Source organism: Diadema antillarum, unplaced genomic scaffold, assembly GCF_040938485.1.
Source record: "Diadema antillarum isolate AM-2024a unplaced genomic scaffold, OU_Dant_1.0 seq00000188_RagTag, whole genome shotgun sequence".
Lineage (NCBI taxonomy): Eukaryota > Metazoa > Echinodermata > Echinoidea > Diadematoida > Diadematidae > Diadema > Diadema antillarum.
In genome coordinates this window covers 84,122-372,479 of record NW_027271252.1, presented here as the reverse complement: position 1 = coordinate 372,479, position 288,358 = coordinate 84,122, and the positions used below count along the sequence as shown (strand labels likewise).

Here is a 288,358-nt window from a genome sequence, read left to right as displayed (position 1 = left end):
CAATGAAATGTTGATGAATATCAATTGGATTGAAATTAACATATCAATGTTTACATTTATCTGTCATAACAGTTCTTGAGTGGATGATATGAAGTTTGTGATGTCATAGCAACTATTCCCTGAAATATAAAACAGGTACGCAAAGGCTTTGAATGTGTTGTTATCGTGGAAAAGAATATGAAAGCTATTTTCTGTGTTGATTTTGTGAGCAGGACTCCTGTATTACTGGGGTCAGCTTTAAAGCCAACCGATAATATTGGTATGTAGTGACAGTAACATTACATTAGGCCTATTCTCAATTTGATCTTATTTTTATAGAATTGCCTGATTTACTAACGCCCTGCCAATTATGTACACAGATATGGTCAGATTTTAAAGAAATCTGCAAAATATCACAATGTGCAATCATGTTTTTCATTTTCGAGTATACATGGGAATATTTTGTTATTTTGTCTCGTATTAACATGTTATTCAAAATAGTCGAAGGTGGGCAAATTGGTGCTTTGAGGTAGTATGGCCTACTTAGAAAGAAAAGAATCTGATAAAACTATATTGTGGCTATAAGTATATTTGTGTATTGCCTAGTAGGGCATGTTAATATTGCAACTATGTACTTAATTGATTTCTATTTCGATTGACAAGCTATTAGTTATTCTATTCCCATTATTACCTTCATTTTTTTGTTACTATCAATATAAAGCATGTGACTTTCATTAACCAATTATATTCATTTCTATTCATTACAGTCATTAAGAAAACAAATAGTAATCAGCCAAGTGTGATCTTTAGATCATGCGAGCCATCATATCAAAGTAATGTATGGCACCATATTAACCACTTTTGGAATGACATCAAGATAACTACAACATCAACAATGGAGTGTGTACACCCAATCATCGTAAGAGTGTGATCACGCCGCCAGCACTAGCCATCAGCATAGAGTGTGATTACGTCGCCAGTGATTGCCACCATTGTAATTAACGGTGTGACAACGCCAGCAGCGGTTGCCATCATCACAAGAATATGGTCACTCCGCCAGCATTCGCCATCATCTTAAGAGGGTGATCACGCTGTCATACTCCAGCAGTAACCATCATAAGAATGTGATCACGCCACCAAAGCTTGCCATCGTCGTCAGTGTGATCACGCCACCAAATCTTGCCATCGTCATCAGAGTGTGATCACGCCACCAAAGCTTGCCATCGTCATCAGTGTGATTGGTCACACTACCATCGCTTTATAACATAACAGTGTGATCACGCCACCAGTGCTTGCCATCATCAGAAGAGTGTGATCAAGTCAGCTACACTCACGCCGTCATAACAGTGTGATCACGCAAGCTGCGTTCACTATCATCATCAGAGTGTGATCACGCCACCAGTAGTCACCATTTAAAGAGTGTGAAGTGCAAAAAGAGCAGATGGTGGACGGCTAGGAGTTCGTCTACGGCTACTAGCAAGTAATAAGGAACATGGCCCGGATGACGGAAGAGATGGGAACTCAGGTGCTGCTTTAACGATTTCCGAGGGCAGATGTCGAACCTTTCTTCAGCTCAGGAAATGAAACTCTGTACTCGAAAGCACTTGTTCGTGAAGTAAGGGATGGACAAGACAGCACCGTTCCGTTCGGTCCTTGTCCTTTCTCCACGAAAAGTTTTTAGATGAGGCGAAGACGGAAAAGTTGGAGGAGGGAAAGGCGCTGAAAGGCGTCAAGTACTCTATAGAACAACAGCTAGTCATACACTGGTGATTCGACCAACCGGGAACTGCATGCCAGGGCGTTACCTTTTGATAAAAAGTGTTATTATAACTATGAATATCCATATGTCATATTTTGGTATACATGTACTTACTGTTTCTTTTCATCGCGATTACAGGTTGTGAACTGAAAGTGCACCGATTTAGTTATGAACAAAAAGACCTTATTATTCCCAGACATCAACACCTATTATTTAAGAATTCTACATACATTGTTTTTCTCTGTAGCTAGGATTACATGAAGACTTTTATTACAAACGTAATGAATTAGAGTAATAGATAATCATATAGATAAATAGTGTGTGTCATAACTTCGCTATGTTAAGATATTATGAATGCATTCTAAAATCATAGTATGTACTGTTTATCATGTGGTATATTGTCAGCGTCATAATTATATCAATGAGCAAATTTACAATGGTATATAGATGAATTTGATATGAATGTATTTAATTGGTAAAATGGTGTTGTTGTTTTCATTCCAGTGTTCCACATTAAACAAGCTTGGCTTTTTAGTGGCACACTCTTTTCTGTCGTATTGATTACTTTAGTCTTTAGTTACCAGGACAAATGTGCGTCACTTTTTTATCATTCGTACATTGTTATGTACTTTATTTTGTATTCGACAAACTGTCATCAGGTGAATGAAAGTCAAATTGACAACTAATGTCTTGTACCGCTTTGAATCTTTTCCTTCTCTTCTTTGATGGAAATTAATAAAATATTGAATTGAATTGAATTGAATGTTGAATTGAACATAATTATAGGCCTAATTATCCCCAAGCATCAACACCTACTATTTAAGAATTCTACTTACGTTGTGTTTCTCTGCAGCTATCAATAAGACTGATTGGAAACGTAATAAACAAAGTTAACTTACAGTTTGGTAGCATAACGCGGGGTAGTTATGTCTGTAAAATTCAGAATTCTTTTCAAATACAGTGTAAAAAGTGATGTGAAGTTGGCCATGGCAAAAGCACTCGTTCACCAATTTCCAAAACTGGACAATGAGGAAGGGAATGGATATGTGAGTATCAGAGAATGTCATCTCGGCTGATACATGACGTATTATATAAAACATACAAGGAATATACACTGTATGTTTGGGCTGCTTACTAGTAATGATGGCTTGACTGGAATAAAACATCTCTATGTTAAAGTTTATAATGACGGCATTCAAACCTAGATTTAAAAGAATAAGAATTTCAGGCTGTTTAGTACCCCAGAGAAGCCATACGTTACTTTTTACTCCATTTTTAGTGATTTCGACTGATGAAACTTCTTTGTTGAACAATTGCAGTTCTAAGTGTACCAAAATGGACATTACATGATTGTTCTTTCTCTATTCAACCATTGATTGAATTAATCAGGTGAAGTACAGATGTGAGATTTGAGCACTGGGCATAATTGGGTTTGAATGAAAAACTGGAAATTTCAAAATTTATGACAAACTGATATGGTAAGTTATAAGGAAAGGACATGCTCACTTTGACATTTGCATATTCATTATAGACTGTTGAAGAACTGTTTCCCCCAAAAGTAGCGAAATTTCAAAGTGTCATAACTTCCTTATTTTCCATCTGATTTCAATCAAATCTATACTGTTGAACTCGAAATACTTTTTAATTTCTTATCAACTAACTTGTACTAGGGTAATATTTTCCTTTTACGATTAAATGTTTTTTTAGTGTTTTTGAGAGTTATTTACCTTAACCATCCTCTTGAGAATTATGCTATTCCCTTTTCCATAGAGAGAAAGGTACTGTGAAATTTGCAGAATTCTCAACAAGTTTATGTGCATGATTGATAAGACAAAATTATAGTAAATCTATCGTCACATCACTCAATCAAAGTGCAAAATTTAAAAGGGACCATCTTGAAATTGCGCACATTGTTTAAAGCATAAAATAATAAAAGCCTATGGATTTCTCAGGAACTTGTCCCGAAAAGGTATGTGCCGATTATAGTTTTTCATAAGTCGAACATCCTTTTTGTTTTGTGCATATATTATAAGCAATAATGCTAACTTATTGAATGACTAGTGCTTTCTTTCTCAGCAACACATTGAGGGCATACTTCATACTGTAAGAAAAGAGAATGTTTGCATGCATTTCAATTTCATGAATGTCGCGAGAAACAAGATTAACAAAATTAGAATTCATACAAATAATTCTTCCCTACTCTACATGCGTTGAATCTTAGTGGCAATTTGAGAATATAATGATGATTGTGTTTCGCAGTACTAGTAAGTAAATTACATGATTGGCACATTTAATGCTTCATCATGCAAAGTGAAGTTACTCTCATTACTGATGTTAATTCTATTCAAAGATCCAGTGTTTAATATGATTTCACATCAGTTGCTCTTTTAATGACACCAAAGCATAAACAAGCACATGTGCAGCCAAAATTACTAGTATGCGCCCAAAACAAAGCATATTATGACTTGGCGTGGAAGTTTGCGAACTTCGTGGTCACCTACGTGGGACCACCAATCTTCCCTGGACTGGAGAAGGAGGTGGTGCGGGGCATCCTCCAGCACTTCCAGAGCTATAAGAATGGCCTACGAATGGCGATCAAGCAGAGGGAAGCGGTGGTTCGGACCAAAATTGCAGGTACACCTGTATTTGAGTTCTGTTTAATCTAAAACACAGGTAAGAGTATTACAGAGTAAAAACATTGACAAATGATATTCTATGCCGTGATGTCAACGTGGTTAAAAACTCTTACTAAATAGTCACATAAACACTGCGGGCAGCTTTTTTGTTTGTTTTTACAAATAGTTTTCATGACTGTTGTTATAATTCTTTCATCATTCAAATGAGCGTGTATCATCATCCAACGGACTCCGTTTAGTTTTTTTTAGACGTTTTGTTTTTTTTTTTCAAATAGTATTCATGACTGTTGTTATAATTCTTTCATCATTCAAATGAGCGTGTATCATCATCCAACTGACTCCGTTAAGTTCTTTTTTTTTATAGATGTTTTGAAATAGGTCACATGATATTAATGTCATCATATTATACAGAACTTATTTTGATTGACAAAGGAACGCTTTTGGAAAAATTGCAAGAATGAACCTGTCAAGTACCGTGAATATAAAGTAAATTATGTGTTTATATTTTTGTCTCGTAGATTGGTATCAAAATTAAACCTGTTTGAACAACTATAATTTTCTAGTTGAATGATTTTTCAATTGTGCTAAATTAACGGTTTTGGGCCTTTTGCCTGTAAATTGTGGCCATTGAAGCATAAAATGATAAGAGCCTATGGATTTCTCAAAAACGTGGCCAAAAAATGGTTTGCGCTGATTATAGATTTTCAAAAAGGTAAAACATCCTTTTTGTTTCGCAGTGGCAGATCCATAGGAGGCACACCGGGTTCTCACCCCCTCTTTATATTTGGTTAAAACAAAGAAAAAAAATGAGGAGAGGGTGCGTGCTCCTCCCCACCCCCCCCCCCCCCCCCGAAAAAAAAAATCCGAAATTGCGTGAAAGGTTCTGCTTTTAACGACAATGTATCTCTGCGGATAACCCGCAATTCAAACAGAAAGTTATTAAGGAAGCCACTGTGTAAAACAAATTTTTATCAAAAAACCTTCATTAATATCGGAGGAGAACTATGGAACTCTCTTCCTGATGAATGTCGAAATGCAAATTCGCTTACCATATTTAAGAGTGAGTTGGGTCGTGTTACATCTCTACTGTAATGTCAAACTAAAAAAAAAAACAAAACAAAACTATATGTACCCCAGCTCAGTGTAACAATCTCGTCAGTCATGTCCTTTACGTTGCATTTATTTTGTACTTGTATAATGTCGCCTTTTTTAAGCTCTTGCCGCGCAATGCACCTACATACTCAAACACTCATCGTACTTACAAACCTACATACACATACACGCATACACACACAAACACACAAACACACACACATACAACGCACACATATACACATACACACACATACACAAACAACATCTACATGATCGTAACTCTTCAGTACATTACCATAGGATTCGCAGATTTGTAATTTCACTTGTCTTTTTAATTGAATTGAAATTGTGTTATTTCATTGCAGTTACATATGTATATATATATTGATGATTTTACAGTTCATCTATGATGTCTAATAATGTCCATTGAATTGTTGTATTTAATTTTAATTGTTGTTTAATGATTTATATATTCTGTAACATTTTACAGCTAAATGTGTATATTATTCATGCAATTTTAATTTTCTGTATCGTACATTTTATGTGTTGTTTTTAAAAAGGGCCTTGCTGAAAACCAGACATTGCTGAGCAAGCAACCCTTTCAAAATATGTGAAATAAATAAATAAATAAATAAATATTCTTGGATCAGCCCCTGTTTCGTGACTACATTATCAGCAATAATGCGAACTTTTTGAATGAATAGTGCTATTTTTTTTCTCAGTTACACAATTTGGGCTTACTTTATACTATAAATTAGAATGTCTGCATGAATTTCAATTTCATGAATGTCGCGAGAACCAAGATTAACAACATTAGAATTCATACAAAAAATTCTTCCCTATTCTACATGCGTTGAATCCCAGTGGACATTTTTAGAATATAATGATAATTGAGTTTCGCAGAAAGTAAATTACATGATTGGTACATGTCATGCTTCATCATGCAAAGTGAAGTTACTATCATTCTTGATGTTCATTTTATTTAAACATCCAGTGTTGAAAAGATTTCACATCAACTGCTCTTTTTATGACACCAAAGCATAACCAAGCACATGTGCAGCCAAAATTATGCGCCCAAAACAAAGCATAAGTACTATGACTCGGCCTGGAAGTTTGCGAACTTCGTGGTCACCTACGTGGGACCTCCTATCTTCCCTGGACTGGAGAAGGAGGATGTGCGGGGCATACGCCATCAGCTACAGAGCTATAAGGATGGTCTACGAAGGGCCATCAAGCAGAGGGAAGCGGTGGTTTGGACCAAAATTGCAGGTACACCTGTATTTGAGTTCACTTAGTTTAAAACACAGGTAAGAGTATTACAGTGTACAAATGGTACAAGAGTTGTAACATCAGTTAAGAGTGATTTTATTTTCCTATAAGCAAAAATTCGGTAAATTACCTCAATTTATTACTTTATTTTGCAGGATGGTCAATGTGAATACTTTACTATCTGTTGTAATTACCTTTCTTTCACATTTCCATCTTTTGAGAATTCCATTCTAATGTACATTTCAATTTTTTTTTCTAGATAATGATTTCAATAGACATTTATTCGTACATGAATGTTTGGGTGAGGAACGCACGGAATCCCGGTGAAGCATGCAAAGTTGCGCACTCCATGCAGCATTCTGTGCAGACGCAGGGAAAGTATTACACTGCCCTGCAAACTGCTCAAGACAACTTTATCAGCAGTGAGAGCATCTTCCAAGTGCAGGTATACAAGCGTTCTCAAAAAATATATATATTTCATTGTTAAATATAAGGTTAAGTCCACGCATGGTTTGATTTTGACAGCAAAAGTACGTCATACAAACACAACGAAATGTTGATGAATACTGGATTAATTAAGTTATCAATCACAGAAGTTTTATATTTTTTCTGTTATAACAGTTGTTGATTGGTTGATATGAAGAAGCGAGTTCATGTCTCCCGTCTTCTTCACTATTGTTTTCTTTCTCATTAATTGCAATCTGCTTCTTTCTCTGTACACAGTAAGCCCCAATAAAGCTGTATTTTGTTTTTATTTTGTAAGTCACTTAATTTATATCAGTAAACATCACAAGTGTATACAATATCATACTTTAGTTTCTCCGGTTCTTTTCATTCAAATGAAATTTGAAAAGGTGAGTGAGTCATGTATTCAGTTTGTAGATTTTGGCTGGCTTTCCATTATTTAAGTATTTGAATTATGTCATTTTATTGAATAGAATGTGTAAAACAGTAGCAATTAATGCTAATGGACACAATTTTACGATTGTGCTGTTGATTAAAATCATTTGTATTTTTCGCAGACCCAGCAAGTGTCCTTGAACCGTTGTATATAACATCTTGTTATTTGAAACGTTATATTACAAGCGTCTTGACTTTTTCACCGTCACGCTTTCACCTAATTACACAATCTGATATATATATGTGTTTTAATTATATGCTAACGAGTTTATATACAAATTCATTTTATACTTTTATGGTAAATGTAGTGATGCTTATTCTACTATTCGCCTTTTGGCATTTTCGTGCTTATCAGAGCTGAGTTTCAGCTTGACCCCCCAGAGTGTTTTTACTAACTAGCAAAAAAAAAAACTCACTTCCAACTATTGTGTTAAGTCATGTATTCAGTTTACACATTCTGGCTGGCTTTCCATGATTTCAGTTTTTAAATTGTGTCATTTCATCGAAGAGAATGTGTTAAACAGTAGCGATTCACGGACACTATTTTACGATTGTGCTGTTGATTAAAAGCCTGTGTCCACAGTTTCTTAACGATTATGTTTGTTCAGTTTATGACTTTCTCACGTGTTTAGAGACAGAGTCATGTTTCACCTCTACGATGGCCTCATTACATTCGTGATGCCATCGAATGCTGGGTGCTACATGTACCAGCACGGCAGCAAAAAAGGTAATTGTATACCATAGAACACCGGACAGCAAATTCTCGTTATTTGTTGCTAATGTACATTGCTTTTATGAGAAAGACAAAATGATAACAAGAGTATACGAAGAAAAACACCCGCTCCTGTAATCTCTGCTATTAAACCTCTGCTCCCCCCCCCCCCCCCTTTCCCGTATCCTATTTTTCTTGGTTCGTTATGGTGGTAGGATTTTATGAAGCAGCAAAGTTGATGCCCGGGGCAAATATAAGGTTTTTATTCTGCAGTGCTGCAATTACATCGTATAGAATAATTCATGTTAGAGTTGCTGACAAAATTAAAGCAATCCATTTTCTATTAACATAATGGTGTCAAACTTGATTACCCCCCCCCCTTCCCCTTATGCGTAACTTGAATACATTAGATGTTTGTTATTTTGAGATAATCTGATATTGGTTATGGTGACATGACATTTTGTTCCTGCGGCAATCGCTCCGGTCTTATTTTCTCTAAGGGCGTAGAGTTAGGATTGTGATAGGGTTGTAAGTTCAGTTTGATGTTATTACTAGCATTAGGGAGGAGGTTATATTTGTCGACAGGTTTCATGTTTGAGTTAGCGTGCATTAGACATTTCCTGGGGGCAAGTATCGCAGGAAAAATCTTGGAACTGACGTTAAAAATTCATGTGATCTTTGGAAAAGTAGTGACTTACAAGCATTTTGTTTTTTTGGTTTTTTTTTTCACCGAGCCAGCAAGTGTCATTGAACAGTTGCATATAAAAACTTATCATTTAAAACGTTGTAAGCATTTTGACTTTTTCACTGACATGTTTTCACCTCATAGCATAAACTCAGATATTATGTGTTGGAACTATGCCGACGAGTTTAAATACAAATTTATTTCATACTTATGGTAAAGGTAGTGATGTTTAATGTGTTATTCGCCTTTTGGTATTTTCATGCTTATCGGAGCTGAGTTTCAGCTTGAGTCCCTGGAGTGTTTTTTACTCACCAGCAAAAAAAAAAAAAAAAAAAAAAATCAATTCCCATTATAGTATTCAGTCATGTATTCAGTTCACGCATTTTGGCTGGCTTTCCATGATTTGAAAGTTTTTGAATTATGTCATTTCATCAAAAAGAATGTGAAAAACAGTAGCGATTCATGGACATTATTTTACGATTGTGCTGTTGATTAAAAGCCTGTGTCCACAGTTTAACGCTTTTGTTTGTTCTGTTTATGACTTTCTTACATGTTTAGTGACGGAGCGACATTTCACATCAATGATGGCTTAATAACATTCGTGAGGCCAAATGCTGGATGCTAACAGCAACAAAGTAAAAAGGTATCTGTACCCCATAGAACACCGGCATAGCGAATCCTCGGTTTTTTGTGTGTTTTTTTTTTTTTTTGATAATGTATCGCTTTTATGAGAAAAACAACATAATAATAAGAGAATACGAAGGGAAACACCCGCTCCAGTAATCTCTGCTATTAAACTTCTGCCCCCCCCTTTCTCCGTATCTTTTTTTTTTTCATTTTTTTTTTCATTCTTTTTTTTTTTAGGGGGAGGGGTTCGTTTGTGGTAGGATATTATAAAGCAGTAAAGATGATGCCCGGGGTTAATATAAGGTTTTGATTCTGCAGTGCTGCAATTACATCGTAGAGAATAATTTATGTTAGAGTTACTGATAAAATTCAAGCAATAAATTATCTTTTAACATAATGGTGTTTAACTTGATTACCCCGTCCCCTTTTCCATTATGCTTAACTTGAATACATTAGATGTTTGTTATTTGGAAATAATATTCTGATATTGGTTATGGTCACATAACATTTTGTTCCTGCGACAATCGCTCCGGTCTTATTTTCTCTAAGGGCGTAGAGTTAGGATTGTGATAGGGTTGTAAGTTCAGTTTGATGTTATTACTAGCATTAGGGAGGAGGTTATATTTGTCGATAGGTTTCATGTTTGAGTTAGCGTGCATTAGACATTTCCTGGGGGCAAGTATCGCAGGAAAAATCTTGGAACTGATGTTAACAATTCATCTGATCTTTGGGAAAGTAGTGACTTACAAGCATTTTGTTTGTTTGTTTTTTTTTTCACCGAGCCAGCAAGTGTCATTGAACAGTTGCATATAAAAACTTATCATTTAAAACGTTGTAAGCATTTTGACTTTTTCACTGACATGTTTTCACCTCATAGCATAAACTCAGATATTATGTGTTGGAACTATGCCGACGAGTTTAAATACAAATTTATTTCATACTTATGGTAAAGGTATAGTGATGTTTAATGTGTTATTCGCCTTTTGGTATTTTCATGCTTATCGGAGCTGAGTTTCAGCTTGAGTCCCTGGAGTGTTTTTTACTCACCAGCAAAAAAAAAAAAAAAAATCAATTGCCATTATTGTATTCAGTCATGTATTCAGTTCACGCATTTTGGCTGGCTTTCCATGATTTGAAAGTTTTTAAATTGTGTCATTTCATCGAAGAGAATGTGTAAAACAGTAGCGATTCATGGACATTATTTTACGATTGTGCTGTTGATTAAAAGCCTGTGTCCACAGTGTGTAAACGCTTATGTTTGTTCCGTTTATGACTTTCTTACGTGTTTAGAGACAGAGTCATGTTTCATCCCTACGATGGCCTCAGAACATTCGTGACGCCATCGAATGCTGGGTGTTACATGTACCAGCACGGCAGCAAAAAAGGTAATTGTACACCATAGAGCGCCGGACGGCAAATCCTCGGTTTTTGTTAGTAATGTACATCGCTTTTAAAGAAAAACAACATAATACAAAACAGAAGTATACGAAGAGGAACACTCGCTCCAGTAATCTCCGCTATTTAACCTCTGCCCCCGTTTCCCCGTATCATGTTTTTCTCGGTTCGTTATGGTAGTGCGCAACTTTTGCTGCCGCTTCCAGGGGGTTCTTCAGTTGACAAGCATAATTTTTTTTTCTTTTTTGGAGAGAAAGAGACACACACAGACAGAATGAATGAAAGAAACATGTAAAAGAGTTAAACTAGAGAAGCACTCTGAGAGTGCAGACCTCCACTAAGCAGCTCATTTCCACCAATGATCTTGTTCTCCAAAATTAATGGCAGACATCTGCCTGCTTGCATTATTTACACACCTCTGCATGATGCAGACAATTGATTTAAACTATAGTTTACCTTATATACCTTTAATAATCTGTCTGAAGAAGACTGTAATTAATTTTAGAATGGAACTGTTTTCTTTTCGTTATCTACAGGCTGTCCTGGATACATCAGACGTCGTGACTTTCAAGGCCCAAACAAAAAAAAAAAAGAAAGGTGAGAGTTATTTATCACAAGTCATTTACATTCATAATTCTTTGATTTACAGGAGGAGTCTTGAGGAATTTCTATGTCACCATGAATTGTCTTCTTATTTTTCTATTTCCTAGCCAGATGCATTCACCTTCTTTTCTTCGTGCTTTCCTCCAGAATAAGTTTCAAACTATCAAATACAACTTAAATACATTGACAAACACTAAGTCAAATTAAAGATTTCTATCAAAACGCATGCTGTATCCACACGAAGAGATGTTTGATGGTGATAACCAAACTCCAGGAATGTCATACCTGTGGTTAATTCATTGATACACGTCTTTAAACTTGTGCTGAATTTCTCATGTTCTACTGTATTTCTTTTAGATAAGATCAGGTCAGGTGACGCAGCCTGAGCAAATCAGGCTGCTGTAAGAGACTACCTTTTGGTAGATCTTTTCACAGTCAATGCCCAGAGGACGTGCGTGGACACTACAGCCAGTCTGGATGAGTTCAATGACAGAAACTACATCGATGGGAAAATTCGTCTCCGGGTATCTTGAAACTTTTTCTTTTGCTAATAGCTTTCATGACGGTTGATATAATTGTGTCATCATTCAAATGAGTGTATATCATCATCTAATGGATTCCGATTAGATTTTTTTCTTGATGTTATGAAATAGGTCACATTATATCAATGCCATCATATTACACAGAACGTATTTCAGATTAAAAGTATCCTATCTTTATTACTTGAAACATTCCTGCCAAACCTGTCTTTAATTACTATGAACAGAGTGACATTGTCCCAAATAATATTCGGTGGGATTGTTTTGATTGACAAAAGAATATTTTTGGAAAAATTACAAGAATTAACCCGTCAAGTACCGCGGCTTCCCTCCCAATTTAACAAAGTCCATTGGACCACCAGTTCTCTTTATATCAAAATTTTGTTTTAAGCAAGCAAACTATAAAAGACAGATGGAATAATGCTGCAGCCTCAATCTATACTTTTGATATTCGGAATTTATTACAACCATGTTTGCTATGACGGGAATGAACTACAATAGCTTTTCAATTAAAGTTTTGTTGAGCAAACTGCAGGGGAGGGAGATGATAATTTTTTTTGAATAGGGCTTCATGTTCAATCATACATACAGAGGAGAGTGAATACATAAAGTTTCTCAGTTTTCAGACATAAAAGTTTACTCAAGGTTAAAAGTTTACATGCGAAGGGCCACATAATTTTGGAGCCTAACATTTTTAGCAAGTTTCTAACTCTACATGCCCAACTGTGATTGGACGGTGTGTGAGTCAAATGTTAACTTTTCACAATGTAAGACTAGTTATTTCTTTCCATTTATAAATGTTAGTATGATGTACAGTAAATGAGCCTGTCATGACCACCTAGTTTAAGGACCACAAGACATCTTCCTCATATGGCCCGGCAGACGTATTTTTCAGCCGGGAGGCCTCACCAATCTTGGAGGTCTATAAGGAGGAGGTGAGACCACTCACGCCATCCTTCTTTCACAAGGATGGAATGGAACCCCTCTTCTTACATTCCCACGGGCGGGGTGTCAAGGATGTGGGGCCAATCCTTGACACCGTCTGGATAGGGATGGGGTCTTCCGGCACGTTTTTCCCGAGAAATCTCAGAAAGACGGTTTCAACACAGGTTATTATTGCATTCAAAACAAATGTCAAACAATGTATCTGGTTATTAATTATTTTTTGTTCTTTTCTGTAAAATGAACATGCATATTGATGTTTACATCCATATTGCTGTACATTCATTGAATTCTTTGAGTAACAACATGAATATGGTTCAGTTTTAATTCTATCTCACCTTCAAGACATAGGTACCATGAATCCATTGACGGGAACGACAGCTTTCTTCTATCCACTGAAATATCAAGCGGGCAAGACAACTCAGCTTTTGACTTGTTTAAAAAGAGTTTAGTGTAATGATAAAAAGTGATTATATTTTCCTTTCAGCCAAAATGTGGTAAAGTGCCTCAATTCATCACTTTCTTTTGCAGGAGGCCAATGTCGCTCCTTACCATCTGTTGTAATCACCTTTTATTTTCATTTTTCTTTTCAGAATTACATGTTAATGTTCATTTCCATTTTGTCTACGTAGTGAATTAATAGACATTTATACATCCATGAATGTTTAGGTGAGGAACGAGCAGACTCCTGCGGTAGCCCAATTTATGCAGCATTCCGTCCACACCCAGTCCAAATATTACACAGCCCTTCACACACCGAAGAAAATTTTTAGTGCAGTGAGATCGTCGGAAGTATCTTCCGAGTGCAGGTAATTCAAAGCCTTGTCACTAAATATGCATGGGCATAAATCGACCTTGAAGGCTTTGCGTGTGCTTGTATTTTTTGATCTATCAAATTGGTTTAAAAGGATAGTTAGCTGTGGAGCAGAATTTGAAATCATTATGGAATCTTAAAATTACTTTGAGAAAAAAAAACTAATAAGAAAACTATCAACAGCAAGTTTATTTTTGAAGTTCATGCATATTTTATTTCGTTTTAATAGCAAGAGTACGTATTACAAACACAGCGATGAAATGTTGATAAATATTAGATTTAAATTATGTTATCAATGTCAGAAGTTTTACATTTATCTGTCATAACAGTTCTTGAGTGTTTGATATGAAGAAGTTTGTGATGTCATAACAATTTTCTTAAATATTAAACAGGTTCGCAAAGGCTTTGAATGTGCATTTTTTATTGTTGAAAAGTATATGAAAGCTATTTTCTGTGTTGAAAGAGTTTGGACCGGGGTCATATGTAAAGTAAATATGCTCAAATACCCGAGTAGCATATTTGTCTGACTGGTTTTAAGTCAACTTTAAATGCATTGGCCAAAACTAATACCGTAATTGATTTTGATTACATATGGAGGGAGGGGGTGGGGGATTGGTCAATGTGATTCCTCAAAGAAGATCAAGGTGAGTGCTCTTTATGAATTTCTTATTAATAACACAGGCATGAATGAGAAATTTACATCAGCTAGTGTTGATTTTGTTAACAGGACTCCAGTATTACTGGGGTCAGCTTTACAGCAAACTGATATTGGTGTGTAGTGACAGTCACATTAAATCTTATTTTTATAGATTTGCCTTATTTATTAAAGCCATATCTATTGTGTACACAGATATGCTCAGATTTTCGAGTAAATCAAAAAAAAATCACATGCGAAGGGCCACATAATTTTGGAGCCTAACTTTTTGAGCAAGTTTCTCGTGAATTGCACTTAATTTTGTCTCTACATGCCCAACTGTGATTGGACGGTGTGTGGTGAGTAAAATTTTAACTTTTTCACAATGTAAGACTAATGATGTCTTTCTGTTAATGAATATTAGTGTGATCTAATCTAGGTTAAAGACCACAATACAGCCTCCTCGGATGGCCCGGCGGACAAATTTTGTCAGCCGGGAGGCCTCGCCAATTTCGGAGGTGTACGTGAGAAAGATGAGACTACTTAGCCATCATTGTTTCACAAGGATGGAATGGAATCCCTCTTCTTACATTCCAACGACCAGGGTGTCAAGAATGTGGGACCAATCCTTGATACCCTTTGGACTGGGATGAGGTTTTTCGGTACCTTTTCCCCAAGAAATCTTCGAAAGACAGTCTCAACAAAGGTAATTATTGCATTCAAAACAAATATGTCATACAATATATCTGGTCATTAATTATTTATTTTTTATGTAAAATGAACATGCATTTTGATGTTTACATCCGAATTACTATAATTTCATGGATTTTTTCGAACAACAGCATGGATATGGTTCAATTTTATTTTTATCTCACCTTTAAGACATAGGTACCATGAATCCATTGAGGGGGACGGAAGCTTGCTTCCATCCACTGAAATATCAAGCGGGCAAGACAACTCAGCTTTTGACTTGTTTAAAAAGAGTTTAGTGTAATGATAAAAAGTGATTATATTTTCCTTTCAGCCAAAATGTGGTAAAGTGCCTTAATTTATCACTTTCTCTTGCAGGATGGCCAATGTCAATACTTGCCATCTCTTGTAATCACCTTTTATTCTCATTTCCATCTTTTCAGAATGTCATGCTAATGTTCATTTCCATTTTTTGTACTTAATAGACATTTAAACATACATGAATGTTTAGGTGAGGAACGAGCGGAATCCTGAGGAAGCCAGTAAAGTGTTCCAATTCATACAACATTCCGTGCATACCCCAGGCAAAATATTACACTGCAAACACCTGAAGAAAATTTCAAGTGCAGTGAAATCGTGGAAAGCATCTTCCGAGTGCAGGTAATTCCAAGTGTTGTCACTAAATATGCATGGGCATAAATTTACCTTGAAGGCTTTGCGTGTGCTTGCATTTTTTTTTAATCTATCAAATTGGCTTAAAAGCATAGTTAGCTGTGGAGCAGAATTTGAAATCATTATGGAATCTTCAAACTACTCTGAGATGTAATATTACTTGTAAAAAAATATCAACAGCATGCAATTTCAGTTTTGAAGTTCATGCATAGTTAACTTGATTTTAATAGCAAGAGTACTTATTACAAACACAGCAATGAAATGTTGATGAATATCAATTGAATTGAAATTAAGATATCAATGTTTACATTTATCTGTCATAACAGTTCTTGAGTGGATGATATGAAGAAGTTTGGGATGTCATAGCAACTATTCTCTGAAATATAAAACAGGTACGCAAAGGCCTTGAATGAGTTGTTTTTATTGTGGAAAAGAATATGAAAGATATTTTCTGTGTTGATTTTGTTAGCAGGACTCCAGTATTACTGGAGTCAGCTGTAAAGCCAACTGATAATATTGGTATGTAGTGACAGTCACATTACATAATTCTCAATTTAATCTTATTTCTTTTTAGATTTGCCTGATTTATCAACGCCCTGTCAATTATGTACACAGACATGCTCAGATTTTTAAGAAATCTGCAAAATATCATAATGTGCGATCATGTTTTTCATTTTTCAGTATATACATGGGAATATTTTGTTAATTTGTATCTTATTATCATGTAATTCAAAATAGTCGAAGGTGGGCCAAATGGTGCTTTGAGGTAGTATGGCCTATACTTAGAAAAAAAAAGTTTGATAGAACTATATTGTGGCTGTAAGTATATTTGTGTATTGCCTAGTAGGGCATGTTAATATGGCAACTTTGTACTTAATTAATTGATTTCTATTTCGATTAGCAAGCTATTAGTTATTTTATTCCCGTTATTACCTCCATTTTTTGTTAGTATCAATATAAAGCGTGTGACTTTCATTAACCAATTATATTCATTTCTATTCATCACATTTAAAAACAAATAGTAACCAGCCAAGTGCGATCCTTAGGTCATACGAGCCATCATATGAAAGCTTTGTGTGGCACCATATCAACCACTCTTAGAATGACATCAAGATAACTACAACATCAACAATGGAGTGTGATCACACCCAATCATCGTAAGAGTGTGATTACGCCGCCAGCACTAGCCATCAGCATAGAGTGTGATCACGTCGCCAGTGATTGCCACCATTGTATGGGTGTGACAACGCCAGCAGCGGTTGCCATCATCACAAGAATGTGGTCACTCCGCCAGCACTCGCCATCATCTTAAGAGGGTGATCACGCTGTCATACTCCAGCAGTAACCATCATAAGAATGTGATCACGCCACCAAAGCTTGCCGTCGTCGTCAGTGTGATCACGCCACCAAAGCTTGCCATCGTCATCAGAGTGTGATCACGCCACCAAAGCTTGCCATCGTCATCAGTGTGATTGGTCACACTACCATCGCTTTACATCATAACAGTGTGATCACGCCACCAGTGCTTGCCATCATCAGAAGAGTGTGATCAAGTCAGCTGCACTCACGCCGTCATAACAGTGTGATCACGCAAGCTGCGTTCACTATCATCATCAGAGTGTGATCACGCCACCAGCAGTCACCATAAGAGTGTGAAGTACAAAAAGAGCAGATGGTGGACTGCTAGGAGTTCGTCTACGGCTACTAGCAAGTAATGAGGAACATGGCCCGGCTGACGGAAGAGATGAGAACTCAGGTGCTGCTTTAACGATTTCCGAGAGCAGATGTCGAACCTTTCTTCAGCTCAGGAAATGAAACTCTGTACTCGAAAGCACTTGTTCGTGAAGTAAGGGATGGACAAGACAGCACCGTTCCGTTCGGTCCTTGTCCTTTCTCCACGAAAAGTTTTTAGATGAGGCGAAGACGGAAAAGTTGGAGGAGGGAAAGGCGCTGAAAGGCGTCAAGTACTCTAGAACAACAGCTAGATACACTGGTGAGTCGACCAACCGGGAACTGCATGCCAGCGCGTTACCTTTTGATAAAAAAAAAAAAAATGTTATTATAACTATGAATATCCATATTTCATATTTTGGTATACATGTACTTACTGTTCCTTTTCATCGCGATTACAGGTTGTGAACTGAAAGTGCACCGATTTAGTTATGAATAAAAAGACCATATTATTCCCAGACATCAACACCTATTATTTAAGAATTCTACATACATTGTTTTTCTCTGTAGCTAGGATTACATGAAGACTTTTATTACAAACGTAATGAATTAGATTAATAGATAACCATACAGATAAATAGTGTCTGTGCCATAACTTCGCTATGTTGAGATATTATGAATGTATTCTAAAATCATAGTGTGTACTGTTTATCGTGTGATGTATTGTCAGCGTCATAATTATATCAATGAGCAAATTTACAATGGTATATAGATGAATTTAATATGAATGTATTTTATTGGTGAAATGGTGTTGTTGTTTTCATTCCAGTGTTCCACGTTAAACAAGCTTGGCTTTTTAGTGGCACACTCTTTTCTGTTGTATTGATTACTTTACTCTTTAGTTACTAGGACAAATGTGCGTTATGTTTTTATCATTCGTACATTGTTATGTACTTTATTTTGTATTCGACAAACTGTCATCAGGTGAATGAAAGTCAAATTGACAACTAATGTCTTGCACCGCTTTGAATCTTTTCTTTCTCTTCTTTGATGGAAATTAATAAACTATTGAATTGAATTAAATTGAATTGAATGTTGAATTGAACATAATTATAGGCCTAATCATCCCCAAGCATCAACACCTATTATTTAAGAAATCTACTTACGTTGTGTTTCTCTGCAGCTATCAATAAGACTGATTGGAAACGTAATAAACAAAGTTAACTTACAGTTTGGTAGCATAACGCGGGGTAGTTATGTCTGTAAAATTCAGAATTCTTTAGAAATACAGTGTAAAAAGTGATGTGAAGTTGGCCATGGCAAATGCCCTCGTTCACCAGTTTCCTAAACTGGACAATGAGGAAGGAATGGATATGTTAGTATCAGAGAATGTCATCTCAGCTTATACATGACGTAACATACAAGGAATATACACTATATGTTTGGGCTGCTTACTAGTAATGATGGCTTGACTGGAATAAAACATCTCTATGTTAAAGTTTATAATGACGGCATTCAAACCTAGATTAAAAAAAAAAAAAAGAATTTCAGGCTGTTTAGATCTTACACCGGAGAAGCCATACGTTACTTTTTACTCCATCTTTAGTGCTTTCGACTGATGAAACTTTTTTTGTTGAGCAGTTGTAATTCCAAGTGTAACAAAATGGACATTACATGTTCTTTCTCCATTCAACCATTGATTAAATTAATCAGGTTGAAGTACGGATGTGGGATTTGAGCCTTGGGCATAATTGCTTTTGAATGAAAAACTGGAAATTTCAAAATTTTTATATACAAATTTTTATGGTAAGTTGTGAGGAAATGACATGCTCACTTTGCCATTTGCTTATTCATATAAACTGTTCAAGAACTGTTTCCCCCAAAAGTAGCGAAATTTCAAAATGTCATAAATTCCATATTTTTCATCTGATGTCAATCAAATCTATACCGTTGAACTCGTAATACTTTTCTCTTTCTTATTAAACTAATTTGTATTAGGACTGGATTTCCCTTTTAAGATTATCATTATTACTATTTTTCTGAGAGTTATTTACCTTAACCATCCTCTTGAGGATTATGCTATTCCCTTCTTCATGGAGCGAAAGGTACTGTGAAATTTGTAGAATTCTCCACAAGTTTATGTTCATGCTTGCTAAGATAAAATTATAGTAAATCTATCATCGCAGCACTCAATCAAAGTGCAAAATTTAAAAAGGGAACATCTTTACATTGTGCACACTGAAGCATGAAATAACACGAGCCTATGGATTTCTCAGGAACTTGGCCAAAAAGGGTATGTGCCGATTATGGTTTTTCAAACGTCGAACGTCCTTTTTGTTTCGTGCATACATTATCAGCTAGTAATGTTAACTTATTGAATGACTAGTGCTTTCTTTCTCAGCAACACATTGAGGGCATACTTCATACTGTAAGAGAATGTTTGCATGCATTTTAATTTCATGAATGTCGCGAGAGCCATGCTTCACAAAATTAGAATTCATGCAAAATTCTTCCCTACTCTACATGCATTGAATCTTAGTGGCAATTTGAGAATATATCGTTTGACAGTATGGAAATTGCGCCAAAGACGAAACACAAATATTACGACACGGCATGGAAGTTCGCAAACTTTGTTCCAATCTACGTGGGACCACCAATCTTCCCTGACCTGTAGAATTAAGGAGGATGTACGGGGCATACTCCAGGAGCTACAGTGCTACAAGGCTGGCCTACGAATGGCCATGAAGCAAAGGGAAACAGAAGTTCGGTCCAGAATTCCAGGTACACCTGTATTTGCAGGCGATAACCAACCTCCAGGAATGCCATACCTGTGGTTAATTCATTGATACACATCTTTAAACTTGTGTTGAATTTCTCATGTTCTACTGTACTTCTTTTAGATAAGATCAGGTCAGGTGAGGCAGCCTGGTCAAACGAGGTTGCTGTCAGAGATTTTCTCTTGGTCGACTTGTACACCATAAATGCCCAAAGGACCTGTGTTGGAACAAGAGCAACTTTGGATGAGATTCGTGGTAGGAGTTACATCGACGGGAAAATTCGCCTGCGGGTATGTTGAAACTTTTTTCTTTTACGAATTGTTTTCATGACTGTTGATGTAATTGTGTCATTATTCAAATGAGCGTGCATCATCATTCAAATGAGCGTGTATGATCATCCAATAAACTCCGTTTAATTTTTTTTTTTTATATCAATGCCATTATATTACACAGATCTTATTTCAGTTTGGAAAATATCCTATCTTGGTTGCATTATCCATCCCTGCCTAACCTGTCTTGAATTGCTATGGACAGAGTGACATTATCCCTAATAATTTTAGGTGGGATTGTTTTGATTGACAAAGAAACATTTTTGGAAAAATTACAACAATTAACCTGTCAAGTACCGCGGATTCCCTCCCAATTTAACAAAGTCCATGGGACCAGCAGTTTTCTCTATATCTAAATTTTGTTTTAATCAAACAAACGATAAAAGACAGATAGAATAATGCTGCAGCCTGACTATATATTTTTGTTATTCGGAATTCATTATAACCATATTTGCTATGACGGGAATGAACTAAAATAGCTTTTTCAGTGAAAGTGTAGATTTTGCTGAGCAAACTGCAGTGGGGGGAGATGATAACTTTTCAAATTGGGATTCAAGTTCAATCATACATACAGAGGAGAGTGAATACATAAAGTTCCTCGGTTTTCAGCACATGAAGGTTCTCTCAAGGTTAAATATTTTCATGCGAATGGCCACAAAAATTTTAACCCTAACATTTTGAGCAAGTTTCTATTGAATTACACTTAATTTTAGCTCTACATACCTATCTGTGATTGGACGGTGTGTGAGTCAAAATGTTAACTTTTTTCACAATGAAAGACTAATGATTTCCTTCCATTTATAAATGTTAGTATGATGTACAGTAAATGAGCCTATCATGACCATCTAGGTTAAGGACCACAAGACTTCATCCTCATATGGCCCGGCAGACGTATTTTTCAGCCGGGAGGCCTCACCAATCTTGGAGGTCTATGTGAGGGAGGTGAGACCACTCACGCCATCCTTCTTTCACAAGGATGGAATGGAATCCCTCTTCTTAAATTCCAACGGGCGGGGTGTCAAGGATGTGGGGCAAATCCTTGATACTCCCTGGACAGGGATGGGGTTTGCCGGCACGTTTTTCCCGAGAAATCTCAGAAAGACGGTTTCAACAAAGGTAATACTTGCATTAAAAGCAAATGTCATACAAGATATTTAACTGGTTATTAATGATTTTTTTCTGTAAAATGAACATGCGTATTGATGTTTACATCCAAATTGCTATAACTTCATGGAATTCTTTGAACAACAATTAAAACATGAATATGGCTCAGTTTTATTTTTATCACACCTTCAAGACATTGGTGCAGTGAATCCATTGACGGGGACGGCAGCTTGTTTCCATCCACTGAAATATCAAGCGGGTAAGACAACTCAGCTTTTGACTTGTTTAAAAAGAGTTTTGATAATCAAAAGTGATTATATTTTCCTTTCAGCCAAAATGTGAAAAAGTGCCTCAATTTATCACTTTCTTTTGCATGATGGCCAGTGTCAATTCTTACCATCTGTTGTAATCACCTTTTATTCTCTTTTCCATCTTATAAGAATTTCATGCTAATGTTCATTTCCATTTTTTCTACGTAATGAATTAATAGACATTTATACATACATGAATATCTAGGTGAGGAACGAGCGGACTGCTGCGGAGACCAGTAGAGTAGCCCAATTTATGCAGCATTCCATTCACACCCAGTCCAAATATTACACAGCCCTTCACACTCCCGAAGAAAATTTTGAGTGCAGTGAGATCGTCAAAAATATCTTCAGAGTGCAGGTAATTCCAAGCGTTGTCACTAAATATGCATGGGCATAAATTTACCTTGAAGGCTTTGCGTGTGCTTACATTTTTTGATCTATCAAATTGGCTTAAAAGTATAGTTAGCTGTGGAGCAGAATTTGAAATTATTATGGAATCTTCAAATTACTTTGAAAAAAAAAAACTAATAAGAAAACTATCAACAGCAATTTCATTTTTGAAGTTCATGCACAGTTTACTTGATATTAATAGCAAAAGTTCGTAATACAAACACAACAACGTAACGTTGATGAATACTGGATCAAAATTAAGTAATCAATTACAGAAGTTTTATATTTTTCTGTTATGACAGTTGTTGAGTGGTTGATATGAAGAAGCGAGTTCATGTCTCCCGTCTTCATTATATTTACTTTCTTTTTAATCAATTGCAATATGCACCTTTCTTTGTTAAAGCGTCAATAAAGCTGTATTTTGTTTTTATTTTGTAAATCGCTTGTCTTCTATATCAGTAAACATCACAAGGGTATACAATATTAAACTAGAGATTGTAATTTGTCATCACTGACAAATTAAGGTGATCCGATCTTTTTTTTAATCAATGATTCAAGTCCTGATCGCAATAGGCATGACCATGCAGGTTTCATCTGTGGTCAGAGACATTGGCCGTGTGATGTTTGGATTCTCATTTAGAAAAGGGAGTCATATCTGCTATCTTTGGTACCAAATCTGTATACACTATAACGAAGATACAACAACAAGTACATATGACCTTTGACCCCACTTTGCACAACCTAGATGGCATCTGAGCAAAAAGTGATTATTTTGTGAAATGATTCTTGTAACATGATCTTTGCGTGTGCAAAATATGGGAAAGATAAGACATGTATTCACCAAGATACAGGATGAAACATTTGTGACCTTTGACCCTAATTTACATACCCAAGATGTTGTCCGATCAAGTAGTTGTTATTTTATGAAATAATGTACGTGACATGAACTAAATATGTGCAAAATATGGTGGTGATAGGGTATCTTTTTCCTGAGTTTTTGCAAAGAAAGTTGCAGAAAGAAAGAAATATTTTAATACATCGAAGATAAGCTTTAATTTCAACTAAGTTTTTTGACGTGATCCCGACATCGTATGAAAAAACAAAGGGAACATCACCAATAGCCCAAAGTCTAAGCTACAACATATTAAAATCCAGGAGAAATTCACCGAAGCATAAGTGAGCTAGTGATTGATAAAGATAGTCATGTCAATTTTCATTTCCAGAAAAACTGCACTCCCATAGAGATAACACGTAAACTGGCCAAATTTGACAAGGTTACGTTCAATCCATTTTTAAGAGGTGATAACGTCATCCAAGCTAAACTGTGTTATTACGTTAATGAAAGACTATTTAATAAGCTACAACATACTGAAATCTGGACCAAAATCGGCAAAGGATAAGTGAGATACGCTCGAGTGACCTTGAAATTTGATGACGTCATTTTGAAAATTTACTCTTTTTATTTCATTAAGAAATTTGATATCTTTTAATCATTTTTTCAGCATTGCCACCCCATGAAATGACATGTACATCTCATCAGCTTTCGAAATATTTAAAGAAAATAGGGGGTCACCGTCCATCCTGACGAGTAAAATCGGGTTTAAAATTGGCGGTTTTTTGGCCTAGTTGCACTGTATATCGCACTTGACGCGCGCGCGGAATTTCAACTTTGACGGGCCCGCATGACGTCATATTGAGTTGGATTGATTTGAAACTTTGTCGAAATATTCCTTGACATTTTAGGCAGCCGATAATTGTGAAAAAACGGGAAATTTCTATTGCATATTAGCTGTGCGTGCGTATATGCGCGCACGCGTACGCGTCCGTCCGATTTTTTCTATTTTTCAAAAAATGCTCCAAATGGTCTGAAACGTGTCCAAAAAAATTTTGAGCTCGATTTGAGCATACAAATATTTTAACGCGCGCGTACGCGCACGTTTGAAGAGTACAGATGAATTTTGAGAACATGAGTAGAATCAACTTGATTCGAACTATATGTGAGGTAAATTTCATAGAAAAATTCCATTCCATTAATGAGATATGAATGAGAATGTGTTTTTCATATAATGACGTCATAGTGACGTCACTTTCGACTGATCACTATGATTTTATTAGATCTGTCGTCTTTGGGACATGATACATATATGGTATAATTTTGACATTGATAGGATAAGGACTTTCTGAGCTAACCTCTACACAACATTTGAGGAGAAAGAACTTTTTTGTGACAACGGGAAGTTTAACACTAGAGTTAGAATTTGTCAACACTGACAAATTAGGTGATCCGATCTGTTTGGAAATCAATGATCTGAGTCCTGATCCAAATAGGCATGACCATACAGGTTTCATCGGTGTTGAGGGGACATTGGCCGTGTGACGTTTGGATTCTCATTTAGAAAAGGGAGTCAGGTCTGCCATCTGTGGTACCGAATTTCGTATACAGTAATGAAGATACATAATGAAGTATATAATATGACCTTTGACTCCACTCTGCACACCCAAGATGACATCTGAGCAAAAAGTGGTTATTTTGTGAAATGATTCTTGTAACATGGTCTTTGCTTGTGCAAAATGTGGAAAAGATAGGACATGTATTCACCAAGATACCGGATGAAACATTTTTCGCCTTTGACCCTAATTTACATAACCAAGATGGTGTCCGATAAAGTAGTTGTTATTTTATGAAATAATGTACGTGGCATCAACTAAACATTTGCAAGATATGGGGGTGATAGGGAACGTCTCTTTTGAGTTAAAGCAAAGAAAGTTACCAAAAGAAAGAAATATGACAATACATGGAAGCTCAGCTTTGCACTTAGTGAAGTTTTTCGACATGAATTCGACGTTTTATGAAAAAACGAAGGACGCATAACGATAGACCAAAGTCTCAGCTACAATATATTAAAATCTGAGAGAAATTCACCGAACAGTAAGTGAGGTAGTGCTCGATAAAGACAATCATGTCAATTTTCATCTGGAAAAATTTCCTCCCATTGAGATAACACGTCATAACGAAGATAGAGAAAAAAGTGCATATGACCTTTCACCCCACTTTGCAACGACAAGATGGCATCTGAGCAAAAAGTAGTTATTTTGTGAAACAATTCTGGTAACATGGTCTTTACGTGAGCAAAATATGGGAAAGATAAGACATGTATTCACCAAGATAGAGGATAAAACTTTTATGACCTTTGACCCTAATTTACATACCCAAGATGGTGTCCGATCAAGTAGTTGTTATTTTATGAAATAATGTACGTGACATGTATTAAACATGTGCAAAATATTGGGCTGATAAAGCTTGTTTTTCTTGAGTTATTGCAAAGAAAGTTGCAAAAAGAAACGAATATGAAAATACATCGAAGATAATCTTTAATTTCAACCAAGTTTATTGACGTGATCCCGACATGGTATCAAAAAACGAAGGGCACACTTACGATAGCCCAAAGTCTCAGCTAGAACATACTAAAATATGGAAGAAATTCACCGAAGCATTAAGTGAGCTAGTCTTGGATAAAGATTGTCATGTCAATTTTCATTTGGAGAAAAACTGCACTCCCATAGAGATAACACGTAATCTGGTCAAATCTGTCAAGGTTACTTTCAATAGTTGTTAGGTTATTGGCAGCTGAATTCTGATTGGATAATACTTGTTGCCATGGCAGCAGGAGAAAACTTTTTTTAACGATAATCAAAAAGAATGTGTTTTATTGCATCTAAAATATCAGAGTTTGCAGCAGTAGGAGGCATCTTGGGGGTTGCCATTCACGTGTGGGCATCCGGTTACCATGGTAACCATGCACAATATCATACTTTAGAATATATTCCACTGCATTTCTGACATCTCTAGCAACATAGTTTGATGGAGTTTTGATGAAGTCTTCATGAAATGATTGCAAAAACTGTGATAATTTTGTCATTTTTAGTGCCCCAATAGCGACAGGCGTCACTGACCCTTGTCTAATTTTTAGTCGTTTTTATTTCCTCTTTATGTCTCTGAGTTGCAGATTGTGTAATGTGGAGAAGCCCACTGCATTGCGCTAAGCCGAGTGAGGGCACATACTCAGTGATTGCGACAGAAAAAAGAAAAACGGTTTGGGGCTCGCAATCACTGGGTATATGCGCTCTCACTCGGCTTGCTTCCTGTCGGAGAAATAAAGACGAAATAATAACGGCTAGAAAGTATGCACTACACCCACTCCAGCTAGGCGTGAAAAGTTAGTTTGCAGGCAAAACCCTTGTTTGTCGAAGAAAAAGTCTGCGTGCGCTAAGATTACTATACGCACCAGTGGTACTGTTGCCTGTTGCAGTGCTAGTGGTACGTGTGATAGTCTTGACGTGCGCAGGCTCTTTCACGTTTGTTCCATCAGTAATCCTGAAAAGTGGCCTGTAATATTCTACTGATACCACAATTTGGAATCACATACTACCTGGGGATGTTTATGGAGGTCCCATTTACCACCCTGTCGGGTTAAACCTCTTCTGCGGGGTGGGTTGGACGAACTCCTTATAATTAAGCTCTTTACCTGTTTACAGGAATTAGCGCCTTTACTAGATTTTAGATCGACGCGCGGATGTTCAATGAGGGGAAAAAACAGTAGGCATGTTCTGAGCCGGTGCGTAGAACCGTGCGTCATCTTGTTCGTTTCCATTTGAATGTCCGCGCGCGTCGCGTCCGCGCGTAAAGCTCCCTTTTTTATGCACATTCGGTCCTGATCCACACATTGTTTCGTTAATCACGTTCAGGAGCTTAACAGTAAAAAATTAAAGTATACGCCTTGCCTTGTTGCTCATTGCTCAATCGACATCATGGGTGTTGAAACAATGCAGGTCATGATTGTGGAGAGGTTCACTGAAAGAAGGAGAGGTGGTTGCACTGAGTCCTTTTTGGTGGGTATGGTGATTGAGAAGACGCCGGCCTGCAGTGACAGTGTGGCTGCTGGTGCCAGTAGCAGTGTCACTGTCAGCAGTGAGGAGAAGGTACTTCCGTGCTTCTATAATGTTACGGCTGACACAGAGACCAAAGTCAAAGAGAAACTGGTCGGACTTGCCTTGAGGCAAAAAGCTATCTTGACGAATGTGCTGAGATATCCCAACAGCATTCGTCTAACGAAGGAATCTAAGGTCAGATTTTGTTATTTTTTAGTTAGTGTTAGGAGTAACGTTACCTTTTTAGAGTGTATATTATAACGTTAAAACAAATCATTCATTGTTTGTGTCATTTGTTTCTTACACTAAAATTGTATATACCGGTAGGCCTAGGCCTACTAGTCTTATTGGCATAGGCCTACAGGTAGTTCTAGATCTACTGTAGATTGTTTGATGGGTGGCGTCATAGGAGGGTTTCTTTTGCTTTGGCGGGGGGCGTGTTTTTTTTTTTTTAGACGGCGCAGATTGGGGACCCTAAAAATCTATTGGGGACCTTATCCCTAAACCTAACCCTAATCTTAATCCTAACCCTGGCAAAATCGTGAAGTAGGCCCCACCGCAGTGCGCGTGCACCCGTGCGTTAGCAAGCAAGGGTAGATCCTAGGGTTAGGGTTAGGGTTAGGTAGGGTTGTATAAAAATGGTTCAATTGGCCGTTAAATTAGTCGAGAGTCCTTCCGAGAATAAAAAAGTTGAAGACGAATATAATGCTGTGGAAATCGGCCCCACCGCTGTATCAATCTCGCGTAAACCCCGTTTGGTGGGGCCGCATTCACGAGTATTATACTGTGGAAGGAAGCCCCATCGCCGTGCTTACGGGTACCTGCCGATGAACACCACACGGTGGGGCTGAATTCACGAGTATAAATAGGCGAGCAGTCGTAGTATACTGTAGTAGTACGGACACGCAGTGGTGGGGCCTATTTCACGAGCCAGGTGCCCACACCTCGTGAGGGGCCCGAATACCGTCACCCCGCTTAAAATCGTTTTGAGCGCACTGAACAAAAATGTATGCCCGGGACTGTGTTCTGTACGCTTGAAACTTGGCAGGACTACCACAACCAAGCAAATTGTGGTGACAACCGAACAGTTTTTCGCGAAAATCTGAAATTTGAATAGGGCTATAGGAATACGTGTTAGGGCCTATATGTCACCCGCACGCATCTTTTACGTGTATGTCTATGGGAACATCACGGTCACCCGCACACGTGTTTTACGTGCTAAGTCTATGGGAGAGCGGGTGACGAGTTGCGGGCCTCTTCCTTAGCGCGCAACTTTTTCGCATCGTTCGCCTTTGACGACGATAGCTGCAAATTTTCAATATCGATCAGTGAACTTGTGATTCCATTGGAATTTTCAGCATTTTTCCTGTATGTGAGTTGGATTTCAAAGAATTTGAGCGGCGAAATGTGATTCAATTATGGGCAAACATTAACTATGACGAGGTGCGGGTCACCCAAGTATATGCCCTAACCCTAACTACACGCAGCCGCTGTCGTTCGCGACAGCGCTGCACCTCTACTCCTTCACAGACGTCATGGGCGTCACCAGGGGGGGTGCGTTGGGTGCGAACGCACCCCCCTTCAGCCCCTAAAAAAAAAAAAAAAAAAAAAAAAAAAAATCAGTCTGCGAGCGACGTCAAAGCCGGACGCTAAATAATTAATTTTTTCTTTCTTTTTTTTTCTTAATTATGCACCAGGGACAACAAAATCGTGGGCAAAAACAATTCGCACCCCTGGCTCTGGCAGCACTGATTTTATACATATCTACTAGTATTCTATACAGAGTTTACTATTTATTGACTGTATACTGTACATCCGTACGGTATGGAGCACGTACACGTTTGCAAGTACGTGAGCTACCTAGGGTCTATATGTACCGGTACATTACTTCTGACCAATCCATATTGCCAGCCCAAGTGCGAGCCTTAGCCTCATTGAAGAGAAAAAAAGAGAGAAAAAAATGGAGGGGCAATTAAGTATATAATTTTGCCCACCCCCCACTCCATAATTCCAGAGACGAGAAGATTTCCTCGCCCCCATAAAAATATTGGAGGAGCAAGCATATTATAATTTTGCCCCCCCCCCCATAATCAATAATTGACAATTAGTGAATGAGAAGATTTTCTTGCTTTTGAAATTAAAAAAAAAAAAAAATGTTGCCCCCATAAGAATATTGGAAGGCACGCGCACCGTTTGGTCCAACCCACATAATCATAATTCCCGCGATGAAAAGAAATTCTTGCTTTTTTTGTTGGAAATCTGTCCAATTATTTCATCCCAAAACAGTGTCGTAACTACGGAGGGGGGGGGGGGGGCAATCCGCTGGTTAAAAAAAAAAAACTTACCGAAATGGTAATTCAAGGGTTAGTAAACTGCTTTTGAAATCGACATGAAAGGGTTATCAAGAACTATTTTTTTTAATGATTTCTTTTAACCATAATTCAAGAAGTATATAGTGTGAAACATTGTTCAAAAAGCCCGGAGCCGACAAAAGATAGTGATTCAGCGTGATTCCTGGTTGGCATTCTGAATATAAGCAGGATGTGCGCAGCGTCATACGAACGGCAAAAAGAGTAGCTACAATGTTGCGCAATGTGGTGTAGAATGTACACCTTTGTACCTTACGCTTCGTTATATCAAGGCTAGATCATTGATTTTGCAGTGTTGCTTTACATACTAGTCTATATGAAAATGTCTCGCATTGCCAATAAAAAGACTTGACCAGGGCTAATTCCTAACTTTTCCATGTATATAATACACACAAACAAACACGCACAATTAGGGGATGCTCTAAAGTGCAGATTTTGGACATCCTTCCCCCGCTTGGTGACTTCGACGCAATCTCGCTGGCCATACCTCCCCCAATCATGAACATAAACCGACATCCTTGACTTCCAGTGGCGGATCCATGCAGGGGGGGGGGGGGGGAGGGGGGACGCACCGGGCGTCCCTCTCCCCTTAATTTCCAAAGCGAAAAAGTATAGCTACAAACGTCAGTTCTTGGACTGTAAAATGTCAAATTTTTCAAGCTCGCTCGCTCCGCTCGCTCTTAGTCGTAATGCCTTTTTCCTGAAGTTGCTGCCAGTTATTGCCAGCAGTTGCGCATGGTGCTTCCAGCCCCTTTATGTCTAAAGCGAAAAAATATAGCTACAAACGGCAGTTTTTGGACTGTAAAATGTCAAAATTTTAAAGTTCGTTCGCTCGCATTTAATTGTTATGCCATTCTCCTGATATTGCTGCCAGTAATTGCCAGCAGTTACGCCCGGTGCCCCTCCCCCCTAATTTCGAAAGCAAAAAAAAAGATATAGCTACAAACGGCAGTTTTGGGACTGTAAAATGTCAAAATTTTCAAGCTCACTCGCATTAATCTTTATGCAATTCTCCTGATGTTACTGCCAGTAACAAGTCAGCAGTTGCGCCCGGTGCGCCCCTCCCCCCTTAATTTCCAAAGCGAAAAATAAAGCTACAAACGGCAGTTTTGGGACTGTAGAATGTCAAAATTTTCAATCTCGCTCGCTCCGCTCGCTCGCATTTAATTGTTATGCCATTCTCCTGATGTTGCTGCCAGTGCAGTGATTGCCGCCAGTTGCGTCCGGTGCGCCCCCTTCCTTTATTTCGAAAGCGAAAAAATATAGCTACAAACGACAGTTTTTGGACTGTAAAATGTCAACAATTTCAAGTTCGTTCTCTTCGCTCGCTCGCATTTAATCGCTATGCCATTCTCCTGAAGTTGCTGCCAGTAACAATTTAAGGAAACCTATTTTTGGATTAAAATTGAGTTAGTTTGAATTTGAAAACATGTCCGAATATTCACATATAACATATCAAAGGATTTGACAATGATAAAATGTGAAATTTTAGCGAAAACCTGGCGAGCAAAATTACCAAAAATATGCCTCGAAAATCATCCTAAGATTCACGAAGTGTGATTGCGGAACAAAAGCGCCATTCGGACAAAGTACACCGACATTTATTTATCTGCTTGCATTTTAAATGTCATACCGTAATATTCCCGGCCATGGTTGTGTCGGAAAAAACCAGAAGGTGATGTCAAAAATGACACGAACGCTAAGCGTACAGGTCGGTCCCATGTATATATAATCGCGTCACTGTAGCGTTGCATGTCACAGCACACACAACGCATTGCTGCATGTAGCGTGCGCGGCAGCAGCTCAGCAGTCACCGCCGTGCGACACTCGGCCACTGCACTTTTATTTGATTGAATAAATGTAATTTCTTACCTTCTACGAAGGAGATATTTTAACAGAAACAAAAACACGAGAAAGTAGAAGTATGCAGACTGAACTGAGCTGACATGTTAATCTAAAAACTGAGAACTGTGTTCTGAGACAATATAGATCTAATTATGCAAAAAATCTACTCCTGTGTCACATTATGGCATGTGTGAGGAAGAAGAAAATTTGGCGTAGGGAAGTGGGAGGGGGGAGGAGGAAAAACTATTTGTTCATAAATATTCGATGACACAGAAAATCCAATCTTTATCATTTTTTTTATATTTATATGATTATTATTTAAATTATTTTTTTTTGATTACCTTCTACTGGGTGGATGGCATAGTTGGACGAAAGCAGATGGGGGGCCAGTTTATGTAAATCTGAATTATTTTCAGCGGCCATGTTCTTTATTGATGTACATGCAGGTAGGCATTAATTTTGTGTGTGTGTGTGTGTTTATCACTATCATGTGTGTGGTACTGTCTTTTTTCCTATGTACATTGTTTTAAAGTGTTTTTATGCATTAAGTACTAGTAATTTTTGCTACAATTATGTGTATGCACCTTCTTCCAACAAATCCTTCCATATTTCCTCTCAGATGTTGTCCACATTTACAAAATCATGTATCATCCTCAGGGCTGCCAACTCTCACTCATTGAGAGTGAGACTCACTCATTTTGATCCTTTCTCACTCTAAAACTTTATTTCATTTGCATGCATTTCTATTGATCTCACTCATTTTGACTCCGAAATTATAGCATTGGCCTATGGGAGTCTCACTCTCAAGTAGTTTCCAATGTTGGCAGCCCTGCATCCTTCTCACACATTCCAATAGCAGCATCACTTTCCTCCATGATTGCCTCTTCCAACTCGGTGCACATCAATCGTACAGAAACGCATAAACAGAAGTATGCATCCCACTGAAGCTACGGTCACAGAAGTCCTTACGAACACTGTAAAAAGGACCGATTTGTACAGCCCCAAATGGACAAAAATCTTTGTACGGCATTTGCAGGGATATCTGTGACCGTAGCTTTAATTCCGAGAGAAGTAATATTAGATTCTAGTTCACAAGTTAACAGAGGGATGATCTGCATGATTGAGTGCTTTGATTTCTACTTGAATTTTATTATAATTTAGAGTTTAAATGTTAGTGTTACTTAAATACGGTGTTATTCATTCAGCTTTGCTGGCCATGGTCATTGCTGAATTCATAACTAGGAATCGAAAATTTCATAACAAACACATTCCTGCTTATGATTTTTATGAAGAAGTTAATCGCATGTGCTACCAAAATCGCAAAAACAACGCGCAAAATCACAAGCTTCACACCCGGGCCTCACACACAACACATTCACAAACACAATCACAGGCTCCGCTCAGCTTTCTACCAACTGCTAAGGTCCACCGCCCGGGCCGGCCTGGCCGGGCCGAACCTCGAGCTCGGCCTCGACAGAGACGCGCCGCAGAGTCCGATCAAAACCACATCATGTCAGACCGTTACATTGTTATGATTATTTTACTCATTTAAACGAAACATTAAGATGTTTTTAAGAAATACAACATTCAAATATGATTATCACGAATGAAATTTCATCAAACTTCCTACTTACCAAATCACACAGCACGAGAATCCCAGCTGGGAAAATTAACTGCGGCCGCACAGCGTCACATGCAAACCAACAACAACGCACGAAATCCTGAATCTCACGTATCCACGCACGCATCCCCATGTTACGGGAAAAGAAATGACGTCATTTTCAAATGTTTCGCTGACTACAATTTTCTATTCCAAACCCTGTAGAAACAAGTTGATTTCTCAAAAAGTACAGGTGGAATCAAGCGAAAACTTTCACCATACATGGATTGAGGCCTGATGAACTTATGTTGCCAATTTCGGACACATTGGAGCCCGGCCATGGTCCAGTCGAAAAAAAAACAGAGAGCATGTTCAGTTGCGAGAGGTGATTTTCAAAAAGCTTTAATATCTCAAGTTCTAGTGCAGCAAATTTCATAATTTTTTCATCAAAAGGAAGATTTTTAAAAACTTAGATAGTGTGGGAAGTTTGAGTTTACTAGCGGCACGCATAGCGGCACAAGGAGAAGGTAAAGATTTGACTTTTTCATGCACTGAGTTTCGGGCAGCCGTGGATGCCCGTTGGAAATTCAAATAGAACGGGGCGATAATGAGATGCAAATTGGGGTGCTCCACCGCGCCTGTACCGGGTAAGACGCAAGTACGGAAGTTGCCAACATCCTTCTTCGCCCGCAGAAAAATTTCCTGCTTGCTGGAAAATCCATACTCGTTTCATGCCGGCGTAGCTTTCCCGGACGGCCGTAATAAGGCAAAACAACGTAATTCAGAATATCATGTTCTGAGAAAAACGAGTTTGAAAATTCAATTGGTTCCCATTTTTCCGTCATACGAGTAAAACACTTTTGAAGCAGCGAAGTTTCTTAGGCAGTAATAAAGAATATCTCGGGAAAATTTCAGTAAAATAGGACTTCCCGTTTTAGAGTAATTGCACTGTTTAGAATGGATACAACACTTTACGGAATCAAAGCACTGTGCTCATGAGTGATTCTAGTTTGCCAAAAGAGCGTATCCTCACTTACGTTATGCGAGAATCTTCACGCGGCAACATATCAATTAGGCAAAAGAACGTATCCTGACTTACGGCGCGTAAGCATTCTCCCGCGAAACGATTTTAGTATGCCAAAAGAACATATCTTCACTTACAAATATTTCATCAATGCAATTAGGCAGAATGACGTATCCCGACTCAATGGCAACAATCTCTATCGCTTATTTACTTTGACAATTTTGTTAACTGGATGATAAAAGTCCCGTTGTATGTTTTTAAATATATATTAAGAATTGTAAAACACAGTAGCTTGCAAAATTATCGATGCAATTGAACATTTTCATTTTTTTTCTGGAAACTTACCGAGTATATACTAAAATGCAATTAGTTGTTATCTACCAATTACCGTAAATTTCAGTTTTACTTCATTTGCATATAAACAGTTTATTGAGATGTCCATTCTTTTTTATTATCTTTAAGTGTATGTTTTTTTTTTTATCCCTTGATGTACGATTATTCATTGGGAACATAATTACATTGGTTTATCATTCATGTTGATTTAAGAAAAACATGGATTTGGATTAATATTGACAACTAAACTACGAGTTTAGGTAAAGTCTGTAAAGTCTATGCCATGTGATACAATTAAGATGAACTTGAAATATGTATAACTTTTAGCATGACAATGCATGAGTGGCAACTATTATGACTGTATGAGAACTGGCAAAAAAAAATAGAATAAAATGGGTATAAAAAAGAATTGTATAGACATCTGTACATACACTTCGTTTCAAAGACACTGTTGTGGACAAAATGAAGTATGAGTTCGTGATAAGTTTAGCATTGATTGTGACGTCATAGGCGGGCTTGTGAAGCAGAAAATTGGGTATTGGCCTGTGGGGGCGCTATAAAGGTGTGCTCCTCAGTGCCGTATATTAAGAGCTCCTCAGTGCCGGTGCTCCCTGATCCTCAGTGCCGTATGAATTGGTCTGAATGTAGCTAGCGACACAGCGGATTTTTCTATGGTGTCGTTGAAAAGCTAATTTTTTTTCCCCCTTGTCCTCGGCCAAGTCTTCCGTTAGCGGTTGTAGCTTCATGGCGGCAGTTGAATGAGCGCGTGCGCGAGTGTATGCTGTCACTTATATCTTTCTCTTTCTTTTCTTCTTTTATTTTCAGGTCGAATATATTCCCCCTTCCTTCCTAGCAATCATTTCTTTGTGATTTTTCTCTTCTCTATCTTTCTCAATTTCCTTTTTAACTCAATTGTATAGATCTATTTTCTGCCTGTTTTTTGTTTCCTTCATGGGTTGTTTTTCCCTCCAACTACGAGGGCCTTACCTCTCTCTATCCTCTCTTATCTTTTTCAAACAAGTTTGACATGACATGACACATTTATGCAGCAATATTTGGGGTAAATTTTTCACATTGTGCAATCGAAATACTCACAGTAACTCAGTTACAAAGCAGAAATTTTAAAAAAGAAAGAATAATATTGTGTACTTTGTTTATCGAGCTATGAGTTGTTAATGTTTGGTTGATTGCATGAATTGTATCCGCAAGGTTAAAACTTCTAATGATGATATGGCTCAATTCTTTGAACAACCTCAATAATAACAATGATTTATCAGGTAATTATGAATCCAGGTTTTAATGTTGTTATGTGTAACTTGACCACTCACACACACACACACACACCGCAGACTTGTCAGAGGTGCAAACATTCTCTCAGTAGAATAACTTTGAGATAGACATGACATAACGTAGATGCAGAGACTAACTTACATCTTCTGAAAGGTTTATAGGGAAAAAAATGAGTGTACATTTGTTTCTCAAAGACAACAGCATTACATAAATCATTCGATTATTTGCAAGTCTTAAAAATATTAGATATCTATGCTTTCTTTTTACAAGTAAAAAGAGAGTTTGATATGCTATTATGCTTTTATCACATTGAAAGCAAATCAGCAGTAACTAAACATTATCATGATGGTAAATAAGAAATAGAAAAAAGAATGCAATTTACTTCCCGGGTAAAGTAGCTTACATACCTACCACAGTTGAACAAAACCCTGGGAACAAAATTTTCAATTTCAATAGAACAGAACATAATTGTTTTGTTTTTTTTCTGGAGATTAGCTATACTATTACCATATCAGACCTTCGCATCAGTTTTTACCTTGGAAGATCAGAACATCTACAAATACCAAATTATAAATAGCACACATAACATTTTTAATCCTTACTGTTTTTGAAGAGTATTAAGAAGTAAATACTTAGGTAAAGAACAATTATTAGGCAGCTGAAACGAAGGGAAAATTTACATTCAATTTAAACATAATATATAATTCTATGAGGAATTCAACGTTTATGTGATGAAAATTGGTTATGAAATGGCTGAGATATCCAAAAAATAGCAATTCTAATAAGATGTGGGACCCACGCTTTATTACGATAGCTTGGTTTTACTTTGTTTTTGGTTATTTCAGTCATTCGAAACCTGATTTTCATTATATTGTCTTTGAATTCTTCTTAAAATGATTTTTTTTCTGTACTTTATCATAGGTGTTTTCTTGGTATCTCGTGAAAAGTTAGAAGCCCAATTCTTATCTTCACCAATACTGTACTATCCCTTTAAGGGTATCAGATGTTTATTTGACGGAAATCGGTTTGGAAATGTCTGAGATATCGAAACACAATTAGGGGAAAACATTGGGAGCCCAATAATGTTGTGGCCAGTCGCTTTGTATTATCACTTTTTTGTTATCTCAGCCATTTGAAAACTGATTTTCATCAAATGAACGTTGAATCCTTTTTAGAAGAAGAGAACATAGAAGATAAGTTTTTTGGGGAACTGTTGATTTGTTGTTATTCTTTTTATAGTCATCTGTTTGTATTTGTTACATATAGAAAGGTGGAAGCACTGTCAGGATTTTTCAAATATCATGTTGTGTGCTAGTGTGTATATTTGATAGATAGAAGCACTTATCGGTCAAGCCCCCAGTTACATATCCGAATTATTAGTGTTTAAATCTCATCGACATACTCATAATTTGCGCAGTTCTAAGGACACTCTTCTTTTACAGATTCCAACATGTAAAACAAAAGTAACATTGGGAGACAGAGCATTTGCCTGTGCAGCTCCCAAACTCTGGAATGATCTACCACTAGAAGTCCGGAAATCCCCAACAGTAGCAGTCTTTAAATCACGACTCAAAACACATCTCTTCTTTTAACTGTTCGTTATTATCAAGCACATTAGAAGCTTTTGCAGCGCAGAAGAATATATGTCTATAGGTTTTGCGCTTTATAAATTGATATTATTATTATTATTATTATATTGTCATGATGCTGGTGTGATTGCAGAGGTGAATAGATAATGATGCTGCTAGTGTTTGTTTGGTTTTTTCACATTTGATTTGGATTGAAAAGAATTTTATGAAATTGTGAGAGTGGTGACTGAGGTTGTTATTATTGTTATTATTTTTGAAATTTGTTTGTGTGTAATGTGGCAATTGCTTGATAGAATTTAGAATCATTTTGTGTTTTATTTTCTTTTTGCACTTAGGTGATATCGAAGGTCAGCGAGTTCAATGTTAATGAAGAGGTGGTTGGGAAGTTCATCAGGCCTGAGGTGGTGTCTGTGGCGGAGGCGAGGGGCTCACCATCCAAACGAAGACTGAGTGTGTCGGGTGATGTTGTGGAGGTAATAATGATCAATGTGCAGGGTTGTAGTTAAATAATCATATTGAAAACTTTCGGTCATCTGCGAAGCCGCGCTTCCGCGCGAACGCTACAACACGTAAAACGGGTCAAAAATCGACGCATTTTTCCACAAAATCTGCCATAACTTTTAAACTATTTAAGAAGCAAACTTGGGGCGCCCGGATTCTGAATGTAGACACTTTAGGGATTATTTATGTGTATATATCATTATTGTAACATTTGTAGTCGTGACGCAAATTTGATCAGAAAAGTACCTTATGAGTAGATTTGTCTATGGCGAACAGTCCAAATTTGACGAATTTGAGCACATTTTGCCGTCTTGCAATTCTTCCACACGGGATATCTCGAGAACGGAAAGTCGCACGAACTTGGGGGCGCACGGTTTTAGAAAGTAGAGATTCTGCCCATTTTTGTGATATAAGAATCTTGTTCATTGGTTGAGCAGTCCTGACGCAAATAAGCAGTAAAGCTAGACTACCCAGTCACAATTGCTGTCATAGGGAACGTGTACAATCCACACAGAGCTATCACGTGACGAGACTGCCAACGAAAATTTGAGCCGTTGACCTTCACTGTCTGCCGTCGTCAGCAGTGTGAATTCCTGTGATTTCAAGCTTTTGTTTCTCGCCAAATATCATTTTCAATGCAATATCAAGATACATTGTTGTATGTGAGACATTATCTAGATACGTAGCAGCCTTATGAGCAACATAACTGCTAAGTTTGGGAGCAAAAACAACCAAATATATTTCACATTCCTTCTCATTTTTCGATGATGGCTCTAGTCGGACTGGTGCATTTTCTTCGGAGGTGGTAATAATGTAAGTAGTTGCAACGGTTGCTTGCCACCTGCTGTCTGCAATCGGGTGCTTATATACACGTGTTGTGCACAGGTAATCAACTGAAATAATGTTGTAAAGGAATGATAAGGTCCTAGATTATATCTCAACTGTAGATTTAACCCGATTTCTGCCGCCTACACACAACACACTACGCGCGAAATTATGTGAACATGATGTCCCTCCACGCACGGTGCTGCAGGCCACCCCCATTAACGTGTCGACTAGCCACTCGCCCCACAGGCACTCACTTTCTCCAGCGTCTGCTACGTCGGATTTTCTGCGTGAATTAGGGCGAAAGTTTTCAATATGAATTTCGTGTTCATGTTTGTGTTCATGTCTCGATCATGTTACAAATTGTTTCGTGCACATGCGTGCACACGGAGTCTGTGCAGTGCTTTGGACGGCTGACTGAGTGATCGAGAATTCATGTGGATACAACCAGAGAATGAGGGGATTTGATGTGCATATACATTGTATCTTAGGAATAGGGGGAGTGTCTCGGTCAGTGAAAAATGGTGAGAATGATATCCTTAGGAACTGCTGGCAGCCTGTGAAAAGGGGGGCTTTAGGGCTGCTGATACATGTGTACCGGTACATGCTTTGCCTTTCTCCTTGAGTGTCCCCCCCCCCCCCCCTTTCACACCCCTTTCCCTAGGGAGATAATGTCCCCTGTTCTTGAGCTTACATTTGTTATTGTAGAAACAACAGTTTCTGATGTTACACTGCATATTTCGCAGCTGACAAATTAGTTACTTAGTATATGTTTAGAAATCATCATATTATGTACAATGTTCATGTATAAGGTAGCAAAAGAACATTTTGTGGTGTTCAAGTATAAATATCCTTATTGTGAGATACATTTTATCTATGTTTGTGACTATAAGGAAGACTTTTGCAAAAATGTATATTTTTCATCATGCTTCATATCTAAATATATATTTAGAAGTTATTGTGATGGTAAATAGCAATAGTTGTTGGATGTGAGTGGGTCAGTGAATGAGTAGCAGTTCCTGATGTAATGTAGAATCACCATCTTTTCTAAAGGTGGTATGGTGGATTTTGTTATAGGATGTTCTAATCTTGTGAAGCAGTTGAGAAATGGAATATGGAATGACAGAAATACGCTTGTGATAGTTGTTTGATAATCATTTTGTTTTCATTTGGATTAGTGTTATGTATGATAAGAGTGGAAGCAGTTGTTTGCATGTACATTTGTACGTGTATGTAGGTTAATTGTCATCAATTATATGCTGAGATGGATTTGTGCCTTGTATATTTCACTATATTGTAATTTGTTGTGTTTTTTTTTTGTCTGTGTGTTGCCTTTGATTTAGGTTGGAGACTGCATCAGGGGACCATCATATAAGAGGAGGAGTCTACAGATAAGTGGGGAGGGGGCATCTATGGAAGTTGTCCTATGGGGGAATCTGGCAGAAGACAAAGTGGGATGTGGTCGATCAGTGATCACCGCCCTTATTAAGGATGGTGAGAAGCTGACGTCGACGGCATCGAGCCAGGTGGAAGTACGTTTATGATGTTTTGATGCGTTCATAAAGGAAATTTCATATAAGAGTATTGGTATGGGTTTATATTAGAGGGGCTTCAGGGAATCTGGTAATCAATATGTTTTGAGGATTAAAATGGAGATGACAGTACTATGAATTTGTGCAGAATTCATTAGTCGATTCTTTAGTTTTGATTATTCAGAGTTTCAGTAGTTCTGTGTGTTGTTGAAATGTTTAATGTTAGGTCTTAATAATTGAGATGAATAATGCAGGATAGCCTCATGGTGTATGAAATATACCAGCTATGTCACTGTTATAATCATTGAATAATGATTCAATAAATCATTTTTTGCTATTTAGGAATAGGTATTTAAAATAACAAATTTGATACCAATTTAGAAATGTAGTCATCAGGAGATGGATATTATTTTCTTATCCATTTGTTACAGAAATTTTGAATTTCATTTTGGTTTACAATGTTGTCAGCTGAGAATGATAAGGGTGTGAAGTTGCCACTAAACCCATAGTGTTCACAACCACTTAAAGGCATGGTACAGTATTGGTGGAGATGAGAATTGGGCTTTTATCTTTTTGTGAGATACCAAGAAAAGACATATGATATAGTACAGACTACAGAGCATACAATTTTAAGAGGAATTCAAAGTTTATTTGATGAAAATCAGGTTTGGAATGAGTGAAACATCCAAAGACAAAGTAAAACAAATGATCGTAATAAGGTGTAGGTCCCACACCTTCTTAGAATCGCTTTTTTGTGGATATGTCAGCCATTTCAAAACCAATTTTTATCAAATAAACGTTGAATTCTTCATAGAATTACATGCTCTTTCATATTTCATATGAGTTTTCTCGTTATCTCACCAAAAAATGTTAGAAACCTGAAATTAGGTTTCAACCAAAACCATATGATCCCATTAATGCCCTTCTCATTCTGAACAGTCGATATGCGGTATTCTTTTGCTCTAGTTTGTACACTGCAGATATGTAAGTGCATGAACATACATGAAATACTTATCATTATAGTTGAAAATAATGATTTTTTTTTGTGAGAAGGATTTTTGTCACATGATTATGGTTCTATTTAATTTCGCTGCTTTTTTTTTTGTGCAGAGTACAGCATGCGCTGAGGAATCTGCGCTGGTGATTGGGATCGAGGAAGATGGGTACGATTTTGTTTTTTTATGCCTTGGGCCATCAATAGTGGTCGTTGGAGACACTATGTTCTGGGGTGTCCACTTGTCGATCCCTGTCTGTCCCTCCCATTTTCATTGTTATGATAACTTTAATATTGTTCGTTGAATCAGCTTGAAACTTGGATCGTTTATGCACTGGCGGTGCCAAAGATCTGATTAGTTTTGGGGGTTATTAGGTGAGATATCATGGTTTTGATAATTAACTGAAATCCATCAGAAATAGATAGAAAAAACTGTTTTGATAAGTTGTCTTTTATCACATCAATAAGATGTGATAAAAGGCGGTTGTAGCTGTAATTTGAAAGCTGCAATATGGTTCATGTTGATGTTTGGATCATGCGTGCATTGGGGTGATGATGATCTGATCAGTATTGGGGGTTATGAGGTCGATGGTCAGGTGACAAATTAGATAAAAATACATAAGAGATAGGCTGTTCTTGGAATTGCATTAAATCATTTCACATGTCATTTTGAAACGGATGATGTCATGCATTGTGAAGCGACGATGATCTGATGAGTTTTTGAGGTCATGTGGTTAGAGGTAAAGGTACAGAGAATTTGAGACATTCATTAAAACTGATGTGTTCTCACTGTAATTTAAAAAGTGTTGAAGGATCATCTTGAAACTTGTGAGATTATCCAATGGGAGGGGGGCGGGTGATGTTTTGATTTGTTTCTGGGATAGTGTGGTGATGGAGAAGGGCACATAATTCAGTAGAAAGCATAAAAATTGTAATTTTTGTGATAAGCAAAAATTGTTTCACAGATCATGTTGAAGCTTGGAACATGTGTGTTTTTTTTTACTGCCTGATCGAAGGTTTATCTGGCTTTTATATATGTTTTGTTGTTTCTTAGGTCTCCGATTGAAATCATCCTCGAGAATGGACAATCGCTGTTCATAGAGGAAGCTCTGTTTGATGAGCATCTCAGCCTTGATATGGATCTCCCTGTGAGAATAAAATACACCGCCACTCTGGGAGGACATGTTAAGAGTATTTCTGTGGTTTGTTAAGTATCGTGATTACGTTGCAGTTTTTCTTTGCTAGTAGTAGTGGGTTATTAGTCGGTGTTATTTCAAAGCAGGTTTTACATATCTGATTTGATGCAGCTTGTTTTTCTGATCAATATGACACCTTTTTCCTAAAGAAAATTGGTTGAAAAATTGGGATAATGTGGGCTGAAAATGATTTTGAGGGGGCAGGGCCAAAAGGTGCTGAGTTATCGTCTGCTGAGAATTGGGAAAGTCCTTATTTTCTTATTTGAAGACCTATGTGCTGATTTCAGTGTTTATTTATTTGTTTTCTAGTCTGATCAGGGAGCTGAGACTTACCTGCCTGGTCTGATGAATCCATTGGTATTAGCAAAATTTGCTAAAAATATAAACAAGTAGACAAAAGGGCCTAGTTACATTATAACCCTGTAAATGCCAGGGGGTTATATCGACCCTTTCCCCCTTTGGGAAGATTCTATGTGGAGTTAAAACTGCTCTGTATCACACTAGGCCACTTTTTGTTATCTTTTGCCTTAATTCTTGCAAATATTTTGATATCTAGTTCATTAAATTTGGTTATTGCCTTAAGGGGTCAGGTGATATCTTGTGATTTCATGTCTGCTCCTAAACAGTGTGTTCTTAGAGATTTGTGTACAAAACATGTTGTTTCTAATAATCATATCATATCAAAATGACCCCTGCCCCCAGTTGGATATGGGTTAAATAACATTTTGCTGCTTAATCACCGAACAAAATTGTTTGTTTTGCTTCATTCCACAAAATGCTTGAAAAATGGCCCTTTTGGCTTTACAGCCCACCCCCTTCGTATGTATAATGATGGGTATTTCTAAACCTTGTAACAAAGCGGTGAGAACATTGTACATTACATCAGCAACACCCCAGATTTTCTGTGAACATTTATAGATGTAATTGAACTGACTGTTCGTTTAGTCTTAAAGGGGATGGCTAGTAACCGATCAGTGGGAATCAGTGGGAATGCTGAGGGATGATTGTTTCCATTCCTTGTGGGATTCATTTAAGAGTACATTATATATCTACTGTTGTGTGAAAATTATTTGCTTCAGAACCGTCTCATATTCAAGTAATGTGCAGATTAATGCCCCGTCACTGACCAGGGACGCTTACCTGGAAACATTAAACTGCACATTACTTGAATATGAGACCATTCTGAAGCAAATAATTTTCACACACCAATAGATATATAATGTACTCTAAAATGAATCCCACAAGGATTGGAGGAATCATCCCTCAGCATTCCCACTGATTCCCACTGATCAGTTACTAGCCATCCCCTTTAAAGAGTATTTATTATTCCAACACTGTGTGCATAGATACTGTTTGGTCTAATAGTTTTTTCCTGAGTAACTCACATTTATTGTCTGATTTTTTTCCCCCTTTTTTTTCTTGCTCATTGTTTTTGGTGTTTTTCATTTGCTGGAAGGATATGTTTGTGTGTTTTCATTTGGCATTAGGTGGGTGTTGTGTGTGCAAAAATTTAATGTTTTCGAACAAAATTGTTATGTGTTTTAAAATGGTTATCCCGTTTGTTTGTTTTTGTATTATATAGTTATATGTGATATGTTGCTAGTTTCAGTGAATATCATGCTGGGTAGATTGCAGTGGTGATCTATTATATCTCAATTTTGGAGTTAAATTAAGACATTTTTTTGTTATTTTTAAGAATAGAGTATGAAAGCCTACTATAATATTGTGGAATAATTTGTGGCAGCAAAAGAGAGTGGTATCCATCAGCTTAATATGCCTGTGATCATTAGAGTGTAATTTCACACAAATTTCTAGTTCTGCTAGTGTTGCTGCTGAAATGTCCATTGGTAGCATCCATTCAAATAATCGAAAGGTATGAGCTTATTCTTATGAATCTGACATCATAGTGTGCTAGGTATCATAGCCGTAGAACCCATGTGACATGTTTTGTGTGCCGGTATGATTTACATAAAGGAACATGTGAGCGTGTGTGTGTGTGTGTGTGTGTGTGTGTGTGTGTGTGTCTTTGTGTGTATGTGTGTGTGGGTGTGGGCGTGGGTGTGTTCTAATGTGTCTGGTCAATTTCTACCTGCAAACTACTCTGGGTCCTGGGGTATACTGGGTAGTGGTACAAACCCTTGTTGGGAGTAACAGACTCTGCGTCATGACTACTACATGTACTCATGTGGCACTGTTCATTCGACTGTTGGGAGACGCTACAGTACAGGGCCTATGGGAAAGTGTAGTTTTGATGCAGACCAACAAGGGTTTGTGTTTACAAACTAGTGGTCTGGCAACCCCTTTTTTGACCAGATATTTTGCAGGTTTTATATTTTTATGATGCACATCCTTAGAACATTCTTTTAGATCAAGTTTGGTTTGTGGGCTTCATCAGGTAAATGACACTCGCAAAGGCTTCTTTTTTTTTTTGGGGGGGGGGGGGGGGTCCCTAGGGGTTGAGCCCGCCTTGTGGGACCAGGCTGATGTGCATTTTGTTATTGAGGAAGGTGGTCCCAGCAACTCTGAGGGGTCAGATCTTTTGGGCTTTAATTGATGGGGAAATTCAGTGGTCGCTAGCTCTCTATGGCTAATGCTATATGTATACCAAAAAATGTTTGTGTGACCAAAGGCTGCTGAAGATCTAGGCAATGTTTCACTGCTATAGTAGGATTTGTTTCCAAAAGTAAATCATGTTTCATCTGTATGCATATATTATCATCCTGCATTTGGTTTTTTAGCATTGGTGAGGTGAGAAAGATTGGTGCCAGTGTGTGAGGATTTGTTCTGCTTTTTAGTCTCTTTTGCAAGATGGTACATGGACACCCATGAATCATTGAAGTATATTATGCTGATTGGATACATTCTCAAACCTGTTTTATAATGGTATTCATCTATCAGGTATTGTAATTGTCAAATTCTGTTGAATGTGTGGAGTTTGTTTTGTATGAGGAAAGATGATTAGACTTAGAGGTCATTAATTAGATATTGATTGGCTTGAGATGTTTTGAGATTTTACTTGTGAGTGATATAGTGATTTGTTTTTAGACATTATATTTGTTGGTTGTACATGTGTTAAAATGATTGTGAAATGTTTGTGATCTTCTTGCCAGCTTTAAGCCCTTTTTTTAGAGAATGTCATATGATTTATAAGCCATTTAGTGTGACTAAGAGATTGTCAGTATACAGAAATAATAGGTGACTGTGTCTTAGTGGTATTGTAGCGTAGTCAAGAGTATGTTATCGCAACTAATACCGAATATGATTCACCATTAGCAACACAAACTGAATCTCAGCATTATTTCATTATACATGCTATATGTATATGTATAGAAGATCAATGTGTGATGAAAGGCTGTGAAGAATTTGGCTGTGTTTCACTGCTATACATGTAGTAGCATTTGTGGTCAAAAGTTAATGCTTCATGTGTGTACGTATGGCATACTATCATCCTGCATTTGGTTTGTATGCATATAGAAATGTCAGTGTTGCCAGTTTGGGGATTTGTTCTGCTTTTTAGTCTCTTTCGCAAGATGGTACATGCACACTCATATATCATTGAATCATATATTGATTGGATACATTCTCAAACCTGTTTTATAATGGTATCTACTTATCACGTATACTGATTGTCAAATTGTGTTGAACGTGTAGAGTTTGTTTTCTATGGAGAAACGTGCAAGTGTATGTAGACTTACAGGACAATGATTAGGTATTCGTTGGCTTGAGATGTTTTGAAGTTTTAGTTGTGAGTGATGCAGTGTTTATTTTTTTTTATTTCAGACATTGCCTTTGTTGGTTGTAGACGTGTTAAAAGGATTAGAGTTTGTTCTGTATCAAGAGATATGTATCTAGACTTAGATTTCGACTTACACTTGGGATGAGTGATGTATGTTTCTCTTTTTTTTTCATTTTAGGCATTACATTTGTTGGTTGTACACATGTTAAAAGGATTATGAGATGTTCATGAGCTTCTTGCCAGCATTAAGGCTATTTTTAGAGAGAAATATATTTTTAAAGAGAGGAATGAAATCTTTTGTCATAGTTTTACATTTTTTATGATGCGTGCAAAGAATTGGAAATTGTGGATGGTGATTGGAATAGTGACGGGGTGATCATGATGATAATTGTGATTTAAGTGATAATTGAAAGAATGGCAGGATGATGATGGTGATGATGATCATGATGATGATCATGATGGTGATTGACATGATGAGGTGGTATGGTGATCACGATAATGACTGATGCTGGTAAAGATCATGATAAAGGTAATGCTTGAGATGATGGGATAATGAAGGTGATGGTAATGAGAATGGTGATTGGATTACTTGTGGGGTGAAGGTGGTGATTGATACACTTATGGAGTGATGGTGGTGATGATCATGATATGGGTAATAGCTGATGATGGTGATCGAGGATCATGATAAATGTGGTGTTTGTGATGATGGGATTGTCAAGATGGTAATGATTGATAATGATGATGATGGTGTTTGAGATGAAAATAATCGCCCTTATGAACACGGTGATCGGCCTGGTGTGCATGAAATAAGTGGTAATTATGTTAGAGGTTATGATAATATGATTATCATGACCTAGTGATATGATGATAATGATAGTATTGATTATAGATATAATGGTGAAAATGATTATTAATTGGTGGGTGCAGTAGTCATATCAAGGGGGGGGGGTCAGGGGCATCAGAGGCTTTGCAAGTGCATGCATTGTGGGATTTCTTACTGAGAACTTCAATAAGTTTAAAAATTTGACTATAAAGCCGATTAGAAAATGTGGATTCTTAATGCGCTATGCAATGTTTGTTTCCAAATTTGTTGAAAACTTTGGGTGAGTGGAAAAAAATGAATACAATGTACTTTATCTATTTTATTAACTTTTATTGAATTTCATTGTCGTTAGTTTTATATTATTTTATTTATTCGTTTATTTTATTTATTTATTTTTTTTTGTTTCAAAGTAAGCAAATGATGAAGAAGAAGAAGAGGAAACAGCGATGGTGAATCTTGAAAAATTCAAATATGGCTGGTACGTATGGTGCGTGCATAGCCATCATCTCAAATAACAACAATAGATCAGAACAAAGATTGTTGCTGTGCTACTATAAGATTATGTATGCATGCAGAGTTGGAGGTCGATGCGTGTGATTTCTGAATGGCTTGGCGTTCGATAGTATGCGCAGTTTGATGTGGTATGGTAAGCACTATATTTGGGCACCCGTCCCGCTTCATCATGAATATTCATCAGGCAGTAAGTTACTGTGCTAGTAAATGGCAGAACGCTGGATATTAAAACGTATCGCCGGGAAATATAAAAATCTCGAAAACTTGTATCAACGGGGAATGTTAAAACGTCTCGCCGGGAGATGGAAAAGTCTTTAGTTTTGTCGGGAAATGTAGAAACGCTGCCGGGAAATATGATGAGTATTCATGATGATGCGGGGCGGGTGCCCAAGTAGTGCTTACCGTTTGATGTTTGTTCTATCCATACTCATGTTCATGTATATTGACCAGTATCGCATAAGTACGGCACGTGTCAAAGAGGGGGTGAGCCTACAGCTTTGTTTTCATCTTATGCTCTCCTTTCGTTCACAAGACAATGGTAGAGGGCCAGCACGTTGAATTTTGAATGAGCATATTCCATAAATCATAAAAGATTAATAGAATCATAGATTTTTTTTTTTTTTTTTTTTTTTTTTTTAGATTGGGGCATGCAGACGGGAAATTTTGTCTGCTTTCAAGCAAACAACATATTTGGGGGGATGTTTTCCATCAACGATAGCTCAAAACGATAGAAATAGCAAATGACCTCATACATATATCAGTAATAATCTATAAAAGATACGAACCCCGTGATTCATTCGACTTCTTTATAGATTGCAGAAGCACCTGTCCTCAAGCAATGTCAAACACTATTAAAGGTGGCAATTTTTTTTTTTTTTTTTTTTTTTTTTTTGTAAGAAATAACATTACTGTACCTCATGTATGTATTGCCTTCCCTGCATGCAATGTGCGAGTTGAATACAGGAAGGTAGGAGCACACAGGCTGTGTACTAACTATACACAGCCCAGTCGCTGTACATGGTACGTCGCGTTTTCGCATAGCGTGCATAGTAACAGCGTCTGGTCAGATCGGGCTACTTAGTAGCTGTGTACGTACGGTCACACGTGTACGTGTGTGTGGTAAACTGGTACACGCAAAGAGATTATACCTATTCTGCTTTGACGTCGAAAGTCGGCGCGGCACTGGTTCGTAGTTGAGCAACATTTTGCCGTTTGACTATCTCTTGCATCCTTCTGACGATTCGTGTGGAGTTCTGGAGCTATTAGTCATCATCTTCCTTTGCTCATATTACTAGAACAAGTAAGTTTGGGCGCTAGTGTCAAATGACCTCCAAACATGCACAAAACTTGCATCTGATTCTGAGTGAGATTCAGTCCAGTCCAGTAGAAATGGAATTTTCACCATTTTGTCACTTATATCCTTCTCGGAATAATCTCGATCGCAGCTACCTCGAATAACCAGGGTGAGTTTTGTGCATGTTTGGAGGTCGTTTGACAAACAGGTGCGAAAGTACACTAGCTAGGAAGTCTAAAGACAAGTTCCATTCAATTACAAAGAGATAGAGAGATCGTGATTTAGGGGTAGAAGTACTAGATCTAGTAATAGTACGTCAGTAGGTTCATGGGCAAAATACGGACGCCATTTCTTAGCTAACAGATCGATAGAGGGCGTATTTATGTGGTGTATATAGCAGTGATTTCTGTGCATGATATGAATACAGAGCTACCAAGTCTCACGCATTCTGAGTGAGACTCAAGCATTTAGGGTCGTCTCACGATCTCACGCATGGCACCCATTTTTCTCACGTATGGGGCAAAGTCTGCAATTAGGGCCCATAACAAGGAGCATGGTTCAAAGGATTAAAGTGATAGTTACAATTGAAGGTAGACATAAGGTCTAGGCCTATATTTTCCTTTTGTCTTTCAAAATAAGTAAAAGATAGATCTAGACTAGGTCTAGTCACTTTATTATGCACCTGATCGTGCCATTAACACTATAGTATTAAGAGCTAAAAATTGAACTTGGCATCCCTGTGAATAGATGCTCTGTATATAGATGCACTGCACACACTCCATTATGGTGGAGGGAAATTTATCTTTTACACTGCCACTTGACAAGGGATGCCAAGTTCAAACAATTTTTATGAGTGGGATTTTCATGACTTGGTATCTCGGCGTGCGAATGTGCGAGCGAGTGAGGGTGTGGGAGGGTTTTTCCTTCCTGTGGCCTCCCACGGTAGGGAGCTTTTTCAATTTTTTGCTCTTAATGGTGCGGTCAGGTGCACACTTCAGTGATTATTTTTTTTCTTATTTTGACAGACAAAAAGGAAATATACCCTCAATTGCAACTATCACTTAAATCTTTTGAGCTATGCTCATTATTATAGGTACAAGTTACAGACTTCGCCCTATGCGTGAGAAAAATGGGTGTCATGCATGAGATTGTGAGATGGCCCCTAAATTCTAGAGTCTCGCGCAGCATGCGTGAGACTTGGTAGCTCTGCTTGACAGAGGTAGGCACGTAAGCAGAAACCTAGAACAGAGTGAGCGTGACGTGATCAACCTAATATGATGAGCTCAGTCATAGACTCTTTCATGGACTCCTTAGGGTTAGAGGATGATGTGGCGCAGATAATCAGAATGATTGAAAAGTGGTAATAAAATACGAAAAACAACATTTCTCCCTTTCATTTTTCCTTTTTTTTAGGGGGCATACAGGGGAAGAGACTACATTGTACTTAGGTACGAGTTCTTAATTGTCAGAAATGTATCTTTATTGGAATTGGGATAATTACCGTACCTAAGATTCTTTAGGAAATTTGCAAACTCCGTTCCAGTCTTGAACTTCCCCTTTAATGGATAATTAGGGCAGTTTCAGGGTGGTACACAATTTCTTTTTTTTTTTTTTTTTTTGGGGGGGGGGGGGGCAATTGCCTGATTAGGCTAGGTAATTTTGATACTTGCAAAACACTTGCCCGAAAATAGATATCATTTGCCCGAATTTTCTTACTGTAAAACAAATTTTTGCGTGCACTTTAATTTCGGGAGCGCCAAGAATCGCGAAATTAAAATGCACGCGAAAGTCCTTGTTTACACTACATGCATTGAACGCCAGTGGCACTTCGCGAAAATTTCATGCCACGAAAAAGGCTGTCGGTTCCAATTCGCGAAAAATTCGTGCCGCGAATATATCATGTTGTACAGTATTTAAATATTATTAATAATCATGAAACAAGGTTTTATTCTTTTCTGTTTCTGTCCTAATATCCTTCAAAATGTTTGACATTATTCAATGAGTTTTGGACTAGTATTTTTGTTAGGTATCCTATCAAAACTGCACAAATTTTCAGGTAATTTTTCATTGTTTCATGCGAATATTGTCAAGTCAGAAAGGCATGAGTTGCAATACTGTTACTTCATGTGTTTCAGTAGCAAACATTGTAGAAGTTTGGGCCATTCATCATGCGATACATTAGAGACAGTCTGTCAAAACCAAATATGCTGGAATGTTAATTATTTAGGATTGTTATGATATTCAAAGATTACTTATGTTTGCATGTTATATTAGAAAAGATATATATTTTATTGCATAATAACATTTTTGTTTTTTGTTTCAGAATTCCTAATCATCATTTGGATCTGTGGAGGATTTGGTTTTTCTTTTTGTGGACGGAGCAAAGTGGTCATTTTCCTGGTATAGTGCTTGGGTAATTCACTTTAGCGGGCTAAATTACTGTGCAATGCCAATTATCTTTAACACTTCAGGTACAAATGTTTTTTTTAAAGAGTTGGGATTTGGTAGTCTACTGTGGAGATAGCAGTATTTTTTTTTTAGATGATGATCTGATTTTGATGTGAAATGCTTTTTCCTTAGACCCCAGATTGTGTATACTTGGGACTCATCTTCAAGAGGCTAATGTATGAAGGACACAAGTGCATTTTTGGACTGGGGTACACGTGTTAAAAGACTGAATAAAGCACACAGTGACATCATATTAGGGGTACAGATTTCGATCTGTGTGCAGCAGTTGGATGTTATTTCATCAGTCATCATCCTAGTGCCAAACTGCAGTAAGGTCTACATGGTAGCTTTAAAATACAGGCAATATAATGTGATGTAACACTGTACAATATGTAGTATTCCTGTGAGGGAATATGTCTGCCATTGGTGTTTATGATAACTGGCATTGCACTATAGTACTTAGTATATCCCACCATACCTGCGTATTGTTGGTAGTGACTAAAGGTTATACAATTATTCACTTTAGGAGGGTAAGTTATTGCAGTTTTTTTTTTTTGACACGAATCGGGCTTGTGTGGTCTATTGTTAGGATACCAGTATCTTCAATAGACTAATAGTGCAGTTTTTACCTTGGGTTCATCACAGATGGAACAGAGCACTGAATGATTTCATTTGAGTTGTACGTGATTGCCTATTGTAGGTTTTTGTCGAGCCCATTGGAGGTGAGGGGCGGGACTAAGGGATTGTGTGCAGTGTCTGTCCCTCCTTTATCCGCTCGTCTGTCGTCTGTCTGTAACGCTACAAAAACTGGAATATCTGTACTGAGGGCTTCAATTTTAATCAAATTTGGAGGGTACTGTGGTTATGCAAAGTTACACATTTTACCAAACAGCATGGTCACCTTAAGATCAAAGGTCACAGGCAGGGGTCAGTGAACTTCAAGGGTGGAAGTCAAGTTTTTTTTTATGGCGTGTTTCGATGATGGCTCATAACTTTTGATGGATATGTCTGTTTGCAACCAATCTTAGGTAGTAAATGTTTCCTTGGGAGATGAAGGTAACCACAAGGTCGGAAGTCACAGGCAGGGGTCAATGAACTCTTAGGAGCCAAAAAGTTGTTTAGGGTGCATTTTGATAATTTCTCATAACTTCTGACGGGCATGTCTGTTTGGATCCAAATTTAGGTGGTATATTGTCAAGTCAGAAAGGCATGAGTTGCAATACTATTACTTCATGTGTTTCAGTAACAAACAGTGTAGAAGTTTGGGCCATTCAACATGCGATACATTAGAGACAGTCTATGTCAAAACCAAGAATACTGGAATGTTAATTATTCATGATTGTTATATTCAAACGTTCCTTATGTTTGCATGTTATATTAGAAAACATATATATTTTATTGAATAATAGCATTTTTGTTTTTTGTTTCAGAATTCCTCATCATCATTTGGATCTGTGGAGGATTCGGGTTTTTTTTTTGTGGACAGAGCAAAGTGGTATAGTGTTTGGGTAATTCACTTTAGCGGGCTAAATTATTGTGCATTGCCGATTACCCTTAACACTTTAGGTACAAATGTTATTTTTTGGCAGGAGTTGGAATTGAGCAGTCTACTGTGGAGATAGCAGTATTTCTTTTAAAGGGGAAGGCTAGTAACTGATCAGTGGGAATCAGTGGAAATGCTGGGAGATGATTGTTTCAATCCTTATGGGATTCATTCAAGAGTTCATTGTATATCTATTGTTGTGTGAAAATGATTTGCTTCAGAATGGTCTCATATTCAAGTAATGTGCAGTTTAATGCTTCCAGGTTAGCGTCCCTGGTCAGTGACAGAGCATTAATCTGCACATTACTTGAATATGAGACCTTTCTGAAGCAAATCATTTTCACACAACAATAGATATACAATGAACTCTTGAATGAATCCCACAAGGATTGGAACAATCATCTCCCAGCATTTCCACTGATTCCCACTGATCAGTTACTAGCCTTCCCCTTTAAGAAAATGAACTGATATTGATATAAAATGCTTTTTCCTTAGACGCCAGACTGAGTATACTTGGGACTCATCTTTAGCAGGCTAATGTACCAAGGACACATGTGCAGTTTTGCACTGGGGTGTTAAAAGACTGAATAAACCACACAGGGGTGCAGATTGTGATCTGTGTGCAGCAGTTGGATGTTATTTCATCAGTCATCATCCTAGTGCCAAACTGCAGTAAGGTCTACATGGTAGCTTTAAAATACAGGCAATATGTGACGTAACACTGCGCAATATGTAGTATTCCTGTGAAGGAATATGTCTGCCATTGGTGTTTATGATAACTGGCATTGCACTATAGTATATCCCACTAAAGTAAATACTTGCGTATTGTTGGTAGTGACTAAAGGTTATGCAGGATGTACAATTATTCACTTTAGGAGAATAAGTTATTGCAGTTTTTTTTTTGGACAAGAATCAGGCTTGTGTAGTCTATTGTGAGGATACCAGTATCTTCAATAGACTAATCGTGCAGTTTTACCTTGGGTTCATGAGAGATGGAACAGGGCACTGAACGACTTCATTTGAGTTGTACGTGATTGCCTATTGTAGGTTTTTGTTGAGCCCATTGGAGGTGAGGGGCGGGACTAAGGGATTGTGTGCAGCGTCCGACCGTCCATTGTCGGCTTGTCTGTCGTCTGTCTGTAACGCTACAAAAACTGGAATATCTGTACTGAGGGGTTCAATTTTAATGAAATTTGGAGGGTAGAGTGGTTATGGAAAGTTACACATTTTACTAAACAGCAAGGTCACCTTAAGGTCAAAGGTCACAGGCAGGGGTCAATGAACTTTAAGGGCTGAAGTCAAGTGTTTGATGGCGTGTTTCGATAATGGCTCATGACTTTTGATGGACATGTCTGTTTGCAACCAAACTTAGGTGGTAAATGTTTCCTTGGGAGATGAAGGTCACCACAAGGTCGAAGGTCACAGGCAGGGGTCAATGATCTTTTAGGGGCCAAAGTCATGTTTTTTAGGGTGCATTTTGGTAATTTCTCACAGCTCTTGACGGACATGTCTGTTTGGAACGAATCTTATTTGGTAGATATCTCTTGGAGAGTTGAAGGTCATTACAAGGTTAAAGGTCACAGACATGGGTTACCAAACTTTGAGAGTTAGAATTTTTTCTATTCTGTGCAAACGGACAAGAGACATTTTGGCAATTGTCTTGTTTATAAAGGAAATGTTTCCTTCTTCAAGTTGTTTACGAGGGTTTTAATGTACTCTAAGGACACAAGTGCAAGTTTTGCAGTGGGGTGATGACAAATGGAATATAGCACACATTGACATCACTTAAGTGATGTACACTGTGTTGTGTGTAGGCCCTACACCAGTTGTGCTTGTTTTCATCAATTTTTTATAGCCTACTGCCAAACTACACTACTGTTGTATGGTTGATTCAAATTACTGGCAATGTGTACTGACTTGAGATTACAAAATCCCTTGTTTATAGGGTTAGTATTGCTGTAAAGGAATAGGGAAGACTGGGGTCAAGTGGGACAAAGGGTGAAGTGGGAGACTTGTGTAGCTCTAAAACCATTTGGCTAATTAAAAATTATGTCATATTAATTAGTAAAAAGGTGTGTGTAAGCACAATTCAGAAATATGCCAAGAGTTTGTTCACATTCCTGCTGATATGAGTAGTACAATCCAAATGTATCAGCACACTGCTTCCTAGTTTGCTGTGTGTCACTTTGGATTGTTCAGATCCGTGAAGACTACTGTAGCACTCACAATAGATGCATTGTAAGATGGAATATACTTGCCTTTGCCATTATACCAATACCTTTTCCATTGAGACCAATTACCTTTGCCATTGATACGAATTACCTTTGCCATTGAATTGATACCAGTAACCTCTGCCATTAAATTGATACCAATTACCTTTGTCGTTGATACCAATACCTTTGCCATTGGTACCAAAAATTTTGATTGAATTGTTAAGATTGTGACAAAAGGACCTTATTTTTACTTTATCATTTTGCATAAAAAAGTACTTTGAATTTGTCATGAAATTGGCACTTTGTTTAAGGCCTGTCCTTAGTATTCATAAATTCCATCAAGGTAGCATGTCACCATTCCAGTCTATTCATATATTATTTGAATGTTTATATCTTAAACAACTGTGAGGGGGATGAAAAACAAAAATGTGTTTACGGGGTTAGATTTTGCAATTTTATATAACAAATAATTTTTGCTGGCATTTCCAACAAAAATAATGAAAGCTTCTCTTTGCCATAAAATCAGTTCGCTTGCATGGAATGCGTTGAAAATTACAGAATATAGTCTTCATGTAACTTATGATATTCAGTTGGTAAATTTGTAAATAAGTGCATTGATGTCTTTAAAATATTTTTAAAATACCGTTGAGAGAGGGCGCTAGGGTCTGGAAGACAAACTGTTTCAGTACCTCTCAATTATTTATTTCTGCATGAATCATGTTCTAATGTGGTACGGTTCCATGACATTTGCTCTCGCAACAATAGCTCCGGTCTACTTTTGCCATGATAACCCTAAACCTAACGCTAACTGTAATGCTAACCCTAATCCTAAACTTTGCATTGTTCTGAACAAAAAATGAAATCATGTCCTTGACCTTACCCTTTAATGTTTCGAGATATGTAGACTGGAGCAAATGTCGTGTCACCCTTGGTACATTGGTATACATGATCATGGTCATTATATCAAGTGTGCTGATGAGGATGAGGAAAAAAAGTCATGTTGAGGTCATGTGTTCCCAATTATTTGTTTATTGCTATGTCAATTTTGTTCACAATTGATGAGAGTGATGAAGTCCACATTTAGTGTCCTGCCAGTCAGAAGTCAAATTTATCTATTTTTTTATTTTTGCATCAGATATATGTCAAAACTTTATGCATCTTTTGGTAATACTACATGTATATTGATGAGGAATATATTGTCAAAGGAGATCTAGAAGACAAAACATTATATTGGAAGACAGCAAGTGTTATTGCGTAAGAAAGTCTCGGAAAATTATGCTTCCCTCAGGTCACAAAAGGAAGTAACTTCGAAAGCTAACTTTGAGTGAATGAAGAAAATGATATTAGTTTTTCCGCTCTAATATAATGGCTACCCCTCCCGGTTATATTATAAAAAAAAAAAAAATGAAGAGCAGATATCATCAGTTTGATTTTGCCACCATAATTTCGTTACCCATAGTGACCTCTTAGTAATAGTGCAGTCAAACTTGAAAATTTCAGAGTTTTAGATCGTAGGGCAGCATAATTTTCCCCTGACTTTGGGAGGCAGGATCAGAAACCACAATATAATTTCAACAAAGCTAATGTTCTTTTTGTTTTCTTTCTTTACAGGTCTGTGAAACCCCTGGATAAGAAAACAGGATACAGGTGAAACCCCTGTAAAACAAAACAGGATACAGGTGAAACCCCTGTAAAACAAAACCGGTGAACAGGTGAAACCCCTGACAAACGAGAAAACAGGTGAACAGGTGAAACCCCTGACAAACGAGAAAACAGGTGAACAGGTGAAACCCCTGACAAACGAGAAAACAGGTGAACAGGTGAAACCCCTGACAAACGAGAAAACAGGTGAACAGGTGAAACCCCTGAAAAAACAAGAAAACCGGAGAACAGGTGAAACCCCTGTGTATATAACAAGAAAACCGGAGAACAGGTGAAACCCCTGTATATAACAAGAAAACCGGAGAACAGGTGAAACCCCTGTATATAACAAGAAAACCGGAGAACAGGTGAAACCCCTGTATATAACAAGAAAACCGGAGAACAGGTGAAACCCCTGTATATAACAAGAAAATTGGAAAGTATATATAACAAGAAAATTGGAAAGTATATATAACAAGAAAACCGGAGAACAGGTGAAACCCCTGTATATAACAAGAAAACCGGAGAACAGGTGAAACCCCTGTATATAACAAGAAAATTGGAAAGTATATAAACGAGAAAACAGGAGAACAGGTGAAACCCCTGTATATAACAAGAAAACCAGAGAACAGGTGAAACCCCTGTATATAACAAGAAAACCGGAGAACAGGTGAAACCCCTGTATATAACAAGAAAATTGGAAAGTATATAAACGAGAAAACAGGAGAACAGGTGAAACCCCTGTATATAACAACAAAACCGGAGAACAGGTGAAACCCCTGTATATAACAAGAAAATTGGAAAGTATACATACAATCAAGAAAACAAGAAACGAGTGAAACCCCTGTATATAAACTGGAACAGAAGCGCAGAGAGTCATAATAAATAAATGCAAAGAGTGATAGTACACAAAAAGTGCAACCAGTGATTTAACTGAATAAGTAGAAGGGGTGGAATTGCAGAATAAGTGTTAAGAGTAATATTGGAGATTAAATACAAAGAGTGATATTACACTAAAAAGAGGAAAGAGTGATATTAGGGATAAACAGAGATCTGAAAGTACGAGTACTAAAAAACATTGTCATTTGTGAATTTGTCTTGGGATATAAATTGTGATAGAGAAAAAACGGGCTTGATTAGAGTAAATACAATCTTATAAAATTGCTATTACATACTTTAGAAATAGGCAAATTTGTAAAAAAAAAGGGAACCAACCTGGGATATTTAAAGTTGCACAAATAGAAGACTGTGATTACAAAGATAAAACTCTATCTGCTCTAACTGAATTTGAATCTTCAGCAAACCTGAATCTTTGATCCTACTCTATCTTGAAAGAACTTGAAATAATTTCAAAGAGAATCAGAGAGAGAGAGAGAGTCTCAGAATCAGAGGCAGAAAGAGTCGGAATCAAAGACAGAAAGAGTTAGAATCAAAGAGAGAAAGAGTAATAAGAGAGGAAGAGTCAGAATTGAGGAGAAAAAGAGTCGAAATCTAACAAAAGAGTTTTAAGGAGTGTTGAATAAAGAGTGCATTCTGTAAAGGAGGTGAAAACTATAAAGCAATCAGAATTGAAGAGAATCATAATTGAAAGAGAATTCTCTTACAGGAGGCGAGAAGTTTGCTGAAAATTTAAAAATAGAAATATAGTCTTGCATCACTTGAGAAACGGTGTCTTGAGTGGGGAATTTACGGTAAAAGAGAATTGAAGAGCGCCATCTTAAGACAAAAGCATTATATGTGGTAAACGTTATTGCGGTAGACAATTTATAAGTCTTCTTCTGGTGGCAAGATAGGTGTACACAAAGATAAGCAAAGGTGCGAGTGCTATAATCGCATTCCTGAAATTGCCGCAGTAGCCATTACTAGCAGGTAATAGACAAAGAGCGTCACCTGTTGGTAGAAACAATTAAGAATACACACATTGCACAAAATAATTTTTCTTGGCAGACAAAAAGCGACACCTATTGGTAGTAACTAATTAAACAACACACCTTGTACAAATAATTTTTCTCGGTAGATAAGAAGCGCCACCTGTTGGTAGAAACATTATAAGGACTGGTGTCACAGCCTCATTGCAAGTACATTGTACATGTACAGTGTAATACAGTTCACGTATATATTAGCTTTCAAGGCAATACAATTCTACAATTTTGTTGTCAATTGCAATACAGAGTACCAGGGGTAGACCTGATTCATATAAGTATAGTGATTCAAGGAATATATTGATTGAACAGTACATTTATTTGGTAATAGGTACCTACTTTCAAAGCCCTGTAGTTTGACAATGGAAGCAAGTGAATTCAAGAATGTTATTGGTGATATCCTAGATATCCTCCATAGTTGCGACTTGAGAAATGTAGAGGTCAGTGAATGTGATGCATGTTGTAATGTGATCAATGAAAATGAAAGCAGAGTACCATGTGAGGATTGTGGCAAGCAGTTTCATGTGATGTGTACAGGAACTATTTCTGAGGCTAGACTGTGTGATGCAAGGTTGATTTGGATATGTTCAGCATGTGGAAGCAATAATATTGCCCACCGCATCTTTGACAAAATTGGCATTCCCTGTCATTTCAACAGATATGAGGTTCTCAAAGACATTGGTGATGAAGATTCTGGTGCTGATGTTTCACATTCATCATGCAAGAGCAACCAGAGAAGGAAACCAAGCAAGAGACTGAAAAAGAGGTACCGGTATGTGAAAAGAAAGGACAATGGAATTCTAGAAATGACAAATGTGTGTGTGCAGAAAAGAGCAGATTGTGAGAGAGATGAATCAGATTCGACTTTCATGACAAATCTGACCAAGAGCCAATTTCAGCCATTAGAAACTGCAGTGGATGATGGTTGGATAACTGTGAAATCAAGGAAGACAAAAGTGACTACATCCCAAACAATGACTGACAATCCCAAGACCAAGACCTTTAACAAGAGCTCAGTGAGATCAGTAAATGGTGTGCCTCTCCAACCTGGTGTGACCTACATTGGCAAAGCAATGAAAGCATACTATCTTGAAAAACAGAAAAGAGCCAAGACCAGCAAGGGCAAGAAATCAAAAGCAGAAACAAAGCAAAAAGAACCTGGTAAACTCGTGAAGCAAAATGTGAATGCAAACTTGGACACAGAACGAAATGATAGTCTGCAGGTATATACTGAATCTGTATTGAATGTATATTCAAAGTGTGTTCAGTCACCTCATGTGATGGCAAAATACACTGAGCAGATCTATGCAAAAACACAGAGAAGTTGGGCTGATGTGGCTAAAAGCACTCCGAATATGAGTGATGAATGTTGTGTACCGAATGGTGATCAGACTACATGTGCCTCTGTCCCTTCCACAGACATTGAAAAAGAAGTTTGGAATGTGAACAGGCTCTATGGAGGTGGAAATGCACGGCAACCAAGAAAGAAAGGTTGTTTCACGAAGATCAACAGACAAAGTGTGCTACCGGAAACAAATGCTGACTCACAGGTGCGTAATAATGGAAAGGTCAAACCTGACATTCCTGAAGGAGAACATGTAGCAAAGAATGAAAAGTTGTGTAAGAATGAAACATCTGACCATGAGGACAGTAATTCCACAAGTAGAGACAACACAAGCTCGAATGATATCTCCAAAGTGAAATGTGACAGAATGCACAATGTGCATGAACTAAACCCATGTTACAGTGGAAGAAAAGATGTTGAAAGTGACAGACAAATATCAGTGAAGGAATTGTTCCCTGTGAATTGTTGTACAGATGTAAGTGTTCACTCTCCATGTCAGAGACCTGTTTCAGCTACACAGTGTGCTGAAGTTTGTAATGAATCAATATTCTTGCCTGAAAGTGAAAAAACTACTAATCCATCTGACTGCATAGTAATGAATGATGATTCTGCGAAAAGTGCTGACCACCACAATTCATATGATGTACAGGAATCAATAGTACATGTATTAGATGATGAACCAGCTGCAAGTGATTTAGAGACTGAAGAACGTGTCTGTAAGCATGTTTCACTCTCAAGTTCTGAATGTGGTAGAAGGCAATCATATCCTATGACCAAAACAATCGCACAAGGAAATTTTAATCAAGGTGATCAACGATTTGGTTACACTGCTGGCAAACAATGTGCATGTAATTCCCTTGTGGCAGTTCTATACACCCAAACAAAGAATGGAATTGAAATGAGATCTCGTGATCTTGATCAGATTCTGACACTTGGGAATGAGTTGTATTATTACATAAAGAAGGATTCACCACTGAATGAAGAGCTTGTAATGATAGATGAATTACCCAAGGAACTTCATATTCTGGATGAAAAATTTCAAATAACCTATGCTGAATCAAAATATGGAGTGTTGGATGGAAATCAAAACAATTTGTCAAATTTTGGTGCTTTGTCATTGAGCCAAGCCTTAGAACAAGAACTATGCAGATATGATGCATGTCTTATGAATTTTGCTGAGAGTACATTTGCAATCATTACACATGACAATGGTTATTATGTATTTGATTCTCATTCCAGAAGTCATGATGGGTACTTGGTACAAGATGGATGCAGTGTCTTGCTTAGCATTTCATCATGGCAAGGTATACAGGTACACTGTTTGAATTTGGCAAAATCAATGGCATGTGATTTACGTACTACTCAGTTTGAACTAACCGGTCTGGCATTAGAATCCAATTCTAAGAAAAATGCATTGACAACTAGTGGCTCCAAGAGATCAAACTCAGTAAATACTGCATGTAGGAATACAAATGATCACAATAGCAACATTTCAAAACATTGTGATCATGTTAAAGGAACTAACAGTGATAGCTGTAAGACTCAAAATGAAACAAAGAAAAACAGAGTAAATGTAAACAGTGATGGCTATGGGAATGAGAATGAAGTTGAATTTGTTTCAGTTGAAAAGACAACAGAAAGAAGAGATCGAAATTTCAAATTTGTGCCGATTACATACGTAGACAAACAGTCTTTGTGCAATAAATTGAATTTCAGTTACAGTGGTACTGCCAATGAATCAATGGAGGATAGAAATGAAAGTTTGTATATTGGGAAACCTGTAAATATCAAGAGAGTTATGGGTGATGGCAACTGCTTTTACAGAAGTATTGCTCATGTAGTTACTGGCAGCGAAAGAAACCATTTCATGCTCAGGAAATCCAATGCGGCACATTTGCTGGAAAAGGGTGATTTATTTAAGAATATAATAGACACAATGAAATATCAGAGTGTCAGGGATTTTGTACTTCAAGAGAAATTGATGGATTTAGGAACATGGGCTGGTCACACAGATATTAGTTCAATGGCACATATGCTAGATCGTGATATATATGTGTATGATGATCGAACAGAAAATTGGCAAATATTGTCTGCAAGAAAACCTGGATACTACAACAAAGTAACAACTGAGAGAGGCATATATATTCTGTTCACTGGAGGCAATCATTTTGACGCAGTGGAAAGTGTAACTACTGTTCTGTCTAGTACTTTGGATGAGAAATTACCTGTATTTCATGTGACTTCAGATACAAGTGTAGAAAACAAGAAGGAAAGTCATGATTTATCATCTAAGATTACTAAAACCCTGACATTAAAGAAATGCAGTGTTAGACTGAGGAAAATGACATCAAAACAAATAATGGCAGCAAACCTGCATGAGGCACAAATTCCATTACAAAACACATGTGAACAGACAGTAAATGTCGATATTGATGCATCTGAGGTGAAACAAGTGGGAGAAATAAAAAAGTATTAATCTCAAGTACAATCCTGTGAATAAATCTGATAGAGAGAAGTTTTGTTGCAAATTAGGTATAAAGGTTAATGACAAATGTAGCAGTAATGATATGCAAAAAGATATGGTAGAAAATGGTGATATTACTATCCTGTCACAACCATTGACTATCTATAGAATTACTGGTGATGGAAATTGCTTTTACAGAGCTATATCATATGTCACATGTGGCAAGGAAGATTCACACCGTGATGTTCGAAAAGCAGTAGTTAAGCATATTTTACAAAACAAGCAAGATTATGTAAGCCTTTTAAGATCGGGATACACAGATATTGTAGAATACATTGCAAAGGAAAGAGTATTCAACAATGGCACATGGGCTACAGAATTGGAAATAATGGCCTTATCAAATTTACTAGATACTGATGTTCTTATATATATGAAAACTGGTTCAAAATGGAAAGTATTTGGTGCGAGCAAACTTCAGTTTGGAATTGTTACATCACAAAGAGGTATTTACTTGCAACACACAAATAGCAATCATTACGATGTTGTAGAATCTGTATGTCCAAGGATCCAAACATCAAGTTCATAGTCAAAAGCTGTCAAGATCGCAAAATATTACTGATATATGAAAACACCTGTGACAAGAAATAGAAAACTCTCAACAAAAGAGGAAAATTGCAAAACAAGTCAATGATTGTCAAGTCAATGTATTGAACAATGAAATATTAGAGCATGTCATTGGAACCTGCAGTTAAAATGAGTAGGCACTCTGAAGAATCTGAAGACATTAAAACTACTATGGCAAACTACAAAAAAGGAAAAAACAAAGAAAAAAAAAGTAATGTTAATGTTACCCAGACAAAAAAATAAAGATCGAATGAGGGGCACAAAGAAGGATGAAAAAAGATGAGCAAAAGAAGTTAGAAAACTGAATTTTTTTCAGATGATCAGCCTTTTCTATTCCGTAAACTTAAAAAAGCAGCTGCGGAGAAAGTAAAATATCAAACAGATATGCCTTACAGGGTAGGGAAAGAAAAACAAACTTAAGAAGAGACAAAGAGACAAGTTACTCATTGGATCCCACATACAGAGAAATTATCAGGAAATCCATGAGCACAAAGATGAAATCCAAAATACCAACGCAATGCCCTATTAAGAGAAAAGATCAAGAAAAGGATGAGGAGAAAGATGAAAGCCAAGTATCAAAAATAAATGCTTCATTCAGAGAAGAGATCAAAGAAAAGGATTGGAGCAAAGATGAAATCCAGATATCAACACAATGCTTTATTAAGAGAAAAGATCAAGAGAAGGATGAGAGAGAAAGATGAAAGCCAAGTATCAAAATGATGCTTCATTCAGAGAAGAGATCAAGAAAAGGATTGGAGCAAAGATGAAATCCAGATATCAACACAATGCTTTATTAAGAGAAAAGATCAAGAGAAGGATGAGGAGAAAGATGAAAGCCAAATATCAAAACAATGCTTTATTAAGAGAAAAGATCAAGAGAAGGATGAGGACAAAGATGAAAGCCAAATATCAAAACAATGCTTTATTAAGAGAAAAGATCAAGAGAAGGATGAGGACAAAGATGAAAGCCAAATATCAAAACAATGCTTTATTCAGAGAAAGGCTGAAGAAAATTATGAGAAAAATTTCAAACATTAAGTATAAGAGAAATTCTGAGTACAGACAGCAGGTTGCGATGAGAAACATGAAACGAAAAAAGCAAGAAAAAATGAATATGAGAAATTGTGATCATGTTTTGAAAAAATTTAGGGAAATTGTTTCACATGGTCCTGAATATGTATGTTGTGTATGTTTGAAATTATTATTCAAAAATCAAGTATTGAAGTGCATAAAGGCAAAATATAACGATTCGAAATGCATAAAAGAGGAGTACTTGCATACATGCAGCGATGACTGTGATGTTGACTGTCAAATAGTAAAGTCACCAAGAAATTTTTTATGGATTTGTTACACTTGCCACAGGAAATTATTAGCTGGTAATATGCCTGCTGAAGCTAGCAGAAATAATTTAGAATTACATGCTATCCCTGCGGAACTTAGAAATCTGAATCGGTTGGAAACGCATTTGATTGCACTAAACATTCCATTTATAAAAATTTTGAACTTGCCTAAAGGAGGACAATATGGAGTACATGGTCCAACAGTTTGTGTACCTTCACGCACAGATGAAACTGTAAAGATATTGCCTCGACCAGAGACTGATGATCAATTAATTCGCGTAAAACTGAAGAGGAAATTGTCTTATAAAGGACATCATGAATATCAGTTTGTCAAGAAAAAGAATGTGCTAGCTGCATTGGAATATTTGAAGAAAAATAATAAGTGGTATTCTGATATTGCTATAGATAATGAGTGGAGCTCTGATTTATCAGAGGAAAATAGTCAAACAGCTTGTGTTAAACCATTGGATTCAAATGAAACTAATGATGATGACGATGATATAGAGGATGATCAAGATGGACGAATACAAGGCATTCAGTTGGACACATGTTTACAGAAGGTTGATATGAGGCAAGAAGTGCTTGATCAGTTTTTCGATGATATTATATGTTGTGCACCTTGTGAGAAGAATAGTCCTGTATCACTGCTGATGGATAAGAGTAATGAGGCAAAATGTTTTCCTGCTTTGTTTCCAACAGGCCAGCCAACATTTCATGATACTAGGTTCATTGACGTAACACTTGGTCGTTATTTGCATAATCGTCTGATGCATGTAGACAACAGATTTGCAAAAAATACAGAATATATCTTCTATGCTCAGTGTATTTATGAACTGCAACAAATACTTTCTAATGTTTCTATAGCTCTTAGAAAAAGCTCAGAGAAAGTAGATAATACCATATCCATGCAATGTTCAGATCTAAAAGATGCAAGAAAACTTCATGAGATACTGGATTCGAATAAGGGCTACAAATTTTTAAAACAAATACGAGGAACACCTCCATACTGGCAATCTACACAGAAAGATGTATTAGCAATGGTTAGACAACTTGGAAAGCCTACATGGTTTGCATCATTTTCATCAGCTGAAATGAGATGGCCTGAAGTTATTAACACATTGCTAAATCAACAAGGTGATAGAAGAAAGGCAAATGATCTAGATTGGACAGATAAGTGTAATTTATTAAAGTCAAATCCAGTAACAGTAGCTCGTATATTTGATAAACGCTTTCATGCATTTTTGAACAAAGTGATTCTTTCTGAGGCAGAACCTATTGGCAAGATAGTTGACTACTTTTATAGAATTGAATTTCAACAAAGAGGATCTCCACACACACACTGTTTATTCTGGGTTGAAAACGCACCTAAGTTGGGTATCGACAAAGATGAAACTGTCATAGATTTTTTTGATAAGTACATTTCATGCAATATTCCATGTGAGGATGACGATGAGGAACTACATGAAATAGTGAAGAATGTTCAGCTTCACTCAAAGAAACATTCAAAATCATGCAAGAAAAAGGGAACTACCTGTAGATTTAATTTTCCGAGACCACCTTCTGAGAAAACATTTGTTGTGAAGCCTGATGATAATCCAGAAGTTACTGATGAAGCTCAAGATATTCTGTCTACAGTAAAGAATTCATCATGTATGGAAGAGAAATATGATAATGCTAGACAGCTCTTTGAAGCTCTTGGGATGTCTCAAAAGGAATTTGAAGATGCCTATAATGCTGTAGCTACAAAAGAAAATATAGTCATGAGAAGAGATCCAAAAGATATATGGGTGAATCAATATAATTCATTCTTACTCAGAGCTTGGAATGCCAATATGGATTTGCAGTATATAACAAATGAGTATGCCTGCATTGTTTATGTTGTGTCATACATGTCAAAAGCAGAAAGGGAGATGGGTTTACTCCTGAGAAATGCAGAAAGTGAAATGAAAGAGGGCAATGAAGATGCTCGGAAAAGTATGAAAGAAATAGGACATGTGTATATGCAAAACCGTGAAGTTTCAGCGCAAGAAAGTGTGTATCGTGTTTGTAGCCTGAGACTGAAAGAGTGCTCAAGAAAAGTAGAGTTTATACCTGTTGGACCAAACCCTGTGAGAATGAGTTTACCATTGTGTGTTATTCAAAGCAGACGAGACGATGATGATAGGAGTCCATGGATGCCAAGCAGAATTGATAAATATAAAGCCCGACCTGATGGTTTTGAATTTGAAAATATGTGTTTAGCCACATTTTGTTCAAAGTATAGACTACTCAGTGAATCTGATATAAAGGGTAAGAAACAGAAACAGAATGTGTTTAAATTGAGAGATCAGCTGGGCTATGTCCAAAAACGATCAAGAACGAATGATGCTGTAGTGAGATACCCTCGTTTTTCACTGACTGTAACCCCAGAAAAATACTATCAGAGTATACTGCAACTGTATTTGCCATTCTGTACCGATAAACAGTTAAAACCTGACCAATTTTTGACATATCAGGAATTTTATGAGAAAGGATCTGTAAGAATGTTTAATAAGAATCTGGAAAGTGTCAAAAGAATTGTCAATGAAAATCTTGGGCAGTATGAGAAAAATGCTGATACAATTGATCAAGCACAGGAATATCTTGAGAAATTTGGTCCACAAGAAGATGCATGGGGATTACTCTGTCCAGAAACAGAAGTTGAAAGGTATGAAACAGCTAAAATCCATGAAGAACTTGAAGATGCTGACAATGAATTTAGAATCCCAGATCTTGAGTCTAAATCTCAGGAGAAAGAGTCATATGGCTTAGAATTTCGATCATGTAGCATTTCAAGAGAAGACAGTAATGTCTTATTAAGAACTTTAAATAGCAAGCAGCAAAAGGTGTTCTACAAAATACGACAATGGTGTCTTGACAGAGTTAACGGAAAAGAACCTACAACATTTCAGATATTTGTGACAGGTGGTGCTGGAACAGGAAAAAGTCATCTAGTGAAATGCATATGTAATGAAGGGACAAGAATTCTCAGCAGAATGATGCATAATCCAGATGATATTTCAATTATGAAAGTAGCTCCAACTGGAATTGCAGCCTACAACATTGATGGTAGTACTATTCATAATGCTCTGTCCATACCCATTTCTGCTACACTACCTTACCAACCCCTTGGAGAAGAAAAGATAAGTCATTTACGTAATCAGTTGGGTCAACTACAGATACTAATAATTGATGAAATATCAATGGTTGACCAGAAGCTATTGTGGTATATACATGGACGTTTAAGGCAAATAAAGCAGACGCGTGATGATGCTCCATTTGGAAAGGTTTCAGTCATTGCAGTTGGAGATTTCTATCAGTTACCCCCAGTAAAAGGTACTCCTTTGTATAAAGATACACTGCAAAGTTCTTTATGGACAGACAACTTCTCTATAATTAACTTGGATGAAATAATGAGACAAAAGGATGATGCAGAGTTTGCTGTTCTTTTGAACAAATTAAGGATTAAAGGAAAGAAAGATGAATTATCTAGTGATGATATAGCAGTTCTTCAATCATGCCAAACTGGAGAACAGTGTGAGGATGCATTGCATATATATTCTTCAAACAAACAAGTAAATGACTGGAATAAAATAATGCTTCACAAGAAATGCACAAATATCATATGTATTGATGCAGAAGATACCGAACTCAGTGATGAGGGTAAAAACAAAACATGTGACAAACCACGGAGATGTACTAATGCTTCTTTGCCTGCGTATCTTTGGATTGCTGAAAATTCTAGAGTGATGCTTATGAAAAATGTGAATGTGTCCAAAGGTTTATCAAATGGCTGCATTGGCACTGTAACTGACATAGTAAGAGTAAATGAAAATGCAAGACCTACAAGTGTGCTGGTGAAATTTGACAATGAAAAAGTGGGAACACAATCAATAGAAATGCAACAGGAATCAATGGGAAAAAAGTATACTAGGAAACAATTTCCCTTGAAATTAGCATACGCATGCACAATACATAAAGTACAAGGCATGACAATGGAAAAAGCTGTTGTTTCTCTGAAAAATATATTTTTGCCCGGACAAGCATATGTAGCTCTTAGCCGTGTTACATCATTATGTGGACTAACGATTGAAGATTTTGATCCAAAAGTTATGTATTGCAATCCAGCTGTTAAAGAAAGTTTAGAAAACATGCCAACATTTGTTGATGAAACAAACATTGACAATGATGTCTCCATTGCAACTATGAGTATAATGTTACATAACATTCAAGGTCTTAAAGCACATTTCAAAGATATCCAATCAAATTTCCTATTAAAAAATTCTGATATTATTTGTTTAACTGAAACTTGGCTTAATGATGACATTTTTGATGTGACTTTAGATCAGTTTAAAATGTTCAATCAGCCTCGGTCAAAATCTTATTCAGATGAAAGTCCCTTATTTTCTGCACTGAAAAATCAAGCACATGGTGGAGTTGCAGTGTATAGTAAAATCAAGTATATTAGTAGGCTGGATTTACATGTCAATAATATGGAATATATTACATTTGCAGTAACTTGTCCTTCATTTCTTATTTCAGTGATATATAGGCCTCCTCGATATGACAAGAAACAATTTTGTAAGAGACTAAAGAGATTACTCATAGAATTGCAGCAAAGAAGTGCAAAATCCATAGTTATTGGTGACTTCAATGAAAATCTCAGACAAAATTCTGGTGATTCATGTGTGTATAAATTGATGTGTTCTTATGGATATCAACAACATGTACTTGATGCTACGACAGAAGGTAATACATTGATTGATCATGTATATAGCACAGGTATCGACACTCTTCATGCTGAAGTTATTCCCTTTTACTACAGTTACCATGAAGCTATTAGAATACAGTTTTGATGAGTGCTATCGTGAGTTTATGCAAAGTAATGTGGTATAGTCTCAAATCAATTAACATTTATTTTCATTTGTCATATTTCCTTTTATAACACAGAATTAGGTGAACAGAACAGTATGATTACAAATGTCAGTAGGAGAGAGTATACAACAATAAAAAAAAGACTCATGTATTACTTTAAGTGAGAGACTTGAATATCCTGACTGTAACTGTATTGCCAAGCATTATCTTTATGGAATTCGTGGATCTGCCTCTGATGAGAAGAAGAAAATCAAGGCAAAGGAGGGAATGAAAATGTTTAAATAACCGTGAACAAAGTAAGAGTTGTATGTGTTTGCAAAATTCTAATTCACATTGATGTGTTGTAATTCATATCAATGAATACTTCATAATAAAACACAGAGTGACAACTATGACTCTCTATGTTTTTAGCACAAGATTCGACTCTGTCATGTATGTGGGTGTATACCACAAGTTTTGAATCCTTTCATACAAATCATTTTAACTAGTGCTCAAAACCCTGTTTCCTCAAAAGTTTGTATTGATTGATTGCTATCATTTATTAGTGTTTGGCAACCATTGTGCAAGCAAAGATCTGGCGAAATAACACATAAGTCTTGGATGATATCCATATGATCAATATCCAGTGGCTTTTCTTTTGCCTGTTGAAGGTTGGACTGGCCTGTGTTTGTGCCTGACCTGTCCATCATTTCATCCAAGTGTTTCAGAGGTAAGTTTTTTCTGTTCTTAAATCCTTTCCTGTTTATCGCACTCAAGCCAAAGGCTCGAGTGAGCTATTGTGATCACTTATCATCTGACATTTGTCGTGCGTTGTCCATCGTGCGTCATGCATAAACTTTTTAAATTTTCATCTTTTTGAAAATTCCATGACTAATTTTTACCAAACATTGTTGAAAACATGCTTTGAACAATAGACAATTTACATGGAGCACCAAGTGTCACATGGCCTAATTTGTAACAAAATGCTGTAAGACATGACATATTCGCGGTGCAAAATTTTTGCGAATTGGGGATGATGGCCTTTTTTTTTTGGTGGCATGAAATTATAGCTAATTGCAAGTGGTGTTCTATTCATATAAAGAAATAAAATTCGTGATTTTAAGATGCATGTGAACATTCCTCTGTTATGGTAGACCATGTGACACTTAGCGCTCCATGCAATTATCCATAGTTTAAAGCACGGTTTCAATTGTACTACCTTCGTGAAATCAGGCCAATGTGTCTGAAATATACACAAGAAAGCTTTTCGAAGTTAAAGGTCCCTATCATTAACAGTTATCACACTGATATATGTATAGTTTTCTGCCAGTACACAGCAAATATCATTTTTATGCTAATATTTCAGCAATGTTGAAATAGGAATTTCCAACATTGGTAACTGTTAGTTTTTCATGTCTTTTTTGCCAGGCCTCGCTGAATAGAGAGAACATGCCAGCTTTGCAGTATTCCTTTGATGTGATACAGGGGCTTAGAGTCTTCTGGTTGAAAGCCCAAATGAATCAGACCACCTGTGGATCACATCTATCTCTACTGTGTAGATGACCATCAACCCTACATCAAACTGTGTGGTATGCAAGACACTCTCACTCAACTTTCCGTCACCATGCCCTAAATGTAGCTGGGAAAGCATCTGCTAGAGTGTGCCTTCTATGCAGACTATGTAACCATGATTGGGGTGCAGATTTTACCACCTCCGCTCCACCGCCCTCGCCTACGCTTCAGCTGAATACTGTGTCTACCTGGGGGCATAGGTGCCATACTAAGAAAGTGGATGCCCAACTCAACTCTGCTCTCCACACCATCACAGGCTGCCTGAAACCAATGCCCATCCACCAGCTCCCTGTGCTAGCAGGCATTCCACCCCATCACCTTAGAAGAGAAGTCGCTACAAAACGGGCAGCACTGAAGGCTGCCACAGAAGAACACCACCTCCTCCACACCAAGATGTTTGCTGTCTTCCCTAAACAGTGTCTTCAAAAGCAGGGAACCTTTTGTTAAGACTGCACAAGCCCTCTCCTCAGAGAATAGGAATCACAGTTGGAAGGTCTGGCTCAAAACCAAAATGGAAAGAACAACAGCCTGCAGGCAGACTCACCAACATGCTGCAACTTACATCCCATCCCCTTTGCTGCAACCTCCCACGAAAGGACTGGTGCCGCCTTAATTGACTCTACACTGGAGTTGGACGCCTCCAAGAATGCCTACACCAGTGGAAACTTTCTGAGACAGACAGATGCAAATGCGGGGAAATACAGACAGCAGATCACTTGTTAGAGGACTGCACTATCCATCGCCTGGCAGGAGGATGGACTGCCCTTCGTAGCCTCACCCCTGCTAACCAGGTCCTGGCTGACGGACGCAGTCTTCACTACATAGGACTCAAGTTTACAGATTAGACAGACCACAAGCTAGAAGAAGAAGAAGATAATACTAAATGAGCAACTTCATAGTGTCTTGAAATGTCCTGCTTCTTCACTCTCTGGTATTTGTGTTTAAGAGCAGTCAACAATATTTGTCATAAATGCAAAAGCAAAAGTTGATAAATCTTATGTGCAGTAGAATTACTTATGCAATATGAAAAACCTGAATGATTACTTATTACATTTTAATGTACCTTTGAACATATGATGCATAGTACTGCAGTTAGGGGAAAATTTTGAAGAATTGTGAGTTTAGTCAAACAAGTGTGGAATAATTCAGTCTATAGGTATAGACTACACGTCTGTGGAGACTTTTATACCCCATACACAAAATATAAGAGGTGATATTATAGGAATCAGTGTGTGGTTGGTCCAGGGATGTGTTGCAAGTCTTGCATCACAACTCCTACAGTTGTGAAGTAATTTAGATGAAACTTATGGTACGTGATAACATTGAGGTCTAACTGTGCAAGACATGTACTTTGCTGCAGAAAGTGTTGCCATGGTAACTACAATTTTCTGAAAACTTCGTGGAGTGAACGACTCCCACGGTAGGGCTATTTATTAGCAATTTATTTCATACTTGGTGTATATAATGATGTGTAGGTGTAGTTATGGAGGACACCCTTTGTATTTGTACCCAAGAAAGCATTACCATTGTGACTTCATATTTTCTTGGAAATCTTGTGGAGTGAATTACTTCCACAATTTTAAGCCATTGAAATGAAATTTGGTGGACATTATGGAATTGAGGTATAGATGTGCAAGATCTGATTTTTGTGTTTGCTTGACAAGTATCTGCCAGAGTAACCATGATTTTATTAAACCTTGTAGACTTGGTATATGTAATGATCTAAGGTGTAGTCATGCAAGACATTCTTTTGTGTTTTTATTCAACAAGGTCTTGCCAGGGTAACTACACATTTTCTTTTAAACTTCGTATAGTGAGTTGCTTTCACAATTTTGACACCGTTGAAGTCAAATTTTGTGTACATTATTTTATTGAAGTATAGATATCAGATCTGGTTTTTGTGTCCAGCAGACAAAGTGTTGCCATGATAAACATAATTTTGTTAAAACCTTATGAATTGTATTACTCCACAGCATTCAAGCTATTAAGGTCAAATTTGGTGCACGTATGTAGGAGCTATAGGAATAGACAAAACTTCCTTGTGTTAGTATGAGATATTAAGTAAGCATTGCCATGGTAACACACATTTTTTCCCCCTATCAGACTGAAACATTTAAGCTATTAAGGCCAGATTGGGTGTGTATGAAAATCTTTAGGTGTGTTTTTTTTTTTTTCATAGGAGTCTGAGGTTCTGGAGTGGGGTGTTAAAGGGATCGTACAGTTATGGTTGAGACCTAATTTCAGGTTTTTAACATCTTTTGGTGAGATAATGAGAAACCTCTTATAAAATGTGAAAGAGCATGTAATTTTATGAGGAATTCAACGTTTATTTGTTGAAAATTGGTTTTGAAATGGCTGAGATATCAAAAACGAGCAATTCTAGTAAAGTGTGGGACCCACACTTTACTACCGAATTGTTCTTGTTTTTGATATCTCAGCATTTCAAAACCAATTTTCACAAATAAACGTTGTATTCCTCATAAAAGTAATGTTCTTTACTATATCATAAGTGTTTCTCTTTATCTCACCAAAGATGTTAAAAACCTGAATTAGGTCTCAACCATAACTGTACTATCCCTTTAAAGATAATATAAAGTTTTGGTACTTTAAAAGTTTCCCTGAGTTTATTTGTCTTAGTTTGTGTTTCAGGTTAAAGTACCTTTCATATAACTAACACTGTGAGACTTACTCGCCCGAAAGTGCTCTGATGTATTACTAGTAGTAATCATGCAATAATGGTTTCGTAAAATATGTGTATACTGATTGTCGCGGTACTGCGTCGAGTCAAACAAACGGGTCTTTCAAATTTCTGAGAGCCCGCTCTGCCCTTGTACAAAACCATTATTGCATGATTACTAAGACATGAGAGCACTTTCGGGCGAGTAATTCTCTCAGTGTTAGTTATATGAAAGGTACTTAAACCTGAAACACAAATTAAGACAAGGAAACGCAGGGAAACTTTTGAGGTACCAAAACCTTATATTATCTTTAATCACCTTCAGTGATAGTTTTACTTAGATACATGTAAAGGGCCATCTCAGATTCGACTGATAACAAACATTGCCATTATGTTCAAGGTGGCTGCTATGTAATTATTTGTAGAATTATATGATAGTGGAAATTAAATCAAATCAAGTACTTGGAATATTTTCTTTTGTGTAATAAATTAATCATTAGTTATTATAGTGCCCACATAATATCTCTTATTTGCTTTTGTTACAGAATGATGACCATTTTGAAAGTGACTGCAATCGCGTATATGACATTTTGTGTTATTGTAAATTAAATCCATTTCAACAGTGGGAATGCTTCTCCTTTATGTTATAAATCATACATCAGTATAATTATTGTCCACATGAATTTTGACCTGTGACAACAATATATACAGTGTTGGCGATACAAGGTGCCTATCATCTTCAAGATGGCTGCCATTGCTAATTGAATTTTTTTGCTGTTACAGATCAAGCAAATTCCGGAAATGAGGATATTTTTTTCGGTATTATAAATCGTAGATTAGTAATTTTGTTTTCCACATATTCAGCTGACATTTGATTTGTAGCAAAAAAGTGACCCTTTTTCAAGGTAGGTGCCATTGCTTATTTAAAGTTCTTTGATATTAAATATCAAATCAATTCTAGGGTGAGAATGTAGACACTTTTTGAATAAGCCATTTTATTCTCCATATAGTTGAAATGGTAAATAATATAATTAAAAATATTTTGAAAAGGCAAATTTCTTAGCTATAATATGCCACTCCATGGACATAATGAAGATTCTAGATGATGTTTTAAACCTTGACATACAGAAAGACATAATTCAATGGATAAGTTTGTGAATCACAGGTGCTTTTCACAGACCACATCAATCAAAACAATCTCCATCTGTTTAGCTATTCACTAGTTAGAGAGATGTCTATGAAAAGAGTGCTAGAGATGTCATCTCTGGTGAATAACTGTTCGCTGTTTGCCTGGCATATATTGCATCCCAGACATTGACATCAACAGAGATCTCATCACCCGATGAGATAGCAGCATTCTTTCCTCCAATTGCCAGGACATGTCAGGTATAGTGCTATATACACAGGATCTAGAGGAGGCTGATACTGGTGTTCTTGTGCACGTATAAGATGCAATGAAATAGGAGTTTAGCAAAGTGTCAATATGCGAAGTAGATACAAATTTTGCACCCTTGCAATGGCATCAGCCAATCACCTGAATATCTGTGAACAGTGGATTGCCTTCAAAGCTGGGAAGGATTCAAGTTCATTGCTTCTCATGAGATTGCAAAAGTTCTTAGTTTAGACTGATGTGTTGTTTACCTGATGTTTCAAGCCTTCACTGGCTGTGACATGGTGTCCTTAGTTTTATTTTTATTAAGTGCTGTGAAAAGTGGCTTGATTAACATGATTTACAGAAGTAGGCCTACTGGTGGCCATATTGGAAAAGATGGTCATGTTGGTCACAGTCAAATTTGAGATGTTTAGTGAACACTAACATTACTGTTAGTATGATTTAGATGATGTACTACAGGAAAACATTTGCATATCTAGAATTTAAGTTAACTTCACATCAACAATTAACTTGCAAATAAGCAAATGTGGCAAATTTTTATTTCAGGTGAAATTTTCGTAGCCCTGTAATACCTTATTAGAAATAACTTAATATTTTCATGTAATGCATAAGCTATGTTTTCTTGTATAGATATTCTCAAATTATAAGATCACAGACACTTTGGCTTGATAATGTTTTCATGAATTGATACTGATACTATAGGGAGTGTGCTAATATCCTGATGCATGGTGACATTTTTGCATGCATGTTGTTAAATTTGTGGTTGTACTGTTCCGATAGAAAGGTTGGACCAGTAAAAAAATAGGTTACTGTGCAGCCCTGTCAGTATAATAATCATTATACATTGATGTTGTGTTTCTATATGATGATGTGCTTCATCATTGATGCAGGTATTGTTCTTTGCAGTGGAGAACATTAAATATAAATCTGCTATATATTTTTTTTTGTAATGTGATGCGCTATGTAGAAGGTTAATAACTACTTTATGCTGAATGAACTTGTGGTATGTACAGTGTAGGCTACTATAAAACGATGGTATGCTTTGGATTATGATATAGATTTTGAGTTTATGATAAAGATTTGAAGTTTTCGTGAGATGATTAAAAACCACAGAAATGGAATGTTGAAGAATATACAATTTAATAGGAACTAAAAGTTTATTTGACCGTTAACCAGTTGTGACATTACTCAGATATTTCATAAACAAAGCAAAACAATGGATCTAAGGGAAGATGATTCACACTTTTAATTAAAACCTATTTATTTTGGGATATCTCAGCCATATGAAAACTGGTTTTCATCCAATAGATTTTTAATTCATGCTATAATTGCATGCTCTTTAATATTTTACATCTGCTAATTATCATGCAAAAAAAGGTTACAACCTGAATCACCACCTCAATCAAAACTATGCCATGCTTTTCAGCTCGTAATCATCATTAATACACTGATGTCATAAACAGAAAACACTCATTGATATTCCATTTACAAACTTGAAATGGTTGACAACAAAAACATGATGTTTCCCTGAAAACAATACTGTTGACATGGATATTTGGTGTGTGACTTATTAATCAAAATTTAGACTGCTATAAAAGGGATTTCGGTACAAGGACTGGTGATGTAGACGTTACTGCCAACAGCCATGTTGTGATCTGAGAAGTATTGCAGAACAAAGAATAATATGTGTAGGATAATGAGTGATGAACTGTTTGTGACATTAGTAGATGCGAAGAAAATAAAATGGTTTGTCGATATGGTAGGATTTTAGTGAACATTCTCATATTGCTAAATTACACATACTATCGTATGTATATACAGGCAAATATTTACTAAGTTTACATGCAATATGCACTGAGATTATAATGTGTATGGTATCTGTATTGTTTTTGTTTTGTTTTGTTTTTTTGTTTTTTGCCTGAGCATGACATACCTTTTTGGATATGGAAATTCTGAGAATGCACACTAACTGTATGCACAGTTCTAAGGAATATTTCATGATCATAAAGGCATACATAAAAGAGCATAATGAGACATGGAACTTTGCTGGTTTTATCAGAGTGAGTTAAATAACAGGAAAGGGTTAGTTTGCTCTAAAAGTTGTCCTCATCTGTAGTTTGATATATTTATGATAGAGGTGCTGTTCGTACTGTGAGCTGAATCAAGCAAAGAAAGGTTTGAATAGCCATAAGAGATACTCACATGTGTATATCATGTTTTATATAACATACGCAGTTCTTATTAAGATTACAATGTCATGTAAAATGAATGAAGGATACCAAGTGGTAGAAATTGACCACCCTCATTGAACTTCAGAGACAGTTAAAGGGATGGTACAGTATTGGTGGAGATGAAAATTGGGCTTTTAAATTTTTGCAAGATACCAAGAAAACACTTATGATATAGTGCAGAGCATACCATTTTAAGAGGAATTCAAAGTTTATTTGATGAAAATCGGGTTTGGAATTACTGAAACATCCAAAAACAAAGTAAAACAAAGTGATCGTAATAAAGTGTGGGTCCCACACTTAAGTCAGTTGGTTCAAGGTGGCCAGAAGTGAGTTAAATTGATGTGTACTTAGTATACTATGTGAATGTCATAAGTATTCAGAATGTATTGTTATCATATGTATACGCCTTGGCTGTATGCAGTTTGTACAGATGTGCATGTTAAGAGGAATAAATTCTGTGTAACCAGTGACCTAAAACCAATGACTGCTTTTGCCTCATTTTTGTTTCAGCAAGTACAACACCTAACCATCTTCACATGATGTGTGTGTGTGTGTGTGTGTGTGTGTGTGTTCCATGTACTATCCACAGCTAGACATGATTTTAATTAAGACCAAATTAAAAAAGTGAACTTGCTTAGAATGAAATATACTGGGAGAAAAAAAAATCTATGAATGAAGTTGTTACTATAGTGTCAAAGGGTTCACTGATTGAAAGTCCCTTAGACATGAATGTGAGAAGTCATTATCACGTGGCCTGTTATGACATAGGAAAATATCTTTATCAGCATTACATTTTAGGAATGGAAAGAGACAGGTATAAATGGAAAGGACAGGGCGAGAGAGAGAGAGAGAGAGATAGGGAGAAAAGGTGAGAGACAATGAAATACAAACTTTTTTTTTTAATAATTGATGTTTCATAACCATGATTTTTTTTTTTCTAGTCTACTTATTTTACATTTCATTACAACACACATAATTAGACGAGGAAGATTCCATGTAGGCCTACACAGTCAATAGGTTCATGGCGTCCGATCAAGTAGTTGTTATTTTATGAAATAATGTACGTGATGTGAACTAAACATGTGCAAAATGTGGGCGTGATAAGGGCTGTTTTTCGTGAGTTATTGCAAAGAAAGTTGCAGAAAGAAAGAAATATCTCAATACATCGAAGATCAGCTTTTAGATAATTTCAACGACTGTGCTTTGTGGTCTATAATTGACAAGTGCGAGAGAAAGCTAAAACAGAATGAAGTATATTTGACCTTTGACCTCACTTTGCACACCCAAGATGGCGTCTAAGCAAAAAGTGATTATTTTATGAAATGATTCTTGTAACATGGTCTTCGCGTGTGCAAAATATGAGAAAGATAGGACATGTATTCACCAAGATACAGGATGAAACATTTATGACCTTTGACCCTAATTTACATACCCAAGATGGTGTCCGATCAAGTAGTTGTTATTTTATGAAATAATGTACTTGACATGTACTAAACATGTGCAAAATATGGGATTGATAGCCATTGTTGTTGTTCATCTATTGCACAGAAAGTAGTAGAAAGACAGAAAAATAAAGAAAAAATTATGTTATTTTATAGAAATTTGAAGGAGAAGCATAAAAAAATCAGAAAAAGATAAAGTAAGGAAAGGGAGATTAAGATTAACTAAAGAAAAAGAAGAAAAAAAGTGTTTAAAAAATTAAAAAAAAAAATATTGGCAGGGGTGAGGCTCGAACCAGGGACCTTAGGATTACGAGTCGGATGCGCTACGCAATGACCTATTTCATTCTCCATAGGCCCTGTGTATTAAGCAAAATGACGCTGCATCGAAGCCTCGTGCCATTTTCAACCAAGTTTTTCGACGTGATGCCGACGTCGTATGAAAAAATGAAGGGCACACTTACGATAGCCCAAAGTCTCAGCTACAACATACTAAAATCTGGGAGAAATTCACCGAAGCATAAGTGAGCTAGTGCTCGAAAAAGAGAGTCATGTCAATTTTCACTGCCAGAAAAACTGCTCTCCCATAGAGATAACACGTAAACTGGTCAAATTTGACAATATTACTTTCAATCCAATTTTACGAAGTGATGCCGTCATCCAATCAAAATGTTGTAAGAATATGAATGAAAGATCATTCAATAAGCTACAACATACTGAAATCTGGGTGTAAATTGGCAAAGGATAAGTGAGATACGCTCGAGTGAACTTGAAATTTGATGATGTTATTTTGAAAATTTACTTTTTTTACTTTATTAAGAAATTTGATATCTTTTAATCATTTTGCCAGCATTGCCAACCCATGAAATAACATGTCCAACTCATCAGCTTTCAGAATATGTAAAGAAAATGGGGGGTTACCGTCCATCCTGACGAGTAAAATCGGATTTAAAATTGGCGTTTTTTTGGCATCGTTGCACTGTATATCGCCATTGACGCGCGCGCGGAATTTCAACTTTGACGGGCCCGTATGACGTCATATTGAGTCGGATTGACTTGAAACTTGGTAGAAATATTCCTTGACATTTCCGACATCCGATTCTTGTGAAAAAATTGAAAATTTCTATTTCATATTAGCTGTGCGTGCAAATATGTGCGCGCGCGTACGCGTCCGTCCATTTTTTTCAATTTTTCAAAAAATGCTTCAAATGGTCTGAAACGTGTGCAAAAAAAATTTGAGCTCGATTCGAGCATACAAATATTTCAACGCGCGCGTACGCGCGCTTTTTGAAATAAAAATGAATTTTGAAAATATGAGTAAAATCCGCTTGACTTGAAATATATGTGACGTAAATTTCATTGAAATATTCCATTTCATTAATGAGATATGCATGAAAATGTGTTTTCATATAATGACGTCATAGTGACGTCACGGTCGACTGATCACTATGATTTTACTTGCGCTGTCGTCTTTGCGACATGATACATATATGGTATAAGTTTGACATTGGTAGGCAATGCACTTTCTGAGCTAACCTCTGCACAACTTTTGTCCAGAAATAAAGAAAGAAAGAAAGAACTAGAGATTGTAATTTGTCATCACTGACAAATTAAGGTGATCCGATCTTTTTTTTTTAATCAATGATTCGAGTCCTGATACTGCAAAGTCTCAGCTACAACATATTAAAATCTGAGAGAAATTCACCGAAGCATAAGTAAGATAGTGCTCGATAAAGAGAGTCCTGTCAATTTTCACATCTAAAAAAATTCCCTCCCATAGAGATAACACGTCATAGCGAAGATAGAAAAAGAAGTACATGTGACCTTTGACCCCACTTTGCACAGACAAGATGGCATCTGAGCAAAAAGTGGTTATTTTGTGAAATGATCCCTGTAACATGGTCTCTACGTGTGCAAAATATGGGAAAGATAGGACATGGATTCACCAAGATACAGGATGAAACATCTATGACCTTTGACCCTAATTTACATACCCAAGATGGCGTCTGATGAAGTAGTTGTTATTTTATGAAATAATTTTCGTGACATGAACTAAACATGTGCAAAATATGAAGGTGATAGGGGCTGTTTTTCTTGAGTTATTGCAAAGAAAGTTGCAAAAAGAAAGAAATATTTCAATACATCGAAGATAAACTTCAATTTCAACCAAGTTTTTTTCACGTGATCCCGACAACGTATGAAAAAACGAAGGGCACACTAACGATAGCCCTACATCTCAGCTACAACATATTAAAATCTTAGAGAAATTCACCGAAGCATACGTGAGCTAGTGCTCGATAAAGATAGTCATGTCAATTTTCATTTCCATAAAAATTGCACTCCCATAGAGATTACACGTAAACTGGTCAAATTTGACAAGGTTACCTTCAATCCATTTTTTCGAGGTAATGTCGTCATCAAATCAAAATTGTTTTATCATATTAATGAAAGAGTATTTCATAAGCTACAACATATTGAAATTTGGGTGAAAATTGGCAAAGGATTAGTGAGATACGCTCGAGTAAACTTGAAATTTGATGACGTCATTTTGAAAATTTACTTTTTTTACTTTATTAAGAAATTTGAAATCTTTTAATCATTTTATCAGCATAGCCAGCCCATGAAATGACATGTACAACTCATCAGCTTTCAGAATATGTAAAGAAAATGGCGGGTCACCGTCCATTCTGACGAGTACAATCCGATTTAAAATTGGCGGTTTTTTGGCATAGTTGCACTGTGTATCCCTATTGACGCGCGCGCGGAATTTCAACTTTGACGGGCCCGCATGACGTCATATTGAGTTGGATTGATTTGAAACTTGGTAGAAATATTCCTTGACATTTCAGATATCCGATCTGAGTGAAAAAACGGGAAATTTCTATTGCATATTAGCTGTGCGTGCGTATATGCGCGCACGCGTACGTCCGATTTTTTCAATTTTTTTAAAAAATTCTCCAAATGGTCTAAAACGTGTCCAAAAAAATTTTGAGCTCGATTGGAGCATACAAATATTTGAACGCGCGCGTACGCGCACGTTCGAAGAGTACAGATGAATTTTGAGAACATGAGTAGAATCAACTTGATTCGAACTATATGTGAGGTAAATTTCATAGAAAAATTCCATTCCATTAATGAGATATGAATGAGAATGTGTTTTCATATAATGACGTCATAGTGACGTCACTTTCGACTGATCACTATGATTTTATTAGATCTGTCGTCTTTGGGACATGATACATATATGGTATAATTTTGACATTGATAGGATGAGGACTTTCTGAGCTAACCTCTACACAACATTTGAGGAGAAAGAACTTTTTTGTGACAACGGGAAGTTTAACACTAGAGATTGTAATTTGTCATCACTGACAAATTAAGGTGATCCGATTTTTTTTTATCAATGATTCGAGTCCTGATCGCAATAGGCATGACCATACAAGTTTCATCTGTGTTTAGAGACATTGGCCGTGTGATGTTTGCATTCTCATTTAGAAAAGGGAGTCATATCTGCCATCTTTGGTACCAAATTCTGTATACACTGAATAACGAAGATACAGCAATGAATACATATGACCTTTGACCCACCTTTGCACTCCCAAGATTGCATCTGATGAAATAGTGGTTATTTTGTGAAATGATTCTCGCGACATCGTCTATACGTGTGGAAAATATGGGAAAGATAGGACAGGTATTCACTAAGATACAAGATGAAACATTTATGACATTTGACCCTAATTTACATACCCAAGATGTTGTCTGATCTAGTAGTTGTTATTTTATGAAATAATGTACGAGACATGAACTAAACATGTGCAAAATATGGGGGTGATAGGGCGTGTTTTTCTTGAGTTATTGCAAAGAGAGTTGCAGAAAGAAAGAAATATCTCAATACATCGAAGATAAGCTTTAATTTCAACCAAGTTTTTTAACATGATTCCGACATTGTATGAAGAAAGGAAGGCACACATTCGATAGCGCACAGTCTCAGCTACAACATATTAAAATCGAGGAGAAATTCACCGAAGGGTAAGTGAGCTAGTGCTCGATAAAGACAATCATGTCAATTTTCACATTAAAGAAAATTCCCTCCCATAGAGATAACACGTCATAACGAAGATACAAAAAGAAGTACATATGACCTTTGACCTCAATTTGCAACAACAAGATGGCATCTGAGTAAAAAGTGGTTATTTTGTGAAATGATCCTTGTAACATGGTCTTTGCGTGTGCAAAATATGGGAAAGATAGGACATGTATTTACTAAGATACAGGGTAAAACACTTATGACCTTTGACCCTACTTTACATACCCAAGATGGTGTCCGATCAAGTAGTTGTTATTTTATGAAATAATGTACGTGACATGAACTAAACATGTGCAAAATATAGAAGTGATAGAGGCCGTTTTTCTTGAGTTATTGCAAAGAAAGTTGCAGAAAGAAAGAAATATCTCAATACATCGAAGATAAGCCTGAATTTCAACCCAATTTTTTGACGTGATTCCGACATCGTATGAAAAAACAAAGGGCACACTTACGGTAGGGTAAAGTCTCAGCTACAACATATTAAAATCTGGGAGAAATTTACCGAAGCTTAAGTGAGCTAGTGCTCGATAAAGATAGTCATGTCAATTTTCATTTCCAGAAAAACTGCACTCCCATAGAGATAACACGTAAACTGGTCAAATTTGACAAGATTACTTTTAATCCATTTTTACGAGGTGATACCGTTATCCAATCAAAATATTGTAATTTTATGTTTGAAAGAACATTAAATAAGCTACATCATACTGAAATCTGGGTGAAAATTGACAAAGGACTAGTGAGATACGCTCGAATGAACTTGAAATTTGATGACGTCATTTTGAAAATTTACTTTTTTTACTTTATTAAGAAATTTGATATCTTTTAATCATTTTGTCAGCATTGCCACCCCATGAAATGACATGTACAACTCATCAGCCTTCAAAATATGTACAGAAAATGGAGGGTCACCGTCCATCCTGACGAGTAAAATCGGATTTAAAATTGACAGTTTTTTGGCATAGTTGTACTGTATATCGCCATTGACGCGCGCGCGGAATTTCAACTTTGACGGGCCCGTATGACCTCATATTGAGTCGGATTGACTTGAAACTTGGTAGAAATATTCCTTGACATTTCAGGCAGCCGATAAATGTGAAAAAACGGGAAATTTCTATTGCATATGAGCTGTGCGTGCGTATATGAGCGCGCGCGTACGCGTCCGTCCAATTTTTTCAATTTTTCAAAAAATGCTCCAAATGGTCTGAAACGTGTGCAAAAAAAATTTGAGCTCGATTTGAGCATACAAATATTTCAACGCGCGCGTACGCGCACGTTTTAAAATATAGATGAATTTTGAGAATGTGAGTAGAATGCGCTTGACTTGAACTATATGTGACGTAAATTTGATTGAAAAATTCCTTTCCATTAATGAGATATGAATGAAAATGTGTTTTCATATAATGACGTCATAGTGACGTCACGGTCGACTGATCACAATGATTTTACAAGATTTTTCGTCTTTGGGTCACCATACATATATGCTATAAGTTTGACATTGATAGGCAATGTACTTTCTGAGCTAACCTCTGCACAACTTTTGGGGAGAAATAAAGAAAAACTAGAGATTGTAATTTGTCATCACTGACAAATTAAGGTGATCCGATTTTTTTTTATCAATGATTCGAGTCCTGATCGCAATAGGCATGACCATACAAGTTTCATCTGTGTTTAGAGACATTGGCCGTGTGATGTTTGCATTCTCATTTAGAAAAGGGAGTCATATCTGCCATCTTTGGTACCAAATTCTGTATACACTGAATAACGAAGATACAGCAATGAATACATATGACCTTTGACCCACCTTTGCACTCCCAAGATTGCATCTGATGAAATAGTGGTTATTTTGTGAAATGATTCTCGCGACATCGTCTATACGTGTGAAAAATATGGGAAAGATAGGACAGGTATTCACTAAGATACAAGATGAAACATTTATGACCTTTGACCCTAATTTACATACCCAAGATGTTGTCCGATCTAGTAGTTGTTATTTTATGAAATAATGTACGAGACATGAACTAAACATGTGCAAAATATGGGGGTGATAGGGCGTTTTTTTCTTGAGTTATTGCAAAGAAAGTTGCAGAAAGAAAGAAATATCTCAATACATAGAAGATAAGCTTTAATTTCAACCAATTTTTTATCGTAATTCCGACATCGTATGAAAAAACGTCGGAATTGAAACGATAGCGCAAAGTCTCAGCTACAATATATTAAAATCTGGGAGAAATTCACCGAAGGGTAAGTGAGCTAGTGCTCGATAAAGACAATCATGTCAATTTTCACATTAAAGAAAATTCCCTCCCATAGAGATAACACGTCATAACGAAGATACAAAAAGAAGTACATATGACCTTTGACCTCAATTTGCACAGACAAGATGGCATCTGAGTAAAAAGTGATTATTTTGTGAAATGATCCTTGTAACATGGTCTTTGCGTGTGCAAAATATGGGAAGATAAGACATGTATTCACTAAGATACAGGGTGAAACACCTATGACCTTTGACCCTAATTTACATACCCAAGATGGTGTCCGATCAAGTAGCTGTTATTTTATGAAATAATTCACGTGACATGAACTAAACATGTGCAAAATATAGAAGTGATAGAGGCCGTTTTTCTTGAGTTATTGCAAAGAAAGTTGCAGAAAGAAAGAAATATCTCAATACATCGAAGATAAGCCTGAATTTCAACCTAATTTTTTGACGTGATTTTGACATCGTATGAAAAAACAAAGGGGACACTTACGGTAGCGTAAAGTCTCAGCTACAACATATTAAAATCTGGGAGAAATTTACCGAAGCTTAAGTGAGCTAGTGCTCGATAAAGATAGTCATGTCAATTTTCATTTCCAGAAAAACTGCACTCCCATAGAGATAACACGTAAACTAGTCAAATTTGACAAGATTACTTTTAATCCATTTTTACGAGGTGATACCGTTATCCAATCAGAACACTGTAATTTTATGTTTGAAAGAACATTAAATAAGCTACATCATACTGAAATCTGGGTGAAAATTGACAAAGGACTAGTGAGATACGCTCGAATGAACTTGAAATTTGATGACGTCATTTTGAAAATTTACTTTTTTTACTTTATTAAGAAATTTGATATCTTTTAATCATTTTGTCAGCGTTGCCAACCCATGAAATGACATGAACAACTCATCAGTTTTCAAAATATGTATAGAAAATGGGGGGTCACCGTCCATCCTGACGAGTAAAATCGGATTTAAAATTGTCAGTTTTTTGGCATAGTTGTACTGCATATCGCCATTGACGCGCGCGCGGAATTTCAACTTTGACGGGCCCGTATGACGTCATATTGAGTCGGATTGACTTGAAACTTGGTAGAAATATTCCTTGACATTTCAGGCAGCCGATACGTGTGAAAAAACGGGAAATTTCTATTGCATATAAGCTGTGCGTGCGTATATGCGCGCGCGCGTACGCGTCCGTCCGATTTTTTCAATTTTTCAAAAAATGCTCCAAATGGTCTGAAACGTGTGCAAAAAAAATTTGAGCTCGATTTGAGCATACAAATATTTCAACGCGCGCGTACGCGCACGTACCAAGAGAAAATGTGAATTTTGAGAATATGAGTAGAATGCGCATAACTTGAAATATATGTGACGTAAATTTCATTGAAAAAATTCATTCCATTAATGAGATATGACTGAAAATGTGTTTTCATATAATGACGTCATAGTGACGTCACGGTCAACTGATCACTTTGATTTTAGTTCGATTGCCGTCTTTGGGACACGATACATACATGGTATAAGTTTGAAATTGATAGGCAGAGTACTTTCTGAGCTAACCTCTGCACAACTTTTGGGGAGAAATAAAGAAAGAAGAAGAAGACTAGAGATTGTAATTTGTCATTACTGACAAATTAAGGTGATCCGATTTTTTTTTAATCAATGATTCGAGTCCTGATCACAATAGGCATGACTATACAGGTTTCATCTGTGTTTAGAGACATTGGCCGTGTGATGTTTGGATTCTCACTTAGAAAAGGGAGTCAGACCTGCCATCTTTGGTACCGAATTCCGTATACACTAACGGAAATACAGAATGAAGTATATTTGACCTTTGACCTCACTTTGCACACCCAAGATGGCGTCTGAGCAAAAAGTGATTATTCTATAAAATGATTCTTGTAACATGGTCTTTGCGTGTGCAAACTATGGGAAAGATAGGACATGTATTCACCAAGATACAGGATGAAACATTTATGACCTTTGACCCTACTTTACATACCCAAGATGGTGTCCGATCAAGTAGTTGTTATTTTATGAAATAATGTACGTGACATGAACTAAACATGTGCAAAATATCAGGGTGATAGGGTATGTTTTTCTTGAGTTATTGCAAAGAAAGTTGTAGAAAGAAAGAAATATCTCAATACATCGAAGATAAACTTTAATTTCAACCACATTTTTCACGTGATCCCGACACCGTATGAAAATTAAAAGGCATGCATATGATAGCGCAAAGTCTCAGCTACAACATATTAAAATCTGGGAGAAATTCACCTAAGCATAAGTGAGCTAGTGCTCGATAAAGACAATCATGTCAATTTTCACATCTAGAAAAAATTCCCTCCCATAGAGATAACACGTCATAACGAAGATAAAGAAAGAAATATATTTGACCTTTGACCCCACTTTGCACAGACAAGATGGCATCTGAGCAAAAAGTAGTTATTTTGTGAAATGATCCTTGTAACATATTCTTTACGTGTGCAAAATATGGGAAAGATAAGACATTCATTTACCAAGATACAGGATAAAACATTTATGACCTTTGACCCTAATTTACATACCCAAGATGGTGTCCGATCAAGTAGTTGTTATTTTATGAAATAATGTACGTGACATGAACTAAATATGCGCAAAATATTGGGCTGATAAGGCTTGTTTTTCTTGAGTTATTGCAAAGAAAGTTGCAAAAAGAAACGAATATGAAAATACATCGAAGATAAGCTTTAATTTCAGCCAAGTTTTTGGACGTGATCCCGACTCCGTATGAAAAAACGAAGGGCACAATGACGATAACCCAAAGTCTCAGCTACAACATATTAAAATCTGGGAGAAATTCACCGAAGCATAAGTGAGGTAGTACTCGATAAACATAGTCATGTCAATTTTCATTTCCAGAAAAACTGCACTCCCATAGAGATAACACGTAAACTGGTCAAATTTGACAAGATTACTTTAAATCCATTTTTCCGAGGTGATGCCGTCATTCAATCAAAATTATGTTATAACATGAGTGAAAGAGAATTTAATAAGCTACAACATACTGAAATCTGAGTGAAAATTGGCAAAGGATAAGTTAGATACGCTCGAGTGAACTTGAAATTTGATGACGTTATTTTGAAAATTTACTTTTTTTATTTTATTTAGAAATCTGATATGTTTTAGTCATTTCTCCAGCATCGCAAACCCATGAAATGACATGTACAAGTCATTAGCTTTCAGAATATGTAAAGAAAGTGGGGGGTCACCGTCCATCCTGACGAGTAAAATCGGATTTAAAATTGGCGGTATTTTGGCATTGTTGCACTGTATATCGCCATTGACGCGCGCGCGGAATTCCAACTTTGACGGGCCCGTATGACGTCATAGTGAATTAGATCGATTTGAAACTTGGTAGAAATATTCCTTGACATTTCAGATATCCGATCTGAGTGAAAAAACGGGAAATTTCTATTGCATATTAGCTGTGCGTGCGTATATGCGCGCACGCGTACGCGTCCGTCCGATTTTTTCAATTTTTCAAAAAATGCTCCAAATGGCCTGAAACGTGTCCAAAAAAATTTTGAGCTCGATTGGAGCGTACAAATATTTGAACGCGCGCGTACGCGCACGTTCGAAGAGTACAGATGAATTTTGAGAACATGAGTAGAATCAACTTGATTCGAACTATATGTGAGGTAAATTTCATAGAAAAATTCCATTCCATTAATGAGATATGAATGAGAATGTGTTTTCATATAATGACGTCATAGTGACGTCACTTTCGACTGATCACTATGATTTTATTAGATCTGTCGTCTTTGGGACATGATACATATATGGTATAATTTTGACATTGATAGGATGAGGACTTTCTGAGCTAACCTCTACACAACATTTGAGGAGAAAGAACTTTTTTGTGACAACGGGAAGTTTAACACTAGAGATTGTAATTTGTCATTACTGACAAATTAAGGTGATCCGATTTTTTTTTTCATCAATGATTCGAGTCCAGGGCCCCGTTGCTAGAAACTTTGCGTTTAAACGCAACTCCAAAAATCAAACGCAAGTTGCAATCAAACGCAAGTCTCTTCTAGCAACAGCGCGCAAGTATCCTACGCAAGTTGCGTGAGATACTTGCGTAGGATGTGAGTTGCGTTTAAACGGAATTTGAGTTTCTTGCAACGGGGCCCTGATCGCAATAGGCATGACCATACAGGTTTCGTCTGTTGTTGAAAACGTTGGCCGTGTGATGTTTGAATTCTCGTTTAGAAAAGGGAGTCATATCTGCCATCTTTGGTACCAAATTCCGTATACACTAGATAACGAAGATACAACAACAAATACATATGACCTTTGACCCACCTTTACACTCCCAAGATGGCATCTGAGGAAAAAGTGGTTATTTTGTGAAATGATTCTTGCGACATCGTCTATACGTGTGCAAAATATGGGAAAGATAGGACAGGTATTCGCCAAGATACAAGATGAAACATTTATGACCTTTGACCCTAATTTACATACCAAAGATGTTGTCCGATCAAGTAGTTGTTATTTTATGAAATAATGTACGTGACATGAACTAAACATGTGCAGAATATGGGGGTGATAGGGCGTGTTTTTCTTGAGTTATTGCAAAGAAAGTTGCAGAAAGAAAGAAATATCTCAATACATAGAAGATAAGCTTTAATTTCAACCAAGTTTTTTATCGTGATCCCGACATCGTATGAAAAAACAAAATAAATTTAACGATAGCGCAAAGTCTCAGCTACAACATATTAAAATCTGGGAGAAATTCACCGAAGGGTAAGTGAGCTAGTGCTCGATAAAGACAATCATGTCAATTTTCACATTTAAAAAAATTCCCTCCCATAGAGATAACACGTCATAACGAAGATACAAAAAGAAGTACATATGACCTTTGACCTCAATTTGCACACACAAGATGGCATCTGAGTAAAAAGTAGTTATTTTGTGAAATGATCCTTGTAACATGGTCTTTGCGTTTGCAAAATATGGGAAAGATAGGACATGTATTCACTAAGATACAGGATGAAACACTTATGACCTTTGACCCTAATTTACATACCCAAGATGGTGTCCGAACAAGTAGTTGTTATTTTATGAAATAATGTACGTGACATGAACTAAACATGTTCAAAATATAGAAGTGATAGGGCGTGTTTTTCTTGAGTTATTGCAAAGAAAGTTGCAGAAAGAAAGAAATATCTCAATACATCGAAGATAAGCCTGAAATTCAACCAAAATTTTTGACGTGATCCCGACATCGTATGAAAAAACGAAGGGCACACTTACGGTAGCGTAAAGTCTCAGCTACAACATATCAAAATCTGGGAGAAATTAACCGAAGGGTAAGTGAGCTAGTGCTCGATAAAGATAGTCATGTCAATTTTCATTTCCAGAAAAACTACACTCCCATAGAGATAACACGTAAACTGGTCAAATTTGACAAGGTTACTTTCAATCCATTTTTACGAGGTGATACCGTTATCCAATCAAAATTTTGTAATTTTATGTTTGAAAGAACATTAAATAAGCTACAACATACTGAAATCTGGGTGAAAATTGACAAAGGACTAGTGAGATACGCTCAAATGAACTTGAAATTTGATGACGTCATTTTGAAAATTTACTTTTTTTACTTTATTAAGAAATTTGCTTTCTTTTAATCATTTTGTCAGCATTGCCACCCCATGAAATGACATGTACAACTCATCAGGTTTTAAAATATGTAAAGAAAATGGGGGGTCACCGTCCATCCTGACGAGTAAAATCGAATTTGAAATTAGCAGATTTTTGGCATAGTTGCACTGTATATCGCCATTGACGCGCGCGCGGAATTTCAACTTTGACGGGCCCGTATGACGTCATATTGAGTCGCATTGATTTGAAACTTGGTATAAATATTCCTTAACATTTCAGACATCCGATCAAAGTGAAAAAACTGGAAATTTCAATTGCACATGAGCTGTGCGTGCATATATGCGCGCGCGCGTACGCGTCCGTCCGATTTTTTCAATTTTTCAAAAAATGCTCTAAATGGTCTGAAACGTGTGCAAAAAAATTTTGAGCTCGATTGGAGCATACAAATATTTCAACGCGCGCGTACGCGCACGTTTTAAGAGAAAATATGAATTTTGAGAACATGAGTAGAATGCGCATAATTTGAAATATATGTGACGTAAATTTCATTGAAAAATTTCATTCCATTAATGAGATATGATTGAGAATGTGTTTTCATATAATGACGTCATAGTGACGTCACGGTCGACTGATCACAATGATACATTAGATTTGTCGTCTTTGGGACATGATGCATACATGGTATAATTTTGAAATTGATAGGCAGCGGACTTTTTGAGCTAACCTCTGCACAACTTTTGCGGAGAAATAAAGAAATAAAGAAGAAGAAAGAATCCGTACAGATACAGAAGGTGATCCGAAGGATACTCGGATCACCTAACTAGAGATTGTAATTTGTCATCACTGACAAATTAAGGTGATCCGATTTTTTTTATCAATGATTCGAGTCCTGATACTGCAAAGTCTCAGCTACAACATATCAAAATCTGAGAGAAATTCACCGAAGCATAAGTAAGATAGTGCTCGATAAAGAGAGTCATGTCAATTTTCACATCTAAAAAATTCCCTCCCATAGAGATAACACGTCATAGCGAACATAGAAAAAGAAGTACATATGACCTTTGACCCCACTTTGCACAGACAAGATGGCATCTGAGCAAAAAGTGGTTATTTTATGAAATGATCCCTGTAACATTGTCTTTACGTGTGCAAAATATGGGAAAGATAAGACATGTATTCACCAAGATACAGGATGAAACATCTATGACCTTTGACCCTAATTTACATACCCAAGATGGCGTCTGATCAAGTAATTGTAATTTTATGAAATAATTTTCGTGACATGAACTAAACATGTGCAAAATATGAAGTTGATAGGGGCTGTTTTTCTTGAGTTATTGCAAAGAAAGTTGCAAAAAGAAAGAAATATTTCAATACATCGAAGAAAAACTTTAATTTCAACCAAGTTTTTTTACGTAATCCCGACAACGTATGAAAAAACGAAGGGCACACTTACGATAGCCCTACATCTCAGCTACAACATATTAAAATCTTAGAGAAATTCACCGAAGCATAAGTGAGCTAGTGCTCGATAAAGATAGTCATGTTAATTTTCATTTCCATAAAAATTGCACTCCCATAGAGATTACACGTAAACTGGTCAAATTTGACAAGGTTACCTTCAATCCATTTTTTCGAGGTGATGTCGTCATCAAATCAAAATTGTTTAATTACATTTATGAAAGAACATTTCATAAGCTACAACATATTGAAATTTGGGTGAAAATTGGCAAAGGATTAGTGAGATACGCTCGAGTGAACTTGGAATTTGATGACGTCATTTTGAAAATTTACTTTTGTTACTTTATTAAGAAATTTGATATCTTTTAATCATTTTATCAGCATAGCCAGCCCATGAAATGACATGTACAACTCATCACCTTTCAGAATATGTAAAGAAAATGGGGGGTCACCGTCCATCCTGACGAGTAAAATCCGATTTAAAATTGGCGGTTTTTTGGCATAGTTGTACTGTGTATCCCCATTGACGCACGCGCGGAATTTTGAATTTGACGGGCCCGTATGACGTCATATTGAGTCGGATCGACTTGAAACTTGGTAGAAATATTCCTTGAAATTTCGGACATCCGATCCGTGTGAAAAAATTGAAAATTTCTATTTCATATTAGCTGTGCGTGCGTATATGTGCGCGCGCGTACGCGTCCGTCCAATTTTTTCAATTTTTCAAAAAATGCTCCAAATGGTCTGAAACGTGTGCAAAAAAAATTTGAGCTGGATTTGAGCATACAAATATTTCACCGCGCGCGTACGCGCGCGTTTTGAGATAAAAATGAATTTTGAGAATATGAGTAGAATGCGCTTGACTTGAAATATATGTGACGTAAATTTCATTGAAATATTCCATTCCATTAATGAGATATGCATGAAAATGTGTTTTCATATAATGACGTCATAGTGACGTCACGGTCGACTGATCACTATGATTTTACTTGCGCTGTCGTCTTTGCGACATGATACATATATGGTATAAGTCTGACATTGAGAGGCAATGCACTTTCTGAGCTAACCTCTGCACAACTTTTGAGGAGAAATAAAGAAGAAGAAGAAAAACAAAGAATCCGTACAGATACAGAAGGTGATCCGAGAGGATACTCGGATCACCTAAAAAGAAGAAAGAATCCGTACAGATACAGAAGGTGATCCGAGAGGATACTCGGATCACCTAACTAGAACCGGAATTTGTCAACACTGACAAATTAGGTGATCCGATCTCTTCGAAAATCAATGATTTGAGTCCTGATCCAAATATTCATGACCATACAGGTTTCATCTGTGTTGACGGAACATTGGCCGTGTGATGTTTGGATTCTCATTTAGAAAAGGGAGTCAGACCTGCCATCTTTGGTACCGAATTCCGTATACACTAATGGAAATACAGAATGCAGTATATTTGACCTTTGACCGCACTTTGCACACCCAAGATGGCGTCTAAGCAAAAAGTGATTATTTCATGAAATGATTCTTGTAACATGGTCTTTGCGTGTGCAAAATATGGGAAAGATAGGACATGTATTCACCAAGATACAGGATGAAACATTTATGACCTTTGACCCTAATTTACATAACCAAGATGGTGTCCGATCAAGTAGTTGTTATTTTATGAAATAATGTACGTGACATGTACTAAACATGTGCAAAATATGGGATTGATAGCCATTGTTGTTGTTCATCTATTGCACAGAAAGTAGTAGAAAGAAAGAAAAATAAAGAAAAAACTAGAGATTGTAATTTGTCATCACCGACAAATTAAGGTGATCCGATTTTTTTTTATCAATGATTCGAGTCCTGATCGCAATAGGCATGACCATACAAGTTTCATCTCTGTTTAGAGACATTGGCCGTGTGATGTTTGCATTCTCATTTAGAAAAGGGAGTCATATCTGCCATCTTTGGTACCAAATTCTGTATACACTGAATAACGAAGATACAGCAATGAATACATATGACCTTTGACCCACCTTTGCACTCCCAAGATTGCATCTGATGAAATAGTGGTTATTTTGTGAAATGATTCTCGCGACATCGTCTATACGTGTGAAAAATATGGGAAAGATAGGACAGGTATTCACTAAGATACAAGATGAAACATTTATGACCTTTGACCCTAATTTACATACCCAAGATGTTGTCCGATCTAGTAGTTGTTATTTTATGAAATAATGTACGAGACATGAACTAAACATGTGCAAAATATGGGGGTGATAGGGCGTGTTTTTCTTGAGTTATTGCAAAGAAAGTTGCAGAAAGAAAGAAATATCTCAATACATAGAAGATAAGCTTTAATTTCAACCAATTTTTTATCGTCATCCCGACATCGTATGAAAAAACAAAGGAAACAAAACGATAGCGCAAAGTCTCAGCTACAACATATTAAAATCTGGGAGAAATTCACCGAAGGGTAAGTGAGCTAGTGCTCGATAAAGACAATCATGTCAATTTTCACATTAAAGAAAATTCCCTCCCATAGAGATAACACGTCATAACGAAGATACAAAAAGAAGTACATATGACCTTTGACCTCAATTTGTACAGACAAGATGGCATCTGAGTAAAAAGTGGTTATTTTGTGAAATAATCCTTGTAACATGGTCTTTGCGTATGCAAAATATGGGAAAGATAGGACATGTATTCACTAAGATACAGGGTGAAACACTTATGACCTTTGACCCTAATTTACATACCCAAGATGGTGTCCGATCAAGTAGTTGTTATTTTATGAAATAATTCGAGTGACATGAACTAAATATGTGCAAAATATAGAAGTGATAGAGGCCGTTTTTCTTGAGTTATTGCAAAGAAAGTTGCAGAAAGAAAGAAATATCTCAATACATCGAAGATAAGCCTGAATTTCAACCCAATTTTTTGACGTGATTCTGACATCGTATGAAAAAACAAAGGGCACACTTACGGTAGCGTAAAGTCTCAGCTACAACATATTAAAATCTGGGAGAAATTTACCGAAGCTTAAGTGAGCTAGTGCTCGATAAAGATAGTCATGTCAATTTTCATTTCCAGAAAAACTGCACTCCCATAGAGATAACACGTAAACTGGTCAAATTTGACAAGATTACTTTTAATCCATTTTTACGAGGTGATACCGTTATCCAATCAAAATATTGTAATTTTATGTTTGAAAGAACATTAAATAAGCTACATCATACTGAAATCTGGGTGAAAATTGACAAAGGACTAGTGAGATATGCTCGAATGAACTTGAAATTTGATGACGTCATTTTGAAAATTTACTTTTTTTATTTTATTAAGAAATTTGATATCTTTTAATCATTTTGTCAGCATTGCCACCCCATGAAATGACATGTACAACTCATCAGCTTTCAAAATATGTACAGAAAATGGGGGGTCACCGTCCATCCTGACGAGTAAAATCGGATTTAAAATTGGCAGTTTTTTGGCATAGTTGCACTGTATATCGCCATTGACGCGCGCGCGGAATTTCAACTTTGACGGGCCCGTATGACGTCATATTGAGTCGGATTGATTTGAAACTTGGTATAAATATTCCTTAACATTTCAGACAGCCGATCAAAGTGAAAAAACTGGAAAATTCAATTGCACATGAGCTGTGCGTGCGTATATGCGCGCGCGCGTACGCGTCCGTCCGATTTTTTCAATTTTTCAAAAAATGCTCCAAATGGTCTGAAACGTGTGCAAAAAAATTTTGAGCTCGATTGGAGCATACAAATATTTCAACGCGCGCGTACGCGCACGTTTTAAGAGAAAATATGAATTTTGAGAACATGAGTAGAATGCGCATAATTTGAAATATATGTGACGTAAATTTCATTGAAAAATTTCATTCCATTAATGAGATATGATTGAGAATGTGTTTTCATATAATGACGTCATAGTGACGTCACGGTCCACTGATCACAATGATACATTAGATTTGTCGTCTTTGGGACATGATGCATACATGGTATAATTTTGAAATTGATAGGCAGCGGACTTTCTGAGCTAACCTCTGCACAACTTTTGCGGAGAAATAAAGAAAGAAAGAAGAAGAAAGAATCCGTACAGATACAGAAGGTGATCCGAAGGATACTCGGATCACCTAATTATGTTATTTTATAGAAATTTGAAGGAGAAGCATAAAAAAAGCAGAAAAAGATAAAGTAAGGAAAGGGAGATTAAGATTAACTAAAGAAAAAGAAGAAAAAAAGTGTTCAAAAAATTTAAAAAAATATATTGGCAGGAGTGAGCCTCGAACCAGGGACCTTAGGATTACGAGTCGGATGCGCTACGCAATGACCTATTTCATTCTCCATAGGCCCTGTGTATTAAGCAAAATGACGCTGCATCGAAGCCTCGTGCCATTTTCAACCAAGTTTTTCGAGGTGATGCCGACATCGTATGAAAAAATGGAGGGCACACTTACGATAGCCCAAAGTCTCAGCTACAACATACTAAAATCTGGGAGAAATTCACCGAAGCATAAGTGAGCTAATGCTCGAAAAAGAGAGTCATGTCAATTTTCACTGCCAGAAAAACTGCTCTCCCATAGAGATAACACGTAAACTGGTCAAATTTGACAAGATGACTTTCAATCCATTTTTACGAGGTGATGCCGTCCTCCAATCAAAATGTTGTAATTATATTGATGAAAGATCATTTCATAAGCTACAACATACTGAAATCTGGGTGTAAATTGGCAAAGGATAAGTGAGATACGCTCGAGTGAACTTCAAATTTGATGACGTCATTTTGAAAATGTACTTTTTTTACTTTATCAAGAAATTTGATATCTTTTAATCATTTTGCCAGCATCGTCAACCCATGAAATAACATGTACAACTCACCAGCTTTTAGAATATGTAAGAAAAATGGGGGGTCACCGTCTATCCTGACGAGTAAAATCAGATTTAAAATTGGCGTTTTTTTGGCATAGTTGCACTGTATATCGCCATTGACGCGCGCGCGGAATTTCAACTTTGACGGGCCCGTATGACGTCATATTGAGTCGGATTGACTTGAAACTTGGTAGAAATATTCTTTGACATTCTAGGCATCCGAGAAGTGTAAAAATACGGGAAATTTTCATTGCATATGAGCTGTGTGTGCGAATATGTGCGCGCGCGTACGCGTCCGTCCATTTTTTTCAATTTTTCAAAAAATGCTCCAAATGGTCTGAAACGTGTGCAAAAAAAATGTGAGCTCGATTTGAGCATACAAATATTTCAACGCGCGCGTACGCGCACGTTTTAAGAGAAAATATGAATTTTGAGAATATGAGTAAAATGCGCATAACTTGAAATGTATGTGACGTAAATTTTATTGCAAAATTCTATTCCATTAATGAGATATGAATGAAAATGTGTTTTCATATAATGACGTCATAGTGACGTCACGGTCGACTGATCACTATGATTTTACTTGATCTGTCGTCTTTGGGACATGATACATATATGGTATGAGTTTGACATTGAAAGGCAGTGCACTTTCTGAGCTAACCGCTGCACAAATTTTGGTTAGAAATAAAGGAAAATAAAAAGAAGAACAAAGAATCAGTACAGATACAGAAGGTGATCCGAGAGGATACTCGGATCACCTAAAGAAAGAAAGAAAGAATCCGTACAGATACAATAGGTGATCCGAGAGGATTCTCGGATCACCTAACTATAGTTCCTCCGTTTCTTTTCATTCAAATTAAATTTGACAAGGTGTGTGAGTCATGTACTGTTTGCAAATTTTGGTTGGCTTTCTATGATTTTAAGTTTTTTTAATTATGTCATTTGATCGAATAGAATGTGTAAAACACTGGCAATTTACAGTAATGGACACAATTTTACGATTGTGCTGTTGATTAAAATCATTTGTATTTTTTGGAGACCCAGCAAGTGTCATTGAACCGTTGTGTATAACATCTTGTTATTTGAAACGTTGTATTACAAGCGTCTTGACTTTTCACCGTCATGCTTTCACCTAATTACACAATCTCATATATTTATGTGTTGTAATTATGCTAACGAGTCTATATACAAATTAATTTTATACTTTTATATGGTAAAGGTAGTGATGTTCAATCTGCTATTCGCCTTTTGGCATTTTCATGCTTATCGGAGCTGAGTTTCAGCTTGACCCCCCAGAGTGTTTTTACTAACTAGCAAAAAAACTCACTTCCAACTATTGTGTTAAGTCATGTATTCAGTTTACACAGTCTGGCTGGCTTTCCATGATTTCAATTTTTGAATTGTGTCATTTCATCGAAGAGAATGTGTTAAACAGTAGCGATTACTACTACCACGGACACTATTTGACGATTTTGCTGTTGACTAAAAGCCTGTGTCCACCGTCCACAGTTTCTTAACGATTATGTTTGTTCAGTTTATGACTTTCTCACGTGTTTAGAGACAGAGTCATGTTTCACCTAGACGATGGCCTCATTGCATTCGTGATGCCATCGAATGCTGGGTGCTACATGTGCCAGCACGGCAATAAAAAGGTATCTGTACATCATAGAACACCGGAACAGCGAATCCTTGGTTTTTGTTGGTAATGTACATCGTTTTTATGAGGAAAAACAACATAATAATAACAAAAGTATACGAAGAGGAACACCCGCTCCAGTAATCTCCGCTATTTAACCTCTGCCCCCGTTTCCCCGTATGTTTTTCTCGGTTCGTTATGGTAGTGCGCAACTTTTGCTGCCGCTTCCAGGAGGTTCTTCAGTTGACAAGCGTAATTTCTTCTTTTTTGGAGAGAAAGAGACACACATAGACAGAATGCATGAAAGAAACATGTAAAAGAGTTAAATTATAAGAAGCACTCTGAGAGTGCAGACCTCCGCTAAGCAGCTCATTTCCACCAGTGATCTTGTTCTCCAAAATTAATGGCAGACATCTGCCTGCCTGCATTATTTTACACACCTCTGCATGATGCAGACAATTGATTAAAACTATAGTTTACCTTATATACCTTAAATAATCTGTCTGAAGAAGACTGTAATTAATTTTAGAATGGAACTGTTTTCTGTTTCGTTATCTACAGGCTGTCCTGGATATATCAGACGTCGGGACCTTCAAGGCCCAAATAAAAAAAAAAACCGGTGAGAGTTATTTATCACAAATCATTTACATTCATAATGCTTTGATTTACAGGAGTCTTGAGGAATTTCTATATCACCATGATTTGTCTTTTTATTTTTCTATTTCCTAGCCAGATGCATTCACCTTCTTTTCTTCATGCTTTCCTCCAGAATGAGTTTGAAACTATCAAATGCAACTGAAATACATTGACAAACACTAGGTCAAATTAAGATTTCTATCAAAACGCATGCTGTATCCAGGCGATGAGATGTTTGATGGTGATAACCAAACTCCAGGAATGACATACTTGTGGTTAATTCGTTGATACACATCTTTAAACTTGTGTTGAACTTCTCATGTTCTACTGTATTTCTTTTAGATAAGATCCGATCAGGTGAGGAAGCCTGGGCGAACCAGGCTGCCGTCAGGGATTACCTGCTAGTTGATCTTTATACTGTCAACGCCCAAAGGACTTGTGTTAGCACAACGGCAACTCTGGATGAGTTCCGTGAAAGAAGCTACATTGATGGGAAAATTCGTCTCCGGGTATCTTCAAACTTTTTCTTTTGCTAATAGTTATCATAACGGTTGATATAAATGTGTCATCATTCAAATGAGTGTGTATCATCATCCAATGGACTCCGATTAGATTTTTTTTCTTGATGTTTTGAAATAGGTCACATTATATCAATGCCATCATATTACACAAAACTCATTTCAATTTGAAAAAAAAAAATCCTTTCTTCTTTACTTGATACATTCCTGCCTTACCTGTCTTTAATCACTGTTAATTATTGTTATGGACAGAGTGACATAGTCCGTAATAATATCAGGTGGAATTGTTTTGAATGATAAAGGATTATTTTTGGAAAAATTAACAGAATTAGCCTGTCAAGTACAGCGAATTCCCTCCCAATTTAACAAAGTCCATCGGACAAGTTATCTTTAGAACAACATTTCATGTTGTTTTAACCAAACAAACGAAAGAAGACAGATGGAATAAAGCTACAGCCTCAATCTATATTTTTGTTCATCGAAATTCATTACAACAATGTTTGCTATGACGGGAATGAACTACAATAGTTTTTCAGTGAAAGTTTTGTTAAGCAAACTGTATCGGAGGGAGATGATAATCTTCTTTTTTTTTTCCTAATAGGGCATACATACAGAGGAGAGTGAATACATGAAGTTCCTCAGTTTTCAGACATGGAGGTTTTCTAAAGATTAAAAATTTACATATGAAGGGCCACATAATTTTGGAGCCTAACATTCTGAGCAAGTTTCTACCGAATTACACTTAATTTTGGCTCTGCATACTCATCTGTGATTGGACTGTGTGTGAGTCAAATGTTTACTTTTTCACAATGTAAGACTAATGATTTTCATCTGTTAATTAATATTAGTATGATGTAAATAATCCTATCATTAGGATCTAGGTTAAGGACCACAAGACATCTTCATCATATGGCCCGGCAGACGTATTTTTCAGCCGGAAGGCATCACCAATCTTGGAGGTCTATGTGGAGGAGGTGAGACCACTCACGCCATCCTTAATGCTTTCACAAGGATGGAATGGAATCCCTCTTCTTAAATTCCAACGAGCGGGGTGTCAAGGATGTTGGTCCAATCCTTGATACCCTCTGGACAGGGATGGGGTTTGCCGGCACGTTTTTCCCGAGAAATCTTCGAAAGAAGGTTTCAACTAAGGTAATTATTGCATTCAAACAAATGTCATACAATATATCTGCTTTATATTAATCATATATTCTTTTCTGTCAAATTAACATGCATATTGACGTTTACATCCAAATTGCTAGAACTTCATGCAATTCTTTGAACAACATGATGAATACGGTTCAGTTTTAATTCTATCTCACCTTCAAGACATAGGTGCAGTGAATCCATTGAGGGGGACGGAAACTTGCTTCCATCCACTGAAATATCAAGCGGGCAAGACAACTCAGCTTTTGACTTGTTTAAAAAGAGTTTAGTGTAATGATAAAAAGTGATTATATTTTCCTTTCAGCCAAAATGTGGTAAAGTGCCTTAATTTATCACTTTCTTTTGCAGGATGGCCAATAGCAACCGTTAGCATCTCTTGTAATCACCTTTATTTTCATTTTTTAAAGAATTTCGTGCCAATTTCATTTCCATTTTTTTAAGGTTATGAATTAATAGACATTTATACATACATGAACGTTTAGGTGAGGAACGAGCGGACTCCTGCAAAGGCCAGTAGAGTAGTACAATTTATCAAGCTTTCCAGATATCCAGTCCAAATATCACACAGTCCTTCACACTCCCGAAGAAAATTTTGAGTGCAGTGAGATCGTCGAAAGTATCTTCAGAGTGCAGGTAATTCCAAGCGTTGTCACTAAATGTGCATGAGCAGAAATTTACCTTGAAGGTTTTGCGTGTGCTTGCACTTTTTGATCTATCAAATTGTCTTAAAGGGATAGTTAGCTGTGGAGCAGAATTTGAAATCATTATGGAATCTTCAAATTACTTTGAGATGTAATACACCTGTATTACTTTTTAAAAATACCAACAGCAATTTTATTTTTGAAGTTTACGCATAGTTTACTTGATTTTAATAGCAAGAGTACGTATTACAAACACAGCAATGAAATATTGATGGATAGTGGATTGAAATTAAGCTATCAATGTCAGAAGTTTTACATGTATCCGTCATAAAAGTTTTTGAGTGGTTGATATGAAGAAGTTTGCGACGTCATAACTATTTTCTGAATTATGAAACAGGTACGCAAAGGCTTTGAATGTGCAGTTTTTATTGTTGAAAGAATATGAAAGCTATTTTCCTGGTTGAAAGATTATTAGCCGGGGGTCTAATGTAAAGTGAAAATGCTCAATTAATACCCGAGTACTTCCTCTCTTAAACAATTTAGTGACCCATCTAAATGTTCTACTTCAAGGAGAATAAAGACTCAATACATTTGTGATCAACGTGCCATTTCAGTTATGTGAAATTGTTGTCTCATGTCTTGAGGATATACTCGATACCTATTATGAGAACTGTGTGAGACATAAACATGATAGTTTTAATAGTGATATTTTTAGTTTAAAATGTGTACTTGCATATTGCTTTCATCATAACATAACATTATATTCTATTCTGTTTCAAATTTTATACATGGTATTATTTCCATTCCTTTCTGTTCATCTGATCATTTTGTTTTCAGTTTTACAGGAGTTCTGCGATCCACATTCGTCTCTCTGTATCTAAAGAAGCGCACAAGTTCAAAATTTGTTTGACGGGTTTTAAGTCAACTTTAAATGCACTGGCCAGAACTTATACCATACAATGTACTTAGTAGTTGATTTTTGTAAGATATGGAGGGAGGGGTGGGGGATTGGTCAATGTGATTCTGCACTGAAGATCAAGGCGAGTGTTCTTCATGAATTTCTTATTTTTTTATGAATGAGAAATTTACACCAAACAGTGTTGATTTTGCTAGCATGACTCCAGTATGGTCAACTTTAAACCCAACTGATAATATTGGTATGTATATTGGAATATATATATATATATATATGTAAAATATAGTGATGCATGAGATTAATTATGTATGCCGTGCCCCTTTATCAATAAATTGGCATAATTGCGTCTGAATGGAAAACTAGAAACTTCAAAATTTTATGTACAAAATTATATAGTAGGTTGTGATGAAATGACATGCTCACTTTGCCATTTGCATATTCAAATAGACTGTTCAAGAACTGTTTCCCCCAAAAGTAGCGAAATTTCAAAATGTCATAACGTCCTTATTTTTCATCTGATTTCAATCAAATCTTTACCGTTTAACTCGTAATATTTTTTCTTTCTTACCAAACTAACCTGTATTAGGAGTGAATTTCCCTTTTAAGATTAAATATTTTTGCTGAGAGTTATTTACCTTAATCATCCTCTTCAGGATTATGCTATTCCCTTCTTTAAAGAGCGAAAGGTACTGAGAAATTTGTATACAATTCTCCACAAGTTTATGTTCATGCTTGACAAGAAAAAATTCATAGTAAATTTATCATCGCATCACTCAATCAAAGTGCAAAATTTAAAATGTGACCACCTTGACGTTGTGCACACTGAATCATAAAATAATAAGAGCCTATGGATTTCTCAGGAACCTGACCCAAATAGGTATGTGCCGATTATAGTTTTTCAAATGTGGATCAACTTATTGAATGACTAGTGTTTTCATTCTCAGCAACACATTGAGGGCATACTTCATACTGTAATAAAAGAGAATGTTTGCATGTATTTCACTTTCATTATGGTGCGTTCCCACTGCCGATCAGATCAACTCGATCAATCCCGATCAAGCTTTTTTGGCCTGGTCGGGCTCGCTCGGCATTGGTATTCGGGGTCGATCTACCTTGATCGGCATCGTTCCTGCTTCCTTCCCGATAATTTTGGACATGTCCAAAATATTCGAGTAGGAAGCCCGAACATCAACAGCTCGGGTAGTGATCGAGAAGAGATCGAGCTGATCGGGAATCGATCGTATAGAAATCTAGTGTGGTCGGGACGGATTTTCCCCCGAGCTCAGTTCCCGATCATCTCGAGTTATACTCGAATGCTACACGATTGATTTCAGATCATCTCGATCCAGGATTCATCAGTTTCACGAATAACTCGACAGCTATACGACCGATACAGGACTGCTATTAATTGATACTCGACTAAACTCGATTACGCTTCGACCGGCACTCGATCAAATACGGAACACTTTTTGACAGTGGTTGCAGCATGTGCAGACGTACTTTTTTAGCACTCAATTATTGTTCAGGTATTAAGAGAAGTTACATGCAGTCCTTGGCCACGTTAGAAAGTTAAATATCGTCAGTATTTTCAGCCACTCCTGGCCCACTGAAGAAAAGAATAGGGCCACGAAGAGAGAAAAGACAACAAACAGCAGACATGGTAGAATTAGACTCTCCAGACAAAAATACCAGAAGAAAGAAAGGAAACACGACTGAAACTTTTAAAAAAATATAGATAAAAAAATCGGTATACTGGCAATATGACTGTAAAGTGAAAGGAAATTTTCTACATTAGTTACTTTACTTATAAACTGAGAAATGTTTCTTGAATTCTTTTGCTTGCTTGTGTGTTTCAAAGTTGAAGTAGGATACGTTGATATAAAATCTATTTCTTACGCTGACCTATTAAACTTTAACAATGAGAACAATAATGTCAAAGAAAACGACTCATTAGGGTTGTAGAACAGTCAATTTCTTTCAACTCTATAATGATGCATTTATGGGCATATAGGCCTGTGTTTCATTTCAGACCAATTTGATTTCAGTCCACCTATCTACAGTAATACACTCACGAAGCGTGGAGGTGTAATATATTTTTTTTTTTAATGAGACATCAAACTTACATGTAGATTTGCTATTCTTCTTATATATCATATTAGTGGAAAATGGGCAAAGAAAATGGGATTCCATCGGGATTCCAACCCGAGAACTCCGGATATGTATGTATGGAAATTACATATGAATGGTACATTTAATGCTCTATCATGTAAAGTGAAGTTACTCTCATTATTGATGTCCATTTATGAGAAGATCAATTGTTTAATATGATTTAACATGAGTTGGTGTTTTTTTTATGACACGAAAGCATAACCAAGCACGTGTGCCATCAGAATTACGCACCAAAAACCAAACGCAAGTATTACGACTCAGTACAGAAGTCTGGAAAATTTGTTGCAAGCTATATGGGACCACCAATCTTCCCTGGCATACGAAGGGCCATCAATGACTCGATATTCATAATTTCAAGCAGAAGTTGAATTCGTCAGACTGCGATCTGATACACTTCGATAAGTGGCTGGAAACCACAAAATTAGCTTCCGATGAGTTACCTATGAGAAGAAGTATCTCTGGAATGGGGGTACCGAGTTCTCCCTTGACGTTACTTCAAATGTTATTTATTTTCCAAATTTGTTATAGTGACTAGCATAGTGGTGATCCATTAGCAGCATTTATTATTTTTTTTTATGAGAGAGAGAGAGAGAGACACACACACACAGAGACAGAATGCTTGAAAAAAATGTTAAAGAGTTAAACAAGAGAAGCAGACCTCCACTAAGTAGCTCATTTCAACCAGTGATCTTGTTCTCCGAAATTAATGGCAGACATCTGCCTGCCTGCATTACTTTACACACCTCTACATGATGCAGACAATTGATTAAAACTAGTTTATTATCAAATTATTATAAATAATCTGTCTGAAGAAGACTTTAATTAATTTTAGAATGGAACTGTTTTCTTTTTTTCGTTATCTACGGGCTGTCCTGGATACATCAGACGTCGGGACTTTCAAGGCCCAAATAAAAAAGAAGGTGAGAGTTATCTATCACAAGTCATTTACATTCATAATGCTTTGATTTAGAGGAGGAGCCCTGAGGAATTTCTATGTTACTAGGATTTGTTTGATTTTTATTTTTCTATTTCCTAGCCAGATGCATTTACCTTCTTTTCTTCGTGCTTTCCTCCAGAATGAGTTTGAAACTATCAAATGCAACTGAAATACATTGACAAACACTAAGTCAAATTAAGATTTCTATCAAAACGCATGCTGTATCATCACCATCTAGTTTAAGGACCACAAGACATCTTCATCATATGGCCCGGCAGACGTATTTTTCAGCCGGGAGGCATCACCAATCTTGGAGGTCTATGTAGAGGAGGTTAGACCACTCACACCATCCTTCTTTCACAAGGATGGAATGGAATCCCACTTCTTAAATTCCAACGGGCGGCGTGTCAAGCATGTGGGGCCAATCCTTGATACCCTCTGGACAGGGATGGGGGTTTCCGGCACGTTTTTTTCCGAGAAATCTCAGAAATACGGTTTCAACAAAGGTAATACTTGCATTCAAAACAAAATGTCATGCAATGTATCTAGTTATTAATCATTTGTTCTTTTCTGTAAACATAATAAACATGCATTTCTTTACATCCCACGTGCTGTAACTTCATGGAATTCTTTGAACAACATGAATATGGTTCAGTTTTATTTTTATCTCACCCTCAAGATGTAGGTACAATGAATCAATTGACGGATACGTTAATAGCTTGCTTCCATCCACCGTAATATCATGCGGGCAAGACAATTCTGCTTTTAAATTGTTTTAAAAAAAAATCTGTAATAATCAAAAGTGATATTTTCCTTTCAGCCAGAATATGGTAAAGTGCCTCAATTTATCACTTTACTTTGCAGGATGGCCAATATTGATCCTTACCATCTTTTGTAATCACCTTTTATCCTCTTTTAAATTTTATCTTCTTTTTTTTTAGAATTTCATGCTGATGTTCATTTCCATATAATATTTTCTACGTAATGAATTAATCGACATTTATACATACATGATTGTTTAGGTGAGGAATGAGCGGACTCCTGCGGAGGCCAGTATATAGGGTAGCCCAATTTATGCAGCTTTCCGTTCACACCTAGTCCAAATATTACACAGCCCTTCACACTCCCGAAGAAAATGTTGAATGCAGTGAGATCGTCGAAAATATCTTCAGCGTGCAGATAATCCCAAGCGTTGTCACTAAATATGCCTGGGCATAAATTTACCTTGAAAACTTTGCATGTGCTTGCATTTTTCGATCTATCAAATCGGCTTAAAAGGATAGTTAGCTGTGAAGCAGAATTTGAAATCATTATGGAATCTTCAAATTGCTTTGAGAAAAAAAAAACTAATATGAAAACTATCAACAGGAATTTCATTTTTTTTTTTAAGTTCACGCATAGTTTACTAGATTTTAATAGCAAGTACATGTATTACAAACAAAGCAATGAAATGTTGATGAATATATTATGATTGAAATTAAATTATCAATGCCAGAAGTTTTACATTATTCTGTCATAACAGTTCTTCAATGGTTGATATTAAGTTTGTGATGTCATAACTACAATTTTCTGAATATTTAAAGTTGCGTAAAGGCTTTGAGTGTGTAATTTTTATTGTTGAAAGGTATATAAAAGCTATTTTCTCTGTTGAAAGATTTTTGCCCAAGCGTCAAATGTAAAGTGAAAATGCTAAAAAACCCGAGTAATTCCTCTCTTAAACAATTTGAATTATGTGAAATTGTTGTCTCATCTCTTGAGGAGATATACTCGAGACCAATTAGGAGAACTATGTGAGACATAAGCATGACAGCTTCAATGATGTTTTTAGTTAAAAATGTGTATTTGCATGTTATTTTCATCAAAACATAAGATGCTCTATTCTGTTTCAAATTTGATATACGGTATTTTTCCATTCCTCTTTGTTCCTCTGATCGTTATTGTTCTTTTCAGTTTTACAAGAGTTTTTCAATCAACATTTTTCTCCCTGTATCTAAAAAAGTGCACAAGTTCAAAATTGTTTGACGGGTTTTAAATCAACAATAAAAGCATTGGCCAGAACTAATCCCATACTTAATAGTTGATGTCGATTAGATATGGAGGGAAGGGGATGGGGGATTGGTCAATGTGATTCTTCAAAGAAGATCAAGGTGAGTGTTTTTCATTAATTTCATATTAGTATGAATGAGAAATTTACATCAGACAGTGTTACTTTTGTAAGCAGGACCCCAGTATTACTGGGTTCAACTTTAAAGCCAACAGATAAATACAGTATTTGTACGTGTATGTAGATACTGAATTATGTTATGTGATGTCTGTTTATGAGATGGATTTTTTCTTAAATCATGTTTCATACTCGCTTTTAACTCTTAATTTCGATACTTAACTGTAAATACTCAGTACGGTTCGGTTGGAGTATAAGATTTAAGCCATTTTATTTCTTTTTTTTTTTCATTTAGTTTTTTTTATTCGTATTCAGTTTGCAATGGCGTGTACATCTTTACGCTATTTTGTGTATGTAGTTTTGTGAATTTATTTATGCTGCATGTAATTATGTTAGCCGTACCCCTATAAATTAAAACCTGGGTTATTTACACAATATTATTATAAATCAGTTTCCCAAACTGGAGGGCTTTAACTCAATTTAAAAAAAAGAGCATAAATCAATTTTGAAATAGCCCTGGCATAATATATATGCCATCAGGAATGGCGGCTAGGTGAGAAGAAGAGCAGTGCGATGCGGGATTCAAAAGACAACTTTGCTGGATGGGATACGAGGAAGACCCAAGACCAGCATCGCTCCCGGAAGAGGTTCGAATTTGAACCAAGGTGGTGAAAGACTGTGATTAAATATCCTCTCAAGCAAGCTGCTTACATGATACAGCTATATGGAGTTGCCGAAACTCAGGTATTTGAATCAATTGGGAAAAAAAAGAAAGAAAACGCCATCAGAATTCTGAAAAGTCTCCCATTGACAATCTTAATCCAAAATACTAATTCAAAAAGACCAAACCATCTCTCTATACCACACACCTCATAAGCGGAAACAACCCGTCACTCAAATGTATCATAACAGAGAGCAATGAAAATTGAAAAGTAAAGAAGGAAACTTCTGAAAGCAATGATCAGTTAGTTCCGTTACCAAGTAACGTGACAACTTCGCCAAAGGCAAACCCACAACTTCTTGAACTGCCATCTAACAAGCACCGCACAGGTGACAAAGAGTAGAATCACTGCCTGCGTGTGTAGAAAACACCACATACACACACACACACACACACACGCACACACACACCGCCATGCCTGTGTTACTCTCACGTCGAGTTATTTGCATAGGCGGCTTGTGATGCCCTGGATGTTCACGTGGTGTCCACCAATAATATTAAATTATTTCAAACAGTCCGTCTGGCATTAAGGCTAATGTTTGCATGAGTCCAGTACATTATCTTAAAAAAAAAGAAAAAGCCATGCACATTTTTGTAGAAAAATGCGTGTGTCTGATGAAGTTGAATAAGCGATGTGTTTTGCGTCTAACTTTTTGAAGTACAATTGTTTTGGTGAGTTTTGTTTTGTTTTGTCTCTGTTTTTGTTTTGTGTTTATCTTTATTTTTAGACAGTTAATAGATGACAGTGAGATATATACTTCATTTACAAAAAAAAAATGGAGTGATGTAATGTGACATTCAATGATCTCTATAATTCTGACAGCAATATTAACAAAACTCATTTTTACTTGAAATCTGTCACTTCTTCACCCATTACGTTAAAAAAAGTAAGATTGTGTAAGACTGTGAACGTGTACTGAAAAAGAGGAAATAAGTCAATAAAAGGGACGTTATCACAAAAGAAAATTAATAATAGGTCCTACCTGAAGTAAAGTCTAGTCTAAAAAGGTTGAGCTGAGCTTTTTAACCAATTGCCTTATATGTTTTAAGAAATCCGAATTGATAAACCCTCAATGGCACGACCCCCCCCCCCCCCTCTCCAAAAAAAAAAAGTGACGAAAAGAAGAGGGATCACGATACGATTCCTATTCATTATTTCATAAGACGTATTGATGATCGCACGGGCTTGTCACTCACTATACGCGCTTACTCAATAGAGGGCAGGCATTCGAATAATAAGCTCGCACATGCACACAGTGGAAAATTGCGGTTGTTGGCAAGATTTCCATGTGTAAAATGCAAGTCAACAATCCGAGCCTGAAATATGAATTTGCTGCAGTGAAGTAAGGGGAGGACAAGAAAACACCGTTCTGTTCGGTCCTTAATGTCCTTTCTCCACAAAAGTTTGAGATGAGGCGAACACAGAAAAGTTGAAAGAGAGAAAGGCGCCTTTCCACCAAACTGATCTGAGCCTTTTGCGCGCGCAATGGCAAGGCACACTGCTCCTATCCTGGCGGAGCGGGAAGGAGGCCTTTACTACCATCTACCCTCGACTTCCTGACAACTGAATGATTGCAAAGAAGAGACGGTGGCACTCTTGGGATCTGTCAAGCGTCTATTTCGAGGATTGTAGTGACAGTCTGAATTGCACTTTCCGGCAAATTGCCACATTTTGTTCACCTGCCAGCAAAGAGCCAACCTGTTAGGGTCTCTCAGAATGACATGATTTCCAGGCGTGATTGGGCTAATTGACAAGACCCAAGTATTAGAATTCAAGCACCAACGGAGGTTGAGCATCTCAGCACGTCAATCGCAAACGTTACCACAGTATTAACGTGCAAGAAATACAGACGCATCATGTGCAAAATCAATTTGAAAAAAAAAAATCAAAACAGCTGGGAAGTGTACTTGCCTCAAAAAAAAAAAATCACTAAATCTATAAAACTAATACTTCCAACTTGATTACTGAAAAGTATTTATGTATTTTCGTTTATTGTTGGCGATGTTATAGCAATATTATTCGTACAATAGCAGTGGCGGATCCAGGGAGGACCGCAACCGGCGCACCCCCCCCCCTTTCATTTTGTAAACGCGCCCCCTCTTTACAGAATTCCTGGATCCGCCCCTGCAATAGGACATTATCATCGCGGGATGATCCTCGTCTTCTTGTTATCGCAGGCATAATTTCCGGCTAGCCCCAGAATCTCGGCGGACTGGTACTCAAGAACAGCAGCTAGATACATTGGTGATGCGACCAGCGGGGAACTGCAGGCCGGCGCGTCGCCTTTTGATAAAAACAATATTATTATAACCTGAATTATAACTATGAATATCCATCATTCATATGTTGATATACCTGCTGTTTCTTTTCACCACGATTACATGTTGTGAACTAAAAGTGCACCGAATTTAGTTATGCATAAATAGGCCTTATTATCTCCAGGCATCAACACCTATTATTCAAGAATTCTACATACATTGTGTTTCTCTGTAGCTAGAATTACATCAAGACTAATTAGAAACGTAATAAATTAGATTTATAGATGAATAGTGTCCGTGCCATTATTTCGCTATGTTATGATATATCTAGTATGCATTCTAAAATCATAGTATGTGGGCATTTCCGTGAGTTGTGCGACATGACCACCAAAATTTTACCCGCATATTTCAGGACAACTGATAATCTTACTTTGTTAGCCATAGTTTGAAGTGTGTGAAACCAACTTTACCTTTAAGAAAAGTTCCCTTTTGTGCATTTTTATACCTTTTGAAACCAGAAAGCATTTTTTGACCTAAAAATCCCAAAAAATGCATTTTTGTTGCTCTTTGTGAATATTTTTTATATTTGAGGCTCAAATCAAACTTTGTTTGGTTTTACAAATCAAAAATATATTAATCTAGCAGTAAATAAAGTGGAGACCTCGATATAAGATATGTACTTCGGACACCAGCATGCTCTTACATAGCTCGAGAAGCTGCTGTAACGTGAGTTACCGAAACATTAACTTTTTAATCTAGCAATTTTACTATGCCCAACTGACACATGGTATTTTGGATTATCAAATAACTATGCAGCACACATCCAAGAAATATGATGGGACTTATAGACTTTGCTTCAAATTCTCATAACAGAGGTCTTAAAATTGTAACGTGAGTTACCATGTAACGTGAGTTACCACAATGTAACGTGAGTTACCGACATGATTTTTCTTTAATACCAAGAAATGATATGAAGGTTGTGATTGTAAGTAACCAATGAGTACATGATTACTGAACTCTTGTAATAAGATTCTATTTCCAGTAGATTGTTATTCTCTTGGTCTCTCTCTATCACCAAACCAACTGGTCTACATGTACAATGTATTAATTACACATGTTCATCACATGTGCTTCAACACTTCAAGTTTTCTGTCCGATTTTAAGAATTTTAAGATTGGAGCTCGCTTCTGGGTTGTTAACTTCTGAAAGAAACTGTTCCATATTTACTATCTAATATTATAGTGCATGTATACTGATCTGTTACGAAAGTTGTTAAAAGACATTTTTTCTAAAGCTGCATGGACCTTGTTCCAGCAAATTATCAAAATTTTGTGATAACTATTAATAGCCTCCTGATTGGGGTAATTACTGCATGATTACTCTTGAAAAGTTCTTGTTTTTGTAATTCAAGTGATTACAATTTGACATTTCATAGTTTATACCTACCTGTATAGACCAAAGCCATTGTTTATGAGGCTGAAACATTTACATGTATGAACAGAATTTTAAGATTGGAGCTTGCTTTCTGCTGTTTTTTCTGAGATTTTTGAGAACTGAACATTGTGAATTTGACACGCTTATGTGTTTTATACTATTCTACTCTGAGGTTTTAGCTACGTATATTGTTGCAAAATTCTACAATGAAACTTTTCCATGTTTACTATAATTTACTTTACATGCTGATCTATTACCAAAAACTTGTTGAATGTGAACCTCATTATCAGACATTTCCTTTAAGAGCTGGACAGTCATGTTCCTTAAAGCAAACTATCAACATTTTGTGATATTAATAGTTAGCCTCCTGATCACAAAATATTTACTTTTCATGTTTTTCATTGGGATTTACTGCTTCAGTCTGCTTGATTACTCTAGAAAATACTGGTATACTTTTTACATGTATGTACAATTTAAATAATGGCTACTTGACATTTCATAGACCAAAGCCATTGTTTTTTAAGGCTTAAACATTTATGAACATGTTTTATTAAACTGATCAATACTGGTAGCAGATAACTAAAATTTATCTGCAGTTTCTGTAATTCAAGTCTAATTTCTGTACCAGTTTAGTATAAGAATTTGTAAACAAATCAAACATACAAACAATTAATTATTGAGTAATTCAAACAATTATCAAATAATTGGAATATAAATTGCATTGTTTAAAAGTTAAGATTTATTGAAATATTCATTTCTGAACCTTTAAACTCTCCACAGACTACATGTACAGGTCTCTAGTTTCGTGACTCAGTGTATTAAATGGAATAGTTTGTGAATGACTTGTTTTATCTAGATAGCCTGAAATCCATTCAAATCTAGTAAAATAAAAAAACAATCAAATCAAATCTGTTTCATATCATTTTGTTGAATACAATTTTTGTCTCAGTACAAATGAAAGCTTGGAAAACGACTCAATTAAAAATGAAATTTATCTTCAAGTTGGTATTCTAAATGTAAAGTTTCCTGCCTTTTGGTAATCTCATGGATAAAATGGGATTAATTACTGTCAAATCAATGTTCAAATCAATTTAGATTCTCTATTCATGGAGTTTGTTTGTGAAAAAAAGTTGTCTTGGTAAGTTTTCTTTGGATTATTAAGACAAAAAATCGTCTTGTGATCATGTGGACAAACTGTAACGTGAGTTACCGTAACGTGAGTTACCGCTTCACATGATGATACCTGGAGAATGTAAGACAATTTGAATTTTTACCATACTCGGTGATGTATGTTGCTAGTCCATGACTTTGGCACAATAGACTTTAAAGTCTCTCTGTTTCTTGTTTGAGGAAACTTTTGAATATAAGACATGCCAAATTTTTGCATGTCCAAATTATGTAACGTGAGTTACCGACATTTGTAGTGTTTTTTCTCATAGTTCTCATAAGAGTCCGTGGATGTAATGTTGCTGTGAGGTAGGATGGAGGTGCATGATACTCATTCACATGTAGTAACTCATATCACTAATTAGGTTTTAAGGATATTGATCTCAACGACCTAATTTTGAGTTCAAAATGTAACGTGAGTTACCGTGGAAATGCCCATGTACTGTTTATGATATATGTTTGTATTATCAGCAAATTAGCAAACGTACAATGGTATATAGATGAATTTGATATGAATATACTGTATTGGTATATTGGTGCTGTCGTTGTATTCATTACAGTGTTCCACGTCCAACAAACTTGGCTTTTTAGTGGCACATTCTTTTCTGTCGTTATGATTAATTACTCTTTTGCTACCATGACAAAATTATTCATGCGTATCTTTATATGTACTTTATATTGCATTCGACAAACTGTCCCTATCAGATGAATAAAAGTCAGCTTGACAACTTGTACCGCTTTTAATCATTTTTTTCCTTATTTGATAGAAATAAATCAACTATTGAATTGAATTGAATTGATCGAATTGAACATGTATAGGCCTAATTATCCCCAGCATCAACACCTACTATTTAAGAATTCTACTTACGTTGCGTTTCTCTGCAGCTATAGGATTACAATAAGACTGACTGGAAACGTAATAAATTAGATTTGTTTCATTCAAATTGTCTGCAGTTTATTCTTTAACGACAAAGTTAACTCAGTTTGTTAGCATAAGGCGGGGGTGTGAATACTGTATAATTCAGCATTCTTTTAAATATGTAGCAGCGTTATCATGATGAAACACACAAAAAAATTGTCGCTTCATTTTCAATGTGCCATACTAAAACACATATTTCAACTTAGATTATAAACAACGTGATTGTGGGTGTTCAGTGTTGTATCAATTACAATATTTCAATTCAAATGAATGTAATAGGAATTTTCTGCATCGAAATAAAATACAGTCACCATTTTTTTTTTTTTGGGGGGGGGGGGGGTCATGACAATAGAACCTACAGTGTGTACATCCTAATATAAAACTGAGATATACTTGTACAGATTGAAGAAAAGAATAAGAGAACACTTCAACTGGGAACCACTCGGGATAAAGTGAATCAAATGACCTCACTGAATTATGGCACATGAATTGGGAATGTGAATGCAGAAGACTGTCGTCAAATAAGCATACAGCTTGAAGATACGACAGCCTTGAAAAGGGAAAAAAAGACAATAGGCAAAACTTACATCATGTATACTTATCGAAAAGAAAAGACAGAAAATAAAACAGAGACATTCTGACATCATGTCCAGGCATGTTCATCAGGTCAGGCTTAAAAAGGTTTCTTGCAAAAAGTGCTTAAAGCGTGGTTACTTGGGTTACTTTACATATGTGTGTGTAGGTCTATATCATTGTAAGCCCATATACAACGTATATTCATACAGTGCATATTGCATAATCTGCTTTGAAGCTTCCTGTCCATTTTCAACATTATTTAGTGAAAATGCATGTACAACAGCCTTCTCAATGTATTAAAATGTTTATATCGTATCATTTCAATGTATATATAGAATACTAGTATGTATATTGCATTTTATGCGGATATTCTTTGATGAAAATGAATGCAGTGTATTAACTTTATATATGTAGTTTACATGTGTATATATGAATTAGAACATAGTTTAGATAAGCAAATGGCAGCTTGAAAAAACAAAACAATGTCATACATTATTTCGACATCACACGTAATGAAGTACAAAGCTCTATTAAACCTGACATGCCTGATGCAATTTCAAACTCTGAAAATAATTATTCGTAAAACCTTCTGTAAATTCTATGCACATCAAGGTTATATTCTAACAATTCACGAGCTACAGCAACGTTACCTCCCTCTTTTGACGAGTCTTCTGTTTGAATAACACCATCCGACAAACACACACACACACACACACACACACACAAACAAACAACCACAAACCCAGATAACACTCAACCTCTACTCCCTCTGTATTTACACACATAGAATGACGAAATATACCAACTTGTCCGATTTAATCAGCCTGCACCGCGGATTGACCTCAGAGTACAGAATCGCAGCTATGGAACTCGGGTTCTATTGTGCATAAAACATAAGCGATTTCCGTTACGCTGTTTCTATGACCTTGGATTTGGGTCTTCATGGTGCAGTAAAGGGGAAAAAAATACTTATAGTACTGAAACCCTTTGGATTCGGAGCAGGAGCGGGGATTGCCAGATAATACGAAATTACCGAGGTGAGTGTGCGAAAACAAGTGTTGCCTTGGTGTCCACTGCAGCTTTATCACGTAAGCCAATATCTTGCTTCTCGATATCCTTATTTCGCACGGGTATATGACAGCGGAGTACCCAAATGTTCGATGGAGTTGTACCTTGACCGCGTTTTATGTGCAATTAAAAGTAATCAAGCCAGTCGATAGTCATTATATGTATGATTGCTATCGAAACTCGAATTTTAGACCGGGTTGCGGTTTTTTGTTTTGTTTTGTTTTATTTTGTTTTGGGGTTTTTTTTTTTGTAGGTTAGAGGCTTGCATTGCCTGCGGTGTACCAACCGCTTCCCTTATAGCTTGTCTGTACTCGATGTTATTAAAGGGAACTTCCCCTATATAGAACTGAGGAAGAGCTACGGTTTTTAGTCGAAGGTAACCTTCTTTTCAGTTGTGTGTTTAGCACAAATTAGGATGAGCACTGCACGTGTATTATGGTTGTTTATGCTATTTACTAATGTAAGCTCTTTACTATGATTATTTCAATTTTTGAAATAGCAGAGTGGGGTTATTCGTTAATTATCGATATAACCTAAGACGAATAGCTTTCTTTGACATTCCATTAAAAAAAAAAAAAAAAACTTAGTGAAGATTACATTGAATAAAACATACAGCGTGTCATGCTTATTTTTAGCAGCATTTTATCTTATCTAGCCTTATTCCGCACCAGATTTTTTTGTTAGAAGCGTCCGCTCTGAAATCGTCATTATTGAAGTTCTAAAGACTCCTATATTGACAGATCTCAAACAGAAAGTAAACAAAAGTACAGATTGTTTTCTCTAAGATATCTAACGTTGTCTTGTAGGTCTGTGCGATCTGGTGACAACATCACCAGCGAAGATTTTCACACTAATACTTGCGCATTTATACTACGCATATACCCCATGTGTGTTTCACATCACGGTTGTACAGCGGTTAATAACAGCCGCACACAGTACATTATTCGTATAACAAAATACTTATATAATGCACCTGCTAAATTATATAAATTTCCAGAACTGAAGTGGCTTGTTGCGTTTTATAGGTGCCACAATGATGAATTTAAAGGGGAAGGCTAGTAACTGATCAGTGGGAATCAGTGGAAATGCTGGGAGATGATTGTTCCAATCCTTATGGGATTCATTCAAGAGTTCATTGTATATCTATTGTTGTGTGAAAATGATTTGCTTCAGAACGGTCTCATATTCAAGTAATGTGCAGATTAATGCTCCGTCACTGACCAGGGACGCTAACCTGGAAGCATTAAACTGCACATTACTTGAATATGAGACCATTCTGAAGCAAATCATTTTCACACAACAATAGATATACAATGAACTCTTGAATGAATCCCATAAGGATTGGAACAATCATCTCCCAGCATTTCCACTGATTCCCATTGATCAGTTACTAGCCTTCCCCTTTAATGTACAACTGCATGTTTCGAAAGAGGCAAGAGTTAATTGTATATGAGTCACTAAACTCTATACCTTTATATCTTCGCAGTGATCTTGGCACAATGATAAGTGGCAGGTTAATGTAAAATGTTTGGGCCGAAAGATATTGAGGGGTAATACAAGTATACGTTTATGTATGTTTTTACAAACAGAAAGTAAACAAAAACACAGATTGTTTTCTCTAGGATATCTAACGTTGTCTTGTAGGTCTGTGCGATCTGGTGACAACATCGCCAGCGAAGATTTTCACACTAATACTTGCGCATTTATACTACGCATATACCCCATGTGTGTTTCACATCACGTTTGTACAGCGGTTAATAACAGCCGCACACAGTACATTATTCGTATAACAAAATACTTATATAATGCACCTGCTAAATTATATAAATTTCCAGAAATGAAGTGGCTTGTTGCGTTTTATAGGTGCCACAATGATGAATTTAATGTACAACTGCATGTTTCGAAAGAGGCAAAAGTTAATTGTATATGAGTCACTAAACTCTATATCTTTATATATTCGCAGTGATCTTGGCACAATGATAAGTGGCAGGTTAATGTAAAATGTTTGGGCCGAAAGATATTGAGGGGTAATACAAGTATACGTTTATGTATGTTTTTACAAAGCTCTTGTCGGAAACATATAGGTGAAATAAGTGCACATATTACTTTCCCACTAACAAAATAAACTTAGCCACTATCAAAGCTCTGATAGTATCTGATATCAATATTAACAATCACGCTGACAATGAATTACTTTCCTTTGTTGTGTACATATTCATCCATATCATTTAAGAAAGAAGGCACATATATACCTGACCTTTTATTTATTGGAAACAATACATGCAACAGGCAATATTAGGACTCGAATGTGCTACAAACTGACTTTGTAGATGATGATGTCGCCGGCAAGAAAGAAGACTGTACTTCCGAGTGTAATTACAATTACCTTCTATTGCGCCTAGAAAGGAGTGATAGATACAAATACAGTATAACACTGAGAAAAAAATAATAATTCGGTAGATAGAATGGCAACGAAGTTGTTGATTACTTCAATAATATTTGTGAATGTCATCAAAACCACCTACAGGAAGATGAAAAGTGAAATTTTGATGTGTTCACTTCCTGAAACTATATCCACGTATTATTAGAGGACACTAAGCGGGACAGTAGCTTTAATACAAGTTCTTGGACCGAGGTTCGAGTGGTTCAGGCATAATAGATTCGCTCTTGTTTGTTTAGTAGTCCTTCTATCCCCATCTGTGCTTAGGCGTGTTGTATTAAAATAAATATGTGTGCTTTCGTGATGAACTCCATGCTTTATTTCGAGTCCTGTGCATCACTTGAATGGATAAGGAAATATAAAAGCTGTATCCAAATTCTAAGGGGAGGTCAAATATAGAAACGTGGTCTTGGCGTTTTCATCGAATGAAAGGCTATTTTGGTATAACTTCGTAATCATAGCTTTTGTATTAGCATTCGAGGGTCTTGAGGTTAATACAGAGAAGTTGGTTTTCAGAACAGTTCGTCGGCTAGTTTTGTTCTACACTTTGAAGTAATTCGTGTATGTATACCTGCAGCAATGTTATTTTTTTCATGTGGAATAGAGCAAAATTCCTATGTTCTATTCCCATCTCCTCCAAAGCGATCAAATAGATTATCATTCATTGCACTATTTCAACTGTTGTTTGTTTAGGAAAGCATACTAGTATGCTTTAAAAGATGAGCAAGGAAAGAGTGATTTAGAATACTGTATTCAGCTGATTCTAGGATATCGGAGAAAGCTATGGTTCTGGACAAGGATAAGTGGTGTCTTTCCGAAAGAGCTATATATGGGCTCTACGGTATAGTTGCAACGAAATTAACGGAAGGTTTCAGTAGATTACAAATTTAGTAAAGTACGTGATATTAATGAAAAGTAATAAAAAAGTTAACGCCGACAGCAAAAACCAAAGAAGAAACAAGAGGAAAATGGAATCTGGTAGTTGGTGTATTACGCTTCAATGATGTCTGTTCTTCGGCAACGACCCCTATTTGAATAAAAAAAAAAAAAAAAAAAACATAGTAATCGCTGGCTAGACAACCCTCAACTTAAGAAAATAAAAGAAAATAGAAAGCAAAAAATGCAAAAGCCCTGCACTTTGTTCCTATACATGTATTGTAAGATTTATGGGGAATGCGGGTCCACCCATCATTTTGACATGACTTGCCCTGTGTGTTTCTATTTGATTGATATATCATACTTCTACTTATACCTCTTCATTGTATTCATGATTATCTCATACGGTATCGATCTCTGCATGCGGAATGTTTTCTTTTCATTGATACTAATTAATAGGCTTCCAAAACAAATCTCAAGTTAGAAATGCAGCAAAGTTAATGCCAGTGATGTGAAGTCAAAGGTAATCAGAACTCTTTTTTGCGTTTCATCCACTGCTTACAGGTTTGTGACACAGTTTAACACTCCCGACTGCAATACGGACTAGCATCGCCATGCTAGCTATTTATATATTTGCTGGTCTTCTGGTCACGTGCTCCGCCCAAGCTCTGAAGGATGAGGCGCCGTGTGACAGGTCGGTGCACTTTCGTTTGGTTCCTAAAGATATTGATCCGGGCCCCGCACAAAAAAGAAAAAGAAAAAAAATGCGTTTAAACGCGAAGTTTTTACTCGAAATATCAAACGCACCTCCCCGAGTCAAAGACAATTTTGCTATGAAATGCAAGTGCGTCACTGAAAGGACTTGCATTTAATTTCGTACGCACATCATGAATGCAACTTTTCGTTTGATGCCTGATCAAACGTTAAGTATCAGTCACAAACACATAAACAGAAAAGCGTTTGATGATGAGTTAAGTCGGAGGATGATGAAGTGTATTATTAAAGGTGCTCCAGCTCCATCCCGAATCTTTAGGGGCATGTACTCTCCTCTAGACAGTCTCTCCCCACGATGAACTTATAAAGAAGTAACGGTAGGAAACCTACAGGGTCAACAGGGAAGGAATTCTCCATGCAGTCGACCTTCCTGACGGGCAATTCCAAAAAAAAAAAATAATAATAATAATAAAATAGAATAAAATGATAATAATAATAATAATAATACATAATAAATGCAACGAGGAATTGCGCGGAATCGTGCAATTCCAAGTACTTGTAGCGAATCTAGCTTGCAAGTATTGGTTGTATCGATAATTCATAATACATATGGCTAGATACCAGATCAGTGCAGTGTACGATTCCGTCTCATCTGTGCACAGTGTTCATGGGACTACATGTACAGTCACCCTGCGTCCATGCTTTTGCAAATGACTTGCTGGGCGGCATACACACAACAACAACAACAACAACAAAAAGGAATTACAACAAATCGTAAATTAAGTAAAATAACTCACCATATTATACTTGAAATGTGCACGCAATCTGTTGAACCTGACAAGAGAGACATGATAAACTTTACTTAGAAAGACGGGGTTTGAGTGATTCATTTGAATTAGTATGATTCTAATATCACTGAATAATGTACTCGTATTGACACCACATAAAGTTGACTTTGGCAGCTTGACTTACGAGCATTGGGACAATATGAAATTGAATTTACCTATCTATGTCATCTACTTATCATTGGATATCAAGAAAAAAGTATTAAAGATAAAAATGAATTTCCGAAACTCATTACGTAAATTATAGAATATAGCCCTGGTAAACGTCTACGGTTTACCTGCAAGAAAGCCACGACTAAACAGTTGTCTTGACAGTAGATTTTGATGGACAATGCAGTTTATTTGAGTATTTGGGGTTTCTTTCCACTCTTTCTTGCACCCTTAGCCCCATCTACTGTAATGGACCGCTGCTGGAAGCCGCGCAGAACGCAAGGATATACAACGACTCGAAGACTTTCGTTGATCTACATATGAGACAGCCAGAAGGTATACGACTTATGAGCCCCATTAATATATATTGTCTTTTATTTCACATGAAATACTTGCAACTCAGGGTAAGTCCCTAGACTACATCCAAGTCTTGTCTCTTTAAAGCGAAACTGTGAGAGTGCGTAAAGTTGTGACGTTTATTGTCATATTGCGAACTGTTACGAAAAGGAAAGGATTTGAAATCACTGTACAGACAGAACTACTGAAACAAAACATGAGCAACAACTCGCCACAAAGTGCTCACTAGATCTATTTAGTCCGCTGAAAAAGAGGACAGATTTTTTTTTAAATCTTTGTACAGATCAATACTTACTTTGGGAATGCTTTTTGTTCATTATGCCGTCATGCCTTACGTAAGCGGCAACAAGACTCCTCCACTCAGCCCCGTCAATAGCCAGGTACTGTTTGTGTTTCCAAAGTGTGATTTTAGTCCCGATTATCCCCTCTCTCCACGTGTGGTACTTTTGAAAGTGTACTGAGCATGCTCAGTAGTACTTGCAGGTTTTACATTCACAAAGGCAAGCACACATAATCACATCGCTAGCAAAGGCAAAGCAATTTGAGAGAATCGCTGACGTAAAAAGAGGAAGACAGAAAGGAAACTAGCAAACAGTCCAAAGAATCACTTACCAATGTACTCTTTGTGTAACGGAGAGAATAAGCATCTTGCAAAAAAAAAAAACCAAACAAACAAATAAAAAAAAAAACCAGACGTATGCCTAGCTATGTATTGTGAATAAAGACCAATGACGCGCGAAGAACAAGTCATGGGAGGAGATAGCGTCTTTTGGAACAAGGTGGAACACTGTCCAAATTATTGAAGACCAGTGGAAGCGGCTGAAAATTCAACCAAAAATGGGAATATTCGACATACCAACGTCTCAACGAAAAAGAAAAAAAAAATACGTAGGGGGTCACGTCAGGGTCCCGTTTCATACGCGTCTCACCGATAGGGCCTAGTGCTACCTGTACCGTATAGATCTCCTAGCGTTAGAACCTCTAGATGGTGTCTAGTCTACGTAGAGCTAGCGTTACCGTCAAGTTAGAGTCTTCAGACATTATCAATTATTATTATTTATTCGGCAATTCAACATACAAGCGGACATAGAATACAAACAGAAAATCGCACCATTGTTTGTGGTGATCCCAAGTGCATGCCGCTGGTTGCCAGGGGAGGAAAATGCACCGAGGCTCAGACATAGATCTACTAGTAATATTTCGTTACGGATCTAACCGGTTAGACCTTCTTCTTCTTCTTCGTATGTACTGTCCAACACCCCTTAGTAGGGGCCAACCGGACAGGGGGTGCGCTGGTGTTAAAGTTGCGCGGAGAGAGAAGTGTGGGGTTTTAAGTTGCTTTGCTCCTGGATGTATTGTAGGGTTGCTGCTTTAAAAGAGTCCTTGCTTGTGATGTTAGAAACTGTTGATGGGAGTGAGTTCCAGTCTATGATTGTTCTTGGAATAAACGAGTATTTATAACAGTTTTTGTTCGTGGCGATTGGGATGAAGCTTGTAGTGGATGATTTCCGGAGAACCCTTCGGACCGGACGCAGGGCTTTTCGAACTGGGATGGATAGGTGGGTCACCTTGCGGGTCGCAAGCGCTTCGCGGAATGTGGTGATGCGGCCTACTCTGCGTCGATGTTTCAGCAGCTCCCAGCCTAGCCCAGCTCACGCTTCATTTTTGTAACACTACTGTGTCTAGAGTAATCACCTCTAACAAAACGCGCTGCTCTGTTCTGCACTGCTTCTAGTCTGTCTACCAGAGTCTGAGTGTGGGGGTCCCAGACTGTAGAACAATAATCTAGTAATGGTCTAACAAGAGTCTTATATGTCGTATCTTTAATTATATTGTTACAATCATGAAGGTTTCGCCTTAGAAATCCTACAACTCTGTTGGCTTTAGCACATGTTCTGTCGACGTGCGCATTCCATGACAAGTCTGATGATATATCAACCCCCAGGTAATCTGTGACACTTTGTCTCTGTCAACGTGCTGTTGTTTAGTGAGTACTGGTATTTGACCGGGTTATTTGCATGTGTGATGTGTAAGACATGACTTTTTTGGGCATTGAAGTCCATCTGCCACTTATCCTGCCACGCAGTTAGAGTATCTAGGTCTCTCTGTAGGTTTTGTGCATCTTCTACGCTCGAGACCTGTTTGTAGATGATGCAGTCATCAGCGAATAATCGACTGGTGGAGTTTAATTAAGTCATTAGGCAAATCATTGATATATAACAGAAAATAGAGTGGACCTGTGACCGTACCTTGCGGGACTCCTGAGTCTACGGTGACCCATTCTGATCTTTCTCCTTCCACCACCACCCTTTGTTTCCTGTGGGTTAAAAATTCCTAAATCCATCTGTGGGTCTTTCCTGTTTAATATGCCATACGAATGCAGTTTTGTTAGCAGTCTGTGATGTGGGACCTTGTCGAATGCCTTCTGAAAATCTAACACAATCAAATCAACTTGTTTTCTGTGGTCTACTTCTTCAGCTGTGTCCTGTATAGCAGAAATAAGTTGAGTTTCACATGAGTGTTTTTTCCTGAACCCGTGTTGATTTTCGTCCAGTAAATGATGTGTATCCAGATGATGCATGATGTTAGTGTGGATGATGTGTTCCATTATTTTGCTGTAAACAGAAGTGAGACTAACCGAACGGTAATTGGCTGGGTCGGCTTTGTCCCCTTTCTTGAAGATGGGTGTTACGTTTGCTTGCCGCCAGTCCTCCGGGATCTCCCCTGTTTCAAGAGATAATTGAAAAATCGTGGTTAATGCTGTAGTTATCTCTTCTGCTGTTTCACGTATAGAACCCATGGTGAGATTTCGTCTGGACCTGCTGCTTTGTGGGGATCCAATTTTTTAGCAAATTAGTCACACCAGTAGCATTTATTTCAATTTCAGGCATAGGGGGTACTAGTACATGGTTTTCCTGGGTCGTAGACATGTCATCCAGTCTCTCCTGAGTGAATTGTTCTTGATAAAGTCTACTCAGCAATTCAGCTTTTTGTTTACTTTCCATAACCAGTTCACCTGTAAGTTTGTCTTTCAGTGTTGGTTTTCCCATTGAATCTTTCCTGAGGGATTTAACCCGTTCCGTACGGGAACCTGGTGGCCTGTGTATTAAGTCTATGGGGATTTCAGAATTCAGTATGGAACGGGTTAACAAATATTGACCAAAATTGTTTAACTGATGCTAGGCATTTACTTTGTACATATTTCCTTCGTGCTTTCTTTGTTGCTTTTTTCGTCTCCTTTCGTATATGCCTGTAATTCATCCGGTTCTCTGTTGTACCCGACGTTCTTGCCTTGTTGTATGCTTTTTGTTTTCGTTTGTGTAACCTTCTTATTGACTTATTTATCCATGGGGTAGTATCTTTCTTACTTACCATCCTGGATGGGACAGTTGCATCTATTGCCTTGTGTAATCTCTGCTTGAGATTGTTCCACAAATCTTCAACTGAACTTTTACCCGATATTTTCTGGGCATCTGCTTCATTCTGTATGTCTCTACTAATGTTCTTCACCTCTTCCTTCAGCATTTCCTTGTCTGCTTTGTCATACAGAAACACTTTCCTAGGTTTACACTTACTGAGCAATGGCTTTGTGTTTACCAAAATCATGGGTATTCCATCGTGGTCGCTCAATCCAGGTACTGTGGAGGACCTAATAACCAAAGAGGAATTCATCACAAACAGTAAATCAAGTGTATTCACACCACGAGTGTGTTCCGTGACTATTTGCTCCAGGCCGTAGTCGTTGGCAATGTCAATCAGATCTCTACACATTGATGCCTTCTGCGTATAACCGGGGGGCCAAAAGCTGAAAACAGAGGTCGAGTTGCACTCTCTCTACAAACTAAGTAGACCATGCTTATTTTCAAGTTTTTATTGTAACAAACAACATTCCACTGGTCTACCTCAAAAAATTTGTTGCGAAAGCCTCCAAATCCAAGATGGCGTCCAAGATGGCCGCCATATTCACTGAATTTGTTATTTAAATGATAGAATTTGATAGAAACATCAAATTTCAACAAATGTGATGTCATATGAAAGAGAATAAAATTTTCTACAAGTTGATACCATTTTTGTGGGTTATTGTGATAACTGGATTGAGATTTTAAGGAAAAAACACTCATTTTTTGATATTTTTCTGAAAAAAGGAAAATCATGAAAATGCTTGATTCAGCATAAATCAGAGAAAGACTGAAGGATTATCTTGAAACATCCCAACAATTTTGTTTGACATATAATTAATATTTGGAGAAAATTAGGGGTCAGTACCGTTTTTGGTTCAGGAGTTATGATGTCTCAAACTTGAAAACTCACTACGTAAGAATGGCCACGTAGTTGTGACCAAGACCTTGTTGGTCATAAAAAAGTCTGCGCGCGCCAAGACTACTACACGCACCACTGGCACTGGCGCTGGTAGCAGCGCCAGTAGTGCGTGTAGTAGTCTTGGCAAATGCAGACTTTTTCTTTGACAAACAAGGGTTTGTGCCTGCAAACTAAATTTTTAATATCAAGTGGTAGCTCAGGTGATACTGATCGCTATTATTTCAAAGTAGATTATTCTGAAGCAGATGAGATGAAGCAAACAAAATTTCAAATAGAGGTAATAGCTTGAAACTGGGCACCAATCTTGTTATAGATAGTTTAAGACACAATTTAGATCAACCGCTCAAAAAAAATATCAAGATGACAGCCATCAAAGTTGACATAGTGTATTGCGCCAAATTAAATGTATTATTTCGATTTTGATACAATTTTGTCTGTTGTGATATCTTAAACCGTCTTAGGTTTTTATGGACACATTTTTAAAAGCAGTGATATTCTACTCTCTGAAAAAGAAAAAACAAATCGAGTGGAAGTTTTTACTTTTGATGTGAGGAGTGAATAACAGAAAACGGTGAATTTAGAGTGAAATTGGAGTGACTTTTGAGTGAAAATGTTCATTTTCACTCATTTTAGAGTGACCTTAGGCAGGGCTCCACACTAACTTTTATTTTTGGTGGCCCAAAGGCAAATATCTGACCTTTTTTGGTGGCCCGACGTGCGTTTTTGGTGGCCCCGGGCCACCGGACCAACGTTAGTGTCGAGCCCTGCCTTTGAATAGGGATCACTCGTCACTCTTCGAGTGATCCCCGAGGTCACTCTAAAATAAATGAAAATGAATATTTTCACTCTCGAGTGCTCCTGATATCTAATATGGGAAAGCATCTACCAATGGCATAAGTTCAGATCAATTGTGACACTATAACCCACATGAAGTCAGCCCAAAAACAATGTAAGAAAAATCTGATAACAGTAAATACAGTTTCAGCATGCTTATTTGTAAATGTGAATATACAGCACGAGTAATCAATTTGGAAAATTTTATTCGAACAATATACTGAAAAGTAATTTCGCACAACACATTTAAGAGCAAAGTAGAGAAATTGCCGCCATGTCGGATTTTTTTTTTTTTTTTTTGGGGGGGGGGGTTCGGATCAGAAGGGCTTTCAAGGACATCTACGGATCAGACATTATTACACATTATACTATCATCATTCACGTTTCTACAACAGCAGAGTAACATACAAGTAAAAAAGCATATAGCATCTTTGATACAGAAGCATTTCTTTTTTTATCAAAGATTGGGCCTTACCCAAACACTGGAATGAGCTCCACCCCCCCCCCCAAAAAAAAGACCCTCAATATGGTTTACACTAGTACAATATCGTTCGGATGTATTGAAACATGTAATAGACAGAAAGATAAGAAGATTAAAAATATATATCAAATTATAAGTTATAAGTTGAGATTTAACTTTGACGCAACACACTTAAGGTATTTTTTGCCATTGGGAGAGATATCACATTCGATTTATATGTGCAGGTTAGTTGTATTACAAAACATTCTACTATGTAAAAAAATCATAATAAAGCCTAAAACATACGGAGATATCACCATTTCTTTTCAAGAAACCATAACCATGATAACTGTTAACAATTTAGCATTTGAATTTGAATTTGAATTTGAACTTGAATTATATAAAAAAAAACATTCTTATCAGATCTATTTAGTACATCTAACAATATTTAGCATTAAATATACTGATTTAAGTTTGTACATTAGTTGTTCTGTCCCTAACTCACAGTTTAGAACTAGTTTGAGGAGTTAATTAAAGCTGGCTTTTCGTTTTACGTGCACTAATGGTAAATAATGCGTTGAAAGACAACCTCGATTAATTACCGCCATCTTGAATTTTGTGTTGATACTGTTTTTATCGCTAATTATTACACATTGGAAAAATTTGTGCCAAATTCCAAGCTCCTATCTCTTTTTGGAAAATACTTTCTGTTCAATCTTATCTGCCTCAGAACAATCTACTATAATGAAATGCTACAGTAATAGCAACCAGCGTCACCTACCACTTGGCTAAAAAGTTAGTTTGCATGTAGGTACTTGCAAGTCACTAGACCATTACAGTATTATATGTGACCATGTAAACACATTGTATGCAAAATTTATAATGCATGAATATAATTTTTTCAAGTTTTAGATGTTAACTTGTCAACAGTGTATGATATTGCCTGTAATTCCAGAAATATGAATTGTGTCTCAATCTCAGTAAATCTCAATCTCAATCGCAGGTTTCAAAATAATTCTTCAGTTCTTCTTTGATAAATACTAAATCATACATTTTTACATTTCTTCCTTTCTTCAAAAGAATATAAAAATATGGATTCCCCCCCCCCCAAAAAAAAGAGAGAAGCAAACAACCCCCCCCCCCCCCCCCCCAATTTATCATAGTACACAGCTAAAGTGGTATCAACTTTTAGGAAGATTTGCTCTCCTTCATATGACATCAAATATGTTGCAATCCAATGTCTCTATCAAATTTTTTGTTTGAAATGTTAAATTCAATAAAAATGGCTGCCCTATTGGACCGCATCTGTACTTTGGAGGTTTTTGCAACAAATCTACTGAGGTGTACTTACGGAACATTGCTTAGTATGATTAATATTTTGTATGGTTTTGTTTATAGAGAGAGTTGAACTCGAAAAGCAAGCACGATCTTGGATTTGACCCTCTGTGACGTCTTTGGGAACAGATGCGTGCAAATACATATTATGTAAAATTGGATTTCAAGTTTGAGACATTATAACTCCTGAACCAAATACAATACTTACCTCCAAATATTGATTATATGGGAAAGATTTTAATTTCTGCATGGTTTTCATAAACATTTTTAATTTAATCTTTTGTAACTTTTTAGAGAAATATTCATGGTGCATTCTGAAAAATGTCTCCATAAAAACCTAAGATGGTTTGAAATAGCATTAAAATGTTCAGAATGTATAAAAGCCATATAAATAGACACCAAAACAGACAAAATTGTATAAAAATCGAAATGATACATTTACTTTGGCGCAATACACTATGTCAGCTTTGATGACCTGCAATCTTGAATTTTTTGAGTGATTGATCCAAATTTTGTTTTAAACTTTCTATAGCAAGGCTATTTCAAGCTTCTACCTCTATTTGAAAGATATTTTTTGCTTCATCTCATCTGCTTCAGAACAATCTACTTTGAAATAATAGCAATCAGCGTCACCTGAGCTACCACTTGGTATGAAAAGTTAGTTTGCAGGCACAAACCCTTGTTTGTCAAAGAAAAAGTCTGCATTTGCCAAGACTACTACACGCACCACTGGCACTGCTACAAGCGCCAGTGCCAGTGGTGCGTGTAGTAGTCTTGGCGCGCGCAGGCTTTTTTTACGACCAACGAAGTCTTGTCACAACGAAAGTGGCCATTTTTACATAGTGAGTTTTCAAGTTTGAGACATTATAACTCCTGAACCAAAAACGGTACTGACCCCTAATTTTCTCCAAGTATTAATTATATGTCAAACAAAATTTCTGAGATGTTTCAAGATAATCCTTCAGTCTTTCTCTGATTTATGATGAATCAAGCATTTTCGTGATTTTCCTTTTTTCAGAAAAATATCAAATAATGAGTGTTTTTTCCTTAAAATCTCAATCCAGTTATCACAATAACCCACAAAAATGGTATCAACTTGTAGAAAATTTTATTCTCTTTCATATGACATCAAATTTGTTGAAATCTGATGTCTCAATCAAATTCTATCTTTCAAATAACAAATTCAGTAAATATGGCGGCCATCTTGGACGCCATCTTGGATTTGGAGGCTTTTGCAACAAATTTTTTGAGGTAGACCAGTGGAATGTTGTTTGTTACAATAAAAACTTGAAAATAAGCATGGTCTACTTAGTTTGTAGAGAGAGTGCAACTCACTCGTTAAGTAAGCGACTTTTTGGGGTTTGGCCCTCCGGTTAGTACCTGGTCTGAGTGTCTGTGTGTCCCAGACGATGTCTCCCAGGTTAAAATCCCCTCCTAGATAAACATTGCTGTAATGATCAAACTCTACCTTGTCCAGCGAGTTCTTGATACTTGTCAGATATTCTCTGTGTTGGGTGGCCGGTAAAAACAGCCTATCAACAATGGTTTGGACCCATCAACCTCTACCTCTATCCATACACTCTCATTTTCTACCTCAAAATCAAATCTCTGTGTGCAGTTTATGCTGTTTTTTACTGCTATCAACACCCCTCCATGTGTCTGTCCCTTCTTGTTTGGTTTCCTGTCCTTCCTAAAAACCAAATAACCATTGGGAAAAATTTCACTATTTCTTACTGATTCATCCAGCCACGTTTCTGTCCCCAATAAAATATCGGGATTATCAAATTGTAGACATGTATTCAACTCTGCTGTTTTGTTTCTTATAGACTGAAAATTCACAACCAATACCTTCACAGGTTTGTATGTTCTGTTCGAGTTCACTGAACTACGTCCACCTACCTTTACATCTCCTTGCGGAGGTTGACTCTGAGGTGAGGATGTGGCAAGCGGTGATGTATGTACCAGGTGGTCGGTATTATCAGCTCCCTCAGTTGTATTCTCTGTTCTGCTAGTACTGTTTGAAGGTTTTACATCACTTTGTGAAATAAAACTACCACTATTATCCGAATGTGAAGAAAAAAGACTTGATGCGAAGTGTGGTAACCCACAGCTGCAGCACGTCCATGACAGGTTAGAGTGTTGAGCTAATACTTCGCAGCAAACTGTGCTCATACCCATACAGTCCACATGAAACCATTCATCACATCTATCGCAACAAACAGCTCTTTCCCCCCATAAACAAGCCACTTTGCAGACATGAAAGGGAAATTTGGGTAATGAATCATCCTTACTTCTCCTACTAACGTTACTGTGCTCAGTGTGTGAGAGCCAGTCACAAGTACCGGCGTGTAGCAAAGAGAGAATAAACAGATACCACCATGCCTGTACCATATTGAACAGGCCAATGAAAAAATTCAAAACTGACTAGAATTCTAAACATATCACTTCATTTCAATCAGCCAGTATGTATATCAATCAACACACAAAATCCAACTGCTTCATTAACTTCAGCAATCTTGACAAGCAAAAGAAAAACAAAATAAAACAAAACAAACATACTGACAAATTGTATTCTGGTAACAGATTCGCTTCCCCCACACTCAGATCTGGGTACTACCGGTAAGGACAACCTGAGTGCGAACATGGTTGAAAATTCAACAAAAATCGACAAATATAAAAATTACGCATAATCGGTTAGCAATTTTCACACACATAGTAGCGTGGAAGCATGAGCTAGGCTGGGTTAGCTTTGTGATAAGAGTAGGAAAAATCACGAGGCTTCAACACGTGAGTTCTCAATACGTGTGGAGCCGCCAAAACGTGAGTGTAGCGCTTGCAATTTGTAAGCAGGCAAGCGGGTCGCCGCACACATCACAGTACTACTTCACCCGTACGCCCGGCCGTCTGGTGCCTTGCCGATGTCCTGCTGTGTAGAAAAGGTGTCTTCCCTCGTGAAGTGATCAAATCGATGTTATCCTAAAAAATCTTTCCAATCCTCGCTAAATATCTAATAAAAGGCAGTTCAAATGTATGTTGGGGTGTTTGCTAGTATAATGTTCGAGCAAATGGCAAACAAATCTTCCTCCGGAAAGGTGAAATTTAGAGGAGAAAACTATCGACGGTTCCGCGATGTTCAGGAACGTCCACTCTCTCTCAACGCTTTGTTCTAACGTTGTTAGCTAGAATATCTATGAACTATTAAATGTACGGTTGTTAGACCTACCGTACTCTATAGACTAGACAATTCTAAACATTTAAATCCAAGTTCTGGTTAGCAGGTGTCAGTAATATTAATTGATAACTATAACACATCATGTCAACACATGGCTAAAGACAAGTGATAATGATTTGATAGCATAAAAGACTAAAGAGACAAATACAAATCTACGAGTATGCGTACGACGTTGTAATAACTCTTAACAGTTAGGCCTACACAAAATCTCTTTAAATTTGTTCTAATCTGGATAGTGGATACACTGTTACACAAAACGTAGGGTCTACAGTACAAGTTGTCTACAACTGTACAATCCACAATGCATAGCTGTCAGACCTACTGTATACGATCCTCTAAAGTCTTAAACGTTAATAGGCGTCCTACCCATGGGTGTATGCAAGGGGAGGTCGGGAGGGTCGTACGACCCCCCCCCCCCCCCCAAATTTTCAAGAGGTCCACATTTTGTAAAAGACATTTTTTTTGAGGGCTTTTTACTCTATATAGGCCTACAACAGGAAAAAAAGAGTGACCAGGTGGTGTTCCAGCAAATTGTCAAAAACCTCGTAAATTTCGTAACTTAGTTTTAGTATGCCATAATTTACCTTATTTCTAAGCTGCACTGCCATGCCGAAAAAGTCACTTTTGTATGCACCAAATTGCCCCATTTTAAGATATAGAATTCAAAAACTCCCTACCCTGGAAGGGGGGACACCCCCCTCCCACACCCTCCCCCCGCTCGGTCGCTCCGCTCCCTCGCAAAGGTAAAGGTCCAAAAATTTTGGTTAAGACCCCCCCCCCAGAAAAAATCCTGGATACACCCCTGCTACCGTACGTTTGAGTTCTACGCCACGTGCCGCGTAGGCCTACATTATTTTAAACAACCCTGCGCTAGCGTTTCTTACGTTTGTATTGTACGTTTAGGCCTAAGTATGACGTTAGACAGTTCACATGGTCATGGAATTCTGAATTCACAAAGGGTGATTAAATTCTCTTTTATCAAAACTGTGAACAAAATGATAGCCTTAAACTTACGCAGAACCAACAGATGTAAGGACTTCCATCCTGAACCGTGTGATTATCGTGAGATAATCTTACATATTTGCTGCCTCGTTACTAGTCGAGTCTCCCGTAGAACCAGAAGCACAGTTCTTGCGCCATTTTCTAGTCCATGGACGCGGACGGAAGGCCGATCCGAAAATCACATTTACTGGTAAAAAGGTAGCGCTAGCGCTAGCTGCCATGCCACCACTCGCTCCTCGGCCCCTCTGCGCACGGCCGCCCCATGCGCGCATCTAAAATAATACACAATCATCCGCCGCTGCGGGTGCTACGTCCACAGAACTCTTAAGTTCTGTGGTGCTACCACGTTTCGTGTGCTATTCTACCAGTCTCTGTATGGGAAGCCAAAATGGCAATGATAATTCAGCGCGATTAGCACATCATAGCCCTTATCCAACTCACACCTTACTATAATTACTGTACCCACAATATTATTATACCCATGTTTACCCATGGCCATGTGGACCCACATGGGGCAGAGACTCCAACCCAAAGCACCATCTGATCGGGAGATTCTCCCGCCTGAAACCCCTAGCAAACGGGAGACTCCAAGTTGATGTGTGCGAAGCTCAAAGTTCCCAGGGTTCTAGATGCTCTCTTTTGCTATCTAAGGCTTATTTTTTTCAACACACGATAGCAATAAGTAAGAAATCCTTTTAAACGGGAGACACAGAGCCAGGGCGGGAGAAATTAAATCTCAAGCGGGAGAACGGGAGATTTTGAAAAAATGGGTTTTCGGCGGGAGATCTCCCGTCGAAAACGGGAGAGTTGGAGTCTCTGATGGGGTTGTTGGCTGGGCCCCTAGCCGGTCGGCCTCTATACTACCGTATCTATGTAGGTGAAACGAGAATGGACGAGGCTCCACTTGAGTCACAGCCAAGCCATATATATGTGGATCCCTCAACTTGCTGAGGAGCAAAGTTGAGGGGTAAGAAACTCAGAGTCAGGGGTAGGGCCTCTGCGGAGCTAGCATATTAAGAGCGTTTTAAGCCTATTTATAGCGTGCGTTCCCAACAGAACAAAATTATTAAAAGGCATGTGAAAAAATCACCCCCCCCCAAAAAAAAAAAATAAATAAATAAATAAATAAATAAATAAATAAAAAATAAAAATAAAAATAAAAATAAAAATAAAAATAAATAAATAAATAAATGAAAAAATAAAAAAAATCATTAAAAATCACCAAATGTGGAAAAAAAGTAGGTAAGGCTTCGATCAATTTCAAGACAAATGCAAACTGATTCATGACCGTCAGAGTAAGACAATGGCCCAACGTTAAATCAATGTTAGCCAGTACTGATGTTAGTTTAATGATCATACTACCGTGGAGCCCATCGTCAAAGTTGGCCCAAGATGCATGGTATTAGCCAGCCAGCACCCTGCATCAGTGACAATTTAAGCAAAACAGTAGGAGCCCAACATTGAGCCAACGTAAGCTCAACGACGTTGGCCCGATTGAGTATTGTTCTCTGAAACAATGGCCTAAAGGTGATCCAACATCAGTTTACTGATTTATGTTGTAGACCAACGTAGGTTAACCAACTGCATCAGTGACAAAAGCACGAAAATTGCAAAACCTTGAGCCAACCGTCTTTAGTTTACCACCTACGACTGTGCCATAACAAACACCAACGCTGACCCTACGCAGGATAGCCAGTCAATTGCCGTCCATGATCAGCAATGTTTCTCCTAAAGACAGTAGCCCATCGTAGAGCCAAGCTTACCGACTGTACCCATGTCGATCATTGCCAACTTTGGCCTAATGGCGGATTGTTATCTGGGACGTGATGGAACGCAGTGTGAAACATCTTTAAAGCTCTTATAGGCAGTATCTAGTCGTAGGCCTAGTTATAGGCTAGGGCCACGTGTGTATTTGGTGTTGCATTATTTTAATCAGCCTATACTTATATGGTCTCATTTCATAAATATACGTCGTATATAGACTCTTGATTTATTGACATTGACGTACACCATACAGCAACCGTGTTTGGCGTCGGTGACATTTCTTACCTAGATGAATTAAGATCCTATTAAACAGACATGCACCAATTGCAGACAGTTTTGTTGTTTTTTTACTGCTCTAGAGCTTACACGTTATTCATTTATTCATTTTTTTTTTTATTCTATTCATTTTTTACTTGGGGCTTTGTCACCTTCAGATACAATCCTCGCGGCGTTTGGCAACATCTCTGACCCAGATAATGCCACAGTCATGGCGGAGTTTGTGGAAAAGTATTTCGATGGTCCAAACATCGAGTTCACGACGTGGGAACCAAGCGACTGGACAGAGAAGTGAGTTAGACCCGTTACCGGTATCCAATACGCCACTCAAAATTAAATATCACCATTTTTTGTTGTTGTTAATATAACGCTGTTACATTTATTTTGTTGTACTTGTTCAAATGAAATAAAGAATATATTAAACCCAATGAAATGTTGACAGAATTTTTCAATAGCATTTTGCCAAATTATCATGGCGATGAGCGCTCACTCAACCACAACAAAACGACTACCTCTAAGGTAGACTGAGGCCCAAGCTCGCACGAGAATTACAATGTACATGACGTGTAACAATATCTGATGTCTTATTCTTTCAATTAACAATCTTGATAGAATTTGCAGGTTTGGAGTATTGATATAATTACATACACACACATCCTATATACATATATATAACATATATTACGCACGATATACAAACAGAGACAGACACACACAGACACACACACACACACACACACACATCACACACATAAACACACAAATATGTCATGGTGATATTTCTTCGGATGCATGCATGTTTTCCACTCCAATAGAAGTCTAAAGGTAAATGTCCCATTTCCCTGCCTTTCTCACGATTGTCCTGGTTTGCTGCTGGATCGTCTTGTTTTTGACCTGCAGCCCAAGTTTCTTGGAGGGTATCAAGGACGAAGAGTTACGCGTGTGGGCCGAGGAACTGAACGAACTCTGGAAGGAACTCGGGAGACAGGTGGGTCAGTGAAACCCTAGTCAATGTCTGATTTGCCTTTTTTATATTCATGTAAATGACACGTGTTTTATAATACACAGTTTAAGAGCTCACGGCCCATTTGCTACAAACTTTGCGTTTAAACGCTGTGGCTATACTGGCTATACTCCGAAAATCTAACTCAAGTCCTCCAAATCAAACGCAAGTTTGCAAGTCTCTTCGAGTAACGGCACGCAAAAATATATCAAACGCAACTTGCGGACGACAGCGTGTGATGTGAAGTTGCGTTTAGTCGCAAGTCGAATTTTTAGCAACGGGGCCCATGCACCTGAAACATAGGATTCGATGCATGTGGAAAAAAAAGAGAACATGTCAGTAAAATTACACGAAATTTGGACAAACCTTTCAAAATTTTGAACTCTTACAGCTTTGATTAAAATCATGATGACCTGTGCCGTCATAGATCGTATGTATAGAATGAGAATCATGCCATGCCACCATAAAATTAATTGGTTTTACGAAAGATAAACATTCATTCGACATGTTACGGACATAGTACTTGCGTTTGGAAAAATTAATTCATCTTTCTGCCACCTTATTAGTAAGAATGGACGTAAGTTACGAGCTGTGTATGCTCAAAATTTTGAACTGAGTGGAATAGAATCTTCTGTAATAGTATACAATGAATGATATGTTGAACACTGTACTTTGCCACCAATGCAATCACTTCGCGCGTTTGCCCCCGCGTCACTTGAGCTACCTGTTGCGTTTACTTTTCCACTATACAGAGGCGGTATGATGTATTATTGAAAGACGGGTAAAACTTGACATTGGGGCGTGGCACTCAATTCAGTGAATAAAGAAAGGAACTGAATGTGTTTACTGTGCAAGCACGGTTCCCCCATCTCTCGTCCCCCCCCCCCCCCCAAAAAAAAGAGTAAAAGACAAGAGCATGGATAGAGAATGGAAAGAATTGCAACAAAAGAAAAATACACAGCAAATATTATGGAAAAAAGGGAGGAAAAGAAAAACATTCAAAGTGTAACGGTTAAACAAGTCTGTTTAACTTTTAGCTTTTTTTTTAGAAGCTCGCGACTCAGAATCTTTTTAGTTTTGAGATCAGTACACTGTAATCCTGTGTGTAAACTGTCAAAGGGAGAGAGAGAGAGAGAGAGAGAGGAGAGGGACGAAACTTGCTACGTGATATAATCACTTGGATTGTATTCATAATAATATAGTGATTGTGAGTGTATTTCTATGAAGTTCTACGACAAAGCCCATGAAAATCTACTTGTACTAGACCACCACCCCTTATGTAAAAGAACCGAGTATCTGTATACGTAAACTTCTGAATAACTCTTGAAGGAAGGTGATAATTGACATCATCGTCTTGTTTTGGTCTATTTTATTTTCGAACAATTATATGAAGTTGTCAAAATTGATTTTCAAAATTTGGCTGGATGCGTATACTATGATTGAAATAATTGTCCATTATACAGTATCCGTCTTCGGAGACTGTTGGCATGAAGGATGTGCTAAAAAATGCCAGGGAAATTAAATAAACACCAATGTTTATGAAATTAGAAAGTGCGATACATGCATGATATAATTATCACAGTCAAGCATATTTGTTTTTGATGAAACTTTGCTGTTCCCCTACAGATTAATGTGGATGTGTCTGACAATGGAGATCGATATTCACTTCAGTATGTTGAGAACCCGTTTGTTGTTCCTGGTGGTCGATTCAGAGAATTCTATTACTGGTAAGACTCTTATCCGTTTTTCTGTCTGACACACACACACACACAAATACTCAGGGTATACCTGGCCAAACTCTCGGCAAAAAGGGCAACTATTTCGTCCTCATTTCCACCTTATCTTTAATAAAACCGCATTTGCAAATCAACGTTTGTACAAAAAAGGTGATAAATTTTCGCTCATTCACTCATGGATTCTATAATGTGACTTTTTTAGCCTAAGAAATATGATAATCCAAATCTGAAGTCTGATCCACTTTTTTCATATGTATAGAACTCTCATATACCTATACATCAATGTGATAAGTGGCTCCACACACCCGCTCATTTTAATAAATTTTCATTTTCATATCAATATATGAGCACTTTGAACAGCGCATGGAAATGAAATCGATACGTTGTATGTTGTAGTATTCTCCTAATTATATACGTGTCCTTGATAATATATCATCCCTATATCTGACAGGGATTCCTATTGGATCTTCAAGGGTTTGCTTCTCAGTGAGATGACGGAGACAGTGAAGGGGATGCTATCTAACTTCGTTTCCATGGTGAAAAGGTAAAAAAGCAATTTGCTACAATACTTGTCTAATGGCACATTTCGTTGACAATCTTTGACCATGCACAGGGAGAAGATTACATCACCTGTTATGTAGGGCGGTAGCAGTCCTACAATGGATCGAACCCCCCCCCCCCCCCTGCACCCCTATCCCCCCTTTTGAAATGCTTAATGGTCCTGTCCCATATACAGGGAGATTGTGTACTACGTTGATATACGTGCGTCATCCCGCTACCAGCCCTTAATTCCGTAGAGAGGAAGGATGTTGCCATAATAGGTTAATCAATCTTAAGCAAAAATGGAAAAACGTATACATACCATAACTTTTGTTTCTGAATGTCATGCAGCTGACGAGGACTGTTTTTTTTTAATTCAATTCAAATCGAATTGTATTTCCAATATCACATTTCTTTTTTCTTTTTTTTTGTCGATCAAGTTCAAGAAAAACAAAACGTGCAGTGTATTACATCATTTTATAAAACTGCTGTTCAAATACTGTACAAAGTTGTAGAGATGTGGGCAATTCGAGAAATTGAAATTAAAACAGAAAAAAGGAGGAAGTACATTGTTAGATTTTTACACACACACAAGCACAAGACGCTAAGGGGGAATACAGACTTAGACAGGACAAACAAAAAGAGACAATGGGATGGGGTAGATTAAAGGAACAAGGAAGGAAGTGAAGAAAAGAAGGAATAAAGGAATAAGGAATGGAGGATTATTAAAGAGGATGCAAGGGTCCGCAGCACATGCAGAGCTACTCCAAGACATTATCCATTGGCATGCATGGGCAAGGTATTTGACATTGATTGACGTTACAGACATTATGCCAATGAGATTTTCTTACGAATCCAGTTAGACTTGGTGCATTTTCTTTTAGATCATCACATAGTCGATTCTAAAAGCTTGGTTCTCTATAAACAATGTATTCTGAGTATAATAAAGGATGGTGCAGAGGAAAGGTAAATGAAATTCATTGTATCTTCTTGTAGGGTACTAATGAACGCAAATTCATACAAGATAGATTATCAAATACAATGTGCTTTTTTTTGCAGCTCGTACTAGTTGATATAAATATGAATCTTAAACCTTCGATATTTTCTATTAAAACAATTCGTCAGTGTGATCACATGGTTGTAAATCATATAGAGTCATTCTCAAAGCCTTTGTGTCTAATACAATTTGTTGATCACATGTAACCCATGCGCCACAAAACCAACAAAAAGTCGCCGGACATACATGTAGATTTTTAGTTAAGGGCATATTCTAAAAGAACAGACTCTAAGCTTTAGGATGTATAAGTCAACTCCAATGGATTCTCCTAACCTATGTCAATTGGAAAGAACTGAGAAAAGAGGGTCTGAAGTTCAGGGTCTATTCAAGCGCTTAATAATCTTTAGTAAGCCGTTCTACCTGCGCCATGAATAGGACCAAAAAAAAATGATGAAAACCACTTTAGCAACAACAATGAAAGGATTATCAGATTAAGCTGAAATTGAGCATGCTCTATTAACACATTCTGTCCATGATACTTTTAAAGCAGTAGCATTATCCTTTCAAGTGTTTTTAGAGTTGAAAGTGAAGAGTGTGCAAAGAAATTTCAAGAAATGAAAAGGGCCTCTGAGATAAACCTGATTACACTATCTACCAAAAGGGTTGTAGAAAAACTGCTGGAAACCCACTTTCCCATTCAATTTATGATTCCAAGCTCAAGAATAATGTAGAAGAAACGCTCTGTCAGAAAATATGGAAAACTAAAAATTGACTTGGTTGACCCATTTCACCTTTCTGGAGTCATCGCATAAAATCAAGGGGTGCGGCTTTTTGTTTGTTTTGTGATGCACAGCACACAATTTAATAGATATTTTTCCAAGCGACGGTAGTTCAGATATGAAAATATAAGGCAATAATGAATACAAAGTTGGAGTAAACTTCTGAATAAATGGAACCCCTGACTTGTTTTATATGCGACTATGAGAACTCTCCCCGTTAACACATTGAGGACAAGCTGATTTTGCTTTACCACACATTTCCCATAGGCACCTGCCTGAGTATGCTACTTATTAGACTTTAATGGGTTAATGAAATGTTAAACGTTTATTGTGAAGAAGGGTGGCTAGATTCGACGAAGAAATGACTCATCGACGCTTGCAAATACAGACATATTAACGCCTGCACCTTTTTTTCTATTTTTAGGAACAAGAATATACTATGCATATAGAGACTTCAACATTTACACGTGTCACCTCTTTGTGAAGCGTTCCTTCTAATATTAATGAAAACATGACTGGGCGAAATACCCTAATGTGTTGGGCCTCCCCACCCCCCCCCCCCTCTCTCTCTCTCTCTCTCTCTCTCTCTCGTTCTCTCTCTTTGATAAGGCAACCTGGCCTTGTCAAAAATTCCTATCCTTCTTAATACATAACTGGGCTTTAGAAAATGCACATTAATGTTTAATCGCACTTAGTGCACGGAGGCTCAAAGGTCCCTCAGCGAAGGATGAGCAGCTGTCCATGCTATCACAGGCAAACCAAAATTGCCATTCTACTTTTGTCTGGCCCCATTGATTTATTTCGTGCTTTCTCTCTCTCTCTCTCTCTCCCTCTTTGAAAATTTCCCGTTTTCTAGTTTTTGGTCAAATGTTTTACTTTTCTTTGGATAGAATAATTTGCTTTTTCATTAATTTTCAAAGTTAGCAAGTCGATTGGCTCGCCCTTTAAAGGCCGGCCACATTATACATTTCAAGGGCGTCAACATTTTTTTCCAAGGATATTTTAGGGCCTTCAGCGCAACTGTCTGAAACCTCTTCCGGGCTTCTTCTGCTGACAAGCAAAAAAAAAAAAAAAAAAAAAAAAAAAGCGAGCAGGGAGGTTATTTTTTTTTTTTTCGGTTGGAGGTGGATGTAAAAAAGATTGTGCGTGCGTACTTTAATATTCCAAGTAAACATTTTCTTTAAAGGGTCTGAAGGGGGTGCGTTCGCACAAAATCAATGTCCCCCCATCCCCCGACGCTCACGCATTTTCGTAACATCATTTCTCTTTTCCCCCTTCTCGTCAGTATTGGTCACGTGCCAAACGGGAACCGGGTCTACTACCAGAAAAGGAGCCAGCCCCCTTTCCTTATTCCTTCAGTATACCTGTACTACCAAGCGACCGAGGACGTTGACACTGTGCGTAAATTCATGGCCGATCTCGAGGAGGAATATCGATTCTGGATGGACGAGCGATCTATCAACATCACAAGTGGCTCGGAGGTCTATACCCTCAATCGCTACAACGTGTTTATGGGAATGCCTCGGTACATTTTTGTTTGACTTTCCATATACTCTAGTGACTATAGGGTCTAAAAAAGTGGATATTTTCGCGCGAGTAATCTTTCGCGCTAATATACCGTGTAAGATGAATTTCGAGTTTTTAATTCCGCAGAAACAAGACATTACATAGTAGTAGGGCCTACATACGGCACGCAAAATATTCGCGTGTTTTATTTTCGCGCTAGGTTTTGGTCGCACGAAATGCGCGAAAATGTCCATATTTACAGGTACAAGTCTGTTCATTGTTTGCTTCCTTGCCTGCATTTCCTTTGGTTTTTACACTGTCCGTAGTTCGGTGTACTCTGATGCACAATTGTGATTTGAATCTGCATTCTATGTCATAACTTGATAAAAGAAAAAATGGCGCATACCGCAATTAGTTCTCAAGATTATTGTTATAAGCTCTTTCAGCGGTGTGGTTTTACCCATACACTCACCCAATCATGCACTCTTCGGCCTGGAACCAAACTAAATTTGGTGCATACTTTTCTCAATTACCGCCAAAAATGGGGTTATCAAATCATGAAATTGCGAACGATACAAATGACATTTTCTCACTTTAAATGCAGTAATTTCTTCAGTTTGTCATATAGTTGGCCTGGTATTCTACACAAAGAGCTTTTTTGCCTCCCCATAAAAAAGAAGAAGAAAAGGTTGGTGATGCAACACTGCATTTGAAGAAGTGAACGGTTAAACAAAGAATGTAAGAGCGCACTAACATTTTTAAGGATCAATATATCCGAAGTTTATGCAGTTGGTGTTTTGTTTTGTTTTGTTTTTTGATTTTTTTTTTAGTCTGAGAATTGCAAAGACGGTGCAACCTTCTGAATGTATATAACAACAATTAGTCATGAATTAATTATTTTTGTTATCTTGTTATCATACATTCAGTCCGGAGTCTTATCGCGAAGACATTGAAACTGCAGAAGGGCTTGGTGAAGGTGAGAGACAAATCGCTTGTCATACCGCAGATTTTCTTACTTTTTCAAACCAAATACTTATTTTTTTATATATATAAATAATAAAGGTCTTTGACAAACTATTTTAAAATTTAGTTGATATAGTCTTTAATTGATTCTTGCCAAAATCTAAAAAGGCATTGCAAGAAAGTTGCAATTAATTGCATTTCCCTAAAATCAATCGCAAGCTTTACATCTGATTGCAAGCTCGAATCTAGCAACGGGAACTTGCAATTGATTAATTAATCACAGTCATGTTAATTCATTTTTCAGATAAAGAATATAATCAGAAAAATAGATGAATAGACAGATTTATAAAATATAAAAAGTAAAAAGTATTTCCCGCAGATAACTGTTGCAATTTTGCCTCTCGAATCTTTTAAGATGCTGCAGCGGAAGTCTATTCCAATCTCGCGTCGGCGGCGGAAAGCGGCTGGGATTTCTCCACGCGGTGGTTTGGTGATGAGCAGACGTTGAGCTCCATTCGCACCAAGGAAGTAGTTCCGGTCGACCTGAACAGCGTACTCTGCCATTCAGAATGGGCGCTAGCGGAAATGCTCGATGTGATAGGTGATGAAACAATCTCAAAACTTTCCTCTGTTGATCAAATTGGTTCCAACTGACAAGATTGTAGGCCTAATATACTATACGCTGGTGCATGATTTCTGTAGACTTTCAAATAGGAGATCAGAGCCTGTCCTGTGAATTCACCCGATCTTTCGCTGGGACGAATAACCTTTCATCTTTATCTCATTATATAGCCATCGATTAGACTGAAAATATCATGAGATAAAGTTAAATGCATTCTCTGATAGGCCTATTGAGCGAGATAGGTGGGGGTAAGTGCATCGTCATTCCAATCTAGATAGTAGAGTGGATCCAGATTGCGCCGATGATGATGATCCACAGAATTGTGTAATAGCGCCATTATCTGGTGTAGAAACATTCAAAGACGTAGGATCCTCAAATAAGAGAGTTAGCAATTGAATGCATGAAATGATCTGAAAAATGATTTGAAGTGATCCAGTTTGTAAAAATCACGGAGAAAAGATGGGTGGGAGTTCCATAGGAGAGGAGCGATAGAGGAAAATGTCCGGTCTCGGTATATTCCTCAAGGTGTGTCATGGGCATCTGGAGAGTAAGGCCAGATGAATGGAGGTCAGGGCGAGGCTGCCGTCGCTCGATTAGGAAAGACAGGTATCCTGGGGCTAGGCCATGAATGGCCTTATAATCTTCTTCCCTGTTTTAACCCCCACCCCCTCTTAAGATTGACAACTTTCTCAGTTGCGAGAGAGAGAGAGAGAGAGAGAGAGAGAGAGACTGAGTAAGAGAGAGAGAGAGAAATAACATTCACTATAACAAGAGAGGGTCATCGAATTAGACAGTTATGTCGGGAATATAAAGCAAACATCCATTTTTTTTTTCACTTCGACAGATGAAAGTGAAAAGGCAGAAGAGTACCGCCAAGCCTTCAATGACCGAAAGGAAGCCATCAACGCGCTGATGTGGAGTGAGACCAGAGGAGTCTGGCTCGACTACGACCTCGAGACCGATTCCCTCATCGATAAATTCTACCCGTCCAACATCATGCCGCTGTGGGCAAACTGCGTGGACAAAACGGAGGAAATTGAACAGAACGTCTTACATTATCTTCAGGTATTTAAAAAAAAAAGAATCAAAATCGACACTTAATCATATTGTACAATAGGAATGTATTAACTTCCAGCTTATTAGTGTCTATCTCGAGATCCACAAAGAAAGATAAGAATGATTATCATTCTCAGCAATAATCATCCGTAAAAATAATATCAATCAATCCAATTTGGCCACATTCGATGTTGTGTGTGTGTGTGTGTGCGTGTGGATGAGTGCGCGAAATCTATTAATATTTAGCTTCCCTATGAGGCGAAATATACAGGGCCTATTAAAAATAAACAAACTTTCTGGCGAAATAACCATCACGCGTCTTGTATGAAAGCTACGGATGACCATAACCAATTTTGTCAAATCGGTAATAAAAAATGGTAATAGAGGACGAAAGGTTTCTACTTTATTTTCACTTGATGGCTAGCGTGTAAACATCTTTCGTGTCATTATCTTTTGTATATTATTATTACATCCCATAAAATGTGAATCAAATGATGTGGTAATCACAAGACCAGGGCCCCGTCTTATAAAGCCTTCAAATCAATCACAAGTCCCCATATCAATCGCAACTTGCATTGCAGCTCACAAAAAACTTGTGATTGATTTCTATCGCAAGTCTTTATAAGACAGGCCCCAGGTGGTTATTCAAAAGCACTTTGAAACCTAGAAAACGATTCAATTGAGACGAAGCGCAATCAAGTTCTCCGGAGACACCATTTCGGCATGGTTTGTGCTCAAGTTTTGACAATGAAGCGTTGTTCTAGGCTTGTCTCAGCCCCCAATCCCCCAGAAAAACAAAACAACAACAATAACAAAAACGTGAGTTTCTTGGATTAGCAATTTGATCAGATAGATCAAGGTAATTAAATCTTACTGACAAGTGATCTGAAAGAGTTACATTCGAGTCTATCTTTGAAAAAGAATTCTAAGGTTTCGGTCTTTGTCCAGCGTTCGCTACATTTTAGCCTTTCTCTATCTTCCTCTGATATGAACTTACTGATTCATTGCACATGAAGATTAACAGGTTGACCAAATCGAATCTGAACGGCACCGTGCGCCGTCTTGAAGGGTATATTATTTTGCTGTTGACTCGCCCTCCCTTGCCTATAATATGTCCCGTTATGCGAAATGTCATCCGTACGCAGTGCATGTTAAACGCATCTTTGCATGTTCTTGCAACACCTTGGCGAAACTAGATTGTGTTCTGCAATGTTATTCTGTAGGCTCGGCCTTGTGTGTGTATGCCATGTGTGTCTGTGTGTTTGTAATATTATGGTCACAATGTATCACGTCCACAAACTTTTGTTGTAACGTGTAGAAATATGCTGAACTGTCAAAATGTAATTCTAGCACTCATCACTAATCTACCACTCGTTTTTGCTGGGATACCGTAGGCCTATATCTTTTCCATCAATTTCTTGAAGCATTGGTCTGATGACTGCTATCACAATAAATGCACTCGCTTCATTTTGATTTTTTAGAATAGGAAAGGCGACGTGTTTCTTGTGTTTGTAATAGAGAAAAGCAATCTAAATTTCAGATAGTTTATGACGTCTTTCTTCGGTTTTATAATTTACGTGGACTTTGTTCTCTTCTCCTCTTAGGACGAAGATGTTCTCTCGTACCCAGGGGGAATCCCCACTTCCCTCGTGCGGTCTGGCCAGCAGTGGGATTATCCCAACGCCTGGCCGCCCCTCCAGGACATTGTTATCGAGACCCTCTACAACAGCCAGCTGACGGAGGCCAACGAACTCGCCTTCAGCCTGGCCCTGAATTGGACGCGCACCAACTGGCGGGCTTATAATCTGACTGGACTTATGTTTGAAAAGGTACACATGCATTCTCTTCACCACCATCGATTTACCGAAATTTTGGGGAAAGGTACAGGGGACCCTTAAAAACTTTAATTACTTTGATAGTTATACATGTATTTCTCAATATTTCAGGGTACGAAAACAAGTTGACGGTGCACTCTCTAACGAACACGGTTATAACAAAATTCTTTTTACAACGAAATCGAAATTCCGGTCCCAAAATTATCATCTTTGTAATATGTTTATAATACACTATTATTTTTCGGTTATAACGAAGTTGTGTTTTTTTTAAAGAAAGTTACAAAGAAAAACAAAACAAATATTTTTAGTTTTTTTACGTTCTTGTGTGTGATCCATGATAATTACCAGCACTTTTTTTTTGGGGGGGGGGGAGGGGAGTTTCCCTTTACGCCAGTACAGTTCTTTCTTATACAATTCCATGTGAAGGACGCAATGGAATACAAAAGTGTCTCATTGTCAAGCATTATTGATGTGTATTCTTTTATAGTACGACGTGGAAAATCAAGGTATCCCTGGCCACGGCGGAGAATACGCAGTACAGGTGAGAACACAACAAAAGGCAAACCCGCAAATAAGTTTTTAGTGGTTGGCAATAGGCTGAAATGTCATTGTTTTGCAGGATTTATTATTTGCAGATAGAATATTTCAAAGTCTCTTCATGTCAAAATAAATTCTATTGCTAAAGAGGGTTTTAGAGGAGTTTCTTCAACATATTCCAGTAGAATTGTATATTATGATGTGCATTTTTTTCATTATCATTATTGTGTCATTCATTTTCATGTGCATGTTTGTGTAAGGATTTTTGTATTTCATAACTTACTCTTCTACTGCGCCTTGAGCACGTTAACTATGTGGAACTTGCTCATTATAAGTACCCTGTATTATTATATTACGCACACACGATATTAAAGTGGTATGGTATGGTATGGTAATTTATTTCCGTAAATATAAAAATCAAAATTACAAATCATGTGATACAAAAAAAAAAAACTCATAAATAATACGGCTGGATAGCCTCACTCAGCGAAGAGGACCATTATGGTCCCGCTGTTTTACAGGAGGGTCCAGTATAAGTTAAAGTAATACAGTTTCTTCAATTAAACAACAAATCAAATTATATACAATGAGAAGAAAGAAAAAAAAACAAGAAAAGAAAAGAAAAAGAAAAAGAAAGAAATTGAAAAATATACATTTCCCATTAATTTATGTATTAGTAATCTGTCATGTGCTGAGTTATATCAAACATAAGAAGAGATGTGCTCTTGCAGTGATCGCTTGAAAATACCTATACTGGTTGCCTTTTTTATTGACAAAGGGAGTGAATTGAACTCCCTACTACCTCTGTATGAAACCATTCTCTTACAATAATTTGTTCTTGGAATATTAAGGTGTAAATTGAAATTAGACCGCAATGAATACGAATTTTCTTTGGGTTCAAATTTATCGGTCAAATAAGACGGTGTCATGTTATGTAATGCCTTGTAAACTAATTGCAGTAGATGCTATTTACGTCGAGAGACGAGATAATCCCATTGAAGGGTTTGGTGCACTTGAAACGCTGGCTGTATAACGAACGGACATAAAACCCATTTGCTGGTCATTGGGAGTGGGCTTCACAATGTTTTTTTTTTTTTCTTTTTAAGTGTGGTAGCTTTTCCATTTACGAAGAGAATAATTATTGAAAGTTCAGTATAATTGTGGTCTAAAACGTGCCTAATGATCATAATAAAAAGGGTTGTACTCTATTTTTTTTACAGTGTCCTTTGTACCTCAAGTGTGTAACGAACAACACTTGGCAGCATAAAGTAGGCCTATATATCGAGGAGGTTTTGCCACAAAATATTACAAATTGAAGGCACTCTAATAATCACACTGATAAAAAGACATATCTGCATGGTCATGATAAACAAATAGAGCACCTATTCAGAGCATTCAGCCATCAACCAGTCAACCACAGTTCATTATTGCAAGTAACTAACAAGAGCTTTGAACGATTGCAATTACCCTGGTTTGAGCACCTCCTTGTCAGAGTAGAACTTTAGCACACATTTTCAAAAACTTTAGGGCAATAGTAGACAGTCCAAAATTAGGAATGATTAAAATTCTGCGTCTCTTCCTTGAGAGTATTTGATTGTGCAAGAACAGAATTCCTTGTCAAATGTTACTTTATTTCTTTTCTTTTTTTATGTATGCGTTTGACTGTTGTGTGGGGATTTATTTTTGTCACTTTTTAATCTGGACAGGCTGGATTTGGCTGGACCAATGGGGTAATGATGGTCCTCCTTGATCGCTATGGTGAAGATCTGACGGTGGATGATACCGGAGCGGGTCATCGGGTCACCGCGCAAATTCTCCTCTGCCTCCTATTTTCGTTTATCGCGTGGTTAACCTGCCTGCGTTGAAACAGACCAAACAGGGATAATACATGTATAACTCGCCATTTTCTTCATTTTTCAACTAAATCTGATATGTTAGTTTATGACGCTGGATTAGACGAGGACAAACGACGCGAATGATGCAAAATCGCACGGGTATTAAGGCTCCAATGCGATTGCTGATGAACGTCTTTGTGTAGTGTGAAGGTCCGTAAAACAAACTGTTTCTTTCTGTTTTGTTATTTTCTTTTATTTTGTAGTTCACAAAAAGCCTAGTACATTTTGTAATTCCTCTATCATTTGAAAAGACGTTTGAAATTGTTTGCTTCTCTGTTTCTGCTCGAGTTTTTAGAGGGTATGCTAGCTAGTATTGCAGTACAAATTAAGCTTAGCACAAACCTATCACATTCACATTCAGACAGGTAGGTCTGCATCTTACACAATACTGTAATCTGCAGACCAACATACCTTTTGGCTCTAACAGGAATTAAGAGTAGACCTAAACACACAATATGGGAACAATTAATCATTTTATCAAAGTTCATAGGTCTATAGTGTTTTTGCGCTGAAATTGTGTCCATTACCATCGACCATACTGTATATATGTCCCATTCTGAATCAAATTGCACTCTTCTGGTATCGGCGAGTCTAAGCAGCTGTGAGGAGTCGTATTTTCCCTTATCAATGGGATTCTTGGAGCTATGGACTTTAAAATTTGTAAACGATTCATAGGCCTATTCTTTCTGAGATTAGTTTATCTTCTTTCTAATATTTTGTTGAAAATAAAAGGAATGGCAACAGCCCATGTCTTTCTGTAGAATCTTGCAAATGAAAGAATGAGATATTACATAATGAACTCCTTCATAGTAAATAGTACGGGTAATGTCATCCTCATGTTCATTCAGATAGCAAATTATCCAGTAGGAAATGCTCGAAATTAATTAGGCTCTATTCAATATTCTATCAAAACTACTATGAAAATTAATAATTAGCAGCTCAGGCTATCATGAACATTCACATCACTTTTTAGAATTTGATATGGTCAAAAGAAGGCCTTCTCAAGAAAGTCCACAGATTAATTGATATCACAATTCAAGAGGGTAGATTTTGATAAACAATAATTTCTGAACCCGTTATCTGTTTGACTTATATATTTCAATGAAGAAAAAAAAAATGTGTGTTTGGTAATATGATTCAGTCGTTTACAAGTTGAAGGAGGTAGTAGTCATTATGTTCATAGTTACTTTTTCAACCCAAATAAACTACTGATTTTGCGAATTTGCAGTCTTTTCTAAAGATTATTGTTTCAGTAGATCATTGAACAATTTTACTTAAGTTTTTTAGTTTCTTCATTTTGTCTCCCTCTACAAATGAAAATTTGTTAAGATCGCAACTGCTGATCTGTAGATTAACAAACCCCTCTGAATAATATCTTTCTTTCAATTTTACTTAAATTGTAATATGAATAGAGAAAACATAAATGTTTAAATCAACCTTATCCACTTATCCTAATATTTCAAAAAGTTGATACCCAATTACAAAGGTGTATGCTGAAGTATGTTATTACATAATGCAATAAAAATGCAAGGCAGTATCCCTCATGTGTTTGTGAGTCCTGTTTTTGCTGTAAACAAAGTTTTGCTTAACACATTAGGCCTGAATTCATGAAGGTGGTTTAAATTCTCCTGTGTAAATAGAATGTACGCGTGACATATTGCGTACATTGAACGTCAACAGACCCCCAGTAACAAACACGTGCATGTCAAAGGTACGCCTATTTCACGCTTATTTTAGTTCATGGACTAAATTTAAACCATGGTCTGAATTTAAACCACCTTTGTAAATATAACGTTGCCGTTTATGACAAACTTTAAAGGCCTAGCATGGATTTACAATTTGTCCAGTCACTTCAGGCAAGCAAGATTTGGGGAGATGCCATCATTCGCATCAAGCATGTAATTAGAACTATTTTTGCACACAGCGTGGCCAGCAAACTCGGCTTCCAGTGAGTATCACATAGGGCGATCAGCTACGTAAAATTTCCCTTGCAACATCAGACATGCACAGACATACATAAGCACGCACAGACACGCATAAACACACACATTATATGCAAGCATGCATCCAGACCTACAACACACTAACTAATGGCAGCACACACTCCAAAATGGTCAAAGGGCTATAATCACAAAGCACATGGAGCATAACGTCTTTCCTAGCGACCTTTTTTTATCAAAATCAAATTTTAAAATGTTACACAGAATAAAAAGATGAGCAAGTTAGCAATGATCAGTCAAGTAAATTGTGTGAATTTATTCAATTTCATTTCATAAGTCATCAATTACTGAATAGTTTGTGAAAGCGTAAATCATATCATTGTGACTGGTTTACTTGCAATTTCTTTGTTTTTCCCTCATCCAACAACAAGGTGCCCTGTGATGTCACAATGTCAGCAAGATGATGTTTCGACAATTCTCTGACAATAGCTATTTCATTCCATAAATGACATATTCTATCCACTTTAACCCCTTTCATTATCATCTGATTCCAGCATAAGTTGGTTTTATCTGCAATTTCAAGGAAAAAAATCATTGAATATTGGAAAACAACATTTGTGATTGGGAATTTCAGTGTTGAGTTAATTCAGAGTGTAATCTGTTTGTTCAATTACTGGCAACAAGTGGATTTCTTTCATCATTACATACAAAACAATATGTGATTGAAAAATTTTTTTTTCTGGAAGTTGTCAAACAAGTATATGACATGCTTAAAACTTCAACTTTTCAACAAGATAACGAAGGCAAATTAATCATTTTCGAGTATAATTGTAAGGCACAAACACTCTTTTCTAACATTTTCCAAAACACTCTCTTGTTTGAGAATGAAGTGGAGTAACTTGTTAAGAACCTAGTAAAACATCAACGGTATGGTTTCTGGACAACATAAGGCAAGGCTGTGGCTATCTTGCATTAATATTATTCTGGACAGTGTATGTTAACTATCCGTAATCTGTAATCTGGAATCACCTGCATACACGGATAAAGTACTTGGTGCTGAAGTGTTCAGTAGAATCTGATCTAACCTCTCCAAGTTTAAACGCAAAAGGAGAAAGTATTTTCCACAAAGATTTTTGTTTACTTGAAGATAATACCGTTTCGTCATAAATTTAGTATAATGCTTTGAAATAAGAAAAATTAAAAAATGTTAAAACTCTCAAGGCAAAAGTCAACCATTCAAACTTTGGGTATCTATATAACTTGAAATGCAAGAAAAATGTGACAAACTAGTCTTTTCCAAAACAGAAAGAGTCCAAATAGCCTAACTGGGCAGTAAAACATACCAAGATAACACAAACTCAAATTCTCTCAGACAAAACAGCATAAGCGCACTTGAATATCAAGAACTGATGTCCATACATACATAGAGAGGGGGTATAAATTGACTGTCATGGCTGTATGGATAACACAGATGTTGCTGTCTGAGCCCCCCTAGCTAGCTCACTTGGTGTCGCACAGCAACGCCACGCCCCTGAGGGTCCAGTGGTCCGGACTGGGTGTGGTCTTCAGGACGATGAACGTGATGTAGGTGAGGTCGGTGCGGCCGGGCTTCTTGTATACAGGGCACTGGTAGAGGCGCGGGTCCTTGGGCGCCGTGGAGTTGATGGCGAACATGTGCACCACAGGGAGCAGTGTGAAGAGAACCTTGGGCGATGGTTCCATCAGCTTGGTGCCCCGGCGGTCCCAGCCGGCACCGTCCAGGAACAGGCCATGGATGTACACGCCCTCCTGCAGTGTGGAATCATATGATTTTATAACAAAAACACAAAAGTAAAATGTAATCTATGTCGCTGCTCCCAGTACAGGCCTCACAAATATATATATCTTTTTTTCTGGGAAATATAGTATTGCAAGCACTCAAACAATGGAGAGTCATTCAAGTTGAAGAGAAAATGAAAAACTTTACTGTCTTACCACTTCATGCAATGAATCAGAAAGAGGTGGAATTATTTGGAAGAATGGGCAATGTTATTGGCAATGTAAACTGTCCCACTTTCTACTGCAAAATCTTTATCTAAGTTCACCGACTTACAGATGACAAACCACACTGGCTTTCAGCCTACTTAAGGCTAGTCCTGAGCATACTTGGGCAAGTGTCTAATGGGAAATGTGTGTTAATTTATAGCAAAATCAGTTCATCCTCAATGGGTAAATTTTATGTACAGTAGACTCACATTATAACAAAGTCCTCGGGATCGGCAGTTTTTTTTTTTTTTTTTTTTTTTTTTTTTTAGACTGAAATGTTGTTATAACTGAACAAATAAATAAACAATAAAAATACATACAGCACATAATGTTGCAACCTGAATTTTTACTTCGCCATGACCAGAATTTCCTTATAACACTGTGTTCATTATAATGGGAGTGTACTGTATAAGTGTGTGTACAGGTGTTGGTTTGGGAATTTTTTGTTTTTTAATGGACTGCTACACCTGAGTGAGCTTGTTGCAAACTTCACAAGTAGGTCAAGTCTGGATGGACTACTGAATGCTGATGAAAAAGAATATGTTAAAGCTGTGCACTTGGCACATAATGGGTTAAAAAGCTCTAGCACACAGATCACTGCCTAAAGCCATGTACAAATTATTATTTTGGTGTGTGCATCAGAGAGTCAATCAGTTTGAGTGTGATGAGGGACACAAGAGAGGGTGTATACAGGCAAACTTCTGACTCACCGCTGGCGGTGCTCCAATCTCCTCCTTAAAGGACTTGGTGACGTCGTTGTGTAGGGTGACTGAGTCCAGGGCCCAGCCCTTGTGTGCCCTGGTCACCTCCTGTCGCATGGCCGTCAGGAAACCTGGAGTTTAGGAGGCATAAATCAGTCAAGAAGCTGTGTAATTGTTTACGAGAGAAATGTTAAGGGGAAAAAAAAAATTATGGTTGAATATTTTGAGTTGTACAAGTGTATGTTGACATGGAGATAATAAAACAACCCATGCATGGAGAGCTAAAAAGTTTGGAAAACAAGGAAAAGTAGAAATTACGCGGTGCGTAATATATGTCCCCGCCGGAAGTAGCATTTTGTAACAAAATGTGCAATATAGGTAAAAAATCAAGGTCAAAGGTCAAAGAAGTCAAAGGTCAAAATTCTGTGTAGAAGTTTTGAAGCCCTCACCTAGTGCCATCACATAAAGCAAATGGAATCGAAATTGGGTTAGAAATGGCAAAGGAGTAGCATTTTGTAGCCAATGTACAATATAGGTCAAAAATCAAGGTCAAAGGTCAAAGAAGACAAAGGTCAAAATTCTGTGTAGAAGTTTTGAAGCCCTCACCAAGTGCTATCACATAAAGCAAACGGAATCGAAATCGGGTTAGAAATGGCAAAAGAGTAGCATTTTGTAGCAAAATGCACAATATAGGTCAAAAATCAAGGTCAAAGGTAAAAGAAGTCAAAGGACAAAATTCTGTGTACAAGTTTTGAAGCCCTCAACTAGTGCCATCATATAAAGCAAACGGAATAGAAATCGGGTTAGAAATGGCGAAGGAGTAGCATTTTGTAGCAAAATGTACAATATAGGTCAAAAATCAAGGTCAAAGGTCAAAGAAGTCAAAGGTCAAAATTCTGTGTAGAAGTTTTGAAGCCCTCACCTAGTGCCATCACATAAAGCAAACGGAATCGAAATCGGGTTAGAAATGGCGAAGGAGTAGCATTTTGTAGCAAAATGTACAATATAGGTCAAAGGTCAAGGTCAAAGGTCACAACTGAAATTCTGTGTAGAAGTTTTAAAGCTCCCATGTAGTGCTATCATATAAAGCAAACAGAATCAAAATTGGCTCATAAATGACAGAGAAGTAGCAAATTGAACATTTTGATCACACACGGACGCACACACGGACGGACGCACGGACGGACGGACAGACGCACAGACACACACATGTACGGAGCCCGTTTCATAGTCCCCTGCTCGAACTCATTCGGCGGGGACAAAAAAACAAAACAAAAATAAGCTGTCAATTTTACTTCTCTGCAAATAATATTGCACACTGACACAGGGTTCACATTTGTGAGTTTGTAAATGTTAGGACCCATTCACTCCTAACCTCCTTGTATTAAACTCCTTGTTGTTCTCTTTCGTTTTCCTTCAATACTTACAAAGAGAAAGAACTCAAGTAGTACGGGGGGGGGCCTCATTTTTAAAGATGCTCTTGGGACCAATGCAATTTTCTTGTTATATAATATCTAAATCTATTATCTCATAATATCAAGGGTGAAAATAAAAGAGTATAGAGTGAAATGAGACAAGCAAAAATTACCTTGTTACATCACGTATCCCACTACAGTCAATTCCTGTGACAACAAAGTCCTTGGGACTAGCATTTTTCTTTCATAACATCAAACGTTCATTATAGCAGATCAAATACAAATTAAGTATATGAAGGTAATGGTATATAGATAGTAATTTGGGGACCTGAATTTTGACTTTGTTGGAACGATATAACCATGTTTCTTAGAACAGGAGTGACTGTTTATCTGACCTCGATATTATGAGGTTCCACTTTACTAGCACCCACCTTGAGGGTTGAAGAATCCAGTCATCCAGAAGACATTGGGCCGTCCCTCAAAGCACCAGGAGAAGAACTGGGCATTGCGCTCGATCAGCTCGGTGAACCAGAAGCCCAGAGTGGAGGACTCCCAAGACACCTTGCGCCACAGGGCGGGCACCCGGGCATCGTACATGTTGTCCAAAGCATCTCGTAGGTTCTGAGGGAGGGTGGGAATGAGACAGGCAATTACACAAATTAAATTTTGCAGACATCGCATAACATGACAGATGCAATCCTTCATTAGGGCAATTCTGTCACTACCCAAGATTGTAGACATGAGAAATGATTTTTGTGAAAGTAAACAAGAAATGAAATATGAAATACACGACATATTATGATCAATGATATTTTTGAATTCACATCTATAATAATTGCATCATAGTAATACAATAACCAAAAAGGTTTGGAGCACTTCCATAGCAATAATGTATCTGTCTTTAAAACACAAGCTGGCAATGACGGCTCAAACTGGAAATATATTACAGCATTATTTTTGCAACTTGCAGCTAATAAGTCACTCTTTGCAAGGCAACTGAAAATCCCACTGCAATTCAATTTAGAAAGGAGATAATTCAAATGCTTTTGGCAATCACATACATATATGTTTTAATATAAATTTGGTCACATTATATTTTGATATCAGATGCAATTTTCTGATAAATCTGTCAGAAACAAGACTGTATTGCACAAAAGGGCTACCAAATTTGAACACAAAACCTTCTGGAGAACTGGGCTATTTGCACTGTAAATAATACAGCTGGTAAATACAGCTGGTTTAAGGCCTCAAATATTTAATTTTATGGGACTTCATTGGTTACTGATACCACAGCTCAAGTAGTGTGCCAGTGTGCTTGCACGAGGTCCTTTCACAATGGGCACACAGAGGGAAGTGCAAAGTCTTCTGCGCCACCCTCCTTTAATACCTCACTCATGATGATGGTGCCCTCTATGGCCAGTCGGAGGTCAGTCAGGGTGGTGCGGACCAGGCTGATGACACGCTGCATGCGGTCAATCTCCTGGCGCAGGAAGATGTTCATGGAGGAGAGGGCACCCATCTTTTGTAGGCGAGCCTTGACCTGGAGAAAGTGACAGGGCAGGGACACAAGTTGAGGAGTTTGACGACAAAATAGGTTGATGCCATTTTAAAAAGAATCAAAGTTATTCTATCATCAGAGAGAGCTAGTAAAACCTCTTGCAACTTTCTATCATGCATGTACTCTCAGCTTGAATTGAATTATATTCTACCAGAGAATCTTTACATAACCTGGTAATTTCACTCTTTTGTATGAGGTTTTTTTTTTTCATTAGTTTCTCAAGATCCCTCAAAATGATTACTTCAGTGAAGTTTCATAGGTGACATCTAGTTCTTATTACAAGTAAAGAAATGAAAATTTTAACTTCTCATAATTTTATATTTCCTTTTAACTCCTTTTGCAATAAAACTCTTCATACACATTCAAACCTGTCTCCAGCATCCACCCAAGGGAGACAAGAAAAGTGGAGCATTGTGTTTAGTGGTCACATACACCAGGTGGCCACTCTAGACAGTGGTCACTATAGACAGGTTTGACTGTATACACTGAGCTACCTCATGGGGGATGTAGTCGGCTGGGAGTTTCTCCAGCATGTCATCACACAGCTTGTAGACAATACTCTCTCTGGTCTCCCCGCTGCCCCCGCCCGTATCCTTGGGCTGGATGTTGAGGATGGTATCCAGCACCTCCTTGGACGTGTTGCTTTGGTAACTGCATTATCATTAGGACACATAACAATCATCATTAATACAGTATAACGTCACTAGGGCGACAAGACCTCATATCTGAAATTTTGGTGATAGTAACTTTTTTGGATTAATGGTCAGATACTAAGTAATCAGTAACTGATGTCCTGTCTAAATCCTAGCTGTCTTACCCAAAAAATGAAGCCACCACAGCATGTCAAAGAAAAGGCTATCCCATTTGATTCAGTGCGTTGGCTGCCGTGTTTTTTTTTTTTTTTTTTGCTCTCCTGAACATTTGACATTTTGTAGATACGAGGTCTTGTCGCTGGCAGCAATGAAAGCTGTTATTTTTTTTGTACAGATACACACCAATTTTTGCGAATGAGGAGATAACAGACATTTTCGCGAGATGTTGTTTTGGTGAATTGACACTGACGATATCGTAAATGCGATATTACCACAGCGCACATGGTTGTGCGTTTAAAAAAAAATACCGGACGGTGGGTAGGAGAAAATTTGACTCACGTGATGTCAGCATTGGGATGCAGTCCAAAGACCTCAGGTGAGTCTGTAAGAGGCAGGGTCTCAATAACATCCATGTACTCCTGGACCGTCTTACACTTGGGGATGGTGTAACCCGTGTAGAACTTGAAGGCATCGTGGAACATGTGGTCCCCAAACCAGACCTGGGAAAGACAGACAGCACCACAGGTGACCCCAACACAAATTTCTAACATATCAGACATCAACAATTAGTCCATGGATACTTATCATATCGGTGGCTATCAGAAATCTTGCACTGATGTACAACTCTGGCATATTTTAACGAATCCTGGATTTCAAAAGATCCCTCATGGTTCAAAGTAAACAACAAGAAAAACAATTTCTGAGCAGTCTTCAAATCTACACTAGATGATATGTCATTTCCCTTCGACATGCTTATTGTAATAACCATGCTGCTAAAACATACAATAGTAATTAGCAGCTGCCTCAGTTTCCTTTTTTGCTGATTTTTTCCTATACGAAAGAAAGGAAGGACTCCTATCAAGAATTATTTACATTTTCCTGGCTTTTTCTTCCACAAGAGGTTACAGGCAACAATTTTCTAATTCTAAGATTTGACACTATGAGCCCCATGTTATGTGATGCTAAAACTGCTACATGCCATATGGACTGTAAATTGGTTGGCATACATACCTTGGCGAATGTGTTCAGCAGCCTCTTGTCATAGTCATCAGTCACCCTACCACCATACTGTACCTCTCCTAGCATGTAGCGCACTGTATTCCAGGACACGCCCTACAAAATATCAACAAGTAGAATGACAAGGTCTTAAAGTTTGCATTATCATTAATATCTGCTCACTTGTCTATCAGCCCCAAAAACTGCATATTTATTTATATTACTAGCTCCCTAATGTGAACAAAAATGATCATATTATATATAATGCAAAATTGAGAAAAAAGAAATTATTTTTCTTTCTTTTCTGTTCAGCTCACACTGATGTCACTGACACACATGTATTTTCACTGTATGCAGAGATTGGTATGTACAACATGAAGAAGATTATTCCCTATATGTTCTGATTATCAAAAAATTTACAAAACAATGTTACATCTACACATGCTGACCAGCAAAATATATTTGTGACCGTGCATCACAAAACAAACAAAAAGTCGCACACACTGATTTTGTGTGAGGACTGAACATAAGTGAAATGGGTCAACCTGGCCGATCTTGACTTTTTCATATTTTCTGAAAGAGCAAGTCTTCTTCTACATTATGCTAAAATTTGGGTCATAAAACGATCAGGAAAGTACGTTTTTAAGCAGTTTATCTCGAACAGTTTTTTTGGTAGAAAAGTGTGATTGGGTGTTTCTTTAGAGTCCCCTTATCATGTCTTTCAACCTTGTACACTCTCTTAAATTTCAACTCTAATAACTTTTGAAAGGATGATGCTACTGTTTTGAAAGTTGGCATTAATTATGGACAGAATGTGTTGATAAGGCATGCTCAATTTCAGTTTAATCTGATAATCCCTTCATAGTTGTTACTCTCGTGGTTTACATCCTGTTTTTTGTCCCATTCATCGCACAGCCAGTACGTCTTGATAAAAAATAGCACTTGAATAGACACTGTACTTCAGAGCCTCTTTTCTCAGTTTACACTCTTCCGGAGTGTCGAGTGTGTGCTTTCTTTCCAATATTTAAATAGGTTAGGAGAGTCCATTTGATTTGAGTTATACATCATTTTAAAGCTTAAAGTCTGCTCTTTTAGAATATACTCTTAACTAAAATTTCATGTCTGGCGACTTTGTGTTCGTTTCGTGATGCAGGGTCACACTTCATAATGCGCCATTACTTTCTTCTGGTCGATGTCATCTAGGTGATTCTGAATGAACTGCACACTAGCAGCTTGGTCGGCCTGGTTGAACTCATAGGGGATGTTCCAACCCAGTGGCCCAAATTTCCTCCTCTCCTGTAAGGCAGACATGTGGCAAAAGATACAAATCAGAGGCAAAAAATTAACAAAGAACAAATATGACTGCACCAGAAGTATAAGCAGGGCAGCATCTTGCTTCTTACCAAAATCATTACTTTTCTCTCTTGACTATAGGGACCTATAGTCAAACATTATTGGTGTTATTACATCCTCATATGTATAGGATGCAAGTTTGTTTGTTTGGCTATTTGTTTATTTTCATTTTCTTCTTTCTAGCTGAGTGAGAAGCAGTAGAGTAAAAGTAAAAGTAAGTAAAAGCTAAGTAGAGTGAAAAGCAGAAAGACTTAAATTAAAAGAAGATTAAGGTTTTCCAGCCTTTCTTAATAAAACCAGATTTACAGCATCCAATCTGCTTCCTCTCTCTGATCTGAAGATGATAAAGGGTGAAAGTCTTGGTGGGGTTCAATTGCAAAATGGAGACACGCATTCATGATTCTTGTCTAAATCCACAGCCATATTCATGTCAGCCCCTCCCCCCCCCCCCCTCCAAAAAACAAAAAGTCATTTGCAATGACATTTATGTCAGATTTCCACCTAGGATCTAAAAATGCTGACCCTATAACTCAACAAAAAGGAACAAATTGGCATAAAGATTTGCAAAATTTCATAAATCTCTGAAGACAAGTGACTGCTAACAGATATCAGAACAAACTAGAAATATCACTTAAGGTGATTAATACCCCCGCCCCATGACGACAGTCTTACCCAAGGAATGATCTTTCCTTGATCTTCTGCCATTTAAATGCCGTTACCATGGCAACACAGCTTCCGACACGTCCGAAAAATATGTCTTGCACATCTTCCCACCAAGACTTTTGTGTGTGCCACATTTCATAAGCTTTTGTCAAAAACTGAGGAAGTAGTTCAATCCACAAGATCTTTCCTTGATCTTCCACCATTAATATGCCGTTACCATGGCAACGCAGCTTCCGACATGTCCAAAAAATATGTCTTGCACATCTTCCCACAAAGACCAATGTGTGTGCCACATTTCATGAGCTTCAGTCGAATACAGAGGAAGTAGTTCAATCCGCAAGATCTTTCCTTGATCTTCTGCCATTTAATATGCCGTTACCATGGCAACGCAGCTTCCGACACGTCCGAAAAATATGTCTTCCACATCTTCCCACCAAGATCAAGGTGTGTGCCACATTTCATAAGCTTTGGTCAAAAAACTGAGGAAGTAGTTAAATCCGCAAGATCTTTCCTTGATCTTCTGCCATTAATATGCCGTTACCATGGCAACGTACTTTCGTGTACTGTCAAAAAATGCGTCTTGCACATCTACAACCAAAGGCACACATCTGTACCAAGTTTCATGGAAATTGGGCAAAAACTGAGGAAGTACTTTGCAACACAAAATTTTCCATCATTTTGGCTCATAATATGTGAGCTGTTACCATGGCAACATACTTTTTGTCACTGTCAAGAAATGTGTCATGCTGACCTATATCCTAAGACAAACATTCAATATGAATTCCATGAGAATTGGAAGAACACTGATGAAGCAGTTTTGCCATGAAGCATTTTGCCCTATATTTTACCAATAACATGCCGTTACCATGGCAACGCACTTTTTGCCACTGCGGAAATATGTGTCTTGCACATTAACATATTCAGATGAACATCTGTACCTAATTTCATAAAAATTGATCAAAAACTGTGGGAGGAGTTCGCGACGCAAGATTTGTACCCATTTTTGCCCATAATATGCCGTTACCATGGCAACGTACTTTTGGGTACTGTCAAAAAATACGTCTTGCACATCTACAACCCAAGGCACACATCTGTGCCAAGTTTTATGGGAATCGGTTGAAAACTGAGGAAGTAGTTCGCGACGCAAGATTTGCAACGGACCGACCGCCCGACCGCCCGACCGCCCGACCGCCCGACCGCCCGACCGACCGACCGACCGCCCGACCGCCCGACCGCCCGACCGACCGCCCGACCGCCCGACCGTCCGCTGATTCCTATATACCCCCTTCAAACTTCGTTTGGCGGGGGTATAAATATAGATGCCAGCTCACTGATTTTCTTTTTCTTTTTTTCTTTCTTTTTTTTTTCTTTTTTTTTTTGGGGGGGGGGGAGGACAGGCTGATATGGTTATATAATTGAATTGGATTCAACATGATGATGCTACTGATTTTTTTCCTGAATCCATTACTTCCATAATCTATATCCACCAGGAGGGCTAAGAGTTCATAGATGGCGTCAAAGATCCCTTTCTTCTCACATGAATCCATTATTTATGGTATCCACATACACGCCCTACACCTAACCCCTCATTCCCACCCCAACCTCTCTTCCATATCCCTGTGCTCCCCCCAACCAACCTGTACAGTGGTGTGGAGGAAAGCCACAGCATACAGCATGGGCTTCCAGTGGGGCAGGTTGATGACATCCAGCTGGTCCTGAGTGATGCTGGTGAAGGTTCTCTTGAGGCCTGCCTTCACACCCTGAGGCGGCTCATTGGTAAACTTGATGGAGGACTGCCAGGGGAGAAAAAGACGACCTTGTAAAACGAGGCATGTTCGCGTGCATTTTAATTTTGCGAATTTCACGAGAGCCAAGTTTCACAAAACTAAAATGCACACTAAAGATCTTGTCTGGACTAATATGCATTGAATGTTAGAGGCAACTCGCAAAAATTTCATGCTGCGAAAATACGGCCGTCAGCTCCCATTCGCCAAAATTTCATGCCGCAAAAATGTTGTGTTTTACAGTATTAGATACATTCACATTATAATTAGAATGAACCTGTGGTATTCCATACCACAATATTCTATTGGCATTATTTCCATTAGCAAAATACAGAAGTAATACTTAACACACCTAATATTTTGCATAGTTTTTAGTTTCCCAAGTTTCCCAAGCCAGGTGTTAGTTGCGAATTAAAAAACAAAACAAAAACAAAAACAAACTAGATATATCGCTACGGCGACTGATATGCCTCCGCCATGATGCATGGTTCTCCTAATAGGTCTAATCTCTATAGTACAATTTCTTGACAATGTGTGATGACAGTTTCACACAATTGGCAACATATTAAAATGACAGGTTTGCCACAAATGTGCTGAATGTTCACTTTCCTAGAACTAGGTTCAATTGGATGAATGATTAAAAAGTCAGAGAGCAGGTCCTAGGGGAACTGATGATTTTTACTTGACTTTTGACCCTTTCATAAGTTTATACATTGAGTAATTTTCAAGGTATTGAGAAAAAGTATAATTTCAGTATCAAATGGGAAAATAGCATTATCTAAACCTGGCCTTTGGCCTTTGACCTCACAGTTCCAAAGAGAATCACTGTTAGGTTGAACATGCATAGATATGAAAGTTTCATGATGATACCTTGAGTTACTTTTGAGATATGGGGGAAAAAGTGCAATTCAGCACTTTCACTTGCCTTTGACCTTTTGACCTTTGATCTTTTGGCAAGAAACTTCCCCCAGAATATATATTGGGTAATACATGCATACATCAAGTAAAAAAAAAAAAAAAAAAAAACCTTCAGGCATTGCATAAATATAAGGAAAGTAGTGATATTTTGAGGAGTTGACCTTGACCTTTGACCCCCCTGACCTTTGAACCATGACCCACAACTTCCCTAGATAATCACTGCCCATTGGAACAAGCATATACACTAAGTTCCATGAAGATACCTTGAACCATTTGCGAGATATGGAGAAAAACATGAATTTTCAACCTTTTTTTTTCACAAAATATTCTGTGACCTTTGACTTTTGACCCCGTGACCCTGAAATCCAAACAAAGTATTATCCCCCCAGTATATACCCTCATACCAAGTTTGATGTAAAACCACCACACGGTTCTTGAGATATCGACCAAAAAAAAACGGGACGGACGTACGTACAGACGTACATTGTACAGACGTACATTGTACAGACAGACATACGGACGGACGTACGGACGTACGACTCGAAAACATAATGCCTCCGGCCACTTCGTTGGCGGAGGCATAAAAACATGAAAATATTAGCTCGTCCCCACATGAATGCGATGTGCATGCTACATCTCTCCATTTAGTACTGTCATCCACAATCGCAAAATTCAACCACTCACAAAATTGTCAAAAGTCCCAATTCACACAAACACACACACACAAATAAAACTCTCTAAATATATGCCATATACAGTAGAAACTGTGGTAATTCACTATCTACTCTTCTCTTTCATGAAATACCATGGTATTTCTGGCCCAAAAGTGCACTATTAAGAACAAGAAGGGGAAAAAAATATATCAAGAGTTTTACTGCAAAATGAGCTAAGCGCCATTTTTAAACATTTCAAAGTATAAGTAAGTCCATCATCAGAAAGAGCAAAATTAAACCTTTCCAGTAATACCTCACTTGTGACATAGCAAGGAATATTCTAGAAGTTATGACTAAAGATATCTTGTATTTTCTTATTATTTTCTTTGCTTTTTTAGCAGTTTTAATCACAAATATCTCAACTTAACAAGAATGGAGTTAGCTCATTTTGCGATTAAATTCTTCATATGTTTGCATGAGGTCCAAGCACAAGAGCATTAAAAGTGTGAATGTTTTATAGGGAGAGGTGTGTAGATTAGACTATACCTGCAGGAGACTGATGGGGAACTGTGGGTGGACCTCGGTGGTGATCCAAATACGGAAGGTCTCGTGGGCGGTGTCTTGGAGAGTCACCGTGTCAAGGAGCTCGTCCATGAACTCCAGTCCCAGATGGCAGTTCTGCAGCAGCACCCAGCCACCCTTATCAACAAATAGTATATTTCATAAAAATACATGAATATATTATGACTCAAATTATATCCCTGCTAATCAGGTCACATATAAATAGGCAGCTCTGACAATCAAAAAAAAATATAATTAAATAATAAGGACCACATTAGCTTCATCTGTTCAACAATCTACTGCCCAGCGGAGACGATGGTGGGTACTATACTAAGTTGGTGGAAATTTCATAATCTCAGATGAAACGGGCGATCGCGCGCAAAGTGATCAAAACAGCAAGCCTCCTATTTTGGATACCCCAAATTGGTACTTCAAGGGCATACGACAGGAAATCTAGTCTTATTTTGTAATGTAATTGCAAATGCAATGTGACTGCAACACAAGCCAAGGATCAAGTCTCATGGCCAAATCCTTCGCTCCAAAGGGGGGGGGGGGGGTTACCTGATATATTTAACATATACAACTGACAACATGAATGTGAAATACAATGTCAGAATGTAAGTGGCTGTGTATGTACATTTGTCTCTCTAGCTGAATTACTGTTCACACATTCACCTACTGGTATGTTTACTTTATATGCTTGATGTTTCGCTACTTTTGTCTTTGTTCCTGTTTCATTGTTCTGGTTTTTGGTTTTTGTTTTTATTTTGCTTTTGCTTTAGTGTCAGAGTTACATCAATTTAATAGGGTTCTGCTTACCCCTGCCATGGACTGTTGAATGAGACGTCTGGCATGAACCTCCTGTCCCTGGCCCATAGAGATGGCTCTACAAGCTGTCAATGGTAACCAAAAGTAGAAGAGGAAGAAAAAAAATTGATTCGGTGTATGAGTACCAAGTATAACTTCAAGAATGTGAAACGGTACCACTGACATACAATAATATTACTTCGAGGGTACACTTCACTGTAATTACCACAAATCGCCAAAATAAGGCGAATCATGCATGGCATCTGTTCATTTATATATTTATTTCTACATTCATTTATTCATGTATTCATTCATTCATGCATTCATTCATTCATTCACTACCAATTTCTTTTTATACTTGAGAGGAAGGAAGATCACACTAATGAGGTGATGTACGTTGCAAGAAATGCATATCTATATCTCTTTATCTATCTATCTATCTATCAATCTATCTATCAATCCATCTATCTATCCATCTATCTATCCATCTGTCTATAACTCCATCCACCCATCCATCCCTCTGTCATCCATCCATCTGTCAATCTACCCATCCATCTATGTTTATAAGATTTCAATAGTATACAAATAGTGAATGGTCACGAGTGCAATGGTACAAATTTTCGCACGGGGTGAAAGATAGAGGCTCTCTATTCAACGAGGCGAAGCCAAGTTGAATAGTGCACCCCATCTTTCAACGAGTATGAAATCTTGTTCCATTGCACGAGTAAAGACCATACACTATTTGTTTTATACAACACCTCGAACGTCAACAGATTTGGTCCACACAGATTCTTGAATTTAGCACAGAAATGACAACCATTTTCTGTGAAAACGAATGAGTAGCCACACAGTCGCAGTCACCGTGTACGTACGAACGCGAAACGAAGTTGTTTACAAAAATGAGTGACAAAAGTATGCACTTGTAAGCGCGCTTGTAATTGAGTGCGCGCGGCAAATATTTGTTTATTGTGACATCAGAGCCATGCGATGGAACAAAAAATCGTGACTTTAACACGGGAGTCAATGGAAATGGGTGATGTCAACCATGCACTTTCCATTTTTGCTCACACAAAATTACACGGCTGAGAGCCAGAGCGTGCAATGGAACTTTTCACTAAATGTCACGTGATGGGCAATCGACCAATCAGATAGCTACATTCTAATTAGGTTTTGTATAACAGTGTGTTGTCCCTCTTTCGCCATCACACACAAGGTTCCTGCACTCACCAACTCTGAGCTTCTTGCCGAGCCCCTCGATCTGGTTGGTGGGGTCAGAGCCCATGGAGAGGAAGCAGATGAGAGGGGTGCGGGTGTCACTCTCCTCCCACGTCTTCTCCAGGTCCAGGATGACAGGGTCGGCGTACCGTGCCCCCATGGAGTCCGCTATGTACTTCCTGGCCTGGGGGATGGTGCGGTCTGTACACCATGACCTACACCAAACAGGAGAAACAGTGTATTCCTCCATTAACCTGTTGCTTCCGAGAGTACTTGAATTCCCATTGCTTCAAAACAGGGGGCACCCGGTTCCCATAGGCAACGGGTTAAAAGCCCGGAAGATCAACTTTATGAGTCACAGCAACAACAACAACAAATAATAGGTTAAACCAATGGTACCGTCTGTACACCATGACCAACACCAAACAGGTAAAACAGTGTATTCATCGAAATCCCAGAAGACCACTTTTGTGTGTCACAACAACAACAGCAAATTAAAGGTTCAACCAAACTTTATATTTGACTGGCTAGTTTTTGTCCAAATCATCACCATAAATACTTCAGTGATCCAGATTATCAAAAATAGGCTGGCAGCAATGGTGTGGGGGAAAAATACAATAATGATAATAATTTGGCTTGAGATAGTCCACAGAAGTGGACAAAAGCTAGCCCATGAAAAATAAAGTTAGTAAAAGCTTTTCGTTGCTGTAGTGACAAAGCTCTCCCCAACTGCTGAAAGCTTTTTGCATCATTCCGTGTGTGTGTGTGTGTGTGTGTGTGGGGGGGGGGGGGGCAGTGGGTAAAGGTAAATTTCTGTAGAAATAATTATCTAACGCATCAATGCCACAAATTTGAGATTTGCATTCTTAAACATGACTTTTAGAGTCTGCTAATTTACTGATGGCTGCATCAAGTTCTACCCAAAAAGAGCTATCAAAGACAAACAAACAAGATGCCCTCACAGACCTGATAAGCAGCAGTCTGCGGAAGGTGTCCAGGGAGCTGTTGTAGCCATCCGGGATGATCTCCTCCTCAGGGGCGTCCTTGTCAAACCACACCTTCCATGTCTTTTCATTGCGCTGGATCTGTCAGGAGATATTACCAAAGATGATAGGGGTAGAGCTTTAGGAGCTAGACGGGGAAAGGTCCTCAGTTTTCATTTTGTGTATGTCCCCAAAAAGACGGCTACATCAGCATCTGGGTTACATTTTCATACGTATTCTACAACAGATGTATATTTACAACGAGTGTGGTTGCTATGACAGCAGCCAACCATCGACGGATCAGCTGTGAGCAGTCTTTGCCATGGTAACCATTGTTTTTGCATCATTCAATAATTTCAAGTCCACAGACTTCTAAAATTAGGCCTAGAAAGAACACTCTGTAGAATAATTGTAAGCCAATGCAGCCCCTATTGGAAAGAGTACTAAGAAACTGACAGAGAAATAAACAGAACTGTGTTATCTTCTGGATACTAGCAGCAACCTCATATCAATCACTTTTCAATAATAAAAATGTTTATAGGTGCTGGTTTTATATGAAAAAGCAGTTTGTGATCATCATGTACGTATGAAATAATGTATTCATTGTTGGGCACACCAATACGGCTGTACCGAGTCTAATCACTATCATCTGACCCTAGTCCATTTTCAATTTATCCAATCTGTTAAAATAACAAATGCCTAAATGAGCAACACAAATGTTTCATGAACATAATATTGCTTTGCAAAATCAATATTGGACTTCAATTTCTGCATTCCTTGATGCTTTTTTTTTTTTGTGATCCTGATATACATGTAGACAAACCTAACTAAATTTTGAATATCAAATATACTGATTTGAGATTTAAAACAGAAAAGTTATCAAAGTACTCCAAAACAATGTTTCTACATTACTTGGCATCAACACTGATGTTACTTTGCGAAATACTGAGAAAATTACATCCCCCCCCCCCCACTTTCCTGGTGATTTTGAGAAACGAGCTAGGTCTTGTCATTGCAGGAACGATGTGACAATCAACCTTAATTACGGAACAAGTAAGAAGGCAAGGTAAATGATGAAATATTTCAATCATTATGGACATCTCAGTCTAAAAATCCTAACAAAGCAGACGCTGCAATGCACAGATATTGTGTAGTGAGAGTTTTAGGAGCACATTCTGGTTGTTGGTATATATACTTGAGAGAGGATCTCAGAGAACTGAGGCAGCTTGCTGAGCTCCACCAGGTTCAGCCAGGTCACATCCATGATCCACTTGGAAGGCTTCGAAGGACACGCCTTCAGGTCCAGGGCAGCCCCGCCTGGGTGCAGGCAAGAAAAGTTTAAATCAGTTTTGACATGTAGCATTTGTCTTAAATCTATTCATTTTATTGATATGCATTACTCATCTGTTACTGTAACATTTCAGGAGTAAGTTGTTGTTGTTGTTGTTGTTGTTGTTGTTTTTGTTGCGTTCTGCCATGTGAGATCAATTTTGCATGTTTTTAATTCTGTGGAATCAAAACATTTAACAGTGTTACATATAATCAACAAAAAAATGGGGGATTTTTATTTTATTTTTATGCAAAATGCACACAAACTTCCACTTTCACAGAATACAACTATGTGATTTATTATCACTTCACTTCCCAATTTACTAAAAAAAAGTATGTGGATGATTACAAGGACAGCGATAGAAAGATAACACAGTTGAAGCATAATAGGGTTCGAGGGAGAAAAATCATGATTGATATCACATGAAAGTACAATGTAGATGGGGAGCCTAAATCGCAACATTGGAGAAAAACATGTGTGCACACTGCTTGGAAACCCCACCTCACTGGAGTTAACTTGTACAGAACAGACGAAGATACTATTTGGAAATATATTCATAGAATGAAACTGGATTACAAAGTCTGTGGAGATTTGGATATTATATCAAAACATTTTCCCAGATTGAAGGAAGACACATCACAGAAGAAAACATGTACAAATTTGACACTGCTTTGACTGCAACAAAAGCTGAAGTTAAGATCTTGAGCAACTATGAATCTTCCTCCACAGTATAAAGTTTAGACTGATAAGTAGAAACCAACTTTTATCTGCCACATATTTTGGAAATAATTGATTCATTTATGCAAGTATAACATCAGGTCTGATGTCTACAGATAATCAATACAATTTGAATGTGCAACCTCACCAGAACAACACAATATTCTGTCATATGTAGTCTAATGTGGTAAACAAACGTACCTTTGATCAGAGTCTGGAACTCGCGATGTTTGACATTGCCAATTTGCAGATCGATCTTCAGCGCCAGGAGGAGGGTGAAGAGGAACTTGTGGTTCTCGTAGAGGCCTCGGCAGGAGTAGCGGAAGACCTCGTACGTCAGGTAGCTGATGATGTTGGCGATGCGTTTTGCTGGAATGGGCGACTTCTCAGACCTGTCAATCGCAGATGTTTCGAAAGTAAACGTTACAATGATATTCTATTTCTATTTTATTACTTTTTTACTTAAGACAGCATTTATCGTCATGGCAGCGAATTCATGGCGATGGATTGTCTGGAGTCCACATCTACACACATACTCAAATGCACATACACATACACATACACACACTTGCAGGCACACACACAATGTTGATATATCAACGGCATCTATCTAATATACATATCGTTGCTGGGCGACAAGACCTCATATCTACAAAAATGTTCAGGAGAGCAAAAAAAGATGGCAGGCAAAGCACTATATCAAATGGGATAGCCTTTCCTTTGACATGCCATGGTGGCTCTATTTTTGGAGTAAGACAGTTAGAATTTGGACAGGACATCACTGCAGTGATGTCCTGACCATTAATCCAAACGGCCATTTTCACAAAAATTTAAGATGCAAGGTCTTGCCACCCCAGCAGCGAAATGTAAGATATGAATTACAGTAGACATGATCCAGTGACAACTTGATTATACAACAATGATCGACTCAAAGAGAATTTGATCTAACCTGGCCATGGAGAGATCAAAGATACCCAAGAACTGCTTGAGGGATGTCTGGTACATGACGTTCACCATGCTCATCTCTGTTATCAGGAAGTACAGGATACTGCCACGAGAAGCCACTGAATAAAGAGCAAGAAATCAAGGTATAAGCTTCCTGGAAGTGATGAGAATGCTATGATATACTTCTTTGCATACTATCTCTATGTCTCTTCCCCTGTTGCTGCATTTTAGATTGCGGGAGTGAATGTCTGCCCTTTGTAGAATAATAGTACGCTGATACACCCTACGGTGGCCAGTGCTTCATCGAAAGTAGGAGTTTTGGTACCTCAAAAGTTTCCCTGAGTTTCCTTGTCTTAGTTTGTGTTTCAGGTTAAAGTACCTTTCATATAACTAACACTGTGAGACTTACTCGCGCCAAAGTGCTCTCATGTCTTAGTAATCATGCAATAATGGTTTCGTACAATACGTGTATATTGATTGTCGTGGTACCGCGTCCAGTCAAACTAACGGCTCGTTCGAATTTTTCAGAGCCCGCTCTGCTCTGGTACGAAACCGTTATTGCATGATTACTAAGACATGAGAGCATTTTGGGGCGAGTAAGTCTAACAGTGTTATTTATATGAAAGGTACTTTAACCTGAAACACAAACTAAGACAAGGAAACTCAGGGAAACTTTTGAGGTACCAAAACTTTATATTATCTTTAATCGTTGTACGTGGGTCATATCAGATCTCAATAGCTCCTAGATTTTACTCAATTTTACATCCTGATCAATTATCAGCATCAAGAAAATGCATGCATGTCAACTACACTCTTGTCATTTCAATTTAATAATAAAATATCTTGCCTTGTCCCTTCCCTTTATAACATGTCAAGTGAAACACGAATGGAAGATTATACACTCCCGTAACCCTCTTTTCCACCTTATTTTCAGACAATTTGTTGAAAGAGATCAGTAACAACACAAGATTTTATTACCAGTGACTGCTTAACCCGTCTATGGGAAATGCGTGTTGTAGCAAAATCAAACTGTCCTCAACGGGTTAATACCTGGTCTGAATTCCTCTCGGGCCTCGTTGATTTTGATCTCAGTGTCGGCAGCAACCACCAGTTTCTCCGTCACCTCCTCAGCCGTCACCTTGGTGGAGGCTAGCACTGAGATGAGGGAGGCATCCTCCACCAGAGAGCCCTATATAGGGACACGCAAACATTCATTTCGCTGTCGACAAAACCTTGTGTCTCCAAAATATTGATTGATTACGGAAAGCAAAAAAAACAACAACAATAACAACAACATGACAGCCAAGGCATCATAGTTGTAACAAATTAGATTGCCTTTCTTTTGATATGCCATGGTAGCTTCATTTTTTTTTTTTTGGGGGGGGGGGGAGGAGGGGGTAGGGTAAGATAGCTAAGATTTGGACAGGACATCTCTTGACTGATTTTTCTGAAAAATGAATCCATAAAAGTGATTTTCACCAAAATTTGAGAAACAAGGTCTTGTCACCCTAGCGATGATTTGCCACTTGGGATGCACATGGAGGTAAAGTGGATGACATGTGGACTACAGCCAGCCTACCCCCCCCCCCCCCTTTTTTTTTTCTCTTCTTTTTGTGGCACACTGACATGACAGAGGCTTTTGGGTAGAGTGCATTTTTAGGTGAAAAAGGTGTGGAAAGTTCAGGACTAAACTTCTGCAATTTGCATTAAAGCAACTTGTTTGAAGTTGAAACTTTAAAAAGCAATTCCATCAGCTAATGATGCGATACACTTCTACTGTGTAATTTGTATGAAAGAAAAATCTTGAAAAAAAAAATATACGAACAAGTCAGAGTCTGGAATATCCCAACCTTGCACTCTAACAACATTTGGGAGACAGCAATCGCTTGGGTTAAAGATACAAGTCTCCTTTCAAGGATATGCAGTCTTTTTTTTCTTCGTTTTTTTGTCTCTTTTTCAGCTAGTGATGCAAAGGCAGTGACCACAACAAGAAAAATCCAATCTACTGGACAAATTACCCGAGTACTAGTCAGTGTGAATCATTACATGCATGACAAACTTTACAGGACAAAAATACCAAGGTACTAGTCAATTTGAATCATAACAAGAATGGCCCAATTTACTGGACAACAGGTGATACCTGAGTCCGTCTGCATTCAAATAATGAAATCTTTGAAGTCTTCCGTGGTGGTAGAACGTTGGGTGGTAGAAGGCTTCACGGTGCACCACGTATTCTTTCTGGAGTATGTGAGTGGCCCTGAAAAGGGCCTGCCCAATCCTGACGTTTCGACAAGCATGTTCTCGCCGTTCTCAAGGGAAAATGTCAAATTCAAATAATGATCCAATCACCTGGACAACATTACCTGAGTGCTGGTCAGTCTGAATAGGAGGTTGTCTTCCAGCTCCTTCATCTTGCGTTTGTTGGCTGTCACGTCCTCCATGAGGGCAGTTCTCTCTGCCTCCAACTCCTGAAGCACAGAAAAAAAAATATCAACAAGTAGGAGCAATTATCACGCAGTTTTTCATACTTTCTTACTTATTCATTTGTTTTTTTCTTACTTATTCATTCTGACCGTACTGGACAAATTCTTTGGTTGTATTGAATACATACAAAATCAGTCCTGTTAAAAAGCTCTGAAAGGTTAGGTATATTAATATTTGAAATACCCGATTTCATGAGCTCAACTTAATTCTATCTTTTTTACATCAATGTTTCCATGTTGCCATTTCATCTCCAGCAAAATGAACAAAAAAAAAAAAAGAAAGAAGTGAACGTATGTGCAATGTATACTGAAACATTCATAACGACTACCAGCAGACACGCTAACATTTGATATCATAACTGTTGACTGACATGCTTCCAAATATCACGCTGCATCTGATTTGTGAAATAATTTTCTGGCATAGTAGGTCAATACTGCTGTAAAATAATGGTGGCCTGGCGAGACCAACACTTTTCAATGCCCTTGTCAACCGTTAATTCTACTGAATAGCACCGCGAGTTCTAATTTCACTATCTTTCGGTCCCCTTTGTCCAGCTCTGATTTCAACTGGCTTGACCGTCACCTGTTTCTCGGTCAAGATGACCCGGCCCAAGAGTTGGTCCTCCAGCCCCTTCATGGTGACAGTGAAGTCAATGATGGATGCCTTGGCTGAGACCTGCAAGAACAACGAGAGATGACAAGTGCCAATTTGAGTTTCATGCAACCATTGACAAAGACCTTTGTAAGTACTGTACTTCTTAACCCATTGAGGACGGGCTGATTTGGCAACAACATGAATTTTCCATTGACCCTTGCCCGAGTACACTCGGGACTTGTTCTCAACAGGTTAAAGGTCCTGTTTACCTTTGGGAGCAGCGATATAAAGAATGTTCAAGATATTACATTTGATGCATATTTGTAGGTCTGTTGTACCACAAAACATTCCTAATATATATTTTTGCAATAAAGCCCAAAACATAAGAAGATATCAGTATTTTTCTCAATAAACCATAACTGTAGACGGTTCAGTCTGGAAACATTTCTATTATAACTAGTGTTCACACTCTGTGTATTGAACAATACTTGACATCGGTTATATGGATTCAAATTTCTACAGTGGTTGTTTCTATTCCTAACTAACATTTTAGAACTATTTTAAAGCACTAATGCTGGGTTTTTGTTTCATCTGCAAATAGTAAATTATGCCTTTAATATAAAATCACTCAGTAATAATTTAAAAGTAATTCTACCCAGGCTAAAATCATACTCACTCATCATCTCTTGGGTGACACTTTGTGTAAGACCTTGTACTTTAAAACCATGAATATTCAGGAGAGGGAAAAATTTGTTTCCATTTAGACGCATTAGACATGCCTCCCTGCAGAGTTGTCTTACCTCAGGTGTGTATGTAGGGTTGGCGAGTTTGGTGGTCATGTAGAGAGTGAAGCCGCTCATCACGTCACATTCCTTGTCACCAACCTTTACCTGTGAGACAAAGAAAAACAAAACAAGCAATAAAAGTTGTGAATCACACACAGTTGTCAGTGTAGCCTGAATGGAACATCAACATCACCATTAGACAATGCGATCCTCTTTGAGCCATCATACAAATGTCTTTCACACTCTATGGTGTCAAGCTTAACTTGCTTGGTCCTTGCATACTTCCACTACTCCACTCTTTCAATCTTTATCATGAGATGGGTTGACTTGAAATACAGCAAGTTTATGATTCTATGGACAGGTTGTTTCATCTGCAATGTCCCTCTTCATTTGACTGTAAAAATAGGTGCCTAGAATGCCAATGTCCAAATAATCACACGACTCCCTGCAATAGTGGTGCCTTTTATGCCATGATTATATCTATAACTAAAACTTTTCTTACATTTCAAAACTTTCCTACTTACATACTGTACTTATTGATACCATCTTATAATGGTAGCCACCAGGGGCCCGTTTCATAAAGCTTGTAATCAGTGACAACTGCCACATTTCTATGACAAATTTGCTCTCAGCCAATCAGATGCAAGGATTTCAGTAACTTGTCACATCTATGACAACTTGTCACTGATGACAAGTTTTATGAAACGGGCCCCTGGTTCTTCCCAGGTGGCTAGCAATGATCAGCAAGTAGTATCAACAAGGCACACTGTGCCTTACAAGAAGCAATATCAAAACTGATAAGCCATGCATTTGGTTTGGTTGTTTGCCCCCTATTCCCCACCTTGTAGGTGCTGCCAGACTTGATGAAGTTCTTCTCCAGGACGTTGTCAAGGGCGGGGTCGAGCTCCTCCCCGATGTCCTCGATGTAGAGGGGCCTACCCAGGGACAGGGTGTCTTCCAGGTGGGTGCGGAAGTACTTGTGGTTCAGGGAGGTCACCTGGAGGGGGATGGCGGCAGGATGATGAGAGCAAGAAAGTGACATCATCCAAAGAGCAATGCAGTGGCTGCAGAGTTAATGTATTCCTTTATTCATCTATCATCATTTCTGTACTTTATTTGCCTATTGGCATGCTTGCTGGAGAGCTGTCCTTGTTGACTGGCCCATAATGATGTACTGAAACTAATTGCCAATGGAGGGATTATTTACAATATGTATTAAACCCCTGTCAATCCCTGTTTGGCTGAGGCACATTGCTTTCATGCCCAAGTTGGCTTGCTACCCCGTTGAGGACGAGTCCCAAGTATACTCGGACAGGGGTCTATGAGATATGCGTGCTGTAGCAAAATCAGTCCATCCTCAACGGGTTAAGGTACATTGTACCTAGGACAAGTTTGGATGGATTAATAATTGCTGATATAACAGCTCGTCAATCATAAGGTCGACTCGAGATGCAAACCATTTGTTTGAAATCAAGTTGTTTACAACTTTGCCTCTATTCAATTTACAGACTTCACTTTGCTCAATTGGTCCACCTTCTTTCATGAAGAAAGTCATTCGTTTGAACCACCCCTATTATCCACATAAAAAGCATATTATCGCCGGGGTGACAAGACCTCATATCTACAAAATGTCAAATGTTCAGGAGCGCAGAAAAAAAAAATAAGTAAAGAAAACACAACAAAAACATGGCAGCCAAAGCATTATATTAAATGGGATATCCTTTCCTTTGACATGCCACGGTGGCTTCATTTTGGGGGTAAGACAGCTAGGATTTGGACAGGACATCACTTAACCCGTTGAGGACGAGTCCCGAGTATACTCAGGCAAGAGTCTATGGAAAATGCGTGTTGTAGCAAAATCAAACCGTCCTCAGTGGGTTAACAGATGATGTGACCATTAGTTCCAAAAAAGTCATTTTCACAAAAATTTGAGATACAGTCACACCTGCCTCTAGGCAGCCATCCAAGGGAGACAAAAAAAAAATGGCCATTATAGACAGGTGGCCGCTGTAGACAGGGTTGTTAACGTAGTTTATATCTTAGGGGGAATTGTGTTTAGTGGTCGTATACTGTGGTCGCTACAGACAGGTTTGACCGTATGAGGTCTTGTCACCCAGCGACGATATCTACAGTAGATTTGAATGTAGCAGTGTAACAAAGGGTTCTGAAGTGGAGACGTCTGGGGCCAGTACTCACCTGGAGGCCACTATCACCCTCTCTATTCTTAATCCAGGTTTTGCCCTGACCCTGGGGGTCAATCAGCAGTGGGTAGCGGGTTGCTTTGGTGACGATGATGCCGTTCTGGATGGAGAGCTCATCGTTAGGCAGTCCCTGAAGGTTCCACTCTCCAATCTTCATCATCAGCAAGGAAGAAGGAAAACTGCATCTTTGATTTATCCCTTAGCGATACCATCATCACAACAAAGCACATAGTGATAGCATCTATCACAACTTACCACACAGTGACAGCATTCATCATAACTATAACCACTTTGTGACAGCAATTTTTATCACAACTGACCACCTATTGATAACATTCACCACATATCAGAGCAAATCACCTCATATACCAAGCTCTATAGCATGATGAAATGTGACATTCTATGCACATCAAATACTAGAGTCACTGTGCATACACCCAAGAGTTTCCATAATCGCCTATGCATGCTGGTAGAGATAGCTATCAATGAAAGCTTATATGGTCTGTATTATGTAGTATATTTGCCACTATTTCCAGCCATCTATTGCTGTTTCTTTGTAGACTTACCATATTGTATAGCTCATTAATGTACAATGTAGCATGGTACATTGCATGTGTAGACAAAGACACGGACAGACAACTAAAGAAGCACAATGCCTCTGACACCCTCAAGTAGAAGAGGTACAAACGAATGCAAGAAATTCAGAATGAGAGAAACAAAGAATGCATGCAGTGAGGAAGTAAGAAAGAAAGCAAGAAAGAATGAACGCAAGGCAGAGAAGGACTGAAAAGCAATAACTGCTGTTTGTTCCGATTCAGCTGTCGTGCGAGTCGGACGGCCCACCAGGGTCGAGAGAAAATGGAAGGAGATGAGTGGCATGAGACTGACCGTTGCAGCGTCCACCAGCATGTTGGTGATGTTGAGATTCATGGAGAAGGGGATGCGCCTCTTGGAGAGCTCCCTTTGCCACTCCTCCGACATCATAATGCGGAAGACTTGGTTGAAGGGACCAGAGTAGGACAGGAAGCCTGTTGCCAGCAGGACGTCCCCCACAAGTCTGAGGACGAGGAGTAGACATCGCTTTGACATCAAGTTTGATTGGCTGATTGCATATTGTATATGCTGTATATTTGTGAGGGTTTTTTTTTATGTGTTCGTAAATTTTGGGAGTTGGGTGCTTTCGAAAACTTAACAACCTACAGAAATATTAACGCTGATCTCGACTTTGCATGCAGTGTGTTTCTCCTTTCATTACTGTACTCCACAAATTGCCAATCTAACCACTCAAGAAATTGCCAGGAAGTCCCAATTTACAAAAAAATTAAAAATATATGGTGTATGTGATACCTCCCAACCCTGAAACACCAGAATGAGGAAAACTGGGACAAAATAAGGCAAACATAGGACTTTTCACCCATCTATGGACCAAATGTTTCCATTTATTTGTATCAACAAGCCATGTAAAGGTAAAAATTTTCCTGTGAAATTTCTCCAGTAAATCTGGGCACTGTAATGGATTACTACATGCCTTTCAGTGAAGTTTTGCACTGTATGCATGACTTCATGTCATGGACATATGATGGAAATAAAAGGATTCAATTTCTTTACAATTTATGTATTTCTATGCTTTCATTTTATAAAACTAATCATGCACATTCAAAATTCTTGAAGAGCTGGAATTGGATAAATTCTTTGACTTTGCAAACAGTCTAGAACCTGCTTGATGGCTGTGCAATTTAGGCTCAAGATAATTTGTGTATCTAGTCATCACCAATCCACCCAAAACTGTGTTAACAAATGAATAAACAAACAGCAGCAAAATATAACCTCCTTGGTGGAGGTGTAATTACCCTGTACATAAAAGCATGTAAATTAAATCTGTTCGACTGGACTAACTTGTAAAAATCACAGATGTGCTTAACCAACCTGTTTATCTGGGCCTTGAATTCTTTACTCTGCTGGGTCCAACGCACTTTCTCACCACCGAGCCCATTAATAAGGGCTGAGGCTGCCACCATCTTGTTTCTGCAGGATTCTGCATCATCGAGGAGATCCTAGCAACAGACGTAAATACACAGGTATGACTTCTTCTTGATCATGGTAAAGCTTTAACAGTGGGAAAAACTTCACTACAACACTAACATTCTGATCTACTACGGGGGAGGGGAAAAAAATAGGTAAAAAAGAAAGAAAGTAACCAGATTTTGAGAGCCTTAATAGCCGGCGAACACTTAGGTTCATGATGCACGGCTGTAGTCACCATCGCCACGACAGACTTAGCTGTATGCAGGGCGCTCGTACTAGTGGTGCCACCCACGACAGGCTTAGCTGTATGCTGTGGGGGAGCGGAAAGCGGAATTTCCATCCCGCGATATCTCGTGAATAAAAATCCTCTTCCGAAGCAAAGTCAGCTCTAACTGAGCTATAAATAATAACAATCCACAATATGATAAGATATTGCGACGATGCACAGTAAAAAGGACGAATAAAACTTGATTTAGACTGCGATGAGGGAACTTAGTCCCTCGTGCAAAACGTGCGAAGAAGCGATATGACTGCGCGCGCGTTGAGCGGGCTCACTGTGAGTTCTTGCGTAAACTCACGAAATAAAATACATAATGTGACCCGCAACAACAAAAGGGTCCTAAAGTCGCTGACGGGTGAGCGGAGAAAATCGAGTTTGAAGTAATATCATCAAAATCCGTCAAAACGTTCGGATTTCTGTTTTTGACATAATTTTGTAGTCTAATGTACATTCTATCATCTGCCGAAATTTCGAAGCTAAATGATTAAAGGAAAGGCAAGAAAATAGCATTTTTCTGGGCCATGATTTTCCGACTTTCTACGGAACAGAAACGTGTCCGAAGATTTGGATTTAGAGCCGCAGCTAGACTCCGCCCCTAGCAACGAGGGAGTGATCTCATTGATCAGTGCGTGGCATCCTGGTTACTGATTGGTCATGCGTAGACCGCAGCTGGCGCGAAGCTTGAATGAACATCGCGGAGGTTGCTAGGAGCATACCTTCTATTGTCGAACGGTGAAAACTGTCTTGCTTTCCCTTAATCATGATAGCGTCGGAAGGAAAACTTTGAAGGCGGTTTTCTCGAAACGCTGATTTCTTAAATCACTCGACATGCGCTAATAAAACCATCGATATCTCCACAACCGAGCACTTTCATAAGTCATGTTATATATGACATTAAAGTGAAAGAGTAAGGAATAATGTCATGTCATTTTCAGAAAATTGTCCTCTCCCGACATTCAGATCCTTTTGTTGCAGCGGGTCACATATAGTCACAGTGATCTAAATTCTGATCACAGTAAACACATTTTTTTTTCTTGTTTCTTTTTCTGGAAGGTTTTAACACATTTAGCATGCAAGCAATTCAATACCATGCGTTGTATATGCTGTAAAACTTGATGTGACAACACTCTCTGAAATCTGTAGGCCTACCACTGAAGGACTAGGACTAACCTGTTTCTCCTTCATGGCTGCCTCAAACTTGGCCTGCACCTCATCCAGCTCTCGCTGCTTCTCGTCCAGCTGTGCCTGGGCCTTGGCCAGCTCATTGGCTGCCACGTTCAGCTTGGCCTCCTGGATGGCCAGGTTGGCCTGCAGGGCCGGGACAAGGGGGGTTAATTTTGCTTAAGTGAGGGTTCCCGAGACAAGTCTTACAAAGGGGTCCTCTCCACCCAAAAAAATATGCCCTCTCTCGCTCTCTCTCTCTCTTACCCACTCCCTGTCTAACGGCAGCACCCTCCTAATTGGCTTGGGGGGGGGGGGGGGGGGGGGCGACCTCCTCCATTTTTAGGAAGTGCATGTATAAGCCACTCCCCCTACAAAAACTTGATTCCTGTAAAGGTTAAGATCAAGTTTGGTCAAAATCCAAATGCCTTTTTACAAGAAGGAGACGAAAATGTCAAAAATTATGACAATTACCCAATCACCAAATTACCCTATACACATGTAGGTCCCTTGGGTGAGGGGATGGGGAAACCACCACCATTTCTACAAACTGTGATTCCCTACCCCCACTGATGATTCTGGCCCAGTCTGATCAAAATCTAAGGCCAAGTTCTTGAAAAGAAGACAAGATACGTACACAAGATACACAAATAACAGCAGGTGACAGCTACTGTAAAAGTGGAAATTTTCACGGTGTTAAAATTTTCGCGTATTTCGCGCAACCAGAAACTAGCGCGAAAATAAAAGCACGCGAATATTTTTGCTTGCCATATGTTCCTGGGCGTGATATCCTGATTCCGCGGAATTAAAAACACACGAAACTCTTCTTACCCGGCCAAGCGCGAAAAATTAGTCGCGCGAAAATATCCACTTTTACAGTAATGCACAACCCAACACGAATCTCACTAGCTCACTCAACCATTCAGCCTGATGAGTTCACAGATCATATCACAATTCGAAATACACGTATCAATCAAGAGAAGTTATAAGTGAAAGGAAACTAAAGAGTCAACTCCAGTACTATTCCGAATATGATGTCTATGCAAGGTGAATGACCGTTATGGGATTGGTCTTAACATGTTGAGGACGGTTTGATTTTGCTACAACACACATTTCCCATAGATGCTTGCTCGAGTGTACTCGGGACTCGTCCTCAAGGGGTTAATAGGTCTCTTGAAAGGCATACATGTAGTTTTAAATTGCCTTGTCAACCAGCAATAGCGATGCTAAACTTGTAAACATCATTACTGTATTAGAGGGCTGAAAATGCATTTGGGGGGGGGGGGGGGGGGGGAGGGAAACGGTATTCCTAATACCTTTCCTGCAGTCGACATGTGCAGTAATGCAAGTTGGGAAAAACAATACCTTGCATGACACCAGCAGTATTTTGAGAAAAAAAAAAGACAATCTTACAAAATACTGCCAACAAACGGTAACAGTTGGCATCACAGCAACAAGGCTAACCTTGATCATAACCGTCTTTCTCCCTTTACCTTGAGTGGAAGAACCTCCTTGTTGATGCCGTAGAAGGTCGCCATGGCACAGGTCCAGGAGAGGAGGCCTGCCACATCGCCGCAGACCTTCTTGGCATTCTCAAAGGTATAGTCCTCCATGTCGAGGTAAGGCTGAAGGAGCTCCACCGTCTCTCCCGTAATGGTATCCTTGGGGAAGTTCTGGAGGGACTGCAGGAAACCTGACCCACTCATCAGCTAAGGACAGAATCCAAAAAAAAGGAAAATATTGAAGTATGGTGAGACCTTAGTCCTTTGAACCTTGGACGTCTAATACCTACTTTAGTGACTGGCAACATGGGCGGGGGTACTGTAAAACGACAAATGCTTGTGTGCATTTTAATTTCGCGAATTTTGCAAGAGCCAAGATTCGTGAAATTAAAGTGCACACGTTTGTTCTTGTCTACACTATATGCACTGAATGTTCGAGGCGAACTCGCGAAATATTCATGCCGCGGAATAGGCCGTCGGCTCCAATTCGCGATGATTTCATGCCGCGAAAATATCATGTATTACAGTACATGCCTGTATCAGATCGGAGTTTGCATGCATTTTGGATTTCTTTGTTGGAGATCCCTTTCAGTGTAAATGTTCAATATCTTGGTCTGGTAGGATGTGCACTGATCCTCCACTCAGAGCACCCTATGTTCAAATTCTGAGTCAGAATGGCATGTGAGGCCTCAAGCAGAACATTGTGTGTACTATACTACTCTCAGGCACATGGACCTGGTGGTTTGGTCAAATGCATACACGGGCACACGGTGCAAGTTTCCTATAGAGACCTACCATTTTGTATGTCATCAACTCTTCTCTAGTGCTTATGCTATGACCCATTTCCCCGAGTCCGAAGAAGTCCGATCCACTGTAGTCAGTGGTCCAATCACATTTCGGCTCATGATTCGGCTGAGGGGGATGACAGCTTTAGCAAACTTCTTTTGTGACGTCATACTAAGAAGCACATAAGCACGCACCCTGGCATTATTACAGACTGCGTGATGCGCAGAGAAGACAACGGAGGCAACATTACCTAGCAACACCTACGCGCTTTATGCACTTGTCAATGTAATGACGCACCCCACTACCCCCGGACATGGGTGCGTCATGGTCATTTTTTGACTGACAACACAGGGTTTTTGACGTACACCACAGTCACTTTTTTGACGGACAAAACGCTGCAAGTGACAAACACCACAATCACTTTTTTGACGGACAACACGTTGAAAGTGACGCACACCTCGGTCACTTTTTTGACGGACATCCTCGGTACATTTGACGCACCCCCGGAAATACTGAAACGATTTTTGTATACGTTTTATTCAAGCAATTTCATTTTCTTTTGGTTCGTGAACATAATTTGTAAAAGTTTCGGCAAGTTTCCCTTACCCTGGCCCTGTAAGCATCGTACCGTCATTCACCGTACATCACGCTGCTGCATGCTACGATACTAAGTATTCCGTACATTATAGTGTGTATTCTGTGCTTGCAATCCATACATGACAATCACATGTGTGCAGATGCGCTGTGTGTGCGCGGCCATTGCTAGTCCGGTGGATGCATACTGCAGCGCAGGTACACACCACGCCACGGCATTCCCGCGAGTACACACAGCCCAGTCGTCGCTGTACGTAGAGATTCGCACTACGTAGGCTACTAACAGCGTCGCGCGTCTCGTCGGGCTAATCCCGCGAGCAGAAAATGGCATGCGGCAGGCAGTTTCGTCTGCTGCCGCTTCTTTTACTGTCAAAAATTCGCCTTTGTCACCACAGAACATTATTTAGAAAATGTGAGGAGAAAGGGTGGCTTTTAAATTATTTGCTTGCCAGATTCTGGCAAGCATTTTCCCCTCTTATTCCAAAACGCTTCCCGACTTTGATTATCACTTGCCGCGGGAAAACGCTCACTGTAATTTCACTCGCGGTACGTGTATACGGTACTGGTAGCGTTTTCCATAGTAAGTGACGCACCCCTCGGTTCAGAATAATGCGTGTTATTTTCCATAGCCAAGTGACGTACCATGACGCACCCCTCGGTCAAAAATGTGACCGACAATGATGGGATTTTGACGCACCCCTCGGTCAAAAATTTGACGAACAAAGCTGGTAAAATGACGAACACCTGGGTCACAAATTTGACGGACCAAACGAGGAAATGACGCACCCATGTCCGGGGGTAGTGGGGTGAGTCATTACATTGACAAGTGCATTACTCTTGACAGCTCAACTTCGGCAATCTTCGGCAATCAATGCTAACGGTGATGGGCAGTATCATCAACAGCGCCCCCACACCCACCGGGTCTATGCACCTTTAAGGTGCATAGATAAGTATCTTGAGAAAAGTGGAGTGTAATAGTCACTAATTCAGCTTGTGTGCACCAGAAAATGGTTTTGAGTTGATATCACCCCCTCACCCCAAACACACACACACATGCTACAGTGATGAGGTTGATAATGTAAGATAGCTATGTATTGGATGCAATTGAATGTGAGCCAAACAAGTTATCACTTCAATTCAATATCACTCTCTGTGTCAGGGATGTGAAAGTACTTCCAGAAAAAAGTCTGACAACATCTGAAACTTATGAAAAAAAGTCTTGAAGTGCATTAAACTGTGAACATTTCAATGAATTTGAAGGGTAAAAATAAAGTCCCAAAAAGTGGATTTTGGGCAGATTAAAACGTCTGAAATGTGTTTAAACTCTAACATTCCTGATGTGCACAAGGCTGGTTAAGAGGATAAAAATGGAAGGATTAACTGCACCCATACCTTCAGCGACTCCGCCCATGAAGGCTTGGGGCTGACTCGCTCGGGGTCGGGAAAGGCCGGGTCGAGGCGCTTCTGGAAGAGCAGCAGCACGCTGTCCATGATGCGCATGATGAGGTGGGGCGGCTTGGCCAGCTTGCGCACCGTGGAGATGTGGGCGGGCTTGATGGTGTTGAGGGCAGCCTCCGCCTGCTCAAGGGCCGGCTTGGCCGCTTTCAGCTTGCTCTCGGCGATGGCCTTGTCGGCCTCGATCTCATTAACGATGGCCTGGGCCTTGTCCTTGACCACCTGCACCGAGGCCTTCACCTTCTCGGCCGCCTGGGCGGAGATGGTCACTTCTGCCAACACCTTGGGGGATAGAGGCAACAATTGGTGGACTCTGAAAATTCATCTGTTTCTTTTGCAACCCTATACATTAAGTTCCTTTTATAAACTGGAATATTGTGGAAGGGTTGGTAATTCAGGATATTTTTCAGAATTATAACAATGAAACTTGTTGATGATTGAGGGGAAAACAATATGATGGGTTTCCAGTGAATTCATTTGGACCCAAAGAAAAATTGAACTTTTTGCTCTGTAGCAAAGGAGAGCATATTCTATGGTGACGTGGGGCTATTTTGCTTTTATCTATTTATTTATTCTTTAAAAACTCTTGGGTATACTCCATAGGATTTTATGCACAATGTTACGAGATATTACTCTTCAATCATGCAAACTTACGTGAAGTTTGCAAAAGAGATATAAAACCTTTAAAGCATTTACAAAGTTATGACCATTACCAGTTGAGAACCAGGAGGGCACTTAATGGATGGATAGACATAGGGCTTACAAGAGAGAGAGAAATAGCATTCCAGGACTTTGCCCTAACCTTGTCAGCCTTCTTGGAAGCTATCTCCAGCTCCTTCTCCTTGACCACTAGCTGCTTGGACAGCTCAGCCACCGACTCGCTGGCCTCGATCAGCTTGTCCAGCCCAGTGTTCATGCGCTGCGCCAGCTCTGAGATCTCGGAGTACTTCTCCAGGTAGATGCTCTTGTAGCCGTCCAGGAAAGACAGGTAGGACTTGGGCGTCACGTGAGTCTGACGACGATATCTGTTTTTGGCATTTTTGGTTTTTTGTTTGGGGGGGGGGGTATTTTTTGGATGAATGAGAGGCATGGTAGATGAAATGTTGGTGATAGCAATTCATGACTAATCCATCACTTACTACTGCTGTATCCCAAAGGACTCAACAAGTGGAATAGCCAGTAAATATGTACTTATCTATAGAACTCAGTTCTGAATGTTTTCCTAAGGTAATGACGTGTTCTGAATTGCGATAAATAGCGCTTAATTGTGATAACGTGCATAAGCTGCCATAAACATCCTTTCACAAATAAAAAATGTAAACAAAAAAATTGTATGATGCAGAAGGCATTTCATTCATTCATTCATATTGAGTGAACGAGCAGTACTTAAGGTAGCAATCATGAGATACAGGACAAAACAACCTGACAGCAAGATACTGAGAGCAAGGACCATTCCTGCTCAGTGAAGATGATGTCGGTATTTGTCACCTTGGAGAAAATATATATACTGCATTCATGTTGCAGAAGGCAATACTTTGCCACACTAAGTAATATCATAAATATCAATATACACGCACAGTTTGTGAAAAAAATAAAACCACTGTGGAATAAATGGTGCATACAGTGGTCATCTTTATGCGGTCTATCTGCAATGGACCTATACGCACAATAGCATAAAGAGGTTACAAAATACGGATCTTTACTGAGCTACCACACAAGCCAAGTGATGGATGGATACGAACCTCTCAAAGTACTCAGTGCAGGTAGTGGCCACTCCGTCGTGCACCTCCCCCATGGTCTGCACCACCTGGAGCTTGGTCTCGGTGGGGCAGACGATCTCAAACTGGGAGAGGAAGTGGTTAGATACCGCGATGAGGGCATCCTTGGGCCAGCGCGTGAACCAGTCCATGGTGCAGCCAGAGATCAGGCCCGGGAACTTCAGGGAACGGTTCCGGAACTTCTCCCCAACCTGTGCAAAAAAGTGAGAGAAAGAGAGATGGAGAGAAGGAAATATATCATATTTTGGGTATATCTGAAAAGGAAAAAGAAAGTCAAATGTAACAATGCAGCAATATTAGTAGAATACAATAGTGAAGTTTGAGGAAAATTGGACAGTTCAATGGAAAGTAATGAATTTTAAAAGTTTCAGAGTCACCATTGCTGGATGAAAAGACTACAACAATTTGTGACGTGAAGGGCCATATGAAGAAAATATAACAAGCACTACACAAAATCTTTCTTTTTCAATTTGAAAAGAAGATATCTCAACTTGCTACTGATATATTTCAAGGGTAACATTATTTGCCCCGCTTTCTGAAAAATGTATGTCAAGTACTCTTGCATAATGCTGAAAAAAAAGAATATGTTGAAATCTCTTTCTATTTTGTTTATAATGTTATCCCGTTGTAAATGCATGACAAAAATAGTAAAGAACAAACAATAGCTGACGGAACAAGCACAAGCTGAAATCACTGATACTTTTTAAAATCAGATGATTAAAAAAAAGATGATATGAAATGCAATAGGTATATCACAAAAGCTTTTAAAATATGGTGTATACATGTATATAACAGGGCTGCAAACTAACTCATTTTTTCTACTTGTCCGACCTTTCAGTCAGACCAGTTGGTACCCAGTTTTTCCATTTTTTATTGGTCCAATTCTAAAGAAATTACTGGCCCGACAGTGATTTCTACTGGTCAGGGACCGTCGATCGCGAACCAGTGCCTGTGTGCAGGTGTGTATATACAATAAAAGCCATGGCAAGATTCCAGCGATTTACATTGAATTCACAAACTTACGGGGGAGAAGCAGAGGACGATGTGGAGGTTCTTGCAGGCCCGGGAGATGAAGTAGTCGTAGAGGTTGTCGTTGGTCGGCGGGCGACGGGGAAACTCCTTCTTCATGACAGAGATCAGCTCCTGGGTGATCTCATCCAGCTCATCACGGGCAAAGAGGTTGGACACCTGAGGAGGGAGGGGGGCAAATAATGTCACCACTCATAAAGGCAGGTGGGTACAAGTCAGGGTATTACAGGATTCAATGGTAATAAAAAGAGAGTTCAAGTTCAAGTTCAACTTTATGTCGTTACCGATTTATATGCTTGGAACCAATGCCTAAAGCTACATTTGACATTGTGTGCAATGTAGTTTACGGCTAAAGTTCACATCAAATCTACCTTCTCAGATCATGTGTCCTAAAGTTGACATCATCGATTTGAAAGCTGTAAACTGATAAACGTGCAATCGAGATTCTATACTCACAATCATACACACGGTACTGTATGTCCCCAAAAAAATTACAATCGCATTTTCGCATTGATAACACCCAATATGATTAAACTGTCCAAATGCTACTTCAGGATCTTAATATACAACATGTTAGCTGTATTTTGCAGAAAACCCCATTCAATTTGGTTTAGCAGTCACAGAGAAATGTGGATTGTTGTAAAGCATGTCATGAGTCTGATTCTTCCAAGTTTAGCGCTTGGATGCTCTTGTGTGTGAAAACAATAGACAGAACTTGGAGGGTAGAGATTTCTGACAAGCTCTACAAAATTCCTTATTTCTCTTTGACTACTGAAGCAAATCGAATGGGGTTTTCTGTAAGATGTGGGCAATGAGTTATAGTTTCATACCCTGAAATTGTATTTGGATTGATTCACTATTTCTAAAGTTATCATTGCGGAGGGTCCCGTTGTAATTTTTTTGGGGACATGCGGTATAGTGATGATGATAAAACAAATGGATGTATAAGCTTTGGAAACCAGAAAAAACAAGGAAAAGTAGAAATTACGCGGTGCGTAACATATGTCCCCGCCGGAAGTAGCATTTAGTGGCAAAATGTACAATATACGTAAAAAAATCAAGGTCAAAGGTCAAAGAAGTCAAAGGTCAAAATTCTGTGTAGAAGTTTTGAAGCCCTCACCTAGTGCCATCACATAAAGCAAATGGAATCGAAATCGGGTTAAAAATGGCAAAGGAGTAGCATTTTGTAGCCAATGTACAATATAGGTCAAAGGTCAAAGAAGTCAAAGGTCAAAATTCTGTGTAGAGGTGTTGAAGCCCTCACCTAGTGCCATCACATAAAGCAAACGGAATCGAAATTGGGTTAGAAATGGCGAAGGAGTCGCATTTTGTAGCAAAATGTACAATATAGGTCAAAAAATCAAGGTCAAAGGTCAAAGAAGTCAAAGGTCAAAATTCTGTGTAGAAGTTTTGAAGCCCTCACCTAGTGCCATCACATAAAGCAAACGGAATCGAAATCGGGTTAGAAATGGCGAAGGAGTAGCATTTTGTAGCCGAATGTACAATACAGGTCAAAAATCAAGGTCAAAGGTCAAAGAAGTCAAAGGTCAAAATTCTGTGTAGAAGTTTTGAAGCCCTCACCTAGTGCCATCACATAAAGCAAACGGAATCAAAATCGGGTTAGAAATGGCGAAGGAGTAGCATTTTGTAGCAAAATGTACAATATAGGTCAAAGGTCAAAGGTCAAAGGTCATGACTGAAATTCTGTGTAGAAGTTTCAAAGCTCCCATGTAGTGCTATCATATAAAGCAAACAGAATCAAAATTGGCTCATAAATGACAGAGAAGTAGCAAATTGAAGATTTTGATCACACACGGACGCACACACGGACGGACACACGGACACACGGACGGACGGACGGACGGACACACGGACACACACACGTACGGAGCCCGTTTCATAGTCCCCTGCTCGAACTCGTTCGGCGGGGACAATAAGGAGCACAAGAAGCATAGAACCAAGAACATGAACACAAGAATGTGAATGAAATGTATGTTTGGTATCGAACATTTTATCTACGAGTAAGCTTTTATACTTACCCATCCATTTACCATTTGCCATGGGGTTGATTCTGACTGGCATCAGAAAAGCAAATGTTAAATGGATAGGTAAGTAATGCGAGATGAAGTAGATGTCAAAGAGCAGTAAACCAGTGATGCCTGTACCTCTCCCGATGAGAGCACATTGTTAAGGTACTCCAAGAATGCCTCGTCCTTGATCTCATTGTCAGTGAAGATGAATGTGATGCCCTGGCCCTCGGCACCAGCCACACGGTAGAGGTACTTGAGGTCATCCATCAGGTTGCCTGCGTTATATGACCTGCATTGACCAAATATCGCAACAGACTTCTCTCAAAATTTAGCCACTGGGTATTACAATGTGATGTCCATAACCAATACAGAATTTTCTGCCATACGTGTATATCTAGCAGTTCTAATCTTTCAGGCTCTAGTCCCTTTCGACTCCATTTCGAGTCCAATTTTTCACGAGTTGGGACTTCTTGACAATTTCAAGAGTAGTTAAATTTACGATTGTGGAGTACAGTACTGAACAGTGAAACGTATTGTGTGCACGTCACATTCACATTGAGATCACAGTTATTTTTTTTTTGTGCATGTGTTGCTACATCAGCAATAACACCCGACTCAAAAAAATCATGAACACAAAATCCTCACGAAATATATGGCGCATACAGTACATCATGAATCAGGAAATCTTTCAGGAAGACCATGATGCACTTCATCAAGAAGCCACATTTTGCCATTAATTTACTATGGTGATAACTAATTACACAGGCTGCAATTCAAAAAATGAAAGATTCTGTTTTCCTGTAGACCTAACACAGCTGTCTATCTTGTCTCCTATAAAAAGTATATCACCTATGTATAGCATTTTCCAATTTGAAGCACACATTCACAAAATAATTCTATCCCACTGGTTCTTTCATTGTGTGTCTGGTGTCTTAAAGGACAAGTTCACCTTCATAAACATAAGGATTGAGAGAATGTAGCAATATTAGTAGAACACATCATTGAAAGTTTGAGGAAAATCAGACAATCCGTTGAAAAGTTATGAATTTTTGAAGTTTTTCTGCAGTAACCGCTGGATGAGAAGACTACTGCAGTGTATGAAAAACTTAGATGTCACATGCGTACAACAATATAAGGAAAATATAAAGAGAATTTCGCAAAATGCCATCTTTTGAAAAAAGTACACATTCCCCTGACTCGTTACCGACAAATGTTATGGGTAATATTATTCCCCCTGCCTTAGAAAAGAGGCAAGTCAAGAGCTCTTTTATTATGCGAAAAAAGTGAAAATATGTTGAATTTTCTTTTACATTTTCTTTATACTGTTGTACGCATATGACTCGCAAGCTGTAGTAGTCTCCTCATCCAGCGGTTCCAACACAAAAATTTTAAAAATTCATAACTTTTGCATCGATTGTCCAATTTTCCTCAAACTTTCACTGATATGTTCTACTAATATTGTTGCATTCTCTCAATCCTTATGTTTATGAAGGTGAACTTGTCCTTTAAAGAAAGGCTTATCACCAAAGTCCTTTCTAGAGGAAAAATGTGAATATGTGACCCGCTACAACAAAAGGATCCTAAAGTCGCTGACGGGTGAGCCGAAAAAATCGAGTTTGAAGTCAGATCATCAAAATCCGTCAAAACTTTCAGATTTCTGTTTTTGACACAATTTTGTAGTCTAATGTATCTTCCATCATCTGCCGAAATTTCGAAGCTAAATGATCAAAGGAAAGGTAAGAAAATAACATTTTTCTGGGCCATGATTTTCCGACATTCAACGGAACAGAAACATGTCCGAAGATTTGGATTTAGCGCCACAGCTAGACTCCGCCCCTAGCAACGAGGGAGTGATCTCATTGGTCAGTGCATGGCATCCTGGTCACTGATTGGTCGTGCGTAGACCGCTGGCGCTAAGCTTGAATGAACATTGCTGAGGTTGCTAGGAGCGTACCTTCTATTGTCAGATGGTGAAAACTCTTGCTTACCGTTGATCATGATATACTGTAAACGTCAATATTTTCGCGCGATTAATTTTTCGCGCTGAGCGGCTCGAAAACGTATTCGCGGGTTCTTAAATTCGTGCTCCGCAGCAGGTTACTTTACTGTAGTACACATTCACTGCTTTCATCCAAAGCCTCTGCTACATAGCTTGCTATGCCAGCGTACGACAAGCGACGTAGCGAGCGGCTCGACTGCGAGTACAAGCACTCAAATACGTAGTACAGCTGTGACTCTAGTACCGTAGTCACGGGGGACTGTAGCATCGATGCGTGCGGTGCACACATGCATGCTACAGTACACAGCAATCTAGGGTATCGTCTCTTCGCACAGTACTAGTAGCGTAAACATGCCTGTACATTGTACTACATAGCAGGATCATCGATGAAGCGCACACAATTCATCCCGTTCAAAATGTGCGTAGAAAATTGTGAAGATATATTCGCGCGTTTTTGAATTCGCGCTAGCCGAGCGTAGCGCGAAATCCGCGAAAATTAATGTACCGCGAAAATTTCCACGTTTACAGTAGCGTCGGAAGGGAAACTTTGAGGGTAGTTTTCTCGAAACGCTGATTTCTTAAACCACTTGACATGCGCTAATAAAATCATTGATATCTCTGCAACCGAGTAGTTTTATGAGTCATGTTATAAATAACATTAAAGTGGAAGAGTAAGGAAATAATGTCATGTCATTTTCAGAAAATTGTCCTCCCCCGACTTTCGGATCCTTTTGTTGTAGCGGGTCACATATGAAGTGTTTAGGGATAAGCTCAAACATTCCCTAGCAACTCGATTGCACGTAAAGAACACTTTTGAGCTCCAGGAACAATTTTGTTATTACATTAGGTCATTCTCACAGATCAAGACTAAATATCTTGTGATCCTTTTCACTTACGGGTACAACAACAAGTAATATCATGCCCCTTCCAAACAACCCCCACACTTTGGTCAATCACCCATGCACTTCCAGGGAGCATAAACAGCGTGTGCACGGAGATTCAGGAATATGAAGAAGTGCAGAGTTTCTTGAACCCACATTATCACATGAGCACCATAAATTCTCAAATTCAGCTTAGGTAAAGTAGCGAAGTAGCAAACGTTCCAATATAACACAAACATATTACACAAGAAACCTTAAACTAAATCTGAAAAACTTACCCTTATCACTCTGCACAGCCAGCGGCAACCATGTCAGCAAAATCTCTGGCCAGAACATGGGAACTCACTGAACAAAGCAACTAAACATGCAAAACAGGAAAAACAAATGCGCTGAGGCAAACAAGAGAACTGCTGATTAGTGAATGTCATAGAAAACGAAAGCAAAGGCAAACACTGAACACCGCAAGTACCAAACAGCTTGGTGCAGATCAAAAGAGATTTCAATGGAAATTGTGTGAATTTCTAGAAATGCAGCATAAGGCATGTAGGTGCTAGTCATCTTCAGTAGATATGAAATCAGCTAAATCTAATTTAACCTTTTTAGATATTAAAGGCATTATTTACTATTTGCAGATGTAACAAAAACCCAGCTTCAGTACTTCAAAATAGATTTGAAAGATGAGTTATGGATAGAAACAATGCAAAAATGTTAGTCAGTATAATAAAAGTTAAAAGTTAAGTATTGTTAAATATACAAAAAAAAAGAACAACAGTTATGACAAAATTATGTCTAGACTTAACTGTCTACACTTATGGTGTACTCATAAAAAAATGGTGATATCTCCTTATATTTTAGGCTTTGTTGTAAAATTTTTACATGGTAGATTGTAGGATGTTTTGTGATACACCTGACCTACACATATGCATCAAATGTGATAACTCAAACATTTTTTAAATCACTGCTCCCAAAGGTAAACAGTACCTTTAAGTATCAAATAGGTAAGTGTAGATTAACAGAAATTTCAATGGATTTTTTTTTTTTTCATTCCTAGAAATATGGCATAAGGCATACATTACGTGCAGTCATCTTCAGGAGATGCGAAATTAACCAAATCTACTTGTTGGTTATTATAATGTCAGTGTATGAATTATCCTACGTAAAGTCAATTTTCATTCATTCTGTGCAACAAGGAATTTGGTTTGAGAGAAGGGCACTAACTAAATGTTATTCAGGTGTAAATGCGCTGCACTTTATAGTATTTCAAATTGATTAACATACATCATGTTTTTCTTGTTGAAGACAAGTCCTGAGAATACTTGGGCAAGTGTCTATGGGAAATATTGTGTTATAGCAAAATCAGCCCATCCTCAGCACGTTAACAAGAAAGGATGTCTGAACATATACAATGTACATGTATACATTCAGATATAAACTTATATGTAGGTACACATACAATGTATGCGTACGTGTACATATAGACAGTACCTGTATATGAATGTCTATATCATCAAACTGTAAGTTAGGATTATAGCAACAACTGTGTAACATGTTAGTTTCAACACTAACCGTACTTGTCAGTCAAACTTTTTGAAAGAACTTGTTACTCTTCAGCCATACTTCTTTTTGATATAAAAAAAAAAAAAAAATGAAACAGAACAGCTTACTTTCCTCAAGCACTATCAATATTCTTCCAGTGTATACTCAAACAATATAATGTATTAGACAACGAACAAACACATCTCTTGGATTCAGAGCCCTACCGGCAGAAATCCTCAAGGGGCTTACCTAGTGAGGGTGATCTGAAAGATCTTGTAGCCAGCAATGAAGGTAGCCAAACGAGTCAAACTCTGCTTCCCGGACCCACCGACCCCGACCAAGAGGGCACTGCCACGGTCGGTGCGAATAATGCGTGAAATCTGCAGCAGGAAGACAAACCACTCCTTGTATCAACAGTTTGCCGACTGTTGTCTGCATATCTACAAAAGTCTGATCTCAGATGACTTTAACCAGGTTTATTAGAACTGGCAAGGCATATTCCAGTCATCCACAGATAGTGAAACCACAGCTGAGTGAAACTGCAGCTGTAATGTGCCTTGGTGTGTTCTAAATATTGCATCCATAGTCTAGAACATGAAGACTATAAATTTACAACCAGTAGCTTTAAACCTTTACATGCCCGGGCAATTAGCTGTAACTTGCCATGCTTTCTAACTGGCTTGCAGTGAAATTCCTCTTATGATTGATAAGCTTGCCATATATTTTTTACATGTGTCTCCGTCCTTCAAGAGGGAGATGGTGACACAACAGAGACTAAACCATTGAAGATGAGTTCCGAGAATACTCAGGCAAATGTCTATGGGAAATGCGTGTAAAGCAAAATCAGCCTGTCCTCAATAGGTGAAGAGGATCTCGTATCTTCACTTACTGGCAATGATTTTAATCCAGACATCTGCGCAAACAAGCTAACAAAGCACAGATAGGGTCGAGCTCTTTAAATTTTTCACTAGGCGAACTGAGTAATCTTGTCATCAGCTTCTATCAGTCAACTTTGATTGTCCACGGGTAGATGTTTGCCAATTTTAGCCAGAACTTTGAGTGATGTAAGATTAGTAGTTAACATTGATCAATTGATACAAAGACTCTTCAGTGTTATTACTGGACATAAAGAGGGCTAGAAAGTATCTTATAGTCCTTGTGTTGTCAGTATAAGGGTCACGTCAAATGTCACAATTTAAACATAATTCCTAAAGATATATCAGAAAAGTTTGAAGCATGGGACCTTTTGAGGTATACTATAGTACTCCCACCTAATGAAAATCATTCTGAGTCTAAAGGGAACTGAGCTTTTCATCCCTGCGGAATCTTCATCCGAGTAAAATTGGAAAACATAAAAGGTATGAAGCATACAACATTCATATGGACTACAGACATATAACAACGTACCATGTGACAGCTGGGAGGTTAGTTTTTTGTTTTGTTTTGTTTTTTTCTGTACTTTATGTTACTGTGGGTTTTTTTTTTCTTGAATGATTTTGGAAAACGATGGTTGATTTCATCATCACATCTGGGGGATGCTACATAAAGAATTACAATTGATCTCAAGCTCATCTTGTTGAGCCTAACTCAGCAAATTGAGCGTCAAATCAATTTTGATTCCAAGTATGTCTCACACAGATATTTATGCTTGATTTAAAGCAAAAATTTGACAGCAGATTGAGCGTAACTTTTTTGAATCCCATCAATTGTAAGATCTATGTTATAATCAATCTTTGTGAGGCAGGCCCCTGGCGTCCTACCTTGACCAAGTGAGTCATGGCGTCCTTAAAGAAGACTAAATCCATGTGGGCGCCACGCACAGTCTCATTGTACTGCAGCATGTACAGCTGTAGCTTCTCTGAGAGGAAATCCAGGGTGGGAACCTGGGAAGAGGAGGGTGTGGATTTTTTACATGGAGCTCTGAACATTTGGATAATGCATTGACAGCAAAGAAGCAACAGAATATGTACCAGGGAAAAGGAAAGAAGGTATACAAGGATATAGGAAATACGAGTATCATTAACTCTCTATGTGCCACGTTTGCATGCCCGACTCAGTCAACGTCATGCCAAGTTCGCATAATCTGCTCAAACCCACAAACCCGCCAAAACCGATCGATGAAATCGCCAAATTCACAAAGTACAATGAAAGTGTTTCTCACGATTCCATTCCTGTCGTATGTAGCTGGCATTTTATGTGATGATTGACTATCTCAAGCGGTATTACCTACTGGATTTGCTAGTGAATTCTAAGTTTCTATCACTGTTTTGTGTGCAAAAGTCATGCCTCTACAATAATGTAGCTACTGGTCATTATTTTGAAAGGAAAACAATCATAGACTTTTAACACAATTAACATCAAAGCAAAGCTTGGCATTTTCTCTACAGCTCTTCTCATTACATGCCCAGGGTAACAAAAATACATATTAGTTATATAGATTTGGAAGAAGAAAAACCCAGAATGTTTGCCCTTGCTGCTCATTCTCACAAGTTCGTAAATTTTGGGCGCCTCCAGGTTGGCATCATCTGCCTCCTCTCCCGTGGGCTCTGGGGGGTCTCTCAGGAAGTCCACAAAGTAGGGCTCCTTGGCCAGCTTGGATAGGTAGGCCTGTCCCAAGCTCTCATTGAGCACTCTGGAGCAGGCGCTCTCAAACCACTCCTTGTCCGTATCCGTCGTGAACCTGTCGGCATCAGTAATAGGGAAAGAAGGAGAGAAAGAAGACTCACTGTGTGAGAATTTCTTCAGGATGGTTTCGATCACTAGCTTCGAATGGATCTGTTTTATCTACTGTACATTAATGACAATATTGTTTTTCGATCTTTGGCATCCAGGCAGATCAGGATTCAGTTTGACACTATTTTGGCCTCCTAATACTCTTTTTCTCAACCCTGGAGTCCAAAGAGGCTTTTTTGTTTTGTTTTGTTTGGTTTTGTTTTGTTTTGTTTTGTTTTGTTTTAAGTGAAGTGAACATGGCACAGTTACCTTTCTTTCTTCTTTCTGTAAGTTTTGTTGTTTATTATAAATATTAGCAAAAATATTGAGCATCTATATTCTCATGGCTAATTTTGTCTTATGTACATGTACAGTGTATATGAAACGCATTCAACCTTATGATCTGACTTGTACTTACAAGCATTGCTTTTTGTTGGTTCCATTATATTTCACACTTTTATTCGTAATGCCACTAAGCTTTGGTTCCGTTGTTTACTCACAGATGGCCTTGTTTTGTCGATTTACCCTGATATCATTGCATTTAGTTTTGTAGCACTGCATATTTGTGACCCGCTACAACAAAAGGATATTAAAGTCGCTGACGGCCGAGCCGAGAAAATGGAGTTTGAAGTCACATCATCAAAATTGGTCAAAAGAATCGGATTTCTGTTTTTGACATAATTTTGTAGTCTAATGTTTTGTCTATCATCTGCCGAAATTTTGAAGCGAAATGATTAAAGGAAAGGCAAGAAATCAGCGTTTTTCTGGGCCATGATTTTCTGACTTTCAACGTAACAGAAACGTGTCCAAAGATTTGGATTTAGCGCCGCAGCTAGACTCCACCTCTAGCAACGAGGGAGAGCCCTTATTGGTCAGTGCAAGGCATCTTAATTACTGATTGGTCGTGTGTAGACCGCTGGCGCTAAGCTTGCATGAACATTGCGGAGGTCACTAGGAGCATGCCTTCTATTGTCAAGCAATGAAAACTGTCTCGCCTCCCCTTAATCATGATAGCGTCGGAAGGAAAACTTTGAAGGCGTTTTTCCTCGAAACTCTGATTTCCTTGACCATTTGACACGCGCTAATAAAATCATCGATATCTCCGCAACCGAGTACTTTTATGAGTTGTGTTATATATGAAATTAGAGTAGAAGAGTAAGGGAATAATGTCATGCCATTTTCAGAAAATTGACCTCCCCTGACTTTCGGATCCTTTTGTTGTAGCGGGTCACATATATATGTTTTGAATTGTAATCTGATGATTTTGATGTTTTTTTGTCCAGTGATATACAATTGTACATGTACAGGATTTTGTTGTGAAATACAAGCTGTACACCTCCAGCGAGTACCACCAGCACCCCGCCCAAGGTAGAAGCCATGGGCGTGGCTCAGCCCACTCAGGTACCCGCCCCTTCCCCAAGGGTAGGGGTGACTTTAAGGGCTTTGCCCGAGCCCTTGGAATCCCAGGGGAGGTGGGCTGCGGACTGCGGGCCTATGCCCCTGCCTGGTGGGACATAACGAATGATGGCTATATCCTCTCTGTAGTTCAAGCAGGCTACAGAGGGGACCTTCCTGTACAGAATGCCTCTCCACTGCCCCTCACGCTGCAAACCCCTACCAGAGGGGAATTCGCACTTGCTCTGCCCTAAACATCGTTCCTGCATGCAATCGCGCGCGCCCCTCTGCACACGCCGGTGCCATGGCCAACTTGGGCGCCTAGGCCGACAAGTTGGGGGTCTCAGCAGAAGACCAAGCCTTGCTGTCTTGATCATACCTGTCAGCAATGACTCGGGTGCACTCGTGTTTCCAGAGTGCCAAGACAGTGGCCTCGTCCTCGCACTCCTCACGGCACACATGCAGCATGCCCTCCCAGATGCGAGAAAGGTCACGCAGGTTGAAGATGTAGTGGAACTTGGCTGGGGTCGGCAGCATCTTCACCTACAAATGTTTCAAAAGTTCCAAAATATTTGAATGCTATCGTATATCATGATTTTAGGAGAAAAACCAAAGTAAAACAAAACAAAACATGGTTTATGAGATTTGTCACTTCTATGATCAGACAGTGGTAAATTGCCATTTCAATTTGAATAGTACATGTATGTGGTTATATGGTCTATGCATTTGTGCAAGTACACATTTTGATATATGTAAGGTATATGTTCATGTAGATAGGTTTGCAAACACTGACTGAATATAGTAACATTTACATACCTTACTATAAAATTTAAGATTCTAGGCTTCTGATTGGTCAAAGGTAAAGCCATGTAAACCACAAGGTGACTGCCAGGCAGTATAACTATAAACTATTGAATAGGCATATAGTTCTACCTCTGAGTACAATAGTTGTTACACAACCTTCACAACAGAGAAGTAGGCTGGGTTAGATTAGATGCTTTTAAGTACAAGATCTTGCATGGGAATTTATATTGCACATTGTGAAATTATACTTCATGTAATTTCTCCCGACAGCACACCAATTAAATTTCAACACCATTAAAATTAGCATAGATATCTGAAATCAAGTGCAATGCCGTATTTGAAACAAAATATTGACACTTCTTGGGCAAATGCAGTTCTCATGCTGTGAAGCATCCTTACCTTCGTTTGCTGCCATAAGACGCGCGTCAGCGGAACCAGCTTAGTGATGAGGTCCACGACAGTGGTGTCAAACCGAGCGGGGCAGAAGTATCCACTACCGATGATGCCTGGTCAAGATGAAAGGAAAATTACAGACCTCAATCCACACATGCATACTCGATATGGAAGCAGGATAGATCTCCGTCAATTTGTCTGCTACAGTTGTAAGCAATGTTATTGCATGCCTTATCTATCTCCCTCAACCACAAACATAATTTACAGATCCTGTGATTTCAGAGACTTAGTATTTTTAACTGACTTGATATTAAAAAAGGATATTTGTTCCATTTAGTATGCCAAACTGTGCCTGTTGGCAAAAATGTGACAGATCTGTGTGACAAGCATCAAACCTCAGTGTTCATATGGTTTGCACGTTAGTGGCATGTGGTCAAATTTCTGTGATCTGCTGAAAAAAATCATAATATTCATTATTATGAATCATGGTACATGGCTGGATGATGTAAAGCAATGTACAGTGTTACACAACCTTCTCTCTCATTTTTTTATGTAAAGTTGTTAAGGTTACTTTTCATAAGCTTCTTCACCCATTGAGAACGGTTTGATTTTGCTACAACACGCATTTCCCATAGATGCTTGCCCGAGTATACTCGGGACCCATCCTCAACGGGTTAAGATTAGAATCAAAGACTTGACAGCTATTGTAAACAAAAATTTAATACTTGTCCTCTTGGGTTTTACATAATGTACATGCTTTGCACGAACAGTCAAACTTTCTTGACAGTATATTTTTACTGTGAGATATGTAGCACTAATAATTAGCCTGACACAGCTGGGAGGAGGTAAGTAGAAGCCAACCAAAGATCTTATCGATGGATGCATTGGAGGGCAGGGTGCAGTTGAAGATGGAGAACTGCCTCTTGAGGCGCTGCGGGATGTCGTTGCGGCCGCCGCCCGGCTGGATCATGGCCCCGATGAACTGGACGTCGACGATGTTGGTAAAGTCGCCAGGCTTCTCCAGACTGTACATGCCACGCATCTCCATCATCTGACGAACAATCTCATTGGTCACCTGCCAAGACACGTCAGGGATTTAAATACCGTAAGACTAAAAATGTTTACAATGTGAAACTTTCTCAAAATGGAGCCGACAGCATTTTTCGTGGCATGACATTTTCGTGAATTGCCGACCATGAAAAAAAATACAAGTACGAGTACATTACAGTGTTTACAAAAATATGTTTGCGTGCATTATACTTTCATGAATCCTGGCTCCTCGTAAAATTTGCGCAATTTTCATGCATGAAAAAAATTCTTGCTTTACAGCGTCATACAACAGACCAATGCAAATGATACAAGTGCATGATTTTACAAGCAGTATAGATATCTAGGAATCCTCAAAAGTTTGTTGTTTCTCTCCTTCTTCTTTTCTTTCCTGTTCATGATAAAGCCTGCTGAATAATCTTGTTTCTAATCAGATAGGAAAGATCTGTATGTATTCTTTTGAACTGCCACAATGTGATTACTAATCATAGTTTAGCTACTGGCATAAATGAACCTCCTTGAAGAGAATGTGGGCAAAGGTGTACATTTCTCAGAAGTTGTTCTCCAAAGTCACCATCTTTATCTCTGTTTTGAGTCAGAGAAAGAGTCAGTCATGAGAGCAGGCAATCATAGCATAGTAAATGGTTTGATACTGGTAAGTTTGAATCAGTTACAGGGCTACCAGGAAGACAACCCAATAAGCCTCGTACCTGGTCACCCCATTCATTGATGATGGGCATGTTGATGTCGTCCACAAAGACAGTCATCTTCCTTCCAGCTGGTGGTCCATACGTGCTGCCCATGCGCTTGTCCACATAGCTCTCAATGGTCCTCTGTAGGAAAAAAAAAACGTATGAGTACATATCTCCTGTCAAGTCAGGTTTCCAATGCACACATACATATATGTATAAAGGAACTACAATTGTACCTCTAAAGGTAGGGCACAAGGGAAATGTGACGGCATTTTGTCCATACAAATGTGTCACTCTATGTCCTGGCTTATTTGCTTTATTCCTTCTGATTTGTCCAATGTAACTAAACAAAACTTTTTCTGAACCTTGAACACCATGAAACAGGAATTAAAAACTTCCAATCCCACCTGCTATCTCTGAAATGAGACAGTGAGCCTGAAACACAAGCGTTCTTTACCAGTGATTTGTAGCATCAAAGTTAATAACTCTTGTAGATACCTTACTACACATTAATACAAAGAAACAAAGGAGAGGAGATATAGAACTTGTATAAGATGAGTGCAGGCGTCCATGAAACGGGAGAGGGAGGGGTGATGGGAAAACTTGCCTGGAACATCATGGGCGTGGTGGCTGAGGAGAAGTTGAAGCTCTTGCTCATGTGAATGTCCGGGTTGTTCTTGGACATGTAGCCCTTGATCATGACAGTCTTGGCTGTGCCCTGCTCACCAATCAGAAGCACTGCCTACAGAGCAAAGAGTAAAACACAAGCAACCATGCTTGTAACAAATCACAGCTTTTAGGTCTTATCCTTCTCAGGCAAATATTCCTTGTTTGCTAATAGATTTCATCTGGATGTAGCAACTCATATAAAAATGTGCAAAAAGAGTGCACTTTCTTTCACAAAATAATCTCGTCTTCAGCTTAATTGAGGAAATCATGCATGTGTGAGTGTAGTACTACATATGCCTTGAATCATCATAAGGCCCTCCCCAAAAAAAAATGTTGTATTGGCGTAACATGAGATTTTCAAATAGGGTCGGGCGGGCGGATTTTTTTTTTCTTTTTTTTTTGCTAACGTTACCTGTATTTTATGTGTAAAACTCATATTTAACAAAACCCCATTCGATAGAGAGGGTCTGTTGCATCCAAAGTTTGTTATATCACCGGTTTAAAAGTCGTCACGACATACCGGTCGGAATACGAACGAACAAATTCCTGGGCTAAATCACCCAGCGCCACAGACAAACCGAATAATATCAAATAAAATCTTCGATCTTTGATAGTTCGCAAACCCATATCGCGCCCTCTCTCGGTAAAAACGATGTATTTCCTTTTTTGTTGTTGAAAAGTTCAGGGTCGGGGTTTTTTTTAGGGTCGGGCGGGTTACGCCAATACAACAATTTTTTTTTTTTTTTGCCTAATGCACTGACATGCTGCAGGAGCAATATTGAGGGGGGGGAACAATGATGAAATAAATTTTGACAGAATCAATCTAATCACAGGTATAAAGCTGCCGTGGAAATACACGAAACTGTATACATCACATATTTTTGCCCGCACAATATTTTGTAAACAGGGACTTGCAGCAAAATTTTGTAAGTGGGTAAATTTGCAATCAGAAACCACAGCAGGAGGATAACAATATGCATACAGTATTCGACAGAAATTTTGGCGTGCATTCTAATTTCCCAATGCTGTGAGAGCAAAGATTTGCGAAAGTTCTTGCCTACACTGCAATGCATTGGATGCCAGTGGCAATTCACAAAAATGTCATGCCGTAAAAAAGGGCCATCAGCTCCAATTTGCGAAAAAATTATGCCGCAAATATTTCTAGCCTTACAATACATCCTTTGCAAGAAACAGACTTTACATAATTGTAACTTCCCACCTTAGGGATGATCAAAACTATTGTACATGTGCTGCAGGAGAAAATAATGTTACATGTCGTTTGTTCGCCAGCATCATCTGACAAGCAATACTTGTGAAATATGATACTATATCACCATGCTGTACTTTGAACACTGACATGACATTTGCTCCTACGACAGTTGCTCCGGTCTTCTCTTTTTTTTCCAAGGACTTAGGGTTAGGGTTATGTTTGTGGGTACAATTTATGTTTGGCTTATAGCGTGCAGATATTTCATGTGAACAATTGTCACGGAAACAAACGTCATGGAATCACATTGAACAAACCTTGTTCTGCTTTGAGATGGTGTCAATGAGGAAGCTAGAGCAGACGTTGTCCACGTTGGGGACCAGGATAGAGGAGTACTCAGGGACAGAGTCATCAGGGTAGATGTACTCCTGGACTCGGTTGGACCAGTGCTCCCAGGCACCTGTCCGGTCAGGAATGGCGGTCAGTGAATGTAAGATTACTTTACACAAACGGGTCAAGGTACAAATGGCAATTGTATGTGTATTCATCTATCACATCTACCTAACCATTTGTGAATCATCTGTGTACCATTTATTTACCATCTATCACCTATCTACACCATCTACCTACCATTCATCTACCATATATCTACCATTGATCCACCATCTATCCTACCATATATCTATCAACTATCTGCCATCTACCTAATATCTATACACTATCTACTTACCATCTATCTACCATCTACAAGTTATACATGTATCTACCATGTATCTCCCATCTATATACCATCTACTTACCATCTATCTACCATCTATCAATCATGTAACTACCAGCTATCAACCATCCATCTACCATCTATCTGCAATCTACTGTTAACAATCTACCTACCATCTAGTTACCATCTATCAATCACCATCTACATGTACAATCTATATATCATCTATTTCCCATCCACCTATCACCTATATATCATCTGTCTATCATCCATCGTCCATATATCAGCCATCTTTACTTCATCCATGTACCTTCTTCAATCTACCTTTCCTATCTATATAATATATATTCTGAATGCTTGCCTAGCATCTCTGCTACTATTTGCATTACACCCATTATAGCATTCTCCTGTGTATGTTTTGCTTTGACCTGCTCACGGTCAACAATTCCACATCTAATGTAGATAAAATCTCAAGGATAGATACATTGTATCTCAATCTCTTAATAAATAAACAAAGTTTCACTCAGTGCATTAGATCTCCATCTATCCATCTCTCCTCGAACTCGTCTCTCACCATCCTTGGTGACAACGTATTCAAAGATGGTGTGGTTGCTGCCCTCCTCGATGGGAGGCAGGGCCAACTTGCTCTCGTGAGCCACGATGAAGGCCTCCATGTGGGCGCGGTCCTCTAGCTCCAGCAGCGCCCCCAGGCTCCACATGAGGGCGAAGATGAAGAGCTTCTCCAGGTGCGGGGCTGGCAGCGTGCTGTGGTCGTGCTCGTCGCGGACAGGGATCAAACCCTCCAAGAGGTCGACAGCCTGTCAGGAATCAGGTCATATGAATATTTTGGTGGTCAAGGATCACCAGTAATCTCTCGGCAAGTCGGAATGTTTTTTCATTCATTCATTTTTTTGGGGGAGGGGGAGAATAATTGTCTGGGCATTATCAATGAACCTTAAACGGTTCCATCTTATCAGCTGAAGGGGAACCAAAGAGCTTACAGAGCTATTAACCTCTTGAGGACTAGTTAATTTTGCGATAACATTCATTTCAGATAATAGACACCTGCCCAAGTGTACTTTGGACTAGTCTTCAACAGGTTAAGGAGCATCAGCAGTCTTGATCACCAAGTCAGCGAGCCGGTTACTGGCCTTGACAGATTCATCACTGGTGAAAGAAGTTCTCCAGCATGTAGGCAACCCTTTATGTGGAGGGGGTGTTGAGGTATAAGAAATATCTACTAATCATGGATCAATGGATACTCCAGAAAGTCAACAGAAGGGGTATGATGAAGTATCACAAATATTTACTGGTCATGGATCAATGAGTCCTCCAAAAAGTGAACAGACTTTAAAAGACTATGGAGGCATTCCAAAAATTCGAACAATGAAGGTTAGGGATCTTTTATCCATTTGGCAAGTCAATATGACCCTTGTGAGAAGGGATGGTCCATTAAATATACTATCTAGTGGTAGGGGATTGCTGTTTTATCCCCCAGGAGGTCTTTACATGACCCTCAGGGCATCTGAAAAGTTGTTGTGTTTTTGTTTTGTTTTTTTTTTTTTTGGGGGGGGGGGAGAGTATGAGCTTTCTTCAATTTATCTCCCTCTGTACACGTAAGTGAAATTTGTAAGATTGCAACTGCTGATCTACACTGTTAATAAACATGTTGGAAAGAAAAGAACCAGCGGGAATCAAACCTGTCATCTTAAAAATGTGCATTAGCAGTCGCGATCTTACAAATTTCATTTGCACAGAGGGAGACAAATTGAACAAAATACCCCACATCTTCACCCATCTGCTCAATAATATCTCACTTTCATTTTTTCTTTTTTGTTTTGATTTTTGTTTTTTGTTTTCTTATGAAAAATACCTGCTTGATAAAGTTGCACTCCAGTGTCTCCATCTTTGGCAAGAGATTCAGCGACACGTACTTGTAGACATCATCAAAGCACTTGTGGAATAGATCGAAGAGGATGGAGGCCTCACCTGCCTGTCGCTTGTTTAGCCAGCTCTACAAATTTACAAGCACAGAGAAATCTACTAGATAATTTATTTACTCTCTTGATAAAAGAGGTATATGCATATGAAATTCAAAAACACACGGTGAAAATAAGACTCATTCCCGTTTTATGGCAAGAATCAAACCTAATTAATAATTTCCCCTGAAATAAGAAAAAAAAACAGAAGTAAATTTTGTATTTGAGGAGGATCCTGTAATCTACATAACTTTAGGAAAGAGTGCTAAATAATCAATGGTTGCAATTGCCACCTAAGGTGATGAAAATTCATGTTACACTATTTATTTATTTTTCATTTTATCTGGTGGTTTTTTGGGGTTTTTTTTTTTGGGGGGGGGGATTTGATAATTTGACCCGGTATGGCTTAATAAAAGAAAAACAAAGGAAAACAATAAATACTAATATTTTATGCAAAGAAAATATATCAGAATTCAAGATCACTTAAACATCACAATATCATCATCTACAGATACTCATATTCAATGGGTTTGTGTAATGTTAATCATTTGGAGATAATTTGGAGGGAATGAGTGAACAGTATGGCACTAAAGTAACGCAGCAATTAATGACCACATGCGCTGCCATACAGTGAGGCTTTAGTAAATGCTTCATGCGAACACTAAAATGTGGCCATGAAGGTGATGGAATCCTACCTGAAGAATGGGCCGCCAGTCGAGGGCTGAGCTGCTCATGTAGACCATGCCGTTTCTGGAGACGGTCGCCGGGGAGGCGTTGTCAATGTTGTGCACCTCGAAGACCACCTTGCAGTTGGGGGCCATGGGGATGCGGTCGCCGTTGGCCAGCGTCAGGGTCTTGTTGTCGTCCAGCACACTGTTGAGATTCTCGATCCAGATGGCATCCACTGGTCCATCCAGGACTATCCAGATGTGTTCGCCTGTCAGGATATATTAAACCAGAAAGTTTGATTAGCCCTTTTGAGGACGAGCTGATTTATGCTGTAACACAAATATTCTGTAGACATCTGTCCGAGTGCACTCGGGTCTCATCGTCAATGGGTTAACCCCTTTATGTGATGTTCCAAGATACTTATAGCTTGCCAAAGTTGTTCGTTTGTTAGTTTTTATACAGCATTAGCCCGTTGAGGACAGACTGATTTTGCTACAACACACATTTCGCATAGATTCCTGCCCAAGTATACTCGGGACTCGTCCTTAACCCTAATCAGGCTGGGGGGGCGGAATCCGCCCCCCCCCCTCGACGTTTCGCGCAATATCTTCGCAACGCGATAAGCTCCCGCCGCGATGTTTTATGACTTTTTTCTTTCAAGTACATCGCGCAACTTTTGAGACCCAAATTGTTGCGCCCGCGCGTACCGTTTTGACGCGACGCCCGTTCGAAAAAAACTTGTCAACCCCAAATTTGCTCCAAAACGTGATTTTGTGTACAAATCCAAAGCAAATTGTGTTTTTTCAATTAATTCACATAAAAATTCATATCTTCACTTAGAATGGCCGAAATTAATTTATTTTAGCATAATAATGCTTCGAAAAATGTCTGTGACAAATTTTGGCCAAAAAACAAACAAAAACAAAAGGTCAAAAACCAAGGAAATAAGAAATTCAAAAAAACAATAAAATACATAAGAAATTAATTTCGATACAGATTTTTTTTTATCCTATGTCTCAGAAGAATGATACAAGAAACATTTTTAAAAAGAAATTAGCTTAATTGGAGCATTAATACGTGATTTAGAGCCCAAAACTGATTTTATGCATAAATTACAATAATTAATTAATATAAAATATAAGAAAAATTTTTCGGAGAAAGCAACCATACATTTTGATGGAATACGTCGCGGGCGTCGCGTGTGCCGATTTTCGGCGCGATCGCGCGTTCCATAGGCGAGATCTGAAGGGGGGGCGGAATCCGCCCCCCCTTCCCCCCCAGGTATAGCATAGCCAAAAAAACCCAGCCTGATTAGGGTTAAAGGGTTAAAATGTTACCCATTCAAACTTGGCCAAGTCCTAGATTAGCAAGCCAACTAACTCATGTACAGCAATATGCCTCAGGAAGGTCAAGGCGACCAAAAAGGGATAATCTCTATTCATAAAGAAAACCAATTTCCTGACACCTCTGCATTTTGATGAAGAAAACATTTCAAAGCTATCCCTACCACATTTACATACATACATTCTTGAATACCTAAATGTCTGACTCTCCAGTACAACTCTAGATCAGCAGATGAACCTGTGTTCCAAACTATAATAGAGACCAATAATCTCCAAACTGTAAGAGTCGATAGGTAAGTTGATGACCAACACATGCTATCAATGGTCACAGACAGTATGTGGAAACACCATGTATATGGAGGGCTTTTCTGTTTTTCCTTCTTAACTGCACCATCTCCATATGCGCTCAAAGAACAGCACATGCATTATACTTATAAATACCTACAGCAAGTCAACAGAAAAAGTGGGGCGTGAACCTTTTTTGGCTTTCAGGGTCTTTCGCCACAGCGTGGAGAAAATGCCATCTGTCCAGTCATTGGTGGCCACGTCCAATCGGCCGAACATCTGTGGGGCCGTGATGGCCTTGGGGTTCATACGCATCTCCTTGTGGGGGGCACCACAGTCGCCCATGGCCTTCATGAGGATGTTGATGCAGCAGGTCTTACCGGCCCCGCTGGGGCCCAGGGTCATCATGCCATGGCGCACCCTCTGGGTCTCAAAGAGCTGCAAGGGAGCATTGAGAATGATAGAGTTAACACCAGCTGGAGGATGCCAACTACATAGGCATACTTCCTTTGTTTCTTGTGGATATTAGGTCAGGCTACTTTATCATATATTATAGGTAGCTCCACATGAAAGTAATAAATCACTTCTAAATGTTTTGCTGAAAAAGACTAGCATTGAGTCATACATGTAGCTCCATGTGTCAGCACTGAATCTTCTGTTTACATTTGTACACAGAAGACATACCTAATTACATTACTCTAAAGAATAGTGTTTAGTACGAGCTGCTAGAACACACTTTTCCGATTGTTTTATGAACCAAAATTTTGGAATTACATAGAATTGCTGTTTTAAAAATATAAGAAAAAAAAATGAAGATTGACTAGGTTCACCCTTTTCATCTATTTTGAGTCCTCACACAAAATCAGGGTGCGCAAGTTTTTTGTTTTGTTTTGTGATGCACAGTCCCGGACAGGAATAAGATACTTTTACTCATTTCATGAAGACTTTACAAGTAACAACCTGGAGTAGACACAGCAGCTCAATAATTATCCTGTTTTTAACCCGTTGTATGAGGACGACTAAAAATTATTTTTATATAACACACATTTTCCATAGACACCTGCCCAAGTATTCTGGGGACTAGTCTTCAACAGGTTAATACTGATACCTGTACAACTTTGAGGTTCCAGGCGGGGTGGTTGACCAGGCAGGCTGCGTCCACCTGGACCTGAATGGCTGCCTGCAGCTCCTCATAAGTGGCATTGTCCAGCTGGATGCCAGGGAAGAGGTCACTGATCAGACTCAGGAAGAGGGGCTCATCCTCATCAACCTGGATATGAATAGTAGGATGGAACGGAGAATGAGTGGTGGGTAGTGTGTGGGAGATGAAAGTAGAAAGGTATATAGTAGTCTTGTGAACTTGCACTATGGGGAGCTATAACTGACTGCATGATTGATGTGGTTTTAATGGGATGGTCATCTTGTTTGGACAATTTCACATACAAATTGTAGATGACAAAAACACATTGACTGGTGTAGTCCATACATACTAGAACTGCAGTATCACATTAGATAGTAAATCATATGGCACATTGCAATACTGGAGAAGTATCTTCTACACTATGAAATGAAAAGTTATTCTCATCAATATTGCATAAAATAACTGTTTTCACATCTACAGTGTGTATATGTCAAGATCAAGTTAACCCAGCGAGGATGGGCTGATTTTGCACAACACGCATTTCCCATACCCACTGCCCAAGTATACTCAAGACAAGTCTTCAACGAGTTAATAGTGATGATTTTATCGTGTGCCCATTAGAACAACCTGAAAGCACATGATTCGAGGAATGTGTGAACGGGAGAACAATGCGAAAGTTGGCAAGGGTCATACATATGTAAGTATAACACACGCCTCACATGCATTTGAATCATTCTCCAGGGCACACCTTCCTTGAATCGCATGCGTTCTCGTCATTCGCCCAGGCACACGACAAGTACCTCATTCAGCTGTTACAAATTGAGATATGAACCCCTTAATCTATAAAGTTTTGTCAAAAGAGGAGTAGAATTGCTTTAAATTTGTTGGCTAAAAGATTCTGTGAGACTAAAATTCTTGTACCTGTTACTCTTTGTTTTTTATTTAGTTTTGTAAATTTTTGTGCACAGCCTTGCTGAAAAACAGCTTCAAAGCTGATAGCAGGCTTTTTACCGTGTTGAAATAAATACATGTAAAAAATCAAATCAAATCAAATCAAATCAAACAAAAAATCAGCTCTGTGAATACGGCTTACCAGCTTGGACAGGTTCATATCGCGAAGGACTCTCATGACAATGGTGGATTCGCTGTCCTCAGGGCGGGCTCGCTTGTTAGCTCCCAGAGTCCTCAACACTGACAAAATGTTGCGCAAGCCAAAGTCATAATGAACCTACAAGCGAAAATAAACAATGATAATGTAGAAGTCAACATCCATAGAGTCATTCATTTGATTTTCTGCACATTGCATGTGTGTCAATGTAATTGTATTTAATATAACATGTGTGCCATATGCAAATGTGTGCCTACACACTGTATGAATATAAAGAATACTTAACCGATTTGCATCTGTGTAAGCATCCAAATTAAGGTAATGGTTCATCCATCATTGGATACTCATCATTAATTAATGCCTTGAAAATAAATCAGCAAATCTTAATTTTCAGACAGCTTACAAATTCTTGGCATAGTTTATCTTACATGTGGCAACAACAGCATACATCCCCTGCCTCTATCTGCACTGAGTGCCTCAACGCTCTTTTGTGACTTACAAAACACTTGTCAAACACACGGACTGTATTTGAATTCACATAATCAAAATGTACCTACATGCATGTAGACTAAATAGGTGCATTCATTCTATCATCCAATTAGACAACACATCATGAAAGCTCATCACAGATAGATAGATAGATAGATAGATAGATAGATAGATAGATAGATAGATAGATAGATAGATACATGTAGATAGATAGAGATTGATTGGTTGATAGATAGATAGAAAGATAGATAGAAATTGATTGGTTGATAGATAGATAGAAAGATAGATAGATAGATAGATAGATAGATAGATAGATAGATAGATAGATAGATAGATAGATAGATAGATAGATAGAACTTGTGTTTTGAGTTACACCAAACTGACACTAGCCTATCATTGCACGAGCTACATAGTCAAGGAGATGCCTAAATGCCTACTGGAAAGTGGCCACTAAATGCTAATCATCATGACACTGGCTTGTGCATATTTACAAAGATACTTGTACGTCACTTATTATCCTATGCCCTTTTTGAATTTGCTGGTTACAACACACATATAATTCAGTATGTGCCACCTCCCATTCATGACAGGAGCAGCTAACTTGCCTGCTTGGTGAGCTGTTCCTCGCAAAGCTTATAGAGGGTGTAGAACTTCTGGGCCAGGATGACGTTCTCTTGGAAACCACAGCTGGCCAGCTTGACCCTCATGATGATCTGGCGGTCAGGCACCATCATGGCCACGGACCGGAACTGGACCTTGAGGTTCTCCGGCAGTTCCTGACGTCCAGCGTAGCCAGGGTTCTGCCAAGATTACCAAGCCAAGAAAGGGTTGTCAATTAATTTCTCTTTTTTTCTATACAGATTGTTAGTACGGACTAGTGGTAATAACTGTGTTACTGTATCAGTTACATTCATGACATCTATGATTAAAAGTCAATGACCTGCCGAGGGTTCAAGATTGCTGCTGCAGAGAAGGCTTAAGATTAAGTCCACTTGTTTAAGAGTTTGGCACTCGCTAAATAATGCCCTGATCTTTCATACATTGACACTATTTCAAAGATCCCATTCAACACCTTTTAACACCGATGCAAATGACGTGATGTGACCAGTTAAGCGTGTGACGCAAAAACAAATGACAAATAGAATTAAAGATCCCGACAAAGTGAAAAAAATTGCTTAAAAATGCAATGCTCCCCTTCTCCGCCTTTAATGTCCTCTGCTTTGGTTGGACAATTGATGTATGAGTTCAACTTTGCTGTCTGGGGACGACTTAAATATGTAACGTATCCTACAAAAGTTTGCTCACATTTCATCTTTCTGTCTCACTGAATACAATGAGCCTACCAACTGTAAATCTGAGGATCAAAATATTCTGCGGGGAAAGTGAAATATGATACGAGTGGGGATTTAAATGTGACAACAGTTATCTTTGTTTTCCACAAGTGGGCAGTACGCAGACATACCATGGTAAGGAATAAGCCAAACTCAGGGTTGAGGTCCACAAGGTCACCATCTGTGAAGATGAAGTCTTTCTTGCGTTCCTTTTTGGCCGTGAGGACGATGGCAATCTGCTGGGCGGCCACAGACAGCACTGGCAGCTCGATGCGGTTGAACTCATCAAAGCAGCCCCAGCTGCCGGACTGGGCTAGGCCTGAGAAGAATAAAGAGTGGGTATACAGTGCCGACCGCGGGAAACGTCACGAAAACCCCTAGGGCAAATGCGGGAAGCCCTTTCGTCCGGGCGTACTAGGTAATACGCGGGCGTTTGGACGCGTACAGACGAGGGAAGTCGCCCGCACTTTCACGCTCGTCTAAACACCCGCATTTGCCCGAGCGCTCCAGCGCGGAATTAATGATATGAAAATCAAACTCTCCCGTCAACCATCGGCTACATGAAGGAAATTAGCTGAAATCGATCCGCGAAAATCTTTTGAAAAGTATCAGTAATTTGCCGGATGTTTGCTTTTACGTTCGAAAGTAAAATAATAACCATAACATTCAGCTCCCGAATATGCTAAAGCAAATGTCGAATGATCCCTTTGACGTTTGGAAATGAATAACAATAATACTCCGTACGATGATTAAATAAATGTCGGATGTTTGCTTTTACTTTCGGAAGTAAATAGCAATAACATTCATCTCCGGAAGATGCTAAAATAAATGTCGGATCTTTGCTTTGACGTTCGGAAATGAATAACAATAATATTCAACTCTGTACGATGATAAAAATAAATGCCGGATGTTTGCTTTTACGTTCAAAAGTAAATAACAATAACATTCAGCTCCGGAAGATGCTAAAATAAATGTCGGATCTTTGCTTTGACGTTCGGAAATGAATAACAATAATATTCAACTCTGTACGATGATAAAAATAAATGCCGGATGTTTGCTTTTACGTTCAAAAGTAAATAACAATAACATTCAGCTCCGGAAGATGCTAAAATAAATGTCGGATCTTTGCTTTGACGTTCGGAAATGAATAACAATAATATTCAACTCTGTACGATGATAAAAATAAATGCCGGATGTTTGCTTTTACGTTCAAAAGTAAATAACAATAACATTCAGCTCCGGAAGATGCTAAAATAAATGTCGAATGATCCCTTTGATGTTCGGAAATTAATAACACTAATATTCAACTCCGTATGATGATTAAACAGATGTCGGGTGTTTGCTTTTACTTTCGAAAGTAAATAGCAATAACATTTGGCTCCGGAAGATGCCCAGAAAATGGCAGATGATTGCTTTTTACGTTTGGAGGTGAATAGCAGTAACAGTCTGCTCCATATAATAAAATAAATGTCGGATATTTGCTATTACATTTCGAAATGAAGAACAGTAACATTCAGCTGCGTTTGATGGTAAAGTAAATGTCTGATGTCTGCCTTGACGTTCAAAATGAAAAAACAGTAACATTCGGCTCCGTACGATGCTAAAATGATTGTCGGATGTTTGCTTTTAAATTTGGAAATGAATAACGGTAATGTTCTGCTCCGAACGATGCTAAAATAAATAACAGATTGTTGCTTTTACATTTGGAACTGATTAACGGTATCAATCGGCTCAGTTAGATGCTAAAATAAATAGCGGATGTTTGCTTTCACGTTTGGAAATGAAAAAGGATAACATTCAGCTCCGTAAGATGCTAAAATGAATGTCGGTTGTTTGCTTTAACATTTGAAAATGATTAACGGTAACATTCGGCTCCGTAAGGTGTCAAAATACTAGTAAATGTTGGATGATTGCTTTTGCGATCAGAAATGAATAACGGTAACTTTAGCCTCTTTACAATGCTAAAACAAATGTCGGATAAATCAGATAATTTTGCTTAACATTCGACGTCGTGCGATACCAAGTTGATTGCATAAACCTTCGACACTTCGTTGCTGCTCAATTTTATTTGATCTCGACATTATGGACGCTATACCTATTTGATTTAATTGTCCTTATTTTATCAACTTTCGACATCAGCCGCAACTTTATAGTTTTCTCGATCACTAACGTCGGACGGTACGACCTAATCAACTTTGGACATTGGTCGCTATTTAATAATTTCATCAACCTTACACATCGGTAGCTATTATTCCGATGTTCGTTATTCCGAAGGCTCTCTAGTCCGAAGATTCGTTATTCAGAAGGTATATTGTTCCGTTAATTTCATTTTCGGATTCATGAATCTTCAGAATAACGAACCTTCGGAATAACGCCACAAACGTTCGAATTAACGAACCTGTAGGTTTAGGGAATTTGTGTGTTTCGAATTTAACGACCCTTCGGAATTACGAACCTTCGGAATATTACGAACAGCACCCATCCGATTATCAACCTTCGACATCGATCGCTGCTTACTGATTTTATCAACCTTCGACGTCGACCGTAAATAACGTATTTGATTGACACTTTCGACGTCGATCGCTGCACATTAGATTGGCAAACCGTCGAAGTGTCGATCGCTGCCTATTTATTTACTGGTTCCCCAATTTCTGACTTAGTTACTGATTTAATCTACCTTCAACATCGGTCGGTCATTATATTGTAAGTGGCCACTTATTGTCTCGAGCTTGATATTTCCCAATGGCGTCCACGTCTACACACACACACATAAAAAGAAAGAAAAAGATCTGAGTCTTAAAGGTCTAACGAGGCGTGAAAGTCCTTGTGTGATGCTTTTAATTGTGTCATTCACAATAGTGTCACGGTCCCTAAGATGGATGAAAGAGGCGCAGATCTTAAGAAGCCACTTGAGTTGAAGTTTAACACCGTCTGTCTATTCTTAAAGTACACGATTTGTAGGGGGAAAAAAAAGACAAAGAGAGGGAGAAAACAAAGAAAACGTAGGAGAGAGAGAAGGGTATGGCGAAACCACCAGAGTGGCATTATGTAATCAACAAAGCTGCGTTTAACTTCACTCGAGTCCCCGAGAAGTGGTACTACACGTGCATGCATAATGTTTATCTTGGATACATGTACTGTAGGTACCCTTCTCTCCTTTCATGATAAATTGTTTATACGTATCACATAACTATGTCAATGCATGTTTACGTCGCAATTTGTCCAATCGGGGTTTTCCCTCTTTAAGGAGTGCTTGCTTTCCAAGAAAAAAAAAGAAGGATGAAATTAATGATTATGAGCAAAACTGAATGCATTTAAGCAGCGGAATCGCGCTACATCAATAGCACTCCAAAATCTTCGAGTGATCCCGGAGGTCACTCCGAGTGAAAATGAACATTTTCACTCAAAATTCACTCCAATTTCACTCTAAATTGACTCCGTTTTAAATGTATCCACCCCTTCAAGTGTGAATGTTTTCATTTTTTTTTTTTTAGAGAGAAAGAGAGAGAGAGAGAGAGAGTAGGCCTACTGTGCATTGGAATACGAATCTCTGCTGTGCAGCGATATTATGATCGCTATAAAAACGATCAGTTCGATGAGCAAAGCACGTGCTTGCCCTGCCAGCAGTGAGTGCGCCATGTGGTTCCAACATACTCATCTTGTGTGCCCAGCGTGTTTTTATCACAGAACTCTTGTGTGTGGAGTTCTGTCGTTTTTACGTTATGGTCAATTCATGACGTGTGAGTGCTTCGACTTGACGCCTGTGAGATTGACAGGTGCCGTTTACGAGAATAAAAACTGTCAGTAGTGACTATCAATCCCAAAATCAGTTGCTATATAATAATCAGACTAATTACTTAAATGTAGAGTTACATGTAGTTACATGTATTTCGAATGACAATGCGCACATCCCCTTTATCATCACACTTTTGATACGGCGGACAGAAGGCCGTTAAATTTCATTTCAATGATTCGATACAATCATAGCTTTTAAAAGGTCCAATTAAACAAATTGGATATGAAATCACGGTTACAGCTCGTTATTCCGAAGGTTCGTTAGTAAGGTTCTTTAGTCCGAAGGTTTGTTAATCCGAAAATGAAATAAGGTTCGTTATTCCGAAGGTTCGTTAATCCGAAAATGAAACAAAGCTCGACTTACTTCGAAGGTTCGTTACGGACCCTATATCATTTCGGATCCTATATCATTTCGGATCAACGAACCTTCGAGATAACGAACCCTATTTCATTTTCGGATTAACGAACCTTCGGAATGACGAACCCTATGTCATTTTTGGATTAACGAACCTTCGAAATAACGCCGCAAATGTTCGAATTAACGAACCTTTTTTCGTTTTCGGATTTAACGAACCTCTATGGTTTAGGGAATTTATGTGTTTCGGATAAACGAACCTTCGGAATAACGAACCTTCGGAATAACGAACAGCACCCGAAATCACAACGTCTTTATCTTGTTAAGATATAAGACCAAAAAAAAGGTCCCTCAGTTCATGAACTTGCAATGTTTCTTTATTGCGTGTGTTTCTAGCTTGTATTTGGCACTCACGGAATGAATGCGCGTACAGTATATGGTAGGCTACATACTCGTGCTCTTGTTGTTGCTGAACATTTCCCCTTCACAGTGATTGTGTGGCATGATCGTTCAGTATGTTCAGATGGTGTTAGTGCGTTGATTAAAATGTTACCACAATAGATGCACGTGTGCTATAACAACGATCTGAGGTCTTTGCTACGCGCTGCTTTCTTGTTTACAAACATGGAATCTTGGTGAACTTAATTCACTATCGTCCCCATGCTAACATGCAAAAGAAGAAAACGCTTTTGTTCTTGTTTATGTGTACCATGCAGTGAACAGAAGGTAGACCTGTAAACTGTGCCGCTAGGCCCTAGCTGTAGTTTGCACTTTGACGGATTGTCACTGCTCGTCTACTATTCGAAGCGAAATGAAAATCAAACTAGAGATCTCGTGCTGTATACTTTCTCGTACTGTGTACTATATACCATATTTAAAATGCAATTTGTGGTAGTACTTGTCAACGCTGTGTTTTTGGCTCAAACTTTTCTCTCTCAAACTTACTTGGTTACGCAGGGGCGGATCCAGGGAGGACGGCAACCGGCGCCCGCCCCCCCCCCCCCTTTATTTATTTTTTTTTGTTGTTGTTGTTGAAACAAAAGAAATGTAAAAAAAAAAAAAAAAAATGGGGGAGGGGTGCGTGCGCCCCCCTTTAATTTTGTAAACGCGCCCCCACTTTACGGAATTCCTGGATCCGCCCCTGTTACGGGATAATACCTATCAGAATTGTGATTTTGGTGCAAGCTGCATGGCAGTATTGATTTTGAGACACTTCTATGGTCCGTCAGCACCTGATTCTCTTTATGTGACGATGTGCACGTGAAAAGCATTCAAACTTTCCCATGTTTTTGCTCTTGCGTTAAAGGCGTATTAATTCACCACGTACATGAAACAAAACCCCCATAGTTCTGAAATGTGAGTTATAGGGATAGAAACAACCGCTGGAAAAAAAAAATGAATCCGTATGATCGAAAATACAGTACACTATGTGAACGGTTACAGTTTGCTATTCCGAAGGTTCGTTAATCCGAAAATATGAGGTTTGTAACTTGTTATTCCAAAGGTTCATTTATCAAAAAATGAAATAAGGTTCGTTATGCCGAAGGTTCGTTAATCCGAAAATGAAACAAAGGTCCTAATTCCGAAGGTTCTTTACAATCTATAAGAGAAATACTGATATCTCCTTATATTCTAGGCTTTATTACAAAAAATTATGTAGGATGCTTTGCACAACGGACCTATTATGCATCACATGTGATATCTAAAACATCTTTTAAATCACTGCTCCCAAAGGTAAACATATGACCTTTGTGTATCTACTCGTTTGTGTGTATGTGTGTGCGTGTGTGTGTGTGTGGGGGGGGGGGAATAGTTTCCTCCTTCTTCTTCTTTTTTTGTTAGAGTTTATCTTAGTTGATCTTGATACAGTGTACCTCTTTCGGTGCGCCCTTGCTCTTGTTATGTCACTTCATCTGTTTCTACATTTTGAAGCAAAGTAATTTGTTCAAGCATTGTGTATGTCCTCGTAACCGTAATGTGTCATTTTGCTGCGATGAGTTGGTTCTAGTAGGCCCTATTATCGCTGTGAGATGTAATTTTTGTAATAACGTGTTGAGAATAACAGATTTTTGTTTCTGAACGAAAGGAAAATGACGGAATTGTTTTGATAACCAATGTGGATGACGTGTTGAGAATTCTGATTCCTGTTTCTGAACGAAAGGAAAATGACGGAATTATTATTTTGATAACCAATGTGGATGACTACCTTCTATAAGTCATTTTGGTGTGAAAAGAGAGTTTGCTCAAAGAAACGCTTCTCATGAATGGTCAACGAAACAAAATACATCATACAATGCAACGTGACTCGCGTGCATTTAGCAAACGAAATGTCTAGACCTTTAAGTTCAAGTAAAATGCATAAAACACAGAATAAGAAAGCAGACAAACTAACAAATATGGAATTAATGACCGCAGACGTAACGTAGGAAAACCTGACACCTATGCTTGAAGAAATTCCCACAAAAGCAGAGCGCAAGATAAAAGAATACATGTGCGTAGTCCATACAGGTCGTGATGCGCTCGGTCGAAATGCGTATGTCGCAGTAAACGAAATTTTAGGCATGTCTACACATGTATATATAAATACTTGAATTCTACATACATTGTATAGTTTTATCTTTACAATAATATATAAAACAACCCCTTTCCGCATCCCTAGAAGTCATAAAAGAAAAAAAAAAAAAGAAAATCGCCCTTAAAGTTCAGGTTATGTTCAAGCTCACAACCCGTTCCCCCCCCCCCCCCCCCCCCCATGATGCAACAGTCCTGCTTAGCGACGGCGTTAACGCTTCATCGCACACACATAAATGGCGACAGCTTGGGTGTGTGAGAAAATTCATTCTTAAATGGATGCACCCCCATGGCACTCAGGATTATCACTGACCCTCCTATGCCTTTTGTCTATCCACCCTCCTGCTTTAATCCCCCTCCCTTCACCTGTTGGCCTCCTTGCCCATGACCTCCCATCCTCTCCTTTTGTTTCCTTTGTTCCGTGTCCCTAGCCTGTCCCTGACTGTTCGTGTTGTGTGAACTTCTTTATAATGTGATTGCTTTCCCTGCCTGATTATCATTTTGCCTCTGACGAAGATTCTTCTGGAATCAAAAGCTCAGGCCCCTTTAGAGTATAGACTCCATTTTACTCCTTTGGCACGCCACTGATATTCGATAAGCAGTTTTCAGCATTTTTGTGTTTGTTTCTTTTGTTTTTGTTTTGTTTTGTTTTGTTTTGTTTTTTGCTACAGATAATTAGCCAATCACAAGACAGATATAATTCGATTCTAACCAATACCAAAATACGGTTGCCTGAATGTAAACTTTGGTGTGTTTGTGTTGTGTGTCGGCTGCAGTGTAGTTTGAAACAACAGAAACAGAAAAAAAGAAAGAGGCACGCAATGTGTGCTATATACGAAAAGCCTCATTTACCGAGAAAGTTGATCGCTTCCATTCTCCTCCCATGGCATGTTGTTGTCAATGGAAGCTAAAGAGAATGCTTTTAGCAAGTATACCAGTACCTAAAGAGGACCTGAGGAACCCGTTGTTTTGAATGCTGTGCTCGGTACGAGTTCAAAACGCAGTCGAAGTTATCAGAATGCCATTATAATAGAACTGATAGCTCTATAGAAAACTTGTTTAGGTCAGTAAAGGTTGCTGTAATGCAATCTTTGTGGAATTGACTCATTACATCTGAGCATTTTGAAAAACGTGTAGAGTACTTTCGTTTTGCATATAAATGTTAAGAAATAGTTTGAACTATGAAAATAAAAAAGTATGGTTACTTCAACGATGTTGAATAGTTCGATTAGCCGTGATGCATAAAGTGAATTCATGAATTCATCTGACTAATCCTTACCGATTGATGATCACTTCTATAAGCCAACAGTTAAGCTGAACTGCTTTGGAGTGATAAGACAGGTAAACGATGAAAACTTGGTACATGTTGTATAATTATTATAAAATCCTGTAGCCAGAACTGATTTTACGATCATCTTTAACCTTTCAGAAAGTTCCAGTTTTCAACTTAAATAGTAGCGATAGCTTGTAAGAGTAAATTAGCATCCCTCTGACTATTTTTGGTCAATATGCATACTCTTAACCCTATTCTAACTGGGTGGGGGGGGGGGGGGGGGTCAAATGGGTCAAATTGACCCCCCCCCCACGTTTCGCGTCACGATTCTGCAACGCGCAAAGATTTTGCCGCGTCGTTTCACAACTTTTTTCATTGAAGTCTTCCGCATATTTTGAGACCAAATTTGCGACGTCTGATTACACCGTTCTGAAGTTACGTAATGTTATGCAAATGCATGTCAACCGGAAAACAGCTCAAATTCATGATATCGTGTGCAAATTGAATGTAAATTGTGTTTTTGGGGTTAAATTGATATAAATTATAGTATTTCATCTTTGAACCATTGAAATTAATCAATTCTATATAGTGTAGATAAGCCTGAAAAAGTGCCTGCAACAAATTTTGAAAAACAACAGAAAACACAAGGTCGAACAATCAATAAAATACATAAGAAATTAACAAAACAATAAAAAACAAAAGAAATTGGTTTTGACTGTGCTTTATTTTTAAATGAAAATTGGTTTATATGTCTTGAGGAATTTTGACACAAAAATTTAGCAATACTTCAGTCTTTTTTATGGAGTTATAGGTGAAAATATGATTTCATGCACAACTTTGCATAATCAATTTATTAAAAATAGAAAGGCAATATTTTTCTATTGTATGACCATGTAATCTTGTAGTTGACATCCAGCTCTATCTTCAGGAAAAATTTCGCAGCGATCGCGCGATCGGTGGCCGAGATCTGAAGGGGGGGGGGGGGTCACCACCAGTAAAAACTCCTCCCAGTTAGAATAGGGTTAAGCCAGCTGGACAGAGCGATCAATGGGCGCGATTATCACCACGCGTGGTTAACCTAAACAATGCTCGGCCGGCTTGTTCGGTTTCAGTGTTGTTTATTTCCCCCTTTTAAAAACGAAGGTTCCTTAGTCCAGCCATTGTTTTCGCTTCCTGCTCAAGACATTGAACAGTTCAGCAAAGCTGAAGTTTAGATCACTAAACGGCGACGTGAACTCATGATGATAATAGGACTTAGATCACAGCCGAAAGTGCGCTCCTTCATTACTCTAGAATGAGAAAGAATACCCTGTCTGTGTTCAAAGTTGGGTTACGGACGATGAAAAAAAAAAAGGTTTGAATCATGAATTGTCGGATGACGTCGGCAGATTGATGATATAAATATTAGCGTATCATGGGAAAGATTAAGTAATGATGAGCCCAATGATATCGCAGGGGTCCAAACTAATTTTTATTTTTGACCACCAAAATCATTGATTTCTATTTTTTTTTTTGTGGCCAAAAAAATCAAGAAAAACATAGGAAAAACTAAATCGGTCCTACTAAAAACAATTATTAAGCATTACTGACGTGACAGGTACCCATGTCTAAAATAAATGAATACAAAAGTAGATCATCTCAATCACCATTATTCTGAATTCTAAGATTTAGCAAATAGGCTTATAGATAATTATAAAAGTTGATGCCTATGCTATAGGTGGTCATAGCTTACTTTTGGGATGAGAAAGTGGGAGCATTTCCAGATTGTTTGTTTTAGCATTGTAAAGAGCCGAAAGTTACCGCTATTCATTTCTGATTGTAAAAGCAATCATCCAACATTTACTATAGTATGTTAGAACCTTACGGAGCCGAATATTACCGTTAATCATTTTCAAATACACTGTATAAAAGCAAACAACCGACATTCATTTTAGCATCTTATGGAGCTGAATGTTACCCTTATTGATTTCCGAATGTGAAGCAAACATCCTCTATTTATTTAAGCATCATACTGAGCCTATGTATACCATTAATCATTTTCAAATGTGAAAGCAAATTGTACCAGAGCTGCCAACCGTTCCGAAAAATTCGTATACGAAAAATCGAAGGGAATACGACAATATGAAAACGTCCTTAGAAAGTACGAATTCACAGTGGGGCAAAATAATGGGTAAAAATATAGCAAACGCACGTCGCATGTGCCATGTTATCTGTATTCAGCTGGGATATCGATGCAACGCGTACGCACCGTATGTGGAAAGCGCTGAATAGAAAAATGTGCGCACACGCATATCGCTGCTTGCGTACTGTGTACACCGAACAGAACTTCGCGCGCGTGAATCCCTGTCGCCTACGGACCCTGGATGTTTACATGGATCGCCGTGGTATCCCAATTAGCCAGCTGCCACTACAGTACCGTATGAGGCGGGGTGAAAGCGTCCCGTTGTGCAATGTCTGCTTCTTTTTCTCTTCTTTTCATCCTCTTGTCCCTTGCCTCCCAAGTACGAAATGATTTTTAAAGTGTTGTCTGTTTTTTTTTATAACGCTATTGCATCATTTTCTGCGAGGAAGTTGTAGAGGTGAGTTTCTGTTCGTGTATTGATGACTGATGTGCACTGCCCTCTGCAGTATATGTGCAGGTGAAAAGCGTTCGAACTTTCTTTCCAGAGTATCGTGGAAACTCGATTATTTCTAGGCCTATTAAAGGAGATCTCATATAACAGAATACTTATAACAAACTATTTTCCCGTCAAAATGAATCAATTTCCTTTGTTTTGTATCGTTTATTGACTTGATCCCATAGGATCTCGTCGCAATACCGAGTTTTATATGTGTGTTTATTTTCGCGTAGCTTTCGGTGCTGCAAAACTTTTGCTAGGGCCTAAGCTTACTACTAAACTTCGTTTTATTTCCGTCGTTTCTCACACCTCGTTTAGTACGATTTCTTACATTTTATATCACTTTATCTGTTCCCTTTATACTTTGAAGTATTTAAACGTAATTCTCTTAGTGTCTCGCACTGTTATTTTCGTAACGGCGATTTCTCCGCTTCGCTGCAATCGAAGCGACGGAGTTTGATCCCAGTCGCTTCGATGTGCTATTTGCTGTCTTTTCTAAATGTTTGTGTTGTTGGGAGGTGTTGATACTTTGTATTTATTATTGAGTTTCCTAGGTATTTATCTCGAGGGATTATGCGTGTTTCTTAATGTTGATCATAGGAAAAGGCTAAAATGATCTTGAGTGATGTCTGATAGTGATGATAACTATGCTGGTGACTGGTGTAAAAAGACGGCTTCCTGTGAATGCTCAGCGTACGTGACGTTTGTTTTATTTCCCTTTCCCTCTAGTCTTCTTTCCCCCTTACTCTTCTTTCCCCTCTCAAGAATGATTAAAAAAAAAAGAAATTACGTACACCTCACAACAAAACGAACCATGTGCTATAGCAACTTTCGTAAAGTTAAATCTAAATGTTCAATATCAGCAAAGAATAAGGCGAAAACACGAATGACAATAAATAAAAGCGAAGAGATTGTGTATGCAGTCTCTTCGGCTCGAAGAAACTTGACACCCCACCCCTCTCCCTTGTGGAAATTTCCACAAAAGCAGGTGCCACACCCAGGTGCGTGCCAGACGAAAGAATGCGCGCATTGGAATAAACAGCGTGTAAGTATCCTGGAAATATCGATAGAAGAACCAGCTCATTAGTTGAATTAAAGGAAAAATTCCAAAGATATCATGGTTCTATGTCTATAGCCTTTCTTTTGGCGCATCGTAGGGAACATCGAAGAGTCGATTATAGTGTACTTGATCGAATATCTAATGTTCCCTGAACAATAACAAAAGGATTGATTATTTAGTCAATTAAAAATGCAATCACAGAAATACATGAAAGGTCTCGTATGCCCAGACAAATTCACTACGAGAAGGTCCAATGAGATGCAGTCATCACCTGGTTAGACAGCAAAATACAACGTGTAATGACAATTAATTTCAGTTCACGCGCATCAAAACTGCTTATTACTTTTCAAAGTTTTGGCTATCAACATTCGTTCGTGGGTGTATTTTGTTTGTTTGTTTGTTTGTTTTGTGTGTTTTTCCCTCGTGAAAGACGTAATGATTTCTTCATATCGAACGTAAATTGCATGTTTACCGTAAACAAGCCATTCAGCTCAGCTCAGCTATGGCGCATTCGATCCATCGAACTTGCAGTAACCTCTTATAGGCAGGAGCACATGGCGCATTCATTTAAACTTGAAAATGAAGCCACGTGTTTGCACCACATCGGCGCTTCCACACACAGCGCGGCATTTTGCGATCATCGTTATAGCAGACTTTCCGATTCCAGTCAGGGGAAAAGGAATCGGAATACTTCGAAAAATACTAATGTTTAAAATCCAATAAAATGAAAAAAGCCTGAAAACAACGCATGATTATGTTTTGATAGTACATAATTGGAAACACAGAACAGAGTTTTGCATCCGCTCACACAGAAGCTCTCTTGAGAAGATCAAGCATTCCCCGTCCCCTGCTAGAAAATGGAAGCTTCCATAATCAGCCCAGAAAGATTTTGGAGGTACAAACTTGCACTTGTACACATTGCGAGAAAGCAATCAATCAACGCTGAACATTGCGTAGTTTAGAATCTTTATCGTGCTGGTGACCAGCTGGATGCTTCGGCATGTGTCATAACGTTATGTTTAGAGCCTGTAGGCCTCATAGCAAAAAGAGGGAGATTGAAAAAAAATACGAATTCTGGTGGAAAATACGAATTTTGGAGCTGCTGAGTACTAATTTGTGCTTCGAAAGGTTGGCAGTTCTGTCGTATACGGAGCAGAATTTAACAGTTAGTCATTTCCAAATATAAAAGCAAACATCCGACATCTATTTTATCATCGTACGGAGCCGAATGTCACTGTTGTCCACTTGCGAAAGTGAAATGAGTCATCTGACAATTATTTCATCATATCGTACGGGGCCGAATTTTGAACGTCAAGGCAGACATCAGACAGTTTTGTGTGTGTGTGTGTGTGTTTTGTTTTGTTTTTGTTTTGTTTTTTACCATCAAACGCAGCCAAATGTTACTATTCATTTCGAAATGTAATACACATGTAGCAAATATCCGACATTTATTTTAGCATAGTACGGAACAGAATGTAACTGCTATTCACTTCCAAACGTAAAAGCAATCATGTGACATTAATCATTTTGGCATCTTCCGGAGCCGAATGTTATTGCTATTTATTTGCGAAAGTACATAGCAATATAAATTATAAGCAAGCATCCGACATTTATTTAAACATCGTACGGAGTTGAATATTATTATCATTCATTTCTGAAAGTCGAAGGGAGCTGATTGTTATTGTTATATTTCGAACGTAAAACCGAATATCAGACATTTATTTTATCATCGTATATACGGAGTTATTTTGGTTATTTATTTCCGAACGTCACAACAAACATGCGTTATTTATTTTAGCATCTTCCGGAGCTGAATGTTGTTGATATTTACTCTTGAACATAAAAGCAAACATCAGACATTTATGTTATCATATACACGGAGTTGAATATCATTGTGTTCATTTCCGAACCATCGAACGCAGCTGAATGTATACTGTTATTCATTTCGAAATTTAAAAGCGAACATCCGACAGTTATTTTAGCATCGTATGGAGCAGAACATTACTGCTATTCACTTCTGAACGCAAAATCGTATATACGGAGTTGAATATTTTTGTTATTAATTTCCGAACGTCACAGCAAACATTCGACATTCATTTTAGCATCTTCCGGAGCTGAATGTTATTGCCATTTACTCTTGAACATAAAGGCAAACATCAGACATTTATGTTATCATCGTATACACGGAGTTGAATATTGTTGTGTTCATTTCCGAACCATCGAACGCAGGTGAATGTTACTGTTATTCATTTCGAGATTTAAAAGCGAACATCCGACAGTTATTTTAGCATCGTATGGAGCAGAATATTACTGCTATTCACTTCCGAACGTAAAAGCAATCATCTGACATCTATTTTGTCATCTTCCGGAGCCGAATGCTATTGCTATTTACTTTCGAAAGTACAGGCAATCATCCGTCATTCATTTTATTATCGTAAGAAGTTGAATATTTTTGTTATTTATTTCCGAACGTCAAAGGGATCATTCGACATTTACTTTAGCATCTTCGGGAGCTGAATGTTATTGCTATTTACTTCCGAACGTAAAAGCAAACATCAGATATACATTGTATATTTTATAAACGTAGATACGGAGTTGAATGTCATTGTTATTAATTTCCGAACATCAAAGCAATCATTGCACATTAATTTTACCACCGAACGCACCTGAATGTTACTGTTATTCATTTCGAAATCTAAAAGCAAACATCCAACAGTTATTTTAGCATCGTATGGAGCAGAATATTACTGCTATTCACTTCCAAACGTAAAAGCAATCATCTGACATTTATGTTAGCATTTTCCGAAGCCGAATGTTATTGCTATTTATTTTCGAAAGTAAAAGCAAATATCCGTCTTTTATTTTATCATCGTACGGAGTTGAATATTTTTGTTATTCATATCCGAACGTCAAAGGGATCATTCGACATATAGCCTACTCAAGCATCTTCCGGAGCTGAATGTTATTGCTATTTACTTTCGAACGTAAGAGCAAACATCCGGCATTTATCTTATCGTCTTACGGAGTTGAATATTATCATTCACTTCCGAACGCCAAAGCAAACATTCGGTATTTATTCCAGTATCATACGGAGTCAAATGTCACCGTGATTCATTTCTAAAATCAAAAGTAAACATGCGACATTCATTTTTGCGTCTTACGGAGCCGACTGTTACCGCTGTTCATTTTCAAAAGTAAAGGCAAACATCCGACTTTTTTTGTAGCCCGATTGGGCCACCGAATTTTCAGCAATGAAATTTTGGTGGCGCAGGTCGTTAAAAGTCGTGAATAGCGAGATGATCGTAACCGATGTCGATATGTTCTAATAATTATTGATACTTGAGTGATGAACGCATGTGCACAACTTCCGCAGGTGTACTTCTTTAGAAAGTAGCGAACAATCAAGGCAGTGGACATCAGAGTGTGATTAAATCGAAAAGAAGCCCCTGAAATCGGAATTTGATGAAAATGGGCAAAGTCGGAACTCCATGAAATGTATTTTGATTGAGCGGTCAAAATAAAGCTTAACGGGAATGTGCCCTTGAATACCCTCGTCCACCCTCGTCCACCCTCGTCCAACCCGCGTCAATCGAGACGCAAATTCCCGAGGATGGATTATCCGTGCGGGCGGATGGACTCGTCCACTGAACGCGTATACCCGCGGGTACCCGCGGGGATACGCGTCAGTGGCCTCGTCCAGATCGCGGAAAAGCGTGACGTTTCCCGCGGTCGGCACTGTATACATTTGTGAGCTTCACAGGCAAAGCAGCATCATCATGGGACAAGTTTCCTTTTGCTTAATCATGAGATGTGATGAGTGTGTGTTATATTTTCCATTCAAAGTAAGGATATAAAATGGAGCATACTTCCTGCATGGGTTTATGGTAAAGTTTGCTACATGCAGGTGCACAGATATGTTATTGCACATCTACTAACCCTGAGATTCAATATACACATGTAGGAGAATGAGAGAAAACATTTGAAATATATTCATTTTCATCCATTTCCAGTGCATCCCTATACTAGTTGGTGTATGCTAAAACTCAAATTAATCATCACACATCAATCAGAATGACATTAGGAATGCAACATTGCCATGTTTAATATGCAGTGGGCAGGCTTAGTTACAGCACTGTTTAACTGATGCATACAACAGGTCCACTGACAGTTTTTAAGGTCAAGACACACACGTCTACTAAGTCCAACTCATCTAACCTTTGTAGATTCTTCCAAGCCCTCTATAGTCCATCTGGTCTGAGCAGTTGAACACCACCACGTACTTGCCCAGAGCCTTCCCCATATCCTTGGTGGTCTCTGTCTTGCCCGTCCCAGCGGGGCCGGCCGGGGCACCTCCCATGCTCATACCCAGTGCTTGGGCCAGGGTGATGTAACACCTGTCGGAGATGTATATCGTTATAGCCTATGGGAAATCTCCTCATATTTTCAATGTCACCTACAGTCAGAGGAGTGGTTTTATGTATTTCTACAAATACAGACACATATATCTACAAGAAAATAAAGTTTGAACACAAAAAATCTATTAGATTTGCTAAGAAGACACAATGTACTGTATCTTGCATTTATCATAACAAAACAGAGGCAGGTATGAGATTGGTGAAAATAATATACTAACCAAGGGAATTACATGTCAATAGTTAACACTTGTACTTATGCATGCAGGTACATAAAAGTAATATGTATGCAAGCATACTTACTTTTCACAGTACTCAAAGCCATGAAAACTTAGGGTGGTATTCTGAAAATCTTTCTAAGTTTCTGACTAAGTCAGAAACTTAGGAAGTGACTAGGAAAGACAGAATTGGTATTCTGAAATTTCTTCCTAGGCACTTCTAAATGCAAATTAGGCCATCCTTATCCCCGCCCACGTCCTTTCTTAAGCCAATACGAAATGCCGTATCATAAGGAACCAACCAACGACAATCGCATATTACTATGACTAGGGGGGCAAATACACGTGTGCGCGACATGTCCCCTTTCTCACGCTCATTTCGCGCATCAAAGTACATGGGCGCGCAGTGAATGACAAGCGCACCTATCATGATGTCTGCAGATTGCTATTCTTAACAACTGACTTAGGACAGGGGTGGAGCTTTCCTAAATATCTTCCTAAATTTCTTTCCTAAGTGCAGTCTAGAATACCAACTTCTTCCTAAGTCAGAAATTTGCATATTCCCGCCCCCTTCCTAAGTTTCTTCCTAAGTTTAGGAAAAAAACTTAGGAACAGACTTAGGAAGAAGCTTAGGAAGATTTTCAGAATACCACTTAGGAAAAAATCCTGACTGTGATAGGAAGAAATTTCTTCCTAGGAAGGATTTCAGAATACCACCATTAATGTTCATTGTGAGGGAACAAACAGACAGAGATAGCTTTCCACCATAAACCTCAGAAAATTCAGTAACAATATGAATGCAATCCTTCAACTGACTTCGCGAGAAACAGTACATTTTTTCACCCTGTATGGCGTATACACGTGTTGTGTACTTTCTTAGAATTCAAGTTATCATGCAATCCCATATAGTAGAAAGAGGAGACAGAATAATTGGAGAGAGATGTATCATGAAAGTGGCAGCCTCCACTAATCCCAGGTTTATACGGACCTGTCGGTGAGGGGCGTGATGACCAGCCGGTCCGTGCAGCCCAGGAACTCGTTCTGGTAGATGAAGTCGACGTCAGTGATGGAAACGATGCACTGGTCGGTGTCCTCCTTGAAGTAGAAGCGCGCCTGCTTCAGCCACTCAAAGTCGTTCACATTGCGGATGTGCATGCTCACCTGGGGGTGAAGTCCACAATAAAAGGCAATTACAAATGCATCCAATGCTAAGGTAAGGAAGTGATATGATGGGGGCTTGCCTAGCCTTGACGGCAAACAAAAAAAAAAGAAGATATTTACAAAAATAAACTCAAAAAGCATTCGGACAGCGCAGACCTCCGCCAAGCAGCTCATTTTCCATCTACACTGAAATCACCCAATTCAAAAAAAAAAAGAGAATATATAAAGGAGCCTTGTGTAATATCATGATGTTTCAAATTGATTTCCTTCTGGTAAGTACTTTGGTAATGCTACACATTACCACGCTACTGTTTTGTCTTGATTCTACTTTTTTGAAGGGGGGGGGAAGATTCATCTTCCACTGATCAATTATCAGGCCTAACCATATACTAAGGTAAGGAAACTCATCAACCTTGAACAATCCTATCAATAATCCAGTCAACAAGAAAAAAAAATAAGTATTCCCACATATTTTTCCAGGTCAAAATCTGTCAGGGCAGGTTAAAACATGTTTTCCATGTGTGCACACCTACAGCATACAGTATATACACTATAAAGCATGGAATACTGACCAAGCTAGGCCACAAGATACATCCATTCATACAGAGCTTTAGACAAAGGGATAATGTTGAATGATCAGAGTGTTAAACCTCACACACATTGAAGGCTAATCCCGAACTGTATTCCCACACCCAACTGACCAGGTCATTAAAGATGTCCCTCTGGTGGACGTGGATGGTGACCAGTGTCTCGTACTTGACCCTCTCGACCTTGGTCAGGTCGTGGGTTGTCTGCTCAATGAGGCAGTTGAGGAGCTCAAGGAATCGGGCGTTGGTGGCCGGCATGATCTTCTTGTCGGCCCGGGCCATGCCCAGGGCATCCTCGGCGTCGCGGGTCCACAGCATCTGGATCCCCAGCAACCCCACCTGTTATGTATCACACAAGACATGGGAGGAAAAACATTGAGAGATTGTGCTTTTGAAACCCTTCATCACAATCTAAGAGTCTGATCCACTTTTATTCTACATATCGTCAGCTCAGAGCCAGGAGGGTGTTAAATACTACATGCAGTCTGTGAAATAATAGCGCCTTTCTCGTTTTCAATCTTCAATATCTTCTAAAAGACCCTCAAAATCACCTGTAAGTAATGACCAAAGAAAATAATTGGGGGAGGGGAACTGGCAGGAAAAGTGAAAAATTTTCCGAGAAATTCATCAAACTCTCCTCTCTCTTCAGCTCCAGTGCATTTCTCTTCTTCCCTTTCTTTCATTCTCCCCAGCACTCTTTAATTGATATTCTCCATTCCCTTGTCCTGCTTCTCTCATTCGTCATCTTCTCTGTCTTCTCTCAATCTGTCAATTCATCTCACATGTATAGCATGTGCATATCTATACATCTATCAAGCTATATGCATACACGTATGCACAATACTTCTGTGTTAGTAGATAGACAGAAAAATTGATGATTGCATACAATAGATAAGTGGATGGATGATGCAGTGTGTAGATATGAAAATGATCATGAAGACTTTGATTGCAAACAGGTTAAGAGCCATTTTTACACATTTGAAAGTATTCTAAAACTTTTTCAGTAATACCTCAATTGATAGAAAAAATAGGAATATTCTTGAAGTTATGATTAAAGTATCAAACGTTTCCTAGTGTTCTCCTTATTTTTAAGCATCTTTAATCACAAATATATCAGACTAACAAGAATGGAGTTCACTTGTTTTGTGGCCTATAACTCTTCACATACCGTAAAACCAGAAATGTTCGCGAGCATTTTAATTTCGCAAATTTCGCGCGAGCCAACATTCGTGAAATCAAAGTGCAAGCAAAAGTTCTTGTCTACACTATATACACTGGACATATAATACCGGAGGCAATTCACAAAAATGTCATGTCCCCAAATAAGGCTGTCGGATCCAATTGAATTTACAAATGTATCTTGCTTTACAGTATATAAAGCCCTGTTTGTTCCCACCTGTGCAATGAAGTCATTGAGGAAGGAGAGGAGCTCAAAGCTGGAGTCGTTGATGACACGCGAGGCATCCCGGATGATGCCATGCAGGGACTTCTGTTGGAGGTCCAGCAGCTCTCCCAGCCAGCTCTCCACATTGCCCTTAGCGATGACAGGTTTCTCCAGCTGGGTGGAGGTAGGGAGAGGGTAGAAAGATGGAAGAATTCAATGCATGTGGCTACATCCCAAAATTTCACCAAGACAATAATGAATAATGAAACATTGCTATAACAGTTCTATCTCTACATTCATCATCCATGTACTCTTCATGATCTTCATCATCATCATTACTATCATCATCATTTACATCATCACTTCCATCATTTCAATCATCAGAGGGCATATACAGACAGATGTAAGACTTTTAAAATGGTGTTACACACAAAATGAAAATTAACCTACACAATGGAATCACCACAAAAGTTTACATTTATCATCTCTGTTTTTAGCATTCTTTTATTTACATCGCCATTGTCATCATCAGGGAGAAGGTAGAAAGATAGAAGAATGTATGACGTCTAACACCGAAAATTTAACCCACACAACACAATCAACACCATACTCTTACGTCATATAGTCATCATCTACATCTTCTCAACTATCACAAAATTTATTTACATCATTGTTTCCATCGTCAGAGAGAGGGCACAAAGATGGAAGAATGTATGGTGCTACATCAAAAGATTTCACCCAGATAATGAAATCACACAGCAGTCAACTATGATAGTAATATTACAAGTCAATTACGACACAGTAATATCACAAGCCATGATCATGATCGTACCATTACAATAGTCTGTTATGACTGGACCATCACAACCCCATCTTTACATTCATTGTCCATGTCTTCATCATCAGCATCAACATTGCCATCAATAAAGACATCATCTCCATCCCTACGATTTTTATCATCATCATCCTGCGAATCTCAACTATAGAGCATAAGGCCTCAAGTCTTCATCACATCATCACAGGACTTTAGTTTGTTTCAGTCTTGCATCCACGGCCAAATCTGTTTCATTTTCTTTTTCTTTCATAGAATCTATCCATCTCTTTCTCGGAAAGGGATTTTCTCAATCTCTCCTCCCTCCATCAACTTGTTCAGCTACCACTTTAACCATGTTATTACCATCATAACCACCCAACCTGCCAATAATATCAGAGTCTGTTTACTCTTCAATACCAAAACATCATTATTTCAAATCATTACAGTGCCATACTCAGGCAGTATATTCATAGGTGTGAGTTCTACCAGCTAATCTTAATCTTTAAGAAATGGGACTCTTTTAATGAAGAGAGTAAATATTTTCTCTCACCGGGATGACCTCGCCCTCCTTGGAGATACAGGACATGATGCGGTCGTAGTCCTTCTCATGGAACTCCACCTCGTTGACGTTCTCAAACACGCCAAGGAGATGTGCCTTTTAAATACAAGGGCATTAAGCATGAAACAATCAAGCAAAAGGAGAGACAAAAAGAAAGTCATAGGTATTCAATAGGTGTATATTAAAAAACGTCATTGGTCTACTACAGAACATTCCAGCTTTCCTATCTTTTGCTGTGAAAGTATAGCTGTTTGTTTGATACAGTGTAACCAAAGCTTAAGGGCACGTTTACATCGAGCACAGTACGGGCAATGAGCCGGGTTTTTACTTTGGTGTGCCAAAAGAAACCATATCTGGTTCTGTAAAAAAGAATCAGTAATTTGGTACAAAATCACCCAGAATGTTATTCTCATGTCAAAATCAAGAGCAACAAAATCAACAGTACAAGATTAATTTTGTAACAAAATTAATACCGGGGAAATGATATTGGAACAGAACCAGACATAGTTCCTTTTTGCCCACCATAGCAAAAACCCAGCCCGTTGCCCGTACCGTACTTGTGTAAACGGGCCTATATACTGATCCCTTATTAAAATAATAATCAAACCTACTAGGTACACACAACTTAATACAATAATCATCCAACAAATGAGTATGAATCTTTTGCTGAGTGAGGTCAGAACTCACAATTTAGGGAACACACACCTATTGGATTCATCCTAAATCATGACATATATACTTGTACATCCATACTTCAGTTTTGTTTATTTGTCATTTTAAAAATTATGGCCATAGAACAAAAAAGGAACAGATTTGACTGCATCACTTTGAATATGTGTAGCCCATATATTTCGTGGAAAGAAGGGGAAGTTCAAAAACAATGCCTGTATTTGAGTGCATAAATAATTGTAACAACATATGGACAATTTATAAATTGCATATGATGAAAATGTTTCTATGCACTTTACTATCAACAAAAGAGAACAAACATGTAAATCCACCAAGAGTACAAATAATCCACAATTAGATTTATACAGTCATCAGTTCCGTTTTTAAAATTCAAATGAGGGCAAAAATGCTAGAAAAAAAGTCTCTGCCTGCAGGTCTTCACATACATGAACAAATATGTTCAAAATATTTATTCTTCACCATCAACAATATCAAGAGGTTGTTTGAGATACCTGGATGGTGTGTGAGTCACTAGCTTGCCCAAGAATCTCCAGCAGCGCCGGATCAGAGACAAAGAAGAATCGCGGGAAGACGAGCCGCTTCTTCTCCAGGTAGCTGTGATGAGAGAAAGTAGCAGAGAAAGAAAGGGAAAAAGAATGTACAATTTTCTGTGTGTATATAAACAATTTATCTTTGGTGACATCATGGTGCAGATTCCTCAGTTCTAGTTTTATTTCGAAGGCAGCACATTGTAAACTGAAACAGCTGCCACCAGAATAAGGTGATTTGCTAATCCATCCAGACAATTCAAGGGCAACTCTCTTATATTTTTCATTAAAAGAGCATTTAACCTAACTCCTCCAGTAGACATGAAGAACATTTGGTGTAACATATCTCAGGAACAGGACAAAGGAGTATGGACATAAATTGTATTTTACATATATATGCAATAATTTGTGACATTCAACTCTACAGTAGCTGTCATACTACTAATAGTGACTAAAAAGCTAAATGTTGCACAGTTCCCTTTCAAGAGGAATGCACATAGAACTATTTATCTAGAATATGTAAAGAAAAATCATGCTGTTTGAATGAATTGCACAATTTTCCACACTGTTTGTGTGAGGGCTCCACTCTTTGTTTTCCTGAAGTTCTCTGAGTGTTCATCTTTGTTCTAGCTGCATACTAAATTGTAACATTATGTTGGCAGAAGTTAATTCACATAGAATGCTGACTGCCAAGATTCCTTTACCCAGTGAGTGACTTCTGGCAGATCTCCAGCTGCTCCAAGAGATGGGGCAGCAGCTGGCCCAGGGTCTCGTCCCCGACGCAGCACTGGATCACGTTGTCGTTCTCGTGGGCCCGCACCATGATCTTGGCCCAGGACTTGTCGATGTTGGCGAAACGCTTGGCCTCCTACCATTCCGATGGAGGAGTAAGAGAAGATAGGTTGATGAGAAGGTGTATGTACTACAGAAATTAAACAGATAAGTTGTGCAAGTGGCAGCCATTTGATGTATCTTTATGACACTGATGGATTATTTAAAACCCAACATATCGACTCTTTGGCCTACTTCACAAAGATTAAATCCACAGTTGGAAAGAAGTCTATGGACTAAAACATGCACAAAATATAAGTATGCCTTTCATATGTGTAGCTATCAGTGTCTGTTCATTATTGGATGTCTGCTGGCATTTGCGATTTGTCAAAGACATTAACATAAACAAACTTTGCACAGTCTATGAGCTACATTCAAACTACCCTTGTGAATTCGGGCTATAGTTAAAGTACCCTGACTATTAAATTCTACACTTTCTTATGTCTTTATTTTCTAGATATTTAACAAAAAACAAAAAACAAACGCAAACAACCCTGAATGCCTCTTCAAATAATACCTTGTCATTTGATATCATATACAGACACAATCCCCCAGGAGAAAGATTCAACATACTGTAGAATTACTGCTGCAGAGACACTGACACAAGACATGCAGATTCATGATGTAAACTCCTGCTCGAGGCCATGCAAAATGAAAAGAAAATATGATAATGACACCTATAAAAATTTATCAAAAATTTATAAATAACAATTTTGGATGATAGAGGACTCAACTGAAATGTTCTGTCAGATTCCTGACACCTAAAGTCAGAGGGGTCATACCTGAGGGAGCTGTTTTGCAATGTCCCCACCCACAAAGACAGCCTCCAGGTAAACCCAGAGGTTCTGGGTCGTCATCCAGTTCTCAATGATGTCAGAGGAGTTGGAGAGCTTCTGCACCCAGCCTTGGATGTCCTTCTTGAATGGCGCATTGTACCTGAGTTAGGACACCAGTGGAGTGTGATAGACATTTCAGTCCTCTTCTCCACAGATGCTACTGCTACATGTAACTGTTTCATCATTGTTCTTGTCAGTTCCACAATATGTATGAAATCACAATATTCTCTATGGTTGCATAGACCATTTCAATGAAACGTCTCATATGGTGGGATGTGAGAGAATTGAGAAAATGAATCTATTCACTTGATTATACTGGAATACAAACTGGGACTTGCATCCAAATCTTACTTTTGATATATAATGTGTATAAAAGCTAATGAAAAGGGGGTGCTCTTGAACGAGATCTTTGGGTACATGAATTGTGTAGCTTTTTTTTTTAGTGTGATAAAGTCAAAAGGGGCCCGAGCTTAATCCTTGAGCGTGTCATCACAATCCAATACCGCAACAATATTTCGCTTCAGCCTTTGGTTCAGGTGAGCTAGAAGTTGTGTGCCATTAACTGATAAGCTTACAATGCATTGTTTTTTTGAGTGTGACATCAAAATCTAACACTCATTCTGCTTCCCCCCCCCCCTTCCCCTCCCTTCACCTCAACCCTTGCAGGTCTCCACTCTATGTCTCTTTCTTCAACACCCCACGTTGACATCGCAAAATTTAGCACTCACCTGTTGCTGAGGAGAGAACCCAGCACCATCAGGCTGTCCTCCATCAGGGCCACTATCTCCGAGGTCTCCGCCCCCTTCAGCAGCAGCTCGCCCCGGCTCTTGAAGTTGGCAAAGGACAGGGTCTGGGTGTTCCACTCCAGCACCACCTGCTGCAGCTTGGCCTCGATGTCCTTCTCTTTCACAGCTGAGATGCAGATGTCCTGGTAGAGGTTGCAAGTGAATGGAGGAAAGAAAAATCTCTCATAGACATGATCTCTCAAAGTGTGTGCATGTAAGAGCAAACTTGCCTGTTATCTGCTCTTATTCCTTGATGACTGCAACATAATGTCTTGACTAGATTAAAATAACAGCTATTTAAAAATCATAAAAGAAAAACAAGAGCTTGGTAGTGAAAGGTATTGTACCGATATGCATAGGAATTTACGCTGTATAAGTAATGTGCAAAAATCTGAGAGACATTGTAAGCAATAAGCAGCAAACAATACCTCCAAGAGATCATTTAAACTAGTCCCTTAACACTAGAGGGAGTTATCGCTTTTTATTTGTATGTGTGTTGGTGCATTTGTTAAATCTTTCTCTCGTCATATTTCCACCCCAACATAGGCCCTGCAAGTGCCGACGTGTTGCAAGTTAAAAATGTCACCAAAATAGTAAGAAAAGTCTCTGATGTTGCAATTCAGTGATATCAAAAGGGCTGAATGTGTATGCAACTCTTGTAGGGTTCCTTCCTTTTCTCCTATGTGATGCAGACTGCAGTATTCCAGTGTAAATTTGCATGAAATATCAGACTAATAGCATGAACAAAGATGCCAAAAACAATTATGAAGGTTAACATTCATCAAACCAGTCAAACTGTACTGCTAGTCCGCACATGACCAAGTATTCCTTTTGTTCTGGAAAATCAACATATTAAAAACTCATCAAGCAACATCAGAAACATGTCAGTCACCAACCTCAATATCCTCCTTGTGAGCGAGCAGGGGCGCCTCCATGATGTTGCGCATGCTAAAGGAGTCCGAATCGATGTCGAAGCGGTGGCCGGTGACGCCCGTGATGCGGTCCCAGTGCCGTTCCTTCATGGCCCTGTTGGCCATGAGCTCCAGGAGTGGGCACGTCTCATTGAAGTCGTCGATGGTCTTCTTCAGGTCCAGGAAGGCCTGCCACTCCTTCAGGCCCTTTGGCAGCTTGCGGCACCTGGGTGATGAATCAAGACAACGCGAGGATCTTTCGGTCTCTTTCTCCTTTGTTTTTTCTCTTGTCGCAAGAATTATCATCTAATTTGCTTGATTTCCTGCATACATGATATACACTTAGGGAATTTAATTCTTCACAAATCGGGACTCCCCAACAATTTCACATAATTATTAAAGTGGTTGAATTCACTATCGTGGAGTACTGTACCGGAAGGAGAAATGTATGCGTACACGTCACATTTATGTCGGAATGAGAGTTAATATTTTCGCACGTTTTTAAATTCGAGAATAAGATCTAACTCGCGAAATTCACAAATACAAAAACACTACAAAATATCTGCCATATACAGTATACAGCATTCACAAACAATAATAATAATAATAATAATAGCTGGTTTTCATACAATGCACTTCAGACTTGTTAAGAATTTTAATGTGCTTTACAATCTGTTTTTACCCCAGTGACTGGATGCATTATTTCCAACAAGCTTTGACTGTGCTCACTCTCTACTCCCTCGGTAGCACACTCCAGCCAGTCACCATTTAAAGGTGACCACATGCTGATCAACCAACATAACAATTCTCATCCTTCTGGGTACCCATCTATTCTGTACTTCTGGTTGGAGAGTAACAATATGGAAGAAGTGCCTTGGTGAAAGGCAAACATGTCAAGGGCTCAAACCCACACTCTTGTGATTCAGAGACAAGCACTCTGTCCACTTGGCCACGACACTCCACGGCTCATTTTCAATACTGTAAAACGAGAAATGTTCGCGTGCATTTTAATTTCGCGAATTTCGCGAGCGCCAAGATTCGCGAAATTAAAATGCACGCGAAATTTCTTATCTACATTATATGCATTGAACGCAAGAGGCAATTCGCGAAAATTTCTTGCCGCGAAAAAGGCTGTCGGCTCCAATTCGCGAAAATTTCGTGCCGCGAATATATCATGTTTTACAGTATTCAAACTGGTAGGCCTGAATAATAATAATATGTGGAAGTTGTATAGCAATAATCACAAACTTTGGGTGCCTTGGGTATGATAAACATTCTGATGATTGAGAAAACTCCTAGCAAGAATGCCTTCTCCTCTACCATCCATCCCCCTCCACAAAATAAAACCACCTCATATACAAAAACAAAAATCATCTTTAATGGTACAAGATAATGAAATGCCATGATGTTCCCTGCAATTCGAGAGTCTAATCCATGGCATCACTCCAATTTTCCTCAGAGCTGGGCCGTTGGAATGCACACCTGTTTTGGAAGTCAATGAGCTCCTGGTTGATCTTGTCAATGTCCACCTCGCTCCAGAGGATGTCGTAGTAGCCGTTGACGCGGTCGATGACATCGTTGTAGAGGCCATAGAGCTTCTGCAGCAGGTTGAGCTCCTTCTTGGTCTTGACGAGGCTGGGGTAGTCGGTGACAGGCAGACCGAACAGCTGCTCCCCGGCCGAGTAGGTGTTGAAGCGCCGCCACAGATCATCAAACCGAGTCTAGAGGACAGTGTAATGTATTATAAGATCCATGCATTCCTTAACTTCCTTTTTTTCTTGCTAGGTCAGGAGAAGATGAACAAAGTCTATGCAAAAATGCATTACAGGGATGATTTTCTTGGCTCAAATGATCTTCCATGGTTCTCTTGCTTTCAACCAAAATGATGAAGAATTTCATTTCAACACAAAGTGAGTCGCAGCTAAAGGATTGCATGAGCAGAATCCCTCCTTGATATTAAAGCATTTGTAAAACAAGTAAAAGAGGTTAGTTTTAAAATTAAACTACACACAAAGGATTAGGAAGGGATGTGAGGATATAAGTGAAATTTAGAATGCAAGATTTTTCCCATAACTGCCTCATTACCTCCGCCAAGGGAGGAGGTTATGTTTTCGTTACCGTTGGTTTGCGTGTTCGTTCGTTCATTCATTCGTTCGTTAGTTAGTTAGTTAGTTTGTCCGTGTGCAAAATAACTCAAAAAGTAGTTAACGAATTGGGATGAAACTTGCATGAAAGGTTGAGAATGACACAAGTAAAAAACGATTAACTTTTGGTATTGATCCCAGAATTTTGGGGGAATTTATGAAGGATTTTTGATATTTTGGCAGGTAGGGTCAATGAACTTGGGAGTTCAGGCTGCGCGTATTTGAGGTTTGCCTGCGCGCACTAAAGGGCGTGCTCTAGTTTCTGCTGGGGTGAGGCGTGTCGTGCAGCTGAGGGTTTATGACGTAACAAAGGCTTCTATATTGGGAAATCAGGCAACTTTCAGCACACAATGCTATAAGTACATGTACGTATGGGTAGAAATCACTGATATCTCTATGGAAGAACAAGATCAGTGGTGAAAATGATTTGCATGCTTGGCGAAGGTCTGCGCTTTCAGAGTGCTTCTCTCGTTGGAAATGAGTTTAACTTGCTCCTGGAATAACATCAATAACAAAATGTGCCGTCTAATTACCTGGAAAACTTGGAGCCTGACATTGGCTTCTTCAGGTGATATGCCTTGTACCATGGGACCATTCTGTGGCAATCATATATAAACACAGACAAGAAAAGACACAACTTATATCATGCGACATACTTGTAACAGTTAAATCAACACATGCTGCTTACAGGAGAGTGATTTCTGTATGATATGGAGGTCACTAACAGCAAGTAATCCTTCACAGAGAGCATGGTTTGCACACATTCAAACTGCCTCCATTAGTCTTTCACTTCTGTAATAGCCATTGTAATCCTAAATAGGGGTACTACCTGAGAAAGCTGGTTCCTCCAAGCAATGGGTTAAAAAGGCAGTCTGCACTTTTTGTTGGCATAAGTGTAAGTAAATATCAAAATACACACTTTATTTTCACTGAGAAAAATGAACAGCCACGCCTTGGACGCCCCTTCTCAAAAGACAGGACAGAAAATTTCTGATATTTTCGTTGATGCCATTCTTGAACTACAGTGTAAAATGAACATTTTGGTTGAATTTGGATTCGCTGCCTCATGAAAAGGCTGACAAAGCAGAAACAGTCTTCCTAAGCAAATAGAATTGGTGAATATGCATTAGACAGAGAGAAATCTTGTAAGTGCTACAATGTATGTGTGATCATTAGAGAATCGTGGAATTCTGATGGTAATCAAGTACAATAAATTCTAGAGGAGAGCTTCATGTTTATCCTTGTGCCTCATCTTGTCAATGTCTCTTTTCTGATGAATTATCAGTTCCATGACATTTGCTCCTGCGAAATAACTGCATGCTAAGCCAAACATAAATTCTACTCACAAATATAACCGCAACCCTCATCATAATCCTCACATCAAACTAAATCTACAACCCTATCACTATCACAATTCTAACCCTAACCCTAAGTCCTTGGAGAAAATAAGATTGGAGCAACTGTCGCAATCGGAAATGTCGTGTCACCAAATTATCAAGGCAAATGAAGGGAAATAATATTAATGGTACCCACATCTTCGTAGTCCCCCGTGAAGAAGGTGTTGTCGAAGGTGAAAGTCTCCACGGCGTTCAGGAGCTCAGCCTTGAACGTCGGCTGGATCTTGACCAGGTTGGCTTGGACAGAAGACTGTAAAGTGGACAGAGAAAAATTCCTGAGAGTATAATGCATTTAGCGAGCATTCACTGATAATTCAGTTATCACCGTTTGGTAATCCAGGCTTCACCTAAACCCAAACAGGTCAGGGCCAAGTCTAAAATCACATAGGCTGCTTGAAGATTCTGGAGTTATTAAAGCATTTCATACATGCTGACCCTAATAACATTTGCAACAAACCGATAAACAAAAGCAATCTGTCGATGATTGTAAATTCAATTTTAGCCTCAATAAGTCGTTTTTCACCTCCAAATCCTGTTATTTGCAGCTGTGAAAAGTCGTGATCTCTTCTCCTAATGCTACATGGCAGTTTAAAACTGTCATGTCATCATTAAATCTGTGGTTTATTAGTCAAAGGCTTAGATTAAACCACTGCCATTTACTTAAACCCATTGCACACTGTACGACCTTCGGTCACATGACTTTGGATGTGAAATAAATACGCATATCTATTCTGAGGCTATTGTGATTTATTTTGGATCAGTCGTGTTTGTCAGTCGTGCGACCGAAAAACGTATAGTGCATGGCGGGCTTCAGGTACCATCCTTAATAGAGCTGCAGCCAATGTGCATTTTGCCATGTGGGCGTAGGCTGGACAATGCTCACCGCTTGTCTGCTGAGTTTCTGGAAGGAGTACCTCAGGGTGTCCACCCGATCAGCCTCCTCCTTAGGCACAGCAACCTGGAACTTCTGAAGCATGGCATAAGCTTCCTATTGGCCAACCAAGGAGATGGGGCATCAAATAATGAAGGGACTACATGTGAAAGAGTCACCATTCATACAAGTAAAAGACCCCACTTCACTCCATGCCAAGTGAAGGATACATAAAATTATATACCCATACTGCACTGAAGAACATGCACAAGGAAACTGGCATGCACTTTAGGAAAGATGCAGACCCCTCGTGGTTTGCCCAGGGTGACTAAAAGTAACCTACAAATGTTATCGACCGGACACACTGTACTTTCCAAGGAAAGAAAAGAAGCAATATGTGACCGTGCACCTCAAAACGAACAAAAAGTCGCACACACTGATTTTGCGTGAGGACTGAAAATAAGTGAAATGGGTCAACCTAGCCGAACTTGACTTTTTCATATCTTCTGAAAGAGCGGGTCTTCTTTTACATTATGCAAAAATTTGGTATCATAAAACGGGCAGGAAAGTGTGTTTTTTTAGCAGTTTATCTCGAACATTTTTGGTAGAATAGTGTGATTAGGTGTGTCTTCAGAATCCCTTTTTCATTTCTGAAAGACCTTGTCCACCCTCTTCACTTTCAACTCTAATAACTTTTGAAAGGATAGGGCTACTGCTTTGAAAGTTGGCATTAATTATGGACAGAATGTGTTAATGAGGCATGCTTAATTTCAGTTTAATCTGATAATCCCTTCATTGTTGTTATTCTGGTGGTTTACTTCCTGTCTTTTGTCCCATTCATTGCACAGCCAGTACGGCTTGGTAAAGATTAAGCGCTTGAATAGACACTGTACTTCAGAGCCTCTTTTCTCACTTCACACTTTTCCTGAGTTTGTGCTTTCTTTCCAATATTTAGGTATGTTAGGAGAGTCCATTTGATTTGAGTTATACATCATTTTAAAGCTTAAAGTCTGCTTTTTCAGAATATGGTCTTAACTAAAAATTCATGTCTGGCGACTTTTTGTTTGTTTTGAGGTGCAGTGTCACATATGACTGTGCTACAGATTATCACAGCAGATAGCTCTCTATCCATTTCCTGACAGGGCCAATGAAAGTCCAACACAGAGCCCATATTCTATATCCATTTTTATACTCAACTTAAAGATATCTTGAAATTACGTCAGGCGATTGAGAAGTGTATTTGTACATTGTACCCGACTGATAAAAAACAAACAAACTTTGCCATCTTTTGCCATACCACAGAAAGCTGCTTAAAATAATTATAAAGATCATTGAGTACTTTCATATCTTATGAAGATATAGAACTCTGAGAGTAAACACAATGGCTCAAAGACGACAAAGTGATAATTCATTGATACACGTGTACTAGTAGCTAAACTGCTGTGACATCTTGCGGTCTTTCCTTCTTTATACAAATAAATAGTAATTTTCTCTTACTTGCACGTAAAACAGAAATTAAACCTGCAATTGAACTATCAGCATCTCCCTTTTCCCCTCAATCTCTCCCTCTCTGTTTATATCTCTCTCTCTCCCTCTCTCTCTCTCTCTCTCTCTCCTTCTAAATCTTGATCTTGATTTTGATTCTATGCTTCAAGATGATGGACGGACTAGACAAATTCTCAATCCACTTGAAAAATCAAAGAATATTGTCATCTGCGTGGGGTTACCTCAATGGGGCCAAGGGTCATGTCGATGCGGATCTCCTGCTGTCGGATCATCTCCAGGGCGTTCATGGCGTTGCGCACGTCGTCCAGGTCTTTGATGGGGCGGCCAAGGCGCTTGGCGTACTCAGCCACAAAGTTGGAGATGTCGTCCATCTTGGCACAGTACTCCTTGTTCAGGCTGCGTCCCAGGATGAGCTTCCAGGCCCGGGCCTCCACGGTCAGTGCTGTTTTGATGGGCTCTGGTGTGTGTAGCATCGGGAAGGCATGGGTTAATGAAAGGTTCACATGGCAGTGTCCAGAGGCAAACTTAACCCTTCCAACACCAATTGATTACAAATGGCAAAATTCGCTCCTTTAAGGACAAGTTCACCTTCATAGACATGTGGGTTGAGTGAATGCAGCAATATTAGTAGAACACATCAGTGAGAGTTTGAGCAAAATCGGACAATCCGTTAAAAAGTTATGAATTTTTGAAGTTTCTGCTCAGTCACGGCTGGATGAAAAGACTACTTATAGCTTGTGATGTCACATGAGTACAACGATACAAAGAAAGAATAAAGAAAATTCAACATATTTCCATTTTTCTTGCATATGTGACCAGCGACAACGGTTTCAGGCAAAAGTCGGGAATTTTGAAAATTCATTTTTTCACGGAATCTCATTGCCCATTTCCTAAGCTTTGCATAGATATAAAACACTTGTATTCTTCGGCACCATAAGTGGGCATAGAAAGAGAAATAAAATGCACTTTTTAAGTTGTTAGCCTGACAAAATTGCGAGAAAACAGGCTTTGAAGATTCACCTCTTTCTCAAAGACAATATCCGAGCGGCGATGCGAGGGGAGAATTACCCATCCGTACGATGGTGCAAATCGATGTTAAGCTCCGCCTCTAGCAACCACATCGCCTTTTGATTGGCTCACTGAGAGAGTCAAATTTCCCGGGCACCTTCCTCGGAGCTCAGCGTATGGAGCCGAAAAACAATGCATTTCGCTCGGGTTTGTTTACCAGTACGTCTTTCAAGATGGCGAATACGATAATTGCACGTATGGTGTACATGTACAATGTTCATGTCTATGGTGCACGCATTACGCAATGGCATCCACATGCCATGGCCGTGTGCATGTAACAGGAGCGGTGGCGAATCCACACATTTACAAATCGCGTTTTCATTGTGGTGCCTTTTGAAGGCAGAAAATTGCTAGTGCTGGCAAGGGTCACGCTTCCTGTTTGTTTTGCTTTTACAAGACATGCATATCTTGCTTTGCTCGGTGGTGCTATTTAAATTAAAACAAACAAACAAACAAACAAACACGACTCGTTAGTTTGGTGCGATCTTGACGTGTAGTATTTGAATATAATTGGTTACATGTGACCGCTCCTTTCCTCTCATCTACCTTCCATTGAGTCAGTCTGCTGTCATATTTTTTACTACATGTACAAGACGCGTAGAGCACGCACTACAGAGCGAGCGTATATAAACCACTATAGCAAGAACAATGGAGCATGTAATCGTGCACGCGTGGACAAAGCATTCCCCAAACGCTGCAACTGGTGTCTCCGAAAGCCGAATTATGTAAATGTATGCGACGCACCAGCCAATCGCATGCGAGACCCTGCGCCGTAGCAACGCTGAGGATATTGGCGCGGCGTTCGAAAGAAGCTCGAAACTGACGAGTGCGATCCAACATAGGGTGCTTAAAATTCCATTTTCGATAGGAAAAACTTAGTCTTATGCTATGAAATTTAGTGTAGATGTAGAAAACATATCAAAGATTTGATTTCTGCAAAAAACCTAAATCGACAAAAATAATGGTCAAAATCTTTGTACCCGCCTCGGAGGGAATTTGCTCTTGCGACTTTTGCCTGAAACCGTTGTCGCGGGTCACATATAACAAAAGAACACTCGACTACTCTCTTTCAGAAGGCAGGGGGAATAATATTACCCTTAACATATGTCAGTAGCAAGTCGAAGAACTGTGCACTTTATTCAAAAAGTAAAGTTTTGTGAAATTCTTTTTTTATTTTCCTTATATACACGGTAGTTGTACGCATGTGACATCATACACTGTAGTAGTCTTCCCTTCCAGCAGTGACTGCGCAGATACTTAAAATATTCGTAACTTTTGAACGGATTGTCCAATTTTTCTCAAACTTTCACTGATGTGTTCTACTAATATTGCTGCATTCTCTCAATCCTTATGTATATGAAGGTGGACTCGTCCTTTAATGCTTCCATATTTAACTGCATTTGGATGAAGCAGTCTATATTCTGCAAAATTGTGCAATTGTTCCTCTGACAAAGCAAATCACTGGGTGATACCCTTTTCATCTGTCATTGGGAGATGTTCTGAAAGATTATAAACATATTTTGGGTGCATTTATCCACTTTCAGGGAGTTTTGGGCAGTTGTTCAAAGCTGTGTTGATTATAGGGATAAAAACATGTTTCTGAAGCGTCAAAAAAACAAACAAACAAACATCGCAAAGGTATTCGAGCCAGAAACAGGTTTCTGCAGAGTTGATAAACTCAAAGTTGTTTGAAATGCATTTATAGCTCAGACCTGCCCACGCTAACCACTGGCAACTACACATCTCCGCTCCTCGGGGAAAACAGCACAATGGAGCTGCACAGTGACAAGGCCTCCCATTCAACTAATGACAGAGTTGATAAATGCAAAAACTCAAGAAACATAGTCAGAAAGGCGTTTGCGAATGCATGTTGATAGCGGGTATTGAAACGTTTAAAAAATGGGACAATTAATAAACAAAGCCTTTGACCAACAAGTCTCCCATCAGCTTACGAAGAAATGTCCCCGGAGTATCCTCTTCTTTTTTTAAGTAGATTCAAGAAAATTGAATTACATCCTCCTGTCAAGTCATGACATCTCAAATACAAATTTTAACAGGCCAATTCAGAGATCCGAAGTATGGACAAATAAAATAATTTTCATACAAACCTTTGGGAAAGCTTGAGTGTCTATGAAACTGATTACATCACCTCATGAAATGAGCATATAGGCTTGTTCCTGATCAGGACCATTTAAAATTTGAACCTTCAAAAACTTTCACATTTTTTTATTGATATTATTGAAACTTTTAAAGTTCTGTTTTGTTTTTTTTTAAAGTCTGTCTGTGGTCTTATATCTATTTTTTTTTTCTGCAGTAGGAAGGAAACCCATCCCACTCCCCTGGGCATCCCTGTGCCTCATTTCTTCACTCACCTGTGTAGAGCTGAATGGCCCCAACCTGAATGGTGGGATTAATCTCCTCTATCTGGCACTCCAGCTCCTGGTAGCTGAGAATCTCCTGCTTCCACTCAGACAGGATGGGCTCCGTGGAGATGAATGTCTGTGGGAAGCATTTATGACAAATTGTTCTAGGACAATTACCGATCGGACAATTACCACAGACCCTTCCTCTGACCTTAACCCTAATCTTTACTCTGAACCTAATCCTGACCCTAACCAAAATTCTAACCCTAACCCTAACCTTAATCTTTACGGTAACCGTATCACCAACTAGTATATGGGGTGGGGAGACTGGTCCTGGGGGTAATGGTGATGGCTACTGAAATGAATTCACAATGTATAAACATGACTGGAGACAGTAAATATAGTTTCAATATTTATGCATTTGTAAATACTTACTCTTACAACATATCTTCCCTCAAGCTGTTTCTACTTTTTTTTCTATTGCTATTGATAGCCTTTCTGAGAACCATACGTGCTCATCAACATGTAAATATCATGATTGTAAACAGTTATATCCTTTAAAAAAATATTTTAAAAATTCCTGAATTAAGAGCCACAAAAGCATGAAGCATCAGAAGAAGGAGCCAAAGATAAGAGTTCATCCTTCTTTCACAATCTGTGAGAGACAAACTTATTGTAAGTAGGCTGCAAATGCTACAAAAGGCCGGCAGAAATTTTCACAGTGCACTCTATCATCATTTAGGCAGGCTTTTCAGGTGCCAATGAATTCTGCTACACACAAATCTAAAGCACGAGAAAAACCCTTTGCTAATTAATCTAGACTGACCTTAACACATTCGTCCCTGTCGCCCTCCCAGAGGAACTGGTAGCCAGAGAAAACCTCCAGGGACTCTTGGATCTTGGGCCTGGCCTGGCTGATGGCATTGCTCAGCATCATCTGCAGCTTCTGGATGTCTTTGTGGTCCGCGATGCTCTTGTAGTAGTTCTTAAGCTTCTGGGGTGGGATTGGCTCCAGTGGTGGTGCTGCTGGCCAGCGTGGAGTGATACCAGTGAGATTGGTTACCAGCAGGCATATCAACATTACATGGACCACTGGATGCTCATCAATTTACACTGCTACTCTAATGACTTCCAATCCTGCGACATACTGAGTACATCCTATGTACTCATAGGAAGTAAATTTTCATTGGTTGAAGAGTCTTCACTTTTAATTGAAAAAAAATTATGAAATCAATTGATTTTTCCATGTACTGTTTGAAATACGTTTCTCAGATAAAACCAACCAAAATGGCTACATTTTTAGAATGGACATTATATCTTACGGAAAAAAGGGGCTACTATTGTGGGAATGCCCAAGTACTAAATAAATACACAACACTGAAGAGCCATTTCTAACATTTGAAAAGAAAAAAGAAATCTCCTGTCTGAACCCACAAAAGCAAACAATTTACTTTGTTACGTGTTTTTATTTTCTTATTTTTTTCTTTGTAAAAGTGAATATTTTCGCGCGACTAATTTTTCACGCTCGGCAGGGTAAGAAGAGTTTCAAGTGTTTTTAATTCCGCGGAATCAAGACATCAACTACTGGAACATAAGGCAAGCAAAAATATTCACATGCTCTTTCAATACTTTGACGCTGGTTTCTTGCTGCGCAAAACGCATGAAAATTTCCCCTTTTACAGTATAAGGAAATCCGACATAAATGGAAGAATATCATGATTTCCAGATATATTCTACGCTTAACACAAGACTGTCAACATTCAGTCATTAAAATAAGGGAGATTCTGAAGAGCAGTCAGGAAGATACCTGTGTATCATGTGCACCTATGTGGTAAAAGTAATTTACTGAATCAAGGAGATTGGTATCTCCTGTGGACATGAGGATGTACTGAAGTTTGTAGGAAGCCTCCGGCTGCAGAATATGGGAGACTTGGCAGACCAGTTCATAATCCCAAGAATCAGTGCTTGCCCACCTGATGGGGGTGCTGCCCTGTGCCTGCCGGGCTCCTCGAAGGTGACCGACGGCTGGACGGCCGGCTTGAAGCGCTTCTGACCCCACTGGGCCACCCCGCGGCTGACCTCCAGGACACAGGCTGTGGCCTTGTTCAGCGCCTGCTGGACATCGTCCAGACTCGGCTGCAGCACCTGTGACAGAAACAGGCAATAATTGATTGACATGGATGTGAAGACCCAATTGAGTTCTTTCAAGGGCTTCATTTAACCCTGTGCCTGCTTTTGAGTGCCAATTGGCACTGAAACCTCCAAAGTGCTGTAAACATTGTCCATAGTCAAAGGTACAGAAAGGGTTAAAATGCAAATTTCACACCATGTTGAAGTTAACTTTAATAAATTAAGTCAAATAGGACAGACAGTGCGGTGCAGGTTTCATAAAAAATAGAAAGTCAAGAAATTTTAAGGATTCATAATTTCTCACAACACACTAATAATAGCAGAAACCACATATGCATATGACATGAGGTGAAGATTTCATTCCAAATGCCCTACACACAAACATTCTCTTGAAATTGTGATGATATCATTCGATTAGTTTTAATTTTGTTTAGTTTTCCTTCAGGAATGTTAACCACCAGACATCTTGCAACTGCAAACACATAACTGCATACCAAAGTAGCAAATTGGGGGGGGGGGGGAACTCATAGAAAACATACAGAACAAGTGCAGTGGCATATCTTGACCTTTCTTTTCAACTGAATTTATGAGGGATTTTTGGACACAGAACACAATATGATAAGATATTAGCAGTCTTCAGCCTTCACAAGTGCAATTAATAGTTAAGCAATGCCCCTCCCCAGAGAAAAGCAAAACAAAACAACCATTTTCTCAGAAGTTCTGGAAAAAGACCCAAAGGAGACATCTCACAAATCCTTACCACATTAGGGATTGCCAGAGCCACACTGATTTTGAAGAATGGATTCTTCCTGTCCCTGAATCTGGCCTTCCTTCCATAGCCTCCTCTGCCCATAGGTCTGTGTGATATATAAAAAGAATATTGTCAGTCACAATGATGTTCAAATATCATTTCTATTTCATTGCCTCTTGTTCTCTCTCACTATTCATTTCCCTCTCTTACCCTTTATCTCTCTCACTCTCTCCCCCTTCTAAACTATTTAGCATTTCGTTTGGGGGGTTTGATTCATTGATTCCATCAACTTTTTTCAGTCTAAAGGTCTTGGACCTTATCCACAAAATGTTTTGAAGGTTGTAAAGAGGAGCCATCATAAAACACACACATACACACAGCTATGACAGGAGATGTTCAATGGTGGCATTTCCAACCTGGCAACATTCAAAAGTGCCACATGTTCCCACACCACATTGCAACCAAGATATCTTGCCAACAACATATCATAAACAGGTTTACCTAATCACCCAGATAAAGGAATTAAAGGTGTCCACTTCCACAATTTAAAGAAAAAAAAAAGAAAGAACACAAACAGAAATTCCAGATTGCTCAAAATGAGGTAATGACTTTGTTTTTGAACATGTATGTAAAACAGCCCTTGCACAGCGGTAGGAGTTTGCGGGGATTGGACTTACGTCGAGAAGAAGACGCGCTTCTTGATGGAGTCCAGCGCGTTGCGGGTTGCCCGTAGCAACGCCTCCAGGATGCGGTGGTTGAAGTGAAGCACCAGTTCCTGGCACTCCTCCTGTAGGAGCTGCTCCTCCTCGAGGCTCTCCAGGGTGGACAGGCTCAGCTCGGATTCACCCAAATCGCTCTTGGCTGTTCACAGCATGGAGGGTGTTAGAGAATTAATAGCTTAACCCATTACGGACGGGCTGATTTTGCTACAACACGCATTTCCCATAGACACTTGCCCGAGTATACTCGGGACTCGTCCTCAACGGGTTAACTATGTTAGTTGAACTTTATCTCAGACTTCAAACTTTGACTTGTGACTTGCAATTGTAACACCCAGAAATCGATGTTGATGAATGCTGACTTACACCTTCAAATTAAACTCATTGTCTTGCAACTTACGATTCCAACTTTGATCTACATCATTCTTCTACAGTGTATCTTGCCCTGAAAATTTTATTGAAACCAATACCTACTTAACTTTTTCTGATACTTACATTTGTATCTCACATTCTGGAGTGATAAAGGGAATATACGAAAAGAGCTGGTTCCACTCAGATGAAATAAGTTTGATTTCTTTTTTAAATCTCTGTAGTACCAACAACACAGACAATTGCAACAGTGGTAACAACAAAATACATGTTATATATTCGTTAAACTCTTGATGAGAATTTTTTTTCCATTATTGAATCTAGAGAAATATTACAATTATATCCTCTTGTGGTTACTCAATGTCAAATTTTACAGCACCTTTTTTACACCTGAGAACATAATTACCCATAGTAGGTACATAGTAACCCCCTGCCTCCCAGATTTGGCAAATTCCTATGGATGTAATTAAAGACAATTTTCCAGCTCCTGTATGTAGCAGGGTGAGTATACATGTAGACTGACCTTCGTCCGAAGCCAAATCGTCCTTGGCGTCTGCGTTGGGCGGCCTGAGGTGGGCGGAGACACGCTGTGCCTGCTCCACGAAAAGATCCACCAGCTCCGTCACAGCCTCCTCCACACGCATGCTGACTTTGTCCAGGACAAACGCCTTCTGCTCACAGCAGTACTGTGTACGGTGCATTCAGGAAACCACAAAATTACACAAATCATTCCACAGATACTAGTCCAGTACTCACAGATTTGTTCAACTGTCTTCTTTTTACCATCACGCCATTAATGCTCGACTATGTCTTGGCAGATTATGTAATACAGCAGTACAATGTTGTGTACATATATCGTTCATATAATACAAAGTTTACTCTTTGTGAGACAACATTGAAAGTACAATAAGTATAATAGAACATGAAGTCGTTCACATGTTGAAAGTATCATAGATGATGAAGTCATCCACACATTGAAAGTATCATAGAACATGAAGTCCTTCACATAAAGGCAAACACCTCCAAACAGAAGAGCAAACCTTGCAACACTAAATACAACTTCCATTGTGATGTCTCTGCTTTGGATGAGAAAATGAAACCTTATTCAATGAGTAGCATGATGGAACAGCAGGCTTGAGAACAAAATTATTCTTTACGACACCTGAAAACTCTTCCTGCGGGTGTAAAAAGAGTTTCAATGCTGTAAATCTCTGGCAATTTGCCAAGGTGGTCACATTGATTGTGCTACCGAGAGAACATCCTTGTAAAGCAAAGTTTAAAACTACATGAAGTCTCATGATATCGCACTGAGTGCGCACTTCAATAAGCCCATACAATCAATGCACCTTCATCAATTACAGCTGCAATGACATTTCAATTACAACATCAATGAGCATATATATGCAGCTTTAAATCAATGTAATGACAACCGTTATCACTTTACCTGGGTCTTAACAATGAATTCCTCAGCAGTCCAGGCATTACTCTGGGGCAGCTCCACCAGCGTGGTGTTGGCGATGGTGGACAAGCCAGAGTCTATGCGGGCTTCGCGAATGTCATTCACCTGCAATACATGTTGGGAACTTATTCAAATTTTGATACAGTGGCACCTCAATTCTACTTTGATTTAGTACATATCTATCATCCCAGAACTTTTTGCTATGGTAATTCCAGTATACCTTGGGTAGCACACACATTGTCCCATTTCTGGCCTGCTACATGACTGGGACAGTCAAACACCACGTAGCCATTCCAAGCAGCCATATCAGAGCTTCTAGGAATGCCTCATGTGAAGTGTACTCTAATTTGAGTTTGCACATACATGTATTGTTTGTGTCATAGGCTTAATTCTATTGCTTCACTATTTCTTGCTAAAATTGCTAAGAGATGTAGCATTTTACACATGATGGATGACAGATAAAGAAAGACATGTGCAATGGAAGTTGACCACTAGATGTGCTCCAAAAGGGTACAAAAAGCGTAACAAAGGTTTCCATGTGAAGAACGCGCGTAACATGCACATACGACATAATGCAAAGAGTTCATTCTCTTTGTTCGGGACATCCGTAAGTAATTTAAGCACACCAGGTGAATGACCCTCTTGCTACAAAATGCATGACTCCCTCTAAGAATATCTCATGAGGTACGCTTTCTCAACAGAGCACTCGAACGCTCCAAAACTGGCACAGAAAGACACGGTTCGCTTTTGTTCCCTCTTGAGCGCTCGAACACGGCCTAGGACACCAGAGATACGAGATTCCAGGTAGATTAAGGAGTAGGATAAACCTCATACCTGCTTGATGAGGAGGGAGAGGTCCGTGAGGGCAGCCCGCATGTTGCTGAAGTAGGCCTCCAGGTTGAGGGAGGTCCAGGTGAGCATGGTCAGCCCCGGCTGGATGGCGATGTCCACCTTGCGCGTGTGCGGCGCCATCAACTGCTGGAAGATGGGACTGATCTGTGCTCTCGCTGCAGCGTTCTCCTCCAGGATTGCCTACAGAGGTAGGATTATATGCCATAGATAATGGTGCTACAACGTATACCTTCTCACTGTTTCTCAAGTGTCATGTTATCGATAGTAATAATCCATCTACAGGGCTGCCAATATCAGCACATCAAATCACGGAGATTCTATACCTATGCATACCTGCCAACCCTGAGACTTCTAATAAAACTGAACAAACAAAGAAAAGTTATTTAACGATCTGAACTTTCATAAATTTCATATATTTTACTATTAACAGGTATTTCCAAAAAATCAGAACACACTGAAATTAACGCATTTTCTTTCCGTGAAAAATCTGAATATTCAGATTAAAACTGAACAGTTGGCAGGTATGCATATGTGATACATCCATATTGATCAGTGAGCACAAATTATTCCTAAATCCTCGGAGGCAGAATTCAGGAGTTCCGTGATGCACGTAAAAGATCCCGCTTCATTCCTTCATCACAAAGAGCAGGGTGCAAAAAACCTGGATAAGAAGTCTGTCCCAAGTACAAACTGTACTATAACAGGACCCAATGGAAGACCAGCTCTGAATATGGGCTATCCAGCCATCTTGTCAGACAGAAAATGAAAACAAACAAAGACTGTACCTTCAGAGAGTTGACGTTAGCCTTGAGCTGGTCCTGGCCCATGACGATGATCAGGGCCGCCTCGGGAACGTCCAGCCCCAGCTTGACCATGCAGACCGACTCCCTGATGACCTGGTACAGCATGGGGTCAAAGTTCACCATCAGCTGGCCCGTCTCTGGGTGGCGGATCAGCAGAGTAGCTCTGAGACCTGGGGACCGTTTCATGAAACTTTTTGTCAGTGATTTACACTGACAACTGTTAAAAGCTACTAAAATCCTTGCGTCTGATTGGCTGATAGCAAATTTGTCGGTGAAAACCTCCGACGAACTCGTTGATGAAAAGCCTCCCAGGAGTCAATAAGGATGGATCGCATGAATCCATGGTTCCCAATTTCGTGGTTTGTTGGAGCCAGAGGGCCGTTTCACTTACATGGGAACTATATCATGAAAACTTATTTGTTTCATGATATTTGGTCTTTTCCCACATCTTTCTGTTATCTTTGTCCTTCAATGTTTTGAGTGCGCCTTGAACATTTCATTTAATGGATTGTGCACAACTCAAATTGCAACTATTATTATTATCATTATTATTATTATCATTATTATTATCATTATATCAGGCCAAACAATGAACCCAAAGTGGAGATGGATTCAGATCAGATCTACTTGGGGAGGAAGCATAGACATTCACAATGTATTCTAGAATGTGACATGGTGGGCACAAGATACTATTTCCAAATGGCTTAGTGAAACAGTTCTGATGGCTAATTGATCAAAAAGATATCTCTAAGACTAGCTGAATTGAACTTATGGTTGATTTTGGAGTTTAATGTTTCAGGCACCAGATGTCTCATTTATCAACTTGAAAGAGAATACTGATTTACTGGAGGCAAACGATCAAGTCCAACTGAACTCGAAACCTTGTTGCGTGTTTCTTTGTTTGTTTGTTTTGCTTTTTTTTTGGGGGGGGGGGTCTAAGATTATGTTGACTCAGATGAACGAATGTCAACTGTACTGAATGTTGCCAGATAGAGAGAGAAAAAAAAAACAGGAAATTTAGTTCATATCTTGTACATGACTCATTAATGACATTGCCTTTCCAAACATATCTTGTACATGACTCATTACTGACATTGCCTTTCCAAACAAAGCATCCTGCCTTGAACCTGGCCAAGGACCAGAGCATTTTACCGTGAGTTGTTTTACATCTTCGAGGAGATGTCAACTCAGTTTCAGCGACATTCAATTTGTGTCATTAGTCAGGTAAGCCACTAAACGGGTGAAAAATGCCGATTAACGTTCCACTTACTTGTGTATCTATATGTCACTGAAGACTCCAAATGATAATTTGCAAGGGTGAAAGTTTGCATGAGAAGCAGATGAACCATCAACACTTTATATTGCACTTTGTTTACTGATTGGCAAGCACATGGGAGTGCCTTCTTCGCCAAATGGTACAACTGTCAGTGAATCAAGATTACCTAATCCCCCCTAATCTCTTTTCTTGTGTGTGTGTCACACCATGGCCTTCCTGTTGGACTGACGCACACTACTACAAGTAAGTAGGCTTGCTAATCTAGGACTAGGTCAGGGTCAAGTACGGATTATACACTGAATGTTGTTGATAAAGTTTATCAAAGTTACGCTACGTACCTGGGCACTTAAAGGAATTCTTAAGATGAAGTCAAATCAACTGTTGTGTTCAATTCAAAGCATGAGATGAGATAATATCACTGCTCTACACAAGCTTTAAAGGGGAAAGTGTAAAATAAACATATCATTCCACCTGATAGACTACAGCACCTCACACTGTGCCCTTCCTCGACCAGCTAATCTTGCCATAACATATGTTTATTGAAGGGTGACATAACATTTGCTCCAGCGACAATTGCTGCAGTCTTATGTTCTCCAAGGACTATGGTTAAGGTTGTGACAAGGTTTTAGGTTTAGTTTGACGTGAGGACTAGGATTAGGGTTTAATAGGGTTATGTTTGTGGATGTGATTTATGTTTGACTTAGCATGAAGATATTTCATGCGAGCAATCGTCACAGGAGCGAATGTTATGGAACCTTGCCGTAGACACCTGCCCAAGTACAGTGTATACTTCTGACTAGTCTTAAACTGGTTAACATGAATGGCTGCCAAAAAAAACTCACCAGATCTGACAGCTTCTATCTGGTCCACCCAAGCCCTGTGGTATCGGATCTCAAACTCCATCAGGACTGTCGCCGTGCGGTTGTAGTTCCGCACGATTTTCTTCGCGTCATTGCTCTTCATAACTGCAGGTACTTCCTGTAATATTTTATGATATATTGCATGGTATCATGAAAGTTGTGCATCTACTATTTGTGTCTCGAACTCTTTTGTCTTACTGTTTTTTTCTGGTTCTTTGGTTTTGCTCACTTTTGTTTGTTTGTTTTTTCTTAACTTGTTCACTACGGGAACCTGGTGACCTGCGTATTTGTAAGTCTACGGGGATTTCGGAATTTAGTATCGAACTGGTTATTGTGAAAACAATCCCATTTACAGTGCCGGGCCGGTCCACGTTCCGCCTACATTGGGGTATTAGGCCATGCCTTTTCATGCATTTATACTAAATTGTCGAGCTGCACCCGGAATTTAAGATTCCTTTTGCATGTTCTTTTCTTCATCGAAGTGGCACTCTCCATACATGTAAACATTCTTTTTTTTTAGCAATCTCTGCAGTACAGCCCATGGGGTTTGGCCGCACATTTGGGTCCACTTGAGTTTACATTAACAAAAGGTGGGCCTTGGGCTAGTCCCGCTTTTGGTACCACAATTGGGCCCGTGCGCATTTAGACCAAAAAAATTGAGGTATCGAGGCCAGGGACAGGCCGCGGTGCCACCATGGGGTAAACAGGGTCTTTGAGTAAAGGCTGCTTTGATATATGAAAAATATACTCTGTAAAATTTAAAAGGTGCTGTCTTTTAACATCAGATACAGCAGACTATGAGGTGTGTTGCACACAAAGACATCCAGACACACAAACACACACATACAGGAGAACAGATAGTCTGAACTGTTTCTCTCGTTTTTTCGGTTCTAGGATAATTATCCCCTGAACAATTACCCTAGACCTTCCTCTGACCACAACCTTAATTCTAATCCCAAACCCACACTTAACCCTAATCCAAAAATTCTAACCCTAAACCTAACCCTAACCCTAATCTTTACTCTAACCTTATCATTTACCAGTATTTAGCTAGGGGATACCTGTAAGGGATAACTGTCCTGATAATTTTTTTTCACTATCTTCCATACGTATAACGTAATACATGTAAGTATATCAAGCACACAGTAACTGTACCGCAGCATATTACACGTCACATAATAGATAAAAAAGTAATTGCACAATTGCTCTCCAAGTACCAAACTGATACTGTAAAAGTGGATATTTTCACGTGACTAATTTTTTGCGCTTGGCCGGGTCGGAAGAGTTTCGCGTGTTTTTAATTCCGCGGAATCAAGACATCACGCACAGGCACATATGGCAAGCAAAAATATTTGCGTGCTTTTATTTTCGCGCTAGTTTCTGGTTGCGCGAAATGCGCGAAAATTTGAACACCGCGAAAATTTCCACTTTTACAGCACATCAATTTAAATCAAACACACAAACTTGTTCCATAATGTAAAACTTTTTCTACAGAAAAAAGGAGATAATTGTTAAGTTTCACACACAAACACACAGACATTCCAGAAAAAAAAAATATATATATAAATATTCAATTAAGATATATAAACATCAGCTAAAGATAAACATCTTCATAAAATTGAACAAACAAAACACAAATCACTACTTGCATGACATTGGATATCACTCATTCAGACTATCATTCTATTTCTAGCTGGTTTTGAGATCAAAAAATGAAAAAAACTAGAAATTTTGCTATGGCAACTGATGCCTCCGCTATAATGCATGATTCTCCCAATAGGTATATAGTATAATGCCTTCACAATGTGTGATGACAGCTTCACATAACTGGCAAAATAATGAAATGACAGGTTTGTCAGAAATATCTTGAATGTTCACTTTCCTTGAACTACGTTTGCTATAATTGCCTATTAAAGAATGCAGGTACATGTATTTGGGGAATTGAGGATTTTTACTTGACTTCTGACTGACCCTTTTATAAGTTTATGCATTGAGTAATTTATGAAGAAAGTAAGTTATGAAGAAAGAGTGTAATTACAGTATAAAATAGATTTTTTTTTGCATTTAAACCTGACCTTGACCCTTAACCTTTGATCTTTGACCTTCTGGCAGGAAATTTCCAAGAGAATCTCCATTAGGTAATACATGTATATTAAGTTTTAAAAATAATAATGCAAACATTGCATATACTAGTATATGAGGGAAATAGTAGAATCTTGACGAGTTGACCTTGACCTTTGACCCCCTGACTATTGACCTCTGACCCCTAAATTCCCTAGATAATCCCTGCCAGTCAGCGCATGTGTATGTACCAAGTTCCATGAAGATACATTGAACCATTTGTGAGAATTAAGTGAAATTGTAACATTTTCACCTAATCTTTGACCTTTTGACCTTTGACCTTATAACATGAAACTCTCTGGAGAATCTTTATGCAGTAGTACATGTCTACAGTAAGTTTCACGAAAACACCTTTAGGCATTGCATGGATATGGGGAAATAGCAACATTTTTAGCATTTGACCTTGACCTTTTGACCTTTGACCTCTTGCCAATGTCACTAAAATCTACTCAACTAATTGCCCCATCATCCATCATCCTTGGACCAAGTTTGGTGAAAGCTGCTTCATCCAGTTTTGAGTTATCACGTAAACATAAATTTTAGGATTTGACCTTGACCTTTGACCTCTGTCTGATTTCACTCAAAAATTAATCAAGTAATTGTCCCACTATACATCATCCTTGGACAAAGTTTGGTGAAATTTGCTTGATCCAGTCTTGAGTTATCGCGTAAACAGATACAATGTCATGATTTGACCTTGACCTTTGACCTTTGGTCTTTGGCCGATTTCACCGAAAATCTAATCAAGTAATTGCCCTATCATACTTTATACTTGGACCAAGTTTGGTAAAATTCCAGTCAATATTACTCAAGTTATCGCGTAAACGAATGCGGACGGACGGACAACCCGAAAACATAATGCCTCCGGCACCACTTCGTGGCAGAGGCATAAAAAAAGCTGATTACCTTGATGATGTCCATGGGTTCCTGAATCTTCCTGAAGAGCTGTCTAGCCCAGGAGATTTTGCCTGCCACAGGGGGCATGTCCCTTGGAATTGGGGGATCATCCTTGTGCCTGTTGTACAGCTAAAATAAAAATATATATGCAATATAGTCAAACCCGTCTATAGCGACCACCTGTCGTATGCGACCACTAAACACAATTCCCCTCAAGCGAAAAGCCATGTTATTGACCCTGTCTATAACGGCTACCTGTCCACAAAGGGCTTATAGATTTCGTATCCCTTGGGTGGCTGCTATAGACAGGTTTGACTGTATATGTTCTATGAGTACACAATCAATCCTCACTGTTTTATAGATTCCTATATAGAGATTACTACATGTACAGATAGCCCATGCTGACGATCACATTTGTGACTCAAACAGATAGAGCTACTGAGCAAAAGAGACAGTAACACAAACCCAAGATGAAAAGTTAGCAAACACAATACACATCTTAAGGGCCTTCCATACAGAATTGATATTTGTAAATCCCAACACACAATTTTTACATACAGTTAACACAAGAAACAAAGTGAACAAGTAGATGATCTATAAAAAGGTAACCTACATTCATGCATAAATGATGAATATGTTGTGGCAGTTTTATTTTCTCTACTTCCGCTTATAAGATGAAAAAAAAAAATCACCGGTTTGACAAATTCCAATCTTAAAACTTCTGATTTGGTAAGTACTATACCATCAAAATATATAGCATCTACAGTACTACTGACTAAATACCCGTTTGTTTATGGACTGAATGACTTCCCCTTGTCAGAAATTGGACAATATTTATGTTATTGCTGACTTGAATTTGTTACTTTATTTGTGTTTGAATCTAATACTTTTACATCATCAGAAGATATGAAAGGAGTGGTCTACATACGAGCGGATTCGCAGGTCAATAAGGGCCATAGAGTCAGGCCTTTTATAGTTTACAAATACTGTATAAGCTGTTATTTTCGCGTACAGATATTTTTGCGAATTAGGAGGTCACAGACATTTTCACGAGATGTTGTTTTTTGCGAATCGACACCGAAGCTATCATAAATGCATTGCTACCATAGCGTATGGCAACGTTTTCGCGTGTTGTTAAATTTGCAATCCAATAGTGATTCGCGAAATTCGCGAAAATGTAACCTTCATGAATATAAGTAATGCACAGAATGTCCAAGAGTGAGCTGCATCTCCACTAACATCTCAAACTTAAACCTGTGCATTATTTGCTTCATAAAATGGTTCTATGAAATATTTTTCATTTACTTTCTTTCATGGGTAACTACCAGTCACCTATGTACAAGTGTAGAACTTGCTTTTGAAAAAGCCAAGATGTCCACAGATTAATCTGATAATCTCTAATTGTGGTTGTTATGGAGTCTTACTTACTTCTTGTTTTGGGGGAGTTTTTTTCCCCATTCACTGGACAGAACACAGCACGGGATGAGATATTAGACACTTGAATCGACCCTAAACTTCAGAACTTCCTGTCTCAGAAAATCTTCTTCAGAGTGTGTTCTTTCTTTCTATTATTCAGATAGGTTTGGAAAGTCCCTTTGTTACAAGTTATACATCATTTTATTGATTTAATAGAGCCTGCTCTTTTTTTAGAATCTACCCTTAACTTGAAATCCAAATTTGGCAACTTTTTGTAGATTTTGTGATGCAGGGTCACATATAACAATTTTATAACATAATGATGATGATGACATGACAATTGCCTCCAACATACATGTGTATATGCAGCACATGACTGATATAAAAAGAAGAAAGACTTGAGATGTTTACTTGCGTACACTATAGAAAATAGGAAAAGAGCATAGCTATATGTGTGATCCACAGCCACTGAAGTCGATTGCTATAACAGCGGGGTGACATATTGCATATTACCTTCTTGATTCCTTCTATCTCAGAGCCAAAGTGGTGCAGGATGACACCATACTTGTCATCGATGTTCAGACAGGGGATGTTCAACTTTTCAAACCTACAGAGACACACAGAGATACCAGGCAAGTCAGTGGTAGATGTGAACATGCCCAAATGCAAATTGGTACGCTTATACAGTAGCATGAGGAGAAGAAATCTGGCCATATGATTGTGCATGAGTGCCTTCTTTCAATAACAGACCCTTACTTTTCCTCATACATTCACTCTCATTTCTGTACATGTGATGCAGTGAACATGCAATAGAGACGAATATGAATTGTTTTTACATATCATATTGTCACTTAAGAGCTTCGTGAAATGCATTTTGAGCTGCAGTTTGTTTTGTTTTTGTTTTTTTGGGGGGAGGGGGGATTGGCAGGTTTAAGATTATTACAATGAAAACAGAAGGTTCTCATCTGCAAGTGAATCTAAAAAGTATCTACAGGGCGAGAATTTTCTAAGAAAGACGGTCCTTTTAATCATCTACATTTAAACACAATTCAATGACCACAGTGGCTAGCTTGCAGTGACAATCATTCTTGAAGGTCAAGTGGTGATGAAGCAAGCTGATTTGCTTTCCTTTTCTCAAAAAAAAAAAGGAGCAATCAACTGCAGACCAATCAAACAATATGAAAGAAAAGATATCAGTTGCCCTATATTGTATTTGCTCAACATGACGCAAATCTCTCGTTTGAAGAGGCTACACCCCAGTAAATAATGCCAGTGCATATCTTGGCAATCAATGACTTAAAGTCAAAGATAATAAACACCTGTTTCTTGACCCTGTCCTAATCTAAGCATCAGTCATCGCCACAGCGCCACAGGAGGGGGGGGGGGGGGGGGGGGGGCACCGCGAGAGGAGGAGATTGTTTTGGTTTTGGCGTGGGCCATGTAGCTCCATGGTGCGTGTGTGTGTGTGTGTACGTGTGTGTGTGTGTGTGTGTGAGTGTAGACATTCAGCGTATGCAGACAGAGCATGCCTGTACTGTAGTGACCGGAACTATTGTCATTCCATTTTGCTCTCCCCTTCTCCCTCCCCCATCTCTCCCCCCTCTCTAGGTAGTCTCACCTCCCCGTTGTAACTCACTGCCAAATAGCACATTGTCAGCACCGGCAAACTGGCAATGCTCTGCTTCTTATTCCTGTATTTTCGTTATTTACGGGTCGATTTTTTTCGTTCGAAATGTAAAATGGATGACCATAGAATTTCTCAATAGAATATAAAATTGAAAACTTTAGAAAGGATAGAGAAAATTGAGTTCACTTTGAATGGTCTGCCACAGGCAGATATCCTTATCATGCTCTTACGTAATACGACAGCTGCTTTCTCAATGATCCAGTCAGCAGGCTGATTGTAACCAGGGAGGTAGTCTCACCTCCCCGTTGTAACTCACTGCCAAATAGCACATTGTCAGCACCGGCAAACTGGCAATGCTCTCCTTCTTATTCCTGTATTTTCGTTATTTACGGGTCAATTTTTTTCGTTCGAAATGTAAAATGGATGACCATAGAATTTCTCAATAGAATATAAAATTGAAAACTTTAGAAAGGATAGAGAAAATTGAGTTCACTTTGAATGGTCTGCCACAGGCAGATATCCTTATCATGCTCTTACGTAATACGACAGCTGCTTTCTCAACGATCCAGTCAGCAGGCTGATTGTAACCAGGGAGTAGTCTCACCTCCCCGTTGTAACCAGGGAGGTGAGAGTCTCACCTCCCTGTTGTAACTCACTGCCAAATAGCACCGGCAAACTGGCAATGCTCTCCTTCTTATTCCTGTATTTTCGTTATTTACGGGTCAATTTTTTTCGTTTGAAATGTAAAATGGATGACCATAGAATTTCTCAATAGAATATAAAATTGAAAACTTTAAAAAGGATAGAGAAAATTGAGTTCACTTTGAATGGTCTGCCACAGGCAGATATCCTTATCATGCTCTTACGTAATACGACAGCTGCTGGAGTCATCAAACCCTGGCTTGGCCTCCAGGTTTGTCACGCCTGAGCAGAACGTTTATTTGCAATGAACAAGTACTTCGACTCCCAACTCCCAAACGACAAATATACGCACCCCACTTTGGGTAACCTCAGTTGAGGACTCGCCTCAAACGAGGGATTGACGGCATGAAGTGTTAAGCAGTGCTTTTAGTTTTGCAAATTTTATGAGCTGATTGATATTTATAAGATTAACTCTTTATGTGCCACGGTGGAAACCCCCCGTGTGCCACATTATTCTGAGACAGCAACGTTTCCACGCTCGGAAAAAAACATTCTGTATTTCAAATCTACATGTATATAACTTTTATTGATTAATGTTAAATTGTAGACAAAGTGAGCAAAGTTGTAGAGAAAATGCCAAGCTTAGCATTGACATAAATTCTATGACAAATCTATAATTGCTTTTCTTTCAAATGCCCAGTTGCTACATTACTGTCACTGTATCACTTTTGCACACAAAGCAGTAACAGGTACTTAGAATTTGCACACAAATCCAGTATGAAACACTGCTTGTTAGTCAATCACCACATAAAATGCGAGCTATTGACGATAGGAACGGAATAGCGAGAAACGTTTTCATCATAGTATGGCATTTGGCGATTTATCGATCGGTTTGGGCGGGTTTGTGCCTTTGAGCAGAATATGCGAAGTTGGCACACCGTCGACTGAGTCGGATGTGCGAACGTGGCACATAAAGAGTTAACAAGTGGTGAAAATGTTGTGTATCATTAAGCAATATGCATTTATATACTGTGCATCTGTACCTAAAGTTGGATGCTGAAAATTGTCTCCTAAAAATAGACAACACTTCTTCATCATACTTTGACTGTGGTTCTTGATTGTGAATGCACTCACTCACGAAGTTGTCCTACCAGTCCCATTCATAAAGTATTACACTCACAAAACATACGGACCCAAATTCACAAAGGTGGTTCAAATTAAAACCATGGTCTATGCAAACTTTTTCTGCGTAATGTATACGATTGACAGTTTTAACCCTCCATGTGTAAAAAAAAAAGACTTTGTATAAGTAGTCGTAGATCACAACATCAATTCCTTCTTCGCAATCCTAAAGTTAATACAAAGTTTTATGGTGACAGGTCTTTTTCAGTTGCTGCCCCAAGATTGTGGAATTCATTACCACAACATATCCGTCAGTCGTCTTCATTGGCCTCATTCAAAATCTTCTTTAAAGACTCATTTATTTGTGAATTGATATTTTTTTTGTACATGTGTGTGTGTATTGAAAGTAAATTGTAACTTACAGTATGTTTTGTGATGAGATTGTAAAGCGCATAGGGAACATTCATTTGTGACCCGCTACAACAAAATGATCCTAAAGTCGGGCGAGGTCGATTATTTGAAAATTGCATGATATAATTCCCTAATCTTTCTGCTTTAAATTGATATATAACACATTCTATAAGAATAATCGGCTGCGGAGATATCGATGTTTAAAAGAGAGCATGTCGAGACGTCTGGAAAATCACTGTTTCGAGAAAAGCGCCCTAAAAGTCTTCCTTTCGACGCAATCGCAATCAAGGGACACGCAAGACAGTTTTCACCTCTGGACAATAGAAGGTAAGCCCTAGCAACCCCGAAGAGTTCATTCAAGCACATCAGCGTCGGCGGTCTCCTCACCAACCAATCAGTGACCAGGATGTGAGAAGCGGCTGAGCATAGCGCACCCCGCCCGCACGCACCAGTTGACTGGGCAGTGTGCAAGCTTCACGCTTCGGTTAGCAGCAAGCAGCAAACTGACCAATGAGATCACTCTGGTTGTTGTTAGGGGCGGAACCTATCTGTGGCGCTCAATCCAAATTTTCGAACCAGTTTCTGCTTCGTTGAAACGCCAAAAAATATGACTCAGAAAAACGCTATTTTTTGGTATTTCCTTTCACCATTTTGCTTCAAAATTTCGACAGATGATAGAGGACATGTTAGACTCCAATAATATATCAAAATCGGAAAATCGTAAGTTTTGGCCGATTTTAATGCTCTGACTTCAAACTCGATTTTCACGGCTTCGACCGTGCGCGACTTTAGGACCTTTTTGTTGTAGCGGGTCACATTTGTTATATGCGCTAGAAAAAACTGTCATTATTACAGAGACTCCAACCCAAAGCACCTTCTGATCTGGAGATTCTCCCGCCTGAAACCCCTAGCAAACGGGAAACTCCAAGTTGATGTGTGCGAAGCGCCAAGTTCCTAGGGTTCTAGATGCTCTCTGGTGCTATCTAAGGCTTATTTTTTCAACATACAATAGCAATAAGTAAGAAATCCTTTCCAACGGGAGACACAGAGCCAGGGCGCGAGAAATTAAATCTCAAGCGGGAGAACGGGAGATTTTGCAAAAATCGGTTTTCACCGGGAGATCTCCCATCGAAAACGGGAAGTTGGAGTCTCTGTTAGTATCATTATTATAATAAGTCACTGAGAATGAAGGAGTTCAGAGTGCCAACAATGCAATCACTCTGGAGAGGTGAGAACACACCTTTTCAGGAGGGTGAGAGCCTGGGCCGTGCTGGGAATTCTCTCAAAGGAGGAGTCCAGGAAGCCTTGAAGCATGTACTATGATAGGAGAAAAGGAAGTTGATTAGTAGTGTTCCCATAACGCACAAGCTAACAGTGTATTTTCTAGTTTTGCCCATGCACAATATTGGGCATGAAACATGCACTAAGGAGAGTATACAGATAAATCCCAACTCCATTAATCGCAGATTTTCAGTATGTGAAGCAAATCCTGCCTGGCTTGAGGCAGAGTTGCATCTATCTTCTACCCATCCCTTTCAAAATTCTCTTAAGAATCTTCAATGCCCCCACAACGAGACTCTTTTTGTCCATCGACAAACAACAGAGAGGTTGGCAATCAGCCTGTGTAAAAGCAATCAACAGCAGTACATGTATTCCCTATCAAGGGTCAACTGCCTGTGCCAATGAACAATGCAAAATACCAATCAGATGTGAGATATGAGTAAAGTGTGCGCTGGGCAGGCAAATTCTCCAGAGTTACACTTATAAGGGCACTTGAATGGGGTCAGCAAAATTCAAAGTCTTGTGAGCTTAGCCTAAATTGCTACATAAATTCATATGATTTATGCAGCAAAACAGGAACACTACTACATTGGAAAATTTCAAAAAAATAAATAAATTTAAAGAACAAAATGCACACAATTCTGGGGCCGGTATGCTGGTATACCCAGTTCCTATTGGCATCTATGAGCTGAGTTTGATCTATGAGTATGATCTCTTAGTTTAGAAATATGAGTATAGGTTCAGTATCAGGTTCCCGACGGAACGAGTTACTAGTGATGTGCAATCAATCCAACTTTTTAATGCAACTGGGCCCTCCACCCTGTCATTGCGGACAAATTTACAATATGAATAGGAACTTTGCTGATTATGGAAAACAAAAAGAATGTTGTTAATGATTGGTAACTATGTTTGATTACAAAGCTGTCTATCAAATGTGTTTACAACTGCATGATTGATATAACTGCATTCATTTGTCCGATTTTGGACTGCACCATTCTCACCTCCAGGTCGTAGATGGCGCTCTTGAAGTCCTCGTAGTCAGAGTCAAAGTCGATCTTGCGGTGATCGAGGATGTCGTAGGGCTTCTTCTTGACATTCGCGAAGATGGTCTGGAACTTGGCGCTCATGGGCTCGATGCCCTCGATGCGGGATGTGGTCAGGACAGAGTAGGTCTCAATGGTGGTCAGCATTTGAATGATCTGTCAATCAAAGGGTTTTGATTGATTGACACATTCTGACAATGGATTATATACTGCAGCTGGTGTTCTCTCTGAAGCAAGAGTTGAATCCTTCATGCATTCCGGTATGGAAGGTAATGCTAATGTGCTTTTAATACAAATTTGTGTCAAGATAGAATGTGAGACTTATGGACAAAATGATAAAGAACAGAACTAAATCACCTGTTTACTGTTAACCCGTTGAGGACGGTTTGATTTTGCTACAACATGCATTTCCCATAGACGCTTGCCCGAGTATACTCGGGACTCGTCCTCAACAGGTTAAACTAACTCCTCAGCATATATTACCTTTATTTGACTTGGTTCACTGAGTAACGGTTGTTGGCTGCCAGCACAGTTAAACAAACAGAGAACATGAAGAAGAGAAGAAGTCCCGTGATATCAGCAGAGGATGGAAGCGGTCAGAGAGCAGATCAACCTACCTTGTCAATGCGCTTGCAGAAGGCATCAAACTTGCCAAAGATGTACATCTCAGAGAAGTCGAAGGGCCTCTCCTGGGGTATCTGCTCGATCTTCTTCTTGGTCTTGTGGAAGCAGGTCTGGTACTCCTTGTACAGCTTGATGGACACTTCCAGCTTGGCCACCAGAGTCCTGTAGGACTGGTCCCAAATGCGGGACATGCCGTCATCTGTGATGTAGCTCTTGCAGGCCGTCACCATCTGGTTTGTAACCTACAGGTGGGAATTTGTACCGATATTGCCTGCTTAGAAGTTTAACAGGACATCCCACAGGTGTCACATTTTCCCACAGAGATCATATTTCACAAGGCTTCCTAGCAGTGCTAGGGGAAGTATTGTCTATAGAGGGGAAAATATAACTCTAAGCAATTGTCAAGTGTTATATTACAATGACAGACAAGGCAATATTTTTTTTTATATTACATGCTATACAAATATATGCATTATTTTATTCCTGCCTATCCGGTCACCAGATTGTAAAATTATGGAGTTTTATATACAACATGCATAGATCCTTGCCATCTGATTGGATGAATGCAGGTCACATGACATTTAGAAGAATCAGCTATCCCACACTCACTCTTAAAGGCAGTGCAATCTAATAGATGTTTATTGAACGGTAAATCAAGCTACCTAGCCATGCAATAGATCCTAGGACACACTGAACTTGTGTATCATAAAACATTGATGCATAGAATGCGCATCTGTTTGCGCTGCCAGCGCGCAGCCGGTAACCATGGCCACCCCAGGCCCACTGCACTGTGCAGTGACCCAGGGGCTGTGCAAGTTTGTTTTGCAAACATGTGATTACGTTAGATCATCACGACTACCCCTACTACCTCAAGCTTTTTCTTGCCTCTGATGAGGATCTCAACGCATTGTTGAGTGATAGTAAAGCAGCAAATACTAAGAAAGTGGTCAAATATGATTTTGGGTTGCTTGGAAGCATTTGCCAAGAGTACGTCTACCTCCATTTTGGAGCTAGGAGATCCATATCTGGACCAATTTCTCACACGCTTCTACGCTGGACTGAGACAAGATAACGGCACTTTGTACACACGGAAATCCATGATTTCTATCAGATATGGACTTCAATGACATTGCCAGTCTGAAAGAGACGTGGACATCACAAAGCTTGAAAAATTTCCAGACAGCCAAAAAATCTTCAAAGCAGTAAAAGATGGAGAAGCTCAAAAAGTACGGAAAAGGCATTGTGAAGCACAAGGCGGCCGTCAGTAAGGACATAACCAATATTTTTTAGTCTAATGCGGTCAATGTCAGTAACTCTTTGGGCCTTCAGAACAAAATGTTTCCGGATATTATGATGCATTTCAGCCAGAGAGGATGAGAATCTCTCAGTGAAATGACATCAGATGATTATCTTCTCAACACTGATGAGAAGGGAATTCTCTACTTTGAACGCCAGGACACTCTGGCTTAGTCGAGAAGAGAGAAAAAAGACAAGGAATTTGGCGGCCGCATGTACGAGATTAGAAACTCACCCAGATGCCAAGTCACATCACTGACTGAATGCAAGATCCACCTTAATCCTGGATCGATGTGTTCTTAGCAACTATCCAAATCTAAAGCTCAAGAAGAAGGACCATAGGTATGATAATGTACCACCCCAAATCAATATGTTTGGGAACAAGATGAAAATGATTGCCGAGACTGCCGGATGCACACAAAAATATTCTAACCCCAACTGTGTCGGTTTTGGATAAAGCAGGCTTTGAAAGTCATGACATAATGGCTGTCACAGGTCATAAGTCAGAGTCCTCTCTTAAATACTATACCCAAGATAAGCACAGAAAAGAAGGAAATGAGTGCAAAACTAGCCCATGGAATGCAAGAGAACCACACTAGGCCTGGCTCAAGTGCGGGTCTTCATCTAGATCTAGGCCTACCCGTCTTTCTTCCGCTCAGGAATCTTCAGCAAGATCTCCAAACTGATGGTGCATCAGTTTCTAGTCTGTCTTTGTCTCTGGAACAAGTGATTCTTCAAGAATCTAACCTCAACATCCAAAGCTCAACATCTTCAAACAACAAGGTGCAGCATTTCCATTTTCATGAACCTGTTACATCTTATGATAACACCTAGAAAAGACGATGGCTGGAATATTCTAATACATCCATTTTTCTACTTCCTGCAAACATCTGGGGGAATGCTGTCGTTATCATAATATGTACATAATGCTGTATTTTGTTTTTACGTTATATATATTATTTTTCCCCCGATTTGATGCGCTTAGAAACATTAGTATTAAGCGCTATATAAATGTTATTCATTATCATTATCATTATCATTATCATTTTTTAAGAAGAATGTTATTGATGAGCGGTAAATGTGATTCTTTGCAAAGCAGTTATACCATAAAGCAGGACTAGCGTATTTGGATTATCTTACTCTTTTCCCATATACTGCTATTTGTTGGACTGCTTAAATCTTTTTCAAAATGTGGCTAAAATTGAGAGAGACTAAATATCACTTCTCCTCATAACAATAAAGCCAAACATGTACTTACTAGTGACAACAAGATGTCTGTATTACAAGTAGAAAAGAAAGGCATACTATAGAATACCATAGAATCACATTATGTTGCTCTTTCATATTATCTTTTCCATATCCAAACAGGATGCGATATAAACAGAGGCAAATACAAAATTAATGATTTCATCACTATAGTGAAGAAAATTGACTTCAAAATAGGGATTATAGTCTACAAAAGCATAATTAGAACAAGGCCAGTATTGCACTTTAAGTTTACGTTCCTTAGATATGAACGGCCCATCCACGGCAACTAATGCAAATACCGACATGACAGACTGGGAATGAGTCTAGCTGACCTTGATGAAGAGGGAAGTCATGCGTGCCGAGGTGTTGTAGTAGCGCGATATGCTGTGAATCATGCGGATGGCATTGATGAGGCTCGGGATGCTCTCAACCATACCAATCTATGAGGAGGAAAAAGACAAGTTGGGATAAATATGCTCACATACATTTTAGATGTTCATTAATTTACCCTTCCTGTGCTTTGTAATAGTCAATTGACTGTTAATGTGCCATGCCATGGTGTAAACCCCCTGTGCGCCACATTATTCTGAGACAGCAATGTAGTCGTGCTTTGAGAAATATTGTTGTTGTATTTTTAATCTATAAACTATATACAATTTTTTGTTACCCTGACATGTAATTAGCAAAGTTGTAGAGGAAATGTCAAGCTTGGCTTTGATGTAAATTGTATTACAAATCTAGGATTACGTTTCTTTCGAATGACCAGTAGCTATATCATTGTAGCAGCATGACGTTTGCACACAAAACAGTGACAGAAACTTACTTGCAAATCCACTACGGAACATCGCATGATAGTCAATCACCACATAAACTGCCAGCTATGTGTGACAGGAATGGAATCACAAGAAACGCTTTCATTTTATTGTGGCATATGGCGATTTATTGAGTGGTCTGGGCGGGTTTGTGCATTTAAGCAGAATATGCGAACTTGGCATGCCGTCGACTACAACATACGTACATGTAGGTTTCACGATAAAGTATGTTGCTTTAAGCATTGACGTTGTACTGTAAAAAGAGGAATCTTCATGAGCATTTCAATTTCGCGAATTTCGCGAGAGCCAAGATTCAATATACATATAATAATGATAATAATGCATTTACCGGATCTGAGTGGTAGAGGGGCTCACAGAACTTCTCCAGGGTGTAAAGATATTTCACATTGTCCTTGGCCTCATTGGCAGCATCTGTGATGCGACAATCAAGCTCCCTCCATTGCTGAATTGACATGAAAAGAGAAGTGGAGTCAGTAAGTAATCAGTCCACTACCACTGAGTAAGGTGATTTACAAGGGCCTTCTACTTCCATTTTTGACAATGCTTTTGTGTGGTTCCTAAAGACATCTTCAGTAGATGTTGATGTATTAGCTTGGGAGTACAGCATTAGTGAAAACTGAGGATGGTGGAAGTTCACTTTTTCTTTTAAATGGGGAAATGCATGATTTCTTGTAAGTAGTGATTTACGTTGCAAATAGGAAATTATCTACCCATGTAACATATTCAAACAAAAAAAAAAAAGGTGAAAGACAAGACTATGTACACTGAAAAGCATAGACAATAGCATGGATATGGTGACAGTGAAGACTGATTTTCTTTTTGATATTGGGAAGTACATTGTATGCCCAAATTACACATAATTGTTTTGCTCAAGTGGCTTAATCTTCGTTACTCCTAATACAGCCATGTTCTTTATATCATACACCATGACTTCCTAAGTATAGATGATACAAAGTGCACCTCTGGTATAATTTTCTTGGCTACACAGCTGATACAAGGTGATTCGATGGTTTACCATGAGCCAGTGTTGCTAGCTCATACAACGTAGATGCATGGCTGCGTCAAGATGATACAATGTCACACTCAGAGTGCCTGGCAGTTTGCTGAATGGCTAGGTCAACATAAAGCAATTGTACGACGGTGCAGATTAAAGTGACTGGCTGATACAGTGTAGCTAGGGGGAACTCATGTATATTGTAATGGCAAAACACCAGTGTCTTGCTCTTGGCTATGCGACTAGGGTGAAATTCTCCCACAGCATACATGTACCTGCATTTCTCTTGGCTACATAGCCAGGTCAAAAGCATTTCTAGAGTCATATACTGTAAACGTTAACATTTTTGTGCAACGCATTTTTCGCGCTGAGCGGCTCGCAGTCATACTCATGGGATCTTAAATTCAGGCGGTGCAATTGCTTACTTGTATATTTTTATCCAATTCAAAGACATTTAACTGTGTGAAACTGATGCGCTGCCCGATTCACTTGAACGTACATGTATGGCCTGCACAGAAACTAATGCATACACGCATGTGCTCAAATGAATGAAACTAATTGTACGTACTAGGGCCTATGCGCACAAGCACACGCACACTCATACCAGGGAGGTACCACAGACAAAGCACATACATCTAACCCATTCAAAATGTACAGAGAAAATCTCAATGATATTTTGCTGGTAATAGAATTGGAGGTTACTAAAAGTAGTGCCATATATTGTAAAAGTGGACATTTTTGCAGTGTGGAAATAAACCTATTTTCACTCATTTCGCACATGCAGACACTAGCGTGAAAATAAAAACATGCAAATATTTTTGCTTGCCATATGTTCCAGTAATCAATGTCTTGAAACATGCAAAATTCATCTCATCAGGCTAAGTGCGAAAAAATAATCACGTGATAAGACCCTACTTTTACAGAACACGAAAATTAACCCGCTGAGAACGAGTCCAGACTATACTCGGGCAGGGGTCTATGGGAAATGCATGTTGCAGCAAAATCAGTCCGTCCTCAACAGGTTAAAGTACCATCCATGTTAACAGTGCCTTGCTCTTGGCTGTATAGCCAGGTCAAAGGCATCTAACCATGATTTACCTTGAGTGCCTTGCTCTTAGCTGCATGGAGGACCTTGATCACAGTGCGGCAGTGGTGGCTCTTGATCTGGTCCAGGATGGAGTGGAAGCGAGCCATCAGGAACCGCCAGTGCTCCAGCTCGGCCAGTGGTCCCGTGTCGTCCGCCTCCTTTCGCATCTGTTCACTTTCCGCTATCACCTGAAGAGTGGGCAGGAGGAAAAGAAGTCAGCAGTGCAGGTGCTTGCTTTAATAGCTTCTAACAACTAGAATTCATATCTTGTTTGTTTGTTTGCTTGTCTGTTCGTATGGGGGTTTGGGTTGTTTTGTTGTTGTTGTTGTTATATTGTTTTTCAGTGAAAAGCTGTTCATAAGCAAATTGCGGCAGTGTTCCAATGTTGCATTTCAAAATATACTGTAAAACGAGGAATGTTCGCGTGCATTTTAATTTCACGAATTTCGCGAGTGCCAAGATTCGCGAAATTAAAATGCACGCGAAAATTCTTGTCTACATTATATGCATTGAGTGCCAGTGGCATTTCACGAAAATTTCATGCCGCCAAAAAAGCCGTCGGCTCCAATTCGTGAAAAATTCATGCCGCGAATATATCATGTTTTACAGTACATGTATCCTGCGCTGTGATATAACTGTAGAAACAAAACTTGTTTTCATATTACAGACTGCATTTGTTGCAATCGTTGCTATCCTACTGAAGGCTAAAATTCAAAAGTATCTTCTGCTTACAATATGAAATACATTGTAAATACACAAACACAGACACATGTTCCACAAATCTCATATGACTCAGGTGGTTACTATAGTACAGCGACATATATTTTGAGCCAGTTTAAGTTTTTACAGCCATACTTAGAAAATGCAAGATGAATACGAGGTTCAGTTTGTGCTTTGATATTTCATGTATCTGCGTGAATAGTGGTCATCTTTTACTTTGAAAGCCTATCAAACATCAACATCTTTCCCTGATGGGCCCTAATGGGTCGTAATCTGCCAAGTTGCAGAATGTAGTAATACCTGCTCAATCTCTTTACACCATGCATGCACAAGGTTCTCGAAAGCCTCGACGATCTCGGGATTGGCGGAGGCCGCCATGCAGTCAGCGGCAGTCTGGATGTTGTCCAGGTCAACCTCCTCACACTGACACAGCTTGACTGCCCCAGACACATTGATCTGTGCACCTGCCAATCAGGATGAAAAGAAATGAAAGATAATAATATAAATACTGTAATCATTAATATTTTTGCGTGATTAATTTTTCACGCTGAGCGACTCAAAAACATATTCGCGGGTTCTTGATTTCACACTGCGCAATTGCTAACCCATTCAGAACGTGCTGAGAAAATTGTGAAGATATTTTTCGCGGGTTTCAGAATCTGCCCTAGCCTAAGTAGCGCAAAATACGCGAAAATTAATGTACTGCAAAAATTTCTGCATTAACAGTGTAATGTCATTTACAGAAAGTATCAAAACCATGCACTACAAATGAAGACAAGAGATGAAACCATTTTCCAGAATGTATGACTAATGTTAAGATCATGCTGACAAGGAATATGTGACAACTAAAGCAACATAGATCAACATTTCATGCACATACATTTGAAGAACAAAGGATTTTTATGTGGTAGCACTGATCACAGTTATATTCAAGTTTTCCAGGCTTTTCGTTTCACTGACGATAGGAACATATTGAACTTGTTGAAGATGAGTCTAGAGTATACTCAGGCAGGTGTCTATAGACCAATTCGGGTTCGTTGAGGGCAGCAGACAATTTGTGGCACTGGGCGCAGCCATTAGCTCATTTTGCGGTGTCCCAGCATACCACCCCTCCTCTCCCCCACCCCACCGGCAACATGTTTATCGCGCACTTGTAACAAAGGTTCGCACACTAAGCAAGCATTCGCGCACTCAGTACGAGACGCCCATGCATTGGCTAAAGCAACCATGCATCAGTTTTTCATTCCGTGCGCGTGCTAATTTAGGGGAGAGGGGTGGGGGAGTGGGAGGGGGGTCGGCTGAGACACCGCAGTAATGGCGCTGCCCATGCCAAAAATACACATAGCGCGTCACAGAATCGGTCAATAGGAAATGTGTGTTGTAGCAATATCAGCCCGCCCTCAATGGGTTAAAAACAATACATACATCGATGTTAGAATACAATTACAAACACATCAATTAAACATTGAAAAAGAAATAGCAAAACAGAATTATAATTACGTACTAGATTTACAGGTATGCTATGGTAGGCAGCAGCCAGAAAGAAAATGTCCCTTGTTTTTTGGCTGACTTTCATTCATTCAATTTCAATTATCTAATAATCACCGTCAAGGAAATGAATGAAGTTGTCATAGGAGTCGCAAAAGTTCTTCTTGGTCTTCTTCCCATGGGGCGTGGCACTCAGCGTCCCCCAGTTGGCCAAGGCATTGAGGGTGGGGCGGTAGACACGGTCCAGCACCTGCTTGATGGCCGGTAGGACAGTCAGCTTGCCGTCACCCGTAGTGTTCAGAGCACCAAAGTTTACCTCCTGCAAGTCACGGGTCATTGGACTTTATATTTAAAAGTCATTTGGTCTTTGTGTGTACACATCATACAATCAGAAAACAAATCAACTTTTTCATTACCATGACAAGTAACAAATCTGCATACAGTTTAATGGCCTTTTGATGTGTTGGTAATAGAGTGTTTTAAAGGGATGGTACAGTATTTTCTGAGATGAGGATTCAGTTTTTTACTTTTTGCCAGATACTTCAAAATCATTTTATGAAATGGTAAAGAGCATACAATTCTACGAGAATTTAAAGTTTATTTGATGAAAAGTAGTTTTGAAGTGGCTGAGATATCCAAAAACAAAGTAAAACAAAGCAATCCTAATAAAAGTTAGGTCCCATCTTTTATTAGCATAGCTTTGTTTTGAATATCTCAGCCATTTCAAAACCAATTTTCATCAAATAAACTTTAAATTCCCCTTACAATTATATGCTCTTACATATTTCATGAGAGGTTTCTCACTATCTCAAAAAAAAAATTATCTTGAAAAAGCACTGAAAACCTGAAGCTCCGTCTCAACAGAAACTATACCACCCCTTTAAGATATTGCAGACTGACATGTAGAAAACAATCATCAGAAATCACCAATAAGCATTATACTGGGGATGTCTTCATTGTCATCACCACTATAGTGTTTATCATTGTTATCAATTTTCTTGTAATGATGATCAACGGTATGATGATGTTTTCTATTTAAAGCTGATGCCTGGTGAAAACCATACATGTCAGATTTATAACTTTAGTAGCGACACCAAATATGTCACATTGCAAAGTGCATGTCCCATCATGCAAAAATTTCTCTGACCTGATGTTTCAGTTTGGCTGTGTCAATACTCTGCTTATTCTGATATGTTTAACTTCAATTTTATTACCAGTTCCCCCCCCCCCCCCATGATTCATACTGATATATCAACTTCCTTGGAAAATGCTTTGTGTCCACGGTGGATAATTGCTATTGCTAGCTTTGTTTCTTGAATAGGAAAATACCCATTTTTCATTTCATCATTTTGGTTCTCCACTGCGAATTGATAAAAGTGCAATCGTCCTACTTGTCAAGATTTGTAGAATAATACAGTCATATGTGACCCTGCACCACAAAACCACCAAAGAGTAATAAGACATGGATTTTTAGTTCAGGGCAGATCCTGAAAGAGCAGATTCAAAGCTATATGATAGATAACTCAATAAAAATGGACTTTCCTAACCCTTCTAAATAATGTAAAGGAAGTTCATTCTCCAGAAAAGTTTTAACTGAGAAAAAAGACCATGAATTTTATGGTTTATTGAAGTCCTTAATCTCCCCCAGAGGTGCTCTGTGCAATGAATGGGACATCGGATATAAAATTCCAGAGCATCCGCTATAAAGGGATTATCAGATTAGGGAATTTCCAAGGACCAGGTAAAAGGGCACATTTCAGGGATATCAGGTTATTTCTGGTTTCCAGTGTGCATTACAAATACTCCCCTAACACAATATGATCTTTGAGAACTCTTTGATGAAGACTTACTTTGCCCCTGAATTGCTTCAAACAAGAAATTATGCCAAAATGAAAATCTTGGCAACATACAGCTGTACAGGAGGTAATGATAAAGAAAGGGACATCTTGTCCGGCAATACTGTACAATTATGCTGTAATTGAATTCGCCAGGGGATTTATTTCCTTGAATTTCACGAGCCGGGTGCTTTTCGCAAATTTAACAACATGTGAAAATATCAAATATGATCCCAACATGAAATAAATGTGCATGGCATTGCACACATTGCTCTGTTCATTACTGTACTCCATTATCACAAATTCAACCACATGCAAAATTTTCAGTAAGTCTTGATCCACGAAAAATTACCGGTAGACTCACTAAATGTAAGGTGCATACAGTACTAGGGATGACAATAATGGAAAGGGCCTCTGGACAAAGTTCTAATTTCTAGCTCCCAGTGAAGTGATGCAATCATTGCTCACCTCATGTATGTTCTTGCTGGTGAGAGCTGCGGCTGTCGTCCGCAGAAAGTACATGCACTTTCCAGTCAGCCCCTCCTTAGTCCCATCTGTGACAAACAGGCGCGTCATCTTTGCCCCCTTTGGGAGCGTAACGATACGGCCAGACTCTGTACAACAGAAATATGTGGAGGCACAGAAAATGTACTCCAGCGAAGAAATCAAAGCAATTCACAGAATAAGCAAACAAAAAAATGACAAAGCAAAGTGATAAGTTTCTCAATATTTGAACTTCAGACCTACGAGATACTTAATTTTCTAGCAAAACTGGTTCATTATTACACCACTTGACCTTGAAAAAAAAGATGTACATTTGATCTGATAGGTATGTATCACACAGGCACATTCAAATTGCTGCAATATGACAGCTACATCATGGATATGTTGCTTTCTGTTTTCCCACCTCTTTGCAATATGCCAAACTTGCCCATGGCAAAATCACTAGAGAAAGCAAGTTAGAGCTATACGTACATAAGTTTTTTGTTGTTGATTTTTTTAAACTGCTTTGGGAACAGGGATAGTTAATAATTCTTTGTCACTATGTGTATCTGCTGGGACAAATTTGCAAGTATGCATCATTCATAATACAGCTGTTTGCATCATATGACTATGTAACATAGACTCAGTAAAACTTGCAAAGGCATTTTCTAGTAGGGTCAAGCACTTAAGACCACTGCTCACAATGGCTTTTGATAAGTGAACACATACTGGCAAACAAGTGGATCTACCAATATGGACTTCATTTTGTACTTACCATGACCAGGAGGGTCTGCATCTTGTAGGAAGAACATCAGAGCCTTGGACCCACCAGGGTCTAGAAACTTGTCCATCAAGTTCAGTTGCTTTAAACAAAATAAAAAAAAAAAACTAGAAAAGCACTTGGAGAGCGCAAACCTCCAAGCCAGCCATTCATTTCCATCCATACATGCATGCAACTTCCCAATAGAGAAGTGTTCTGTTTCCGTCATCGGCTTTCAGCCGCGTGACGCCTTGCCCGAGCAGAGCATGCGCTTTTAATAGTGCACGTATGTAAACCTCCAGTATGCGCATCTAGAACTCCCAAGTTCATTGACCTTTATACACCAAAAGATAAAAAATCCTTCAAAAGTACATTACAATTTCCAGATCACTACCAAAATTCAATCATCTGTTCCTTGTGTCATTATTACCTTTTCCTGCAAGTTTCATTAAAATCCGTTCCCAACTTTTTGAGTTATTTTGCAAACAGACAAACCAACGCCGATGATCACTTAACCCGTTCCTTCCGCAATTCTCTAAATACCTTTAATGTCCCCAAAAGAGATTCTTTTCGCCCGTCAACAGAAAATGGACAGGTTGGTAATCCACCTGTGTGAAAGCAGTCAAGCGGTACATGTATCTCCTCCCCACAGTCAACTACATGTGCCCTTGAACAATGGAAATATTGATCGGGTGCAATGTATGAATAGAGCGTGCGCTGATGGGCTCACAGACTCTTTTGTTCCACACAAAACCAGATGACTGAGGTCAGCGAACACAGAAATCTACTGAGCTCAGCTTTGATCCCTAATGTACATGTTCATACGAGTTTTGTAGCAGAGCTAGGGCAAACTAAATCAGAACAAAGGTTAAAAAAAATACTGTGATATACGCATTTTTCCAACAGAAAGAGAACAAGTGCTGATAGAATAAACTCTAATCTTTTTTATCAAACCCATTTTCGGGGACTTTATAACACCAAGAAACATGAATTTAGGCCACGATAGCAGGCACTCTGGTATTCATCTTGGGAACCTGGTATATCAGGTTCCCGTATATCAGTTACTCCCGTCCCGTAAGGAATGGGTTAACCTCTTCCTTCCTTGGCAGAAGTAAAAAATAAACCACAAGTATTCCATCAAACTACCTCAGGATAATCAAGACTTAAGCTTTGTGCATAAACTCAGCATTACAAGGGCATTTTGTCCACTTCTTAATTGATTTTATTAACATTTTGAATATAAGTGATGTTTAATTTTTCTTCATTGTCAGATCTGTTGATGCTTTGAATCCTTTCAACCTCGTCCACTTAAATTAGCAGCACCTACAGCATTTGAGTTTCTCTGTCTAATGCTAAATGTATATCAATTGACCTTGGATTCCTTGCCCTTTGACATAGCATGCCATCAACCAAACATGTATTTTTCAATTTAAGACTCATTTGCTAATTTAACTAGAAATATCACTGAAGGTGATTAATACCCCCGCCCCGTGACGACAGTCTTACCCAAGGAATGATCTTTCCTTGATCTTCTGCCATTTAAATGCCGTTACCATGGCAACGCAGCTTCCGACACGTCCGAAAAATATGTCTTGCACATCTTCCCACCAAGACTATTGTGTGTGCCACATTTCATAAGCTTTTGTCAAAAACTGAGGAAGTAGTTCAATCCACAAGATCTGTCCTTGATCTTCCGCCATTAATATGCCGTTACCATGGCAACGCAGCTTCCGACACGTCCCAAAAATATGTCTTGCACATCTTCCCACCAAGACCAATGTGTGTGCCACATTTCATGAGCTTCAGTCGAATACAGAGGAAGTAGTTCAATCCGCAAGATCTTTCCTTGATCTTCTGCCATTTATATGCCGTTACCATGGCAACGCAGCTTCCGACACGTCCGAAAAATATGTCTTCCACATCTTCCCACCAAGATCAAGGTGTGTGCCACATTTCATAAGCTTTGGTTAAAAAACCGAGGAAGTAGTTAAATCCGCAAGATCTTTCCTTGATCTTCTGCCATTAATATGCCGTTACCATGGCAACGTACTTTCGGGTACTGTCAAAAAATGCGTCTTGCACATCTACAACCAAAGGCACACATCTGTACCAAGTTTCATGGAAATTGGGCAAAAACTGAGGAAGTAGTTTGCAACACAAAATTTTCCATCATTTTGGCTCATAATATGTGAGCTGTTACCATGGCAACATACTTTTTGTCACTGTCAAGAAATGTGTCATGCTGACCTATATCCTAAGACAAACATTTAATATGAATTCCATGAGAATTGGAAGAACACTGATGAAGCAGTTTTGCCATGAAGCATTTTGCCCCATATTTTACCAATAACATGCCGTTACCATGGCAACGCACTTTTTGCCACTGCGGAAATATGTGTCTTGCACATTAACATATTCAGATGAACATCTGTACCTAATTTCATAAAAATTGATAAAAAACTGTGGGAGGAGTTCGCGACGCAAGATTTGTACCCATTTTTGCCCATAATATGCCGTTACCATGGCAACGTACTTTTGGGTACTGTCAAAAAATACGTCTTGCACATCTACAACCCAAGGCACACATCTGTGCCAAGTTTTATGGGAATCGGTTGAAAACTGAGGAAGTAGTTCGCGACGCAAGATTTGCAACGGACCGACCGCCCGACCGACCGCCCGACCGACCGCCCGACCGCCCGACCGCCCGACCGTCCGCTGATTCCTATATACTTCGTTTGGCGGGGGTATAAAAAGTCAGTCAAATAAACATGTCGTAAATACACCATAAAAGAAGGAGCTCAAAATCAATCCATATTTTTTTTGTTCTTACCTCAGATGAATCCAGGATGAATTCTTCAACGGACGGCAGGTCCATATCAATGAACCTCCCTACTATCTCAAGCAGGTATTTGTGAGCTGGGGATATCCTTGTACGCCGCATTTCCCTCGCTTCCTTTGCCCTTGCCTATATTCAAATAAACGAGTAATGCCATTCCGTATCCATAAACCCAAGTACAACAAAAAGTACTGTAAACAAAGTGATGTATGATTTTGGAGACGCATTGAGACGCCTGGACTGAGGATTTCATTCGGATTACAAAATGGCAGCATCTTCTAAGAATATGTGCTGTGCGTTGTTGATTCACAGCTGTTGCTACTGCTATATGATGGCATTTCTCATATGTTACCAGCATGAAAATTCGAATGTGGAGTAATAAGAGCAGTTACAGAAATTAACTCAAGAATCTCCTTGTAAAGTGATCTGCAAGGGTGAATTCTTTACAAAACAGTCGAGGCTACGTTGAGATTCTTATGGAGGTCACTATCATGCGTAGTCAGCTCAGCTAGATTGACATCCAGATTAAAAATTCATCACTGATGTGCATAATTTTGTAATTATATCTGCATGGTCCAGGGCCAGGATTGGTACCTGCTGCATACAGTACATTAATAATACTGCAGAAACTATTGATGTCAACCTCATCGCACTCAGCAACTCACAAAGTCATTCATTCTTGGCATCCAACTTGCATGCATTTCAATTGTTGCTATGTCAGGCAAAACCTTGGCAGGCATCTTCTTTTTGGGGGGTGCCAAAATGACCTTTTTGTTAAACAGATTGCTTGAAATTCAAGTATATGTAGGACATTGATGAGGCAAAGTAAAATAATAAATAAACAAATAAATTTTTAATTTCTAAATTTTAACTTTAAAAAAAAAGAAAAAAAAAGATAAGGGCAATCTCTTTTTGCCTGAATGATATTTAGGTAGTCTAACTGCCTGTTGTTTTTGAGCAGGGTGGATCAACAATTTCTAGGCTGTGTATGTGGAAGGTTCGACAGCTGAAAACTGAAAATTAATTGAAATTTCATCCTTTTATCACTTTTTGTTAAACTTTTTTTTCATGCGGCAGCAAAAAATTATGTAGAGACTTTTCTATGCGGGGACAAGAAACTAGAATTCTTTTCTTAGACCTACGTTCTACTTGGCCTCTACCAATCTAACATTGTTACTCTTACCATTACAATTTACTACAGGAGGGTCAAAACGATGCTTTAATTACTAGGTAAATTTATAGTAAATATGTTATTGTAATGTAAACTACTAGTACTAGATCCTCTTCTATAGCATAGGCTCTGATGATATTTGATTAGGTTGCTGATATTTATTCACATCAACTGGTTGCTTATAATTTAGTTATTTATCTATTAATTCCTCCATCTATTTAACACTTGCCCAAGCTGGCATAGGTCTTGGTGTAAACATTATTCCTGTGTCTTTAATAATGTAGGCACAACTACAATATTCACCTGCTTCTCCTTCAAAGTCTCGGCTTGCAGTGCTCCCACCACACTCTTCCTCTGTGTGCGCAGCCTAGCACCTCCAGCCCCGGGGAAGAGGGACTGCCGCCTCTGGTCGGGCGGGCCAGCTGAGTCCAGCTGGGCCCTGGGATGCAGTGACGAGTGATCGTGGGTCGACATCGTTCCTCTTGAAATGGCCGAGGCTGAAATAAATTCGCACGATCAGAAGTTGTAGCGTTACTAGTATTATCGTCAGCCATTGTTTTACTGGAGACCAGCCAGAGATGATAAGCATCACCCCCACCCCCCCCCCCCCCTCAAAAAAAAAACCAAAAAAAAGGCTAACGTTACAGAATAAATTTTGGATTCCAAATCTTTCGACAGTGTGTTACTGTTGTCAGTGTTGAGTATTACTGCGTCTACAAACTCCTATCATTTAAACAATCGTTCAATCATGAGATGCTAGCTAGCTAGCTCTCTCAAAAGTGAAAGACGCCCTCAAGGCTCAAGACTCAAACTTTTCCAAGACGGGACCAAAAACAAAGTGTGTGTTTTTTTTTTTCCACAAAAAAAAAAAAGACCCTTAATTTAGTTTTAGACTCCAGGGCCCTGTTTCATAAAAGATGTTTGGATGTCAACTCTTGCTGGAATGACAACTTCCTTATTATAGCAACAGCTAATCAGGAAGCTCCATTCATGTCGTTACCATATAGAACATATGACAATTGACATTCATATCAACTTTTTATGAAACGGGGCCCTGGACTCTGGAGTTCTCTCTCTGCTTGGGTTTTTCTTGCCCCTCAAGATACCTAGGTCTACGTTTAGGTAAATTAACTTCATCTAGACCATACATAAAGTTAAAGACCGCAAGATTCTACATCACACTGAGCCTGCAAATGAGGATGTCCATACATGCAGCAGCGTCTGTTGATGACGCAGTGCACAGGGTAGGAGGATCTAACGTTAGAGAGGGCAATGAAATCAAAAAGAGAAAACAACTTACAAGCTCGTGATAGCGAGGTGCCACTGCTTTCTAGGGTATCTCACTAAAATGGGGAGGTTGATTTGATAATTACTAGTACATGGAAAGACGGGCTGTAGGTCCTACTGTAGATCAGGGATTCTGTCTTCATCTGTGCAAGATTAAGACAAGTTTTCCTCCGTCCGTAAAGCCGTAACTAACTGCGGTTGACCGTCCGCCGCCGCGCCGCCGGGTTAATTTGTGATCGTTTGCTGTAGAACTGTGTGTTTGTGCGCGTATAGTATGCGCTCAACCATCAGTGCTAGCTCTGTGTACAGTACAGTAATACGTGCAGGAAATAAAAGAAGAATACGGGACTGCACATACGGTGTGGTGATGGGAATCAACGCATTTTATGCGCGTCATCCAGTCCGCAGCGCAGGTTTCTCAGCAGTCAATTGGGCGGCATAAGCGCAGCGCGCACCCTCTTATGCGCGCAGTCTACTAGTATCTTCATTCGTGCAGACGACAGAGTGACGATTACTAGTATACACTCAGCCGCGTCCAAAAAAGAAGAAGAAGAAGAAGAAGAAGAAGAAAGAAAGAAACCCGACTCGGTTACTTTTATTTCGAATTTGATTAACCCAAACAAGAGATTTGCTATAAAAAAAAAAAGAAAAGCCCACCACATGTAAAAAACATAAGACACCACGTTCAACATACATGTAATATTGGGCAGCCTGTGAAAAGACTGTAGATTAAATTACTACTATAGTGTATAGTATGATAGTCCCAATATTCCAGGGGTGGTATTCTGAAATCCTTCCTAGGAAGAAATTTCTTCCTAAGTCAGGATTTTTTCCTAAGTGGTATTCTGAAAATCTTCCTAAGTTTCTTCCTAAGTAGACTTAGGAAGAAACTTAGGAAGGGGGAGGGAATATGCAAATTTCTGACTTAGGAAGAAGTTGGTATTCTAGAATGCACTTAGGAAAGAATTTTAGGAAAATATTTAGGAAAGCTCCACCCCTGTCCTAAGTACGTTGTTAAGAATAGCAAACTGCAAGCATCGTGATAGGCACGCTTGTCAGTCATTGCGCGCACATGTACTTTGATGCGCGAAGTGAGCGTGAGAAAGGGGACGTGCCGCACCCTCGTGTATTTGACCCTACGTCATAGTAATATGCGATTGTCATTGGCAGACATCGGTTAGTTCCTTATGATACGGCATTTCGTATTGGCTTAGGAAAGGACGTGGGCGGGAATAAGGATGGCCTAATTTGCATTAAGAAGTGCCTAGGAAGAAATTTCAGAATACCAATTTTGTCTTTCCTAGGCACTTCCTAAGTTTCTGACTTAGGAAGAAACTTAGGAAGAAACTTAGGAAGATTTTCAGAATACCACCCCAGGGGTGGTATTCTGAACACCGTTTTATCTCTGTTGTAACTTGTGTTGTAACTTGTGTTGTAAGTCTGTGAGTTACAACACCGCTAAAACAGTTGTAAATCGGTATTCTGAAAACTGTTTTAACGGTGTTGTAAGTCATGATAACCACGCCCATCGCAATAATCATATCCAATAGGAAATATTGTTAGAAGTAGCATCTAAGACATTTCAACCAATAAGATTGCTCCCTTGGGCAAATGCGCCTTGCTTAACTCTGCGCGTTTTAACAAGCGCTCATTCTTTGGCGTGCGCACAAATAGGACAATAGTATGCGCAGGTAAAGAGAGCCAGAAATAGAATAAAGTTACAACAGAAGCTTGATCATTATGCCTTCTTACCGGTTTTGACGTATAGTTGGTGCGGTAGGGGATTCGCAAAGCTATCTCAGATTGAGTCTTTTTATTTGAAATTTTGTTGAAAAATAAGAAGATATCTGGCGTTCATAAGAGGAACCCAAATTTCATGGTTTATGGGGAACTAGACGCTTCTAAATTAAGTTAAGCCCTTGCAATGCCATGTTATTATTATTATTATTATTATTGTTGTTGTTGTTGTTGTCACTATCTTCACAAGATATCTCTTGGAGATCATTATCACGTAAAGTTCCATCATGGAACCTTAGACTTCTAATACTTTTCTCAGAATTCGCGCCATCTCTAGCAATAAATATTTTTGAAACACCCAAAGGTACTGATAATGAATTCCTATTGGTGAAGATAATGAAATCATATTAAAAAAAAAATCTAATATTTCGAAAGATATTTTTGAAATGAATATAGTGCTTAAAACAAGATACTGCCGACAGTGCCGGTAACCTTTCTGTTCATGTGTTTGTGTTTTTATCTATGTGCATAATTATGCTACGCGTATGTACTTGCAATGTTACTGTTACCAAATTTGTATTGTGGAATGAGTTTACATTTTGTCAAACTGCTATATCATTTGCCCTTCTGTACATACATTGTTTTTATTTTTTGTATATCTTTTTTATTTTGAACTCGCATACCACAATATTCAGTTGATGAATAATCTCACTATCTAACATCAGTTAAAACGAAAGTTACAACGGAGTTATAACACCCTCCACCCTCTTTTATCTCAGAAGCATAAATTTGCACGGGGCATGACTTACAACAGAAGATAAAACAGTTTTCAGAATACCGTGTAATCTAATGGGTGTTCAGGTTTGCGCCCACTGTTACGCGCGTGCGCATACCCTAAGACAATGGTATGCGCAGGCAAAGAGTGCGCAAGATAATTCACTAGTTACAACAGAAGTTACAACAGAAGTTACAACAGAGATAAAACGGTGTTCAGAATACCGATTTGTTACAACAGACTTACAACAGAGATAAAACGGTCTCAGAATACCACCCCAGGCCTACATAGCAACAATGCAATGATGGTTGATAAATCTTTATAATAACATCGTATAAGTAAAAGAAAAGACTAAAAAGAAATCTACATATCCTTTAAAGACTTAATTTCCTTCGAAAACTGTTTGGCTGCTATACATAGATTCATCCACTCGATTTGACTCACTAACTCGCTCTTCCATCACCGTCTTTCTGTGAAATATGATAATTTTGTTGGTGTAAATTTTGCTTTGGTACTATACTGCACAAATCTATTCACTTAAATCAAAAAATTTTTCACCTTTTCAACAGAATGTAGGCCTACAAATAAATAATATGTAAAATTTGATATGTGTTTTATACTTAATGGAATGATAGCAGGCATCAAAGAATGATAACATGTTTAATATGTCTGTATAGTCAGTAGGCATACAAGCAGAGGCATAAAATACAAACATTTATTTATCCATTCTGCGAAAAAATGGAGGTATACCCACTCAAAATAATATGCAGTTGTAGTATATGGCCTACTATGTGGGTACCTCAGAGGGAAGGGGGGAAAGAGGAGTGAAGAACTTAAATAACAACTACAGAGAGCATGGAAAACGAGGAAAGAGAGAACAAAAACTAGATAAAAAGGAAGTGGGTAAAACTGGAGCAGAAAACAAGGGAAAAGAGATGAGACAGTAAAAAAAAAGAAGCATAGATCAAAGCATACAATAAAAGTCAAAGCCCATATAAGCAGAGGAGGTGATAGCTGGTCGCTTTTTAAAACAATTTATTTCTGGAATGTATATCCTGTTAATATAGGCTAAAAGGGAGGTTTCCCAAAATGATGTATGATTAAAGAATGTGAAACTTATATTATTAGGACTGCTCTGTCAATTTGAAATCTAATCTAATTTTCGAATGAGAGTATACACACAGTCTGCAAAAATCTTCAGCTAATTGAAGGAGGCAGACATATAACCAGAAGAATGAATAAGAACAAGAAGAAGAAGAGGAGGAAGAGGAGGAGAAGGAGGAGGAGGAAGAAGAAGGGGAAGAAAAAGAAGAAGAAGAAGAAGAAGGGGAAGATGAAGAAGAAGAAGAAGAAGAAGATGATGATGATGAAGAAGAAGAAGAAGAAGACGACGAAAAAGAAAAAAGAAGAAGGAGAAGAAGAAGAGGAACAAATCTATTCCCGGGATTCTCTCCCATAAAATTTCTAACAGTCAATATCGTCCCACAATGCGTTCGCTGTAAACTATAATATAGCCAGCCGGTAGAAGTTGTTTGTAATCTCTCAAAACATCAGCTCAGCAGCTATTGGACCTATATAGATAGACTATACCAAATTGCGCCAATCCATGTGACAACAAGTCTGTATAGTATCGTGATATTATTTACTCAATCGTGATTCAAATTTGTGGACACATTCGTAACATTCGAAAGACAATAACCTGCCATGATTTCTCAATTTGATTGCAGAAATACCACAGCTCCTGAACAAACCATGAAGTGTTGATCGCTGGCTATCTAGCTGTCAAATGAAATTGCAGCACTGTTTGTGTTAATGATGATCAAATATAGACACAATACCCCGTAAAGGTATTTTTTTTTTTGTTTCATCCAGGAAATTCTACTGTTTAATAGGCCTGTTATCGTATTTTTTTTTTTTATTGGAGGAAGGTCGAGCGAAAGGATGCGCCCGGAAGATGCGCCGCCAGGATCGGTGGAAAAAATGAAGAGTTTGTTTGCAAAAACCGATAAGTCCATATTTGCCAAATATATATATTTGCGATTAAAGGTCAAGAAAAATAAAGAGAATAATAAGAGAATGTTTGCTTCTTTTGACTATAACTTCAAAAATGTACCTTTATATGAAGTGACCAATATATCATTTCAAATGTATTATTTTGTACTTTGACAGCAGAGACAGTATACTTCAAAATCTTCAAAAATGGACTTATCGGTTTTTTGCGAACAAACTCTTCAAATATATAAAGAAAGAAGACTTTTGTATAGTAAGTCACTAAAACCATAAATCTATAGAAGGGCTGAACAATGGACTTTTCTTCCCTTTAATTCTAACACTTTGGAGGCCCGAATGGAATGTAATACATGTATATTGGTCCGAGATTTAAAAAAAAAAAGAAACATAAAAACTCCATTTTGAATCATAGTTGCCCAATCGGGCCACGAAAAGATATCCTTTTTGGAAATTTGGTGGTCCGACGTTAAATTCTAAGAGGCCTCCGGCCACCAGGCTACTGCTTATTTTGAGCCCTGTCAGTAATTTCCATAGCCATCTTTTCTCCATGCAGTTTCTCTCTTTCAATATACTGTTTGATGTTGAGAATGCAGCTTTGAGTTCGTGAAGCTTTGCTGCCCTCTCTTGACGGGAACGCTACAACAATATTCGCGATGCTGCCGCTGAATGAATTCAACAACATTCATCTCCCCCCCCCCCCCCCCCCCCCACATAACATCAAGGATGCGTTTGACCCATACTTTGTTATAGATATACCATGTATGCAATGCTTCCAGGGGACACGAAAATATGCCTTTTTATCGCATTGACATGTAGAGGACAGTTGATATCTTTTCAAGTTTGTGTCTGTATGTATAATGTATTTTAAAAAGATTCTAAATTTAGATGGCCGAAAAAACTGCAGCTTGCCTGCACATCACCAACTTAGACAGTGGCAGTCGTAACCAACAGACTCCTTTGACGGCGTGCCGCTGATGTAAGCACCAGCTATTGACCTGCCTTTAACTTATCTGGAGTCCAGTTTGTTATATTGAGGGTTTGTTACTTTGAAAATTAAATAAGGTTCGTTAATCCAAAAATAAGAAAAGAAAGGTTCGTTATTCTGTAAGTTGACCGTTTGTCCGAAAACGAAATAATGGGTTCGAAATTTCGAAGAATCGTTATAGCTATGATGGGCACCAGTACCTTCATCTCATTTTCGGATTGACGAACGTTATTTCCTTTGAAGGTCATCGAACCTTCAGAATTACTATATAACATTATTTCATTTTCGGATTAATGAACTTTTGAAATAACAATTAGGGCCTAAATCTTTGGAATAACGCCAGAATGTTCGGATTATTTTAATCCTGTCATTTTCGCATTAACGAACAGCTACGAATAGGGAATTTGTGTGTTTCAGAATAACTAACTTCCGAAAAAAGGAACCTTATAGGAACCACGTATCATCCATAATCGCATCTATTGACGAAATTTAATTTGTACTGTTAATAATGTGTCATGAAGGCATCTTTTGTTTGGGCGATGGAATTGCTAAAATTATTAGAAATGTGGCAGACTATGTGATCACCAATAATTGCTCTAACATGATTCTGTGCTACAACGGTTATAGCTCGTTATTCCGAAGGTTCGTTATTCTGAAGGTTCTTCAGCCCGAAGATTCGTTATTCCGAAGGTTCGTTATTCCGAATTTCATTTTCGGATTAACAAATCTTCGGAATAACGAACCTTCCTAATAACGCCACAAAATAATGTTCGGATTAACGAACCCTTTTTCATTTTCGGATTAACGAACCTCTATAGGGAATTTGTGTGTTTCGGATTAACGAACCTTCGGAATAACGAACCTTCGGAATAACGAACAGCACCCGCTACAACTGTGTCATCAACGGTTCAAGAGGAAGTTGGGGCAAAGATCCCGGATGTAAACGAAGAATTTGATCGTAGAACGAGTTAACTCCTTTCTTGTCATTTTGAGATGTTTGCGAATAAACCTGCTTTGAAAAAAAAAAACAGATAAAGTGATAAGAAAATATGGAATATTTCAAACCATAACTTCAGGAATATTCCTCGTATAATGCAATAAGTTAAATATCATTGGAAAGGTTTTATATTGCTCTATATGATGATGGACTTTCTTAACAATATTGAAAATGGCACTCTATACCCGTTTTGCGATTAAACTCGCCAGATAAACTATAAAGCTG

At 38.5% G+C, this 288,358-nt stretch overlaps 3 protein-coding genes across 3 annotated transcripts; 2 read left to right on the top strand and 1 right to left on the bottom strand.

Annotated features, from left to right (window-relative positions):
- The first annotated feature begins 37,797 nt into the window (after positions 1 to 37,797).
- LOC139728624 (uncharacterized) lies at positions 37,798 to 43,390 on the top strand. Its single transcript, XM_071639565.1, has 4 exons — positions 37,798 to 37,985; positions 40,182 to 40,370; positions 41,481 to 41,533; positions 42,419 to 43,390. The coding sequence occupies exons 2-4, from the start codon at positions 40,251 to 40,253 to the stop codon at positions 42,573 to 42,575; spliced, it is 330 nt and encodes a 109-aa protein (XP_071495666.1). The 5' UTR covers positions 37,798 to 37,985; positions 40,182 to 40,250; the 3' UTR covers positions 42,576 to 43,390.
- Positions 43,391 to 69,750: 26,360 nt separating this feature from the next.
- Positions 69,751 to 147,960, top strand: LOC139728628 (trehalase-like). The gene is made up of 18 exons (XM_071639567.1): positions 69,751 to 69,791; positions 70,010 to 70,068; positions 71,041 to 71,305; positions 71,507 to 71,628; positions 99,590 to 99,756; positions 100,647 to 100,739; positions 105,834 to 106,101; positions 134,664 to 134,796; positions 135,406 to 135,493; positions 137,135 to 137,235; positions 137,696 to 137,788; positions 140,846 to 141,085; positions 141,993 to 142,042; positions 142,445 to 142,630; positions 143,496 to 143,716; positions 145,312 to 145,536; positions 146,030 to 146,083; positions 147,786 to 147,960. Exons 1-18 carry the CDS (start codon positions 69,751 to 69,753, stop codon positions 147,942 to 147,944), a joined length of 2,565 nt encoding a protein of 854 aa, XP_071495668.1. The 3' UTR covers positions 147,945 to 147,960.
- A 3,454-nt stretch (positions 147,961 to 151,414) lies between these two features.
- Positions 151,415 to 281,733, bottom strand: LOC139728638 (dynein axonemal heavy chain 8-like). The gene is made up of 88 exons (XM_071639576.1): positions 281,643 to 281,733; positions 280,646 to 280,839; positions 279,166 to 279,300; positions 276,351 to 276,438; positions 275,561 to 275,706; positions 273,375 to 273,576; positions 272,070 to 272,233; positions 271,061 to 271,237; positions 269,297 to 269,410; positions 268,468 to 268,575; positions 265,585 to 265,833; positions 264,926 to 265,123; positions 263,884 to 263,960; positions 259,355 to 259,448; positions 257,435 to 257,554; positions 254,390 to 254,525; positions 252,254 to 252,441; positions 251,451 to 251,648; positions 250,602 to 250,721; positions 249,669 to 249,843; positions 248,747 to 248,930; positions 248,079 to 248,175; positions 247,078 to 247,333; positions 246,015 to 246,211; positions 245,198 to 245,324; positions 241,979 to 242,214; positions 240,264 to 240,368; positions 239,517 to 239,630; positions 238,517 to 238,579; positions 237,322 to 237,560; positions 235,825 to 236,065; positions 234,872 to 235,071; positions 234,090 to 234,243; positions 233,181 to 233,344; positions 232,441 to 232,543; positions 231,251 to 231,355; positions 229,899 to 230,060; positions 228,617 to 228,841; positions 227,743 to 227,915; positions 226,340 to 226,518; positions 210,584 to 210,771; positions 209,727 to 209,921; positions 208,618 to 208,752; positions 207,492 to 207,653; positions 206,575 to 206,821; positions 204,782 to 205,023; positions 203,981 to 204,121; positions 202,682 to 202,925; positions 201,707 to 201,849; positions 200,121 to 200,255; positions 199,532 to 199,654; positions 198,636 to 198,849; positions 197,781 to 197,887; positions 196,957 to 197,120; positions 194,958 to 195,150; positions 194,231 to 194,353; positions 192,720 to 192,850; positions 188,190 to 188,343; positions 186,019 to 186,183; positions 184,960 to 185,186; positions 184,020 to 184,242; positions 183,155 to 183,499; positions 180,374 to 180,589; positions 178,890 to 179,027; positions 177,341 to 177,468; positions 176,303 to 176,471; positions 175,410 to 175,565; positions 174,055 to 174,210; positions 173,229 to 173,318; positions 172,417 to 172,509; positions 171,714 to 171,818; positions 170,401 to 170,539; positions 169,355 to 169,469; positions 168,607 to 168,797; positions 167,554 to 167,675; positions 166,342 to 166,460; positions 165,388 to 165,590; positions 164,173 to 164,246; positions 163,339 to 163,491; positions 161,075 to 161,230; positions 158,601 to 158,717; positions 157,437 to 157,538; positions 156,765 to 156,925; positions 156,108 to 156,264; positions 155,443 to 155,595; positions 154,487 to 154,676; positions 152,650 to 152,771; positions 151,415 to 151,702 (listed from the first exon to the last, which is right to left on the bottom strand). Exons 2-88 carry the CDS (start codon positions 280,814 to 280,816, stop codon positions 151,415 to 151,417), a joined length of 13,998 nt encoding a protein of 4,665 aa, XP_071495677.1. The 5' UTR covers positions 280,817 to 280,839; positions 281,643 to 281,733.
- Positions 281,734 to 288,358: the final 6,625 nt, after the last annotated feature.

Bases quoted from the DNA above. Each gene is read 5' to 3' on its own strand.
- LOC139728624 (XM_071639565.1), top strand. From the start codon at position 40,251: ATGGAAGTTGTCCTATGGGGGAATCTGGCAGAAGACAAAGTGGGATGT. The intron at 40,371-41,480 runs GTACGTTTATGA...TTTTTTGTGCAG, and splicing joins CGGCATCGAGCCAGGTGGAA to AGTACAGCATGCGCTGAGGA. The intron at 41,534-42,418 runs GTACGATTTTGT...GTTGTTTCTTAG, and splicing joins ATTGGGATCGAGGAAGATGG to GTCTCCGATTGAAATCATCC.
- LOC139728628 (XM_071639567.1), top strand. From the start codon at position 69,751: ATGACTCTCTATGTTTTTAGCACAAGATTCGACTCTGTCAT. The intron at 69,792-70,009 runs GTATGTGGGTGT...TGCCTGTTGAAG, and splicing joins ACAAGATTCGACTCTGTCAT to GTTGGACTGGCCTGTGTTTG. The intron at 137,236-137,695 runs GTAAGACTCTTA...TATATCTGACAG, and splicing joins TTCAGAGAATTCTATTACTG to GGATTCCTATTGGATCTTCA.
- LOC139728638 (XM_071639576.1), bottom strand. From the start codon at position 280,816: ATGTCGACCCACGATCACTCGTCACTGCATCCCAGGGCCCAGCTGGAC. The intron at 186,184-188,189 runs GTACAGGCATCA...CTCCCTCCTCAG, and splicing joins ATGTGCTCTCATCGGGAGAG to GTGTCCAACCTCTTTGCCCG. The intron at 172,510-173,228 runs GTAAGACAACTC...TTGTTCTTGCAG, and splicing joins ACCCTACATACACACCTGAG to GTCTCAGCCAAGGCATCCAT.